Genomic DNA, 288,358 nt, shown 5'->3' with positions numbered 1-288,358 from the left:
TTTTTTTAAAACAAATGCTATTACTGCAAGTTAAATCTGCATTATTCACTGAATGTTTGCACCATTTTACTGTATCCTGACTCCCTGTGAGCCCAAATTCTGATTATATTGTTTTCATTTAATTTAATTATTATCCCATATCTAAGTGAAAAGTGGAACAGTAGAGCATTAAAATCTTTGTGCTAGGACCCAAAGCGCTTACGGTTTACTGCCATAAGCACAGTTTCCACAATACGCGCAGCAGATGTAAAGGGAACTTATATTATATTATTTGTTTAAAATTTGGTTAGCCCAGTAACTGGATCTCACCAAATGCATGGAAACATACTGGTAGATAATTTTGGAACCTTCATATTTATTTTTTAACTGAAAACCAGCTAAATTAAAACACTACCTAGAATTGAAAGTCGAGAATAAAATAACCCAGCAGTGTTAACCGTTAGCACATTTGATAACAGATGAAAGATACGTGAGAAGCATGGATATAGGATTTTTTGTTTACTGAGTAGTCATATCCCTTTAGTGTGAACAACGAAGGCGTTCAAAAACGTTTGGTAGGGCAGTGTTGCGCTAGTGAATTCATTTAACAGCAGAGGGTGTTGTCAGCGATTACTACGTGTTTTGCTGCTTAACTACATAAAGTACACACTTTAGAGGTTGTGTGTATGTTCGATGCGTGAAGTTTCTTAATGCCTCTCAGTCGTGTGTGATGCTGTTAGAAGCGCTATAGCACGTAATTTAAAAATATGTTTGATACCCGATCTTTCTTGCATTAGACGCCTCACCCTAAACAACAATGGTGGCGTGCACCACCCTCTGAACACCACGGGAGTTTGGTACGGTCACTGCAAAACGTCTAACACCCACAAAGAGACATTCAGGCGACACTTTGAGTGTTGACTCAAAAGGTGTGGTGTGGACTTGCCTTTGTCATCACTGTTTGTGACAACGATGATGTAGGTTCGCATGTTTGTTATGATCCTTGTCTCGCGAGTTCCTCCCTCCTTTCCTTTCATTGCTCCGAATGTTTAATATAACAGTCTCTGTATTTGTAACGCAGATCACGGATAAAAATTTAAAAACAAGCCCATCATCAGTGTAACCGCCCAACCACGCATTTAGCTTTGGGTCCGAAGAAATAATTTCAGGAGATGGTAGTCTGTCTCCCTTTATGCTTTGATAATTATTAGATTTTCAAATAGATTCCATTTTTCATTAGAGTAACTTCCGTACCAGTAGAAGTTTTATACACACATGCACGTTAGGCACAGTGTCTAATGGAAAAGACGGCCCTGTTTAGGACTCGGGACTATTGTCCTTTTATTTTTCAAATGTAATCCAAATGATATCTAGTAATTATACAAATTGCGTTTTGAGATTTTTAAATAATTACTAAGGTTATTTTAGAAATTCGAGAATTCCATTTCTTGGTGTTTGCTTTTCAGTTAACGTGTTCCTTCTCACTTGCACTGCCATCTGGTGGAACTATTGAATAATATCTACTTCCATTCAAAAGAACAACTTTTGTCTTTCGATTCCTTGTCCATCCACGCTGTACTCAAGAAATCACCAAAGATTTAAGTCACTTGCATTCTTTAAAACAATAAACCCTAAACTTGAATAATTTCAACAATGTTTGCTCTATTGAATAAATGTTTAAAAATAAGTGATTTATCTAGTTTGCCATCTCTATTGTGATTTCTATCATTATCACAGAATCATAAAGAGATCACAGCATCACAAAAGTTATGTCATGTAATTACAGTTACGTTTTCAGTCTTTCTACTTAATTAGCATATATTTTAAAGGTTGTCGTTCTTCTTACTTTTCCATAACATTTATCTTTTTTTTTTTTTTTTTTTTGCTGTAATATTTGTCATTCTCCTTTTCAGCAGAAATCTAATTCAAGAAAACCCATGATCATTTATGAAGAAATTATCACATTTTCTTTTAAGTAAAAAATGCATTAAGAGAAAACCACTTGAAACCACTTGACCTTTTCACTGTCAGACAGTAATCGAAAGTAGGATTAAAAAGGCATCTTGCTGGAATTCTCTACTCCATCACAGTACTTACTCTGCTAAAATAATAATAATAAAAAAAAATCTAATAAGCTTTATTATTGTTTTTATTACTATCGTCCGTGTTTCTTCACGCATCAACAGTATGCGCTACCACTCGGAACCACCTTTGGTTGTTATTGTTGTTTGGTTTTTTTAGGAACATTAGCGACTAGGGCCATATTGCTCCGGGATACGCGGTGGTCATTCCCTGACCTTTCCGCATCCTCCGTATTTGGTGGTGACGGGCTCGAACCCTGGTCTAATCAAGAAGCGTGTGTTACTCACTGCTGCTCCTGTCCACCACCTTTGGAAACAATTCAAGTTCCATTTATTTTTTAGTTATAGTATATATTTTTATCGAAATATCTGGGAACTGAGAGTATTGGTCTTTATCATTCAATGATTAAAGATGTTTTCCGTCAAGGATTCTCAAACCGTGGGAAGTAAGTAGTATACTGTATTTATTTCTTGCCCAACTCTAATCGAAATGAAATTGTTACTTTTATTTATAGATATTCTGGGTGCACACACAAATTCATTAATCATTTAGGGGGTAACGCAAAGTTTGAAAACCATTGCTTTACGTAGAGTGAATTGTTGTTGAGTTTACTAAAAAAATTGAAAACTGCAATGTGTGTTACTTTGCGTGTTTAAATATGTGTTTATTATTCCTTAATATACAGCTGTGCTCTTTAAACACGCCCTATCTACTGTTGCCTCGGTAGAAGTAACAGTTTTAGAATTCAGCTGAAAGTTAAACATTGGCATAGCCAAATAATCAAACGCGATGGTACATTAGTACAGGCGTATTCATTTGATGGGATTCAAGTTCGCGTGACTGCTAAATACAGTGATATCGAAACAATTATTATCTTTTATTCTCTTTATCTTATGAATTTCCCTGATTGTATGTGGTCTTCCGGAGTATAAACAGAAAATGGATTTATTTATATCGAGCTTATCTTTAGTTACAAACCATGCGTTCGATTATTGACGTATTATAAGATGTATTGGCCCAATTGTGTATCCGAAAAATATAATCAAAGCTAAATATTCTTGGTTTAAAAATACTTATGGTGAGCCTTGAGATCGTTGTTAGTTCTTCAGGAATTATATAAGCAGGAATTATTTTATTCCATGAAGGTTGCGAAAGAACCACAGTGCTCCATGATTCAAAGTGTTTGCTGAGTAATCCAAGCACATCCAAACAATGAATCAGCATCATTAGAAAGAACACTGGAAGAATTAGAAAAGACATTCACGCGTGATGCATACGCTTCTTATCTACACTTTCAGTGTCTTCTTGGATACCCTCGATATCATTTGTGAAAATTAGAAATAGGAGAAAATCTAACAGCGAGCCCGAAGGGGCCCCACTTTTTACACTGATCCACTCTGAACATTAATCATTTATGATACCCATCTGCTCCCCTAGCGAGGCTGTGATACAGTTTGGGATCTTACGGTAACCTCAAACTTCTTTCGGGTTACATTGCAGATTTCCACAGTGGACAGTATCAAAAGCTTCACTAAAGTCTAGATATATAATGTCAAAATTATTATTTGTATTCAACTGTTTAATGATTATATCATAAGAATTTACCAGATTGATGAGGAATAACCTACCCTTAACGACCCGATATTCATGGTACCATTCTTGTTCAGATGGTCCTAAATAGCTTCCTAAACCTTAGATTTCATAATCTTCTCTACCACACAGACCAAATTCACTACCTCTAGATACCTACTTCCTCTTTGCCACCCGTTTTGTGGATTAGTAAGACTTATTGTATTTCTCACTTCTTCAGGCCAAGGGGGTGGGGGATCTTCTGGAGTCTAATAACACCCTCATTAACAACCACCGGGCCGCTCTAAACAACTGCTTAAGAGAGCATGAACTCTCATCCCATGAACGATCAAGGGATGAGAGTTTGAAGTTTGTTGTTGCTAATAAATTCTCAGAAAGTGCACACCAATAAAGTTGCATATCTTCATTAATTGATTTGTGCAGTGTTCACAAGTAAAATATAACAAAGTACAACTCCCATCATTCAGTTGAATATCCATTAGATTGTTACATGTGTGTTAAGCGCCAAAGCAAGTAAGGTTCTTTGAGCAGTTAGTCTATTGTGTATGTAATTGCATCTATTATTTGATCGGTTTACTGGACAAAAAACTCGAGTTTCCGGGAGAAAAACCACACGATCCTCGCCTGAGACTCATTGTAAAAGAAAAAAAAAAGGGGGGGGGGACGTATTTCTCGCGTTATTGATAGGATTGGAATTCAAGTCTTTCATAGGGCGGTGTGAAAGAATGGTAATAATAAAAACTACAGTAGCGGACAAAAAAACGGCATCATTTGTGAATTTTGCAAATAATGTGTTTTGCGCTGCATTGAGGGTTGCAGAAATGTTCAAAATGCATTTGTTAGATGGGATATATATCTCTGTGAATGAAATCCAATAAAAGACTCCACCTGATATACCTAATTGTCATAAATATCTTTCTAAAGGGTAAAATGCGTAATTAATGGAAATATGAGAAACATGCAAACGGCAATCATGACAACCAAACATACATTTTATTGCATTTACGTGTACAAACTGAAATGACAAGTTAACGTAATAGTATTATGTACCGTAAATCAGCAAAATAAATCCTTAATATTTTGTTTTTCCTCCTCGAGCTGCAATTACAGCCTTGCAACGATCTGGCATAGAGTTAATCAACTTCTGTATATACGGTTGCCCAATTTCGTGGTACCACGCCCTTACAATGCTCTCCTGCAGCGGAATTTTACTTGGCTTCTTCTGAGCAATTTTAGACGGCATTATGTACTAGAAATTTTCAATAGGGTTCAAATGTGGTCTGTTGCCGGGCCAGTCAAACACTGTAATGCCAGCATTTCTTAGGTATGAAAAACGAGAGGAAACAGTGGTGTATGTTTTAAGCCTTGTGAGACAAAAAGACTCATCATTAAATCTAAATAGTATAAAACCTTACCAATTTTTCTGAGGTGCTGAGTCCTGTTGAAGAATGCAGTTTTGAACGTCTGTGTAGTGATCCCTAATAACGGGTTTCAGGCACTCCTCCAAGATAGCAGTGTAGATTTCTGCATTGCCAATTCCGTTAATAAACTTAATTCGCCCCACCCCGTTGCTTGTTATGCATCTCCAGACCATCTGACCGGCGGGGAACTTTACAGTTGGTGTTATGCAGTCAGGATGGTATGCCTCCGAATTTCGTCTTCTGACATATCGCTTCTCATCCGAGCTTTGCAGGTTGAATTTCTTTTTCTTTTTTCTTTTTTTTTTTAATTACACCACGGGATTTTTTTCCCTCTTCCTCTGGAATGGGCCCCCAGAGGAACCTGGCCCACCTTTTGACAACATCAGGTGAGTCAGAGTCTCTTTTGAGACGGTACGTGTTTTACTGGGACTGACCCACATTCCCGTGGTGTGGACGAGTACCCAGAATCATCTGTCCAGGTGACTGATGCTTATGGGTAGCCAAGAGGCCAGAACAGAACAACAGAACACACATAATACACACAAATCTACGTCACACACATATCTGGCCCATTTGTAGTGATACTGTTCTTCACAGAGATATGAGGCGGAGTTGAACAGACGTTCTAGGAGCTGCCCTTTACAAAAACACATGTCCACATGCAGGTTGAATTTCAATTCGTTAGAAAGGATGATGGTATCCCATTGCTCTTTTGTCCACGAAACATGCGTTTTAGCCAAAGCAAGTCGCTTCTTCCTCATTTGTTAGGTTCATAAAGGCTTCTTCTTGGGCCGATAGGCATGCATAGAACATTCCGAAAGCCGTCTTTGAATAGTGTATAGTGTGTTTAGTGTCTAACGGAACCAGGGGTTTCTCCCATCTCCGCGTAGCATACATTGTCGTGTGATACAGAACACTGTAGAGGCCAGAGATTTAAAAGTGTATGGATATTGTGGAGTGTCCTGCCACCTAGTTTCCTGATTTCAGGCTAAGACCTAAAAAAAAAACAAAAAGAAACACAAGATTGGGTTTGGCGAAAAGGAATATAAAGATTAAAACTTTGGGTGTTGTGCTCGTTAAATTTTGACATGTGTTTGACGCTAGTAGTGAAGATAGAGAGGGAGGGGGAGACTGAAGGCTGTGGGGGAAAAGACAGAAGTATGGGGCCAATAGAGAAGACAACCCCAGGAGTAAGTGGAGCATGCCCATGCCCCACAAGTGGGAAAATAGAGGTGGCAGGGAACCGTCTCCTTCCCCCGCCGAGAGATAGGGAGTTAAAGTGAATCGGGTAAGAGCACCCTATTCAGACCGCCAGGTGGCGTTGGCAGCGGAGCTGAAGGTCATAGCTCTTGTCCTGAGGTGTCACAGATCCTGGAACAGGTGCCATCCAGGAAAATCGGTGGAATGACTAAATCAGCTAGGTCCTGAATCAGGTAAGTTCTGTGGCGGTGGGAGAGTCCTACACTTTCCAAAGAGGTCCTGGGCGAATTTGGAAAATGCAGTAGGTGTCCTCTGATTCCAGAAGATATTGTTCCCGGCGTCTCAGGATGAATTGAATTTTTGATATCATGCACCGAAGGTCCTCATGTAATGGACACTGGTACATCAGATGCTCCCATGATTTAAGTTGGCCACAGGAACAGTATGGGTTGTCGGTGAGGCCCAGGGTGATAAGTTTTCCCTCTGATGACTCCGTGTCCAGTCAGCAGATAGGTTGTCAGGAGACCTGGAGAGAACCAGGTTGGTGACTTCGGGTAGGTTGTTCGGATGTCTGGAATGATTTTTTTGGTTACGGCCGCTTTATCTGTGGATGCCCATCGTTGTTGCCAGGTCTGTTGAAGAAAGGTAGCAATTCGTCGCTTCTCCACAGAGAGGGTTGTTAGTCGGATCGGTGGTGAAGTTTAGGAAGGTGACAGATTTGTCTTTTGCGAGGTGGTAGAGCATAGCGCACCGGACGACCTGCAGGTCCAGGGGAAGGGCTCCCATCAAGACCTGGAGATCGTGCGTACTGACAGTGTATCACGCACGAGAGACGGTGAACAACATTGAGCGGTGTATAGTTTCAAGTTTTCAACCATTAATTCAACCAGTGCAGAGGCACTGGTTGCATTATTGAAGCAGTAGGTTAGGGGAATACTCAACGACTTTCTTAATGATCTCTAGCTCCAGTAGGTCCAGGCTGGGTGATTTTCTATTCCTGATTTTCTGAGCTGCAAAGCTCAGTTTCAGTTCCGTGAAGGTCCTTCAGTTCAGTCTGTCTGGTATTTTTCATTGTCAACACATAGTTGGAGTTGTTCTTGCGTGTATGGTGGCGCGGCAGGCTTGAAGTCAGTATCCAGGATGTTGTTTATGGAGTCTTGCCATGATGTGGTCATTTGATTTTGTGGGGTTTTGGTGGATGAGGTTACCTCACCCCTGTGGAGTTTGTTACTGGTGATTCGGTAGATCACCCCTCAGGGTTCATTGTTGCCGACAGTGGAAACAAGGTGCTCCCAGGAGAGTTTCTTCCTTTGCCTGATCATCGCAGTATATCTGTTTCTTGCCTCCTTGTATCTTTGTTTCAGGGCCTCGACCTCAGTTTCTGGCCATGATCTGCAGGCACGTTGGAATGCACGTCTCTTAGTATTGACTTCCTGCTGGACGGCTTGTAACTCGAGACACCACCATGGGACGGCGCCATGTGTTGGTTTTCTCCTCTTGATGGCTGAATCTGTTGCACAGGTGATTGCTTCTGTCACTGCTCGTTGGTGAAAATCCGGGCAGCTGTCCTGTAGGTTTTGGGCTTGGAGCATCTGCGTGCGGGTGAGAAGTGCTTCCGAAGAGGTTCCAGTTAGCATTGTCTGTGGCATATCTATATTGTTGTTGCTTGGGAATGGCAAGTGTAAGAGACCTGAACATTTGGAAGGTAATGGCACGATGGTCTGAAGTTGACCACCCATCATGGATTGTTCAATTGGATATGTAACCTGCGAGTGACCTGTTTGTGAGGGAGATATCGATGATCGCTTCCCACAGCGTGCTTGAGAAAGTGGGGAGGTTATTCGGACGGTTCAGGATTGTATATGGGCTGTTGGCAAGATAGTCTTCCAGGCGTTGACCATTCGTGGATCCTTGGCGTTCCTGTGTTTCGCTGTACCAGCTGGGCGAGCGGCAGTTTACATCTGCGCTGATAAAAATTTTGCATTTGGGAGCTCCTGGGAGAGATTTTGTAGATAGTTGATGGCCGGGATGATATCCTCCCCAGGCCTGCAGTACAGTGAGACGACGTAGAGCTCGACGATAGGGCACAAGCTGCCCAAGGGAGGCAGAGATGTGTAATTTCAGTGACTGTAAGATCCGGGTTTCGGACGAGTATAGCTGTCCCGGGGGTGTCAGCCCAGCACCCCCAGGACAGCTATACTGTAGGGCTCCTGAATGAGTAAGATATCCATATTTTCTTCATTCGCCTTAAGACGGAGTTGACTTGGGACTGCTTTGGCTTGTTGTGCATTGTTTTGCAGAAATTGAGTATTGTTAAAATTATATTGCTTACGAATGATACCCATAGTTGATTAGGGTTTGATGGAGACCTTTTGCTTTCAGGTAGACGGGGCATTTGTTGTCTCGGATTGAATGAGAATGCTGTATGTTTTGAGCCTTACAGTTCGCACATATTGGGTCTTCTGTCTTGTTTGGGCTCGAGTTGTAATCGTGGATCTTTTTGCGCGCAGTGCCCAATTGTCGGTTCTTTCTGTACGCAAGTATGGGTGTGTGTGGCCAAAGCGACAACACTTAAAGCACTTTGAGACAGCCACATTCTCCTTAAAGCAATGACTCTCTCAATTTATATATACTCTGTTTTGTTGATGAATAGCCTGCCAGGCCCTGGGAGATAATTTGACTATCCAGTTTACAGAGTTATCTGAGCGGAATTTAGTCTGGTACTTTGGGTTGATTAGTGAAGCCGGATCCTCGTCTGGGAAGGCCTGCAGAAGATTTCTCCGATATAGTTCTTCCCTAATCATGGATGATTCTGTGTCTTTTCCAACATTAGAAATCAATATAGATGGGCCTTTTTCCCTGGATTGCTCTGCAGTCAGACCCAAAGTGGGGATCTTGGCATTGTTTAGGATTTGCGCTGTTACAACCTATTAGGGCTAAAAACCACCTCCTACTACTCAATACAATACACTCTACTCAGTGCTTCCTATCTTTCTTCCCTTGTGGGCAGTACAGTTAGTAGGATCGTCGTCTTCCTCACACCGGGTGGAAAAGACCTGAGTTCGAATTCCATCGATGATGGAAGGGATTTTTATGGGTATTTTTCATAACGTCGCTGAGTTAGTCGGTCTCAGGCGAGGGTACCATGATGTTTTCACCCGGAAGCTCGGGTTTCCTTCCAGCAAACAGAAAATCGACTACTGAACACATGCAATTTACAAACAATATATACGGAGCAACATGGCCTTAGTTGCCGATGCTCCTAAAACCCAACAACAACGACAACAACATCTTTCTGACAGAAGGATGTTAGGAGAATGCTTAGCAATATTGATATTAAAAAAAAAAAAACTTCAAGTTCTGATGGCATTTCTCAACCTGTTTTCCAAAAATGTGTTATTCTGTATCGGCCTTTCCCACTTTCTTAACGCACGGATGGTTTTTTTTTTTTTTTTTTGTTCCTTATGGTTCGAAATTTTCTCATATCTAGCCAGTCTTAAACAAACAAAATAAAAAAAAAAAAAAAATTAAAAAAACCTATTATATTACGGCCACCCGGAAATTTCTTACATACAGGGTGATTCACTACCAGTGCGACAAACTTGCAGGAGGTGTAGGGGCCACAAAGACGAATCGGAATCACATAGCATTGCAGTGTCCGAAATGCCTTCGTCATGCGGTAGAGGACGTTGAACGGGAGGTCGCGTGAACAGCGATCCCGCTGGAAGTCAGCATTTGCGAACCGGTTCCCGAGACAGTAGGATGGACGAGTATTGAAACGTTGAACTGGCCGACATGCACCTAGTACCCAGAATCATCTGTCCGGGCGACTGATGCTTCTGGGTAGCCAAGTGGCCAGAACATAACAACAGAACACACACACACATAATACACACAAACGTACGTCACACACATATCTGGCCCATTTGTAGTGATACTGTTCTTCACAGAGACACAAGGCGGAGTTGAACAAACGTTCTAGGTGCCGCCCTTACATATACACATGTCCACATGTCCACCTCGCGTATGGACTGCGGACTGTAACGGGCGCGCCGCTCTGCGCTTGTACCAGGAACGTTTCCCACACAGGCGTGTTCCTCATCGTACGATTTTCGCACGTGTGCACAGAAGGTTACGTGAGACTGGTTGTTTCACGAGAGGTACCATGAATCGAGAGCGAACGACGAGGACGCCAGACAATGAGGAGAATGTCCTACGTCTTGCAGAAGGCAATCCGAGTACGAGTACTCGAGCGATTGGCCAACGATTGGGTATTTCCAAATCCACTGTATCGAGAATACTGTCAACAAACCAAATGAGTTCATACCATCTGCAATGCGTCCAATCATTGGAGCCTGCGGATTATCCACTCCGGAGGACTTTTGCTATTTGGTTTCTTCAACAGAAACGGTACGCAAATGCCGACTTCCAGCGGGATCGCTGTTCACGCGACCTCCCGTTCAACGTCCTCTACCGCATGACGAAGGCATTTCGGATCCTACAATGCTATGTGATTCCGATTCGTCTTTGTGCCCCCTACACCTCCTGCAAGTTTGTCGCACTGGTAGTGAATCACCCTGTATACCCATGTGTATTGTGGCTGCAAATTGCATGTGTTGTCTAGTCGACTTTCCTCTTTTGCTGGAGGAAAAAACACCAGTTTCTGGGGGAAAAAAAGCCTTGCTCCTAAAACCAAACAACAACCCCATCTTTCTGACTGATACCGTTATGCCCGAGACCGACTAACTCAGCCACAGAGTGAAAAAAGCCCATTAAAGTTCCTCGCGTCGTTGTTGTTATTGTTATTTGGTTTTTAGGAGCATTAGCAACTAAGGCCTATTTGGTGGTGACGGGCTCGAACCCCAGTCTAATCAAGAAGCGTGTGCTACGCACTGCTGCTCCTTCCCACCTGGCTACGGTGGCGCCGTTCCTCTCGTCATCGACGAGATTCGAACCGGACCTTTTCCATCGGGTGTGGGGAAGGACGATGACGATACCACTGTGCTACTGCGCAGACAGCCAGTCCTAAACAGGGTGAGCGATCTCTTCCGTCCAATTATTTGCCCAATTGCACTTACCTCTATTCTTTCCAAAGTAACACGAACGGCCAACTCTTAAACTATCTCGAAATCATCTGACCAATGACATGGTTTCCGTCAGTTTCGATCCACTTAATACAGCTTTTGGCTGTATTAAGTCGGCATACTGGCTTATGTTGCTCACCTTGGGACAAGTTCTATGGAAAAATATGATGAAACTCGAGCAGTTGCTCTTGACATTTCTAAGACTTTTGATCGTGTTTAGTATACAGATCTATACAAACTACCATCTTATGGTTTACTGACTGTTTTTTTTGTAAATGAGCATCCAGTTTTATCTCTGATTGCTCACTGCTGGATATGGCAGATGGCTCTCTCTGTCTTCGAGTTCTACAGTAACATCGATATTCCTGAAGGTTTAGTTCTTCTCCCACAAAGACAAATTTCGTGGATGCAATGTTTCTGTGAATGCATTGTTTCTGCTAATTTTTTAAAAATATATTTAGTAAAAGCGAAATTTTTCGTGGATAGCAAAATAAGAAACAAAACTAACATGGAATTAGAAAAAAAATACTGTACTTTATTCATTTATGAAAAAGGCTGGATCCTACAACAGTTCATACCTCTTTCATCCATTTAAAAGAAAAATAATGGATTTTCTCAGAAAAAAAAAAATAATAAGGTATATTTTTTTCAGTTTAAGTTGGTTCTTACAAAATGTAGAGTTCTCCATTCATTGGTTATTATTATAATTAGCGTATTTTATGTATATCTATCTATAGCAACGCGCGCGCGCGCGCACACGCACACACACGCGCGCGCGCACGCACGCACACACACACACACACACACACACACACACACACACACACACACACACACACACACACACACACACACACAGTATAATTAGCATCATAGAAAAATTATGAACCCAGCAGTACACCTGTACTGTACTGTACTGTATGTCTGCATGTGCTTTCCCCTCCACCCTCTTATTAAAGCCTCACCCCGCCGGAAATAATCAGGGACAAGGTGCGGCGTTTTTTTCCACCCAGTTGACGCCCGCTGTAGTTATGTGACAGGTGAGAACAATGTGCCTGGAGCCCACGCCCGGGCGGACGAAACGGTCCCAATTTTCATAGTAGACTGGGTGGATTCTCTGCACGATGTCAACTCTCTCTCTCTCTCTCTCTCTCTCTCTTAGGAACATAATATCCAGGGTAACACTTCCCCTTCGTACTTGTGACCTTTGGCTTTGTGTTTTGCTTTTCCGTTTCCTGTTCACCTCATACTGGAGTTGCAGAAAGGCTGCTGTCGTCATCTGAACTGGAACGAGGAGTCAGCTCGAAAGGAATGAGAATTAGTCATTGTTTCTCATTCTGAAACATTTGTATGATCCTTTGTTGCTATCCCAAGTTAATGTAAAAGTTCTAGCTCTTAAATATTTTCATATTTTAGTTTGGTACATTTCTGAAAGGCTAATCAGCCCACATTTATAAATGTTGCGCAAATAGTCTGATATTCGATTCTTGTTGCACACTAGAGCAGTGGTTTTAAATCGGGGTGCCGCGGCACACTGGTGTGCCATAACAACATTCTTGGGGTGCCGTGTAATTTGGGTTTAAGTTACTTAAAGTTATTATTATTATTTTGAAATTTGTATATTTATTTCATTATAAAAAGGGTACAATATAAAGGGTACAGTACAATATCCATTGTACCGTATATTTTTAATTTTGTGGTGATCTATAATTGATCTTTATTTAGTACCTCTATATAAAGAATAAAGTTATTATATATAGGTATATATTAAAAGGTCGAAAACCACTGTGTTATGTATTTCTTTTGGCCCAGGGGTGCCGTGAAAAAATTACTGGGACAGTAAAGGCGCCGTGAACCGAGAAAGGTTGGGAACCTCTGCACTAGAGGAATACTCTACATTTTTTCTTTTAACTTAGGACTGTAAATAAGACAATTTCAGCCGGAGATGAAGGGATTTTTCCCTTCCACGCAAAATACCTAAAATACAGGTAGTTTACAAACACAAGGTACTGTATGGAATAACATATCTATTATAATTTCGTGACATTGTAGTGACGTACCCATGAATTTTGTTTGGAGAGGGAGGAGGCGCTCGTTCTTTCGACATTAGCTTTTACATGCATCAACACATGACAGTACAATTTTATAGTGTAAAAATCCTCTTGGGGGAAGTTTAATACCCATAGCCACTTCGGTAGGCCTATGTGGCATTGGTTCACTATCCCAAATAACCCAGCTCGATTTAATAGACATGCATTTGTAATTCCCCTTGTTTCAACTTGCAGTGCCTTTTTGATTCTGTCTCAATTATTTCTAACCACCCTTGGAACACACACACACACACACTAATTTTTCACTATATTTTTCTTTTATACTTTAAACTTACTTTGAGCCTTAACCACTTGGGAAACGACTAGGACTCAGTCCTATACGAGTCCTTATCACACCTAATTCCAGTTCTACCGAGTTATAAGCAATTTCGAATTATATTTACTCGTATACAGTATTCACCTTAATCAGGCGATCTTAGAATATTTCATTATTATTTTTTCTACAGAAAAATGGTTAGGTGAGGGTCCTAACATTCTTTTAGGGCATTACATTTTTATCGTTACAGTATAAAGCAATTTTGTTAAGATGGAATCGCTCTGAAATAGTTTTGCTGTCTCTCTCTCTGTTGTGCATTCATTCTCTTTCTTTCTGTTTCCTAATGGAAATTTTATATCTTTTCGCGGTTTATTTAAGTATTTTTTTTTAAAAAACTTAATCATTATTCCTTGTTTGTTTGTTTCAAGAACTATCCTGACGGAGTTCCTGAGCAATGCTAACCAAACGGGAATTGTAACCCTATGTTACTAGTTTCATTTCGTATATTTTCAATATTTGTTTCAGTCTTTTATGATTTAATTCCAATTATAAGAATTATTTTATTTTATTATTATTTTCTGAATTTTCCTGTAGTTAATTTTATTTCACGTAGATATCAAGTTATGAATCTAGCTTATAAATATACATCTACTGCTGTTTAACTTTATCATTTATAACACAAATAGGACAGTCCTACACGTTATCTGGTACTAACGGCAAGGCGCTATAGAGATTTCACAGCACGGCAACTTGCTTCGGAGCTTGCTAAATCTACGGGAGAGCTGATATCGGGAGAGCAAATCATCTGCAGAGTGCCTCAGTCCGAAACCATGGGATATATGAAGCATCCTTACAAACTGAATATTCTTCGATCATTGAGTGAGTGGATTTTTGTTTAGAGTTTTGATTTTATTTATTTCTTTATTGAACTTGTGACTAATGACATTGAATAAAGATGGATGTGTGGAAGAGATTCTGCTCTGCGGGAGGTCGTCTTCAGCAAGAAGTTGCAAATAGTTCAACGTACAGTACATCACCCAGAACAGCCCCAAATTTTCTGTTCTTGTACTTGCTAGTCAGCGAAATCAATGATATGAGGTCAGTGTCGAATAACGAGCATAGTAGAGAGTTTCTGATGAGGCAAATGAAATTAGTTTTTGGAAGGTTTGCGCTAATCTCGAACAAATCTCTGGGCCGTATATCTACGGAAATTGAGCGTCAAAATCCGGTATCCAATCTAACTTAGAAGAAATCAATGGCATCCTCACAAACTGCAAATTCTTCAGGCATTGAGTGAGAGTGATCCTGAAAGACGCATGGAGTTCTGTCAATAAGCATTAGGCCAAGAAAATTCTGGTTTAACAACAACCATGACTTTTAGTGATGAAGTTGATTTTTATGTGTCGAGTAAAAATATTCGCCATAACATGCAGAATTTACGTTACTGATCTAAAAGTAACCTTAACTGGATTAGCCCTTTTAAAGAGTAAGGTGAAAGCTGTTTTTCTATGCTCTCTGGAAGCACTGAATAATTTAGCCATTCGACTTACAATGATAGGCAATATCTGCCGTGTTCCACGAGTCGTTGGACTTGAATCCCATCGAGAATCGGTGGGATCATCTGGAACGACTTATCCGAAATATCCCTAAGCAACCAACGAATTTGACAGATCGAACGGTCATTTTGAAAAGTAGTGAAATAACATCACCAGAGAAATCGAATCCATTTTACAATTGCACCAATGGTGTGCCCGTGTGCTTTAGTTACGTGTAATAATTACATTTTTGATAGGAAGATTATAGTTGTCGAATTTGGAAGGTGGCATACTTTTGCCACTCATGGGATTACTTTAACAAGTAATTCTCTTTTGTTGCTTCACACTAAAATGGTAAATGCATTTTGCAGTAGTTCTATTTATTCATCTTTGGCGATTAACTTAGTATTATTAGTGAGTATGTAAAATGAAACTAAATTCTGTGGAAGGTTTACAGTAACGCATGCTGTGAAAGTTTGCTTAGCAAGAGTACAAATGAAGCTTTGGCTGAAAAATAATCTTAACCCGACTTGACAGTTGTTACCAGTAGGTATTTTAATTTCCTTATTAATCTTATTTTCCTTATAAACATTTCAATGTAGGAAATTTTGTTGATATAGATAAGAGAAAAAAAGATGAAAATCAAACATTATTAAAAAAAAACAAGTTGGCCTAAAACAACGTACGTAGCCGAGTGGTCAGGAGCGGGAGTGCAGCGGCACAAGCTCTTTGAGTAGACCGGGATTCAAGCCCCTGACTGCTAAATACGGTCGATCTGCCAACCCGCACTGGACCAGCGTGGCAGATTATGGTCCCTTTCCCTCAGCATGAATTGTTGAGGAGGCTTCCATCCTGCAGTGGGTTGATAATGGCTGCAATTTACTTTTTACTTTTTTAACGTACCACCGAGTAAGATTTAAATTACTCTTGCATACGGATTTTTTTAAAACAGAATACTGAATCTATAGTACTAACTCCTAAATTTCCCAGCTCGCGTTTTTCAAAATTATTTTTTTACTAAATTAAACGTATTAGTAAAAAAAAAAAAAAAAACTTGAATCAATCTCAGTGTGACCTTTTATAAAATGTAATACGCCGTGGACCATCAACCATCTTGGAAATTATCTTATTTAGTTCAGTGATCAACAACAGAAGGCGAACCCATTTTTAGGTGAGGCCTCCAGATTTGAATACGGTATTCCAAAGGAGTTCTCGGATTAGAGGAATAATAATATCCTTCTGCTTGCTGGCAAAGGTCCTATTGATAATTGATAATACGCCCTACGCCTTCGTGGCCGCTTGCTTACATTGCAAGGAAAACTTCATATCTGCAAACCCCCAAATATTCCATATTCGCAATCACATTTAATTCTGTCTCCTGGTCTGTATGCCCCCCCCCCCCCGCGAATGTCAGCTTCGAATGCCAGCTTACAGGCCACATGTGTAATTGATCCACGTTATTCTGAAGCAGCATAGCCTGGTCCCAATAGTTAACCATCCTACCTACTTTTAAATCATTAGAAAACTTGCGCGTTTTTTATGTGTACCCTCATCAATACCGTTGAGGAAAATCAGAAACGAAAGGGGTTCCAGTATTGAACACTGAAAGACCCTTCTCGCCACGTTTTTTCCACTCTGAACAATGTCCGTTGATTACCACCAGCTGACTCCTGTCACTCAGCCATCCTTTGCTTATGAATGTCTAGTGATAGTCATGTAGTAAGAGCTTTGTTATCTCACATGGTATAGCAAATAAACTTTACGTTCATACCTGAACGCGGTATTTAATATCTTTTTTTTATGAAACTCCAAATAGGTATTAGAACCTATACAATTAATGCCGTGCACGGGTTGAAGGTTGAGAAAATGAAAGAAGATAATAAATAAATAAATTTTCTGTTTATACTCCGGGACGACCAAACGGTCAGAGGAGTTTACAAGATACACAGAATACAAGAAACAGCACCGTATTCAGCAGTTACGGGCTTGAAACCCGATCACTCAAGGCACGTGTACTTATGCACCCGCGCGCCTGACCACTAGGCTACGGCGGCCTTTGTTTGTTGTTGTTGTTTGGTTTTTAGGAGCATTAGCAACTAAGGCCATATTGCTCAGGGAAATGCGGTGGTCATTCCTTGACCTTTCCGCATCCTCCGTATTTGGTGGTGACGGGCTCGAACCCCGGTCTAATCAAGAAGCGTGTGCTACGCACTGCTGCTCCTTCCCACCTGGCTACGGAGGCGCCGAGCGGCCTTTGTTGACATTAGATTTATTTAATGTCTTGTTTTATTTGATGTAATTTTAATGGTGTTTTCTCAATCATGTGTGCCTTCATAACTTTTGAAAATCGAAACCAGTCAGATTTCATCTGATAATGACAGTTATCGTTGCAATGTTGTTTTATCTCCGGAAATTATAGCTTAGGGAATAGGGAATATTAAGAAAATGGGAAGCCAGCTATAAAGAAATAACTTGAAGCCGCATCATGAAAATAAAATTCCGTTCTTGAATGTTTCACGCAAGAGTGAAACCAGATTGAAAACATAAAAAAAAAAAGTTTATTAATGTGAGACGTTTGCTAATTTGTTGCGGTAAAGAAATCCGAAATGCATAGAGAAAAGTCGAGGTGGTAAGTGTCCTCGAGGACGTTCAACACACCATTCATGCAGCTGAGAAGAAGAAGCTAGTAAGGGTAGGGGGCGGTGACGCACGTGCTGGTAAGAGCATGGCACGATCCTTGACAGTTGGTAGCGCCCTCAGCCGACACTCTGTTCTTCTGTAATCAGCGGCGGAAATGGTAACCCCACCCAGATGAACGCTCGAGCGCCCACGTGCCGGGGCGCCTCCGTAGCCAGGTGGGAAGGAGCAGCAGTGCGTAGCACACGCTTCTTGATTAGACCGGGGTTCGAGCCCGTCACCACCAAATACGGATGATGCGGAAAGGTCAGGGAATGACCACCGCATATCCCGGAGTAATATGGCCTAAGCTGCTAATGCTCCTAAAAACCAAACAACAACAACAACAACAGCCCACGTGCCATGGCGTATACACTAATGTGTGTGTGCGCGCGTAACAACGTTTTGCGTGTGCAGAACACGCGGCCACAAACTAGAAGCGTATCTGCTTTTTCCTTGCATTGCCCTCCCTGTCTGCTTCATACAAAATGTGCGTTTGTGACTCTCCACACACGCACACAGTCCCTAGATTTAATTTACCTGCCCCACCCTTAACGTTCAAGGTCCCACTATTGTATGTACACCACACGTTTGTTTATTCAGAGTGGATTAAAGATGATACATATCTTCTTGGTACTGTACGATGGCCTCTAGACCTTTGCACGTGACTAGAGGCTGACGCCTTCCTCGTAGACAACGTAACACAAGCACCTGAATAACTGCATGGCATGGAATTTTAGATTCAAGGTTTGGCTAGATCTACACATTCTGTTAATTTCAGAGTTTAGACCAACTTGAATCATATTCGTAATGAGAGAAGACACACTGAAGGTGCTGCAGTCGTATTTTTTTTTTTTTAATTAGGTTAAGGCTATTCAAAGTTATCATTAATAGTTTCTTTGACAAACGTAAGAAGGATGAATTACAATATGCTCTATTAGAAGTAAAGGCACTGTAAACTGTAAGAAATTCTGTTCAACTGTTGTTAAATTATGTTATTGAAGTCGGAGTTGACTCTAGAGAGTTTGTGGACTGAGTGCAAAATATCCTGTTACACCAGGTACAAAATAATTGCGCAGAGCAACTAATTAGTATTACAATACTTTGTTTTATAATAAATAAAAAATAATAATGATATTTAATATTATTACAGGAACAATAACTATTACGATAGAATTATGAACTTAAACATTATTTACATCTTGAAAACATTAAATAAAATAGAGTTCTTTTAGTGTATAAATAAATAAATCTATTAACAAGTGAATGAGAGGAATTACCTTAATAATTGTAGAACGCTGCGATGCTGACACTCTCTATTATCCAACTGAATTAAAAAAAAAAAAAAAAAAAAAAAAAAAATTAGCTGAATGTATTCCTACTCCCGAAGAAAAATCGGTGATCCAGCATACCTGGTATTAATGGTTTAAGAGCTCCAAACTCGACCCCAAAATACATCAAACCACCAACCAATACTTACTTACCAGTGAAAGATCAATAACAGCATCAGTAATAATAAAAAAAAAAATGAATTAAGATACTTAATTATATCATATTCGTATTCGTTTTTTTTTTTGTTTTTTTTTTTATTATTATTGATGCTAATATCTTCTTTCACTGGTTTGTATTGGTTGATGATTTGATGAATTTTGGGTCTGGTTTGGAACTCTTAAACCATTAATACCAGGTATATCCTGTCGTTGATTTTACTTCGGGTGTAGGAATACATTTAAAGTTATTTTTTTAATTCATTGGGATAATAGAGAATGCCATCGAAGTGTTCTACAAGTGATTATTGAGGCAATTCCTCACATTCACTTCTTCATTGATTTATAACTTAGAACATATTGAGCCTAGCTGCGCTTGTATTTATTAATAAATAAATCTGCAGCCATTGTCAATCAATTGTAGGATGGAGGCATCCTCAGCAAGTCATGTTGAGTGAACGGACCATAATCTGCTACGTTGGTCTAATGCGGTTGGCAGATAGACCGTGTTTAGCAATCAAGGGCTATATACAATATAGTACAAAGTATATATAATGTAATATACAGTATTATACATGTATATATAAAATATAAATGTAAGCAATTATGATTTCAATGTCGATAGAGGTAGTAGGTAGTGCCATCAACCATAGGTCGAGATCATGGAATAGCAGTCATAAATTAATATAATGCAGTTCGAATCTGGAAAAATATAGGTTAAAAAACATAATGCCAAAAATAATATATTATAAGTACTTCATGCTGCAATTTCGATTATTTTAACGTCGTTCTCAAGGGCCAGCCGTCAAAACTAAGGAAAAGGCAGCAAACAGTAAGGCCTCTGTTTCTAACATGAGATATACATAGCATATGATATGCTATGTATATGTATGAAGAAACAAGTTTTTGTATATGTACGGAAGCTGGGTTAATCGTAGCGTGAGAGTACGTAATGCTAACGTATATTTCATTGCTGACCCAACAGAGGCGGAGGAATGATAAGCGTTAAGAAACATAAGTAGTAAAAATTACTAAAAGTCGAAGGTAACCTTAAAGTCTGAAATAACGAGTTGGAACAGGCAGTCAGGAACCGTACTTACTGTGTGGCGAAAAAAAAATCATCGAAATTGCAGTATCAAGTACTTTTAATATATTATTTTTAACATTATGTGTTTTTTAAACTTTATTATTTCAGATTCGAATTGTATTATATTATTTTATGACTGCTATTCCATGATTTCGACCTTTGGTTGATGGTACTACCTACTACCTACTACCTCTGTCCACATTGAAATCAAAATTTATATTTTTCATATATTTATTTATAGTCGTTGGGTGCATTCTACTCTAAATAGTAGTAACCCAGGTCTATAATCATTCATATATTCCTCTCATTATCACTTCAGTGTTTATTACTATTATACTCGCGGAGTAGATATCGCGGAGTTTAAAAAGGTTATGATTGTGGCAGCTCGTGGGTTGGGTGCTTCCATATCGGAAATGGCACGTCTTCTCGGTTGCTCACGGCCCACTGTGGTCAAAGCGTACGAAGAATGGCACCGAACGGATCAAACCGCCTCTCGCCGACAGAACTTTAAAGGATTACGCAAGGCGGATGCTCGTGGTGAACGAAGGGCGCAGCACGTTGTACTGAATAACCGCAGGACACTGTGCAACAGTTGACATCGCAATACGTACAATATGGGGAATGCGAGTACAATATCCAAAATGGCGATGCGCCGCACATTCAGCCATATGGGCTTCCACAGTAAAGTATACTATGATTGTAACAATTTAGCAGCTTATTGCCAGCATAACTGTTAGCCCAAGAGACAGCACCCAAACTAAGTGCATACAAAACCAACCATAATTTATTTATAAACGGGTTTAATTTATACCTTTTTTTTTTTCCCCCTTTCTTTTTCTAAGTGTTTCTTATCCATTGTATGAGAGTACTTGAGCGAGAGAGAGTGGAATTCTATTTCTCTTCTATTTCTACCACTTTTTTCATCTAATTTTAGCATCTCTTTTGATCACATATATTGATCACACATCTTTTGATCACACAGTTATCATTTCATTTTCTGTAGGTTTCAAACACTGGAGTGCATTGTTTGTTTTGTGTGCAAATGGGAATCATTTTATGTTTTAATTAATATTCGTAAGAAAAGATAAGTAATTTAAATGTTTTGTATATTATTATGTAATGATCATAACCCTTTAGCGATGATGTAGCTAGAAGATAGGAAAATTGAGGGAGAAACCAGGAAGTCCAATTATGCCTCGAGTGGTCTATATATATATTTTTTTTTTTATGAAAACCCCAAACACGAAAGGTATCAAAACCTATAGTACTTAGTACCGTGCATGGGGGTTGAAGGAGAAGTATGGGGGAGGGGGGGGGTTGCCGGAAACTTTGCTCTAGAGACTAAACATGGGTTTCACCACTTCAAGCCTCCAAAAGCAAAGTGGTGGTATTTCACCGGTTGATGAAAGTCATCTACCACCATGGTAGATGCCATCTTTTGAAAAGGAAATTATGGAGGTGTTTTCTAGGATATGATCATTTAAATATGAAGGAAATGTTTTGTTTTCTTTGCTTAGAACGCGAATCTGCCAAGAATCAAGAATTAATAGTTCCCAGAGAGACTCATAAACTCTAGGAAACCGTAAATTAAGTTGTGGTGGTTGAGTACTGTAACAAAGCAGTTTTGAATTCCCAGGATGACTATGAAGAATCACTCGCAAAGTGGAAGGGATGAGAAAAAAAAATGTAAGAATTTAAATTTTATCTACAGTCTAGGCGGCTTTATTTCGAACTCCATGTTTCTAATAAGCCCCATTTTACTGCCGTAAGAAAACTCTAAAACACATCTTACATACTACATTTTTTTAAATTCTAAATGGTTTTCTTAAAGTTAAACTTAAAACTTATTGGATAACAACTATCCTCCCCACTGTGCTACCCCGCAAGAACAGAAAACTCTTCAAGTATGTAACAGCGTAAGATATAGAAACATATGGAATCTTTTTTCCAACTCTGCAAAAGTTTGATTTTATGTAAGCGCAAGCCACAGTCTTCTTTTGAAAATTAAATTTATACATAAAATTTTTATGACTCTCACCATGGAATAAAAAACAATCACTATAACTAATCAACAGTTGGAACAACCTCTGTACGGTTGGTATTGGGATATCACTGGACTGATCATATTTCTAATTCTACTGTACTAGAATTTGGACTTTGGACTTCCCGTCCAAACTATACTCAACAAATCTAGTAAAATTCCCCTCACAGAATATACACAAAAACAACTAAAATGGCTTGGACATTATTTAAAACATCTTCCGTCTCTATTTTCCAGAAACTTGGACTCTACATACCAGCGAATGAGAAACGATTAAGGGAAAAGCCAAGAACATAATTTTGGCAATATATATAAACACTATTCTATCGAGTAAAAAATCTCACACTTCAGTGTACATTTTTGTAATGTGTTTATTCCGAGAGTGGTTTTGATAGTATTTTTTTAAAATTACTTTTATTATTTGTTCATTTTAGCACTCAGTATTCGGTAGAGACATTTTTAACATTAAATTTGATAACTGGTACTAGTTAGATTCCACAGTATTATTGGCGAATGAATTAAAAAATAATGCTCTAGAATGAGTGGGCTGAACACAAAGGCATGTGTTATAGCCAGAAGGACTTATTGCCTGTTTTAATTCACGAGTCATCCATGGCACTGATGTTCTGGGCAGAAATGATTTCCATATCCTGTATTGACTCTTGGAATAGGAGCGTTGTTTATTATTAGATTAGACGTATGGGTATTGTTTGTTTGTTTGTTTTTTCCTCCAGAGACAAGTTATGAGGTTTATTGTTATTCAGATTAGTCATAAAATTTAAGGCGTAGTTGTCTCTCTTATTAAAGTCATGCTGACTCCTGGCATGAAGCTTTTATTAGTCTAATTCTTCAATATGAATAGCGTAATATATGAAGTGGATTATAAACCAGTAGGGCTGGAAAAAAACATAGATGCCACAGGATATTGCTGGAGACGCTGTTCAATCAATGTTATAAATATACCTGTTAAAGATAGTAATGAGCTGCATTTTTAAATAAATAACTGTCGTGAAATTGGCGTCACAACCAATAGGGACAAATTCTTTGGTCATAATTTTAAAAATTAATAGTTTTTGTATTATTCTTTTGGAAAGATAACAGGTAAAAATATTAATTAAAGGAAATATTAATTAAATAACTGTCTCGCAAGCAATTTATCAGGTACAAATAGGTTTACTTTTAAAGTCAAATTAACGACTTTGGGAGTTAAGGAAAGTTTTCAGTGTACTGCCAGATTATAAAACTCTTACCTCATCTGCTTCCCACCACGCGTTTAGGTGTGGCTAATCTTCCGGTTATTGACAACCGTGACTAATTCAGCGCTGTTGACTTCTCATACTAATGAAGTATTTAGTAAGTCTGAGTGGAGTTTCTTCCCTGAAGCTAAAAGGAAGAGATTCTATCTTCAAAGAAAGCACTTTTTTTTACACCTTTTTATTTCTTTCTACATGAGATGTCATGTATTGCACGTACTTGTAGATAAAGATTTACCAGTAAAAGCTAACAGTACCCATTTAGCTGTCTAATTTAACAGAATTTCTTTAGAAATTCATGAATAATCATCATTTAAACAGATCACTAAAAGCTGTTCTGTGATGGAGTGCGCTATCAAGATAATTCACCAAATTCCTGAAGTTATGCGTTTATGTTCATCAGTTTATACAGGGTTTTAGTTCAGAGGAAGAAATTCAAATTCAGATTAACCCAAGTTTACTAATAATTTATTTATAATTAATTAACCCAAATACATTACGCCAAGAACAGCAAAAAAGTTCAATTTCTGGATTTCAGAGGGTGATTGAGTTTCCTGTGTACTGTATGGGTATAATATGAATTGGACATGTACTGTGTCGCCTCCGGAGCCAGGTGGGAAGGAGCAGCAGTGCATAGCCCACGCTTCTTGATTAGACCGGGGTTCGAGCCCGTGACCACCAAATACGGAGAATGCGGAAAGGTCAGGGAATGACCACCGCATATTCCCGGAGCAATATGGCCTTAGTTGCTAATGCTCCTAAAACCAAATAACAACAACATGTACTGTGTATTAGGTAGGGCGGGTCCTGAACTCTACCCCGTTTGTAGACCGTTATGCTCCTCCTCAATGATACATTAAAATGGTCAAAAATGAGTATAGTGTTACCTTTGTGTAGAGTGTATGTCTGTTATTTAGTTGAGCTCTGTTGTTTAGTTGAGTTGAGTGTATGTTCTGTTGTTTAGTCTGTAGTTTTCCATCCACAGAAAGGCAGAAGCCAGTTGCTCATGTGTTTATTTAGCCAAAATTGCAGTTTTTGCAGTCATTAGGCTAAGTGGCCAGTCATTCAGTTTGGAAATTGAGCAAAAATGGCAGTCCTTCAAAATACCTTGGAGAATTGAGCTAAGTGGCTAATCATTCAACACTAACAGCACTACACCGATTGACCTTTATCAGTACGATATCTTCACACATTACACAGCGGAGTCACCATAGTTTGGCTGGGCCGCCAACATAGGATAAATGAAAATAAATAAAATGTGTTTGTTTATGTTTATAAAAAAATGTCATATTAGGATTTCCCAAGAACGGCCTCATCCCCAATCAGTATTATGTCCATAATGCCCGAGTTTCCGGAGGGAGGTTGCAATGCCTTGCTATTCTCGTCTGGGCTCCTCCGTAGCCAGGTGGGAAGGAGCAGTAGTGCGTAGCACACGCTTCCTTGATTAGACCGGGGTCCGAGCCCTTCACCACCAAATATGGAGGATGTGGAAAGGTCAGGGAATGACCACCGCATATTCCCGGAGCAATATGACCTTAGTTGCGAATGCTCCTAAAAAAAACCAAATAACAACAACTATCCTCGTCTGAGACCGACTAACTCAGCCACTGAGTGAAAAATCCCATAAAAGTTCTTCGCGTCATGGACGGTATTCGAACCTGAGGCTTTTTCACATGGTGTGGGAAGGACGGTTTTTATAAACATTACGCAAACCCCAAAGACGGTTTATGTGCATAAAAAAGTAGTGGATAGTGCATTTGTTAGGTGGTGCCAGTGGTTTCCCACAAAAGATGGACTGACAACCATCCGTATATTCTTTTAATCATCTATTTCCATTCACTTCTTTCCTCAACCAGTTCTCCGTAAACAACTCGCATAGGCAAAATTTCACCTGATGATCCTCCCACGCAAAATCCTGGAACGCTGCATGGATTTGGAAAAATCCAACACGTGCACTCCACTGTGCAATTCGTACACACATTTCGCCTATTCGCCTATTCTCAGCGCTGCGCCTTGTTCACCTTAGTACTCAAATACAGGGCATCTGTGTAGGCCAACTCAGTTTTCTCTCTGCTTCTGTATTTCAAGTAAATATATATTTTTAAATATTAGCTCATAAATTAATGAAAATTAAATAGCTGTGAAAATTCATGTATAAACAATATCCTAACAGGGTTGCATCTACCCTTTTCATGAAGTAGAGCGCTCCACCCGTAACACAACCCCAGCATTATTGGAGGAACTTTCTAATGGTACGAATAGCGTCATCTGTTTTCTTACCATATACATAAAGCAGTTGGGTAGACGCTGTACGTAGGGATGCTTTACGTGTGCATTTCAGTGCAAGAATGACCAAGGCAAAAGATTTAAGTGACTTTGAACATGGCATGCAGTTGGTGCCAGACGCGCCCGAATGACTATCTCTGAAACTACAACCTGCTGGAGTTTTCACGTAGACTGCGTGTCGGATGTGTAGATATCTGTCCAATAATTAAATAAAATTGGTCGATATAACCCAAGGCCGATCCTATGTTGGAAAAGCTCTTTGGTGCGAGAGGCCGACGGATATTGACAAGACTTGTGCAGGATGAAAAGACTACATTAGTATTTGAATAACGACCCAGTACAACAGTAGTAACTAAAGGGGAATTTCGAAACGCACAGTTTGCTGTACCTTTTCACGTATGGGGTACGCAGCCGACGGTCGAACCGGCTTCCAATCAAAAAACAAGAAGTTACGATAACAGTAGACTCAGTAACACTCACACTGCACAGAGGAGGATTGAGAACGCTTTGCCTGATCTCACAAATCCCAGTTCCTACTGTTTCGCGCTGATGGGAGAACTAGAACATGGTTAAAACAGCATGAGTCCATGGACCCATCCTGCTGTAAATAATGTAGGCTGATGGTCGTGGTGTAATGATGTGAGGAGTGTTTTTGTGGTGCCCATTAGGGCCCCGCGATACCAGTGGATAAATATTTGGATGCACAGGTTATCTAAAGTTTGTTTTCGATCAAGCGCATTCCTTCATGCCTGCAGTGTATCTGTCTGTGAATACGGTCTTTCAACAGGGTAATGACCCATGTCACAAAGCCAAAATTGTATGGAATTGGTTCCACGAGTATGAGAGTGAATCCAGCCACAGATCTCAGTGCAGTTGAGCACCTGTGGGAATCAGGCGGTACGAGTTCTTCAGAATAGATGTACGCCACCGTCTAAATTGCAATAACTGCGGGAATCAACATGGACCGGGATTCCTATGGTGCTTTCGACACCGGTTATGCATGCCACGGCTAATCCAGACTGTTCTGAGGACTGAGAGTTGGGGGTGATGGACCTACTCTCAGTTAGGTAGTTTTATCTAATAAAGTGGCCATTCAAGTACTGTATGTTCAATTGGCAAAAATTATTATTTTTAGTCACTTTATAAATATCTCAGTTGAGATTTTCATTTAACAATGACTAATTTTACAAGGCATTTTGCAATTTCTGTGTTTCTCACTTGAAAGTGGGAGTTTCAACTTGGTGCATTATTTCTTGATTTAAGTTTTTTTTATGAAATCCTCAGTTACGAGAGGTATTAAAACCAATAATAGTACTCGATTTAAATTATGCACATCATTTCGTTCAACTCAACCCACTTTTGCAAAAATGTCAGGTGTATAGTATTTTAGCTTCGTTATTGGATTGATATAGTAAAGGATTTGTCATGTTTATTTATCAAAGAACAGACACCAAATGTTTTGTTTGATTATTCGATCGGCAAAGAATGAATTGACTAAGTGGATATGTAAGAAGTTGGGTTAATATGCATGTGGGGAGCACATTAATATTACAGTATTGTCCTGAAACTTTGAAGATGCAGATTCATTAAACGCTTTAATGACAATTTTACTCTGCCTATGCAACCTTATGTGAAATTTTTCACACACTTGATCCTACCTGTCGATTAATCTGATTTAGTATTTTCAGAATATCAGAAATATTTAGTATACTGTGTAAAGCTATTGAAATTGAAAATAGGAAACACTTAAACCCGAATTATTTACAGCAGATTAATTCTGTCAGTAGGGTTATAGACAAAGCAGGTGCTATTCTATCCCTATAAACTTAATCGACCCTATTAAAAACAGACTAATATAATAAGAAAATTATATAAATATAATAATCCCTGGCTTCCTGCCGTGTCGGATGGACATAACGTACCTTTTACTTTGTTATTTATTGACTATGGTACATTCAATAAAGATTTATTTATTAATAAATAAGAAGAAAAGGGAAAGACTAAAGAACACTCACCTTCTGAGGAGCGAACGCACACTCCTCGCCCCAAGGAAACATACAATACCAAAGAACGAACACTGCTTAAATAATACAAAACACCACAAAACAGAAACAGGGAGCTCACAAGCACTGTTTCTTGATGCCAGTATCTCAAATTCCAGATACTGGCATCAACAAATACCAGGTCCCATCAAGAAATATTAAGTCGGCGATCAATAATCGAAATACCAGGTTGTATTTCAATCATTGATCGCCGAATATCACTGGGTTCCCTGATATACCCCGGACACACATAAAGAAAATAGAAAAATAACGAACCAACTAAACACAAAATACGCTAGTTCACTTTAGTTATTTAATTAATTCTGTTTATTACGATTTAATTCTAATTTTGAGTTGCATGTTTGTACGTTGTTTTGATTCGTCGATAGCAGGAGTCGACATTCGAATTTGCATTTTGTTGGTCACAAAAAGGTCGGTGGTCATATCGTGTTTTGCAATATATAATTTTTCATATGCTATTTCAAATACAGGGTGAATTCAAAACCACAAAACTTATCGGAATACAATGATTCAATTTTTGACTGTTGAAGGGGGGAAAACCCACAAGAAATTAATAACAGAACGTTAGTTGTATATAGCGAGGACTGGTATTCAATGATTGCTGAAGTAGAGTGTTCAAGAAAGATTCGAGAATTAAGCACATGCAGAGAAGCATTCTCCCTTTACAAGAGAAAAAATATCGATACCAGATTTCTGAAAATAAAACTAGCATAAGCATGCTCTTCGATCACCATGGTCGCTGGGAAAGTTCATTTTGACGATGGGAATAATGCGAGATTTTTTTTTTTTTTATCAGACTCAAACGACCGGGTCAACTGACAGAGGAAATCATCTTGCTTAACGATAACACTTTATCATAACCCTATTCAGGCTTTGCTTCAAAAAGTGCGCTAAGAGGGTGTTGGAGCGCTCAGAACATCCTGTATAGTCAAAATTTGTCACCATATAACTTTATGTTTTTGGTCCGTTCAAGAAGTTTTAATAGGATGTCGTTTAAATTCGGGCGCTAAAGGCAAAACAGTTGTCGAAGAATGGTTCCACCAACAGCTGACAGAATTTCTTGAAGAAGAAATGTATGGATTAGAGAAGCAATTGAATACATTTCTAAATGCTACAGGCGACATTTTTAAATTTTCCAAAATTAAATGTTTGAAAGCCTTAAATATGCTTTAATTGAGCAACCCTCGTAGTAATCTTTTCACGCGGTTTGGGAATATAGGATTGATTCTGCTTTGTTGTCTTGGTGATCTGCTGTACCCAGGTTCAATTTTAGGTTGCAGAATACATTTGTGGTTCCGATATGCTGAAGTAACTGGTTCTTTACTCTCTTTTAGTACATATGATAGGGCTGATCAACGAGACTGGAGTTCATGTCACGTTTTTATTAAAAGTGTACAGTCTGCTAAGGGAATAGATGTTTTTTTTTTTAATTTATGTATACGTTGTTCCTTATCCTTAGACCCGTAACCGTTGATTATATCTTTGCAACAGTAAATGATTGCTTTATTATTATTATTATTATTACATAAAAAATCTTTTTCTCCTTTTATGGGATTCCCCTCCCTTCCGTGATGGGTACTAGTACCAAGTACGTGGGGTAGTTGGTTGTGTCCGGTTACTATTATTATTATTATTATTATTATTATTATTATTATTATTCTAACTATTAGTTGAGGAACTCTTTTACTGTCCTACAGGCGTCTAGGATCGCGCCTTTCTAGGTCCCTATACTTCCTAATATTTTCCTCATGTTTTCTGGAGGTTGCTGGTGTTGGTAGCAACCTCCAGATCAGTAGGTTGGTAGCAACCTCCATGTCGATCAGTAGGTAGCCATTTCCTTCTTGTCAATGATGGTTATTTCTGGTTTGTTGTGTGGGATAGTCTTGTCCGTTATTATGGCACGGTCCCAGTATAGTTTGTAATACAGTACACTTTCTGTGATCAACTGGTATTTTTGGGCTAGCGATCTACTATTATTATTTTAAAAATAAATAAATAACCCCTTTCTTCTTTATGGAGTTTTTCCTGCCCCTTGACGTGTACTGGTACTATATGCGCGGGATGGTTAGCCGTGTCTGGTTTACTGTTATTATTAAGAACTCTCTTACTATCATACAGGTGTTCAGGATCGTGGGTTTCTGGAGTTCCATGTAATCTCAGAGATTATATGGAACTCCAGAAACTGTTCTCTGAGAAGCCCATTGCTGCTAGGTAATTATTATTATTATTATTATTATTATTCGTTTATTCAACCATCATGGGTTTCGTCTCCATAAACACCCACCTCATGGCAAGGAGGGCACGACACAAATTCTCATTCCATTCTCATATGCGTGCAGCTTTCAATTACTATAGGATAAAGATTATTGGGATAACATTTTTACTTATTTTACAGTTTATATATTTACATGCTTGAGGTTACAGGATATACAGTTTTACGTAATGTATTAGGCAACAATACACATAATTATCCATTTCTTTGATGACGTAGTCAGTGATTTTATCTTGCCAGTAATATGGGATTCGGGACATTTTGTCTGGAGGATGTTGACTTTCCTTAAATAAATATATGAAATAAAAAAATAAATGAAATAAATAAATATATATATATATTTATTTATTTATTTATTTCATTTATTGCTGTATGCATATACATGTGTGTGTATTTGGAGCAGTATTTATTTTGTTTTTGCTTGCATAAAAATTCCCTAATCCTATTAACAGAATATAACAAAACTCCTCATTCTGAGTCCCCTCAATAGTGTTGTGAATGGTTTCGCTGCTCTCTTACCCTGTGGAGAAAAGGCCTGGGTTTGATTGGCCATCACCTGAAAAGATTAAGAAATATTTGCTAGTTCCTATCGAAAAGGGGTACTTTTATCGTCTTTTTTCACAGCTGGACCGAGTTAGTCGATTTCGGGCGAGGGTCGTTGCATTGATTTTCATCCTGCATAACAGAAAACTATATACCGTAGAATAGGCACAATTTATCGACTCAGTAAATGAGGTAACTAAGTCGATAAATTGTGCCATGGCTTAGTTACCTCAGTGCAAACAACAACCACTATCGATAACACTGTTTGATGTTCTATAAGAAAGCAGAATTCATTTGTTGTAGGACAATTCTGCTGTGAAACAGTCCGTAGTCTAGTGTTCAGGCGCGCGGGTGCATAAGTACACGTGCCTCGAGTGACCGGGGTTCAAGCCCGTAACTGCTGAATACAGTGCTGTTTCTTGTATTCTGTCTATCTTGTTAACTCCTCTGACTGTTTGGTCGTCCCGGAGTATAAACAGAAAATTTATTTTTTATTTTAAAGGCAAACGGCAGGCGTTGACGTCCTACTCTAGTGTTCTCAGGCCACTGTCCGTATGCCGACGACCGCCAACGATTTTTCACGGGGCTCGAGCGATGTGAGCCTAAGTCAATAATTTGTACAATGGTAATTATTTTAGTTTTGTATTTATAAATCTCTTACTTTGACGTTTAAATATTCGATCATATTTATATTGAATGCACCCTTTGCAGTTGTGTAATAATAAGTGTTCTGTAATGAAAGGAAATAAAATAGGTTATCACAATATTTACTTTACATTTTATTAACGTTATGCCACGAAGAGATTCTGACGGCAATGATTTATTATTATTTTATTTATTATTATCTATTTTTCTAATTCGGACCGTGAAGAAAATTAATTGGTGATTATTGTTCTGTACTGTTATCCAGAATTCCAAGCATCAAATCAGGTGACGAGTGTTTTAAATGCAGCATAAGAGAGGGAGAATAACCAACACTTAATTATAGTTAGCAGCAAATAAATACAATTCTTAGCTGTCTGCTAAAATATTTCAATGCAATTCGAATTCGACTAATAAACAGAGAGAAATTAAAAGTATCGAAGAGAAAAGTTGGATATGTTTACTTCACAATAATAGCTTTTTTATTATTATTTCTTAATGGGAATGATTTATTTTTGCATCCTCATAAATTATCTGCCATACTTTATCCTTTCCTTATAAAATTTTTATAAATTCAGGGGAATTTTTTCATTAAGCCTGAGGATTAATTCCTGCACTGAAGTAAACTTGAAGATTTAAAGTAACACAGAATGCAATTCAAACAGTTATGTAGGTCATGAAGAACACAAATTTCACAAATATATGCGCAAGTTTCCCAACACTTTAAATGAAAATAATTGAACAATTATCTCTTCAAAACAATCTGCTGATCACATCCCTAATAACGATCGTGTCTTTATGTATTTATTTTTTTAAGAAATCGAATTGTGGCTTAGAACCACGGAAAACGAAAAACAGATTACGATTTAATAGAAGGCTTTAGTTTACTACGGATATTTAACGGCCACGTGGAGGTCTGGCAACTGCCGTTACGTCAGACAGGGGCAAACAGGTCGAGTGTTGTGGTTGGAAAACCATTATGGTGTGGACTCGATCATTATGAAACGCCAGATGTCTCCGATTAAGGAACAGTTTCCAAAGTTCCTTCGGAGCAGAGTTTTCTGTGGTGTGCAATCAAGAATGCTTAGTGATCAACTAGTCTGCCACTTTCTTGACCTTTTCACCTTTTCCCTCCAAGTTTCTTATTAGGCTTCTGTGGTAAGAATTTTGACTCATTGTGACCAAGTTGACAAATTGGATGATTTCTCCATACTGTCTACATTCGTCTTTCAAAGTAGCACAAAATATACTCGTTCTTAAGATGGTAAGGTGTGTTTGGGTTGCATTTATTGTTTGTTTAGATTCACAGTTTGTGCTGAGAAAAATCAATACCTACTGATGCAATAAGAAATGCGAAACAATTCAGCTAGTCAGCTGTGTCAGCTAAAAAGTATTCATTAATTCTTGTACATTTAAAAGTATTCTTCTAGAGAAATGGAGAAATATTTCCGTCGATAAACTATAAATTGCTGGAAAATGTCCCACGAAGATTGCTCGCTCTTCTCTTTTACCCCTATAACTGCTGGCTATAGGGGTAAAAGAGAACCTTTTACGTTTTTCTCTCAACATTTTGGCAATATGGTGTACGTGTAATGTGTGTTTAGGGTCAAATGGCACCAGGGGTTCCCCCATCTCCGCGTGGTATACATTATCATGTGATACAGAACACTGTAAAGGCCAGAGATTTAAAAATATATGGGTATTGTTTACGAGTAGTGTTGTGTACCGTTGTTCCTCTGGCCATTTAGCCGCCAGACCCCCACTGAGGCCCGACGTTGTCCGCACTTCGCCCCGTGGAGGCAGACCAGGTACACGAGTAGTTTAAAATAGTTACTCTGGCAGGTCCTGCCACATAATTTCTTAAGATTTCAGTGGCTAGGACCTATATATATATATATAAAAAAAAAAAAAGAAGAAGAAGCTCGCACACACGTGGAATGATCGCGGCAGGGACAGAGCTAGAATTCGAGGGGCCGAAAGTTTTGTGGGCGAAGCAATTTGGGTGTAGTTAAATTTGGACATGTAGGGCGTTCGCTGGCATGCAGATAGAGTGGGGGAGGCTGAAGGCTGGGGGAAAAAGTTAGAAATATGGGGACGATAGAGAAGGCAACCCCAGAGAGTCAGTGAGGCAGATCCATGCCCCACCAAGCGAAGTGAGTGGAACAGCTGGGGGAGGAGAGGGGGCCGCCTCCCCCCCGTCAAGGGAAGGGGATTTGAAAAGGAACCAGGCAAGAGAGTCTGGTTCATATCGCCAGTAGTGGTCCGGTATTTTGTCATGCTTACGATGCAGGTCTCAGCTTCGAATGTTGTCTAGTCCAGTTCTTGTTCTTGATGTAGGTGTCTTTTATTTTTTTTTATAGTCATTCGTGAGTGTGGTCACGTGCGATGTCTTCGGTTCTGCTCATTCGTTGTTGGCTAGGGCCGGTCGATCCGTCATTCAGTTGCATTAGGTTGGATTTTACATTGCTTGTTGCTGTTGCTGTTGTTTTGGTTGGATAGTCCAGTGTCTCGCAAAGAGATTTTGGGCAAATTTTGAGAAAGCTGTGTATTTTTCTTCTGACTCTTGGTCTCTGGGGATAAATTGTATTTCTGTAATGAGAATAGATCGGAGATCCTCGTAGAGGGGATAGTGGTGCATGAGATGATCCCATCTCTCCAGTTGTCCACATGAACAGCGTGGGTCGTCAGTGAGCCCCATTGTGGAAAGTTTCTCATTAATCGCACCGCGGCCGGTTAACAGGTATGTGGTCCTCAGGCCAGGGGATAACCAAGGTGGAGATTTCGGAAAGGTTTTGCCTACATCCGGTATAAATCTCTTGGATATTGCTCCTTTTCCAGAGGTCTCCCATCTCTGCTGCCAAATCTTTTGTAGGTAGGTGGTGAGTCGTCTTTCTTCCGTCCGCCGGCTATTAGTGATGTCTGTGGTATAATCTAGGAAAGAAGTTGTCTTCCCATTGGACAGGTTTGCCAACCCCCCCTCCTCGGACGACCTCCAGGTCCAGCGGGAGGGCACCCACAAAGACCTGCAGGGCATGCCTACTGACCAACCGTCACCTACTACCAACCGTCACCTACGCTGCTACCGTTTGGTACAGAAAAGCAACCACAGTCAACCAAAGGAAGCTGGACACAATACAGCGCTCCATGCTGCTCACTACCACACGCGCATGCCGTGTGGTAGTGAGCAGCATGGAGCGCTTGTGGTAGTGAGCAGCATGGAGAGCTGTATTGTGTCCAGCTTCCTTTGGTTGACTGTGGTTGCTTTTCTGTACCAAACGGTAGCAGCGTAGGTGGTATAAATACTGCTCTGTAGAATAGAGTGAAGGTTCTCCTTTTTAACCCCCAGTTCCTTGTTATTTTTGCAACTAAGGTGTATTTTTTTCATCTTCTTTTGTATGTAGAGCAGGCGAGGTTGAAAGGAGAGGTATTTATCCAGGTATACGCCGAGGTATTTCAGCTGTGCTACGAGTTTGATCGTTTTATTGTGAATCTTGATTTGTGGTGGTCTGTTCAAGTCGAGATGGCCCTTCAGGAGGATTGATTGGGTCTTGGTAGGGGAGATTGCTAGATGGTAGTGCATTGCTCAGTCCTGAAGGGTGGAGATTTCCCTATTGGCGGAGGCCTCCAATTGGGCCCTGTTATCTGCAGCCAGCATTAGTACCAAATCATCGGCGTAAGCCTGGGTTTTGACATTGCCCAGGTCCAAGTTGAGGAACTCATCAAGGACTATGCTCCAAAGAAGGGGACCGAGAACAGAACCCTGTGGGCAGCCTCGATGGACTTGTCGGTTTACTTGGCAGTAGGGCGCTCTTACTTCGATGCTCCTTTGGGAGAGGTAGTGTTTTATGCAACTATATAAGTTGCTTGGTAGTTTAGCCTCTCTGAGTCTGCCGAGGACGCTTGGCCACCAGAGGGTGTCAAATGCCCGGCAAAATCAATGATTATCATTAGGAAGTATTTTTGGTTGCAAGCGTTGGCAGCGTTGATTATGTTATCGAGAGCATCTGTTGTGAATTTGCCTTTTTTTTTTTTTTTTTTTTTTTGAAGTTATACTGTTTGTCAGAGGAGAGGCAAGCATTGTTGTAGTGGAAATCAATACGTTATCGTAGGGCGTGTTCCAAGGATTTGCTTATGACAGAGAGAAGGACGATGTGATGGTAGGATTTTGGACAGTCTTGATGTTTCGACAGGTTCTTCAAAATTAGTCAGACATTGGCTTTTCTTCAATCCAAAGGGAAGTACAGTGTATCCGTTTTGGAGGCAGTTGTTAAAAAGGTTTAGGAGCAGGTGACGTGCGTGTTCAATAGTCTTCTTGATAATCTCTGGTTTTAGGAGGTCCAGTCCCGTGGTTTTCCTGTTCCATAGTTTGTTGGCTACCAGGGCGAGTTTGGTCTCCGTGAAGGGCCCTCCGTTTGGTCCGTGTGGTAGTTTTCGTTTTCTGCGCATAGGGTGTCTTGTTCCAATGTGTTGGGGAGCGTCATTGGGTTGTAGACAGTGTCCAAGATATTTTCAATAGATTCTTGCCATGTTTTAGTCATGCAGTTTTGTGGGGGTTTTGTCGATGGAACAACTACCCCCCCCAGAGCTTGTTTGTGGTGATCCTGTAGACTACCCCCCAGGGGTTGTCATTTCCAGTGGTGGGTACAAGGTGTTCCCAGGAGAGTTTTTTTCCTCTGCCAGATCATTCCAGTGTATCTATTTCTTACCTCCCGGTAGCGCTGGCGCAGAACATCGACTTCTGCTAGAGACCAGGGTCTGTGGCCGAGTTGGAACACTCGTCTTTTGGTATTAATTTCATATCTGAGAGTTGGAGTTCCCGGCACCACCAGGAATAGGGGTAGTTTAGGTATCTTCTTTTTGATGGCAAAGTCTGCTGCCTTTGTGATGGCATCAGTGACAGCGCGTTGGTATAAGTCCATGCGGTTGGCAGATCTATTGTTTATGTCCATGTGGTTGGATATTTTGATTGGCTTCTTTAAAGCAGTTCCAGTCTGCTTTGTTAATGGAGTATCTTTGCTGTCGGAGTTTTGCTGTGGTAGTGTGAGCGATTGTACGGAGAAGATGGTAGCTGATGGCACGGTGATCGACGTTGACCAGTCTTCGTGTACTGTCCAGTTTGTTATGCGGCTTGTAGCGAGTGAGATATCTATTGTAGACTCCCACATAGTGCTGGAATGTATAGGGAGATTATTTGGCTGGTTCAGAATAGGGAGATGGCCATTGTTCAGATATTCCTCAAGAAGTTGTCCGTTCCTGGAGCTACGTCGTTCTGGTGTTTCACTGTACCTACTGGGAGAGCGACAGTTGACGTCTGCTCCGAGCAGGAAGTTTGCGTTTGGTAGCTCCTGTGTGAGGTTTTGCAGGTAGCTGCTGGCTGTGGAGATATCGTCCCCATGTCTGCAGTATATTGATGTGGCGTAAAATTCTCCGACTGGTCCAATTATGTGGGCACATGCAACCCAAGAGTGACAGAGGTGAGTAATCCTGGTAACCGTGAGGTTGGGGTTACGTACAATAATGGCAGCCCAAGGGGTATCATTCTGGCAGTGGACTGTTTTATATGTCAGGGAATAGCCTCTGACTTCCTTTGCATTAGTGTATGGCTCTTGAAGAAGGAGAATATCGATGTTCTCCTCGTCTGCTTTTTGGCTGAGTTGTCCTGCTACAGCAATTGCTCTCTATATATAAGATCTTTATTGTACAGTTCACCGGTACTCGCAGGTACCACGACCATACAATACCCTTCACGGCACCATGCCAGGGGTTAACAAACGGCAGAGATAATAAAGGAATTGTAAAGATTAATTATAAGCAAATTATATAATAAAAAAAATAAAAATAAAGTACTCATAGCAGATAACATTGACTTGAAAGGAAAACTAATACAAAATAACAAAAATAACAAATTGTGATAACAAAAGCTTTTCCTCAAGTCCAGTTTTCTGAGAGTCTCTTGCCCCGCCATAACGATCTGAGATCAGTTGGTAGTTCTGGAGACCACGTGCAGATCTAGGATGATCCGTCTATACTTTTTATCATCTATGATTTTAAATAAGTCGGCATCCAGGGATTGAACCAGGTGGAGCTTCTGATAAGGGAGGAACCGATCTTTGAAATATAGTCTCGAAGGAAGAGCAAGAAGCTTGGGTGTGGAGCGGAGACCTGGTTGGGGAATCCGCCAGCACACGGTGTCCCAAACGTTGGGTGCTGAGACTCTCCTGGCAATCATTTTTACGGTGAAGATGAGTCTTCTCTCTTGCATTAATGCTGAAAACCTGGTTAAATTCAGCGCGTTGGCCATCGGTGTTGTGCGCTGCTGTGGTGGGAGATGACACTTCCAGGTTGCCCACTTCAGGAGCCAGTATTCAGCGGCTTTTAATGGTTTAATTGTGGTGTCTGCAGCTGAGCCCCACAACTCTACTCCATACAGTACACTTCCAAAAATCATCATCCTGATATACATTTTTATCAGGTTTCTGTTGTGAATGTGTAGCAAATGCTGCTTGGCAACCCACCGTTTCTTGTTGAATTTAGCACAGAGTTCTTCTATATGGTGATGGAATCGTAATTTTCTGTCGAAGATTACACCCAGATCTCTTTGCTTTTCAACGCAGGGGATCGGGACTCCGTCAATCGCAGGCTGAATTATGGTTGGTATGGGTTTAAGAGAGAATACCATGATGGCAGATTTCTCAGGGTTCACTTGCAGGTCAAAATTCTTGAGGTACTGCTGTACTTCTGATAAGGTCTTGTTGATGGTTACTGTGGCGTTTTTGACTTCATCGGTCAAATTTATTTTTGTGAAGATCTTTAAATCATCTGCATATGATATCATATCTGTTCTATTGTGTATTAGTGGGTAGATGATAGCAGTGAAAAGAATTCCGGACAGGACTCCTCCTTGTGGAACGCCTGCATATATTTGTCTAGTATACCTTTGTTTTCCTATGTACATTTGGATGATTCTATTCTGAAGAAAGGATGTCAGAAACTTCAATACTGGGCCTGTGATGTGATAGTAATTTCGAAGGAGTTTGAGCAAGGCTGGGATGTGAACACTATCGAACGCAGCTTGTAAATCAAGATATGTGATTGCCATTTCTTCTTTCTCCTCAAATGATCCAAGGATTGCATTAGTAGTCATAATCAGGTTACTAACTGTTGATCTGTTTTGCAACGAATAATGAATTTGCTGGGGCCTGTGCGGGAGAATGTGCGTGGTAAGTGTTTTCAGTACTGTTTTTTCAAGTAATTTCAATAGACACGAGGAACGAGAGATGGGTCTAAAGTGCTTGGCTTCAGTTGGCTGGGAAACTTTTGGGAGTGGCCTAACAGAATATAAATTCCATATTGGAGGGAAAAATTCTCCTTTTAATATGCTATTGAAAATTATTAGGAGGGGATCATTTAGAAATGGGCTCAAACATTTAATGATAAATTGTGGTGCTTTGTCGATTCCCGCTGTACCAGTTGCAGGCAACTTATTAATCGCAGATAAAAGGTCTTGTCTTGTTAATTGAATGGTTTCAAGTGCATCTCTGGGCACATCATCATCAGACATGGGAATATAACTGGGCTCAAGTTGGTTTTGCTGAACTCGTGCAATAAAGTCCATCAAACTGTGGAGGGAGTTCACAGTATTTCTGTCGGTATGATGGACAGCCCTTATGAAGTGTGGTTTCGTCCTCTAGGCATTGTTTTGCAAAATTTTTAACTTGGTGGAGTTGTACTGTTTATGGATGGTACCCATAATTTATTCTGGTTTGTTGGGCACTTTTGGCTTTTAGGTAAACTGGGCATTTACTATCTCTTATTGAATGGGTGTGCTGTAGATTTTGTGCCTTACAATTGGCGCATGTTGGATCGTCCCCTTTGTTCTGGCATGTATTGTAGCCATGACCTTTTTGTCCACAGGTGGACTCGATTTGAATGCATGTGTGAGTCGTGTGGCCAAAGCGACAACATCTAAAGCATTTGGGGACGGCCACATGTTCTTTAAAACGGTGGTCGCCCCAGTTTAGAAAGACTCGTGGTTGCTGGTGTATTACCTGCCACGCTCTGGGGGAGAGTTCCAATACCCAGTTAGTTGTCCCTCCCGTGCGCGACTTGGTCTGGTACTTTGGTGTGACAAGGAAGTGGGTCCTCGTCTGGGAAGCTTTGTTGAAGGTTCTTGTGGTAGAATTCGTTTCTTATTATTTCTGGTTCTGTGTACATGTAGTGCAGACTCTGATATCACTGGCTGGGCAGGAATATTGTTAGTTAGCGTTCTTTTTTTTTTTTTTTTTTGATTTGGTAGTTGTTGGCGCATCGGCTTCTGTGGCCATATTGCACCTCCCAAGGTTTTTGCAGTACTTTGATCCAAGCCCGAGGCGAGAATCGAACCCGCGACCTTAGGGTTGCCGGGCAGGTACTTTACCCACTCGGCTAGCCCGGTGGGCTTTTTTTAGCGTGCATTTGCTGTTTGTTTTAGAATTTTCGCCGAGAGAACGGCGAACAAAAAAAGGCAATCAGTTCTCAGTAAATTTGTGTTGTTAATTGCGTGTATTCTTTGGTTTCTTTGCCCCCTGTTGAAATTTCCAGGGAAAATTCAGGAGTTTCAGACTTTTAGGATTCCAGGTAGTTTCTAGAAGAATGTCCGTGAAAGACCTCAGGACTAACTGAAAAACAGCTGTACCCCCGAGGATTAATTAGATGTGTAAATTGTGCAAATTTAAAATCTTATCTGGAGCGTGACAATTAGTATGTGTACATTGTGTACCATAAACCTTCCCTCAATTATTGATATACATTGAAGTGTTTGTTTTTCTTGTAAAAAAGGTACCCTTTTATTTATACTCGTAGATGGTCTAATGCCTTATCACAATATGCATGAAGACTGGAAGTTAATAGTAGTCTAGTATTACCTCAAAGCAAATTTGATCTGGGGAAGCCTGTTGCAATTAAGTGGTCTCGCCAAAAATGCAAAGTTGCAGACACTGCATCAGTGCAGCCGGAAACAGGGTCATCACAAAAAATAACCCAAAAATAATAAAACAAAGATAAATATCCTCAGTGGAATTTATTATATAAGAAATAGAGTTGACATGCAAAGCACAATATGTGCAAGTAAGTCTGTCATGACAGTATACGGTTTGCCGCCGTTCGCTCGATTAGAGACGCCTGAATTCGAATGTAGAAAATAGAGGGATTCTTGAAGGTCTTTTTTTATCAGGATATAATTAAATAAATAAATTTTCTGTTTATACTCCGGGACAACCAAACGGTCAGAGGAGATTACAATATACACAGAATACAAGAAACAGCACCGTATTCAGCAGTCACGGGCTTGAACCCCCGTCACTCAAGGCGTGTGTACTTATGCACCCGCGCGCCTGACCACTAGGCTACGGCGGCCTGATCGTAGTCGGAGGAAGGCGGGTCACTGTTCCATGAGTTATTCAGCGTTTTGAAACCGCACTACATGCAAATGAGCCTTTGAGCACATAATATTTATATATTGTACAGTCGTAATATATGACAACAAAAAATAAAAACAAAAAAATCTCATCACACCATATGAACCGGCTCACCATAACCAAAGTAATTGATGCGTCAAATAGATCAGATTTCAGAAAATAGATCCGATCATACACACTCTATCACTTTTTCTCATGTGTGTCCAGTTCAATTTATGCAGACAATAATCCATGTTTGATTCCCCTTGCTAGTCGAATTTGAGAAATATATCCCCCTGAAATAAGAGGAAGTTTTATGAGTTTTTGTGTTTTTCAATGCGGAAATTTAGTCAGTCTCATTCGACGGTTACAGGATTTTTTCTTTCCCCAAACTACGTTTTTCATCCCTAAAAAAATAAATAATAAATAAATAAAAAACAGACATTTCAGCTTACTGGTTTACCGAGATTTTAGTGCTTAACAGCTTTGTTTGCTTTTGATTACTGCAATGCAATTAAGGTTTTATTTCAAAATTTACAAAATTTATTTTCAGTGTATAGAGAAACAAAAGCGATTACATATTCTATGGCAGGGATCGGTAACCTTTTTTGAGTGAAGAGCCATTATTGATCTAATTGAAAAAAAAAAAAAAAGAGAGAATCCGAAGAGCCGCACCTCAGCTCAAGCTAGGGGGGAGAGTTTTTTAAGAAATGGAATAGTGGGAATATCGAAAAAAAAAAAAAAAAAAGAAAAAAAAAACGTAACACACATCCAATTAGGTACGAATTAATGTGACTTTTTTTGCTGAACTTGAGCGAGTTTCTCAACTTTATTTTCCATCTTTAAAGATGCTGAGAGACTCGCATTAGAAGTCCAAACGCAAATATTTTCAAATGTATATACTTGTCCGCTACTCCACGCATCGAACACAATTTGGTCTTGCTTTTTCAACTCATTTATCTCCGTCCATTTGTGTAGAATTCAAGGCAGCTGTTGTAGGGTTTTAGGAACTTCAAAATCTTAAGCCGTATATAATGTCTGTAAATAGTGTGTATCCTGTGTTCGATTTGCTGGACGAAAAAGCCGTGCTACTCACCTCGCCTGAGACGGACTAACTCAGCGACGTTGTGAAAAATACCCATTAAAATTCCTCGCTACATTGACGGGATTCGAACTCAGGTCTTTTACACCTGGCGTGGGGAGGACAGTAATTATACCAACTGCGCTACCCACGATGGCAGCACTGTCATTCGGTGACCTTTATGTATTACAGATTAGACATATTCAGTATTTTGTCAGGAAATACGTGTCTTATCCATTACCAAGATGACATGATTGATAATTGCGTCGAAATATTGTGACACGGCTGTATGAATGCACATGATTCATAACTGTAAAACGTGCAGTCGGCAAGGTTTACGGATAAGCCCAAATTAATCGCATCTCGTGGATATTACATATTAATACATGCTATATTACTGTAATCAAACGTTAATGTAAAGTCAGTATAATCTTTAATTTCTACAGTTTACAAGGAAACTTTAGTTGTTCAGACCTGTCTTCACTAGCGAGGTAATAGATCGTTGTAAAAAGTCCACAGAGCTTGAACTTCTGTTCATTAGCGTTAGTCATAAAACATTTTAAGATAATAAAGCATTTTAAGATAGGAAAAAACATAATGTTTCTAACAGTCGTAAATAATGTTTTAAATTCATGTACACATAATTCACTAGAAATGAGGTTGAATAGCCACTAACACGACTTTAGCGTAATTTAAGGAAACGTGGATGGTTCTGTAGCAGTCGAGTTATTTTTGTATCTTAGCAACAAACGTTAATCAATGTCAACGAGGAAAAAAGCGATTTATTTAAGCTTTTGTTCAAAAGGGCTGCATTGTTTTGACTGTATTCGTGTTGCTGTATCACTTCATCTCATTCTTTGCTTGTCTCATCCGACAGAAGTCATCAGTATATGTTTTTAGGCATCCATTCAGATCACGTGATCCACCGAGAGCCAGATACACGCGCAAATTGCTGTCACGAATGGGGAGGAGAAGACGACCTTTGGTTTCACTGTGGTTTTTATCTTTTTAAAAATGCCAAGCCGCAGGTGCGCATATCAGACCTGTCTCTACTCGTGAGCCAGAGGTCTTGCGCCTGCTAGATTCTTCAATGCGGCCGTTTTATGGCATCGCTCCGAGTCTGAGAACGAGCGACTTATAAAGGTTGGAGGAGAACCCATACCGCACGTGTGGGACGATGTCCAACCTTAGCCCTTGGCTCTGCTGGAGGTACACTGGCGGTTAGTGGCCTCTGTAAGCGAGCGCAGCGTTACTGCAACTTGCGTTATGGCAATTGGTGTTTTCCTGATCTCGATAGGGAAGTAGGAGGGAGCAAAGGAAAATGAACACCTCCATTCTTTCATTTTAATGGGTCCTCTTATTAATCTTAATTTGATAAAGACCGTCTTTATATATAAAATGAAATTCGAATGTGAAAGCATGGATCTCTGATTAGTTCCTTTTATTTATTTCCAGTTATATTATACATATAATATAAATATACATCTTAGTATAAGATGTTTCAAATAAACTTTATGCTCTGAAACGATCACAGAGGAAAGTCAGAGGAGTTTACAAGGCAGAAGGAATAAAAAAATATTCTATTTCGTAGACCGGAACACTCGCCGTCTGTAACTCTTTCTACCCTCATCTGACTGCACAACTAAGTTCATCTCACTATCGCTTGTGCTACGCAGCGTATATTAAGCAGTTGTGAGAGGTGCCTTGTATACGGAGCACTTAAATGAATAACGTAATTTTCAAAAGAAAAAAATATTTAATATAAAGTACAGATAGGAAACAAATAGCTTTAAAATGCATACTCCGATCCACGAGATTTTCATTTTTATATTCTGTATTTTCATTTTTATGTTTTTCGATACCATTAATTTAATCGATTTTGAAATGAGTATATCGGATTTTAGAAAAGGCATTTATACCTTGATTTAATTAATTTTGAAAAGGGCATGATCGTGACTTCCAGAAGAGTCAATGTCACGGGTACTAATACTGCATGGATGGTGTGTTTTGCAGAAGTATACGAAGACTGGCAATAGTTTATTAGTCAATTTATAGTCTTCGTAGACTAGCAATTGACCACTAAACATGCAGCATTCTCAAGCATAGTGATGGGAAAATGGAAGGTCATTCCCGTGATAAGGCGTATGGTTCAGGCAAACACAAATGTTAAAGTGAAGGAATTCCTACTAATGACCATTTCTAGTAGCGCAATCCATCGAACTGTCCACCGTTGAATTATAGGAGCCAGTAGATACTCCGTCCGACACCACAGGAAACAGCGATTCGCATGAGCTTTGTAAGTGGACCAGCAAAGAGTGACAAAATGTTTGCTGGTCCCATAAATCACCATTTTTTGCGCATGCAGGAAACAGAATGGTGTTTGTTCCTTTTTGCTGGTTTTGCTACTAGAGAGGCAGCTTATCAGTGACACCTGCCGCCTATATTTAGGAACGGCCTGCTACCTATGTAGACCACCTATATTTAGGAATGACCTGCACCCGACCAGCAGGTCGTGTAGGCCATTCCTCATTATTTTTGCGCTGTCCGCTGCCATATAGGTAGCCCTAAGTGTAATACGTCCCCCGAGTTTAAAACTAGTGTCTCAAATTATAGTTTCTCATTGACTTTTGAAATTATCCGCATTTGTAATATTCAGTTCTTGTGATGTGCTATGCATCTTTAATATTCTTTTAGAGGCATGGTGCGCAGGTGTATCAAGAACTAGAAATTGGTGAAACAATGAGCACTTAAACCTGCTTGGAGTGTAATCTACCTTTAATTTCTTAAAGAATTATAAATTCATGGTGCTTCCTATCACTCAAGAAGAGTTACAGGAAGTACCACGAAACGTCTGAACATAATCTGTAATTATTTAAGAAATTAATTCCAGATTACAATCCACGCAGATTTGAGTGCTAATTATTTCACCATTATGCAACTTTCTCAGTATAAACACTGATAATAAAAATTTAATTATATTTTGGTAAGGAACTAGTCTTTTGGCCTGCTGCCCACGAGAATTCATGCAGCTCGCAACTTTCAGCATTTCATTTGTTTCATTTTTCATTAATTTGCCAAAAAAGATTGGGCGTCCCCCTTTAGCCCTGCTTTCTTCAAATGGGTTTCGCAAAGGAGTTCCACGAGTTGTTCCGAATTTATTATAAGTATTAAAAAAATAATAAATAAATAAATAATAATAATAAAATTTCGTAGAATAAAATGGTGTGCTGAATGATTTCGATGAAAATACATACATGTACAGTACGATGTTTCATTTGACTTAATTTATAGGTTTTTTTTAAATAATACTCTGACACCACACAAATTAGGAGTTTACAACTAATAATTTTGACAAGGATAGTCATCATCACCGTATATAGCAGTCATGTGAGCTCGAACCACTTACAAGCGTGTACAACTACACTTGGTGCTGATCACTCGGTCATAGCACAAATCGCAGAGAAATATCTGCGATTTCTCTGCAGATATTTCAGCACATACACTATCCTATCTCAGATATATATTTCGTAGAATAAAATGGTGTACTGAATGATTTCGATGAAAATACATACATGTACAGTACGATGTCCATACAATCAGGAAAGTTTCGTATTGAGAGAGAGAGAGAGAGAGAGAGAGAGAGAGAGAGAGAGAGAGAGAGAGAGAGAGAGAGAGAGGTGTGTCAGTTTCCTAGCAGTCTTTGCTTGCATGTGCCATGCCTTTCAGCACATATACTATCCTATCAAAAGTCATGGGACATCCTGGCACAGTTGTTACATGACTATCTGCCAAAAGTCAGACAGGTGACCTGTGACTTGTGGTAGGTGAGAAAATATCAAAAGCAAGTTTATTGTTATACTTTATGAAGGTACAAAGCCTTTAAACCTAGTACACAAAATTGCTAAATATTTTTATGCAAATTATAACATTTCTGAGTTTGCGTTCTCTATCGAAGAGGAGCCACTATATCTCCTACTGACTGCTCTCTAGACCTTGCAGCTAACAAACCGTCTCTCTCTCTCTCTCTCTCTCTCTTTCTCTCTCTCTCTCTCTCTCTCTCTCTCTCTCTCTCTCTCTCTCTCTCTCTCTCTCTCTCTCTCTCATGTTGGATGTTCTGTAAAGATAAAACATCATCAAAAAATTAAACAAAATACAGTATCTTTAAATGCAGAAAACCTCTATGACGTCCTCTAGCAACGTTATGTTATGTATCTTGGCATTGAGTTAGGAAAAAAGTGCATCACATACTCTCCGGACATGCTCTCCATGCTTGGAGAGTATGTGATGCACTGTCCTGTGTAACAAAGGATAGGTTTATGTAACTGTTGGAGAAATGGCAAAAAGAAAAACTTAATTACTGTTTCAGCGTAATATCCATGTATGAGATTAAACAAAAATAGCGGTGAACAGATATCATGAGATATGGCGCTGCATGTCATGACTCGTGGTATTCAATATGTGAGCCCTTGTTGAACATGCTTTTATCAGTGCCTCGTTACACAGATTCTTCTGACATTCTCTCCAAACAAAATCACTAAAGACAGTCCATCTGCAGTGACGGATTGAAATTGCTATGCTACATTCCATCTAGCTCTGTACGTCTACCCCCCCCCCCCCAAAAGCCACTGTTGTTTGTTTTGTTCTGAAGGTCATCAGGTGTCCGTATGTAACATCAATAACGCGTATTCAGTGGGCCGTTTGCGTTTTTTTTTTTATGTTTTGTGAAAAACTTGCTTCCAAGTTTTTTATAAAACAAAATGACTAACTCTGTAATAGTGCGGAAAAGTCCTTAAAAATTCCGTCGCTACAGGATTCGAACCTTAGCTGTTTCTCTATACAGTGGAAGTACTTCGATAAGTACATCGTAACCACTATGGTAAAGAAACGAGGGTAAAGAATTTTAACCCACGAGGGTAAAGAAATTGCTGTACTCAATGAAATGGTGGGGGAGTCTATGCAGGTCACAACGTAAATTTAATTCTGCCCCTGTCAATATCCTACTAATGATGATTCTTGATATTTTATATCACAACGACGAATTAACATAATCTTTTATTTATTTTTTATCATCTCTAATTCTTCTCGAGAAGAGACAATCTGTCTGCTTTACCCTACCAACCAATTTTCTGCTCCTTAAGCACTGATGTTTATGTGGGTGGTCCACAACCTGGGTTACGCCGTGAGTGTGTTCTCCTGCCTAATGCCAACATCGACCAAATCTCTTATGATCTCTTTCAATATGAATGGTTGTAGCTTGCTGTATTACGTTGCATTGTTTACAATATCAGTGCTGAATGCAAATTTTAAAGATATCTGATGTGACACTTAATGCAACTAGTGATAGAGTAAACATTTATTTATTTAGCCGATTATTGATATAATACAGGAAGGATCCTATATTATATTAAATTTTTGATGACATGTATTATTTGACATTTTATTCAATTTCACTGCATGAAGTGTCATCAAAGGAATCAATTCAAAGACAAAAAAAATAAAAATAGAACAATTCCCAGAAAAGTAATGCACTCCTATACATTCTACTCCGTAAACCTTAATTTAATTTCTGTAAACTGTTAATGTTCAGTTAGTGTTAGTTCTGTAAGCTGTATAGATATCGCTTTTGAAATCATTAACACACAGAATCATTTTTGAGATGGGATTTCATACCTAACCTGCCATGTTCATATTTTGTCTGACGTGAAATCTATGCAGATTCTAGCATAAATTTATTTTGTATAAATAATTAGATTTCATAAATATCGATACAAATCAGTCGATTTGCATCATATTCCTCACATAATTTCAAAATAGCCTTGAGTCATTACTTATACGAAACTTTCCTGATTGTATGGACATTGTCAATATACAGCGTTGCAGTTTGTTCTTTTATCTGTCTGGTGATGCTGAGAAATGATTCAAGCGGTGCTAAGTTAGCTAGTCTAAGGTAGATCCGAAACGTTATTTTCTCAGAGTTTTCTGCCCATTTCCGCTCAAAAATCCAGTTAGTCATCTGCCGAACTTTATAACAGATGGAACTCTATAACTTCTTATCTTCATTCTGTAAATAACAATTTATAATAAAAAATAATAATAATAAAAATTCCGGCCACATAAGTAATACCCTAGCAAATGGAATAACACTGTATTTCATGGGTTTCAGCACTGAAGTGGGGGCGAAGCAAAGAGATAACCCTTCAGTCTTGCACTGCACGCTTGACAGTGGTTGTGATTAATTCTTTAGGTATAAAATGCGTTGCATATAATTGAATAAAATATAACAATTTGTATTGTATTAGTTCTCCGCATATTTTCCAGTTCTTGAAGTGGAACTTGATGGTTCTTTTGCATCTACAGCTAAAGATAAAGCCGACTTACTCAAATCCTACTTTTCTTCTAACTCTGGTATCGACAATCATGGTAAATCACCTTCTAGCATACCCGATACACTCCATTCATTGCCTCCTGCGGTCTTCCGATAGGATATGAGAAGAATTCTGAACAATCTTGATGATAGGAAAACTTTACGCCCTGATGGTATTTCTCCATCTCATAACCTTTGTTCCCGGTCTGAGGAAAGTAAGTGGCAGGACCTGCCAGAGTACTGATTCCTTACTGGTAACACCTGGCTAGCCTCCACGTGGCGCGGTATGGGAAACGTCGGGTCCCATCAGGGGCCCGATGGCCAATAAGCCAGATGAACAATGGGCACAACAGACTACACTATACACGATCCACACACTGTAAGAAGACTTCATGAAGATTCTTCACAACTGAATCACATCACCTCTGAGGACTGTGCAGTTTCCCTCTCCAAGACCATTAAAGAGGCCTGTGCTATGGCAATCCCCAAGAGAAGGCCCTTCAAAAACGCAGTCCCTTGGTGGAATGCTGAACTACAAGATATGAGGAAGAGAGTCCACCAAGCTCGTAAAACTTTTCAGAGAGCCCGTGCTCATCTCCCACCCTTAGAGGTCGAAGCCGCAAAAGACAGTTACCGATTCTTAAGGAACAGTTACACTACCATGATTAGACGCTGCAAAAAAGCCTCATGGCAGAATTTGGTCTCGATCACTGGAAATGATAACCCCTGGGGAGTTGTCTATCGTATCGTTGTGAACAAACTCCCTAGAGGTGAAGTCCTCAGTACAACTGTAAAGCCTGATGGTTCTTCCACCTTCACGTGGGAGGACTCTGTCCATAACATGCTAAATGCCCTCTTTCCAACAGATGATGCACAGCTAACTGAGGAGCAACTACAGATTGTTACTGCTAACGATTCTTATACAACAGAAAATACAGAAGAACCATTTACAAATGATGATCTAAAAGCTGCACTGGACAAAACTAAAGAAAAAAAAACTCCTGGCAATGACCTCCTCGAGGTGGATGTTATCACGAAATTTGCAACCTACTTCCCAAACACCATGCTCGCCACTTTCAACAGATGCCTAATGGAAGGCCACTTTCCTGCTATCTGGAAGGAGGCATGCCTTAAACTCATCTTGAAGAACCCAGACAAACCACCTGAAGAGCCAAAATCTTACAGGCCAATTGCTCTCTTGCCAGTCCTAGGCAAACTTCTAGAAAGGCTTCTCCTCAGCAGGTTGTCAAAATGCTACTCTAAAGAAAACCTCATTTCTCCACTTCAGTACGGTCTCAAAGCTGGTTGCAGCACTGAAGATGCTCTTCTGAAATTAATATCTACGGTTTCAAGCACTCAAGGCAAGTATGTGCTAGCCATCACAGTTGACTTTGCTGGAGCGTTTGATCGGCTGTGGTGGCCAAGTATTCTCAGAAGACTCCGACAAGCCAAAGCACCGCTCAACCTTTATAGCTGTGTCAAGGAGTACCTGAGACACCGCACTGTCCATGTTAGTACCAGGTACAAGTCTGTCACTAGCCAGGTCTCCCGAGGCTGTCCCCAGGGCTCGGTCCTGGGGCCTTTCTTTTGGTCCATCGTCCTGGACGAGTTCCTTGGGATGGACTTGGGGATGACTCAACCCCTTGCGTTTGCTGACGATTTGGTTTTGGTGGTGCATGGTGACACAAGAGCTGATTTAGAGGAGAGAGCAAATTGTGCACTAACTAAGCTCCAGGATTGGACAGCCATTCACCGACTAAAGATCTCGGGAGAGAAAACCAAATCTATATTGCTCAAGGGAACGCTCCAACTACGAAGACCACCGGTTATCAAAATTGACAACACCTCCATAAAATTATACCCTGAAATCAAGTATTTAGGAATCGTCTTAGATATGAAGCTAAATTTCCATCCTCACTTGAAATATATGTCACAGAAAATAAAAAAATACTCGGCCATGATCATCCGTATAAGCCGTGCAGACTGGGGCCTAAAGCGCCGGGCTCTGGCCCTCATCTATAATGCCATATTTGTGCCAATAGCTTGCTATGGAGCCTCAGTATGGTGTACTAGGGCCTCCCTCGACCGAAATCGCCGTAAACTAGACTCCATACAGCGTTCTATGCTCCTTGCCGTAACAAGGGCGTGCCGTACAGTAAGCACCCCAGCTCTGCAGGTGCTAGCTGGATGTATACCCCTACACCTAGAGGTAATAAGAAGAGGATTATATCAACGATTGAAGAAGAGTATTCCCACCGAAACAGCAGGCATCACTCTTAACCTTGATAACAACCCCAAACAGGAAAGGAAGAGAATCTCTGAAATTATGTACAGGACCTGGCAAGAGACATGGGACACCACCAACAAAGGATTGATAACCAAAAAGTTCATCCCCCTCTGTGAACCTCATCAGTCCAAAGCCTCCTCCCTGGTACTCACCAGGCCTCCATACTACATTTCTATTTACAGGCCACGGACCCTTTAAAGCGAAGCTAACATCCCTAGGCATAGAAGAAGATCCACTGTGTCACTGCGGGGCTGAAGAAACGTGGGATCACGTGATGTATGATTGCCATGTATATGACGAGTTCCGGCTAAGGTTTGCCACTAAAATGCAAGAAAATCCCCGGAATTGTGAACACCTGATTATGATGGACGAGCAGCGCTACGCCGCCTTTACAGAGTTTGCGCAGTCTGTCTTCACTGCTAGACGGGTTAGGCACCCAAACAGCACCCATTGAAGATCAAAGTAAGAAACTTCCTGGATATGACAGTCCTCTCAGGAGAAGGGAAAAAAAAAAAAAAAAAAACTCCTTCCTTCCTTCGTCCCAGGAGTGACAGAACCTACACCAGCACAGCTCAGCTGCTGCCTTTAGGCCTCCCTAGCCACGCTCCCTTGCGTGGTCCTTTGCTTCCACTCCCTGGCGGGTGGGGGAGTTCATCCCTGGTGTCCTTCCCCCTCGCCACCCCTCTTTTTCACTCTGGTGGGGCATGGGCCTGCTCCACTGACTTGGGGTCATCTTCCCTATGGACCCCGTAACTCTGTCTTTTCCCCCCAGTCTTCAGTCTCCCTCCCCTTCTCTAACTTTCAACTAGTGTTTGAATCAACTCCAAATTGTTTGAGCCCTACATCCAAAAACTTAACAACATCAAATCGCCCGACTAGTACTCCCTTTGTTTTTTGGCTGACCCCTATCTATAGCGTGTTTTTTTTTTTTTTTTTTTTAGGTCCTTGCCACTGAAATCTCAGGAAATTAGGTGGCAGGACCTGCCAGAGTAAATAACTAAGTAGTGTACCTGGTCTGCCTCCACGGGGCGGAGTGGGGCAACGTTGGGTCCCATTAGGGGCCCAGCGGCTAAATGACCAGAGGAACAACGGTACACGACACTACACATGTACAAAATCCATACACTTTTAAACCTCTGGCATTGACAGTGTTCTGTTTCACACCCACAATGTATAGCACGCGGAGATGGGGGAAACCCCTGGTGCCGTTTGACACTAAACACACTCTACACTCTACACTCTACACTCTACGATCCACACACTTTAAATCTCTGACTTGACAGGGTACTGTCACTCGATACAGAGAACACCGCGGAGATGGGAGAAATCCCAGGAGCCGCTAGACCCTCAACATACCAAATACCAAAAAACCTTTGTTCCCGAGCTTACCCCTATTCTGTACCGCCTTTTAATGGTGGTTTTCCTACTGCTTGGAAGTTTTCTCGTATGTAGCCGATTCCTAAAGAGGATGATAAATTCCTCTCTTCAAATTATCGTTCGATTACATTTACCTCTGCTCCCCCGGATAACACAGTAAATATAATCATCGTGAACCCCACACCGGGTGGAAAACGTTAGAGTTTGAATCCCGTCAATGGCGCGAGGAATTTTTAGCTGAGTTATTCGGTCTCTGGGCTGCATGGTCTTCTTCTCCCGGAAAAGTCGGATTCTTCATCAGCAAACAGGCAACTCAACCACTACATGCAATTTACAGACGCAGTATATTGACGGCTCATAACCTTTATCTTTAGCTGTCATATTTTGGGCCACCCAAGAACTGTCTAATCTGCAGTATGTATTATGTCCATAAATTGCGTGTTCTCTGATCGATCTGCGTGTTTTGCTGTACGAAAAACCCAAGTTTCCAGTTGGCGGGGGAGGCTTGCTTGTCCACGCCTGAAACTGACTACCTCATCCACGCAATGAAAAATCCTATAAAATATTTGCGTGGCATTGACGGGATCTGAACCCAGGAATTTTCCATCCAGTATGGAGAGGATGGTTATAATAACACTGCGCTACCGGCGAATACGCTCATAACCCTAATTTCTTTGGCACAATTTGGTGCTTATAAACTATCGGTAAAGCCACAGAACCACGTAATTGTGTCTACTCTTTCCAAAGTAATATAGAACTCCATCAATCACTAATCTTAAACTATTTCTAAACCTTCCATGTGATCACTGATCGTCAATTTGGATTCTTTCAGTGTCAATCTAGGGATGAATTTACCCTGATAAATATATTGACTTATCTTTGAACAAATTCAATGCTGGAGATATTTAGTGAAATTTAGGCAGTTGCTCTTGACATATCTACAGCTCTTGATCGTATCTGGCATTCAAGTCTTCTAACCAGGCTCTCCTCTTATACATTGCCAACTATATTTTGCAATTGGATATCCGGTTTGCTCTTTGATCGCTCACTGCCAGTGATGGTAGATGGCTTTCTATCTGCTAACTTCACTTGGCGTTCCCCATGGTTCAGTTCTTTCACCCATTCTTTTCCTTTTTTATATGCCAATGACCTTTTTCCTCTGATTGGAAATCCTATTCATAGGTTTGCAGTTGATAACACACGACATTCTACCTTCCAGTTTGAGAAAACGTATCCTGCACAAATAGCTTCAACTTCTCGAATAGCCGCCGGAATCTTTCCCATCTCATCATAATGAAATTGGTACGTTACTGTTTTTTCACGTAATATGCAAAATTTTATTTTAATAAGAAGTATACTTGCTAATTTCTTTATATGAAAATTGTAGATGACAAAGTTTGGATTATTTAAATTAGATGAATTTACTTTGTTAATTTTAATAGTTACTAAACATAAATTTATTCTAATACAATTTCGTTTTTCCTAAATTGGTGCTTATAACTACCAGTAAAGTTGCAGGCCTTTAAGTTCCATTATTTGTTTTTTTGAGGAGCTGGAAGCGTGTTCTTTCTGCTGTAATTCATCAAACAGTTAAAGTTATTGTTATTTAATTTTATATTATCACAATACTTTTTTCACAGTTATTTTGCATAGTCCCTTGTTTAAATTTTCTTGTTCTTGATACAGAATACACGAAACTGACGTGTCTTGTGTTTTTCAGTTGATAAGGATTATGTACGTAACTGATGACATCGTATGCAGAAGCCTGCGAGGATCTTCTGTTTCATTCTTTCCTGTTAACGGACAGCATGTTTATCTCTTACTATGAGAAGTGGTTCTGTAGTTACCGCTGGGGACACGAATAGCACGACTTTAATGAAATAACAATAGTTGAAGTTAAATGTCCGTAGATTTGCGTTATATTTTCTCCTTAACTAGTTCCTCTTCGTGGGAAGCGATCTATAATCCTAATAACTACTCACCGAGATGGTCAAGAGACAGTTACACCTAGGCAAGCCTTATCACGCATACAATGATTGTCTTTACGGTAAATGACCTTTTGCCTTACCAACTCTGCATCATTGTTACGTCACAAATCATTTGCGTTCCCAGCATTGTGATGTTCCCGTTCTTGTCTCCCACACTGTCCTTCCGCTTATTGCTGTCACAGGTACTGAAAGGTGTTGTCGTGACTCCTTTGTGCTTACACCACTTGAACTTCTGCCGTATAGTAGACTTAGTTATCGCACGCCTCCTTTGTGACGTTTTTTGCACGTGTTAATTTTAAGCTTTTAACTGCGTGCTCCTTAGAATATATTTTTTTCTCTTATAGGGCTAATGAATAAATCAAAGTGAAAATTATATAAAAAAAAAAAAAAAAAATGTAAACGAAAGTAGTACTGTATATCCAAATCGGCCATACAGGATATGAACTTAATGCTGCCTTCAGGCTGTTCCGTATGTCTGATCAGCCTCTTAATATCTACTGCGTCAACCACAGCGCTGGCCAGTGGTAGTGTTTGTTGTGAAAAAGACTCGCTCGCTTCCTCTTTTTGGAAGATGTAATAAGATTCGAAAAAAAATGTTATAAAAACACTCATAACAACTTTAAATTTTTACTATTTCACCCTGTTGCATAAACTGAAACAATGAAAAGTTACGTATGTCTCATAAGATATATTAACTCCCTAAGTGTACCTGTGCCCTCGACATTTCGTCTTATAATGATGACTGCTAGGAAATGTATACAGAATTTACTGTATATAAAAATATGACTTCTATTGTTGTACTGACACTGCATAGAGACCTTTACAAGTGCTGTGAGGATGATAATCCCATCGGAAATGACAGGTCACCGCAAAGATATCGGGCAGGTTTATCTCTAATAAGGCCATTTCAGACGACACTGTTACAATTTCTTATTTGGTCTAAGGTTAGCGGAACTGGTATACAATTTCTCTTCGAAACAAAGCATGCCTCAATAGATCTTAGAAAGGGCACTTGTCGATTATAAGAAGTAGATAGAGAAGCGGAGCTACTCCAAGTTAGTATTTCTGTTTTGAGATTCGACTTAGTGGGTCACAAGAAATAAATGCAACCATCTGAACCTTTTCACAGGGTGCAATGCTCACCAAGATAAAAATGCATTAGAAGGGATGTGTTTGTGATGATACACGCTCTAGTTAAGTAGTTCGTAACCCAAGAGGTCACGACTGCCATAACAGGTGACCTTGTCTCTTTCTATCTCTGTGAGAACAGTCCATGCCGAAAGTCGAGTTAAACATAACGCCTTCGTCCCATACTCGAGGGTTTCGTTTGCCGAAAAAGTTAACATCAGATTGGATATCTTTCTATTGATGTAGTTTTTGAAATCCTGAAAATGTTTACGTTCATAAAAATTGTAATTTACGTTCATAAAAATTATGAACGTAAAAATTTACGTTCATAAAAATTGTAGATTGTATTTAAATTTTTGCGAATTAAGAACAAAATAAGATAATAGAGTTCTAGAGAACATTCATCGTTAATTTACATTATTAGAAAACAATCACTGATCGATCCCTTTGGCTAAGATTATTGTATTCATTTATACAAGTAATTTACGTTGTTGTGGCTTAAATTTATCTAAAAGAGCTTTTACATTTCAATTATTACAAGCATGCTTTTCTATCGAATGTAATATAATAAACAAAAAACTAATTCTAATATTACGGACGTTCTTTATGAGATTCTTTCTTTCTTTAAGTTGTATCCCCTCCATGACGGGAACGAATAAGTTTGACGTTGGCTCACTGCTCATTACATCGTCTAATTTTTGTTCAAAAACTAATGGACCAACAGTGCCGGATTTAAGTATAAGCCGCATAAACCATAGTTCAGGGCATCGTTGTTTCTTTTAGTGACGATAAAAAATTTATAGTTAAAAATTTTGGGACTTCTTTACATGCTTTGGCCTAGGATCACATCATGTCTAAATCGCCCGCCCTGGGTGCAAAAACCAAAAACATGTACAGTACCATAACAACAGCGGGGACCATAGATTATCTTCCCGGGTCATACCTACTCTAGAAGAGCGACAGACAAGAAAAGTTAACTTCATACAGGGTGTGCCGCCACCACATCAAGGAGTTGGTCAAGGAGTCCAAGCATTTCCTTGGTAGGATAACTTCCCATCAATTTCCATGCCTCCACATTTGTTGGATTTAAACACCAAAGCGATTTTGGTTATGGAATAATCAAATTAGACTACATGCATCCATGTCGTCTAATTGGGTGCATTTCATAGCTAGGCCGGGTAGTTTCCCTGGTGCCCGAAAATATCAGGGCTTCTAGGACATACGACATTTTTCTTCGAGGCTCCCTGAATTTGGCTATTTTTCTTAATTTCCGTGAATTTTATAGTTATTTTGGACTGAAATTTTGTGAAATCACAAATTTTGTTTTAATTTATCCTTCTCTTTTTAAAGAAGATATCAGTGTATCGCCGCGTAAAAGTAAAATTATTACCTTAAATATCTATGTTATTAAACGTCTATATTAAACACATTATGATCGATTTTGTCATTTGGATCACAGAACTTCGGGGGAAATTAGTTATAAAAATCAAAAAATAAACTTCGCACTTTAAATTATGTACACGTTTTCAGATTTCTTTTTTTTTTTTTATCCAGCAAATAGTTATTGCCAAGGATAATCTGTCAGAGAGGTGAAATATATTCTCATACATTTTATGTGGGGATCAGTCGCTGCTTTCTATGATAATAAAGAAAAATGTCTGAGCCCTCGTTGATAAAGATGCGATCCACAGTTTTTTTATTTAATTTTTCTCTATTAGGAACTTGTCTTTAGGAAACGCTACACAATATTTTAGCGAGGAAAAAAGTTTTCATCAGCATGAAATAGCTTTTTTTTTTAAAAAGGACATCGAGTTTTCGCATCTGATCAACGCAAGTGTTTAGATGTTTCTTGGAGTGAGGTGGATAACACAGTGTTCGACAATATACCCACATTCTCGATGACAGTAACATCATAAACGTCGAATACTAGTGTTGTACGCAAAATGTGAAGGAATTAAATACGTACCATTGACAACTTAATTCTCTTTCAGTTTTCTCAAAAACAACGAGTTTCCAGCCTATTACTTCCAGAAGAATATAGCTTACTTCCAAGAGAATGAAAGCGAACGAGAGAATGGAAATATAAAATACTTGCCCACTAACAGATTCTCAGGCACGATAAAGGACCTAACCCGCCGTGATTGGACTCCACAATCTGACAATACAGTGTTGGACAATATACCCACGCCCGAAGACATCTTAAAAGTCTAATACTGGTGCTGCACGAAAAATGAGAAGGAATTAAATAAGTACCATTGACAACTTAATTCTCTTCCAGTTTCTCAAAAAGAACGATTTTCCAGCCTATTGCTATCAGGAGAATATAACTTACTTCCAAGAGAATGAAGATGAACAAGAGAACGGAAATATAAAACACTTGCGGTAGAACAGACTGGTATTTCTTAGGCACGATAAAGAACCTAAACCCGCGGTGATTGTACTCCACAGCCTGACAAAACACTAGGATGTGGGTTTTTATGTGTTGTCTACAGAAAAGGTTAAGGTTATTTAGAATTTTCATTCAGTTCTCGCTGCTTTGGCGCGAATTGTAAATCACCTCTTATCCCATTCTATAGGTAATATATTATGTCTGTGAATTGCGTATATTTTATGATCCGTGTGCCTGTTTTTCAGATTAAAAGTTTCCGTGGGGAAGAAACCATACCACCCTCATCTTAGGCCGACTAACTCGTCACCACAGTATTAAAAAAAAAAAAAAAAAAAATGTCTGGAAAGTGTCAGCTTCGTCTGCTGACAAAGTCGAACCCATGCTTTTTTCCACACATTGTGAGAGACAGCAAACGACATTATTGACTGCGTTACCTTGTAGGCTTACAAAACATCCATAACTTTATCTGTGTAGATGGTGGTGACTCTCTACCTCTAGCAGCCATTAAGACTTCCTCCCATAAATATTAAATGTAGATATTATATAAGGAGTTGGCTGGCCAGGGAAGGAAGGAAGAGGTCTACCGTATGCTCATTGAACCATGTCTCTGTATATTCCGCATGATGAGTTATTCCACTGTAACCGTAGTACTACTGGCTCAAACTATACTTTCCACCATTCTCTCATGTGGAGAAATCTTTCATCTTCGAGCACAATTTGTAATACGGTACCAGTATTACTAGACTGTGATGGTTATGGAAGAGCAGCTTCCCTCGTCCTCCATGTCGGTAACACTAGCATCCACAGTTATGCCCTTTTCAAAATACTACTAGTGAATATTGCCTGCCTGTCCTTTATAGCACAGGATTGCGTTATTTACAACAGCAGAGGTGTTTATATTTCGTTAACAGATAGATATATATTGACTATAAGTGCGTAATTGATCGCTAAAACATTTATGCATATTTTTGCATTTATACACTTTTTCTGAAACATGTCTGACTGTGATTCTGCAAAAGTATCCAATAGATATTAAGTTTCAATCATTTTTTATTAAAGATTGGAACGTTTTTATTTATTATTATTATTTTTACTTCATCGTCAATTATATGTGTTGAAGATATATATATTTTAAGCACAAGTATTTAAATAAAGGGTGCAGATGAGTGGCAAATTTATTTCTCCAGCCAAAATATACACTGAATATAAACACTATTTGGTGAGGGGGGGGGGGTATAAAATGGTCATAAAAATGAAAACAATTTCATCCTGCCTGACTTTTTTTTTTTTTTCTTTTTCTGTGCGTGAACTGCGCTTTTGTTGCTGCTTCATGATTTAACAGCATGAAAGCGCCCACTGAGAATGCAAGTAGCCCAGGAATGAATTTGTAATAAACAGATGACATTTACGTTGTCATAATTTAGCACTGCTTGCTGTTAGAGGAGAAAAGAGATCCCCTTGTTGTTCCCCGCTATAACTTACTTTTCCTCTGCCTGCTGTCCTCAGTAGTGAGTTGGAACGGAGCCAAAATGTGTAGTTCACTCAGAAACCTCGTGTGCTCATCGCGACCCGTAGAAGGTTCACCGGGGTTAAAATTATGTGTCGTACTCCGCTCTGAAAGTTTGCTGGCGAATAACGCCAGCAAAGGATCGGAGCAGCAGCAGCAGCAGAGCGCTCGCTTCGGTCGTGCGAGCTGGAAGGCAGACGGCTTTAAGGCGTATGCAAATAGCTTAAATGGTTCCTTCCACGAATACACTCGTAAGCCTTCGGGCGGGAGAACAATAGCACCCCTCCTGGTACTATGGCCACTCCCTTACCGTCCGTCCCGCCCACGTGTGTACGTTCTCTTAGTGGTTCGAACAGGATAGAAATCTAGTACACTCCTGCGCGACGCTTCAACACGCATTTGCAGTCTTGACTAGGCGGACGCTACACGTAAGTACTAGTTGGCTAACGGGGCCCCCCTCCGCCGTTGGGAGCGTGATCCATATTGTGCGTTTGATGATCTGTCTCTCTCTCTCTGTGTGTGTAGGGTCTACCAGTGTAATGCTGCATCCACCGTGTAGCAGTTAGGCCTAACGTGTAATATGGAATGGATATCGCAGTGCTGTGTGTATGTGTGTGGTGTATCAAGATAGGTGATATTTCACTCGTATTGGCCTGACTGAAGGAGCAGTTTTTAGCACGGCTTTGCGCATGGTTCTGGTAAGTAGAAGGTGGATATCTGTTGATTATTTGCATAATCTGCTATACAGTACTAGATATGCACATGTGTATTATTTCCAGTTGTACAGACGTGTATGTGGTGTTATGGAAAACATAAATATTGTTTTTTGACCGACTCTAATTACCGTATGGTTCTTCCGGTCATGTTTATAGTGTTACCACATAGATACTTTATCGTTTTGTTGTTACGTTTCGAGATGATAAGCTATTATGTTGTTTTTTGATACCTACGTAAAGTCGTAGTGAGTAAATGCCGCTAGAAGACTGTGAATGATGAGATGGAAAATGATGAAATGGGATTCATCGCGTAGGTCGTTGCATTTTGCAATTCGTGGAAGGGCGGCAGTCCCTCCACAATATCAATACAGTTGAATTTAAGAACGCATCAAAATTTCATTGAAAGCTGGTTTAAAAGCGACAGATTTCAGTGTTATCAATAGAACTTGTGACTCAGGATGAACGACTTTTTAATGTTGTCTTAATGTGTTATTAATAGGATTTTTCATAATTTTTGAATAATATGTAATTACTTAAATAGAAGCATGTTTATTTAAACTCTCTAAACTTGAAATAATTTTATTATCTCCTGAATTTCTTAAAGATCGCGGATTCGTCAGTTTTCCAGAAACCAATCTGCATAAACTGCATTTATTTTAAAAAAAACCTACTCATAATAAAATTGTGTTTTTACTACAAGAAACAACACGTTGGAGGCTGGCAGAAATGCCTGTCCGATAGCAATAAATTTCAAACTCTAATATGAAGGAACTATATTTAGTTTCTTCATATTAGATTCTAAATTGGATGAAACCGACAGTTATTGTAATCGTCTTCCATTGAATGCTTGTGGCAGATTGTAAAAGTAACCAGGAGCTACTGTACTTGTCAACAGAATAAAATTTTGTATAAAAAAAAAGTAAATTGCAGCCATTATCAACCCACTGCAGGATGGAAGCCTCCTCAACAATTCATCCTGAGGGAAAATGGACCATAATCTACCACGCTGGTCCAGTGCGGGTTGGCAGATCGACCGTATCAGCAGTCAGGGGCTTGAACCCCGGTCTACTCAAAGAGCGTGTGCCACTGCACTCCCGCTCCTCGGTATGAATATTCTGAAATATTTTTCACTATTAAATTTTACTATAAGAATTATAAAGCAGATTTCCAATCTAATAGGATTACATCTTATTCTTGTCGGATTTGGCTTCTATTCTTGATATCGTATTCTGAGCCCGTCCTCATACATGTATATATTTTTAAATGCCCCTTATTCTTTCATATATCTCTGAACCGTTAAAAGAAGATGACCAAGATCTATTCCAGTTAGTCAAGATCTATTCATCATCTACAGATGTAAATACGTGCTTTCGTTTATTTACTTTTTATCTTCTTGATGACGCCAGTGTTAAACATATTCCTGAAGTATGTATATTTATCACTAAGAGCTATGTATGTGATCAATCCGAAGTATAAACAGACTTTTTGTGCCTATTTGGATCCCGAGTTATCTTATAATCTTTCAAAGAAAACTAAGAATATGGAAGGTCATTCCATTTAGACCCTGAATCATTAGGCATTCACGAATACAGATCGTCATAATGAATGTGTTTCTTTTCAGCAGTGATGATGATATTACCCAATTCTACTCTGGTTCCCAGGTGTTGGGAGAAGGTTTCCACCTAGGTTCGACAAATATATTTCTGATAACCTCAGATGGTTGTGTAGCACCAAAATACATAGTAGAACAAGGATAAAATAAACAAACTGAAGGCTAAAATTTATCATATAAGATTATTAGGCTGTAAAACAAGCATTCTCGCTTATCTGGATTAAGTAAAAGTTCTGGAATATGGATGAGGATTGGTATTTTTGGTATTTTATTAGATACTTCCTAAAGCCTTTTTTTACAATATGTAACTGATGTTCCCATTCGCGACTGTGAAAACCACATTAGTTGTCCCAAGTTTTTCTTTGTACGAGTGTAGACTCTTTAAATATTTACCTTGTCGTGCTTCTCAAACGAAACGACGAAAAGGCTTGGCCAGTGTGATATCTCCACCCCGTATCAGATCAGCTGTTGCCGTTCACCCGCTCTTCCTAGTCAACGGATACGACCCTTTTGTTGGGCTCGCTCTGTAGCGATGTCCCGGCTACAAAACTGGTTCCCAGCCGCCCCTCGAGGAGTCGGTAAAGCACACACGACGTGGGCCCATCTGTCAGGACAGCCGTCGAACACCTGCCCTTCTGCCAACAGACTGTCGGCTGCTCCTTCTTCTTACCCCCTTTATATCCTTCAACCCCCAGCACTTCCCTTTGCTTGTCAGCTGTTGGAAGCGACAGGAACAAACCGTTGTAGAATGAATATGCTGGATTTTTTTTTTTTTTTTCAATGGTATATTTAATATTTATCATTACAGGTCTTTCAGTTGTAATGTTAAATATTAAATATACCTTTGAAAACTAAATATACCTTCCTCCTGAACTTAGTTCTGCCATATAATGGTTTATTTGTCCTAATCCTGGCATACGACCTTTTATTTTTCTTATTCTTGTCATACAACTAGTTGATTTATCTTCTATGTTCATAACACACCCTATGGGCAGATCTCTGTTTTCGCCCTTTTCTGAACTTGTTTCCGCGGTTTCTAAGTTTCCCACTCCTAGTTTTATGACAAATTTAATGCATTTAGAAAACGTTATAATAGGCCTACTTTTGGTTCTGGCATCAATATATGACTTTTCTCATTAAAGGATAGACGCTTATTGAATTTAACTTAGTGCAGGTGGTATTGTGTAGAATGGTACTGTATAGAATTAAAACCAAAGTTAACTTCGTATCACAACTGGGAACTTTATCAACGAGGTTGATAAGGTATCCCAGTTGTGATACACTTTTTTGTTTCCAAGAAACGTTACTACAAACAGAATGACTAAAATTAAGCCAGTAGGCAAGGAATCAATTAATCAGATTGTTAAATCACCGATTTAATTAGCTGTACATGACAGAAGAATATGATGAATAGGTCGAGGAACTTTTCTTGAAAACTCAGAAGATAACAGGTTTAATATTTTTCGTAACTTTGAATCTTGATGGATTTCCTACTTTATTTCTAAAGTGGAACAGTTGGTGGGGACGAGGAGGACAGTTTCCTAATAAGTAGTAAGACAGGTGCTCCTATTTTCAAACCTCCCAGTTCAGTCACTAAAATATAAAGATGGATGAAGGTACTTCTCGTTGCTGTCAGAAGAATGGAGATTTGCAAATTATTTTGAAAATCAAAGCTTTATGTGAAGAATAATACAGCTTTAATACATTATCTTTCAAAGCTTTATGGTTGTATATGGAAAGAACAAGAAATACTGACGTTCTTATTTTTATAACGATAGCTGTATCTTTATGAATATTGTTATTAATTGTTATACTACTTTATAAGGAATTATTGAAAGGAATATGTTTGATAATGATGATGAAGAATGCACAATATGGCTTTCTGCTTAATCATTGCAAATCATCATGCTATCAAATCCTTTCGAAAGTTATATTTTAGACGAATGAAAATTTAATTTTAACTTCATGCTATTTTTAATTGCTCTAGAAAATATGTGGCTGTTTCAGATTTTATAAACAGACAAGTAGTCGAGTTATAGAATTCATTAATGCAGACTCACAAACGTCTGTTGTACACTAAGTGGACAGAAATCATGTGATACCTACCTAGTAACGGGTAGACCCACCTTTCCCCAGATAAGGGCAGTTCCACAGCGAGGCATTGAGTCCACTAGTTCACGAAAGTGTTCCACAGATATTTCCATCCATGCTTGCTGCACCGCTGTCCATAATTCCGTCGCATTCCTGGGTGGAGGATCCAAAGCTCGAACCGACCTTTCCACAGCATCTCAAAGATGCTTCACAGGGTTCATGTCCGTTGAACGGGGAGGCCATTCCATGGTGGTAAAATCTGCCGAATGCTCTTCGAAACATTTTCTAGTCACCACGGCTCTGTGGGCAGGCGCACTGTCCTGCTGAAAGAGTCCATAGCCCTGTGGATGCACGATGAACATGAAGGAATGCAGATGGTCTGCAAGGATGGACACGTAACCTGGACCGTTCAGAGATGCGCCAAGACATACCAGAGGCCCCAACGTGTGCCAGTTGAACAAGCTCCAGACCATTACTGACCGTCCACTTTCCTGAACAGTTCCTTGTTGACATGACGGTTGCATAGCTTCGTACGGTTTCTGCCAAATACGCACCTTCCCGTCCGCTCGAAATAACTGGAAACGGGACTCATTGGACCAGGCGACTCGTCTCCAATTATCCAAGGTCCAGTACCGATGTTCTTTAGCCCAGTCGAGGCGTCCAGTCCTGTGTCATGGTGTTAGTAATGGGACTCTTGGGGGTCGGCGGCTCCCATAAGTTATTGCAGCTAATGATGGCCTGATAGTTATGGTGTCATCTCCCTCGTTTCTTTCATTTTCCTCGTTGAAGTCGGCGTTTCTGGCACCTCCCTCGTTGAAGTCGACGGTGATTTGTGTCACTGTCGCTCTCCAGTTGGCTGAAACAATGCGAGGTAGACGTCGACAGGCACGTTCGTCCACCACCTTTCTCCGCCCACAGCGCTGTCCACGATGAGATGTTATTCCGGATATGGCGTATACCCGATACACTCTTGATACTGTCGAACGGGAACAGTGCAATTGCTGTACCACCTCCGCGATAGAGTGACCCATGCGTAGGGCACCTACTATCATCCTTCTTTCAAAATCGGTTAACTCACGACGTTTATCCATACTGACATCGAATTACCGTCTTCGTGAATATAGTGTACCTGTATACCTGCGAAGCAGTGGGTTAGTCCACTAGCGAGAAGGGTGGCAGCTTCGCGTTGCCCAGGAACCAGGTATCCCATAAATTCTGTCCTTTCAGTGTATTTGGCCTCTGTCTCTCTCTCTCAGTTTAATCATTTTTCAGAACCCCTAAAATACGTTAATGTTAGGTCTGATATAAATTTTATTTGTCAATAAAATTTATATCTAGCAAGCAAATTCTATGTACGCAATGTATACAGCAACAGAAGAAAGATTGAATTCGAGAAATGAGTGTACAACAGATATCAAAAACGCCCCTCAATTGTTGTACGGCTGAAGAGAGTTGACAGCCCGAGTGAGGTCTGTCTTTTCAAATTTACAATGCTATAACTATATGAAAATATCCGTATACAAGTTGATCACAGAACCCGGCATACTACCAGGCAAGAATGAATTAATGTTTTGCATATGAACTATTTTGACTCTGGCGAAATTATCTTCTGCGAAGTACCTCATGTTTCTCCCGCGAAATCCCTATTTTATTTATTATTATTATTATTATTTTTTGTCCTGAAACAGAAAACCAACAACAGAACACGCACAGCGTGCAGATAACAATTTCAAGTGCCAGCAGTGGGCCCAATCTGGCTTGAGGACTCCTCTTCCCCTGCAGATTTATCAGTTGTGTGCACTCTAACGAAAGAAGGCATTGCTAACAGTCTAATTAAGCAAAAACTCATCAAGCATTGTACTGAAAGGTGTCACTAATTATTATCTTTCAGAGCCCAATCCTAATTAGAGCAATTATATTAATTTGAGCGAAACTATTTCATTTTTAAGGATATCAGAACGGTTGTTGTATTGTTATTGTAATTGGTTTTTAGGAGCATTGGCAACTAATGTCCTATTGCTCCGTGTATGCTGTCTGTAAATTTCGTGTGTTCTGAGGTCGATTTTCTGTTTGCTGGGTGAAAAACCCGAGTTTTCCGAGAGAAAAAAAATCATGCTACCTTCGTCTGAGGCTGATTAATCCAGCCACGTTGTGAGAAAGGACCATAAAAATTCCTCCCGTCTTTGACGGGACTCGGACTAGGATCTTTCCCACCCGGTGTAGGGAAGACAGCGATCTTTCCAACTGTGCTACCCACGAGGGCAATCAGAATGGCTAAATAGTTCCAGGAAGCGAAATTCCTGCATCTGCAGAAAGAAAAGAAAAAATCAAATTAATTATACTTTCCCATCGCCAAAAAGCGACCGACCATCTGATTCCTCTTTTAACTTTACTAAACGCTCTGCATTGGCCATATAGATAGGAAAATTTATTCCGTATGATAATAAATAAATAAATTTTCTGTTTATACTCCGGGACGACCAAACGGTCAGAGGAGTTAACAAGATAGACAGAATACAAGAAACAGCACCGTATTCAGCAGTCACGGGCTTGAACCCCAGTCACTCAAGGAACGTGTACTTATGCACCCGCGCGCCTGACCACTAGGCTATGGCGGCCTCATCTAAACTACGCTGTGAGAAGGTGAACTTTATGAAATCTAGCCTTCTCTTACTGCCTAAGATTTTATATTTGTGGCCTCCTGGTTCTTATCTTTCCAACAAGTGAGACTAGTCCTTCATTTATTTTACTAATCTCCTTAGGGGCTTCTCCTTACATGCGGTAGTTTCGTTGGCATGGTACATCGCCGTATGTCACTCGATTGGAAATTCTTGAGTTCGATTCCCGTCGATGATTGAAGGAATTTCTAAAGTCCTCTTAAGCCGATCTCAAGTGGAGGGACAATGGTGCTCCAACGTAAATATGCGTTCACTGGCATATCGGCACGTGAACGCATATTTTACAGACAAAAACATACGGATATAAGCGTGCGCTTAGGGCTAAAGAATAATTTAACTTTAACAATATTTTTTATCCATGCAAAGGTCTTGTAAATCATTGACAGAACCTTCATATCCGCCGATTTACGCTGCACAGTAAAATTCATATCTGATTGTATCATAATAATCCGTAACGTTTTTCGTCCTTAAACACTTTTAACTCCTCTCTCTGCCTACTTTATAAGAAACTCTTAGATTTCTGCTCGCCAGGCAAAGAATTACATTTAGAACCATTGAACTTTAGTTGAGATTTTTAAGACCATGTCTGCAACCGATCCAATTCATTGTGAACCGATCCAAGTTTCTCCAAATTAATATTTGGTATCTTTACTTAAATATTTTAGTAGAGGTAAATCAAAATAAAAGATTTTGTATTGTGAGAATTATTTGTTTGGTCAGTGTGTTCTTGGCTGGCGCAATTTGGCCATCGCCATTGCGCCATTAAAATATCCGTTCCGAACAGTAAAGGTTATTGGGGTAAGAGGAGAACGATATAGAAAATTAGTATCGCGGAATGTAAACCTGCATAAATTATTTCTGAGCTCTTACTGCATTTACACAATTTATACAGGTTGAATATTGTGTGTTGCAGACACTTGTCATTTAATTCACTTGATTTTTATATTTAATGAAACTTAATTCCATAAGTAGTGTACGAAAAACCTTTCTTTCTTTTGTCTTTTTCTTTATACGTCAGAAAATAAGAATAGCAGAAATCTTACAGGAGGAAGAGGAGGAGGAACTTTCACAGTTTACCAAACCTAAGTTAATATTAATTTTTTTTCTTGTTGTATTTTTTGTTTTTTGGGACTATCACCAATTTAATAGCTGTTATCAAGACAGGAAGTCCAGAGTTTGACATCAGACTACTTGTATTATACACATCCGGGTTAACTTTCGCTCCCTATAACGGTCACCGACACAAAACTGATTGATTGCTCTGTAAACGCCCGGCACGCGTTTGCGAGTAACTTTATACCTTGGCAACTACTCACCGCTTACCCATAGCACTATTACGTCAGTTAGGAAGGTGTTTAAATAGTTAGACTCTCTCAGAGTTGTGTGTGTGAGAGAGAGAGAGGAAGAGAAAATCATTCATTGTTAGTAGAATGATTACCTTTCTCTCTCTTTTCATTGTTAGTAGGAATACATACAATATATAACAAGTACTGTACAATATTTAGCAATTTGACCCTTCACTGCCATAAGGCCAGGGATTTTACAGGATGTGGCACAGATGATTAAATAAAATAAATAATTTTCTGTTTATACTCCGGGACGACCACACTGCCAGAGTAGTTCACCACATAGAGAGAATACAAGAAACAGCACCGTATTTAGAAGTCACGGGCTTGAATCCGGTCACTCAAAGCATGTGTACATCGCGATTAAAAAGAACCAAATTAGATGCAATAGGGACTTTGCTGGCTGAACAGTTTGAAACGTAGTGTCACAGAGTTTTACTTTGATGAAGGTCCAGATGACGAAATCGTCTGGACATAGGCGATTAGGGACTCAGTTGAAGGGAGACTTCATTGAGAATGAGTTTTCTATACATTCTTGTTCTCCATAAACATGTTGAAATCGGCATCCGGCTCTTGGACAAGTGGAAACGTGCAGGTGCCGTATTTATATTTTACAAGTGTGTGTTATTCGCCCTTATTCGTCCTTCAGTTTCGTGTATCCGCGCTGACGTTAGACACTACGAACATCTGTTATAAGATCATTTTCCGTCGTTTCATTATACCTGCTTATTTCACACATCGTATCCACAGAAATTGATGTCCAGCTCCTCAGTGATGCATTTTCAAGGTATGTCTGCTGACCACTTTCTTCCCCCACCTCTTCGCCTCCTTTAATTTTAGTTGATTTGAGTGAGAAATAGATGTATCCGCTATTAGAGAGGTGTATACTCTCTTCTGTGTAACTTGGTATAACATGCCATCTGCTACTACAAAAAACAATACTATTTTTGCAGTTTTCATGCTGTTTGTATACCCAGAAGCGAAACTAATATACCACCAAGTCTGCCACAGCGGAGGGAGAGGCCCGAAAATCGGTTTTCTATGGTTGTCGAAGAGTACGGGGGTGTTAGACAGTGTCGCGGGAGGATCCGGAATTTGTAGCTTCACCTCTGTGTATACTTTAATCGTCAAATAACCAAGCAGTTTAAACTTAGTGCTTCCGGTACTCATTTATGTGACATTGACTGTTATGAGGATTGTTTCATAACTTTCTAACTTAGCATAGGAGACGTTGACTTTACACTGTCTTTCGATGTAGTCTCCTTGTACCTGATTCACTTTTTGCGCCGATAGTCCAGACTCATGATCTCAGCTTTATAGTCGCTTTCTTGAAAGTCCTGAAAAAAAGGGTGCGAGTCCGCTACCTCTATCACCTCATCAGCCGACCCAAATTTTCTTCCCAACAAGTTGGTTTTTAGTTTAGAAAGTAGGTGTAAATTTGATGAGGCTAAATCTGACGACTGTGGTGGGTGGAGCAACAATTCATAGTCAGCCTAATGAATTGCAGCCACGGCAACAGCCAAGGTGTGAACAGGTACATTGTCCTCATGAAACGAAACACCTTTAGTTAGGCCGACCTGGCTAGCCAGGTGGGTAAAGTACCTGCCTGGCAATCCAAAGGTCGCGGGTTCGAATCCCGCCTCGGGCTTGGATCAAAGTACGTACTGCAAAAAAAAAAAAAAAAACCTTTAGTTAGCTTTACTGGCTTTTTTGACTTCATTCCATCTCGTTCATTATTGCTCAGTTAGCATAGTATTGACTGTCCTTTGTCCCTCTGGAAGGTAATCTACCATTATTATTACATTTGAATCTCAGAAGACAGATACCATGATCTTGCCTGCCGATGATTGGTGATAGTGAATCCTTCCATTGTTTTGATTACAATATTAACTCTGGTTGTCGGTGATGAAGCCATGTTTCATCCATAGTTACATACCTGGCCTGAAAGTTTTCAGGATCTTCTTGATAAGGAACAAAAAGTTGCTCTGACGTTTTGAATCGAAAATGTTTTTGATCAGGTGTCAAAAGACTGGGCACATGTCTTGTCTAAACATTTGTCATACAGAATTCATTGAACAGAATGTTTTACAACCATCCAATTTAAATGCCTATAGCCTCTGCGGTTTCTCTAACAGTTACTTGCCGATCATACATCACCATGTCATGAAATTTATTAATGTTTTCTGGAATGGTTGTTGATGGGCGTCCACTGCACTGTTCATGCTGCTTCTGCGATGTTTAAATTCAGCCACCCATTTTTTTTTTTTTTTTTTGACGACGGACGCTTTACCATTACTCAAAGGTATCACACCGAAAACTCATTAAGTGTTAATGCATCCTAAGGACCGCTCACAATATTATGTAATAATTATTTAATAAAATTTTTATTTGATCTAAAATCATACAAAATGTAAAAACAATGTAAAACCACATTCATTGTAAAATATCATAGATAATTATCTTGCTTTTTGTACTATTCTAGTTGGTCGGCTGTGTAAAAGTTGTGAAAGCAAATCTTTGTTGTAAGAAACAAAGTAATAATAAAAAGCAAATAAGTATTGTTACTTTAATTGCTACTTACCTAACTTAATGGTTATAATAGGTTACTCATAAAGTTATTAATGTTAACTTAACTTGTTAATATGCCTTATTACAAGGCTTAACAAATGACATGACAGATTATGTCCATTGCGGAGCTTACGGGGTCGGTCCCCATCAATGTACCCGTTATCTGTTATAATTATGTAGTAACCAATCTAATAATTAACTAAAAAGAAATGCCCGAATGAATTTTTAGTAAGTATTAAAATGAAGATAGTAACTTACTTGTATATAAACACAAAACTTAAAAAATACATAAAAAATATTTAATTAAAATAATACCTTATAAAACTGGCACTGATATTTCGCATTAAATACCTTAATATAGTAGCATAAAATTTATATAAAGAAGATTCCAACAGATAAAAGACAAGAAAATGTATATGCAAAAATAATGCGCACCTCAAAACTTTTCGAATATGTCAAGGGAAGATCGTTTAGTTGATTTTCTAAGGTGAAGGGTAGCGGGAAGAATGGAAGCAGGCCAAACCCAAGAAGGGACCGAAAGATGCTCAATTATTGATTGCTTTGCAGTAAGCAGGTTGTGGAAACAATTATTCCGGATGCAGAAAATGTGTCACGGAGGACTTCCAAGGCCATATTAGGGTCCCCTTGGCAGACAGAACAACGGATATATTGCCATAGGTGTAAGTCGACCTGAACCATGCTGCATATCAACTTCAATTAAAACTTAACGCTTCCACAGTAAGGATATTTCGAAATAGGTATGTTTCCAGAGAGAGAGAGAGAAATTCTAGAAAACGATCTTGATGCAGCGTAATCGCATTTAACGTCTTACTTTAACGCCAAAGAATGTCCATTTGAACTGAAATCAGCAACATTTAGTTTGAAGAGATGACTAATGAAGTCACATACTGTTTATTGATAAATCAACATTCAAATTCAACTCCTGGAAATGGATTCTCGACAAACCTTCAGCTGGAGATTGGATGGAAGTCTCAGTGATCTATCCTACTCATATTCATGGGCAATTGGGTGGTGTTATGGAGTTCATAAAGGTGATATAGTCGATGGCGTTTATTGCCTTCTACTATAATAATAACTTCCTATCTTCATAAGCGAAAATTTATTAGATCTTGGCTATGTTGGTCATTTTGTAAATTTTATTGGTCTTACTTTATTATTTTATTGGTCTTACTTTATTATTTTATTGGTTTTAATGACGATAATGCTGCATTATTACCGGAGTCAGCTGATGACCCGTAAAATCTCCCAAAAAATAAAGTTTTCCTAGCCTAGTGGATTGATATCTAGAGAACAAAAGCTTAGTACGAACCGTATGGATTGAACTCCATGGTTCGCCGCTTTTAATTCTGCAGCACCTACTAGCATGCTCTGAGAAGACACATTGCAGACCTTACAAGTCTTTCGTTATCTCAATGAATTTAAAAGACCACCAGCAATCTTCAAAAATTGACGCCTTTGTTCTCAACAGTGGAAGATATTATGAGACATTACCGCGAGATGAGATCTGATTCAATATTAGCATCATCCCAATTGGCTTCATATGTTTCCAATTTTGTTACTCATGCTGGTTGTGAGTAAATTTTGAAGGAGGTTTGCCCCACATTTTTGAAGCAAAATTTAATTTTAAAAGGTTAAAAATTGGTGCACGTGTTTTCGCATACCGTCTTTACAGACACTATTTCTCTATATAATTCCCTTCTTTTCTTTATAGTTTTATGCCATATGGACACACCGGCTAGTATTTCTTGGGCTACACGCGTGAAACAGAGTTGGACCTTTTGCAGATTGAGTTTGTGCAACATCGGTAAAAGTTAAAAAATAACAATAAATAAATAAATAAATTATACATATGCGCACATTGTCTTTTAAATCCGTTTTCGCATCCGTGGTATGGATCCGGCCGTTGAAAGTTTCCCCCTAACCTTTGAATGAACCAAAGAAATACTCCCGAAGGAGCGAGATCCAACTGTATTATGAACGGGAAAATATAGTCCAGCGCCTTTTTGCAAGTAGTTTTCTTGTTTGCAAACTGGTATGTCTGTTACTTGCATTGGCATGCGAGTGACGGACGTTTCCGATGTCTTCTTCGAGCCTGATTCGCTGTAAACGACTCTTCAGTTTGACCACGGAGAGAGTGGCGGTCACATTTCCTGCTAAGAACCTATTTTGAAGTTCTTGGGTGAAATCACTCGATGGATTGCTGTTTTGATTTCTGTATCACAGTGGTGTATTACCCCCGTTTCGTTAGTAGTGCCGCTCTGTAAAAATCTTTCCCATGTGTCCTATATCGCATCGGCATTTAGAAACAGAAATTTTCTGGTCTAGTGTCACTTATTGTGGAACAACCGTGAAGACATCTTTGAATAATCCAAATGGTTAATTATTGTATTCACGCTTCCTGCCGAGTTAATACCGAGCTATACTGACAACTCCCTGTATGTAACACGCCGATCCAGAAAAATGATGTCAGCCACACGTTATTGCACAATTGGCTGGTCGCTGCGTAGTTAATCGTGAAGGTCAGTTTTTCCATGTTCTGATACACTGCAATGCTTGACCCAGCATCCAATATGCCTCTGTGGACAGTGTCATCCCCACAAACACTTATCATACTTTTTATGAATATTCATCACTCTTTCCTTCTAAATAAATAAATAAATAAATAAATAAACCTTTATGTATTTATTGTGATGTAGTTAAACGCATACATCACAATTTCCCATCACGGCGAGAAACACCAGGTTTTAATAAGTACAAACAAATCAACATAAATTAATACAGAATGGAAAATGATGTGTAATAAGAAGAAGACAAAATATAGGAAATGGTGAAAATAAGGAGTTTTCTACCATTAAAAACTCTCTCACAGATCCGTGTTTATGACGAACCTCGCTGTGTCATTCCATTCTGAAAAGAGATTACTCTAGTGCAATGTTTCCCAAAATTTGTTGCTCGCGAATCCCTTTTGACTTCGAAAAATAACCACGGAATGGACGCCGTAGCCGAGTGGTCAAGGGTACAAGTGCATAAGTACACGTGCCTTGAGTTACAGGGGTTCAAGCCCGTGACTGCTAAATATGGTGCTGTATTTAGCATTCATGCTAAAATGATGTGAAAAATCTTGTGAACTTCTCTGACCGTTTGGTCGTCCCGGAGTATAAACAGAAAATTTATTTATTTTATCCTCACATCCTAGCTCACTAAAATATGGCATATCCGGACTATAGATATCGAAAATTAAAAATTTATATCTCACAATTGATTTATTATATATTTACAATCTACCTTTTTCAGTTTGACACAAAAAATAACTGAATAATAAACTGTCACTATTTGAGTATACATTGAGTGGACAGAAATCATGGGATACCTACCTACCTAGTAACGGGTAGGCCCACCTTTCGCCCGGATAAAGGCAGTCGCACGGCGAGACATTGAGTCCACTAGTTCACGAAAGCTTTCCACAGGTATTTCCATCCATCCATGCTTGCAGCACCGCTGTACATAATTCCGTCGCATTCCTGAGTGTAGGATCCAAAACTCGAATGTACCTTTCCACAACATCCCAAAGATGCTCTACAGGGTTCGTGTCCAGTGAACGGGGAGGCCATTCCATGGTGGTAAAATCTGCGAATGCTCTTCGAACCATGTTCTAGTCACCACGACTTTGTGGAAGGCTCATTGTCCTGCTGAAAGAGTCCATAGCCCTGTGGTTGCACGATGACCATGAAGGGATTCAGATGGTCTGCAAGAGATGAACACCTAACCTGGACCGTTCACAGATGCGTCTAGACGTACCAGAGGTCCCAATGTGTGCCAGTTGAACACGCCCCAGATCATTACCGACCGTCCGTCTGCCTGAACAGTTCCTTGTTGACATGATGGGTGCATAGCTTCGTGCGATTTCCGCCAAATACGCATCCTCTCGTCCGCTCGAAATAACTGGAAACAGGATTCATCGGACCAGGCGACCCGTCTCCAATCATCCAAGGTCCAGTGCCAGTGTTCTTTCCCCACTGGCGTTCAGTCCTGTGTTATGGTGTTAGTAATGGGACTCTTGTGGGTTGGATGCTCTCATAACCTAATGATCACCTGATGGTCTTGACGGTGGAGACGTTTCTGGTACGTCTCTCGTTTAAGTCGGCAGTGATTTGTGCCACTATCGCTCTCCGGTTGGCTGAAACAATGCGAGACAGACATCAACGGCTACTTTTATCCACCACCTTTCTCCACCCACAGCACTGTCCACGGTGAGATGTTATTCCGGAAGTGGCATATTCCCGATACATTCTTGATACTGTCGAACGGGGATAGTGCAATTTCTGTACCACCTCCGCGATAGAGTGACCAATGCATCGGGCACCCACTATCATCCCTCTTTCAAAGTCGATTAGCTCACGACGTTTATCCATACTTACATCGAATTACCGTCTACCTGAAAGCAGTGTACCTATATACCTGGCAAGCGGTGGGTTCGTCCACTAGCGAGTAGGGTGACAGCATCGCGTTGTCCAGGAACCAGGTATCCCATAAATTCTGCCCTCCCAGTGTACTATACCATCAATCGTACCTCGTAGGCTACTAGTGTGATGAACGGTGTTTTTTCATCTCACAAAGTCCTTTAAATTAAATTTGGGAGTGATTGTAGACAACTGAATTCTCATATCGGGTGAGACATCCAGTCTGTAACGATATTTAGACTTTGTTTAAAAAAATACATAAAATTCAAAGTAGTTATTTCAGAAATTATCCACGGATCCCTTCGGATCTGCAGAGCACAGCTCTGCTGATCTAGTTCTGTCTGTTGAAACACCCTTGTGGGTGACACTGTTGGTATAAACACTGTCTTTCCCACATCGGATGGAAAAGACCTGAGTTCGAATCCCCTCAACAATGATGCGAGGAATTGTATGGGCCTTTTTCACAACGTGGCTGAATTAGTCGGTCTCAGATGAGGGTAGCCCGGTTTGCTATCGCGAAAATTTGATTTTTCGACATTCATGGCGTATTGATTTTCCAAAAACATAGCCCTCCTGGATCTGTGAACGTAAGTAAACAACAGTTCTTAGAATTGACTTCAAGACCATTTATGGCAACCCCAGAGAAAAAATTTATAGCAACCTGAAGGTTGTTTGTATCGATTTGACTATTGATAGGTGAATTAAGTTTCACATCATCAGCAAACATTAATATTTTGATACCATCTCTCTCTCTCTCTCTCTCTACAAAGTGCGGCAGATAATTGACAAAAATCATGAATAAAAGAGTACCAAGAGCTGATCCTTGTGGAACTCCTTTAGACAGGAAGAACTCTCTTGAGATTTCGTGTCCAATTACCCTATGTTTCTGATATGAGATATAGCTGATCAATAAGAATAGTAGTGAGCGTAGTATTCCATACGGACTTAGTTTTTTTTTTTTTTTTTTTTTTTTACCGAGATGATAGTGTCGGACACTGTCAAATGCTTTTGCAATATCACTGTAGATAACATCAACCTGCCCGCCTGTATCGTCCGTATCTCAGAAACCTGCTGCCAGATACATACCTAGATTAGTGGTAGTTGAGCGATCCCTGATAAAGCCTTGTAGACTGTTGCAGATGAAATGCTGAAAATAGTCGATTATTCCGCTTTTCGCCAGAGAGTTCAGAAGGCAGAGCTGATTATGAGTGTTGTGCTGCTTTTAGAAATAGGAATGTTTTGAAGTGCGTGGAGTAGGTACCCGTCTTAGTAGAAAGATTGAATATATTTGCTCCACCCCGAATCGTGTTGTCAGGCGTGAAAAGTAGCGAAAAATATACTTCCTTTTTCGATTTCAAAATTATCTATTATATATTGCATTAGTATCTAAGGCCGTATAGCGCTTCTGATTATGAAATTTGTACTGAGTGCTGCGGAATTAGAAATTGAATCGAAACTAACAGTGAAATCTTTCAGTACAAAACTGAAGTAAGAAGACCATTAAACGTTTTATAAAAATTATGAGAACAATAAGCTTTTAGTATTGCATTGATCGCTGTAACTTCCAAATTATTGTATAATTTAAGTAAGTTATTGTCATAAATGCAAAATCGCTGTATTTTCATGTGTTACTGTTTATTAAAATTCTTTTTACAAAATGTATATTTATATCCCAGTCCCTTCGATGTAATAAAGATAAATATGGATATATCGATGGACATAAATCTGGAGATATTCGATTACCCTGGACACTTCAAGGAACAACTGAAACTGCTAACCACATCCGCTACCTGAACCTTAAAACTGACTCTTCTTACCAGTTCTAAGACTCTTACTCTGGAATGTGTGTGTGTGTGTGTGTGTGTGTGTGTGTGTGTGTGTGTGTGTGTGTGTGTGTGTGTGTGTGTGTGTGTGTGTGTGTGTGTGTGTGTGTGTGTGTGTGTGTGTGTGAAGAAATACCACACTGTTCAGCCTTTCTCCTTCCTGTTCACTTCAGTCTGACTGATCCGTTCTCTTATTTATTTAGTTTTATTTTTATCTGTAGATTTTAATTTACCATTCTTTTTATGTACATTTACTTTTCTCCTTACATTGGAAATTTATAGTCCAAGCTTTGAAGCTTTGTAATGATGCTTTGTAGCTGCACCCTCAGGCATGTTTGATTGCTGTTTTCTAGCTCTTAATAATAATAATAATAATAAATATGGATATAAAAATTCGATTTGATTTGAAATTTTATGGCGCATGAGCAACATAGGCCATGGTGTCAAGTCCAAGGATATAAATAATTTGTGAGGTATATGAAAATATAAAGTGATAGAGTATATAATTAAACAAAATTAGAGTTTGAAAATGGGGCTGAACATTTGGAGGAGAAATACGGAAGGATGCAGCCACCAATTGTGAATGGCGAATGCAGTTTTGGCCAATTAAACCATCTATGTAAATTATACAAGTTGATATGGAAGGTAACATTTTTTGGGTATACAGTTTCGTTCGGTCTTTTTCAAGTACAGTCCTCCACCGTGTTGTAGAACGGGAGGGATTTAATTCTTGCCAGTCCTCGTGGGTAGCACAGTTGGTAGAATTGCCGTTCTCCCCACACCGGGTGGAAAAGACCTGAGTTCCAGTCCCGTCGATGACGTAAGAATTTTTATGGGTCTTTTTCACAACATGGCTGAGTTAGTGGTCTCAGGCCAGAGTAGCATGGTTTTTTTCTCCCGGAAACTTGGGGTTTTCGTCCAGCAATACAGAAAATCGACCACAGAACAGGAAATTTACAGACAGTATACGAGAAGCAATATCGCATTAGTGGCTGAAGCTCCTAAAACCCTACTGCTGCTAATTCTTGCCACCACTGCCAAAAGTTGCAGGAAGCGAAAGAATCTTCTGCATCTGCATTTTTAATCCGAAGAAGAAGAGTACAGCCGAACCCGGAAACTGTTGATGTCCTAATTCGCACAACAGCTTACCAAAAAAATTCGTAAAATTATTTATATTATGTATATGTTTAATTTCTATTTTTTTTTAAATTCGTTTTTATTATGTTATACAGCGTACAATATAATATTAATATTATTCTTGAATTATTTTTACTGATGTATTAGGAAATTTAATACAGATATTCTTAATACCATCTTTTTGCGGGTTGCGTTATCATTCGTTTGGAGAGATCAAATTTTGAATCCCTTCGGAGACTTAGAAGTCATAATGGCCTTTTCAATACGGTATCTGCTAAGTATCAAACGAATATGGTTGGCTTACTTGATTGTGGAATGAAGTACCAAGGTTTCCTGAAGAAAACTCATACATAAAGCCCGCAAACGGTTAAGGTTGGAATCCTGTGCCTGTGGGATTCGAATATTATAGCCTTTGGTACACTGCGCGAAAGAACTGCGAACGAGGTCAGTATGATAGCTAAGATCCCCCCCCCCATTCCGTGTTAATTTTTATATAAGAGGAACTGGGTTTCTAATACTTAGTAGTTTTGAAACTGCTAAGTATTGGAGACAAACGAGCCTTCGAATCGCACGAATTTTATACACATAGGTATTCTTATGATATGGTAGGTAACCACAGATATACAGCATCCAAGAAAGGACCGCCTTGATCATAGTGGATATATTGTTTGTTACGCGGTACCAGTGGTTCCCCACAAAACCGCTTTAGTGGCATTGTGAAGATGCAAGACTGCAAAGCCAGATGAGTGTGAGTTCCGAGAGTAATGTGTTGGTCTGTTGTTTATGTTGTTCATCTGGCCATTTAGTTACTTGGAGCCGCGATAACCAAGGAAGTCACCTCCTAGCATCCATTTTTTTTCCATTTTTCCATTTATTTGTACACACAATTCTTTACATTTTATATACAAGAACTTACAGAGAAGATATATATACAATTTTATATACATTAGCATTATCATTCTCATTATACCTATATATATACTATATTATATATGAACACGTGTGTGTGTGTGTGTTTTACCTGTATCAAGGGTGGCTCCTAGGCCTTAGCCCATCTCCACCTTGCACGTCTGTGGTGGTGCAGAAACTCAGCAAGCTTTTTATCGCTTGTGTATGTCCACCCTGCCATCAGGGAGCAGCCAACACCCAGGCAGCCGCTGCCTGCCCCCAGGCACAAGCAGCCAAGCCTGGGTCTACTATTACCTTAAGTGCCATGGGCACAAATCCCACACCCACCGGAGATAGTGCAATACCGGTGGGTGCCAGCAATCCCGTCCCCAGGTTGCCCAAACCTGGAAACCAGCAAAAAAAAAAAAAAAAAAAAAAAGTAAATATTTACATATGTACAAAAGATAATAGGATTTTGACTCTAAATCCTAGTAATACAATTCAATTTTACATATCTGACAAGTCATCCTATTTATATTTAATCATCGGCGTAGGCCACCTTTAGAGAATCCTCGTGTGATTTCGTGAGCCACTGATCTAGTACGGCATTCCAGAGGAGAGGCCCCCAACACCGACCCCTGGGGGCATCCTCTCGAAACCTGGGCCTTGTAAGACAGATGCTTTGCCTTGACCATAATGTATCTCTCATTAAAGTATGATCTCAGTACCCTGTACACATAATTATCACATTTAGCCAGCCTTAAAGACCTGAGGGCACTCTCCCACCAGAGGGAGTCGAAAGCGCCCTCAAAGTCCACAAAAATTGCCACAACATATTTAGAAGATGAATTCTGGATAAAGTTCATCAACGTAAGAATAGCATCGTCGGTGGACCTCCCTTTTTTAAAGCCAAACTGGCAGTTTGAGCATAGTTGGTTTTCCTCAAATTTCTTTAGTATTCTGGGAGCCAGAAGACGTTCATATAACTTTCCCAGATTAGCAAGTAAGGAAATTGGTCTGTAAGCACGGGGATCGGATATATTTTTCCCTGTCTTGTGAAGAATCTTGAGCAATGCCAATTTCCACTGATTTGGAAAATATCCTTCCAGGAGGCATTTGTTCAAGAGATTTAGCAGTACTTGTGGGTAAAAGTTGAAAAACTTGACGATAAAAAGATTCTCCACAAGGTCAATTCCGGGGCATTTTTTGCTGTTTAATCCAGCTATGGCAGAACCCAACTCCAACAGATTAAAACACTCAATATCAGTTGAACCCGTGTACATACTGTTTTCAAGACGTATCTTGCCTTGCTCCAATGTATCCAACTCAGGAATATCTTTAGGGAACAGACTTGACACTATAGCATGTACCGTGGAGCTCCAGTCCTCAGATTCTGCTCCGTTTATTCTTACTGTATTGTACACTTCTCCACAGATTAATTTGTTTCTGGAGATTTTGTAAACTAATCCCCACGGTTCTGAATTTCCAATCTGTTTGACAAATCCTTGCCAACAATCTATTTTAGCATTAGCTATTTCTTTGTGGTATCTCCTTCGAAGATCTCTATAAGAATCCTTGTATGCTTGAACATCCTGTTGAGACAGATGTCTGTGATTTTGATATTCCTTCCTTGCATCCGTCCACGGCACGAGGAGCCGAACCAGGACAGCAAAGGAACATTTACGAGACTGTCTCTGCTCTGATCAGGATAAGATCAGAGGCCGCCTAATGAGAGAAATAAAACATAGGATGAAGAACAGATAAGGTAAGGATTATGATAGATGATGATTTACCCCCTGGTGAGTGCGGAGATTGTACCTAAAGTGGGTGGGTGCCCTGAAGAAGGGTGGGATAGGTGCCAAGAAAAATAAAAGGACGACAGACAGAGGAAGCCATAGTGGTCGCAGGGCGATCCCCGAACAGCCACACTGCAAGGGCTCCAGCAACGTCAAGAAATCCGAGCGGAGCAAAGGAACCCAAGGAAGGCAGTATACCATCAGCACGAAGGAGGCAAGGTTAGCAGGTTAAAGTGGCCAGGAAAACTGGTCAAAAGCACAAAAGTTATCAAGAAAAGCACCGACAAAAAAAAATATATATATTTATATACTGTATATATAATAAAATAAAATACAGCAGGCAAGAAAGCAACAAAGAAGGCTTGATTGCTGCAGATCCCACCAGGGGGGGGAAGAGGTCAGCAGAGGAGCACCGGCCGGGCAAAGCAACAGAGGTACCAGGCACTGAAGATCCACCCGAGGGCCTGAGCCAGCAAAGAGATGGTAGCGAGAGCACGAGCGTCTGTGGTAAGAGGTATGGGACGGAATACTGCACCCAGGGTAGTACAAGCTGGCGTTATGTGGCCAAAGTAGCTGCATTCACGTCCTGACTAGCCGCTAAAAGCCTCAGATTGGGTTGATGTAAGAAGTGGGGTTCCCCAAGGATCAGTATTAGGACCACTGTTGTTTTTAATTTTCATAAACGACATTGATGAAGGGATAGAGGGCGTGATGTCTAAATTTGCAGATGATGTTAAAATTGGTAGAGTAGTTAATGATCACTGTCAAGCTGAGCTTCTTCAGAGAGACCTAGATAGACTTCAAGAATGGTCAGAAAAATGGCAGCTGTGCTTTAATCCAACAAAGTGTAAGGTATTACACCTGGGAAACAGTAATCCCAAAATAACTTATTCACTTGGTGGAGTTCAACTAAACCCAGTACTGGAGGAAAGGGACTTGGGTGTTACGATACGGTCAGACATGAAATTCTCTGAGCATTGTAAACAGGTTGCAAGGAAGGCCCATGGTGTCCTATCGATGATCTATCGAACTTTTGCAAGTAGAGATAGGGACGTGATAATCCCATTATATAAGGCCTATGTTAGACCACACTTGGAATACTGTGTTCAAGTATGGAGACCGCACCTAAAGAAAGACATCGAGCTTCTTGAAAGGGTGCAAAGAAGGGTAACTCGCCTGGTGAGATCGGCAAAAGGGCGTCCTTATGAAGAAAGACTTCGAATATGTGGGTTGCAGAGTTTGGAAACTAGACACCTTAGAGGAGATTTGATTGAGGTGTTTAAGGCTCTGAGAGGCATCAGTAAAATGAATGAGGACAAAATTTTCAAGATTATAAATGATGCTAGAACTAGGGGACATAAATTCAAGTTACGTGGGGAAATGTTTAGATTGGACTGCAGGAAGTTTTATTTTAGCCAGCGAGTTATAAATTACTGGAATAAGTTGCCTTCATGGGTGGTAGAGGCCGACAGTTTGGGGAAATTCAAAGGTCATCTGGATAGTACTTTCGGGTAAGGGAAGCGCATAGGATGATAGGATTAATTTCCTTTTTATTTAATTTTTAATTTCATTTTATTATTTTTATTTATTTATTAATTATTATTATTTATTTATTTAATTTTTGTTTTTATCATTGTTTTGTTCGGATTTTTTTTTTTTTTTTTTTTTTTTGGCTGGTGCAGCATAAGCCATAGGCTTTCTTGCACCATACGGCCGTTACTAATACTAATACTAATACTAATACTAATACTAAAACTGAAATTCCTATATGGCATAGGTAGCCCAGGGGTGGGGAATCATGATTTTACGACAATGCTCGCTGAAAACACGTCTCAGGTGAAGTGTGAACTACGACAAGTATTTTAATATACGACGTTCGATATTGCTATTCTAGACCTAGAATAACAATGCTTAGCCCCGTTTTTCTTTCTTTGTATGACATGCAGATGCTACATAAAGAAACGCCTACACTGGGACACGGTCCCCCCAGAACTGAAACAGCGTAGCACCAGAAAAATCAGTATGTTCTAGTGAATTCCGGTTTCAGTTGTATCATAAACAATTGGTGGGACCGGGGTGTAGAGGAAATAGCACGTAGCCATAGACCTATCAGGATTAGTGGAGAGACGGTAGGTCACTGAAGAGTGTTATGGTTAGTAGCATGTTTTATATGTGGATAATAAGGACCCCAGTACTTATAGATTTTTCAATGTTTAAATATGGTAGAGCAGAAACACCTCGTCGTGGCAATGGCACCCCCTCCACCGGATGACCATCTTGCCCAGTAGTCGAATTTGGACCCACTCAACATTCGTGGGACAAGACCGAAAGAGCCACAGGGCCACAAATGTACTCTCGATCACTATCCAGGAATTGAGGAACGTGGTCAAATCTAACATGTTTTCTTGTGTAGTGTGCCTCCCTTTCGCTTTTCACCATGTACTTAACACCGCTCATTGTGTATCTCTGAACTGGTTCATCAAGGTCCAAAGAGTTTACCATAATGATTATTAGTCTGTAAATTATTCAGCTAGGGACTAATAATAATGGTAGTAATAAAACTTATCGATAGGTATAATGACTTAATATAGTAAGTTATTTATTCTTTTCGCACAGTATATCGGTAGATGATCATTATCCAGGAATATTAATTGTATAACTTTAATAAAAGCAAATGTCTTTATGTATTATCTAGTGTAGAAAGAACAATCACGCTATCATTTCCATCGAAAGAATATAATTCCCGCGACACGCCTTCCTGTTTATTAGTTAATTTTCTGATAGAATCTGATTACCCGCTTTCTTTGAGATGAAAATCCTTTTCTTTTCTTTCTTTTTTAAATTTAATTATTCCGGGCTTTCAGACAGAACAACTTCCTCTGCTTTGTTTCTTAGTCTCTGCTTTACTTTCTCCTCACGACTTCACCTTCGGTAAGATTTATCACACTAATTCCTTATTTACCTCATAAGAGGAAGGTGTGAAGGTAGCAGCGACTGACCAAGTACTCCATCATTTAGTGATATTTACTTCTCATTACAGTACTTCGTATGTATATACTTGTAATACTTTTATCGATATGTAATTTATTAAAGTGATGAAATTTCTTATGGAAGTTTATTCACTGTTATTTAAGAAAGTATATTTTCGTATATTTGTCTGAACTACAGCAGTTAAGTTTTACATAATTAACGTAACGTTTTTCATAACTTTTCATGGGATGAATTTTTTATTCCAATCTTATACGAAGTCATGTTATTTGATATCTTGAGCATAATTGAGATGAGACCCTAACAGATAGGTACAGCAGTACAAATTACGTGCCTGGGAACTCAAACGATCAGGGAGTGCGGTAAGGGGCGTTCTAATAAACCCATCGTAGCATAATTGAACTGAATTTAAATTTTTATAGAAGTCAAAAATGTTGCTTGAAAATTTCAGAAAAAAAATTTCAGTTCTACATTTCCTTTATCTTTACTAATAAAAATTGATAAATAAAGGCTTAAAAGCCATTAGAAACAGCATGTACTGTTATTCCCTCTTCAGTGGTTAGCTGTACCACTTAACGGAGAAAACCAAACTCATCGTGCACATTTGTCACACATGGCATGATTTGTGTTTTCTCTTCACGTGCAAGTTTGTCGTCTACTTTGTAGCTTCGCGTCACGTTCCCTTTGTGTCACCTATTAAGCCGATAAAAAAATCCACTTGGAGCAACTCCCACTATGTGAAGTTAAGTTCTTTTCCTTAAGGCATTTTTTGCACGTGATAATCTGGTTGCAGTTTGTCTCACTCTAACAAAACACGGACAGCATACATACGACATGTGTAATAAGGCGGTATCTCTTTTTTGTGGTACTAAGTATTTCCCTCCCACCTCCTGACGACTCTTCGTTTACTTCTATCCCTTCTGTAACCTCTGAAATACATAAGCGTAATTTAAAGGTTGTTTTAGGATAGCTTAAAAGTGCAATCTAGAATCACTTTGAAGGAAGAAATTTGTTTTTCCAGTTCAGTGCCCACAACGATCGCGTGAAAGAAATAAATAAAAAGAAGAAGAAAAGTTAATTGACTAGAACTTTAGATCTGCAGCAGTTTACCAGTTCGAATGGGGATATCATTTATGAGGATAAAACGGGAACAAAAATAGTTTTTCAAATTCCAGTGGCCCCAGATAAACAGCGGAAGCTGAATATAAAGTGAGTGGACCTGCTTCCGTTTCCGGATAACATGCGAGATAGCGTATAAAGATGAGTTAATCAGTCCATGCATCATTTTAAACGTCTTTTTAGAGAAAATCCGGTTGAAAGGACTTTTAAGTGTGTGAATTTTGGAGAAAATGCGTTTATAGAAAAAAAGAATAGGAAACTTTTCGGGAATTTTTTTTAGACGAACTAAACCCAGCGCTTAGGTGTTGCTGGGCTATTGTTCCTGCTTATTGTACAACTACTTAGGTGTTCGGGTACGTGAAAACTTCGAAGTCCTTCCCCGTTCAGCGGCCGTGATATTCATGAGACGGCAGCTGTAGCCGCGACAGATGGTCTTCTCTCCTTTTCACTGTGATGTGGTGGCACCAGGTGGGAGAGGGATTTGTAGAGGAGTCGCACACCGGGAAATCTGAGAGAGAGGAGATGATCAGGTGTATGGTTGACTGGAGCGAGCATCTGGGGTGGAGTTAGGATAGTCGTAAATTGGCGTGGTGGGAGTTCTTCGTCTCTTGTCGCACTCAGCTTTGCAACCAATGTTTTTTTTTTTTTTAATCCGAAACTTGCTTTTCTTTCTTTATTTTTGGTTTATGTTTTACCTAAATTAGTAAGATCATTTGGATATCTGAAATAGCAGCGATCGCAACCAAAAACTTAATTCTTTTATACGCTAGGCAAGCAACTTCAGGGATTCGTTGTTTCCTGGGAAAGGAAAGTCAAAAAAAAAAAAAAGTGGAATGTACCAGATGCAGTAAAATCCTCAATCCTTAACCGTGGAGATTATGCTGATACGAAGTTTTTGCCAAAACGCATCCAAAATTACTGATTGAGCAGTTATACGGTTATCAAATAAATTTTCTATTTTATACTCCAGCACTACCAAATAAGGCCAGAGGAGTGCACAAGGTAGAGATACAAGAACATTACATACTTAGTAGTCACGCAGCTTGAACCACGGTCACTCACAGTGCATTTACTTCTGTACCCTCGCGCTTGATTACTTATCATACTGGCTTCTTAATGCATATTACTCAACAGTTAAACCTTGCCACAATTTAGTAATTTAGCAAATTTCTATGTAAAGCTGGTCACCAAGATCTGATCCATGATTAGCAACAAGTGGCTGTCCAAAGAAGGAACATGTAGAAATAACTCCACATGCTCCTTCTTTGGACAGCCAGGAGCAAACAGGGTTTATATAAAATTATATCGCCAACACCGAGATAGCAACTCTAATACCAGATGACTATAATATTACCAAAAGGGAGGGGGGGTTGTATACTAGTTACACATGAAACTAATATACAGTATAACAGAGTATCAGTATAGGTAGAGGACGTATATTTTCCTGAAAAAGGCGTCATAACAAATAGCAAATTAACCTTTTGGAAATACCATCTATTTGAAAGTAGTGCAATACCAGTACAACTCGTTGCAAAGTCAAGTTTGTTTTGCTGTGAGAATTAAGACTACCTATCTGTTTTTGGGGCTAGCAGGATTTAAACTGATGAGCCAAAAACAGATGAAAAGACAGGATTAAAGGACACGTTGCAGAACCAAAGTCCTGCAAGCATTTTATAAAGAAAGAAATGTCAGTCGTTTTCGTATGGATTCTTACAGGCAAATGCGATCGTCGATAATATTGCCGGATTGCTTTCTTAATATTTCCGGGATTTAATATGTTAATTTTTTTTTTAAATGTGCCGGATTTTACGAAGTTTACTGTATTATTAATATTCCTTTACTTCAACTTTCATCTAGATTGAGGGCACTAGTGCAAGGAAGGTTTCGTAATCATATATTTAGCGTATTAGATAAAATGCCAGTAAATTCCCATTATACTGGATAAAACTTTATTAAAATAATATATATATATATATAGTTATTATAGTAAAAGTATAATATGTACTAGATAGATGCTGAATATGTATATAAACCAAACAGTATACAGCGGGCCGTAAGGCTAAGATAACTTTGTAGGTCTACAAGGCCATACCCAATTTAGCAGCAAACAGGCAAGATAACATTTAAATTATAACCAAATTAGCCATATTTTTAAGTTTAAGAATTGGACTTAGTGAAACAGGCAGATAGCAATCAGAAACAGATAGCTCTGTTAATTATTGGTGGGATATATTGAAATGGTTAACCCTTGAAAAAGTCCCTTTCAATGTATCTATATATCAATAATTAACTACATAATCATTATTGTATTATATATTTATATATTATTACTAATTACAAGTTTATTTCCAGGGTATGGCCTTGTAGACCTACATAGGCTATCTTAGTCTTTATAAGTTATCTTAGCCTTATGGCCCGCTGTATACTGTTTTGTTTATATACATATTCAGCATCTATATAGTACATATTATACTTTTACTATAATAACTAGATTACAGACTGGTGTAATGTTCAATCTGCTATTGATGGCATTAATCTGATCTGGCAAAAAACTTTTACATTTATCCCTATTTTCTATATATATCCAGAATGCATCCAGTTGAATTGTATGGTACAACCTGCCGATCAAGGTCAAGAAATTATAGTCTGTCACTTCTGCTTCATAACCCTGGAGGCTTGTTAATACCAAATACAGTTTCAGATTGCATTAAAGGTGGGGACAAGCGATAAATCTGTGCGGCGATGAGGGATGAGCACAATAAGGAGGAGTAAGGATAGAGGATCAGAAAAATGTGGTTAGATTCAGTCGGTTCATGATGCCTAGGCTTTCTGGAAACTTGTAAATGATCAACATCAGATTTGTGCACCAGGTTCAACATCTGATTCTGAATCTCTCTCTCTCTCTCTCTCTCTCTCTCTCTCTCTCTCTCTGATATAAAGCCTATGACTATTAAAGCATGATGATCGCTCTCTGGCCATAGGCTGATTCATAAGTAGCACTGTTAATATGCCTGGAAGAAACTGATACGTCGGCAATAAGTTTGATAATTACTGTTTTTACTGTTACCTTAATATCGGCAACTACTTTCAACCACAAGCTCAGTTTCTGCCATCAGCTTGAGCACTGGCATTTGTGAACCGAATACCACAAAGAGCAATATCATCAACAAGGTTACATTGCTCACGACCACTATTCCAGTAGTTGTGGTCAATGTAACTCATTTCCGTTCTCATCTACCTAACCACTTAGGCTGACTGATTGTTATACTTATTAATTTGACTAAATTGTATTTTGATTTTGTTATATTATTTTACTCTGATTATGAAAAAAAAACCAAACAAACTCCGGCTATTTCCTTCTTACAAGCATGCGAGAATAAACTACGTTTCACCTTTTTTACTCTCCAGAATGGGCTCATCCATGTAAATTAATGCCTCTGGCATCCTCTATTAATCAATGATATTATTCTAGTGAAGAAACTTTCCTGTTATGATTGGTCGATTAACACGCCTAAAAAAAAAAAACAAAAAAACCTCCTTTGCATTAATTCTCAAGATTTAGACTGAAGCTCAAGCAGGGTTCTCCTTTTCTCTTTATTTTTTCATTTTTGATTTGTCAGTTAAATTTCTAATTTTTGTCTTGTTGTTTTTACCTTGAGTTACTTCTTAATTGTTTTATGCCACATACCCCATTTTAATTTGCCAATTCACTGTTATCGTTTATAACCCTCCATCATGAGGGTTAAACGAGTTTTAAGGCATGCGCGAAGAGTTAAGTGATCATTAAGACCTGCACGGTACTGTTGTAGAATCATGAAGCTGCGGTATCGAGTAGAGCATGCGATGCGCTTATACTGATCCACGAAGACAATTCCAGATTTAAGTAGTCTGGGGCTCTTGCGCACATAAATATTAAATTAAAACACTACTCCTTACAGTACTCGCATTGGTGTGGGGTAATCGCAACCGTGGGCCCTAGAGCAACTGCGCTAGTGCGCCCCAGGAAATCCAGTCTTGCATGCCGATAAAGGAAAATAAAAAGAGTGATTGTGTTGTTATTAAACTCAGAAAAACATAACCTAATTATGGAATGCTCAGAGAAACATATTTAGTTTAACGATAATTTATTTAATAATAATCTATTTCGAAATAAATTATAGACAAGTGCTATAACCGGAATGTTGTATTTAAGAGTTTCAAGGATGGCTCCATAACACCAAAGCAACCTTCGCAGCACACACTATTCTTTCATAGGAAAATATAGTAGCATGGCGTATTTATTTCATTCAAAGTTATCTAAGTACATATCTCTAATAATTCATAAAAACCGATAAATGAAATTTCAATATCTGTCTCTTGTAATTCCCAATGACGGAAATTATAAATGTCACTCGATTTTTAAATTCTAACCATTCTCCAGGAATAACTAAACCGTTCTTTCGGTTTATATTAGCCGATTGGCTAATGAGGCTTTCGCGACATTCTGCTCACAACTAATCGTTCAACTCTCGTGAACAGAGGGTATAGTTATCTTTTATTTCTTTAACTTAATGAAGTTGCACCATTAAAGGCTTCAACCTGCACAGCCATGAAATAAAAGGTGTACATTATAAGTATACAAATAGAATTTTTATTTACATATACAATTATTAGTTACATATGAAAAAAAAAATCCTGTTCGTGTATTGCAAGGTTTGCGAAAGAGGTAAAACAGTCACTTGGTTAACCAGTTGGTACTGTTCTTCTTCCGAGGGAGCTTTACGATGGACATCTCACCTGGTGATGGAGCAGAATATGTGATTCCGCCAGAACTAACTTCAAGTATGATTTCTCTTCACATAGCTTGTCAGCGTCAAAATATAGTGAGTTTATTTATTTATTTATTATTTTTTTTACATTCTATAAAAAATATGCATACCATAGTAAAATTCGAGTAACAATGTAGACATCTTTCCCAACATGTTTTGGAACTCTAAATGAAAAAACATCGTTAGAAAAAAAACCTACAAGTTTTGGAATGAGGAGATTAAAATTTTGCTCCACTTCTCCCTTAAGGCTACAGTTAGTTCTCATCTTGAACTAGAACATCTTGTTCTGGCTCTCAGTGGTTATAAACAACCTAAAGATGATTCACATCTTTCCCGAAAATGGAAAGTTCACTACGTTATTCTCCTTAAACTACTTGTGTATGGTCGTGTTTTGGTACAGAGCATTACCGTGTTGATATAAATACGCTATGCCCCCCCCCCCTGCCATAGAATTGCCACAATTCAGTAAAGACTGAATTCTTCAAAATATGATAATATACAGCTGCATTGATGGTTCCATCGTTGATAACCGCTGGTCAAAACTAAATCACGTAAAAGAGGACCATACAGTCACGCTACCACCATCACCAAACTTCTTTGTTCATGCAATATAATCTGTGTGAAACCGTTCTTTCTTTGGGCGTACACCATTAACCATACCCAGTGCGTCTACTGAAGCCTGGAATATATAGGAATCACTTTTCTGCGACTTCTGTAATGTCTGACTTCTGTTCTGTGAGTTAGGATAGACGGTAAGTTACATTGCTGGGAGTCAGGTTCGGCTTACAAGCAACTGCGTATCCGTGGTAACCCATTCTATAAAGTGATTTTGATGGGGGGGTTTTGGTCATACGCTTATTCCATTTCTGTCAATTGTCTTAAATCAGCTTATTTAGGATGCTTATTCGATTTCGTTTCAATTGTCGACATTCTTAGGAGTGGTCATTAATGGATTACTACCTGTCTTGGGATGAATGGTTGTGTAACCTTCTGTTGGCTTATGATACTTTTAATAGGGAAATTTGGGTGTCCTGCTTTTTCTGCCACCCGCCGAATGGACGTGCCCACTATGTAAAGTGTTTTAGGGTCTAACGGCACCAGGAGTTTCCCCCCATCTCCTCTTAGTCTACATTGTCGTGTGTTACAGTACGCTGTTAAGGCCAGAGATTTAAAAGGGTATGGATATTGTTGGATGTAGTGTCGTGTATCGTTGTTCATCTGGCTATTTAGCCGCTGGACCCCTACTGAGGTCCAGCGTCACCCACACTAAACCCCTGAGGACGTGGAGGCAGGCCAGGTACACCAGTATTTTTAAATAAGTACTCTGGCAGGTCCTGCCACCTAATTTCCTGAGATTTCAGTGGCTAGGACCTAAAAAGAAAAAAAAAAAAAAAAAAGAAGGAAAGCTAGAGGGAGAGGGAAGACAGAAGTATAGGGTCGATAGAGTAGATGACCCCAAAATCAGTGAGGTAGGCCCGTGCCCCACCAAAAGGAAAGAGGGGGCAGCGGGGGAGGAGAAGACAAGGGGCCCACTATGTGACAACCTGCTGTATCCCTCTTCGGCATAGCGACTGGGCTGGCCCCAGAGCCAGCCCAGTTGGGGGGCCTGAGCCAGCCAACGGGGGGATCCCTGGTGGGACCCCTGTTGCTCACACTTTCCCCGTGGAGGCAGGTCTGGGTCCCCAGTAGCTTTATATTCAACACTCTGGCAGGCCCTACCACCTAGTTTCCGGAGATTTCGGTGGCTAGAGCCCTAAAAAAAAAAAAAAAAAAAAAGAGATGCGTGGGGCTTATCACTTTAGTAATGCTATTCCAATCAGGCCATGTTGGGACCCTGGTAGTAGCCGCCTATGGACATGCTCTATGCTGACCACCAAATTCTGGATGAAACCAATAAGGATACCTTTCCCTACTGGAACTGGGGACAAGTTGTCTAGACATGCACTGCTGTGGCTACTCCTGGTGCCGTGGGAAAGTATCCAGCGCACACCTGTTGCGTTTAAGTTTTCTGTGGATGATAATGTAAAAAAAAAACAGTGTGAAAGAGTAAAGGCAAATATTAATTAATTAATAATGTTAATATATGTATGTTAATCTATCTATGTATCATCTCAAATTTTGTGAATGCACCGTCCCTGTGTGTGTGTGTGTCTGTGCCGGGGATATGTGGTGGTCATTCCCTGACCTTTCCGCATCCTCCGTATTTGATGTGTGTGTGTGTGTGTGTGTGTGTGTGTGTGTGTGTGTGTGTGTGTGTGTGTGTGTGTGTGTGTGTGTGTAAAGTATTTGATGTCTAACGGCACATTAGACATCAAATACTTGGGTTTCCCCCATTTCTGCGTTGTATGCATTGTAGGTGTAACACAGAGGTCTGTGAAAGCCAGAGATTTATAAAACGTTTTTGGGCAGTGTCCTGTTGTGTAGTGTCATGTGTCATGGCAGGTTGTATCTCTAACCATTTAGCCGTTGGGCCTCTGGTGGGACCCCCCCCCCCGTTGCCCACACTTTCCTCGTGGAGGCAGTTCAGGGTCCCCAGTAGCTTTATATTCAACACTCTGGCAGGCCCTACCACCTTGTTTCCGGAGATTTCGGTGGCTAGAGCCTTAAAGAAAAAAAAAAAGAGTTATGCTTGGGGCTTATCACTTTAGTAATGCTATTCCAAAATTATTAAAGGTTGATTGAATTTTGGATTCGAGTTAAATTTAGTCCGAGGGCTGACGTACATGGTTACAAAAGTTAGAGTCGGGGGAGAGATTTAAGGCTCAGGGTGATGACAGTGTGTGCGTGTGTATGTGTGCGCGTGTGAAAGTATCTTGTGTTCTGTTAAAAAAAGAAAATTTAAAATGTAAATTTATATCCAGCAAGCGGCGTGTGTCGTGAACGTGTACGCCAGTTCTGTGTCTGTATGAATGGGTGAAAAAATGGGACGTCGAGTCTGTTTATGTGATATGTTTTTTTTTTCCTTGTTTATTACATTGTACTGTATTAGCCTTTACTGTAAACCCCTGGCTTGTAGCCGTGAAGGGTATTGTGTACGGCGTGTGCCTTTTGTATGCAATAAAGAGTTCTTCTATGTTTGTCCCTTAACTGTTTATATAATTGGGCAAGTGTGTGTGTGTAGGTCTGTTATTAATTTATGGGTGTGAGAGGGCGTGTGTATAGTAATTGGTGTAATATTTGGTATTCATCTTTGTGCGTATGGAAGAGTGAGAAACTATTAGTTCGCTCATGCTTGATTGTTGCTCCTGAATGCGCGTTATATAAAATAAAAAAAAATGTATGTGGTCATATGAAAAGATTAAGTGATTGAGAATTTGTGTGCGTGCGGCTGTTCTGATTCCCCCTACATACGTGACACAGCTTTGTCCCTCCCCGCTTGGTCCTGTCTCCCATGTTGCTCATTCCGATCATTGACCACTTTAGCTGACGCCATACTGATTATTCTTCTTAGGCGTCGGATGCTGACACTGGCTGCATATGATCTACACCAATGTGGGACTACAGAGGACCTTGCAAATGGCCACATGTCAGCAGTGAGTTCCTCCCACATAGGGAGCTCTGTCCCTATGGCTATACTCCCAAACTCCAAGGGTAACTCCTTCCTCCTCCCCACCCTAAATATTTCGCCTGTTGGACCCTACCACCGCATACACTATCTGCTGTTCTTATCAGTCCCCCCCTCCTTCCTGTGGAGTGTGGAAGACCCCTAGGCTAAGCGGCCTGATTAGCAATATACTAACATAACCTCACACTATCTTGCCTTTACAAAGTTTGTATTACATAACGAAAGTTACGACGTGGAGTTGGAAGAAACTCCTGGGGCCGCAGGAAATGTAACATTAAACACTATACACCTCTTTCGACGGATTGAGGTTTCTTTCTCGTCCCATTCTGTTCCATCTACCTCTTATTAAATATGCATGCCTTTAATATCCTACTTTTAACTGGTACTGCCATCTACCTGTTATGTATTCTCTGGAATTAACCATTGCTTCTCTTAACCATTGAATAGGATAGTATATATTTGTACATAGAACATGAAGTAAAGAAAAGTAAAATCAACAAGTTCGTTGATTTTACATTATCAACTATTAACCAAGTAGGTGTAACGGAAGGCCTCATGTCTAAAGGAAGCTCCCGAACAGTTTATAATTTATAAACTGTTAAACTATTTACAGTATTTATAATTGTATATATCGGTAAGACAAGAAGTCGATATAGATTTCGGGGATAAAAATGGAAAATTACTGAATTTATTCAGAAAATAATTGTAATAATCAAATATATCTTTAGAAAATTCCTGAGGAATCACTACCATTTTGCAAGTGCATATAATATGTTAGGAATAAAAATAGCATAAAATGATATTCTTTCACATGTATTGTATCCTAATGTTAAAAGTATAATTAATAAAATTAAGTTTATTTAATTTGAATTATGTACTGGTTAATGATATATGCCAACATAATAGGGAGAAATGGTGCCATTATCGTATACTTAATGCAGAATATTAGCCTGGCAAGTATAATTTGTAATGCAGTAGAGACAGCATGATGGAAAGGGAGGAGGAGGATTATGTTCTTGGTTAGAAAGCACATAGATTCAAGAAGAGTATGTCCAATTGATAGGGAACATCAGAATAACATTGAATCAGGCTGGTGTTGATATAAAGAGTGGAACAAAAAAAAGTTGGATTGCGATACAGACTAATGAATGCGTTTAGTATGATGATCGGCTTTACGTGCAACTGGAATGGGCATGCAAATCAGCGTGACTTGTTATGGGAGACTCCAATTATCCGAATATGGACCAGGATATGCGTGTAGAACGCTTGTCCAGTAGCTGTTGTTGCTTGACAATCTAGTGGCATGGACTTGTTATGGATGTCGCTAGGGAATCAATATTCTTGACTTGGTCATTACTTCATTTGCTATATAAAAAAAATCATCTTAGCGGGTAGTAACTACAACATTTTGGTATGGGAGTTTCCAAAAAAATTCAGGATATTCAAAAAATTCCTGTGATGTAGAAGTAAAATTTTGGGATGTATCCTAAAGCTATGTATGAAATATCATATGCCACTTTAATGTTTAGAAAAACTGTGTCCTTAAGCCTCATTGATGATCGTATACTTGATTCTAAAGAAAGTTATACCACCTCTGTTTTATTACCATCTCTCTTACTCTGCGTCTGCCATTTTTCGGGTAATGATGGCCAGCTATTTCTGTGTTCCCACATAGTTCTTATGTAACTAATAAATATACAAAATATTAGTATAACTAAACTAAAGGATTTGATAATACTAATATGGCACTGGTGATATATCCATGTCTTGATTTTCAGCCACAGGAGACCATTCTAGAGAAGAAGAAGAAGAAGAATGAGACAACTGTGTTAATAATAAATATAGTGTTATGTATGATGTTATACATAACATTTTACACAAATCTACAATATTATCATTTGGAATTAAGTGTCTTCATTTTCAACAGTGCAATTCCACTTTACTACCTTACTCTCTCTTAAAGTAGCAACATATTTTTCATTCTGAATAATTTGAAAGTTGATATTGGAAATCAAAATAAACTTATTCGTAGAATTCCCTAGAAATAACGTTATTTGCTAACATGCTGTTTTAAATATATTTTCATGTATAAATTTGTCATTTGTGTGCTCCAGGCTTTAATCATGTTGTATAATTAGTCATAATGTTAATGCTGTTTTTTTGTTTTTTTCTTTCTCATCTTTATTTATTAGGTTGTTATTACTTTCATGTAAATCCCTAGCTTGTAGCCATTAAGGGTGTTGTGTACAGCAATGTGCCTTCTGTGTACAATAAAGAGTTCTTAAATTTTGGTCCAAATTGGACAGTTTACCACATTTTCCAATTCACTTTTTTCATTCTTGTGTCAATTAAATAGAAGGTATTTTTCTGATCGTCTTCTGTAGACCAGAAAAAGTCTCAAATAACCTACCTACCAGACAGAATTAGTGCTTCCTTCGCACTAATTCCGAGAGGTAAGTTGTTGAGACTTTTTTTCTCTAGGATTTCTAGGAGCCAAGACATAGGTACTGCCTGCGTATAGACAGATTATTATTATTATTTTTTTTAAATATGCGTACTTTGTAACGTTAAAGGGTAGTTTTTGAAGATAAGTAAGTCATATTTTTGTTCATTGATCGCAATGTTTTATTATTGAGAAAAATAAAGCAAAAATCATATTTATAATTTAGATGTCTACCGGTAAAGTTATGAATCAAACGGAAGTCCGTAGCAGAGCTTGGAACGCTTTTCTTGTTCGTCATATGCATCCGTATTGTCATAACAATTTTTATCGGACACAAAAGTGTTGTTATTGAAATTGATATATTGGGTGATTGTACGTACTTAATGGTCACTCGTTATATGTTTATTATTATTACTAGCCACATAGTGCAAGGAAGCCTGAGGCTTATGCTGCACCAGCGAAAAAAAAAAAAAATTCATTTCGGAGAGAGAGAGAGAGAGAGAGAGAGAGAGAGAGAGAGAGAGAGAGAGAGAGAGAGAGAGAAGTAGACGGGAATCACTAAGAAAGAGAAGAATGATTATATCCAGCTCAGGACCCTGGGTGTGCCAAGCCCATACTCACCAGATGTGAGCCCCTGGGGGGGGTAATGAATCAATAATGAAATTTATTATAGACCTACATTTCAGTAAGAAACGGTGGACCAAATACATTTTGAACATTCCTGATTTTAAATTTCTCGCGAAAGAAAACGGAGTGCACTAGGAGATGTAAATAGCGTCATTTTATAATAAAAAAGTCGGGAGACTTCTACATGATCCTTTGGTGTAAACAAGACTGTCCAAACCATACTCGATTTCAGACCAGGTTCGCTCCAACATATCGGTGGCAATTGCTTGCATGACATCTTTGTGGAATAAACCATGTCTTTCACATAGCCCTAGAAGAAGAAAGCTAAAGAAATTATATTAGGTGAACAACTGTGGCCATAGTATCGGTCTACCAACCCGCTCAATGCAACGGTCGGAAACGTGTCGTTCAGAGCAGTGCGCACCTGCAAGCTTTAATGAGGCGGTGCTACATCTTATTGAAAGTTTAATATGGGCTGTCGGTGTGCAATTTGTGGAAATGCGTATTGTTCCAATATGTCTAGGTATGTGATTCCTGTAACGGCATCCTTCCAAGAAGAAAACCGTTCCGATAATCATGTCATTCATAAGACCGCACCACTCATTCACTTTTGGACTGTCTCGAATGTGCTCTTGGATAAAGTGCGCGTTTTCAAAACTCCATATTTGAACACTGTGCCGATTAACTTTTCCCGAAACGTCAAATGTCGCCTCATCGGAAAACATAACATGACTCAAAAAGTCGTGGTTTTGGTTGAAGCGATCAAGAATATCAATAGCAAAGTTTTGTTGCCGTGGTTTTCCACTTGGCTTAATTTTTTGAACCATTTGCAATCGATAGGCATAAAAACGCAGCCGCTGTGAGCATAAAAACGCACTGGGCTGTTCAATTCCCTTGATACACGCCCGATTGCTTTCCACAGTCTACGAACAAAGGCAGCACGTGCCTTTTCAACTCGCTGTCTGAGACGTTTTGACGACCTCCTGCATGTTGCTTCTGCATGCTACCGGTGTTTAAAAATGTTCTATACCATGTCCCTATAGACTTTGGGTTAGGCGCATCTTTGTTAAAGACACGTCTAAATTGCCTTTAAATCGTGACAGCAGATTTGCAGTCTGGCTCCCACAACGTTGCCATATGTACAACACGTAAATTTTAACCAACTTTTAAAATCAGGGTCGTTCAAAAGGGACACCCTCTACTGACTGATGCAGCCCTGCGTATATCGCTCTTGTAAAAAAAAAAAAAAGTCTCTTCATTTTACAGTTTTACTGAAAAAGTGAAAAACTGCGGGCATTCAACAACTGTAAAACGACACAAATACTTAAATTCATATCGTTTTGTATCGATTCGTAAAATTCGGATCCAGTTACGTATCCTCTTCCAAATATTTCGAAATATTTGGGCGAGCATACTATATATCATTCCATTGAACAGTTTCGTCATGCAGTTTAGTGTCGCAACTGGATTGCTTTTCTTAAGAAAATAAATTCAGAAATTCCTTCTAAGACCTCACCAACATTACATACCCTGGCAATAATATTAGTAGCCTTTAAGTCTGAAAAGGTACCAGCTGCAAATGACATATTAAAAAGCGGCAGTAATTGTATAACCGGTTCTTTGACAGACTTGAAGTAGAGAGGAAGGGGGGGGGGCAATGCCATGAAAGCCTCGCGTTCGTTTTGTTTGCTATTAGAATTTCGATAATGTCATTATCTCATATTCGCTGAATTGCATTTTGTAAAATAGTCTTTTTTCGCGTCTAAGGATTCTGGTACATATTATGAAAGCCATCTGCTTAAACCATTGTCCCACGTGAAAGAGGTATAAGCATAACTCCACTTGTTCGCAAGAAGTCTCAAATATATTGAGAGGGCGCCGTAGCCTAGTGGTCAGGCGCGCGTGTGCATAAGTACACGTGCATTGAGTGACCGGGGTTCAAGCCCGTGACTACTGAATACGGTGCTGTTTCTTGTAATCTGTCTATCTTGTGAACTCCTCTGACCATTTGGTCGTCCCGGAGTACAAACAGAAAATTTATTTATTTATTTTTATCGACGAATTTGTTGCAGTTGTGGTATTTGTCATCTTACCAATTAGGTTTATCTGCACGGTTGAACCAGCAGTTGTGAAATATCCTTCGAGCTTTCAGAGAACAGTGTTTTCTGCGGAGCAGACTGATTTCTTACGTCACGTAGAAGATCATAAAATATATCGATACAAATGAAAAGATACCAAAAACCATTCAATCCTGTGGAAAATTAACAGATCTCAAGATGTCTTAGTTAACTTTCTGTTACAAACAAAAACTTATACTGGTATTAATTCCTTAACTCCTCCCCTGACTCCTATTATTTCACTGATACAGTGGGTAATTAGAAACTTCGCATTTAATGCGTCAACAAACCAACTATACGAGAGCATAGCTTCCTGTAGTAAATGCTGATTCCTTGATAGTGGCAATACCATGCTTATATGTGATTTTATCACCATGTTTTTTATTATAGTGATGATATTTCCGGAAGAAACTAACGGGGTTTAAAAGGATTTTTATACTTGAACCCTTACCCTAATTTTTGTTACACTGTTTAGGGTTTACGAATAAAATAAATTTTGATACTTATATAGTTCCTCTGTTTATAATTTCAAAATTGGCTAACGGTTGATATATATGGTTACTGTTATTAATCCGTATTCTCTCTTAAGAAGGTTTCGTATTAATTTTGAAAATGCAGTTTAGCACTGCGTCCCGAGAACAATCCAGCATATTTTCTAGACGTGACACACCAGGTTTTGAGTTTGTTTCTTAAATAACAACCAGATCGTGGTCATAAAGTTCTTTCCCCCATCTCTTTCAAATATAAAATAACTATTGAACACGTGCAGTTTTCAGCAGACAGCTACACTTAACCACCCAAGCCTATAATGGATAGGTTAAGTACTAATGATTTATTCGTAATTGATGTCAGGTACGACAGTTTTCCTTAAACCTCGGTCTGATCATTGTCGGGGATTGACGAAGATTAAATACAACTGACAAACACATTTCAGCACTGTAATCACTCCAGTGAGCATTGAATTCAGGGGACTTCCTCGAATGTTACCCCTCCCTCGCCGCATATCATACAGGAAAAAAAATCCGTATAAAAGAAATATGACACTCCTTGAATTCTCCCGGAAGTTCTTCCCCCCGTCAGTTTCTAAATTCCCCTCGGTGAAACAGGTGTGGATTAAAATCATTAAAGTTGAATAGTAATACCAGAATTTTTCAGGAAACATCCTTGTACTATCACCTTGCTAATCGAATGTAGATAGCTTTTCGTCTCAAAAATTTTATTTTTCAAAGTTTAAATAGAACCTGTCTTGTCCTTTATTTCTGGTGATCTTTTCAAGTCAATTATATTAACATATTGTTCACCACAGAATTTAGTGAAATGTAGCATTGCATATTCTACTTTATATAGGTTTCTAAGCCTCACCTCATGCTTTTCCAGCGTAATTAATCGTAGCCATTACTAATGGAACGAAATAGGCACACACTATTTCTCTTTTCAATAGATGTAAGAGGGGTGATCAAAAAAGATTGAGTCGAATTAAATTAAAAATATAAAAATTTATTTTATATTTATAGTTTTTCCTTTTTAATATATATCCTGATAGTTAAATGCACCTCTTATCTTTGCACCTATTTTCTAAATATTTTAGATAAGCCGTTTTTTGAGTAACGTTTATTAGCTCAGCTTCAGTGTTAAATGATGATCTTTTAATTCACCCTTGAGCTTAGGAATAAAAAAGGCAAAAGAGGTAAGATCTGAACTATTTTCTGAGAACCAGCATCAAACTTGAACGAGAAGAAACTCAGCGTGTTCTCGTTCTTGTTTGAGTCTGGTTTTGGAAATTATTGCGGAGTTGCAGAACACGTTAGTGATAAATATATTATGGGTTTATACGTAGTGTTCAGTAATAACACTAGTCAATATGATTTTCACATCCACTGACACATCAATTTTTATACCTAGATTTCGAAAATAATTCTTAAATTTTCACATCACGGCACCATTTCTACATACAAGGTTTTTGCGTTTGCCCATAATACGTATATCTCATTAGAATTTAGGGAAGTCAATATGACACCGATATGTTATATTTCCTGCAAATAATAATGTTTACATAGATGGCCGTAATGTTGGGTGAGGGTTAACATGTTCAGCCTTGTCTCTCTGCCTCCCACATCTCTCTTTCAGTAACGGTAAGACAGTTGTAGTGCGAGTACATGTACAGTTATCTTCGCATCTGTTGCTTATTGTTTGTTTCTTGCTTTGCTTAGCATTGTATTGTTAAAATGTTCAAGAAGACACAAACGAAGCGTCTGAATCAACCTGATAATTTCTGCTACAGCATCGAAGCAAAAATTGTTTTAGCATGTTCTCACCATCAGAAAATAACCGTTTTGTTGTACACACGAAACGTTTGAACGGAGATCATTCTTGAGGAAATTGTTGGGAGATGACGTGTCTTCTATAGGTACACTGTCGTACCAAACCCTATTGAATTAACGATTGTACAGATCTAGGTTATAGATTTTGGGTCCCATTTGAATTGGCAGAAATTGGTCAGCATGTCTTCGAGCCCATCTCTTCTCTGCAGCCTGTTGCACACAGGCTGCAGAGAGAGAGATAGTGTGGGCAAAAAGATTTCAATAGGAATCTTCCATTGGCATCCTTCCCAAAAATGGGAGGTAATAATGTTTCCTGCCATCAGATTTTTAGTATTTCTGTAAGTCGTTGAGCAAAAATCTTGTTGAAGATGGCCATGAAGCCCAGCCGGTTGACTATTTTCGTAGTATGGAGTGATGGAGGTTGCTTTAGTTTGTGCAAAATCTATCAAGCAAGCTAGTACTCATTAGGTTTTGATAGTCTTCGGCGTAGCCGATATCCAGGTTTCTGCGTCTGTTGTGTATGGCACAGTTATATGGTCATTGGCCCCACCTGAACAAATTTAGATCTTGGCAGCAGAGTACTAGCTATTCAAATGGCCAGACAAAATGACACACAATGTCGAGATCGATGTTGCACATTATCCTTAACTTTAAGCCCTGGAAACATAGATTACAACGAATAAAGCAAAGTGCCCATGTAAAACTTAGCAACGGTCAAATTGACGCACCAAACCTTATCGGAGTTTCAGATGTCAGATGAAAGTTTAATGAAGACAAACGGTATAGAAAGGACATATTTAAAGAAACAAAGTTATGCAATGAACTTTCCGAGACTCAAATGTCTTGATTGATCATCTGGAAGTTGTGACCTCAGGTAAGGGGGTTATGAAGTTTCAACTTGGTGCTGAGGTGGACCAGATGCACTTTAAGCCTTATCTGGGAGGTGTTAAAAAAAAAAAAAAAAACGTAGTCAGTGAGTCTGAAGTATTTTCAGAGGTGTAAAGGATAACTAAATGACTATTAACTTGGCTAAGGGAAGAACTCTGTAAATAAACTAAAAATATTAACTTAATAATGATGAAGAAAATAATTTGTTTTAATTCTGATATTTAATGGTTTGTGTTAAGTTTTAACGTTGTTACTTTAAAGTTTAAGTTAAAATTAAGCATAAATTAATTCATTTTAAAGTAAAATAATTACAGGAAAACGTAAAAATCACAGAAGTAAATAGGAGCAACGCGGATATTAATTTATTTGAAAATTATCCTAAAGTATAAAATTGTATAAACAAGACCTTGTCAGTATTTATGATCCATCCTTCTAGCTTTTACGGCTGTACCGAGGTGATTTGTAATAATCAGACAAATAAATAAGTGTTGGCCGAATAGAGACTGTAGGCTCTGAGGAAGGCAAAAGATGCTGTTCCGCATACCAACGTGACCTGTACATCTTAATGTACATAGTCCCAATTTTTTTTTTTTTTTTTTTTTGGCAGTGCATCAAAAGCCTGTTGCTTCCTTGCACTATATGGCTATTACCATTACTAACTTGTTGGTGAAATTCAAGCTTAGGGTAGAAAATAACCCAACACCTGTATTAGAGCTAACTGCTGCAGTTAAGGCCCCATGAAGCATAAGATTCAATGAATGTTTTCATTTTACGAGTATACAATGAGTACAGATTTGTCTGTGTTTACATTTAATAAAAATCTTTAAACATATACTGCGAAGTCTTAAAGATTTATTAAAATCATTTTATTTAGGTTCAAAACTATTTTATTTAGAAGTTAAGAAAAATATTTGAGTAACCAGGTGTGTTTCGTTGAATGCAAGGGACTGCTATTGAATGTAGTAATTTAGTTTAGTTACTCCACTGCCACACAATTTTTGTTATAAAGATTTACTTTTGGATTATTTTTAATCCACAGATTTGTTAGTGGTAGGAAGGGTGACATGGTATGTATAATTAGGTTGAAATTATTAATTACAAGCAATGACACACGCAGAGCATTGTTAATATCCTGGAAGAAATAACCAGTACACAACCCGTCCATCCAAACACATTAGAATGCTTAGTTGCGTCTGCTTTCAAGATTCTTGTAATTCTGCACGCGGGGTCACAACTCCATATATACACCGCCCAGGGCGAGGTGCAACCGCCGACCGCGTGCCACGGTCCTCCCATCGTCCTCGATAATGTTTCCTCCTCTTTCTCCACTCGTTCGGACAAACCCTATTAGGGCAGGTGACATAGTGGCTGTTTTCCTTCCTCCCCCTCCCCCGGGGGTTTTAAAGCTGGTTTTGGGAAGTAGAAGCAGCCTTCTGTGGTGGGTCAGGGCTACCCACTTTAACCCTTGACCCCTTCTCATCTCATATCCATACGAATGTTCGTGACCTCTGATGTAGGGACAGGTGTCCTGAATAACGTTTTGGCTATCCGACGTAGAGGGCCAGTCCTCATCTTCCGGAGTGTTGCTCCAACGGTGTCCTTGTTGGCACAGATGCTGATCGGTAAGTGTACTTGTGAATTCGTGCAAACCACATGTTTCCTCAAATAACCGCAGTTTAGCGCCACCTGACGTCAGTATAACACACCGGACACATATTTAATGGCTTCGGGTAGGATAGGACATACGAAGTGTGAATCTTGCTACCAGCATGCTTACTATAAATGGTTAATTAATTGTAGTGCTATTGTGTGTAATCTCATGTTACCCTATGTATTAATAAGCCCATATGTAGTTAATTGATTGAAAATAATTAAGTTTTAATCCTGCTAGCTAATCAAAATGAGTATCAGATCGATAACCCTCCTAGTGCAATTGTTGTATAGGTTAAAACTGAATAAATTAAATAAATAACTACTCCACTGTGAACCGCTGTCTTCCCCCTTTCCTCCTAAAATGGCCGTTCAGTTCTCAGTCTCAGTTCTTCCAAAATTATGAGAGCAGAAAAGTATAAATTCTAACACCGGCCAATCTGAAATCGGTTAAGAAACTTTTTTCCCCTTCAGGTGCAAATAAATAACTGAAAACAAAATCTGTTTCATTACTGCAGCTGTTCGTTCCAAACATTCCCTCTCTGAAAAAGATACAAATTATTCAGTTTCACTGTATTTGCTTAGGTTGCATAATTATAACTTAATATTTTTTTCACTGATCTTGAATTTATATTACTATACTATGTATATTCGCATGTGCTAAGCATTTAACATACCAATTTCTTTAGTAAAGATTAGATATTTGTTTAATCGGTAAATCACGTTCTTTACATAGTAATTTATAGAGGTTTTTTTTTTTTTTTTTTTTTTCAATTCGTGAGGTGTAGTACACGCGTTTGAGTTGAACTTTGTTAGAGCTCATATGATTGGTAATATTTAATGTTCTTGTATTTCTGTCTTGTGAACTCCTCTGATTATATGGCTATCTATTGATGAGGGAGTGGAAGAGAATCTAACAAAGTTTGCTGATGATTTAAAGGTAGGAAGGGTGTTTATCGATGAGAACCAGACCATCTTGCTTCAAAATGACTTATGCAACAAATGGCTTGAAAAATGGCAAGTGAAGTTCAATGCTTCTGAATGCACTTTGGGATGGGGGAGGGGGTTTGAGTTAAAAGTGATCATAAAATTTTCCACGCACTGTACACAGCCGGTTAGGAAGGCACACGGCGTCTTATCTATGATATATAGAACCATCGCAACTAGAGAAAAGGATGTCATTATGTCTTTGTATAGGACGATGATGAGACTGCATTTAGAATATTAAGTTCAATTCTGAGGACCACATTTGAAGAAAGACAGATTCTAGAAATGGTTTATAGAAGGGCGACCGGGTTGGTAAAAGGTACTAAACGATGTTCATATGAAGAACGGAAAAACTAGGCATCTGATAGAGGTATATAAGGAGTCAGTAAACTGAACGAGGTATATTTTCACTGGCAGAAGAAAGAAGCTGGGGACACAAATGCAAAATTTTTAGGATGAATTACCTGAAAAAGCGGTCGAGGTTGATAGTTTGGTAAAGTTCAAAGCGGAATTGGATACGCACTTTTTTGGCGACGGGTAAAGTATGAATGATAGATTATTTATTTATTTTATTTTTTATTTTTATTTATTTATTTTATTTATTTTTTTTTGCAGATGTAGAAAACTCTCATTCCCTTGCATCATTTAGCCATTATAATACTATAAGCAGAAAATTTATTTTATACTGTATCTCTATTTATTTTGTGAGCAAACACAATCCAAAGTGGATTCAGAAATGTCTCAGAAAAAGCAAATTATTTAGTATGTGTTGAGAACTGTTTCGTATATTATAATGGCTTTTGTACTTAGCAGCTCAGGTGATGTTCATTCAGTATATTATTCTCTTATGACAGTCTAGTGTTTTCACCACTTATCACTCGTTTGTAGAGGTCTGGTTCTGTTCCCTCTATGAATGGAGGGTTTTCTGAAGTCTGTAGTTCGCCGATCTCAGGCAGAGGGAGTAGCGTTTCCCCCGTGAATTAGCCCGGGTTTTTCAGTTTGCACAACACGCATATTGGTCCGTGAACACATATTGTACAGTTGTAATACACATTGGTACAACATGTTCCAAGTCGCTGATGCGTCTGAGATCATACAACAGCAGAAACAGATTATGTAAAATAAAATTTATTTAGTGTCAAGCAGTCATTCATTTTCGCTGGTTTCACTCTGAAAGCCGGTAATAATCTAAGATACTTGTAATTAATATTAGTTCATAATTTTTATACTAAGTGAATGAATTTTGACATAAGTTAGGTGGATGGATATCACAGAAAAAGTCCTATTATATTTATAGGGTAGGTACCAAATATATGGAATATTTTCATAATATGGAAAAATCCGGAGACGTGGCAACACCTAAGAAACCGACAAAGAGATGCACGTATTAAGTAACCTTTTATGACGACTAGTAGCGAAAGCCACCTTCAGATGTGCGTTCTTTGATGATAACGGTCCATTGTGATTTTCCACTGAAAGAAAAAAAAATTGTAAACTAGGATTTATACTAATTTCTACTAAGGTTTTGTATAATCTATGAATTTGAAAGGAAATAAACCGTGGTAGTACCTAATATGGAATACTGTGGTGTTTCCCATTATGCAAAAGAGCTTACGCAGCTTTTATGCAGTGGTTTGGATAAGCATAAGAAAAGAAAAAGAAAAGAACAGGAATTAATGACAGCCCATATTCGGACGAATAAATAAATAAGCATATGTGATGAATCCTTTGATCTTGATAAGGTAACTTTTCGCAAGATCCGAAAAGACAAGTGATTCAGTGGCTGGAATAAAAGCTGTGATGACATACAAATGTTCAGGTGCAGAAATTGATACAATTGTGCTGTGAATATTGTACGTAAGTTGATTATTGGTATTAACTGCGAGTTTTTTAATTCTACATGAATCGGTTCTTTTAGAAAGAGAGAAAATATTATGCACATTAATAAGTACCATATTTTTAATGGGTATCTTTCAAGTATGCGCATCTTTCAAGTAAATATTTTAGTTCCAAATATGAAAAATAATTCAGATTTAAATCGTATTGATTAGGATTTATACCTATTGCAGAATGCGCGGCTACTCTTAGAATTTATAGGTTCTCGCAAAAAAGCCCGTTATTTTATACAAAATAAAAACGGAAAAAAGTTACAAATATGGAACTAGAAGAAACTTCTTGTTACTTCTAGATCTCTGTCCCTCAGTAAAAATTAAAAAAAAAATAAATAAAAATAAATAGCTTTCACCCCAATAAGATTTCTTCCTACATCTGCATATACAGACAAACTCATATTTCGCCAGTAATTGTAACAAAATCAGTTTCCGTTTAATCATAAAAAAGTCTTGAGTCAATGTTGCGTCATTCTGATTAGCATCATAAATAGTTCTTATTTGCCCATTTGAATCATACCGCAGCGATTTTAAACATCTTTTGAACGTCTTTTTATAATTCTCTATTCTGTATACTGAATACGTACATTAAAATTAGCGAACAGTTTACTTTCTTCTGAGTATGGTACTCAGGATATGCAGGTTGAACATACGGTTAATGACACCCATTGCTTAATCAACACAGTGCTTTGTTTAAAACAATTACCATTAACCAGTAGATGGCAGCACTGCTTTATGTTATCTGATTATACTTAATGACACGATCTCTTTCACTTTATTTAGCGCTGTCTTCCTTAATTCTTGAGTTTTCCCTATCATATACGGTTAAATATTTCTGAATAATATTTTGTTGGGACAGTAAAGATTGCATATTTTCTTGAGTAAATACGGTGTCTTGTTGTCTAAGATATATTGGACTCTCGAAACTAGAAAAAAAGATATAATTATACCTTTGTATATATGGCGAGACCGCATTTAGAATATTGTGTTCAAGTCTGGAGATCGCACTTGATGAAAGATATGGCTTCTAGAAAGGGTTCAAAGATGGGCAACCATAGTGGTGAAGACTGCTAATCTATATCATGTGGAGAAGAGTTTAGAGGGTGTGGGCTGCAAATCTTGGCAACTAGACGTCTTAGGAAGGATCTAATAGAGATATAGAATTGCCTGAAGGAATGGGTAAAATGAACGAGGGACGTATATTTTCACTGGTAGAAAAGAGAACAACCAAGAGACACATTCAAAATTTTGGAGACGGAGAATAATAGATGACTGAATCTCATGATACGTACATATTTACTTTCGGAAAACGTAGTAGAGATCATTGTAATGGATTGCCTGTCACAGTGGTCGAAGTGGAGAGTTTTTGGTGAAGTTCAAAGCGGAATAGGACAGCCATTTTTTGGCCAGAGGAAAGATATAAACGACAGGGTTTTTTTTTTTTTTTTTTTTTTGCAGATGCAAAAAAAGCCTGCTCCCCTGCATCATTTAACCATTATAATAATAATAATAATAATAATAATAATAATAATAATACAAACACTAATTTAACAAATGCATCAGTAAAAATTGTTTCTGTAGCCACTCGTCATAGGTACTTTCTACAGTTATATGACTGAATACATTTCTTACTTAACTAGTGAGTTGTTAATCATACAGTAACATTATGTTATGTAAATTGCACTGAAGTTATTGGATTACCTGTTTATCCCTCAGCGCAAAGGCCTAGTTCAACCTTCGGATCAGCAACAACTTCCATTCGACCTGGCAACCCTAGCGCCTACGTCATATTTCACTCGGCCGCTGATGCATCATACTATGAACTCTAAAGAGGTAAGCAACGTTGATATTTTACTTTTAATCCATGTATTTATTAGAGGCACTAAGATTGCGTTATGATCTCTGAAAGTGATCTCAGAACGAATTAACACTGTTAACTTTTTAGTAATAAAAAGAAAATAAATACACCACTGAAAAGTATGTTATTTATTGTTATTAAATCATGGCCGTTGTAACAAAGCAGTGGAATATGATATCCTACCGACTACTTAAATATGTGTTTTTGGATCTCATTCTTCATTTATTCTGAGTCACTGTCTATTTCTGAATGGCGAATACTGGAAAATCCTGAAGAGGGAAAAAAACTAAAATACGAAAGCTAAGGACGACTAACATTTAGAATTAAAAATGCCATTATGTAATCTCCAATTTATCATAGAAATGCGATCCATCTGGGGTACTGAAACACTTAAATATACGAACATATTCTGTAGGTTAAAAAATAAAATAAATAAAAAAGTATGAATAATTCCCTATGAGAAATGGCGGAAGAGAGAACTTGGCTGAGAACTTGTCCTTCGGCGATGATTACCCACTTCATTTATCTTAATTAGAAGAGCGGCACGTTAGTTGCTTGTCGTGAGTTGCACTTCAAAAGAAATCCGAGAATAAAAAAGAAGGTTAATACTCGCTAGATGACAGCACTACCTTCAAGATTATGAAAAACTCTAACAAGAGAAATGTTGAGGCCTTTGTGATTTAAATTTTCAGTCATTATAGGAACGTATTGTGTTAGGGCTTTTTAGGAAACTTGCAAAGCCATTTTTGTCTGTGGTAGTTGTTTATTGTGGTTTGTTGACATGAATGTTTTGTGTATTTAATAAATACACGTCACTTTCTGGCGTTACATTAAATATAGTTTTTTTTTTTTTCATTTGTCTGTCTTAGATTTTTAGAATCTTTTCTTCGAAGCTTTTGCCATCCTGTTTACCGGCTGGGACTTTTAGGAACTTCAACAATGGAAATTCGAAATTTGATTTGTTTATTTAATCTTATAATTTTTATTACAAGGCTAAATTTTGTCTTTTAATAAAATGTAATCCATACAATACTAGTAAGTCTCAATGACTAAAGCGATATACGTAAAATAAATAATAATAATGATAATAAATATTCATTTATTGCAAGTACAGCAAGCCCATCACAGCACTAGGCTAGAGGCATAAATTCAGTGTAAAGGAGACAAATGTAAAAACAGATACATAGCATATTCTATACATACATCGAATATGGATTATAATGTTCAAAAATATCTATTGCAGAACATCACATTTGGCTCTCGGATGTAGTTACTGGGTTGTAGGCAGGCAGGCAGCTGTTTGTATTTCTCATAATTTGATTGCAAATGAGACTCCTGTAGGCTTCAGAGTTGAGCAACCTCTTACAATCAATGTTATGGTAGTTTATGAGGTGAAGGGGTTCATTGGGGAACATCCTGTCCATTTGTTTTAGTCTGGAGAGTTTGAATTGGAATTGTTGTTGGTTTCTTGCATTTTCTCTGTTGGTGGGAGCTATTACGTTGGCTAAGTTTGGTGATTTCCAAAGTGCACAACGTGCACTTTGGAAATCGGCCGGTGAAGATACTTGTACAGACATAATACAGGATGGCGCTATACGGTCTGTCGCTGATGCGTCTAAAATCTGACAATGCCCTAAAGTTGTTTTTAGACTAAGGAGATTGAATTAAAATTTCCATCACATTAAGATTTTTAAAATTTTAAAGAAAATTTTATTTATGTGATCAATTTTATACATGAATCCCTGAATTGCCATTAGGGCTACCAGAATATGGGGAATATCAGTAATGAATCTACCAATTATGGTCAACCCCCGCGAGATTATCGAAAGGCGGGGAGGCAGAGAAGGCCAAATCAATCGTACGGTCCCCGTGTTGACTCTTCGTGCCTCCCATAGTGTTAGTACCTGGTGATGTGGTTGTTTCGCCCCTGGAGGTCTTACACACATTATTCAACATATTCTGGCTTCGACTGTATCGAATATAAATGGAAATTTATCTATTATTAAGAACGGAAGGCGAACAAATTATTAAATAAGTACAACTTTTTGTGTATATTTTCTTGGCATGCTATCAAGGAATCGGCAGAGGTTTTGAGACTAAAATGCTTAATAAATTTATTTGTATCTTGAGTAAAAGCATTATTATGATCCAGTATTCACTAAATAAATAATTAATGAATAAAATATAAATAAAACAGTAAAGATAAATGTCTGCGACGAAAAGAGCAGAAAAGTAAAACGTAAGGAAGTTGTCAAAGTTTTGGCGGCAGTTATCTGAAAGAAATGTATATATGAAAATATATAAGAAATGTATAGATACTTTTCAAAGTTGAGATCTAAGGTGCGGCAGAGTTCTATTTTGTTTGCGGGAAGCATATCCCGAATGGAAGGTTGTGTGCCACAGGAAACATATTTCATACGCTGTTATTGTTCAACAACAACATCGCTTGACGCCACCAAGTTGTTCGACTTGGAGACGTCAGGTGATCTACTAGGCATGTGAGGAACTGAGCAGGAGTAAATATGTGTTTTTTGACGCTACGAACATTTCAGGGTGCGACACCTAAGTCGAAGTAACGAGTACATTTAATGTCGATCAAAAGTCTGTTGATATCTTATTTAGCCATCCGATATTACAGTCCTAGGAACTGGGAGAGGTGCATTGAAGGAACAGAAGACCAAATGACGGACCCAAACATGATGACAGATGATACGCTTTGTGCGTAGCAAACGGTCAGTTGAGAATTAGATACCCCGAGAAGTTGAAGTCTACACAATCTTAATACAACTACATCCTAACACACAAGCTCATTAAATCATTTTGATGAAAAAGATTTAATAAAAATATTAAATAAAATAAAGGAATAAAATGATTTGATAACATCTTAATTAAATGATAATACAAGCGAGGGCATCAAATCCTTTTTAAGATAGGATATTGATTAATCGTGTTGAAGCTAAATAAGGCCATTAACCATGTTTAAGAGACATGACAAACTTTCCTTTCTAAGTGCGATTTTGAATGTTAGGTATAAATGGCGTACCACATGGGCTGAATATTAATTAATTGAACCTGGCTTCCTTGTTATTATCATGATTTCATGTACAGCTCAGTTAGAAAAAGGAGAATATCCAAAATTAAAATATTTACAAGGTATTAGAAACGCAGCTATGATGAAAACTGATGCCAGTCATCTTTCCACAAGCGACATGCAGACTTTTGTTAGGGATGTTTTAGAGGAGTCTCTTCTTTGGAATTCTCTGCTGTGACTGGTAATAAAGACGAGTAATGAATAAAACTATCACTAATTACATATGTCTGGTGTCACCTGCAATTATATTAGGATGGTGTCATCATTTGGAAGGGTTAAGTATCACTAGAAAGTATTTCCATCTTGGCTTTATTATACGAGAGAAAACTGTTTCAAATTGAGAAATTACTTTTTGGAAGATTGGCTTGGAGTTAAAATGTCATAAGGATAATAGTTGTTAATTCATTTCATTTATTTTGAATTCATTGAACCCATTTCTTTCTTTTGAAGAGCGTAACTATGCGAGAGAAATCTCAATTTTCGAAATAGGATCCAAATAAACCTTTTCCACTCGTAGCATGTGTAAAATGTTCAATAGCTGTAGAAAAGAAATTTCAAATGGTCAGCGACCACGCGTGGACTCGCACTAGCACCCATTTGTTCACTGTCAGTGCGATTCCACCTTCTACTGTTGCTATAGTCATATCCATCATCATTTCGTTCAAACAATCCCTTCACACTCCGCATCCCTCCCAGATATGCCATCAAAGAGGTAATTTCGCTCAGCTATTATATTTTAAACCCGAAAGACGAGAAACCAGTCAGGTGGCGGGAGGTCGCGGGGAGGAAGGAGGGAGAGAAAGAGTAGAATGAGGGGGGGAGATTGCATGCTTTAGACTGTTCTCGTGGCATGTCAGGAATACCTCCTGTCCTGTGCCTGCCTTCCTTCATTCCATTCAAAACATCTGGATGACATCGTCACGATCTCATTGTCCGCGGAACGACACCTCACTGTTTCGAGAATATCGTGAGCCGACGGCGGTGATGGTCGACCTACGGGCGTCGGACGATTTGTACGACTCTAGCATTTGATTATCATGCACGCGAGCTTGATATGCTTGCAGAACAACGGTTGGAGTTAAAAATAAAAGAAAAAAAGAAATCGAAAAAAGGGCAAAATGAAATGCCCCGGAGTTGCCGATAGAGGGCAGCTTTGCAGCACGGGGGTGGGGGGGGGTTATTGTTGTCATGGACATCGCTGTTTGGAATTAGGCTTAAGTACAGTGGCAGGCGGAGACTGGCAGCGACAGCACTATAAATGCGTCACGACATAGACAAAGCCTTAGTTCGGGTGGAGATCGAGGATTTGGAGAAGTGATCCGGGAGCAGAGAGCTGGTAATTATGGAACTAGAGAGAGAAAGAGAGGCCTCTTAGAGCACGCGGAAATTACCTCCGTTGTGATGGTGTACTGTGGATGTTGCAATGCCCGTTTGATTACTCTGCAGTATCAGTGACACTGGCGAATTAATTATTTCAATGGTGTCTACGCATACCTCTCACACCCTAGTCACGAAGTACAAAGAGAACGCCATGGGTACCAGAGAATGAAGATCACATCCACCGAGAATATAGTGTTAATTACTTTGGCATTAGCGATATATCCCTCAGGAAAAACTGCACATTTAAGAACTTGCATTCTCCATTTGGTATCAAAGGATTTCTTTATCATTTTTAAAATATTCACTTAAACTGCATAATTAATATATAGTCCCAAGAGTTCAAAAATTATATTCTTTTGTGTTTTGGTTGGTTGCCCAACTTAAACTTGAGTTGTTCTGTAAATGATTTTGTTTTATCCTTGATTTGTTTGTTGGAGAAACGTTGACATCATTGTATCATTAACATGGAATTTATAATTTCTCTTCCCCTCATTACTTAACCTTGTTCATTCTCTTCTCTATCGTTTTGTGATGTGTATAAGAAGTTGAGGTGGAGGAGGTAATCCGGTTCGGAATTGATATATTGCTAAGTTAACCCTCAATAAAACTTAGGAAGAGTTTGTTTTTCAGTTAATTTACGTAATAATCGAAACAGGAAGCTGTGTTGAATCGTCTGTTTGTTGTACAGAGCTATGCCTCTATGTGTCCATCCTTGACACTCTTTTACTAATCTTAACGACTTGGAAAAGAGAAAAAAAAAGTAAAACATGCCGACTGGAAATTCCCAAGGACGGCAGGGTCACCTTTCTAAAGTGCTCGGGCCGAGTGAACGCAGAAGGAGTAGATAAAATGATTAACATCTTAAGAAATCTGTTTAACTACTTGCACCTATTTTTCAATCATTTCTGCTTGAGAATGCATTGCAAGTCTAGAATGAAAGTAAACAAACGGTTATGATTCACCATTCTGGGACCTTTATAGTTTTGCCAGAGATAACATTTTATCCAAAATGAATAATAAACAGTGCAGTATTTATATACTGACGGAAATGAGCATGCTGAGAGCTTAGAATTTCATATCCTAATTAATTCACAAAGAGCGTAATAGAAATTTATTAATAGGGTTCACGATTACTTATTAATATGAGGCGAGCCAAAGAACGAACTAAGAAGAAGCACAACGAAATTTTTCAATTATGAAGCTAGCATGATCCAGGGAAGTTGAACGAGTTTACAGGTTCAAGCAAATGTAGCTCATAAGACTTTTGAAGAAGCTGCACAGTGCTTTTAAATGAAGTACAGTATAGTGTCTCGATTGAAGAAGTGGGCTACAGAAGGGTGAGTTGGTTGTTTTTGGAGATCCTTGGTGCATCGACTCCTTTGGTGATAGTGTGCTGGTTCGTATGTTTTGTCGTGTATTATTATATACTTGATAGGGCAATCGGCATATTGTGCACTCAGAATAATCACCAGCAAAAAAACCTACCTTCGCCCTTCACCCGAGATTGATAATTATCAGTAACGCAGCAGGACGAACCATCATTCTAGCAGTATTATCCATTTGGGGTAGAGAGAGAGAGAGAGATTATTCATTTCACATCGAAAAAACGAAGCTTTCTCTTTTGTGCTTACTCTATTTTTAAAAAAAGGCAGTCAGATTAATTAATGACCCTCTCTTAACAACGCACTCCACTCCCTATCACAAATATTCAGTTGCTGCTGCCTTCATTCACTGCATATATTTCCATGGGCACGTTTCTTCTGAATTAAATAAATAAATAAATTTTCTGTTTATACTCCGGGACGACCAAACGGTCAGAGGAGTTCACAAATAGACAGAATACAAGAAACAGCACCGTATTCAGCAGTCACGGGCTTGAACCCCGGTCACTCAAGGCGCGTGTACTTACGCACCCGCGCGCCTGACCACTAGGCTACGGCGGCCTTAACATTAGCACTCATAATTATGTCTCTTTCTTCCAAACCATTCCGAATACATCATCAGCTACTCAACGTTCATTCATAGTTCGACCGCAAACTTACCGAACTGATTTTTTTCCTCTTCATTTGTTTACTTTTGTTCTTTGGAATAACCTTCGCGGTTATTCCAACGCGTATAATCTACGGAAATTCAACCAACGCCAAAGAAATCTTCCGGCTTCGCAGCACCCAAACACACAGTAGCAGAGTACTGTAGGTTCAAATAACCTTTCTTATTTTGGGATTATCATTAAAAAGAAATAAATTGGAATTTGGCTATGTTGGCGAGCTACAATGCGAAGTTAATGAAGAAATCTTCGGAACAGAGAAAGTTGCGCGCTTGATAAACATTGTAGAAGAAAACAGTCGACACGAGTTGAAGTTATTGCAGAGATCAGGAATGTCTCTTCAGAACAGTCATTGAAAGAGTATTTCCTCTCGGATGCTGCCTGAATTTTTTCAGTGCAAAGGGTACCACTCAACGACAAACACTTCAACTTTGAATTTCAGTCCTTGACACAACTCTACCAAATACGTTTCTCACATTCTTAAAGTGTAAATAGGAAATTGCTCAGTAAGGTCAGAAATAAAAGTCCCACACTGAAATTTATACATTTCTCCCCCCGCCGCCTATGATGAGGAAGTAACTATGTAACTAGAGTTTGTCATTGCACTATTCTTTTATCAAAAATCGAATGTGAAGCGTGTCCTCTAATTACACTTTCAGGAGAAAATAATTTTGTCTTTTTAATTGTGAATGTCCTCTTCATTTACTTCACTTGACCCCATTGAATTTTTCATGATATAGAGATAATTTGCAGGCATTAGAGAATCGAAGAGACTCTCGCTTATAATTGCGCGTATGCATAATTATGACGCAAATATCGAAAGCTGACATCAAGAATAATGTCCTCTAACAAACTTTGAATTCGAGAAGAAGAAATACCGAACACTGCATTGGTTAGACCAACGATATTTCGGCTCGCATTTAAATGTTTATTACTAGCCTGATGTCGTACAAATCATTCGAATTTAAATGTAGCACTTCGTGAAAACTGCGTATTGGCCGTCCTTAGTCCTTATAGGAAAATCTAGCGCTGTTATTTATTTTATTATTTTTATTAGCCAATTTCGCCTCCTGGAGGACCCTAGTGTCAGAACCGAAGCATTCACTTATCTGCTTATTTATTACAAATAAATCATTGAAAATATTATCACATTCTGCTAAGAAAAGCCCAGTTCGCACTTTTTTTTTGCACCTTCGCTCATTGCCTGTTACTGAATAATTACACTATTTCTATTAAAGGATAATCAGTTAAGCATTATGAAACGTGAGATATACATCGTGAGATATACATATACATCATTTTATTTACAGCTATTTCTTGCCAACTGCCAAGGTTTTCAACAAAAAGTTCATACCTTTTATTTGCAATCTGTTTTTGCTCTTGCTTGTACTACTAATCACAACAGACTGTAGTCGCCTCTGGGTTAGAAGTGTATTATATATCTTTAGTACTGAGATGTACTAGTCTTTGAAATATTGTACTGTACTTCACAGGCTGATGAGAAGGAAAGTGTTTTTCAAGCCTGTTTCTATATTGTCCTCTGTGAGAGTCACCGAATAAGTTCTTATGATGTTGAAGATATTGAGCTGGTTTCTGGGGATTATGACTAGCATAGCTAATGTTGAAAATTAGCGTGCGTCTTCCACGCCGCAGCGTCTTATAAGTTGACAAATACGGTATATAAGTCCATGATTAGCTCTAAAAGGCACCACTAGATGCTGCATATTATAAAAAGCCATCATTGCGCAATTCTTATAAATCAAATAAAGAAAAAGAAATTTTCTAATGGGAATAACATTAAAGGATTTTTGCTTACTATACGTATATACGACAGCAAACTATGCAAACTATTGCGCCCAGTAGTGCACTTCATACAAGTCCGCTCTTCCTGAAATGCCCAACGCAACGCCTCGAAATGGAAGTCCAAATTGTTGAACTGGAGGTCCGGATTGTTGTCGAAAGGTTGCAGAAGCATAGCAGATAGTGAAGTTGCGAGACAGAGCAAGCAATTCATTATGCACATAACAGTTACAGTACTCGGCTTATTGCAGGACAGTTGAATATAATCAATACAGGGGGTAATGAGGAGATTTTTGAAGTTTGTTTTATTTTGTTTTGTACAGACCATAAGGATTCGTTTCCCCAATACGAAATTTCAACAGATTCGCGCTTAATGGTCACACACTATTTCGGCATTTGCCTTTTATCGAATGTAAAGAAATTATGCCCTTTATGTTTTTTTTTTTTTTTTTTTATTACACTGCACATATGTTGAAAAGAATTAAATATAAAAATAAAAAAAAATCAATGGCTTGCACGATGCTTCTTTGTTGTAGATAATAAACATATACACTCTCGCCTAAACGTTTGGAATCACGTTTTATTTTTCTCCTTTTACAAAGTTTTTAATAAAACAGCACCAACTTGTTTACCAATTTTTATTAAAATATTTTCTATTATGTATAAAAATCAAACAACATAAATAATATTTAAGAAATTTCTATAATATTCGAGAATATTCCATAAAGGCGTAGAAGATTCCTGAATGTGGTAAAAGGTTGTAGAAGATTCTAGAAAGTGGGAGCATTGTTTCAGTATTATAGAAGATTTCAGGTGATTAGAGTGTTTTACAATAATATAACTTAAGGAGTAAGAGCTGTAACTTATGAAATCGAACACCATCATTCAGAAAGAGTGGTGCAAGTTTTGTGTTTTCGCGATAAACATGGCAAGAAATAAGGAACTGAGTGTTGAAAAAAGAAGTGCTATTATAACTCTGTATAAATAAAGTTATTCAGTGAGAAGTATTAGCAAAAGACTAAGATGTTTCATTTAAAGGAGTACAAACTATCATTCGACGATTCAAGAAGAGACTGGCATTTTAAAGGAGAAACCACGATCAGGACGACCGCGCGTAACAAGGGAAGCCCAAGATAAGACCATAACACTGATTTCTAAATGCAATCGACGACTTACTGCACCTAAAATCCGAGCTGAGTTCAATAGGAACAGAGAAACTTCCGTGTCTATATCTACTTTAAAACTTCGTCTTAAACAATCAGGAATTCATGGTATTTTAGTGGTCCAAAACTCTTATTAAAATCGGAAAATCGAAAGAAACGGTTGGCTTGGGCCAAAAGCCATCAACATTGGACAATTAAAAAATTGGAGAAATGTCCTATGAACAGTGGTGGTTCTGTTATGAGCTGGGATTACTTATGTTTTTCTGGAGTGGTAGATATCGTCAGAGTTGAAGGAATTTTAAGAAAAGAAGACTATAAAAACATTCTTGGACATAATGCAATATCCTCTGGACTTCGTCTTTTTGAATGAAATTTTATGTTCCAAGAAGACAATGACCCGAAGCACAGCTCTAAGCTGTGCAGGGACTTTTTAGGAATTAAAAAACAGGAAGGGTATTTAAAATCATGATGTGATCACTATAATTTTAGCCCGCCTTAAACCGAATAGAGCTTTTGTGGATCATCTAGACCGTCAGGTCCGTGAAATCTGATCAACTTCACAAAATTTATGGGAAACCTTGCGGATCGCTTGAAATAATCTTATTCAAACATTATTATTATGAAATTAATCGCAAAAATGCCCCATCTGTGTAAAGCAAAGATAAAATCTCTTGGATGATATTTTGATGAAAAATCAGTATAATTGTTAATATTAATCATTTCAATATTTTTTGCTGTAAATTTTTCCATGCTTAAAAATAATCTTAAAATACTTTGTAGTGTGTTACTTTTTATATTAAACTGTACGTTGTCCTTGCTCATTTCAAAAAAAAAAAAAAAATTAACGAAAACTGTTGTCATGCACTGTGATTCGAAACTTTTAGGCGGTAGTGTACATAGCATAAATTTGTCGTTTAAACTTTTTCGTAGTATAAATTGATACAATAATATATTATTAAATTATATATTAATACAACAAACAAAACAATTCAAACTAATTCTTATTAAAGTACGTGATCTCAACATGCACTTAAAAGTATATTTTGATTAGGGTAAACTAAACTAGGTGGACGTTTTATTTACGTTGTTCTAAAATGATAGACTAATTCCCATCTGTAAATAGGGGTACAGTTAGTGATGGGCATAATCGTTTATGAAATAAGAAAAAAATATGGTTAAAAATACAAATTCCAAATGTAATCCTAAAGCATAGGTTTTACATTACCATAATCTCTCTCTCTCTCTCTCTCTCTCTCTCTCTCTCTCTCTCTCTCTCTCTCTCTCTCTCTCTCTCGTGCCGTAGACTGATCGTGTTTAAATTTAAAACAATGGCACTAAAGCAAGTTTCATAAGTAGTGGTACAAAGATGATACGAAATTATAATTGCTATACTCATATATTATAAATTAAAAGTTACATCAATATCTAAACTTGTGGACCTTCACTGAAATTGCAACAGCACGTGCAGATTGGATATTTTTGTTCAGAACAGGTACTTTGAGATGAAGGAAAGTTAATAGTGAATGTTTTTCTGAATTTTCGATGTTTTTACTACTTCTTTCTTTCTCAAACCTATATTTTGTAATTGTTAGGCCGAATGCCCACCGATACAAATGGAGCCCGTTGATCTTTCTGTGAATAAAAGCAAGATTTCTGCCACATCAACTCCTGCATCTTCACCGTTATCCGATCGTCCTATTTCAGCCTTTCCATCTCCGTCCAGTAGTCCAACTTGCATTGATTTACGACTTAATCGAGGAGGTAAGTGTTTATTCTTCATAAAGTTTGAAGTTACAGTTTATGGCGAGTGTAAAATATCAGAATTGGGTTATGGAACTGATGAGGTTACCGAACTAATGTTACTTAAACTGTGGCATTGACCAGAAGGCGTTTGAACTTCTCCTATATAGAAAACCGATCAATTTTTTTTTTATGAATTTCAACCATAGTGTTAAAATTTATTATTATAAGTTAAAATAAATAAAATTTGCACTTCATACAAAGAATGATAGTTTAAATTAGGAGAATACATCGTATTTGATTATGTTTTCAACAAAATTAGATTAATAGAGGAAGCGCTTGGTCAGCAGTAACGGATTCATTAAAAATTAATTCTGTATAGTAATAATGAGAGTTTTGCTAAGAGTAAATTAACTGCGCATGTGCAACTAGCAAGTACATCTAATACATTTTCCTGCACTCAACAAATCTCATATTTCGCGATTCCAAAGCTTTTAAAGACTATAATCGATTGCAAGACTGAACTTTAGATAAAGTCAGTATACCATGTAAGTGCGTTTATGGTTAGTTTGTCTGTCGGATGGAAACCAGGATTTTCTGGAGGGAAGGGGAAGTGCGACCATGCATTTCTTTCTCGAGATCACTAAGCTTAGCTACAATGTGGAAAAAATAAACTGCCTATAAAAGTTCCTTGTTGACGGGCAGCATTTTTCATCTTCAGCTGGTTTCAGGAATTGAACCTAGGCGTTTTCTACACGGTGTGAGAGAGAGAGAGAGAGAGAGAGAGAGCGGCGATGCTACCTGCTAGGACGCACTGAGGGGAGAGAGAAAGGCTTGCATGACTGCTTTTATTTCTGCTGGCTGGAGTGTATTACTGAGAAAGCGAACTGCTTTGTAGGTAGCATATGGTAGCGCTCCATATTGCGAGAGGTAAACCCTCACTGGCAAAAGTTTTAAAACTTTCTACTCTGCAACATATATGAAATATAGATTTATCGCATATGTAAGATCCAAACGGAATCAGCATTGCTTATAGTTATCATATAAAACTTTAGGTCTGGCCTGGTTATTTAGGCAACTGAATTAAAATAATTAATTCATTAAACTGTTGAGATTAACAAATTTTGTAGCTAAACCACCCTATTTCATTAAAATGCCATTTTCACGATACGGCTCGAGGTACCCTGGGCGAGGCGGTATTTCTGCCCCGCCCCTTCCAATTAGAAAAAAAGTTTAAGAAAACTTAAAAACCTATCATGATAACAAACTTATTTTTCTATTCAACAAATAAAAAAATAAAAAAACTAACAAAGACTGGAATGTTTATTATGATTTAATTGTGATATTAAGTTATCAACATTATCAAAAGTTGATAATACACAGGAGTCAAATTTTGATATTGTTAATAATGGAATGTACAAGTATATTGGGAAACTGCACGAAAAGCTAAAAAAAAATTTTAAGATTTTTAGATTTTTTTTTTTATTCAGAATCAAAAATCTTGATATATATATCTCTTTGATATTACACCAGCAAAATTATTTAACATATCAATTAAACTCAAGTTTTCAGCTGCATCATTTAATCGATACAAGGAGCGATCAAAAAAAAAAAAAAAAATGAGACAAACAAAATTAAAAATATAAAACGTTATTTTATTGAGCTTCTGATGGTTATTCCTTTATTGACCCCGAATACCCCAATACGGTTGTCCCATCTCTCCTTGCGTTTTCTAAATACACTGCACTAAAGAAAAAGCGTTTGAGAGACTGTTTAGATGCCGTCAGTTATCAACTCATTGTCTGGTGTAAAAGAACGACGTTTCAGTTCACAATGAGCTCAGGAAACAAAAGTTATAGTGAACAAAATCTCGACTAAGAGAGAGAGAGAGAGAGAGAGAGAGTGGGAAACTTTTTTATGCTTAACTCATATAGCGTTTCCTAAACAGTTGAGGCTGCTTAAGGCTGCATTTTCAGAGCAGGTCTTTTTTTTGGCCCACTTTCTGAATAAATTTCTTTAGGACTTCACTGTGGAATTGTCCAGACACGAGTACAATGAAAATAATAGCTTTCATATGGAAAAGGCGATAACCATGCGCTTATCGCCTTTTCCAGCGATAACCAGTGGGTTCGTGACTTCTTTGGAGGTGGAAATGCACTATGCTTCCACTGCAAACTTTGTTGTTTTGATTCAGGATCATACTGGCGGATGCAGAACCCATCTGTTCTGATTATTCTGCTTAAAATGCCATTGTTCTGACGTTGATAGATATTTTGGGGGTTAACACAGATGTCCACTGTCATCTATCGAAGGGCCTTACTGCTTCCTTCCTGGGATTCACCTTCAACCCCGCCAACGATATCAAAGCGAAGAAAAGGAGCTGTACCTCCAACAGACCTCGCAGAACCGATGACTCGAAACTACGAAATGCCAAATAACAAAACAGTTTATTCCAAACATCTGCCAAGTTTTCTTCAGATCGCCGTCCTAGTTCGCTCCTGGTCTCCACACTACATTCTTGATAACTAGTCACGGCTCCTTCAAGTATAAATTAGCATCAATGGGAATCATTCAGGATTCGCTCACTGTGGCCGGGATGAAGACTGGAACCACATCGTTTATGATTGCCCCAGCTACGAGGATCTCCGATGCATCCTTTTTACAGAAATTAAAGATATCTGTCGAGGATACGAGTATGTCTACATCAATAATGCACATCGCTACAAAGCCTTCTCCTGTTTTGCGCAGTCTATTTGAACGGAGAAAAACCCTGCTCGTTTCCCCACCAAACAAAAACAACGGTGATGAATACGCTTACTGAAAAGTTCCTTGATCTGCCTCACCTGAATGTGCACCTAACGAACTATCCTTATCCTTGGACCTGACACTCACTGTATCGACTCTCTCTCTGGACTTAACACCTACTGGACTGATCACACACCGGGATATGGCACCTACTAGATGGACTATCTATGGAACTATTTTCTTACTTCAGGAATTGACGACTACAAACCTCTGCTGACCCTGTTTTCCAGAGTGGGATGTTGTTAACTGAGTCCTTGGACTGGGTAGGATCCTTGGTTTAAAGCCACACCAACGCCAATCACATCCAGCACCCCCGCTGTGTGCCTTTTCTTCCCCTTCCACTTTCGCCTGGTGGAGCTTATGTTTCACCTTTAACTAGAGGGATGCCTTCATCTACAACCCCTTCACTTTTACTTTCATCCCCCTTCCTTGTGTTACACTCTGTACTCCCCACACTCTACCTCTTTTTTTTATTATTATTATTATTATATTTTTTTAACTTGATCTCCGTCTAGGAAGCTCAGGCGACCCTGGTGGAGACCAGCCAGAGAATAATGGGCAGCCTGGCTTACTTTTCCAGCAGTGTGTATGGGCAAGATAGGGTTCCACTAAGGGCCCTGCGGCTAAAAGCCAGAAAATAACAACAGAACCCAACACAACACTTTTCTGGCTTTTGCAGTGTCACTGTATTTCTTTACATGAATACTTATCGCGAGGATGTGGGAAACCACTGGTGGCGCCTGACCCTCTAAACACGATGTATGTCAAGTCTATTCCGCTTTATTCTTAACGTACTCAAACTCCCCTCTCCCACCTCCCATTCCTATTTTTCGCCTGGTATATTCTACCACCACAAATCTTTTACTTTTCTTGTCAGCCTTCCCCCCCCCCCCCGTGTGGATGATGGGCTTCTTCCACAGGGGTGCCCTCTATTCATTTAACTTCCTACTTCTTGGTGGACAGCCTTCCTATCATCCACCCTAACCTTCTTGCTCTGCTCCCTCCCTCCCTCCTTCTCCACTGTTACTCCCTTTCATATCTTCCCATTCTAGAGGTTTGGTTTTTTTTCCTTGCTCTTACACTGCGACCCTTCCTGGCAAGTTCAGACGCAGTCCAGGGTTCGCCTCAGTCTTTCTTCTACTGGTGGACGGAAACGCTGGGTTCCACTAGGGGAGCCCTAGCGGCTAAATGCCGGAGGAACAACAGACCAACATAACTCCACACTAAATGGGAGCAATCCCAGGAGCCGCTAGACCCTCAACATACAAAAATACTACACTACGCAAATACCTTCAAAGGATCTGTTGTTGTTGTTTAGTTGTTGGCGCATCGGCTTCTGTGGCCATAATGCACCTCCCAAAGTTTTTGCATTATACCATGATCCAAGCCCGAGGCGGGATTCGACCCGCGACCCTTTGGGTTGCCAGGCAGGCACTTTACCAACCTGGCTAGCCCGGTCAGCTCAAAAGATCTAATAAATAAATAAATGCACTTTATTTGATCAAAGAAACAACAAAAATTACATTCTAACATCTTGTGAACGTTGTTTACTAAATGTATTTGTAAATGCGCTGCCAAGCAAGCCGATAAAAAAAAAATACAAAATTTCATAAATAATAGCAATTACCGCTTGTTTTCCGTACAGATTATCTTATCATATACAAGAAGAAAAGTATTAGTATTTAATGAATTAATTAATTTTAACGAGGGGAAAGGAAAGAATTTATTAACTGTTGAAAGGCATACAAGATCACTAAGTCAACATTACAAACTAATTGACGCTTTAACTCCATGTGTAGTTTGAATTTAAAGTGAGTACAGTACCTAGGACACCGAGGTGTCCACTAGCTTTGCACGACACAGCAGATGCCTTTTTGAAGACTTCATAAGGAACTCTTAAAGTTGCTCGAAACGTTACTATTGTTAGAGAAAGATTATCGGTGTTTTTACACTATTTCAATTACAACCTGATGGCGTCAGGAAAAAGATATACATTATTCACAGTTAACGTTTTTTGATAATAATTTTTCGTCGTAAGTTATTTCGGGTTTTTCAGCCTGCGCAACCTGCAAATCAGTCCGTGAACATACACTTGTACAGGCATAATGGCACGATATGGTCTAAGCCGCTGATGCACCTTAAACCCAACAACAAAATATATCTGCAAAAAGGCAGATATATGATCTTTATGTTATGATTCTGTTATTGTCATGCTGCATGCCTGTATAACGTAGACTCCTGTAGTGTAGTGTATGTATATTAATTGAATATCAATAGTTTTCTGCTTTGAGTAAGTGTTCTGTGCTGTTCTCGCATCCTCCCCCCCCCCCCTTTTTTATTCTGCAATCTTTACACTCTTAAATTGCTTGTTACCGCAAATAAATCGCACCCTTCAAATTCAACCGTTGTACCTTTCATTAGCACATGACGGTTGGCACGAGCACTCTTCTTGGACTTCGTGGAAAAGTGGCATAACATTTAGTACAATGCTATCGTACAGCGCGTGGTGGTTGTTTTCCGCAGGCATCGTTCTGGAATCGGAAAAGCTTTAAACGGATGGGTTAGCAGAACGCTACTTTAGTCCTAACATAAAAAGTTGCCCGACGTCTTTTACAAGAACTCAAGTAGGCTTAATATGTTCGGCGCGTTCCTTAATCTCGAGTGACACCCCGATTGTTCCGCTTGATCAGTAGTAAATTCACTTTAACTAACGCCTGGACCCAACCGTCAGGTCTCCGGAGAAAGAATAAAGGAAGATATCCTTGAGAACATTCAATTTGGTTCATTTTTAGTCAATTAAAATTTTGCGTTGGTTTGGGAAAAAAGTCCGCCTTTCTTCTCTTAAACAGAGAATGAAAATAGGGGAAATAAATTAACCTATTTTGCTTTATCTTTAGTCCTCCTTTCAAGAAACGCTGCTATAACTCCTACGACACAGGAAAGTCGACGAAACTTGTCTCTTCGTAAGTGTCTCACGTTAGAGTGGCACAGCGAGGAGTCTCAATCCACCACTTTACGACGCCCAGATTCGCCCTTGCATCCTGCTTTAAATGTACGACCCCGAAGAAAAATGGCCCCCAGGTATTGAGCCTGGGCGGGGATAGACAGTGGTATCATGGCCTTTATCTACTGAGAAAGAGAGAGAATTCCTAAATGTCGCAGTCTGTTCACGGCCACTTGTCGTATATCGTCAGAACCATACACTTTTTTTTATTATTTTTTTTAAATTCTGGTCTCCATTCCATGCACACAACTGCGAGAAGGTGGAGCTACAAAATCGGCTTTACAGCAAGTCAATCGGGGAGGGGTAAATGGCGGCGTGACATCCACACATACATCCACGCAGAAGGACAACGGCGTGATTTATGATAGGGAGAGCTTCTATATAACGTCCCCTTCATTTGTGGAGGAGGCGAGAGGATGGAACGTGTGATAACATTATAACCACTTAGTGGGCCCATTTGTGGCTTGCTTGCTCAACCTTACAAGGGAGACAGTACAAACTTGAAGACAGCCGAAGACCACCAGCTGTGATAGGACACCCAGGTATTTCCGCTATGGGAAACAGCGGTACATTCTCTTATCAGGAAAAATACCACGATGATTTTCTCTCTTAACAGCTCTCTAACCTCGACTTGGGCAGCATGGTTGATGTAAAAGTGGAATGATTCTCTAAATTTTTATAGTTTAACCTCGAGTTCAACTGCCTTCGCAATTTACGATGGAAAAATATCTTTTAAAGTGATCTGATATAACGCTTATTATCAGTTTTATGTAGTTTGGTTTTCCTAGTTACTGTTTTATTAGTCTACACATACACGCACACTGCACTAACCAACAGTAAACTACATTCCCTTCACACAGATATGATCAGAAAAACCGCGAAACAATTTTTTTTTAATATCGGGAAAGTCACTGTTGGTTGGTAAGTTGCTTTACATTACAGCCAGATGGAGCTTTGGACGTGAGTCATCCGACGCGCGTTCTAAAAGCTGAGGGAGATTTTACTGCCTCCGAGCCCCTTCTGGTTCGCACCTATACTGGTCAGTGGTGTATTCAGGTATCATTGCAAGGAGGGGGGGGGGGTGCATGGCAACCAGGTCCAGGTAACATCGTAAGGGGGAGGCATGGCGACCAGGGTTTTGAGTTTTTTTTTTTAGAACGCTTCCTGCGTTCTGTTTCTTTAATTTCAAATTTTTGGTTAAGGGGGAATATGCCCTCTCTGCCCACCCCTGAATATGCCCCTGGTACTGGCTGATATTCAAATAAAATATTTTGTTTTATTGTTCTCAATAATAAAACATCTAATTCACCGTCAAAGTTTGCCCGTGCTCGTTTACAAGCACACCAGGTTTCAAATAATAAAATATTAAAAATCTATTTGGCTCTCTGTCTGTACGTAGTCCGCTCTATACAGAATCGCTTATATCGAGAGAGAGAGAGAGAGAGAGAGCGAGACATACTCCTGAAAATGGCTAATTCAGCTTGCAGTAAGTTCGTGTCGGCGACTGGATTCGAATTCTGACCTTTCCAAACTGATGACGAGTGGCGTAGTCATAATTCTGCTTGTTGATTAAATCTTTAAGAATAAAAATTGAGGTGACAAATGTCTGTTCATTTTCTTGGTGGTCGTAGTTTCGAATAAGAACTGTCGCCTTGTGATTAACAGGTGGCAGTTCTCATGTTTCTGTAGCATACATTTAATATCTTTTTTTTTTATTTATTTCTTCCTCCTTTGGAACATGAGTAGTAGGCGTGATTATAAATAACGATGGAGTAAAATAGTGGAAGAAGATAACTTAGATCAAGATGAAATAATCAGTAACAAAAAAAATAAAATAAAATAATGTAGACGTTGACATAAAATAGGAGAAATATTCTACTCAATGAAAAGACCGTACCTCCTAGCTTATCTTAACCTACTTACATTTTGAGAAGTATATTGCAGTGCCCCAAATATAATAGTTTCCAGAATGAGACATCGTGGCGATTTTGTAATGAGCTAGTTTATCTTGTATAAAGCTAGAGATATCAATCGCAAAAAAAAAAAAAAAAAAAATTATATATATCAAAAAGATAAAATAGTCGTTATACTTCGGAATGCTGGCTAAGCATTGTCACTGTCCACTAAAGGCTTAACACAATAAATCCACGTTTTACAAGTATTCTAAATGAGCTTGAAGGAACTGATGCTTACAGATTTCAAGGTCTGATTGATAGAGTGACATTTGTCACCTGTTTAAGGGCAACGTGAGACTGTTTGATTTCGACATTATCGTCTATTAAGGGAAGAATACAAACTATCCCATCTTCGTGGTTTTGAAAGCCGTTATAAATCTTCTGGCTCGCTATTTATTGTGAGCGTAACGACTGGAATGTGTGTCCAATTTATGCAGCATCTCAGAATGACGCTACCATCAATAAGTTCGAGTACATTAATTGTAGAATGTGGGGAATGACTATTTTAATGGTAGAATGCGGGGAATGACTATTTTTAATAGTAGAATGTGAGGGAATGACCATTTCAGCAATTAGAGTGGAGGTAAAGACGATGCTTGCAAATTTGTTTTCTTTTTAGTTTTTACGAAATAAACTTCGATTTAAACAACAGGATTCATGATTACACAACTAATTATTTTTATTTCATTGTCCACACGATGTCATTCCAGTTTACCACATTAGCACTTGTCGCAGAAAAAAATAATTATCGACTTATATACAGGGTGTCCTAAAAGAAATTGCCACACTAAAAAGTAGCATCACAACATGACGGTTTCATCAGAGTGAAGCAAATTTCAGTTTTGTTTCACTTCAATAAATCTCCGCATTTATATAAATAAATCTCCACAGATAGCATCAGTGTCTAGCAAGAGGATACGTAATTCGTGGAGCCTTCGTAATAAGGTATAGTAATTTCTGAACGACTTGGATCTAAGATGCACAAAAAACTTGGAAAGGTATTCGTCAATAATGAAAAACCTAAAGCATTGACTTCCAACGTGTATTCCCGCCCACCTAAGGTCGGAGGACTATAGGTTCCAGTATACTAAACTGAATTATTTTCAGTGCAGTAAACTATGTAGTTTGCAAATTATTCATGCTTTTTTTCAATTTCTTTTTCTGTTATTTTCGTTACTTGACGAAATTCGGAGATTTGGTAGTCAAAATGAGCAAAGCGACATAATGATTTCTTAATAAAAACAGTTTCGTAGAGAACAAATAATAATGAATGTTGGTGGTTGGGAACCACTGATCTGAAGCGTTTTTAACCCAGTTACTTTTAAAGTATCATGATTGTTACGATTGTTTTCAGACATCCAATATAAGACTCTTCTCAGGAATGATAAGATTACTTGTATTAATGTGGACTTAAATTTTAATATTTAGTTCTAATTGTCTTTAATTTGGAGATTTTTATACTTTGCAGATTTCTCTAAAATATCTGTTTCATGATCCTCTCTTTATGTATGGGAATTTATAAATTAAAGAATTTAATTTATTCTAAGATATGTTCTTCTTCTGGATTATCTCACGAATTAAATTCAGTCTTCCTTCTCAGGTGGCAGTATACTCAAAATCATTTAAATCATGGGCAACGTCAATATATTTTATTAATAAAATGAGAAACAACTGTTGTTTCTCATTTTCATAAATGACATCAACGAAGGAATAGAAGGAGTGATGTCAAAATTTGTAGATGACGTAAATATTGGCAGAGTCATTAATGATCAGCGCCAAGAGAATTACTTGAACAGACTTCAAAGATGGTCAGAGACGTGGCAGCTGTGTTTTAATGCTGCTAAATGCACTTGGGCAATAGCAACCCATAAATAAATTATGCACTTGGTGGGGTTGAATCGAAAACAGCGGAGGAGGAAAGTGATCTGGGAGTTACAGTACGGAGAGATATGAAGTTTTCTAAACAGTGTAAATAGGCAGCCAGGAAAGCCCATGGTATCCTATCGATGATTTATCGAACGTTATCCTGTAAAGATAGGGAGGTCATAATCCCGCTGTATAAGGCAATTGTAAGACCACATATGCAATACTGTGTTCAAGTATGGAGAACTCATCTGAAAAAAGACACCGAGCTTCTTGAAAGGGTCTGAAAACGGGGCAACTCGAATGGTGAGATTGGCAGGGCGGCCGTATGAGGAAAGACTCCGATTATGTGGGCTACAGAGCTTGGCAACCAGGCACCTCATAGGTGACCTGGTTGAGGTTTAAAAAGCTCTGATTGAGATTAGTAAAATGAATGAAGGTGGAATTCTCACTGTTATAAATAATTCCAGAACTAGGAGTCATAAATTCAAATTACATGGCTTGAGGTTTGGATTAGATTGTAAGAAGTTTTCTTTTGGTCAACGAGTCGTTGATTGCTGGAACAAGTTGCCTTCGCAGGTAATTGACGCTGACTGACAGTTTGAAAAAATTCAAAGATCAACTGGATAGTTACCTGTGTGGGGAGGGAAGCATATAATTTCCATTTTCTTATCTACTTTTTCTTTTTTTTTTTTTTTTTTTTTTGCCAGTGCAGCAAAAGCCTGTGGCTTCCTTGCACTATACGGCGAATACCGCTACTACTATTACTATTATCAAGATAGAGGAGGTCCTTTCATTCCTAGTGGTGTTCCTGTTTAACTATCCGTACACTTAATGGCGTAATTTCTTGTAAGAGAGAGAGAGAAAGAAATTAAATTCCTCTTGTAAAGAGCAAAGTAAAAACATTCATCTCTCTTCCCTCCTCTCCTTTTATATCTTTATTGAGTCCTCCTCTCGGGTGAAGATATGTCTTCTGTTTTTGACACTCTCTAATGCATTAAAAGTTTAGTTCAGCTATTTAATCTTTTTACGTATCGATCACGAATCTCATGAATGTATCTGGTGGCAGGCTATCGTTATCACGATTATTGAAAGCGACTAAATGATACAGGATGTCAGTCTTTTCTCCACGCTAATGTTGCGGTGTTTCCCTGCTGTAGGGGTGTTGCTAGAGAATTACACATCGTGATATGGTCAAGTGTGAGTTAAGATAATACAGTCTGATAAAATCACGACAGACGCCAAAGTGATTTATTTCCAGTAATGGATGTCGTCATGTTTAACAGTCAATGCTCACGCGATGATCATGCGGACTCTTTGCATCTGTTTGCCGAGAAACATTAAATATAGGTCCGTGGAATCTTCTACATGTTTAACAGCCACTTTGGGCACTTAATGAAACATAATTATACAAGGTCCACCGCAGGAATACTTTAGCAGATAAAATGCTTTTCTACCAATTAACTTTCACTTAACTAAATCATTGTGGCACTTCGACTTTGGCCTATCAGCTCTCCGACAAAACAAATTAGCGTTTCATTCGTTTATATTTTATTTCACGATTTGTACTCTTCCTGTGATATCTGTATTTTAATCTGCATGGATGCCAACGAACCTTGCTTGATGTAAAGTCTGTGGCCCACGAAATGTACCTGGACTCCACGATTACTGGAAGAAAGAATTTTCTTTAGTTATTTCATAGCAGATTAAATCAGGTACTTGAATAAATGAATTAACTGGGTTTAAACCTTTTAACCTAAATTCATAATTCTTCCAGTTGACATAATTGGAAGTACAGATTTTATTATATTTACATGCGTGTATAGACACTGCCCGGTTAGAATATAAACAAATAACACAAAAATAAACGTGATTGGGAAAGTAAACGGTAATGTAACAAGTTAATTAATGTACACAGTGCATTACATTTCAGGCGCGTTAGCAAATAGTGATAATACATGATTTGGATTTAAAAAAATTTATCGAAAAAGCAATTACTGATCAAAGAATCTCGAACCGACAGCATGCCGATTCTGCGGATCTGCCATATAGCTCATTCGTTCTTCCAACCAGCCCAAGGCAACAAACGTTATATCCGGTGCTTCAGCTACAATATATGATATATGGATAGTGTATGTGATATGTATGAAAAAAATAAAGGAATAATAATTGCCTGATACATATTGTTCCAATTTTAATGAAATTTGAGAATTCGACAAATCAATCAGCCTGTCAGATTGAAATATAAAATTTCACGAAAATTCATCACTGGGAGGTGAGTTATTTCATGCGGATGGACGGACAGAGAAATAATAATTGTCATATTCTATTGGTCCGATTTTAGAATACTCAACCAATTTTTTTTGAAAGGCCTAAATATAAAATTTCATGAAACTCCATCCACTGGGAGTCGAGTCGAGTTGTTACATGCGGACGGACAGACATGCTGAGAACAATGGACGCATTATGCATATAAGCTAATGCGCTTAAAAACTAAATGTTATTGGTAGTGAATACAGTACTGGAATTAGTGTAGAAAATATATAAGCAACGTACTTATTTGATTGCGCAGCGAAACATTAATATTTCCGAATGAATGTCGATAGATATAAACTGTAGACATACATCACAGATATACAAGCAAAAATAAAAAGTGATAAAGAGCGATTTTAGCAATAAGTTGGTTATATTTTTTGAAGTAATTGGACTACCAGCTCTGATGGGCGCACTCTTCAAAATCTCAATAGAAATTTATAAGGTTTCGTCTTAATATTTCTATAAAAGTTTTGCATCTACTCCAGCAGTTGGGTTTTGCAGATTACTTAAGCTATTAAAAAAAAAAAAATGGTTTTCACTCATGACTGACATTAGAATTATAAATCTTTATTGCAATAATAATACAATGGATACATTGCAATGTAGCCCTTCACGGCCACAAGGCCAGGGGTTAACAGTAATATTACAATTGACAATTTAGCCAGCATTACTCATGCTGGCTAAATTGAACGCAAAAATAATGCTTTATTAAACGCCGTGATGTTTCAAATGCATTACACTTCTTTTATTCCTCTCATAATGATTGACACATATACCGTTTTATTTTAATACTCAGGGTTATAATGTTACATGACTTTCCAGTAAAATAGTCGATGAGAATAAACAAGTAGATTCATGCAAATCTTGTTATCGAAATCTGAATCTGCCTGATATCTGCCTTTCGAATTTCATAAAAATTCGGATGTTTTCATAAAATTCGATTCCAGTAGCTATCTGCCATTACGAATATACTTGAGTATAATAAGTTCGATATTATTTTTCCTGATAGCTACTGTTAAACTTTAGTTACCATACTTCTTTCATTCGCGCTTAGTTTGTTTTACTGTTTTTCGTGCCTGTAGACTTTTAAAAATTGTTTAAACTGGAATAATTTAAATTTTCATCAGGGCTGGAGTATTTGCTTCATCTTTCATACTAACAATCCTTTTCTTTTTCGCTATTTGTGGAGCAAATGACTTGAGAATTTCTTAAGTTTTCCTGCTTCCTTTCAGGAAAGTTATCTCTTTCCTTCAATTTAAAAATGCCATATAAACAAAGCAAAACAAACTGCGAAACGGGTATTATTATTTTCTGTTTCTTGTGTAACACTGGAAGAAAAGGATGTGTGAAACATTGTCCTTGACTGCTGTCCTACAAATACCTCCCGCAGCGGATCTAGCTCTCTAACGCATGTACGTTGGCGCGGTTCGCGTGCCGTCAGAAAGAGAGAGAGAGAGAGAGAGAGAGAGAGAGAGAGAGAGAGAGAGAGAGAGACCCGATTACGGCTTTTTCACAGTTGAACACACACACCTACACACATGACCCCTGTACGTTCGTAGAACGTAGGCTGATAACTGAAAGATCACAAGGATGTAGACATTATGTGGTCAGCCGCTACACAACGTGTCGCTTTAGAGAAACTGCCTACTGAATTTCGAAAGAGAAACACAGTTGATGTTCTGGTAGCGACAAGATATCAACTTGCTATAAACATATAAATATTATGTTCATTAATACTATAGTAGAAATATAAATGCGACTTCAAATTTAAAAAGAGCCGGTCGAGGAAGGTAAGTGATTTGGACTAATGTCAGAAAATTTTCGCTTCTTCAGTTACTGATGTGAGTTTTTAAGTTGTACTCATGATGAATGATTTATGTTGCTGCATTACATTTATCTTAATTGCTTAGTTGGTATTGTAGTAACTACGTATTGAAGTTATCACAAAACAAAGATCTTAAAGTGATTATTAAACTATAGGATGTCATCAATCAGGGAAAAGGTGTTAGGGAGTAATGGGTGACTAAGTATTATTACTAGTGGCAAATGATGCAAGCAAGCAAGCTTATAGAGCATCAGCCAAAAAAAACTGTTCACCTCACCCGTCCATCCTCTCCAAGAAGTTGTCCTGTTCTTCCTTGAATTTATTCAAGCTACCCACTTCCACAACAACAGATGGGAGTTTATTCCAAGAATCAACCAACCGCTGGCTGAAGGAAACTTCCGCATATCTAACCTGCAACCATCCTTCTTCAGTTTGAATTTATTCCCCCTCATGTGCGTAGTCTCAGAGAACGAGGAAGAATTCCATAACTTTGAGCTTATTCAATCCATTAAATACCTCATTCAGATCTCCTCGCAGATGCCTAGCCTCCAAACGCTGCAATTTGCTTAATTGAAGCCTTTCTTAGTAAGGCCACCCTTTCATTCCCTTCACCAGTTTCATTGCCTTTCTCTGCACCCGTTCCAGCAGATTTACATCCTAAAATGAGGCCTCCAGAACTGCATATACTACTCAAGGTGCAGCCTAGCCATGGCCTTGTACAAAGGGATAAGATAACCACCTGCTTATCCCTTCTAGAAAAGTTTCCTGTATAACACTGACAAAATCTCATGAGTTGTCCTGGCAGCCTACCTGCACTGCTCTGAGAACTGTATATCGGACTGCACAATTACCCCCAGATCTTTTTCATTTTCCATTACCCTGAATGTAGTACCACCCAGTTGGGACGTTAATCTGTACTGCTACCCATATGCAATACCATGCATTTCTCAATTTTACTTTTCTAGATCGTGTTGTAGCTTACCTTGATTGCTGTCATTAACCACTCTACGAATGTTTGTATCATATGCAAACTCAGACATCACGCCTGCTATACCTTCATCAATATCATTAATAAATATTGAAAAACAACAATGGGCCCAGCATCCCTGGGGAACTCCGCTAATAACATTAGTCCACGAAGAGCAGTGCCCATTGATAACCACTCTCTGTCTTCTCCCATTCAACCACCCCTTTATCTACAGGAGTAACTTGCCCTTAATGCTATATTCCTCCAATTTGTACAGCAGTCTGTTATGTACGACAGTATCAAAAGCCTTCCTGAAATCCAAGTATATGATGTCAAAATTATTTTTTTGCATCCAGTTCCTCTTTTTACTGCATCACGGTATCCAATTGGTCATACAAGACCGCACCTTGACAAATCCATGCTGTGACTTCCTAACTCGTTTCACAAATATCCGTGATCTCAATTCTAATCTCAACGATGTCCATTTCCACTTGCAGTCTGCCAAACCACATGTACTTTTTCTGACAGAATCTCAGTTATCAGTTGATTCAACTACTGCTCATCTAGATGCCCAAATTATTCGCTGCATGATTCCTTTCGCCTCAAAGGTGATACTTGTGCATATGTCCGTTCTGATATTTCCTGTCACAGACTTGGCAATTTGGAGTCTCCTCTCTTTGATCTTCTCTGGCTTAAAATCTCTCTACCTCAATCTCTCAAATTCATCTGTCTCCACCGTTCTCGCAACTCCACTAATCACTTGGAGCTCTTTGACTTCCTCTCTTTGCAACTTGACTTTCTCCAGTCCAACTTTCCTAACAGTGAGGTAATTTTCCTTGGTGATTTTAATGTTCACAACTCCAGCTGGCTTCCGTTTTCTAGTCACACCGACCCAGCTGGTCGAGATGCTGAGTCTTTTGCAATTACTAATGATCTTGCACAGATTGTTCATTTACCTACAAGAATACCGGACAATCATAATCATACAGCCAACACGCTTGATCTTTTTCTCATAAACAACCTTTCTAAGTACACGGTTGAAGTGAGAGGTCCTTTAGGCACTTGTGATCACAACTGGGTGATTGTCTCTTCTCTAATGGAGCCTTAATTTCATGGCTATTCCCAACCTCGTGTTATTTGGCATTACAAGAATACAAAATGGGATGACCTTCGAGATTTCTTTTCTTCTTTTCCTTGGTCGGATTACAGTTTTAAAACTTCTGATGTCAACGTTTGCTCAGATCGTGTCAGGGAAATTATTCTTGCAGGAATGGAATCCTTTATTTCACACTCCACTTTAAAACCTCGTCCTTTATCTAAACCTTGGTTTTCCAATAAATGTGCTAAGACTGTTCAAGAGAAGAAAGTTTCATATCGTAATTGGCTTGTTTCTAATTCTTCAGTTTCATTTTCTGCCCACACCATATCTCGCAACAATTGTAAAGCAGTTATTAATCAGTCCAAACTAGAGTTTGAACAGGCTAAGAGTAGAAAACTTGCTTCTTGCCCTAATGGTAGCCGACCATTCTGGTCTCTTGCCAAAGCTATTGGCCGCAACTTTTACTCATCTCTGCTCCCACCTCTGTCCAAACAAGATGGTTCTGTTGTCACTTCAGCCAAGGATAAAGCTGACCTGCTAGCAACCCATTTTTCTTTCAACTCATGTATTAATGATCTTGGTAAAACACCTACTACCATTCTCAACATACTCCATTCAATATCTCCTGTGGTCTTCCGTCAAAAGGATTTTGATGAATCTTGATGCTCAGAAAGCTCCAGGTCCCTATGATATTTCTCCACTTGTTCCCAAAACCTGTACTCCTGAACTTTGCCGCCTTTTTTCACTTTCTTATTCCAAAGGTGTTTTTCCTTCAGCTTGGAAATTTGCTCATATCCAGTCAGTTCCTAAAAAGGGTGACAAATCCCTCCCATCCAATTATCGTCCCATTGCAATTACTTCTACTCTTTCTAAAGTAATGGAGAAATCAATTAACCGCCAACTCTTAAACTACCTAGAAACCTTCCGTCTGATCAACGATCCCCAGTATGGATTCCGTCAGTGTCGATCCACTGGTGATATTCTGGCTTATGTTACCCATTTATGGACTAATTCAATGGAAGGGTTCGGTGAAACACAAGTAGGTGCTCTTGACAACTCAAAGGCTTTCGATCATGTTTGGCATAAAGGTCTTCTAAACAATCTTCCATCTTATGGTTTACCAACTGTTTTTTTGTAATTTTTTATCCAGTTTTCTCTCTGATCGCTCACTGAGGGTGATGGTAGATGGCTCTATGTCTTCTAACTTCTCCACTAATGCCGGTCTCCCCCAAGGATCAGTTCTTTCCCCCCACTCTTTTCCTGTTGTATTTTAATGAGCTTCTTCCATTGACTGGAAATCCTATCCATAGTTTTGCCGATGATAGCACATTGCATTCCACTTTCCATTTTGAGAAACCTTGCCCTGCTCAATCAGCTTCAACTCGAAAATCTGCTACCAATTCCTTAAATACCGATCTTCAGGTAATTCTCCAGTGGGGAAAAGCTAATTTAGTTAATTTCAACCCTTCTAAAACTCAATCTTGTCTTATATCTCGCAAAAAGGATTTTTCTGCTCCTGTGATATAGGCAAAATGATATATCTCTTTTGGGGATTACCCTGACTTCTAATCTCTCTCTGCACAAGCACATTACAAATATTGCTTCTTCTGCATCTAAAAAACTTGTTTTTCCCTTTCGCTTTCGGCGTTACTTTTCTTCCAAACAACTTCTCACTCTGTATAAATCGCAAATCCGCTCTACCATGGAATATTGTTCCCACATCTGGGGTGGTGCCCCCAAAACCTCTCTCAGGCTTCTTGATTCCATTCAGAAGAGGGCAGTTAGGTTAATTAATGATTCATCTCTAACAGAGTCTCTCCACTCGCTGTCTCATAGACGTACTGTTTCTGCTGCATGCCTCTTCTACAGATACTACCATGGGCACTGTTCTTCTGAATTGGCTTCTATAGTTTCCGTTCTGTGTTTCAAAACAGTCCGAATACGTGCAGCCACCAGCCAACATCCATTTACTGTCCAACTTCAAACTCACAGAACCAACTTTACATCTTCCTCGTTTATTCATTCAACTGCCGTTTTCTGGAACAACCTTCCTTCATACGTATTTCCAGAAAACGGCAGTTGAATGAATAAACGAGGAAGATGAAAAGTTGGTTCTGTGAGTAATTCTAACTTCTCATGTTTCATTTTGATCCCCATCCTTTCCTTTCCACAGAAGCAGATTTTGAATGAATTCGATTTTTCCAAGAGATACTGTTGATGAGGTTACCACCAGTAGCTGTTTAAACGACATCAAACAGTTCTTATCAATTCGAAACATTAGCTTCAAACAGCGTCAATAACTTACAACCTTGTCGAAGAATAATTTCGTAATGATACTTAACAAGATAAACAATTATGGCTAATATTCCTAATTACAGGTAATCTCCATTTGATTACTAATTCATCAGGCTCACTGACCTAGATATTAAATTAGACTTTACTACAAACAGGAAACCTGTCATAATTGAATAGGCACGTATGCAGTATTCATATATAGGATAATTGACCTACAAAAAGTAAATGCAGTAGAATCTCATAAATCCGCCATCTTCGGGACAGGGCATATGCCGGATGTTTTAAAGTTATGTACACAGTTTAGGTATTCAGGGGTAATTCCTATTACAATCAGCATGCTCAGGTAAGCCGATAGCATAATTTAATGCAGTCACATGATCAGAGACAAAGTTTTCATTTTTATCGATGTGAATTCATCGAGAGCTGTCAATTGCATAATAAAATGAGCATGCTTTTTGCTAACTAAATCCAAAAATATTGTCGGATACCCTCATCCATTTAATTTATAATCTCCACAAAGCGATAGCCACCAGCATTAATCAAATCAAATCGCCTTGAAAACTAAATGCCTACTACTGTACTAATAAGCACTATACTGTTTTGTGAACTACTATTGCATATCCGGGAAAATGAATAATTTTATATGTTGCAAATACAGATCAACAAGTACTAGACATACAGTCTGTGAAATACGTAAAACAGGAAGAAACTGCATTTTGGAAATTATTAATGGAACTTGACGCATAAATTGGTACCTGTGGTGCTCTTTTTATGGTGCTCCGGCCACCTATTTAAATTTTGAATATTTCTGAGGGGTAGCCAGATAACCCTCCGAAAAATATTCAAGTGCCGGATTTATGGGGTTGTACTGTAAATAAAACTGCTGCTATTGCTCTATGCAAATTTTTACTGGAGAATTAAAGTTGCTAGTGAAAAATCCAACCCTATTTGTTTCATTGAGAATGGATTTCAGGTAGGCTGGTTTAAGGCACAGTCTTAAATTTATAAGACCCAGTCCGGATACAAACCTACCTTTGTTCCTCTTTTCTCAAAAGCTTGTTTGTAGTTAAATTTTCTTCCAAAGGGACATTTTTCTGAGAAGCCGTGAATAATTTTGTGTTGCAAATACATAGCAACAAGTACTAGATATAAACTATGAAATACGTAAAACAGAAAACGATCAAACCATCCAAGCCATGGGAAACTGCCCCAATTTTCCTTCCATTGTTGAGTCCTGTGACAAAATTTACTTTTTGACTTAACGCAAAATTTGCCTTTGACTTCACCACTTCCATCTCGTTGATGGAGACTTCTTCAATAATACAATGCAATCTTTATTATGTACTAGAAAAGTTACAAGCTATTAAATAATAATAGTATACACTGAGTAATCACTCTATTAGTACCTACCTAATAGCGAGTGGGTCCCCTTTAGCACTCAGAACAGCCTGGATTCGTCGCGGCAGGGCCTCAGCAAGGTGTCGAAAGCGTGCTGCAGCTGATCCATGTTGGCTCGATTGCTTCCCACAGTTGTTGAAAATTGTATGGTTGTGGATTTTTACTCAGAAGAGCTCAGCTCATCCCACAGGTGCTCAAATTGAGATCTGGTGACTGGAGAGGACACCGCAGTGTAAAATCGACCCGGTATAGCCAAGATTTTGCATAAAGAAAATAATAATATAACATATGAAATGGGTAAATGTGGCTTTAAATGGTCTTGGAAGAATCCATTCTCAGATAGATACAACACTGCAGCCATGAAGGAATGCCCTTAGTTGGAATCAATTTTCAGTAACCTCTGATATCCTAACTTGCTCTGCTGGTGTCACGATGCCCAAATGGGTATCACTAAGCGCTCCTCACATCATTACATCACTACGACTAGCTTGCATTGTTCATACCTGGCAGAATGAGTCCATAGACTCCTGCTGTTTTCTCCATGTTCTGCTCCTTCCATCATAGTGACGCAGCAGGAACCGGGATTCGTCAGGCCATTTTTGCAATCCTCTGCTGTCCGATGTTAGTGTTCCCGATCCGACGGTATCTCTTCCTACTTATTTTTTTCCAACGGGGTGAAAACTGGTTCAGTCATCTTCTGCGATACATCATCAGTGACAAGGTACGATGAGTTGTGCTTTCTGAAAGGCCCCATTTTATTTACCATTACTGTTGTACTGGGTTGTTATTTTACTAACTGTAGCCTTTCGGTAACCTGCACAAGTCTTTTGAGCCTCCGTTGCTTTTCGCATCGACAAGCTGTTTCCCACCACAGAATCCCAGTTGGCTGGATTTTATTGGATTATTGGACCAATTTCAATATACCTAAAATAGTCGCACGTGCAAATCCCGGATTTGCAGTTTCCTCGAAACTTATGCTGACACCGACTACCATTTAACGTTAAAAGTCGTTTAAATCATCTTGTGTCATTAAAATCGCCTTGCCCATTCTCGCAGTGAATTGAACACATGCATCATATCCTACATATCTGCCCGCTGGCTCTATATTGCACGTTGCGAGCACGTGATGCTCTTACTGAAGAGCCCTCAATTTCATGAAAAGGGTTTGTGTACCTAATACAGTGGCCAGTCAGTGTACGTACACTAAGATGCATAATATGAATAGACTAATAATTTTATTAATGACATAAGAATTTTTGAAGATATGTAACCTATTTTAAGTGACTACTAAAGAATATAAATATGATTTATGTGCAAAAAAATTAATCGTTAAAAATTTGCATATTGATTATTGCAAGTCCTTGTTGCCTATACGGTTATCTGTAAGGGCAAATCAAACAGCTTAGTAAAATTGTTAAAGTTTGTGGTGGCTTTTTTTAATTAAAAAAATAAAAAATAATTTAAAATAATATTTGAAAATTTTACTGGTTTAGCTGCCATATTTGTGAAAAGTTAGCAAGTAAACAGACAGACGTCATTTTTTTTTGAAATACTGAAAAAGGATTTTCTATTATGATTTACTAAATAGTTCACTACGAGACCTGAAACTCTGTGTTAACATATGTTGTTTTAAAGTTGGTTAAAATACTTTTAATAACTAAAAAAATTTATAATCTAAAGTTAGAAATATACGTGATATTTAAATTTAAATTTATAAATAAATAAATCTTTAGTATATTTTATTATGCAATAAACAATATCTTAATCGACGGGGGTTTTAAAGCAAATAGGGGGAAAAATCTTAAAGCTAGCCTCACATCTAGATTTTGAGTGATTGGTCATCGAGGATAACTGAAAAGAATAATTAAAATAAACAAAAAATAAAGTGTCTGTTTATACTTTTTGACGACTGTATGGACAGAGAAGTTTGCAAGACAGAAAACACAAGGACTTTAATGTATTAAGCGGTTATGGGGACTGAACTACAGTCAGCTCAAACGCGTGTATTACTGTACTCCCCTGTTTACATTATGGAACAATTAACATTGAGAAGTAGGCTGCGAGAATTTTTTCCAGTTTAGGTGGGCTGTGCGATAAAAAAAAAAAAAAAAAACATTGAAAAACGCTGGCCTAGACTATAGTTTTACTGTGATAATAGATTTTAAAAATAATAATAAATTTTCTGTTTATTTATCATGCAGTTTTACCCATCATTCAGGCCTGACATAGCCAAGTGGTCATTTCGGGAGTGTAGTAGTACACGCGTTTCAGTTGACTGTTCTTCGAGCCACGTGCTTGCCAATTGTAAATTCCTCTGATTTATGTGGTCGTGTGGGCGTATACTGTAAATAGAATTTTTTTTTATTTTATTCAACGCTCTTGGAAAAAAATTCGGATAACACTTCGTGCTAATGCTCTTCTTCTTTCTTAGTACAGTATATCCTTGAACTGGTCGCCATGGCTGCTGTTACAGTCATAAGTACATGCTGTCATTTCTCATTCAGAATTTGTTAGGTAAAGTTTGTCAATTTATCACTGCGCATGCTGTAAACAACCGCTGGAGATGGTCCGCGCTCAATATATATGTGCACAGCTATAGACGTTATTTCCTTTAGTCCGGAAGAAGGTGGTCCTAATGAACTGCCTGCTGAATGTACAGTGGATGGGGATAAGCTTATTTTCCCTACTTAAATCCCTTGATGTATCAATCTACCTTATACAGCATTGACTTATGTAGTAAAAATGAATAAAATACCAAACCCAAAATGAGCATCCTCAGTAATTTACTAAAGAAATCGAAATTGACAATGAGAGCTGCTCATTCAGACCAGTACTCATTCTCATTTTTTCCTCTTTTTTTTCTGTCCCAAGAACACAGAAAAGAAGAGACACTCAGGCCCTTCAGAAATATTTCTCACATCTCAGGACAAACGTACCCGGATACCTCTAAATAGGCTCCACGCTACTGTTTCACAGATATATTGTCATCTTGACAAGTCAGACTATGATGCATCTTCATGCCGGTCTGTTTATCACACCTGCATTTCACTTCTTTGGCAGTCCGAAATAAAATCGCCAGTGCGTGTACAATGTCCCACAGCGGAAGCCCATTAAACCGTTAATAAATTCTTCCTTTTTTCTCATGCTCTGTATTATTTGCATATGCTAATATTTATAATTACTAAACATTTATCCAATTTAAAGTATAAAAATACACATGCAAATAAAATATTTGATATAACGAAATATTTCAACCTGTGGGCGCTACAATAATCCACTTGGAACAGCTCCGATTATTCGTGGGAAGGTATGAAATAATGAAATTCTGATTTGTCCACACCCTGTATAACATATTCCAATGATTTGTGAAGTTCCAAAAATGATGCATGTTTTCACGAAGCTCTAAATGCAATTGGTTTATGATTGAAAATGCCTCCAGTACCGCCAGCTCTAGTTTTTCTCCTCATATACTTAGATGCAGCTGCTAATGTTGTATCAAGTTGTTTTCAAACAGGTTTATCTACATTGGATTACGACACCACATTGTTCAGAAAATTTATCAGATTTTGGATATACTTAAATGTATGTTATAAAGTGGCCTTTAATGACCTAATATGTGCTGATTTCGTCTTTCCCGGCGTTTTTTCCGAACTTTTCGAAAGGAGAATTTTCTCGGAAATACTGTGAAAAGTGGAAGGCGAATACGCCGGTTGTTTTCCGAAGACTGGAAAGATCAGAACCACGCCCATCGTCTGTACACCAGTTGGTCTGCTCTCTGTGCATTACGGAAAAGGAAGGTCAAGGACATAGGTGGCTGAATGCCTCTCTCTCGGCCGGCGGAAGTGTAAATACCAACCAAAAACAAGTCTTAGGAAGCACTGCTTTCTCATCTTTTTGAAAAAATTGCAATTTTTTTTTCATCTGCTTTCATTGAAGAGCTTTATATCATTTAATCAGTTTCTCTGTCTGTATTTCCGCATATATGCACATGGAACCTTTACTTTTGTATATACCAAGGCGTTCTTATTTTAGATATCTTTGCATTTGTGAGGTATAACTAGAATTATTAGCTTGACAAAATTTGTTATGGAAAAGCAGCCTTAAGGAGCGATTTGACATACAATAAATTTATTTATTAATTGCGAGCGACCTCTAGAATTTAACATGTCATATTGGTTTCAGCTTGTGTGGAAGATTGCCTCCTGTTCTCTAGGCGTAAACATAAAATATCGGCAGCTTTGTTCGTAAAATTTTACCTTTGTTATAATTTCATTTGATTTTGTTTTCAGATTAATGCACGCTCCTCTATTTACTGATAAATTTGTACTTTATTTTATTTTTCGAAAATGTATAGACTACATCAAATTAAAACCTAATTTGAACGTTCTAAGATTAATTAAATTAGTTCAAATTAAGTTTTTGTTAAGAGTATTAGTAAGGCCAAATGATGCAAGGAAGTGGACTCTTTCTACATCGGTCGAAAAATAATAAATAAATAAAAATAATTATAATAATATTCATACTATAACTACTGAAGAAACCAGAGTGATTTTGCAATACCGTGTAAAATTTATTATCAATGTTTTCTACTCAGAGAAGTGTTATTCTATACTACTGTTTAAGTTTATAATTATACTTAATACCGTTCATCTGGCTTCCCAACATTTACTTGCCTTCTGAGCTGCATGGTGCGCAGGTATATCAGGAACGGGAAATTTGGTGAAATAATTGAGCAAGCACTTAAACCTGCGCATGGGGTGTAATCTGCCTTTAATTTCATGTAAGGCTGATGATATCATAGGAACACCATTACAGGAGTTCACTGAAGAAGTGGTACGGGAAATACCACGAAACGTCTGAGAATAAGCTGTGATTGTTTAAGAAATTAAAGGCAGATTACCTCCACGCAAGTTTAGGTGCTCAATTATTTCACCAAATTTCCGGTACTTGCACTCTGTTTCGTGAACCGGATTTTTAGTAAGTTACTGCAGCTATTCCAAACGTATTGCAATCGTATAGGTGTGGGCACATTTTTTCGAAGATGCACACGGGTGGAGAGAAAATGAAAAAAAAAAAAAAATTCTTTTTAATTGAAACACATTGTAACTACAGTTAAAAAAATAATAACATTAATAAAGGGAAAACAATGACGAACTTTATGAAAGGCATATTCCAGACCCTTTCAAAATTACAAACTAAACTTTTTGTTCACGAAATCTTAAAAATTATGATTATTTTTTTCTATAAAATGGGCAAGGGAGAAAAAAGATCTAGAAGGAAAGAGATTTCATTTGTTGTATCTAGTGCCTTTTATCAACGAGATTCCTAAGATCTCGTTAACCAAAGTGACTTGCTTCTAATCCATGCCGTGACTTGTATTGACCTCCAAATCCCGTATATAGTTTGCCTTTAGCGCTTAGGGGAGCAACAGCGTTTAGGCAGCCTTACAAAAGCGAACGTCCACAGTAAAGCCATTGTTCATCCGAGACTACAATTGATGTGGCAGTAATTTCTTTCACATACCTGCTTATCCACAATTTCATATACAGCCTTCGTTCAGTGGCGTAATGATGGGCCCTAACAACGGCACTCTATATAGGAACTAATTAATTAGCCGGACTCTTGCTTGCCCTGAGTTTGGACCAGCCATGCCGGTGATGAATTTTGTGATTAGAATCTATTACTGGGTAATATTTTTTGCAGTTCACTTTCTGCTATCAACTCTACAGCGAAGCTCATTGTGCTTCGTAGTAAGGCTGAGATTAGTGGAATATTCAAAAACTGGGTAATTCATGACATTATTTGCATTTACAAGCATGAAAGTATGAACTGCGGGGTCATAGTTTCACATAGATATACATTGATGGTTATTATATATTAGCAACGAAAATTTTCTCCCACTGATAAATTACTGGTAATAATGCTTTACCATTCTAATCGCTTTGCGGTTTTATAGTTTTTATCTGACTCTTTTGCATACATAGATGGGAAAATGTTTTACTTTATAATGATTAAATGAATAAATATTTTTATTGGTAAATTTTAGTTTAGAATTATCAGTAGCTAGTTTCTTATCTGAAAGTTAAAAATAAAACCAGGATATCAGGAACACAATGTTAACTGCAGCATTAAAAAAAAGCAAATTGCACATTGGAATAATAGAGCAGGCAATTCGATGAATTTTCAGGAAATAGCATTAAAAAAAACTATTTTCAAATTGCTGCTACGTTCTGTGTATAGAACGTAGCAGCAAATTGTAAATCCACTCTCTTTCATCTCTTTTTACAATGAAATTAAAAAAAAAAAAAAAATGGAATATTTACAATGAGAATTGTTAAATATGCCATCTACTTCTAAAGAAAAATACTGTATCATCCTTTTTGTTAGAATAAATACACCATAATACAGTATGACGAACATAGCTGGTAGTGGTAGTTTCACTCGCACGGTAGTGAAAGCTTGGAGGCTACTGCTGAAAAATACCATTACAATACTTTGTCCCGCCTCTTTCATAATGAACTCCTGACACAAGGGAACAATCTCCCTGGAGCACCGTTATTTCTTGTCAAGAAAGCTTCTCTTAGTTGTGATGCGAAAAGAGGAATGAACACGTAAATCACGTGTCACCAACAAGACGCCAGAAATAAGTCTAGCTTCCATGAATTTAATGTCTCAATCGGAGCTGTGTAGACCTACCCTTCTTAGGTCTTTCTTTGGTCGCATTTCGATGGGCGTTCCCCGTGCTCATAATTTTTCCAACAAACAAAGACAGAACAAGCTATTTGGCCTCGTGAAGTAGGAGATAAACGTATTTTGAGTATGGTAATGGTATACCATTCTCATCTGCCTTCGAGGCTAATAGAGCTACCGTGTAGATTGCTCTTGTTTTCTGAGAGGACCATAAAAATCTACTGCAGTATAATTAGCTTCAGCCGCTTAGCTCACTAATCTACGTACTTACAGATATTTTGGTAATTTATTGACTAATCACTAGTGTAGTTATCCCTTGCACTTTTCTTTCTATTGTACATTGCAATAGAAAGAAAAGCGTTGCATGCATACAGAGGACTAGAATTATTTTAATAATAATTTTTTCCTGTTATTTTATTTCTGTTTTATTTATTGTAATAAATAATGACAAAAGGTGGGTACACACATGTTATCCCCCCCCCCCTCCTACTTTGAGCCTTGCTTATATATACATATAACCTTCTGCATCAATTGGGCATAGAATGACCGGCCCGGACAAAATATTGAGAAAATAAAAAGTAAATTAAAATGGCACGGGAATAGGGATGCATCATCTTCTTGTAAATGTGTATTTTTTTTTTTTTTTTTTTTTTTTCTCTGTCACTTTTGATAGTGAACAGAAAAGGCAATCCTATAATTTCATAGAAGTATTACAAACTGAGGAAAAAGATTTTAAATTTGCAAGTAGTTGTTAAAAAGATAAATTCAATAAGCATCTGAAAATGATTTTTTTCCCCTTAGATAACAATGGCTGTGATGATCACACGCCAGGTGCTGTAGAAATTGTCAACAGAACGGGTTCTACCACACTCCTGTCTCTTCAGAGGATAAAAGAAGCATCTTTGTAAGTATGCTTTATGAACAATAAACTTTTTATTTATCCATTTGTGAAATTTTCTTATCACAGATGGGGAGTGTTTTTTAGCAACGTTGATATGTTGGTCGTGAGGTGTTGCTGAGAAAGTGCAATCGTTGGTTGTTTTTCTTACTGCCATTAGATTCGAACAGCGTTAGAACTTTTTTAAAATTTTTGTTTACTGTTTTTGAGTTAACTCTCTCATATTGAAAGAAGTTTTCATTATCAGACAAAAGAGAAGTTTCTGTATTCTGAGAAAGACATAACTTGTCAGAATATTCTTTGAAGAGAACGAATTTATTTTATTTATAATAAGCAATGCTGATATAATTTAATAAAGGCATTAGGAAGAAAACAGACTTCTGATAAGCAAAGGTAAAACACCACGTTTTAATTTATCAGCAAAAATAAAATACTCTGATTTTGTGTAAGTTGTACAGAATGTAGCAAACGCTTCAAACTTTAAAACTCTTAAAAGCACTTTCTCAGCGCTAGGTGAAATGGATAGGAACATTTGATGAGGTCCAGGATTTATACGTAGTTAGATATGACTACATCGGGGTTACTTCATTGGCGACTCTACGGACACAATATCGGAATTAATTGAACATCGGGTTAAATAGAAAAAGATATAGCACTGTGGCTATCATGTTTGCGTAGTCGAAGTTGCTGACCGACAGAACTATCAGAGTGGTGATGCCATCTTTGGCAAGCCTCAAACGTAAAATAAAAAATGAATATTGGATAACTTCAGTTATGATTCGCTCCAAACCAAATGTATTGAAACGGCGTTGGTGTTTGTTGACTTTAATTTCTGTTTAAATTTTGTCTAACAGGATGAATGCTGCTCATTTTATTTCACATATGACTACTGAATAGTAAGCATACCACAAGTGTTACGTATACCACAAGCTTAAAAGAACTGGTCTTAGTACACAGTATATAGCACTTTTGCTACTCATTACTCCTTTGGAAAAGGTCTAAGGCTTAGTGATTAAAAAGTCACTGATGAATAATGGTGTTCCCACCCATGTATTTGCTTATAAAATGGCTGTAACCATCACTGACTTTTTCCAGCAGGGGATGATTTATACATAATAATTAGAGAGTGCTGGGATCAAAAGATACACCTGAGCTCAATTGAGTCTCCCTCACCTTGGTATGATTTCTTTTTATAACGAATTTATGATGGTAATTCATTTAATTTTCTATTCCATTCATAAAAATTAAGTGAACTGAAGATAATTTGTTTTTTGAGTTGATCGGATAAGATAATAGCTATAGATAATAGCCGAAGTGGCATGAGCACATTGCTCTGCTAAATTAGACTTATAGTTGGAAGTTTATCGCCGACGGAGCTCAGTCAACTCAACAAATTATGAACTTCCTGTTAAAAATTTGGACGAAGTCCAATTATTGTGCAGCACCAAGCCTTTGCTTATATATTTGCGTTTGTGGGACTCTTATTAACCCTGCAAATCTTCCTCAGCCTTTGCTTATATATTTGCGTTTGTGGGACTCTTATTAACCCTGCAAATCTAACTCAAATGAAAGGCTCAAAGTTACAATACAATAAATACCAGTACTTATTATGCTAAAGATTATCGTGTGTGAACCCTCGTAGGCTGGGATTGGAAAGTATTTATTGTCACTGGCTGCTCCCTAAGAAACGAAAAAGAGAGAGAGATGGCTGAGTCCATATGGGATTAGGCAATACTGAATTGTAGATAGTTCTCATAACCAATGCGATACCAGTGCCTCTCTTTTGGAAGCCGAGGTGAGCAGAATCGTATTTGGGCCCCGAGACTTCTGCTTTTTCTTTGTATCAAGGTGGGGAATAGTCATGAGCCATTTGTCATAGGCCTCAAGCTAAAAGTAAGCTTCAATTAGTTTTTAAAATAGATTTTTACTCAAAAATAAATGCATTTTCACAGAAAAAGGTCGGAAAAGCATTTTTAAAATAATAAAAAAAAATTAAATCATATTATGTTTCTCTTTTCTGACTCCTATTTTGTTTTCATCTAACTTCATTTTTTATTATGACTCTGGGCCTCTGCTATTGCGGGCATAATGGCGAGATTCAATATATCTTACATTTTGAGGATATAGCTTTACAGTTGGTTCGCAGATCAGCCATTAAATAGTAAATCAGTCCGAACCCTCAGTGATGCTTTAAGAGACTACAGATCACTTAGCAGATAATTTCTCTGCCGCTAATCCGGTATAAAACTGAGTTGTCTCTACCAACTTTTTCCTCAATGAATTGTCATACTAATGTAACAAGCTTATCTCCAGAAGGATAATAAAAAAAGGTTTTATAAATATCCGAGCTCTGCATACACAGTGAAGTATTTCCATCTTCTCGACCTCAAATGAAACATTTATTATTATTGTTTCCTCTTAGTCGAACGTTTACTTTTCATTTTGCTTCCTCACTTCATCTTGGTTCTCTAATAATTTTCGCTGCGATGTCTTCCGTTTTATGAGTGATATTTACATATGTTCAACTTTAAATTCTTTGAGGTTACCTTAAAGAGTATGTTACACCTGAGACACTTTTTAAATAAATTTATCAGATAGCTACAGAAATTTTGGCAGTTTTCCATACAGGGATACCAATACTCAGATTTTTAGACAAGACCAGAAATTTCTTTGCTTGAAATAATATGTGCCTCTACTATTTCTTGGCACACATATTTTAAAGCTGCATCAAAATGCTATGTTTTTTCTTTCGCTTTCATAATTTTATTTTGGGTAATTAATCAGTGAAAATCTCAAATTTGCCTTACGACTAACGTAATTTGCCTTACGCCTAAAAATTTCCTAATTTTTAGGACTTATTGACTCAATTATTACTTATCTTAATATCTTAATTGACTCAATTATTATTATTTTTATTATTTTATATTACATGTTTTGTGCAGAACAAAGCAATCAGCTGAATATTTACCCCCCCCCCCCCCACACACACACACCATTTATCGTTAATTGCTGTCACATCAACTTTTGCTGCATTCATATATATTTCCGTTATCACTCTTCTTCTGAGCTTGCATCTCCAATTCCTTACAATTTGTGCAGCAACCAGCATCCATTTGCGAAAATCAACTTCAGACTCACCAAATAAAATTTTCTTCTTCGTAATTCAGCCCCTCTGGCTGTGTTCTTCGGAATTATCATCCTTAGTATTATTTCTACAGCCTACCAAAACCAATTTTAACAAGTATTTATTTAGGTTTTTCAACCCCAAACTCAGTCCATGGCACGGAGTACCATAGGTTTAACAACCTTTCGTATTTAGGATCACGATAAAAATATTTATTGCCGCAGAAACTTTTATTATAACTGCTACGAACAATGCGATCTTGAAATACCTGGAAAAGGTTTGTATATTTATGACACTCATCCTTCAGCTACCTCCCCGCTTACTCTTTCGATTTATAATGCACGCTTTGAATTAATTTTGACAGTTTCGTATACCGTTCTAGTGCAATATTTAGTTTAGATCTGTGTAATACGATAAAACAAAAATTCTTAAGCCATAAGGCTTAGTCCCTGTTTTAAACTTATTTAAAATATCGTCACTACTCTGCAACTTGATCACGAGTACACTAGATGTAGTTAAACTCTGCAACTTGCATTAAACTGCTGAATATTTTAAAGCTGTCACTAGGATGTATTGTACTGATGTATTTTCTATCAAAAGAATTATAATCTATTAGCATATGTTGTCCACCAGGGAAAAGCATTCGAATTCGTTACAAAACACACGGTAAATGGCACCCTGAAGTGTCACATGCGGAGTCCATGTAGTTTGTTTCACGCAGGCATCGTAACTTAAATCAGCTGACAGACGGTGTGACACAAATAATTGGATGTGGCCGGTTTCCCGAGGCGATATTGGCCGTACGATTAGCATGGTGGACCAAGAAGTTTTCCATCTGGTGACCCAAGATATTTCGTTAGACATATCTGATGGTGTTGTGTGTAGGGTGTGAAATGGTGAGAATAGGACAGAACTGATAATGGAACACCTGTTTTGCCGAGGCGCTCTCCTTTCTTACTCCCTTCGTATCGCCGATACTTTGGGAGCTGCCTGTATTTTAATTAATCTCTCACATTGTCAGTAACTAGGACACCTCTTTTGAAAGTGATTTACTGCGGAAAGGAAGCAAATATGGGACGCACATATCGAGGCCTAAAGTGTTTCGAGATAAGAACATCAGCTCATCCCTAGTTTGTCATCAAAGTTAATGCGCCGCAGGCTTAACTGGTTGAGGTAAAAGAAGCACGGATAATATATACTGTCGTGAAGGTTTGCATACTGAGATCCATTATTCATTTCGGTGATTTTTCTTAATTTTCCGTTCCTTACTGTATATAAGACAGTTCTTTAGTATGGCCGTGGTTACAAAACACGCTGTACTTGACTGTTGTTTAATGGTCTTTTAAGTAACCGTTTTTGCTCCTGTGTATTTTAAAAAAGATTTTTAATCTAGAGTCTGTTTCTGTTTCTTCGTGTTGCTGACAACTTAGATAATCATTGGTCGACAGTAAGAAGGATTATGTGTTATGATGATTCTGTACAAGGTATGCAGAATATTATTTTTATTTGTGTTTTTACGAGAGACCGTTTCTATAACAAAGAAAAGCAGCGATTTATATCGAAAATATAAACCGCTGCTTTTCTTAGAAAGTCAATGTTTATGTGGAAATATAACTACTAATTTGTTATAGTCGGTAAAATTCTTTTACCGATTAAAACCCCTTCAGAATAACCTTTTTTATAGATATATTTAGTCTGTTATCGTTCTGTATTAGCATTAGCCTATTCCGATTCGTGGATAATTTCTAAACAAACAAGTTGTGTTCGAACCTCATCCAGGAACACACACAAAATAATGTGTGCACTTTAGTAGTGGATTTTTTAATCTGCCTGTCTGAAGCGCTGGTGGATGAGCAGTACGACTTGCTTTCATATGTACAGGATAGGGATCCACTAAACACACACAACACAGAAAGTGCTTTCAAATAAATGTATTTGTCCCATTGACCTGTTTTCTTTTTATAAAAAAAATAACCTATTTTATTTAGTCGTACTCGTATGTTGTGATGCAGCACGTCAAGCAGGATAAACTTGGGAGTAAACACAATGGATTTCTGCGAAATGCAAAACCAGTTGAGATAGTATGCTTCATCTTCCGCCCCTCTGATAAAATAAAACAACACATACCATTTGGGGAGGGATATAAAATTAGAATATTCTTCCTTGCCCACCACACCTAAGTAAATAGAATTTGGAGTAAGAACTAGATGACAGTAACAGCGAAGATGAGCCATTTCATGAAAATTTAAATGATTACTGTGGTTAAAAATGTTATTGGTTATAACATTATATATATATATATATATATATATATATATATATATATATATATATATATATATATATATATATAGAGAGAGAGAGAGAGAGAGAGTTCCCCCTGGCGGATACACTGACTAGCCACTTTTTAGGTGCTCGACTATCGGAAATAATCGGGTGTGTATTCAAGAGACTTCGGAGCCGGAGCTGTTTACTCAAGATGAGTTGAATAACCTCACTACAGATCTAGCCCTCTCCAAAGGTAAAGCAAAATTTCTCGCCTCGAGACTAAAGCAGAAACACCTTGTTAAAAAGAATGCCAAAGTATCTCATTATAGAAAAAGAAACCAACTTTTGGCAACTTTATTTACAGTAAACGGTCTGCTCTACTAATGACAATATATCAATGGGGTTTTTAGGGAATTGTTATATGTACGCCCTATAACCCTTTCTTGGTTCTTTCCTGGACGAAGCGCGAACTTCTCCATGACCTGTCATACTTCTAACAGTCATGGAGCAAGAAATGCCAAACTGGCAGCATTGGGGATCACTGAGGATCCTGCCTGCACCTACAGGGAACTGGAGGATTGACACCACCTTATGTTCTATTGCCTGCATTATGATCTTCGCAGCCTCCTCATTACAAGGCTTAGATATCTCCCACGTAACCAGGAACACCACATACTGGACACCGAAGTAGAGTACAGGATATTCAGCAACTATTTGCAGAACCTCCGAAAAGAAGAATGCTTCTTGCTACGCATGACAGCCCCAACAATAGACAAGTAAACCGTGAACAAAACGACCACCAAGTAGGACAAAACTCTGATTCGGCTGATTAAAACCGGTTGATAGGACAACAGGACCCAAACTGACAATTCCTGAGTTACAGGCACTGAACTGATACCCAGAACGGACAACAGACTTACATGCGCCGAATTGACACTTGAAATGAACAACACTCTAATTACAGCAACCAAGGACAGGATAACCACCCGGAACTGACAAATACAACAGAGCTGGAAAGTCGCCTGAAATAGACATCACACCCAAAATGGACTGAGGCTAGCAGACACAGATTATAGGTACTGAATTGATACCAATAATGGACATTCACTCTTACCATAGAAACCTCATGACGGGATTACCATCTGAAATTGACAGACAAAACCGAGCTGTCTGTCACCCGATTTGGACATGAAACTCTACACTTCGACCAATCGGTTTGAGTGAAGAAATGCTAATAACAGAAGATAGACTGAGACACTTGGGCTGATGAACTAAATCGGGTTGCGAAACCAACAATTTAACCATGATAACCATCAATGTTCTCCTCCTCATGACAGACAACTGCTCATCAAACTGTTTCCATGAGTTTAACCTCCTGACTAGTGATCCAAATCTCACTGGACATGACATCTCGGATGTGACCATTACAGAACTTGACGACAACTGCTAATCAAGGAAAACAATCACACGGATTTGACAATGCCACCAGAGTGCCATAAAATGCCAACTGAAGCATATGGCATTCTGGCGATCCACCCATGCAACCTTTCATGGATACTTTCATTCCACCATACCTTTTTCACCTGATGGAGTCCTCTCCATTGTCACTGGGGATGTCTTCTCTTTTCTTCCCATCTTTTTCTTCTCTTTCCCACCCCTTCTCCAGTCTTTGGTCCTTTGGTCCTTGAGGTTGTCACAGACATTCTCTCAGATATGCCAGACAAGCTGTTCTTGCTACCTGGGAGTCTAAAACGCTGATGGAACTGATATTCGGGTGACACTCAAGTCAAGTGGACCCAATTTCGGCGAGGTCCGGACGGTCTATGACAGCCAAATCCTTTGCTTGCACCTTCACGATGGTGGGACTGTTAGTAATCCTGGGTATAACCTTCATGCACAAGTACATGGTGGGTGACCACCCAGGTGTGAACCAACGTAAGCAGGGGTCGAGGTGTGGCGGCCACACCACATGGAGGAACGCCGCCCCTCTATGTTACCAGGCAGTACTAGGTGGTAGATGACTCTCATCAACCGGTGAAATACCACCACTTTGCTTATTGGAGGCTTGAAGTGGTGGAACCCATGTTTAGTCTCTAGAGCTAAGTTCCGGCCAACCCTTCCCTATCTCTTCCATCATGCAGTATGATTGATGATTTTTGAGGTTATGATGAATGTCGTGGCGAGATCCAATATTCCTTACATTTCGAGGGTACAGCTCTAACACGGTGTTCGCAGGCCGGCCGCTAGATAGTACACCGGACCAAACCTATTGGTAACTCTCTAGGAGGCTTCCGGATCAGCTAGTGTATAATCTTGCTACCTCTACTCTGCCAGATAGTGACTGGAGGGAGTCCGAGTAGTGTGTATGCGGGGAGCATTGTCGAGGCCACGTTATGTCAAGGATCTGGGTATATTCTTACCACATGTACGCCATATCCAAAAATTTCATTACTACATACAGCATGTCCCACCCACTTTTTCTTACTATAGAATACACCACGAATTGTCAAAATAATAGAGCAAGCTTATCTGCGAAAAGAACTAAACCTCCCAAGGACTTCCTAATTCATTTCACAAATATACGTGGTCTCAATTCCAATCTCAACGATGTCCATTTCCACTTGCAGTCTTCCAAACCCCATGTACTTTTTCTGACTGAATCTCAGTTATCAGTTGATTCAACTACTGCTCATCTCAGATGTCCAAATTATTTGCTGTATGATTCCTTTCGCCTCAAAGGTGGTACTTGTGCATATGTCCGTTCTGATATTCCCTGTCAGAGACTTGGCAATTTGGAATCTCCTCTCTTTGATCTTCTCTGGCTTAAAATCTCTATACCTCATTGTGTAAAATTCATCTGTTGTCTCTACCGTTCTCCCAACTCCACTAATCACTTGGAGCTCTTTGACTTCCTCTCTTTGCAACTTGACTTTCTGCAGTCCAACTTTCCTAACAGTGAGGTAATTTTCCTTGGTGATTTTAACGTTCACAACTCCAGCTGGCTTCCGTTTTCTAGTCACACCGACCCAGCAGGTCGAGATGCTGAGGCTTTTGCAATTACTAATGACCTAGCACAGATTGTTCATTTACCTACAAGAATACCGGACAATCCTAATCATACAGCCAATACGCTTGATCTTTTTCTCACAAACAACCCTTCTAAGTACAAGGTTGAAGTGAGAGGTCCTTTAGGCACTTCAGATCACAACTTGGTGATTGTCTCTTCTCCAATGGAACCTTTATCTCATGGCTATTCCCAACCTCGTATTGTTTGGCATTACAAGAATGCAAAATGGGATGACCTGCGAGACTTCTTTTCTTCTTTTCCTTGGTCGGATTACTGTTTCAAAACTTCTGATGTCAACGTTTGCTCAGATCGTGTCAGTGAAATTATTCTTGCAGGAATGGAATCCTTTATCCCACACTCCACTTTAAAATCTCGTCCTTTATCTAAACCTTGGTTTTCCAATAAATGTGCTAAGGCTGTCCAAGAGAAGAATGTTGCATATCGTAATTGGCTTGTTTCTAATTCTTCAGTTTCATTTTCTGCCTACACCAAAGCTCGCAACAATTGTAAAGCAGTTATTAATCAGTCCAAACTAGAGTTTGAACAGGCTAAGAGTAGAAAACTTGCTTCTTGCCCTAATGGTAGCCGAGCATTCTGGTCTCTTGCCAAAGCTATTGGCCGCAACTTTTGCACATCTCTGCTCCCACCTCTGTCCAAACCAGATGGTTCTGTTGTCACTTCAGCCAAGGATAAAGCTGACCTGCTAGCATCCCATTTTTCTTGGAGCTCATGTATTAATGATCTTGGTAAAACACCTCCCACCATTCCTAACACGCTCCATTCAATTCCTCCTGTGGTCTTCCGTCAAAAGGATATCAGAAGGATTTTGATGAATCTTGATGCTAAGAAAGCTCCAGGTCCTGATGGTATTTCTCCACTTGTTCTCAAAACCTGTGCTCCTGAACTTACTCCTATTCTTTGCCGCCTTTTTTCACTTTCTTATTCCAAAGGTGTTTTCCCTTCTGCTTGGAAATTTGCTCATATCCAGCCAGTTCCTAAAAAGGATGACAAATCCCTCCCATCCAATTATCGTCCCATTGCAATTACTTCTACTCTTTCTAAAGTAATGGAGAAATCAATTAACCGCCAACTCTTAAACTACCTAGAAACCTTCCGTCTGATCAACGATCGCCAGTATGGATTCCGTCAGTGTCGATCCACTGGTGATATTCTGGCTTATGTTACCCATTTATGGACTGATTCAATGGAAAGGTTCGGTGAAACACAAGTAGTTGCTCTTGACATCTCAAAGGCTTTTGATCGTGTTTGGCATAAAGGTCTTCTAAACAAGCTTCCATCTTATGGTTTGCCAACTGTTTTTAGTAATTGGGTATCCAGTTTTCTCTCTGATCGCTCACTGAGGGTGATGGTAGATGGCTCTCTGTCTTCTAACTTCTCCACTAATGCCGGTGTCCCCCAAGGTTCAGTTCTTTCCCCCACTCTTTTCCTCTTGAATATCAATGACCTTCTTCCATTGACTGGAAATCCTATCCATAGTTTTGCCGATGATAGCACATTGCATTCAACTTTCCATTTTGAGAAACCTTGTCCAGCTCAATCAGCTTCAAGTTCTCGAAAATCTGCTGCCAATTCCTTAAATGCCGATCTTCAGGTAATTCTCCAGTGGGGCAAAGACAACTTAGTTGATTTCAACCCTTCTAAAACTCAATCTTGTCTTATATCTCGCAAAAAGGATTCTTCTGCTCCTATGCTTATCTTTAGTGACACTCCGATTTCTAGGCAAAATGATATATCTCTTTTGGGGATTACCCTGACTTCTAATCTCTCTTGGCACAAGCACATTACAAATATTGCTTCCTCTGCATCTAAAAAACTTGGTTTTCTCTTTCGCTCTCGGCGTTACTTTTCTTCCAAACAGCTGCTCACTCTGTATAAATCGCAAATCCGCCCTGCTATGGAATATTGTTCCCACATCTGGGGTGGTGCCCCCAAAACCTCTCTCAGGCTTCTTGATTCCATTCAGAAGAGGGCAGTTAGGTTAATTAATGATTCATCTCTAACAGAGTCTCTCCACTCGCTTTCTCATAGACGCACTGTTTCTGCTGCATGCCTCTTGTACAGATACTTCCATGGGCACTGTTCTTCTGAATTGGCTTCTATAATTCCCGCTCTCTCTTTCAAAACAGTCCGAACACGTGCCGCCACCAGCCAACATCCATTTACTGTCCAACTTCAAACCCACAGAACCAACTTTTCATCTTCCTCACTTATTCATTCAACTGCCGTTTTCTGGAACAACCTTCCTTCATACGTATTTCCTGAAAATTACAATCTACAGAAGTTCAAGTCCAATATCAACAAATATCTTCATTCGTCTTCTCAACCTCCAACCCAAGCACGGTACTAAGTACTATAGGTTCTAATACCTCTCGTGTTTGGGGTTCTCATAAAAAAAAAAAAAAAAAAAAAAGTCTTCTACCCACTCTCTGACTTATCACACGTTTTTTTTCCCCCTTATATATATACATAGGTCCTTGCCGCTGAAGTCTTCGGAAATTAGGCGGAAGGACTTGCCAGAGTACCATTTCGATCCCTCTGACCTCCCTCCACGTGACTAAGGATGGGCAACGAGGGCTCCCACTAGGGCCCAACGGCTAAATGGTCATAGGAACAACATAACATGACACACAAACAGAGTACACAACGCGGAGATGGGACGAACTCTTGGGGCCGTTAGACAACGAACACTTTATAGTTTATCTGTTAAGTGGCCAGAAATAACAAAGCAAAACAAAACACACAAATCGCAGACATAACCCATACTGATTTCTGGCCATTTTACAGAGTTTTGCATTCATCACAGTGTACCATGGCGGAGTGAAAATAATGTTTAGGTGCTGACCTACGTAAGACACAACGCCGACCGGGCTAGCCAGGTGGGTAAAGTGCTTGCCTGGCAACCCAACGGTCGCGGGTTCGAATCCCGCCTCGGGCTTGGATCAATGTACTGCAAAAAACTTGGGAGGTGCACTATGGCCACAGAAGCCGATGCGCCAACAACTACCAAAAAAAAAAAAAAAAAAGTAAGACACAACACAGGTCCACTCTGTTCATCTAAAGGAGACATACTATAGCATGAAGCCACTACTCGAAGCAGTTCAATACAGCACTCATCAATGGAATATCCACGGTGACCTCACTATCATTGGTATTTTAATGGGCATGCAAGGAAGGTTCCCAAAATTTTGGTGTTTTCTGTGCCCACAGGACAGCTATTATTCTACTGCAGAAGCTGCTCCATCATACATGACTAGCCTTAAAGAAGGATATATGAGCCAGAAACGAGTAGTGCAGTATGTTCCATTAATAGAACCAATGCAGATTTTCCTTCAAAATATCTTCATTAAACGTGGCCTAATGAAAAGTTTTGTGAAAGCGGTAGGTTGGATGAATTCGAGAGGGTTTCATTACTTAAGTGAGAAATTTCCAAAGATCAGTGCTGCAAAACAGGGAATTATTGTGGAGCCTTAAATCGGAGAGCTTCTGGAGGATGAAAGCTTCAAGAAAATTTTCAATGTATTAGAAATAAAAGCATAGCAAACTTTCAAATGTCTACTAAAAATCCATCCATAAAACGCTATCTTTGTATGCGGGCAACCGAAAGTCTCCCGCATGCAAAGACGAAGTTCATAAACTGTTTGATTCATATAAAAAAATGTCATATGTCGCTGAAACTTCATTTCGTGCATTCGCATTTAGACCTCTTTTTCGAAAACCTTAGCAAGTTAGTGACGAACGTGTGTGTGTGTGTGTGTGTGTGTGTGTGTGTGTGTGTGTGTGTGTGTGTGTGTGTGTGTGTTTTTGGGGGGGGGGTGGTCTGTCAAGACACTAAGTCAATGGAAAATCGCTTTCAAAGTTTCTGAAACGAACGCATGCTGACAGACTACTGCTGAACGTTGCACCCCGACATTTCAAAGTGTACCAAAGTAAATCATCCTCGCATTTTTGAATTGTACATTTATTTACTACAATAATGTACCGTGTTATTTTAATTCTGTGTAAAAATGTAATTTTAACCAGTTTCATATGTTTTGTAATGAACACGTCTTAATTAACTTTAAAATAAATGCTCTTTATTGTACAAGCCCTTACAGTCAGAAAAAGCCAGGGTGTGCAATGTATGTAAATAATAAGCGAAACGTTATAATATTAATCAAAACCTACAAATAAAGTAAAAGTCATATAATACAAAAATGAAAAATGAGAATTATACAATGCAAAAAAAATTTCAAAGAGTAAGTTGAACCATATGGCTAATAATAATAATAATAATGTTCTTGATTTCGTGGATTAGAGTCAAGGAAAACTGAAGAATCGTTTCACGAAACTTTTTTTTATCAGTGGCAAATCCTTTGGGATCACAGTCTAGTTCCAGAATGATGGAGAGAAGTTGTTTTTTGTATGAACCTGGCCGTTATGCAGAGCCTGTTGCTGTGACGGATAAATACAAGTGGCGGCAACAGCCATGAACACTGTTCCCAGATATTTGTACATATCTTTTCGGAGATCATGCCCACAGATGCTTTTATTGTGAAGGCTGGCAGTCTTCTATGCTGAATAGTTGTTGGCAGTGTATTAAAGATGAAGCTGTTGAGCCATAAACGTGGTGCGTTGTTGGAAAGGAAGGCAAATTTGGGTTGATGCCTACTTAAACAGCCAGAATTCTGAGGAGTAAAAAAAAAATTAACATTCGTGGGACCTGCGGAGGCCCAGATTTCGCTGCCGGAGAGGATTGCTGGAAAGACAGTGCCACTAATGAAGTTCGATACTATGCAGATATCTTTAACATGAAGAAGTTGTGTTTTTTTAGAGCCAGAGAACCATGACTGCAAGGGTATCTTGGTGATTACTGATGGAGAGCTTGTTGCCTGTGTGAGTTATTGATGTTAACAGTAGTCACATTACGAAAACATATTTGAAATCAGCGTCAAAAACTGAGTTAGAAAAGTGTGTTTACATCTTTCATAAAAAAAAAAAAAAAAAAAAAAAAAAAATTCTGCCAGCGTAATCAAATAACATCCAATCAACGGCGATCCTGTGGTCGGAAAGAGCTCGTTGATGCGAGAGGACAACGGAGGCTGGCGAGACTTGTGCAGCGTAACAGAAGAGCTGCATCACTCATATAACTCACTACAAGTGTAACCTTTCAGAAACACAACTGCTCATACATTATAATTGCTGACAGGCCACGGAGCGTTCAACGCGAAATTAGCATCTTGCAGAATCCTAGAGGACCCACGTTGCTCTTGTGGGGAGCCAGAAACCTGGACACACATAATGTATGAATGTACCAACTATGAAAACCTACGCTGCAGACTTATGACAGCAGCCACATACTTCCCAAGACATCTCGAGTCGCACCTACTAGATTCATGCGAAGAGTACAAGGCACTAGCCAAATTCGCGCAGGAGTTGTTCACCCGGCGCAAAACACGAATTGCTGTTCACAGGGAACCACAATAATAAGGAGAAACTTGTGCAAGAGCTGCTTACCCCTCCAGCTCAAAACACAACTTCTGAATATACGAAACTTCAATAAGGAGGGACCTCGCGGACTCTTAGCACAACAACCTATCTGATAGAGACGCCGAAATATGAATGACGAGTGTGAGGATACCCGCTCATGCATCGCCTGCACAAAAATGGATATACAGTACAACTACTAGACAGGTCGGGACTGTCCCAGGAATGACGAACTTTCACGGCTTGGACACTTCAACTACTGGGACTACACGCAGCTTTGCTGCCGACGCCACAAGGCGATCCTACACCTGTGCTCACTTGCACATGGCTTTTACTCCAATTCCTGGGCGGGGGAGAGAGGGGACGGCTCTGCTGTTTTTCTCTCCCCCTCGCCCACCCCTCTTTTCCTCCTGGTGGGGCATGAGCATGCCCCACTGACCTTCTCTGGGACCGTCTTCCCTATTGACCCCATATTTCTGACTTTTCCCCCCAGCCTTCAGTCTCCTCCCCACTCTGACTAAATATCATAGCGTATGCCCCACACTACCAAAATTTTAATTGTTCAAATCAAGTCACGCATGCCCTTTTGGCCTATAATAATCCTTAGCGTCTTACCCTGAAAATCGCCGCGTGTTGCATTACAATTTTTTTTTTTTTTTTTTTTTTTTTTTACATAGGCCCTAGCCACTGAAATCTCAGTAAACTAGGTGGCAGGGCCTGCCAGAGTAAAGCTCCATACTACTGTGTACCTGGTCTGCCTCCACGGGGCCAAGTGTGGGCAACGTTGGGCCTCAGTAGGGGTCCAGCGGCTAAATGGCCAGATGAACAACGATACATAACATTACACTTATACAAAATCCATACACTTTTAAATCTCTGGCCTTCCCAGTGAACTGGTACACCTACAATGAAAGCAACGCGGAGATGGGGGAAACCCCTGGTGCCATTAGACATCAATACACTTTACACTTTACTTTACATTGTAATGGGTGGGGTCTCGCATCTGACGACCAAACCGGTGTCAGCAAAAAATAAGAACGTACGGTTACAGGGAACTCAGGAACATCAACATGGGACGGTACAGGATTGCAAAAACATTATCTGATCTGACGAATCTCGGATCTGGCAGTTTCATGCTGAAAGGAGGATTAGAATATGGCGAAAACAATATGGATCCATTATGCCTGGTGGCAGCAATGTAGGCTAGTCGTGGTGGTGTAATAATGTGAAGAGTATTTTCGTGGTGCATATTACGTATGCAACATACATCTCGTATGGAACATACTAGATGTATGTTCCATATGTATGGTCCAAATATATGTTCCATATGTATGGTCCAAATATATCTTCCATATGTATAATCCAAATATATCTTCCATATGTATGATCCAAATATATCTTCCATATGTATGTCTCCTAACATACGTTAGGAACATACATCTCGTATGTTCCTTAATACCTGTAAAGTAAGATTTGGTTCCACAACTTTATCTGGAAATTGTTTCCGACCATTCACTTCCTTTCGTGGCAGTAGTTTGCAGAGGCGAATGAGTTCTTCAAAAGGATAATACGCAATGTCACAAGACCAGAATTGTACAGTAATGGTTTCAGGAGCATGAGAGTGAATTCAGCCTACTGCAGTGGCCTGCCGTCTTACCACATCTGAATCCTTTTGAGCACGTGTGAGATGAAGTGAAACTAGCTATTCAGATTAAAAATCCACAATCATCAAATTTGTAACAACTGTGGAAAGTAGTAAAATCCACCTGGATCAGCACCTCTGTGGCACGCTTTTGATACCTTGAGTCACAGACGCATTCGCTATTAAGGTAGGTGTACCTAATGAAGTGACCGCTTAGTTTATGAAAGTTTGAAAAGTCTGCGAATCGAAAAGCTGTATTGCATCCTAACATACCGTCCTTTATTGCTCCAATACCACACAATAAACTGCCGGTTTCCATCACCTGCTGGAGGAGAGTTTTCAGAATTTCATGAATTTAGCCTGCTGTAGTGGCCTCTGTATGAATCTGGTGAACAAGATAATTACACCTCATTAGCCTATTCAAGTAAAGCGCCACATTTCTGTAATCAATAAGAATCGAATGACTAAGTGAGGACTTGAGTCTAAATCCAATGCAAAAGCCCCTGATATATCGTTTAAAAGAGTGTCATCTGCTAGATTCCACATGCAAGACCCGCATAAAAAAGACATGTTAATTATACATATATTGTTGAATTCCTGTGCTGTTTTGATTTGCTGGTCTATATGAATAAATTAGTATTAATGATAATGTAGAAGAAGAGCATCTTTTCATTAGATGGTAGCTAAAGTTTGAAGGTTGTTTGTTTGCTTCACGGTGGGAATATAAACCCGTCGATTCTTATGCACACTCTGTTCATATTAAAGAAGACTACGGTAATTCGAAGCATGTTAGAGAAGATCAAGTATGGACCAATTTTTTTTTTAAGTATCTTGAAAATTTATCCATCTTGAAGTCATCAGTCATCAAGATGCTTGAAAATACTGGGATGTAGTGACCTATATCTCTTAGATACAAGGTATGGAATGGGTTAATATGTGTCAATATGAATAAAGTAAGTAATTTAAATCAGCATTCATTGACTTAATTTTAATTAAGCAACTTCCGTGGGCAGACGAATAAAATTTACCTGTCGAGCCTGAATGCTACATAAGAAAAGCAGGAATTCCGATAGGTTGTACACCAATTTATGACTCACCATTTGATAGCGAAAATACATGATTTTTCCAAAGAGAGAATGAAATTTTTGTATACTGAAATTTCTCTTCATTATTATCACTGAATGCGAGTGTTATCCTACAACGACTTGTGACGATAACTTCATATGCAAATTGTAGAGAATTGTTAATAGAAAATAGTGTACAGCAAGAAAGCATTTTCGGGAAGTTTTATTACAGCACCCCTTAGCCACCAGATATGTTAAATCGAAAAAAAGGAGCAGTACAGGTTATGGTGACAACAGTTTAATGAATGGAATTCAAAAGGGATTTCAGATTTTTTAATGTTATAGTTTAATGTTCTGAATCAGAATCGATTCAGAATATATAGAATCGGAATCAATCAAAAAAATGATTTAAAAAAAGTAAATAGAGTTAAACCAAGTGTTGCGGGAGCTTTTGCTGTTTGCCTCAATCTAAATGAAATAATTTACCATGCAGTTTGTTTTCCCATGAGCTGTCGACATTAACTTAAAATTAAGCATATGGAAACGCACTCCTTAAGGGAAGCGAAAAAAAAAAAAAAAACGAATGTGGAGTCTCCTTTGGTCTCACGCGCAGTTCTTATCTGAAAAGTAGGCGTAAAAAGGCAAGCGGTTAGCTCGAATACAAAGGCACTTGTGAGTTAGACTTGCTCGCTATCCATAATCACCAACGTGATCTCCCCGCCAGCAAACAGGTCGCTGAGTTCGTGCTCAGCAAATTCTATTACACCTCATCAGATTTACCATCAAAATTCTGGTGAAAATGGCTTCCTGCTACTGTTATACGCACCTTTTAATCATTTCAAGTCTCATGCTGATACCGTTCAAGGCCTCGAAATCACTTTGGGTCAAATGATTCAAGTTTTCATCCATTGCTACCTACCACGCAGTATGGGAACGCCCCTCCATTTCAGTATTTTATCATTGAATGACATTTCCGGAAACAAGGAACCAAAGAGGAACAACAGCAGATAATAGTTTTCTTTTCTTCCTTTTTTCCCCCTTCATTTCGTCGCTTTTGTACTGGAGTTTTAAAGGCTCCTTGGAAGTATACAGTTATCATGGAATTGATCAAAGGGCGGGTCACCTTCTCTTTATTGTAGAGAAATGAACTCTAAAGTAACGAATGGGCTCGATTACCAAAGTACTATATTTTGCTGCTTAGTAGCTTGTAAAATATCTTATAAGGTTGATCATACTACTTCCTTAATGGCTTAGACATTCCCCACAAAATGCTCTTGTTAGTTGTATAACAAATACGGTGTCAAAGGACATGGACACATACTGTCAATCAAATCTTTCAAACAGATCGGCAAATCCATTCGGTGTATTAGATAAGTACGAATGTGAAAAGGTTATTTAATGTACTCTGCTTTGTTTGTTTCTTTTCTAATCTGAATTTGCAAACTAAAAAAAGCAATTACCCATGTCTTGAAAGATTTATGGAATGGAACTCTCTCCAAATTCCAACTAAGTTTCAGTTAAAGTTTACAATTGTAAACTTTAACCGAACTGGACTTTTTTTTGTAAACTTTTGACTGTCAGAAATGAGTCCACATGAAATTCATAAGATTTAGCTCCGTTATTTAAATCATAAAACGATGATTATGTTTTTGTAAAAGTTGAATTGTCGGCTGGATTCTGCAACCTTGAAGAACAAGTCGCCATTCGTAATCACCAATTTAATCAGATAAATATGCTGGCTTCTCGATAATATGCAACAATAAACATCAGGATTATCAAGATTGCACCATCTCGCTCAGAAGACTATATATACGTCCTCTTCATTAAAATTTGTTAGGAATCATTCGCATTTGAAAATATTACAGTATTTAATACAGGATGGTAAAGCCACTCCTGAGAAGCACAGTTGGTAGAATCACCGTTCTAGAAAAGACCTGAGTTCGAGTCCCGTCGATGGCGCGAGGAATTTTTATGGTCTTTTTCACAACGGGGCTGAGTCAGTCGAGCGTAGCATGATTTTTTCTCCCGGAAACTCGGATATGGCCTTAGTCGCTGATATTCGTAAAACCCTACTAAAACAACAGCACGTTAAAGCCTACAAATGAAATCTCTGTGCAAATAAACTACTCTGAAATTAAAAAAAGTATTTTTATCACTTCATTCATAGTTAATATGTGAGGATTATTCCGTGAACATGAATATCCAGGTAGTCTTGATTGCAAATAGCTTCAGCATCCTCGAAAATTAAGTTATAATAAGAGTGATGTTTCTGTTGACTTTGTTTTTTTTATTCTCTCCATACTAGCAATAAATCCAGTACTGTCTTTTCCTTTGTATATTTTATTATAACTGAAGTCAGTTTAGAGTCTTAAAAGATATGAAAAGTATGGGAAATACCATTGTTAAGTGAAAACCATTTGTCCCTAAAAGAAACTGAAATTTGTGTAAACAAAATCAAAAGTTCCGTTTCACAGCGAGCTCACACGTACATACGTACATTACACCTGCTTTTCGGATACAGTTTATTGAATTTACAATTCTTACCAGTTATCAAATTTCGATTAGCTGTCTTTTTCTTCTTGCAACAGAGCAATGCTCTCTTCCTTTCTGTGTTACCAAAACGGAAGAGAAATGCATCCAATAAATACAAAAAAAACAAATACAATCGTAATCTTGTACCAGATCTTCATATATTTGAGTCATTTGAAGAAGTACTTGAACGGGTGAGAGTCAAAATTTTAAGCATAATCCTGTACTTTTTATCAAACTTTCTTCTGGGATGGAATGAAAAAGATTATCAAGGTAGGATGTATCAAGATGAAAAATTATGTATTTCGATGGTTCCGGAATTAATTATTTGAAGCCATGCTGAAACGCGTTTTATTTATGGACTCATCCTCGATAAAAAAAAAATAATAATAAAAATAACATACCAATAATTAAAATTACTAGAGGGATCTCTCCTTAACAGTATGAAAATACATAATATTTAGCTGAATACTCCTCCTTTATAACAGAAAAAGTTGACAAATTCTAATGGAATTTGACAGACCCAAACAGTAATGCTTATCATTTTGCGCTGTTTAAAAATAGCCTCGAATATTGGTTTCCGACTGCTTAGAACGTTATAATTCTTTTTAAACCGTTGGAAGTCGAAATGAATTTCATAAATTTAGTTATTTCTAGGTGTTTTATGTAATTTTTGTTTTAGTATCAACCCTTAATATACAGCGAATATTTATTCTTTCAGGTTTTATATTGAAATCGTGCTATTATATATCACTCCAATAAGTTTTATGTTTTGTTTGTTTGTGTGTGGAATTCCTTCATCTATCGACTATTCCGGTCAGCGGCGTATCCAGGTATCATCGTAGGGGGGGGGGGCATGTCGATCAAGGTTTTGAGTTTTTTTTCAGAACGTTCTTTTTCTGCTGCGTTCTTTTTCTTTAATTTCAAAATTTTGGTTAAGTCGAATTCATATACAGTATATGGTCGCTTGTGTGATCTTTATCGCCTGCAAATTTGCCTGCACACAAACGTATTAACGAGCCAGTTGCATATAAAACCTCTGAAACAGTCACGGGATGGGGGGAGGATTCCCTCCTTCAAGGTTATCGAACTGCAGTCCCGACTACATTAAGAAGTTTCTCCAGCGGTATTCGAACCCAAAACTCCAAACGATTGACAAGTGGCGAACTGAAGTGACTATTCTGTGACGGAGGATTGTGTGCTATATGAGCTATGGGAGTATTCAATTATAAGAATTGTTTTCTCTCCCCCCCTCCCGATTTTGTGTCAGACGATCTCGTTTTAGAAACAGAAGAGCGACTATAATATTTTGCAGCTGCTCTCAGTGAAAGTGTTGTCCATTGTACAGCCTAATTACGCGAGTTTCGCTAAAGCTCGTGACTTGGAGCAAAGTCCATTTATACAACTTCCATGGCAGTATCATTTATCACCTCCATAGAAACAATTGTTGTTGTTGTTTTCTACCCGCCCAAATACGTTAACTTACGAGCCCTCCCATTACACTCGGAACTGGGCCATTTAGTAAGTGTTCACTACTTAAATGGAGGCGTTACTGAACACGCGGAATATCGAGCTCGTTCTTCCTAGCTAGCATCGCCACACAAATGTATTGCGGGGAGAGTGTTACTGACAGCTGTAATTCTTTTTCCAATAATTCATAGGGTAGAATTGTAAATGATCCGTGCTTACATTGCACTTTTTCCTGTGTGGGCGTTAACAGGTTGTGGCTTAAACCTTGGATTTTAGGTCACACAGTACTAGGGAAAAGTCACTCTTATTGAAGCCGATTCCATGTTTTAAAGAAATAAATTTTCGTTTATTCTCTAGACGGCCGGACTAGAAGAGGTTACAAATTCGTCATGACTATCTACATAATGAATTATTAATGGCAGCAGGATTTTCAGCGCTGCAGTCACAATGGATCGTGCATTTCTGTGGCAGCATACACGAGCTCGAACCCGCAACCTCCTTACTTATGGCCGCATACTGGACCACTTCCGGCTCAAATATGACTTTTTTTATTTTTCGCTGTATAGACAAAAATTACTCTTGCGTTGATTTTGCCACACAAATCTTAACGATATTTCGATATTTTCTTAACTCATAAATTTTATTTACCATAGACACACTAGTACAAACAACGCAGGAGGGTGGGATAGGAAATAAAAAAAAAAAACCCTTCCCCCTTAAAAATAAATACTGTACTGAATATACAATTACAGATGATGTTCCATCTTCCATCGTTGGAGTAGACTCGATGGATATTCACTAATAGAACGAATCTACACTTATATTTTTTGCACACACACGCTACTTGTACAGTAAAGTCTGAAATTTGCACTTTGCAAGCTGAAATTCTTTAAAATTCGACTCATTTTAATAAAGCATTAATACAATAAACATTTTACAATTCGGAAATTTAAGAAAATAACTGGCACTAGTATTAACAATAACATTTAAGAATCCATGCAAAAAGAATGACACCTCTGTAATTATAAGATGCCGTAGGACTACTTTGTTTTTGCTGCCAGCAGGATTTAAATTGCATAGATAATGCAATGGTATTGATTCTCACAATATAACAAACTTGCCTTTGCAACGAGTTGCCCTGATATTTCACTACTTTCAAAGAGATAACCTCTCTAAAAGGTTCCATCTATTTAAAAGATGAGACTCGTATGGCATGCTGTTTCGGGGGGGAACTGGTGTCCAATGACAAAACATTTGTAAAGAAGTTGTGCAATGTGAGTTGCGATATAGTATACGAAATCAGTTTTCAAAGTTGTAGTAAAGCTAAAGCTCTCTGTCAAAAGTAGTGCAATACTAGTAATTCCTTACAAAAGCAAGTTTTTCTACGGTGAGAATCAAAACCATTGCATTATCCGTGTAGTTTAAATCTGACTGCCCGCAAAAACAGATGAAAGGACAAGATAGTCATTATAGCTGTTTTTGGTGTAAATTAGTTCCGATTTTTTTGCTTAATATTTATTGAAATGTGCCCTTCTAAAAAGGCTGAACTACTAGGTATATCTCTAAAATCGGAAAAATTTTAAAATCTTGCACCTCTCAATCTCTGAGGGTGCCGGAGTTTACTGTATATACCACAAATTACTTAAGCTTGAAACCTGAAACATATGAAAGCATTTATCACTGAAATAGTTTCGGGTTTGAGTGCTCTAGGCACAACTTGAAGTTTTTGTTTCCTTTTAGGTAACATTAACCAAAATACGAGTAAGCATTTTGATTTAAAGTTTAGGAGCAGTCGAACTGGAAGATTATTACGCCTCACCACTGAGATTTTTTTTTTTTTAATCGCAATATCATTTTATTCATGTAATTTGGTATTCCGGAAACTGTGCTTCGTTGTTATTATATCATTTTATTATTTCTGACTTGATAAGCTAGTTATAATGTATTTCTTCGGTGGCAGTACAGCCTGGTTTACAACTTTATCTGCGAGACGTGCGTTACATTTCTTGTGTCTAATTAAAAATCCGTGAAATATAAACGCTTCAGGCTCGATTTCTTAGTTATATCTTGTGTCACATAAATTACTTCATTCTCAACGACAATAGGCAACGTGAGTTAACGATCCCTTTAGGGTAACCTGCGAGGTATAACCTGGGGCCTGATGCAGCCCGCAAAAATATTTCTTTCTAATCCAACGACCTTGGTCTGTCAGCACTTAATTTTTCTCTTATGAAAATAAGAAACTGAAAGTAAAATGTGCTTCCTCATAACAGTCTGAGTGTTGTGAGGTATTCGATAGTACCACGGTAACGATTTTTGCTGAATGTTTTATAGTTAAACCAGTTATGAATTTCAACCTCAGAAGGTTTAGTTTAGAGTCTGACCGTTAGAAATACCAGTGGTGCTATGCAGTCGCTTCTCCTGTACCTAGCTGGTTGATTGTATACTGTATTTTGTTTGAGGGATTTGCTGCCTCTGAACTCCCTACTCAGTTATCGCTCCATCTAAGCAGCGATAACCATCTGCGACCTCCAGTATGTTCTCTTGCCTTACGATGATCCGCTAAGTAGTAAAAGGTTGCCGACCCCTACATTTAAGGTGGGTCTTTGCACACCTCATATGAGGAAAATATTGCCTCTTTTACCACCTCTTGTCTGTTTTTACAACTGAATGCATGGTTACGGTTGAATCTTGAATCTTTATAACACGCAGCTTACATAGATTACATTTTTTTTTTTTTTTTTTTTTTTCCCCGGTCTTCCAAAGTTTAATCTGCTCGGAGGAAGGTGGCCAGCAGTTTCGGAGTTTCTACTCAGCAGTGACCAGTGCAAGTATCAAATAACTCGAAACAAATGTCTTTCAGAAGCTGACTAATTGAAATTTTACGGATTTCTCTTCTCATGCTAATGACAGTTTCTTTCTAAATACTTCTTTCTATAATTATCCTCCCGGATAGCGTCACTTCTGTCTCTCGCGCCATGTGGTAAAGGCCTGCATTTGATTTCTGTTGTTGGCAGAGGTTAACAAATACTCGTTAGGAGGAACTTCTATGACCATTTTTCATTCCTTGGCTAAGTTAGCCAATTTCGGAATAGGGTTGCAAAACTCGCTTGCTTAAGTTTTAGCAAGTAATCCTCCCCTCCACCCCATTTTTCTTTCTACCAAAGCATCGCATGATTTTATTCTTAACAAATCTTTGTTAAAAAAAAAAAATTACTTTGTTCTTTACAATTGTTTTGCCTTATTTTTTTACTTTACGTTGCTTCTCTGCATTTTCTTTTGACATTACAATGAGGTTAGTATCAGATATCTGGTTACAGGAAATTTCCTCTCTTGTGGTCAATTACATTTTCCCTAACCCCATTCCAGAGAAGATGAGCCGCCTGTAATTACATCATTTTGGCGAAGCGCGGTCTCACATACGCTATTCGTACTGTCAAAGAGAGGTCTGAGCGGTATGGGTTCAAATCCAGTCAGCAGTTGAAGGCGTTAAAAGCCTCTTCAACAAAATTCCTCCACTACATTATCGGGGAAGTATGCAGTGACAGCAGCCAGCTGTTGCAGGTTAAATAGAAAGCAAAAACTATGTTACAGGTGCTTATTAAAAATCATTCCTCCCCTCCCTCCTTCCCGGCGCCTCCGTAGCCAGGTGGGCAGGAGCAGCAGTGCGTAGCACACGCTTCTTGATTAGACCGGGGTTCGAGCCCGTGACCACCACCAAATAAGGAGGATGCGGAAAGGTCAGCGAATGACCACCGTATATCCCGGGAGCCATATGGCCTTAGTTGCTAATGCTCCTAAAAACCAAATAATAACAACAACCCTCCTTCCCCCACAGATAACAACGTTAAATAAAATTAATAATTAGAGAAGAAAAAATGAATTCTCCTCGAATTAATATTTTTCCTTCGGTGTGTTATATATTTCTTGTAATATAAGTTTGGCAGACTAACACACAGAAACTACGCCATATCCAGTTCATAAAATTTTGACACCATATTTTCATATTCGCAAGTTTGAAAAGATTAGAAAACTCTATATTCTGATCCTGTTTATATATTTCTAGTGTGTAGCTGATAAAATGCTGTACGGGACACAGTTTCTGAACTAGTGATTGCACCAAACAACTTCGAATAGCAACGCTACACGTTGGAATGAATATCTACCGCGGGGCAGGAGGGAAGTGCTTTTAAGCTCTCTACATCCCGTTTTTCCAGTGACTGCCTTGGAAAGAAGTGATTTTTACGCCTCATTGACTATTCCAGCCTGGCAACCCTCCTTTTGTTCCATAATTGAATTATAGAACCACCTCGATCATTATTTCCACCATGTAATAACAAAGCGGAGATCTTTGCGACATCGGCCCGCTTTGCACACATGACTGAGGTATGTAAATTGTGGGTGTCTTCCTTCGCCACCCATTGGCCATTTAGTAGGGACATGAATAAAAGGAATGTTTCTATAAAGCGAACAAATCACGTAAGATTGAGGACTCAAAAAAAAGGTTCACAGGGACGTTGAACTGCTTTTACTGTCTTAGGTACTGATTTCTTGAAAAGGGGAGTGAGAGAGATGTGCGCATTACTGTGTTGTTTCCTTCTCCTCATCCCCGATTATGTTCTATTGTAGTAGCAGTTCATTACCTATGAAATCGCTGAGCGGGTGCAGTGTTCAGACGTTGTCCTGCGGCTTATCAAATTAGTTCTTTGCTCATCCAAGGTCACCACCGACCTATCAGATATCTGGTTACAGAAAATTTCCTCTCTTGTGGTCAGTTACATTTCCCCTAACCCCATTCCATAGAAGATGAGCCGCCTGTAATTACATCATTTTGGCGAAGCGCGGTCTCACATACACTATTCGTTTTTTTCTTTTCTTTCCCCCTTTGGTTTCAGCTCTCTTCAACCGCGTTCTTTCTACTTTTAACGCTTCTATGCTGCTAACGTGCTCTTCGACAATTGTTGAGCACGTAAGAACGAAACACAGCAATTCCTAAATGACGGCATAGCTCAGTTCCTTTCTGGTGATGTAATTTGAAGAAGCGGAATGAATGGGACAAGAGAAGGTTACGAATGATGTGGATAGTCCCATTAAAGAGGAAGTTATATGTGTTTGAAGCCGCATTAAATCCTGGATATGGTAAAATATAAATGACTTTCAAGCCCCTTCAGGTAGATTGCAGTATGAACGATGCTTTAAGATTCCAGTCCGACAAGATCTGCAGGATGTTACCTAACTCAACAATACATGCACAAAACAAACGACTTGCTTGAATTTATTCCTGATGTGAAAAATCTCTCGCTAGGAGGAGCTATGAGACTATAAAAAGAAAAGATTTCGTCGGAGAAAATTGAGCTCTGTTATAGAAATGAGCACGCTGACGACAAATATACTGTAATTAGAGTGGTCAGGTTCAGCCACAGTATTTCATAGTTTATTTTTTTTACAGAAATAATCGTTGTACATTTACTGTTGATAAAATGACCAGCGGAACAAGCGATAATTCTCGTTCTGGAAAGATGCTAACTCAGGGAAAAACACTCGCAACATATGATGAAGTAATGTAATAGCTGGCACTTGGATATCATTTTCATCCTGATGGCTTCAGCATTTTGCAGCACATACCTGACAAGAATTTTTTAAGAATAACTTATGAGAAAATTCATGATATAGTACGCCATTTTGGAAGATTTTTCCAATAGAAGTTTGAAAGCTTACAAATGCAAAAATTCACACTGAACCCATCGAACAAAACGCTATAACTGATCTAGATGCTTCTATGCTAGAATGTATGATTTTTAAGAGTCTTGTCGCCAGATGCTTCGCTGTACTCTTTATTAATCTAAAAACCTCTGGTTGCTACAACTCCATATGGCACACTGATAGGAATTTCTTATTACCTTAGGACATATACTGTAATATTCGACCACATTTTCAATTTTCTGCTCTCTTAAAAACTATTAATGACTGTGCAAAATATTTACAGCGTAATTAACAGATATTTTGACACATGATTGAACCTAATTTTAACACATGATTAAAAGTAATTCTTGCATATATTTGCCCTAAAAGATTAATGATGGAATTTATATTGATGTTGTTAACCCTTCTGTGTAAAATCCTCCTTCATTTGATTGCTCTGGAAATAGTAAAAATACCAATGGGCAGCATTAAAGAAGAACAAGAAAATATAAAAACTTGTGGATGTAAAGGTGGAAACGATATACTATTACCAAGACATTAATGAATAAAAACATTTTATGCAAATATTGTAGAGTAAATAATGGTAGCACAAATAAATCAAGGTGCCGAGGTAATGGAATCATTTAGCATCGCCGCGCAGAAACGAGACCGGCGAAGTTTAAAATGAAGAGGGTGCATAGTGGTGGCATAGTATTTAGGATCATGCGCCACCGATGGTTTCCCACATCTGCGCAACATGAAGAGGTTGTGCAATACCATAGCGCAGTTAGTATACGAAGGATTTCGGCGCCCTCGTGGGTAGCACAGTTGGTAGAATCGCCGTCCTTCCCACACCTGGTAGAAAAGAGCTGGTTCGAGTCCCATTGATAACGAGAAGAATTTTTATGGCTCTGTCTCTCCTTCCCTGGAGTTTGTAGTATAGTATCTCTTTCGGATAACGTCCGTTCTCCATTCTTTCTATATGCTGTATCCATCTGTTTCTGTATGAGTCGATATAATTCAGTACTGAGGTTGTCTGCACTTCTGACATGATGTCTTGATTTCTTTTCCTGTCAAGTCTGGTATAGCCTGCAGTTCTGCGCATGAAACGCATTTCTGCACCAGTCAACCTCCTGTCCCCTTTGCTCATTATCCATGCCTCAGAGCCATAGGTTAGGATAGGTCTGGCGCGGGTGTTATGTATCCGTATCCTTGTTTTCTTATGCACCAGATTAGATTTGAAAATATGGTTTATAGTTTAAGTAATTCCTATGTAATTATTTATTTTTTGCTCAATATCTTTTTCTTTTTCATATTACAGGTGGTATCCTAGGTATTTGAAAGTGTTAACTTGTTCGATAATATTATTATCAATGCAGATCTTGCTTATTGGATCTCTTCCTTTAAATGCTATCACTTTTGTCTTTTAAGATGAGATTTCCATATTAAATGATTTTGCTATTTTATTTAACGAGAAGATGGCTTTCTGCAATGAGTTCTCATTATCTTCTATTAGGGCCTGGTCATCAGCAAAAAGCAGTGTGTCCATTCTTGCTTTGCGGCTAATTTCGATACCTGTCTTGGAGATTTTCCTCCATTCTCTTATAATATGATTTATATATATATATATATATATATATATATATATATGTCGAATAGAAGCAGACACACTCCACATCCCTTTATTGTCTCCAATTCAGTTGTTTGTGTTTCAATCTTAATTTTTATTCTATTATTTTTATAGATATTGAGGATGGCCTCAATCAACTGGTTTGGTATATTGTCTTCTTTTAAGATTTCAAATAATTTTGTTCGGTTCACCTTGTCAAAGGCTTTTTTTTGTAATTTATTAATAAGAGATGAGTTTCCAAATTAAACTCTCTTCTTTTTTTCTATCAGGAGCTTGAGTGTGAAGTAAGCGTCAGCGCATGATCTTCCCCTCCTGAACCCGTTTTGTTCTTCTCCAAAGATGTTTTCATAGTATTTACTAAGTTTCAGTTTTAAGAGGCTTGAGTATATTTTATATCCCCAGTTTAGTAAGACTGATTCCTCGGTAGTTATTGCAGTCGTTTATATTGCCTTTGAAAATTGGCACTACCAGAGTATTTTGCCAGCTATCTGGTGGCGGGCGGCCCGAAACAATCATATTCATCAGTTCAAGTAGCTTAATTTCAAAATTTTTTTCCTGAGTATTTGATCAGCTCTATGTTAATTCCATCGTTGCTTGGACATTTTTGATTTTTACTGTTTTTAAGCGCTGTTTCCAGTTCTTTGTTAGTGAAGGCTTCTATTACATCATTGTTAGATGTTGTTTTATCTAGGGGAGGATCCAACTGTAGTCCATAGGTTTTTATAATAGTTGAACCCTTATATTTCTTAAATAATATTTAAGAAATTTCTAGAATATAATGTCCACATGTAATGTCTCCGTAAATACGATGATAACATTTTAATTTAGAATCGATGTGGAATGGTCATTCTTCTAGTAACGCGAGAAAGGTTTTGTATGAAAATTTCCCACATTAGCTCGATTGCTATGATCACACTGAATAGCTACTGCAGGCCTCGATTCTTGGGACTTTTCTTTTCTTTCGTAGGGAATACTTAAGGGATGCTGTGTATGTAGTAAACCTAAGAACCTTTCGAAACTGTCGGAATTGATAATTTGGACAGTTCAAGGCATAAAGAGAAGACGTGCGGTCTATCTAATCCAGAGGTTCCCAAACTTTCTCGATTCACGGCGCCCTTAGTGTCCCAGTAATTTTTTAACGACGCCCCTAGACCAAAAGAAATACCTAACACAGTGGTTTTCGACCTTTTAATAATCCGATTCTCTCTCTCTCTCTCTCTCTCTCTCTCTCTCTCTCTCTCTGTGTTTCAATAATGTTTGAAATAGTTGAAAACTGAATCTTTCATAATAAAATAAAAAGGTAAAGCGAACATCAGAGGCAGCGAAAAGCATATTCCTCTACTTGATGCTTGAAATTTAAAAATAAATTAGAATGATGATTAAAAATAAATAAAAATAATAATGCCAGCAGCTTTATGTGAAATGGCACCCTCTGACGGGCACCACGTCCAAATTTATGTGAAATGGCACCAACAGAGATGTAAACCAACTACAGTAAAATAAAACAAAAATAAACCAAAAATAGACTGACCATTACGCCCCATCTTAACAGAGGACCACCAACCAATAATGGTCAAGGAATCGCTGCATTTCGATCGCTAGACAAATCGCCGCAAAGGCGAGTCGATCGAAAGATCAGCCCGCCACCCGATCCCCAGATCGAACCGCCAATGCAGAGGACTTGAATAGCTGTGGTTCTGATGCAGCGAAAATTAAAAATAGGACAGATACAAGCACTCCAATGCAATGCCACACCATTTGGACGTGGTGCCCATCAGAGGGGGCGTTGTTAAATTTCTATTTAATTGGCATTCAAATTTTAATTGATTATTATTTTATTATCTTTGCATTTAGATTTGCTAAATTATCTTGGAGAGTTTCTGCTGCAATATTTTTACTTTTGATATATTTATATATATAATATTAAAAATATATGTTATATGATAGTTATTATAATAATATAATTATAAACAGAATTACAATTCATGATACAAATTATATATACTTATATAATAATAAATTATATATACCTATATAATAATAATTTTATTCTTTATATAGAGGTACTAAATAATTATAGATCACCACAAAATTAAAAAGATGCGATACCATGGATAGACCGTACACCTTTTTTTATAATGAAACAAATATATAAATTTCAAAAAAAAAAAAAAAACTTTAAGTAACAAACCCAAATTACATGGTACCCCTAGAATGTTGTTGCGGCAGCTTAGTGTGCCACGGCACCCTGGTTGAAAACTACTGAATTCTAATCAATGAGCCTTTAGGTCTGTTTTCAAAACTCGCAATTATGTATAAAACCTGCATTGAACACACATAACAGTATAGTACGTGATTTAAACAACTGGTTATCCGTATTTAAATTATTCCTGTGTATTTGGAATGTAATAATAATAATAATAATAATAACAGTTTTAGTAAGTTATTTAAGGCTTTATTTAATTTCAATCACGTTTACTTATTTATTTTTGGACTACGCCATACGTAACAAATGTATCTTCTTACATAATGCTTCATAAAAATTAAAAGAATCATCCTTTTTATTTTTTTATGCTTTTAGAACTATGGCTCAGGTTCATCATTTACACAAACGGTCTCAGGTTACAGCGTCCTCTCTGATGAATGGAGTTCTGCCTAACGGCGTTCTGCAAAACAGTCGTTTACCGACTTCGCCAGTGCCTTCAGTAGTGGTTACACAGCAACTGCTAAATACCTCCCTGCTTCCCGCCTCAGCTACCTTGAACGGCACAATCGGCTTGAGTGATGGATTATCCTCGACAGAAATGTACTCGGAGAATCTTAGGAGAAGGAAAGTTCACAAATGCGATTTTGATGGATGTGAAAAAGTATATACAAAAAGTTCTCACCTGAAAGCCCACAAAAGAACACACACAGGTAAGTCATAAACTTTCACTTTACGATATTGTACTGATTATATTATATTAAAAGAAAGACGTGGTGGTAGGCAACTCCAATTTTGACTTCAGAGGCCGGAAGATCACAGAGCCTGTTATTAAGGATACCACACAGAACCATATCGATAGGAATAATATCCTTAGTGGATCGCAGCATGGAGGCGTGTAGTCTCCATGTAGTCATGGACTATATTGGTCCTGCCTGACCAATATAGTTAATTGTAATGACAAAATCATAAAACATTTAGGTTTTCGGAAGTTCAGTAATATTTTGTAAAGGAGTAGAGATGATGCATACATATCCGTGTTTTGTAGCATTTGTGGCTGTTTTTTATTCTTCTTTTCCCTGTAGAGGCAAACTGACCGAAGTGCACGCATAATACAAGAATCTGAAGAGCGATGACACAAATAGATGGCGGATTCTCCAACTAACTGTTCAACATTTTTATTTTATATATATAATTTTTAATCACAAACCGTTTTCTAAGTTTTGTTATTATCAAAAGAATAAACTATATAGTTTCTAATTTTATTTAGAATTAGAACAAAACATGATCAGGTAAGGTCAATCAGAGAATCCTAATGCAATTATTTCGTGGTTGATTTATTTCATTAATGTCAATTAATTTGCAGTTGATTTAGAGGTGTCTCACAAAATGTGAAGTTTTCCCACCTTAAGCTATTTGAAAAAAAAAAAAATTATTTTGAACTAACTTGATCTTGTATCATTCTTTTTTAATGCCTTGTACTAACACTTTATTGAAGTTTCATGTTTTAATTTGTCATGAATACGTTCGTCTTATGTTATTTTATTCTGTATCTAACTGGTATTTTGTAATAGTTGGATACAGATAACTTCCCTAAAAGAATGCCACGTGTCTACTTGTTACAAAATACATGTTTTATCCGTAAAAAGTCAGTGTGATTATAACTTGTTTATGAAAAAATTCTGAATCACAGACTCATTAATCATCATCTAAGCCAAGGAGTTGATGAAATCTCCCTTTAGCAACCTTCGAGCTACCACCTCAGGACTCATTACATAACTACATTATTTTTCTATGGGGACCACACACCTCCGTATCTCTCCACACCACTGATTTTCTCTCTCTCTCTCTCTCTCTCTCTCTCTCTCTCTCTCTCTCTCTCCCCCCCCCCCCCGCGATACATAACGATAACATCAGCCTCATTTGTGCGTTGAAGATTGAAGATTGACACTGTCCCCAGAAAAGCTAAGGCTGTCGTCACTAACCTGGATCTGTCACTGACTTTATCATGTTCAAAATTATTTACAGTATAGTTTTGAAATTACTGCAATTGTTATCGTTTGGTAATCGCCAATCATATTTCCCATTTTTTATAACGACCTTAATAATAAGCTCGTTTTATTGAAGTTTTCTACTTGACCTTCTAGAGTTTTAATTCGCCCAGTTTTTCCTCAACACTGTACTTTGTAATTATGCTACTTCTAACTTCAGTAACCCTTAGCAGGGCCAGATTTCCCATTATGTACTGTAGGCGCAGCGCCTAGGGCCTACGAAATTTTTAGAGCCTACGAACGAAGGAAAAAAAAAAAAAAAAAAAAAACCAGTTTTCGAACATTTTCGAAAATCATTTCATTTTCTACGCGTGATATTTCTTTGCAATCGACTCTAAAGTTTCAATTCAATACGCATACGCTATCTAGCGACTGTTCTTGAAACTAGAAGAATAGAAGTAAGTGATAGTCGCTCCGTCAATTGAGGTGGTTTATCTTTTACTATAGCTGAAACTTGAGTCATTAATTGACGTGATTCGCAGTCAAAGTGTTAAAATAGAAGAAACATTTGCCCCCCCTTTTTTAGCACATTTCGGAATAAAAGTGCCTAGGGCCAACATCCTTAGCTAATACTTACATTTCGAAATATACTTCTACGTTTTATAGGACAAATTATTATGATTTATTCTCCTGGTTTTGATTGTTTTCCCTAAAAATCAGGCGGCTTTGCCACGATTTTTTGTCTACGAAGTTGTCAGTTCCTTCATTGGCTCCCCACGCTCCTGACCAATTTTATTTTGCCGTTGCTGTCATTCAAATCAGATCTCCTCGTACATTTTCCCTGCCAGTATGTCATATTATTTACCTATAACTAGGATCCATTGGGTTATTTCTCTCCATTTATTAATCTTTCCGACATCAGTATTTTCTTTTTTTGTCTTTTTTTTTTTTTTTTTGTCATGGCAGCAAGTATTATTGCATATTCAGAACAACTTTTTGAATAATGTTTACTTTTTCACAGTTGCATATAGTCTTGCACAAAACAGTAGTGTTTATTAGCATGGATCTGCATGCTTACATGGAGAAATAAAATATTGTCAATCTTGGGGATGTTGTAAAGGTACTTTGTCAGCTTGTTAACCCAATACCATTATTCAAAGTAAAGGACCGCAGTGGTTTGCAAACTTTTTCTTTCTATTATAGATCAGTATCTTATTTCACCGAAGATGTGTGTAAATTGCCTCCCGAATGATTCCTGTGCAGCAGTTATTTTCGCCATGGTTGAAGTAAAACTGGCTGCTTTCCCTTTGGTCATTTTGCCGAAATTAAAGATGCCATACTTTATGAATCTTTAGAACTTATGATCTAGCTGTTTAGGCCATCTTTTTGCTTTTACTTTAATGACTTTGTTGGCTTTTTGCCTTCATTGATTGGCGTGTGCAGAGTGCCTGCTTTGAAATAAATATCAACAATATTCATATCATTTTAAAAAGATTAACATTTTCACTTAGCAATAACAGGAAAGACACATAAAAGTCTTATTACGGGTGAACTCTTATTATTTCTCATAAAAGTCTTATTACTCTTTTTATATGAATGAAAACCTTAAAAAATGAAATCATTTGACGTACGCCAAGGGAAAGTTAATTTTCGTTTAGTCTTAATATTAAAGAGGCGGAAAAAGTCGAAAATGAATTGCATTAAATAATATCTAACGGTGTCTAGTGTCGTGAGAAAGAGGGGGAAAAAATCCGTGCGGGTTAGCAAGACCCTAATCGATCATATGTCTCTTGTTCGCTTTTGGCTACATTCGAGGTACCTTCTTTCTATCACTATGAGCAATCCACGTCCATAAATCTTTAGCACCTCCTGCCTTATCTTACCGCACACGCCTCGAGAGCACACTTTCCTGTTTCCTCTTGTTCCACCTACTAAGGGATGGGAAAGGAAAATTGATCGTTTGCCTGCTAAACTTTTCACCCGCGATTTCAGCAACAACCACCTTTGGGAATTTTATCAAATTTCTGTTGCACATTTTCGACGTTTAGTAGGGTACTGGTTACGTGTCTTTATAAGTGGCGGATAAAATACAGAATATACGAAGAGTGGAGCCGCCAAAGCTTGTAATCTAAGGCAGTTGCTTGTTTAAACATAGGTGTGCCTATGCACAACCTCTCGCCCCGCAAAGTTGAAATAGACATCCGAATATAATTTTCTAGTAGTTGAAGGGACGGGGGCTTAACTGATCTAAATGTGTCTCAAAGACAGATTATCAGCAGTACGGGGGGGGGGATGGAAGAATAGAAAGCATATGCTTAGATTAAAAGAAGACTGCCGTCACTGTCCTCCTATTACAATCTTAGAAATAAGTCTTTTAACGCGTGTTAGTTTATCTCATTCAGCAAATTCATCTTATCGAGAAACAGTTTTGCAGGATTGCTGGTAAAAAAGCCCATCCCAAAAAAAAACGTTCTTTATTTTGAAAAATGTCTCGTCACCCTTGCTAGCTGTTTCTACGGTACCGCAATCTCATCAGACAGGGTGGACACCGGAGTGAATAAGCCTTTGTTTTTAAGGCAGCAGTCCACGTGGATGAGAGAGGTCTGATTTCGGATAACATTAACTCACGGTATTCTCCTGGGATGCGCTTGTATGTGAATTCCATTCCCTTCCCACTATGCAAGTAAAGTAATCCTTTGAAACCATTCAGCATTTGGTTGCTTTCACATGAACTTGAGTTTCTATTGTGGATTTCAACCTATTCGTACATACAGTAAGTGGGATGTTAAGAAACTTGGATTCTTTAGGTTTTTTCCGTGTGAGAGGAAAGATTTCGCATCCCCATGAAGTTTTTGCTTTTAAGAACAATATTTGTCTGTCAAGATGGTTAAAGTAGTATACTAATGCATTTTAATTTATAATATTAATCATAACTGTAGAACGACTATAAGGGGTCACTTTCCTATCTTTAATTTAGCATGCAGCTGCTTTGAAATCCGTGGCCTTGTATCCTGTTACCTCCACCAAACAACGTTTGTTTTAAAGGTGCGGCGCAATTGCAGATATTGAGAGTGTAACGGAGAAGCGATTGCTTTCGATTTTGCACCAAGGAAACTAAGGCTATGAGTAAACTCTTATGTATATTCTTTGATTAGTTTGCTTATTTTGTGTGATGAGTTTCCTGGATTTTTCTGATGAAAGAAAGGATGCAAGCAAATTGTTCTTTTAGTGGCATGGTGCGCAGTAGATCGAACTAAAGGCGAAGTTAATAACGTTAGTGTGAGAGTACATAATTATTCATATTAATACAATAATTTATTAACCAATGTCTTAGTGTGTATGAAGCTGATGGCGTAATAATAACAGTAATTCGTGTAAGTAGATATTCTCCGTAATTATTTAATTAAGCTTTGATTTACTTTTAAAGGTTGGACCAATGAATTTTGAGCAATTAGCTATTAAAACTGTCTTGTAATTAAATATGGATCTGTTAAGTAGGAAAGGTTATATGTAAGTAAGATTATTAAGATAACGCAAAGTTAAAGACAAAACTATACTGTCTAATTTAGTTACCAACATTTACATGTTCTGCTGTCTTTTCAGCCACTGAAGAAGTGGCACAGGAAGTACGACGAAATATCTCAGAATAATCTACAGTCCTTTAAGAAATTAAAGACATATTTCGCTCTACGGAGGTCGAAGTGAATTTCTCATTATTCCCAAAAAACAAAAAAAAAAAAAAAAAAAGAGCAAAAAGGTCTATACACATTTAATACGGAATGAGTGACTTTTTTGCTAATGTGTACAGACTTGATATTTATTTTACATAAATATATACTGTTAATATTTATATATATATATAAACTGGTTTTTTTTCTTTTTGTTTTTCTCTTTTTCCCCCCAACAGGGTTAAAATTGTGAATAGCGAGTAAGCGCATGTAATTTTGAAAATGAACTTTTTTCTATTATATTTGCAGCACCTAAAAGGAATTATCGAAAATACATGCAAATTAGAAGGTAGGTGAGTTGCGCCGAGATATACCAATCATTAAAATATGGGATCAATCGGATAGAAGCTTTGGCGAACGTGTAGATCGTTCGCCAAACTGCTGTGTGAAGTTTGGCGAATTTCACACAGCAGTTTGTGTGAAGCAGGGCGACTGTAGAGAATGCCGAGACGTCAAGTTCGACACCGATATCAACAATTCGGCGACTTCGATAGAAGGCGGATTATCGGCCTCCAAGAGGCTGGATGGTCGCTTTATCGTGTGACGGAACGTGTGGGCCATGACAATACCACAGTGCATAGATGTTGGAAACAGTAACTTCGGGTACGTCGTCGCTCGTCGAATGGGTAGTGGAGCACGACGGAGGACTACTGAACGTGAGAATTGTTTTATCTGACGACAGGTTTACACCGCACCTACAGCCACGCTGACTACCCATCCATCGAGCTGTGACATCAGCTGGCTGTCACCCCATCACCCGTCGAACCATTGCTCGCCAACTGCCAGAAAGAAGCCGCTATGCAGTGGTTCGACGTGGTGAAGCAATGATCCTAGAGCCAATGTTGAACGCCGTACTGCATGTTCTACTGGTGTTATGCTGTGACGAGCGAACAGTTTGATAATTGATCGTCGTTGGTGTTCATCAATGGCAATCTGACTGGTCGCCGTGATTCTGGAATCCGTCGCTCACTCCTTTGCTGAGGTGCCTGACATCATTTTCCAGCAGGACAATTCCCCGAACAGATACCGCAGAGTTTTCTTCTGAGTGCCATCGTGGTGTGGGCGTACTGTTTTGGCCAGCCAGGTTTCTGGATTTGTTCCCCATTGGGTACGTGTGTGCCATGATGGGACGTCATCTACAGAGCCACCCGCAGCCAGCACAGACCACGGATGTTCTGCAGGACCAGATGCAAGAGGCTTCGTAGGAAATACCGCAGGAAACTATTCAACACCTGTACGCCTCAATGTATCCGTAACTGTGGCGGATTTGCATCATATTGATCTGGCCATTGCACGCATCATTTGTATCATTAAATATGTTCACACACAGTTCTTCCTTGAATTTATTCAAACTATCCATTTCCACAACAGACAAAACCTCCCGCTGGCTGAATGGCAAACTTCCACACAATTTGAATTCCCTTGTCAATTTGAATTTATGCCCCTCACGTGCGTAGCTGATCAGGAGCAAGAGTTCCATCAGCACTGAGTTTGCGCAATCCATTTAAAGCCTTAAATACCTCGATCAGATCATCTCTCAAATACCTAGTCCTCAGACGCTACAGTTTGCAGAACTGAATGAACCTTTATTAGTAAAACAATCTTTTTTTTTTTTTTTTTTTCTCTTTACCAATCTCGTTTACCTTCTCTGCACCCGTTCCAGCATATCTATATCCTTCTTAAAATGAGGCCTCCAGACCTGTACGTAGTACTCAAGATGCAGCCTAACCATTGCTTTGCCCAATGGGGTAATCACCTCCTTATTCCTGTCAGCAAAGTTCCTGTATATCATTAACAAAACTCCATGAGCTCTCCTGGAATCATTTCCACACTATTCACAAAATCCGTTAGTTTTTCTCTACAGCCTGTGAATATGTATTGATTATTCAATAATACCTGCTACGCAGAGTTACTGTAATTAGTATCTAACGCGACATCTGGTGGTTAGCTAATGAAACTCAACGAGGCTCTTAGACATATTTAGTTCTCACTGTTTTGGCACGCTCTCGTGTAATGACGATGTAACAATTAATTCGTCAACGACAGACATTTCTATAGGGAGTGGTATCACTGGAGGCTCTCAAAGCAACCTGGCTACAGATTTGTCTTATTCACGCTTTCGTCACGTTTTTCCCGAATCGTGACATTTCATTGAAGTACACCATCACGCATTTTGGCAGCGGTTTTCGTTATTACGGTTTCCTAACGCGGACATCGGTATTAAATAAAATAAAAGAATTAGTTGCCCATTGATCTGCTAAAAAATAGTAGTTGGAAATAGGAACAGTAGTTAACAGCCTAAATTCAGATTGCTGTTTTCATTCACGTCAAGTTGGATGTAATAGATCGGTTCGTATTTAAATCCATCTATTTCAGTTGTTGGGTAGAGTTAAAAAATAGCAGTTAGCAGGCAATACATGTGGCAAATAGATACTGAATAACGGCTGCAGACTAAAAGATTTAAAAAAAAAATTTTTTAGAAAATTCCGATGTTTTCAACAACACGATTCAAAGACGTGCTTCTAAATTAGCAGGAGGTGTGACTTTTGCAGGAGTGTCACCTGTCGACCGTTGCACAACCAGAAAAATAGAAACCCTCACAACGAGTCATGGATACCTCGTCCACTTAGTATTACCCTTAGTAGAGTAATAGTGATGGCATGCCCTAATTTAACTTGTCAGTAATGGACCCCTGCTAGTATTTCCCTCAAATGTCAAAAAGCCAGTTTGCTCCAGCCACATGCCCAAAAACAGCTGTCATGGCTTGTATTTTTAAACAATATTAATCCCATACTAATATTCTGTAAGTTTTTAAATAGATCACTAATCAGCGAAATAAATATAAAAACGGTAGATTTTGAAAAAACTGTGATCAGTAATTTCACTTTGAAAGGGACATAATTAACCTAATTGCACGTTATAATCTGCTTCTAGGCACCAGTCTTAAAAAATAAAATAATAAAATAACCGACTACTTCACCAGCTTAAATACATACACATGCTACTCAAGCTTTATTCTCCAGATCAAATAAGACTCCATATAGGCCGGTTGAAGTAATTTATTCTCTAATATCCATATGGATGCGACCCATGTAACATTTTTAACACATAAAATATAAAGTCCTTGTTCTTTCTTAGAGCCATGCAGTCTCTCCCCCCTCCCTTTTCTCTGCAGTTTAGTATGAAAAGGTTACAACCTCAGCTTACTAAATCATTCGATGTCTGGGTTTAAGGTCACGGCTTTCAACGATAGAAATGGACCTAGGGATTCAAGGTTATTACCCTACTGCGGCCTGAAACCGTGGGTCACCAAAACAGCAGGCCTGGCTTGTATTTCCACTGACGTTTTATGCGAGTTTCTAGTTTAGAAACAAAGGACTTCGAATGCTGTAAAATAAAACAGGTGTAATGAATGACTGCAGTAAGTCCCCATATATATATATATATATATGTGTGTGTGTGGGTGGAAAACATTTTTTTTTTTTTTTTGTTTGTATTTTGTAGTCTTACTCTTCTAGCCGGTAATTTTCTATTTCTAGTTGCTTAGCAACTTTTGTACCGATGGGAATTCTTGCAGCCTCCATGGCACACTTGTTCCAAAATGAATCATATATTATTAGCATATTTACGATAAGTAATTGGAATGAATTTCATTATTAAACGATCTGCAGTAGAAGACAGAAAATAGCAAATAAGTGTTTATATGGACTTAAATTTCACAAGAAAATAAAATTGCCTGCATTAATGGTTAATGTCTATACAGGAGAACCAACATCCGCTAGTCGTACTGCCACTACCATTGAAATGGAGGGAAATTCTTGGGGAAAAAACCCATACAAACCGAGCATGACCATTTCGATAATGAACTATGAACAGAAGCGTATTAAAAAAAAAAGAAAAAGAGACAGCCCAACGGAATCAAAATTAATTCTACAATCCCACCTACCATTTGTAAAGCAGACCTTTGTTCCGTGTAATTTATGGTTCTTTTCCCTTGCCCTTTGATCTGTACGTGTTTAGATGGAAACATGTACTTATGGGACTTAATAGCTTATATTAGGTTTTGTCTTTCTCATCGTGCTAGCAAGCATCAGGATGACCCCTTTTATCTTTCACCACTAAGCAGAGACGAGTATTAACATCCAGCTACGGTCTGTTTGTCCCTCTAACAAGTCACGTTCGATCTAAAAGTGTCCCACTCACAACGAGCTGTGACGTGTTGGCTGATAACCAATTATACCTGACACGGAAACTCAGTACCGGACTATTCTGAGCGTGCGGGAAAAGCGTCCGTTCTTGGGTGCGAGTGTCATACGGGCGGGGCTGGAGGGTGTGGGAAAAATTCAACCAAGTGATGTATGCTGACCCTAAGTTCACTAGATCGAGCACGTATAACGCTCACGCATATAAAGCTTTACTTTCTGTATGAGTGTGGATATAAAAATAATTTAGGATTAATCTTAATATAGGCAAATTGATGCAAGGAAGCGAAGCTCATGATAACATCACGAGTAAAAAAATAATAATCCTTCATAATTATAATCCAGATATCTTTCATTAATAGCCCTTGGATAGTACAATAGTAGTTTACAATTCCTGTTCTTCCACGCCACATGCAAAAGGCCCGGGTTCAATTCCCGTCAAGATAAGAGGAACTCGTGTTTTTTTGTTTTCTTCTACCCAAGAAGTTGGGTTTTTCATCCTTCGCAAAACAACCACAATCAGCAAAACAACCACGAAATAACGCAATTTAAAGACATTATATACTGAACCCTTGTGGCCTTGTCGGCCTAAAATATCCACCTCATTTATTCCAAAGCACCTCCACCTTATTAACTGTTTTTTCATTTATTTTAAGTTTGTCTAATCTTCCTTTAAAATCTAATTGTTCCTTTGATAAAAGAAAATGTTTATACATATAATTTAAAGCATATCTATAACGTTTGGTTTACTCAATCCATATTTGATTTAATATCTTGATCAGGATATTAACTGGCTGGTTTGTAATTATAATATGTAACCTATAGAACTGGAATCATGCATATTAGAATACTTCTGGACAATTATAATTCTCCATGACAGTATAGTGAAATCACCACTTATCAATCATTTAGAGCAGGCAGCGTTCAAATCCTGTTGGAAACGAGATATTTTTAAATATCTCAGGGCTGTAATTTGCCGATCTCAAGCGGAGAGAGTAAGTTTCCACCATAAGGTACTATTGGTTTTTCGGTCCCCACTACATTCAAATTATTTTGTGAGCACGCAAATTGTATAGACGTAATACATAATAAACTATTAAACTGGCTCACTGTTACCTAAATTGTCGCATCACCGAAGTAATGGATGCGCCAAAACGTTATTTCCTAAAACAACCAATCATGCAACCTAACTAGTCATTTTACTTTCCAGTAGTGTTGCATCTTTCCGAATCCGGGAATGTCGTGCTCAAACTGCAAAGAGCCTCCAGACTTTTCCATGCTGTGGACTACTCATCTTATTGTTATGCGTGCCGCTACTTCAGTGAAGTAGTCAGAACTCTTGACATAAAGGAAGAGTTTTTTTTTTTTTTTTGTTTTCTTCAAAAAATGAGGTTTGGCTGCTCAGTCTTTGTCCTATGTAACATGTTCAGAAGAAAATCACATTTTACTGCTGATGTTTTATGACTTTCGCTCTGATTGTAATACAAGTGTAACTGAATTTCATAAATTTTCTCTCTTGGAAGTTTGACTCTGATGCGTGATTTTGTAATGGCATTTCCATACTTCCAATGAGATAAGATGAAACACGTGAAATCCAAATTATAGCATCTGAAATGAAAGAGTGATTTGATATCGCAAAATTGTCAACATCGTCAATCTTCGCATTTTTAGATATACAGTATACTATTTGTTCGCAGTCATAAGCTGCGAACAAATAGTACCTTGTGTACTATTAGATAAAAAAAATTTATCTAGCGGAAACTCAGGTTTTTTCGTATATTAAACAGACAGATTGGCCGAAGAATACGCGCAGGTACAGTACACTGACGCCTCATGGCTTTAACACACAGCAGAATTCTTTTTTTTTTTTTTTTTTTAGTGCCCCAAAGGTACTCATCTCTAAACTACATTCACTAGGGTTTTGATGATCGTATCTCAGGAATCGCCGGACCTCTTTTTACTGCTTTTGAGGGGCACAATAGCAATTATCGTAGGGCTAGCAAACTGAACTAATTATTTCATAGGTACTGTATATTATTTCAGTACTTTTATGTTATAAATTTAATGGCAAGCCTGTATGTGTATCATTTGAGAAAGAATTACTGTTCCAGTTAACCTGTATGTGCAGTTATTAAATAATGCATAAATAATATTTCGCTAAAGTTTATATAAACCACCGTTTCACTAACTGTAGTGTCTAGTAGAAATTAGATCTTCATCTAGATTTTATATACGGTATATATAAGTTTACTTTTGGAGAATGGTTTTTATTCCGCAATTCATCTGGCTAATATTGTGTACAGCAGGAATATGTTTATACTGAATAGAAGGGTTAATTACTGGCTTTTTATGAATGTATAGTTTTCAAAATATTTTGCTGGAAAGTAAAAGGGAGTTATGAGCCATACTTTGGAGAGTGCTCATAATGAATAAATTCAAATAAAATAATTTTTGTGCGAATAATTTCTTTGGTGAAATCTTTGTCATCGAGGTGATATTTTCCACTACAAGATAAACTTCTTGTCCTTTATAAACTGAAAATAATGTATACTGGAAGGAATTCGTTTTGGAAATCAGAGTCCCAATTTCGCTGTACTTATTGCTTCCCAACTAGTTTCGGATGATTCTCACTCGAATATTTCCTCACACTATGTACCAATAATCACTGCGTGCTTAAACAAAAAACAAAATTCTAAAAAAAAATCTAATTAAATCGGTGTGCACGTGACACTGAGTATCATGATTTCATTTTCGATATCCGAACTACCACGAGGGTGCAACATTGGAAAGCATACATTTCCTTCTTATGTTAACTATTTATTATATCGAGGCTCTAAATAAACTGGAGAAACACGACTAGCAGAAAATAACAACCCTGTGTGGCGGCAGTAGTGTCTGGAATAAGCTACCAGGAGAGATAATGTCCTTTGTTTGTGGGCAATTGACCAGTAGCTAGTTTTGTAGAACCGTCACACGGTTCCATTATCAGTGGGGCCGTAGGGCGGACCCCGCCCTACGGCCCCGCACAGTCGTAATGGTCATGGGAACATCGGAATTAACGACATGGAATAGGCCGGCATTAATGGCCGTGTTGATAAAGCCAGAAAGCCCTCTAGAGGTATGGGAATAGAGTTGAGTTATCCGCGGGCAACGAGACAGGTTGTAATTTGTCATTGTTGAAGTGATCGCTTGTTGCTGACGTAATAATCAGTTTAAAGGCAACTTTTTGTAACGCACTTGTGATTACGGATAATGTTAAACTAGGAAGAGATTTGATGCTTCAACGAATGATGCTTGCTGACTAGATTTATCAGTGTAATGGCCTTGAAGCCAGAAGAATATCTTAACACCTCTACTCGGCAAGGAACTTCCGCACCTGTTCGTAGTTAACCCTTGGTTTCTTGATGGTTTCTTCTTATTATGACTCTCTCAAGATTAGAAATAAAAAGTAAGAGTTTTCTGGCACCATTTTCCGTTATTTATTTATTCTTTATCTTTTTTTTTCACAGGGGAGAAACCATATACCTGTACGTGGGAAGGATGCACGTGGAAGTTCGCGCGCTCCGATGAATTGACCCGACACTACCGTAAACACACGGGTCAGAAGCCATTTAAATGCCAGCTGTGCCAACGGTCATTTTCTAGATCTGACCATCTCTCCTTGCACATGAAACGACACTAGAAGCATATCAGGTAAGGTTATTTTCGAGATAGTGCATTGCTGAATTAATTTTTAATGACATCATGCCCCCCCCTCCAGGAGCTCTTATATAATCGATTTTTTTCGTGAGTACATATACGTAGGTTAATCAAAATTTTACGAATACTTTCTCTAGCGTACATTCATTACAGTTTTCATGATCTAATTCTCTATTCCAATGAGAATGAAGAATTATTCTCCAGTCTCACTTTCTTTTTTGATTCTTTCATTCTTTATTAATATGATCATTATATTCCTTTCACGTACGAATTTTCGTGGCGTTTATGCAATTTTATTTATACTGGACAAAGATAGATTCTTTAAAATCCACCTTAAATTTTGGCAAAGCAGCGGGTACATTAATCACCGCCCTAAAATGCTAAGTTTTCATCCACTTGGGTTCCTCCAGAAACTGATTGTTTCAGTACTTGTTGGCAACTTATCAGTCTTTCAGCTCTAAACCCATTTTAATAAATTTCAGAAATGTTGACAGCCACGTGCTAAGTGCAAAATTAATATTAATTATATGGGATGCAAAACTATTTGAAAAAGAACACCTAGATGATATGCGCCTTTGTGCAAATATGACATCGTAAATGAGGATATTATAAGCAGGAAGAGAAGAGTCGTACCAGTAGTGCAATGAGTAAAAGAGTTTAATGTGTGTGTGTTTTTATTTCTTCGTGTACCGTGATCAAATCGAGAGGTTGGCTTCCCCCCTCCCTAATTATTCCTGGATTCTTTTGACAGAAAAATTTAACGAAGTGGCAAATATAAAATAAAATATGTATATATATGGCATCGGGGCGACCTTTACTGTTTAAATAAACTAACCACTTGACGTTAAACTGGAACCTTATTTTTAACCTTTATAATAATAATTTAATAATAATAATAATTTATTTATCCCTATTTTGTGTTACAATTGTTGGGAGATAACAGCAAGAAGGGAGGGAGAACACATAAGCCAGAGGCTTTTTAGGGAGTGTTCCCTTTGAAAAAGATAACAATAAAACCAGATACACCATGAATCGGACATATTTCTACATTCCATTACAGACTTCATAAACCAACCACACATGTCTCGTAGTTAACAACAGTACTTCTAATTACATTGTGAGTACTTTTACAATAACAAGTATGAAAGAAAAAATTATGAAATAATTGCGTAGAGTGTTACAAACTTTTTGACAGCTATTCCTTCAACTTGGTTACATAATTTCCAAACTGGTATGCATTGTGAAAAGTTCACGAGTTGAGTGGAAGGTGATTTAGATCAGACATCTTATTCTTTATATATTATTCGTATCCTTAAAATGGTAATAAATTATCTTTGAAAATTTGAATTTATTAATGAATTGTTTAAGAATGTGTGCTGGTAAATGTAAGGAGTTAGTACAGTACTATCGTTATAAGTTTAGTATTCTTTTGGGGGGAAAATTCATATGCAAGGCAGTAGTGGTTTTTTTTTTTTTTTTCTTCTTCTTCTTTTTTTTACCCGGCGATACTCCTGGTTGGATCAATTAATGTGATCTCGGTGGATTTTAAGTACCTTCCTAGTAATACTTGAAACAAAGGGACATCTGTTTGAGGTGAGCGAAATGTACAAAATTCTAAAACTTGACTCGCCAACTTCCTGAAATATTTCTAGTATATAAATATATATCTTGTATTAGGTCATATTTATATACCCACCCTTGTCTCAAATGGCCAAATACTAGGACCCACTGTAATAGACCCTCATTACCCCCCCACCCACACACATACACACACCACCCCCCCCCACACACACACATCCAAAGCGAAAGCAGGTTATTGTTTGATGCGCTATATCAGCACGCAAAATGCTTACAGACACTCGGCCTTATTAGAATAACTTGTGCGTTTGTTGGGGATGGGAGGGAGAGAAACAGCGCTAATATGCACATAATAAAATCCGGCTATTTTTCTGCATATGTTTTTAATAATGATCATAACGTGGTTTAATGATATCACCTATTTTAATTACGTCGTATTTCCGTTATGGCATTCTTTTCAAGTCATCATTCTACTATCCAGCATATCACTTTGAACACTGGATAGTACAACGGATAGAAAAAGCAGCATCTGTCGCACACCAAATTACCACTTCATGAAACGCGAAAAGGAGTAACTATATTGGCAAATTAATTAGTGAGGTAATAATTACAAAATAATTACTTCTAGATTCCGAGGTCCCTTCCCTCAAATTGGTCAATATGTAACATGTGTACAATGCATAGCAATTGGATCTTTCACGGCCATGAGGACAGAGGGTTAAAAAGTTTTTTGTTTATACTCCGGACGGCTGCATAGAAGTTTTCGTGTAACTAGGATTACAAAATAGCATCGTATTTTATGGTATTATTTAGACGAAACAAGCAGTAACTCTATACTCTGAAACTGATCACTCGACCAGGGTCTCTGCGTACTGCGATACATTCGAAAGTATGCATGCTGCGGCACATAAAAATAGATTCCACCACAAACTCCCACCACAAATTCTGAATGTTCAATACTGGCTCTAGTTTTCATATATATAAATACAGTATGTGCCTAATATAAATGTTCGGTATTCAGCATTTACATTATATAAGTAGTTTCTGTATGTGACTATGTGTATATCTAATGTGTATGTGACTATGTGTATATCTAATGTATATGTGACTATGTGTATATCTAATGTGACTTTTTTCTTTATTGCTAATTTATAGAAATCAAACTAATTTAACAAGAGAAATGCATTTGTTATTTACAGATACTATATTTCCATCGAACTGGACCAGATGCGTGTCCTGATTGTGCTGCATTCATCGTCTCGTTATTTCAGACCCAGAGATGGAACCTCGGTGCTGCCACCTCTCAGAGATGCAGTGATACTAACCCTCGAGGAGGCGTTATACGTGTATTCACATTCGTATACCGTGCGTGAGGTTTTATGAAAGATGTTCTTTCTGGAAAGTCGCGCAGTCTTCTCCTTGCTTGTGGTGAGACGTTGGATGTTTGAGGACTGGTATCCTATATTCGTCATTTTGCAAAATAGAAAGGGAAAACGTGGCGTCCCACTTTGAATAGGAGAGAACTACTGTTACCATGGCAAACTTATCTCAATTGAATCTTCACTCGCATCATGTTTACCATGATTACTCGAAAGGAATATGCCACTTTCCTGCACTCGCTGTGTTTTGTGATCACTTAGAACAATAAGCTTTAGTTTGGCCAGTGTGATGAACAGAACACAAAACATGCTGTAGGTGCTGTGCTGTGTGATGAAAGTTTTGAGTGCGATTTTTTACCGGATGTGTTCTATTTATATGTACTTACCTCAGCTAGTACTTAGTATCATTTGTACTTAGCTAGTACAAGAACTGAATCGAAAAGAAAGGTATTCCCTATCATATTTATAACAGCCCAGAGTTAATTTTATTCAAAAATTTATGTTGTATTCTGGGTTATCGCAATGACCAGGTTTCATAGCTTTTAAGCTACGTATGAAGTGTGAATATTGCCGGGAATCGAGACTTTGATTTCCTCCTCACGAAGTTACCTCTTCCTTTTTACACTAAAATAGTTTCTACAGCAGTGGCCTGTGTGTAAGCGCGCGCATGCTTCATGCACTTCTCCCCTCAATCTACCATGCTACTCTTTCTTTACTCTTCGGGATGGCTGAAAGCAGTAGGGTAGAAGGGATATACGAAGCATACTAGGCATTGTTTTTAGTATAACAAATGTCCCTCCTGTTTAGCCATTTTATGGGTAAGTTAATCTGGTCATCATAGTCACATCTGTCACCAAGTAAAGGATATTTTTAAAACTCTATTTTTGTTCAGATTACGAAAGAAATTGAAAAAAGGGACTGGTAAGAAGCTCAGTCGAACTCTCTGAATAATAATAAAAAATGTAAATACTACGATACTTTATAAAATATATTATCTCCGAGATTTTTATATTTATTAAAATGTACATAGCTTATGTTTCGAACTTCTCGCTACGAAAAAAAAAAAAAAGGGAGTAAAAAGGTTTGCGTGTGCGCGGCTATATCTTCATACTGAAGTGAACTTTGGTATTATAATATATGGTATCTCTAAACTCAGATCATTTCTTTATTCAGCTTCGATTATTCGTGTTTCTTGAAGCACACAAAGTTCCTTGCATCGTAGTGTGGTTATTCTATTAAATATGGCATGTTCACTGTTTCTTTGAAAATTTTAATGAATTTCTTTCATCAGGTAACATTACCCCATAGTTATCGGTGCATTAGGAAAGAAAGAGAATTTTCTCCGTTGAAACAGTTCCTTTTAGAGGAGCAAGAATTTACTCGCACTTTCACAATACTCTAATATTAATTTTGAAACTTGTGTAACTAACTCTCTTATTTTCTGCAGCGGAGTTAGTTTTTTGCGAAGCTGCAGAAAAATAATTAGCACAGGACAGTATTTCGTTCTTTACATACACACACATATATAGTAAGGTCACAAGAAATCACTTTTCTTGTACTTAAAAGTCACTCTGATTATTGAAACATGATATGAAAATCAAAACTTTATAATCTTATTTAAATAGAATCTTAATATGATACAAATCTACATTTTCTTCGCTTTAAATTAATTAGCCATTTCTTTACTTATTAATTTCGGTTCCATTTGGTGGATCAATTCATGCAATGAGACGTCTCTTATCCAAACTAATTGGGGTTGATCAGTTCGCATAAGCTTTATTTGAAATACAAAGTATTTTTAAAGACTTTTAAAAACATAAACATAACTTTTAAGAACCAGAACATAAAGGTAGCCATAACAGAAGAAACAGCAAACAGAGTTCACTGTGTGGTTTCAAGGTTTCTTATAACTTATTCCCCACTGCATTCACAGAAGTACTAGAGGAACCTATTGAAATCATGTGAGAGTCCTGACAAAGTGTTCAAAACAATTCTTTTCAATCAACTAATGAAATAGCAAATCATTCATTTATTCGAAAGTGAAGGATATATTTTTATACCGCCTGATTACCCTATTTAATGGTTACCCTAATTCAATACAAATGTTAATAAAATCAGATTTCTAGAATACATATATAAGCTTGGAAACACTAACGAAAGTCTCACAGTAACGAACGATCAGACCAAGAACATTTGTAGAGCTAGCCGGACACCACATCCGTCCATTACGTGCCTGCACTAATGATGCTTATCAATCCGTTGATCAAACATGCACGTGCCAAAATCGCCCACGGAAAACGTTAAGGTTGACAAGTAGAAAATCAAGACGCGCAACGCAGGCTAGTTAGACATTAGAGAACGCCATTATATTTATCAACTGCCAGAGGCATATTCGTATTTTGATTTAATTCTGCCATGTTCCCATCATGTTATCACTTTACGTAGTTTCCATTGTATATATATATTTTTTTTTCTTTTTCGGTCGCTTGCTCCTATTTGGTGGACCCATATCAGCCACTGTTACTGCATAAATCATTGTGCCCTACAATTCCAGCTGCATTTTGAAACACACATACAGTTCAAATAAAGAGCGTTCTTAGATATGACCTCTTATATGAAGCATACAAACAAGAGGAGACATTTGTATCCTTTTTCCGAGGCATGGATAAGTCGATTAAATACTGTCCACTATTTCACGTCCATAAACAGCCTTCTTGTTATTATGTGCCTTAAATCAGATGAATAATGGTCCATACATTCTTTCCCCAGTTTTTAATTTGTTAATATTAATGTGCTGGTGTATACCAGGGGATTACATTTCAAGATGCAACCCCTTTAGTATGTTGGGGGGGTGGCTACATTTCTAGAGAGCTAGTGTGCACTTTGCAAAAGAAAAATTCAACCAATCAATAATCTATTATATTGTCAGCTTAAAAATTATTATCGATTAACCTTTGTTAATAATGTCCCTAAGGTAATTTTCAAATATTAAACCGGAGTACTTAGCATCTAATTAGGCTAATGGTTAAGGCGTGGATCTAATATGAAATTATTATATTATCTACAAACTATTATGTATTCTCTTTCGTCCAGTGCCTTAGAAATACAGTATTGTATTTTTCATATATTCGCATTCGAAATAATCGTATTTTTTAAGTTGCCAGTTCGAACAAAGGCGTATTTTATAAAAAAAAAAAATAAATAAATACTTGTATTTTCTCAAGAGTGTGCCACACTTGATTTTAAAGAAATATGAAATTTTTGATTGGAGTTTTGGATTGCCAGATAATTATGACAAACTAAAAGACAACTTTGGACAGAAATATATTTTGCTAGTATGCGAATTATCGTAAGTATTTGAATCATCAATAAATAAAGGAGGTGACTGGAGTGAGGACCCGGCTGTGCATCTATTTATTTTGTGTTATGTTTTGAAGATGTCCGTTTAATTGAGAACAATTACAAAACCTCTTATTAGCGTCTCTGTATGTAAATTGTTGTAAAAAGATGTACAATGGTAAGAAATATGTATAAATGGTAATTGATGTTAAAATCCGTGATGTTTGCAAGACATCACTACTGTTTCCTTAATGGGCATTATTTTACCCTTGAACGAGTTCCTCAACTAAGTGCAAACATTATGGACATTGTATATTTAAGAGAGACGTGTTAATGGACTCTAATGATTATGCACCTTTGGTGATCCTGTAAATTGTTGTGTTGTACTACTGCCTGTTGTTCCACTGCTACATACTTCGACGCACTGCGTGACAGCGGCGTCTCTTCACTACATAAAATCTTTATCATAGTTTGCTGGCTTCATAAAGCCATTGTTGATGATGGGCATCACCTTTACATTCCATTTTTCTAAACAGTTTTGTTGACAACGTGTGAATCGTACACTCAGCAAAGATATTACAGAGAATAAGTTATACATTTATGCTATATATTTTTTGTACTGGACGATTATGTAAATTACATTAAAAGCATTTTTTAAAAGTCTCAGTTGTCTGTATAGTGTCTGTCACTTTATACAACAACCTGATAGATAAGGCATTACGTTCTTTAAGCTTCCTTATAGGCAGAATTAATTGTACAGGGTGATTATAAAGTCCTTTCCCACTTTTAAATATTAATAATTTACTTAGCTTTGGTATTAAAATGTTGAACTAATTTTTTATTGTTAAAAAAATTCCACGTATACTAATTATGCTACCTGATATCCATAGTTTTCGAGTTAATTTTACAAGTAGTAAAGGACTTTATAACCACCCTATATATGATGCAGATGAACCACTGATAATTTATGCAATGTTCATTGATCTAAACAAAATAGTTGACTAACGTAATACTCATGCATTTTGCTTTTAACCAGGAGTGTGCCGGAGGCGACTCGCACGAGCCTCTTGTTGAATATTTGTGGATTAAATTGTTAAAAAATTTGTTGGATAAACGATAACAGACTGTTTTAACCTTGACCTTAAATTTTTTTTTCTCGCGATCTCCGTGGTTAACGGATTGGCAGCACACCCCTGATTTTAACTGTTTGAAACATTACATCGAACATCTTCAACCAAACTAAGAAGTAAGCTGTTTACAGCTTGGTCCTATTAAAAATGAGTAGTATTTGTATATATTCCACTTGTTTGCTTAAGGTAAGGAAGACATATATTTTTAATGCAAAGTGTATTTAATTGGGAGCAGCTCTACATACTATCTTTTATAAACATATTTATCTTAATCTTTCAGGTAACGAAGGTGCTGACAGTTTTCATAATTTGTCCATTTTCTACCCATGATGTGAGGCATTGTTGATTGGAATAATAACATATTACTTGTTTTCACTTTACAAATTGGATTTCGTTTTCTGGTTGAATGTTGTGCTTTTTACCAACGGTAAGTGGTGTGCTGAACCATACCACGTACTTCAAACACTAAGCAGACCTTCCTTCCTTACCTTGTCGGTTATTACACTATCGGAACTGAAGCTAGTTACATTATTTTGCATCCAATTTATTAGGATGTTAATGACTGGTGATCATTTCCTGGAGAACTCTTGTCACGAAGTGACGTACAAGATTGGAAAGATCGTACATTTGGTGTCGTGTAAGTGGATCAAGAGATGTCATGTTGGATAAAATCAGCCGTCTACCATAGCGGAAAATTACCAAAGTATGGACGTGACACGGGAACAAGAAAAACAGGTACAGGGAACAGTTGCGTCAGGCCTGCATGTGGAAGGTGTTCAGACACCTGTATGCCACCAATCAGACTGAGATACTTGTTTTTTACCGGGTAGGATGGCTGTTTGACTCCCCGTCACCAGATGACGAGAATACAGAAAAGGTATGTGCGTTGGGGTGGGGAAGAGGGGGAAGTCGAAAGAGCCCACATCCTCTACGGGATAACTCTCCGTGACTTGACCGCTGCTAAATACTTTTGACAGACTCCCGCAACTACTTCTCAGTTTCCTCGTTCTGAGCTGCAAGATATTGCTCCGCACATCACCTACCAGTATGCTACAGGAAGTGTGTGACACTTCTCATTAACCATAGTATATAACGCGTTGAATCTGTGTAACGCTTGTGGGATGGTGTTATGCCAGGATTACAACTAGCTGGACAAGGAATTAATATTAAACCTGAGATCGAAAAGCTTCAAAGAGCGAATAGGTTATAGCCATGTACAGTTTTGTTATTCCTAGTTTTAACAGTTCAGTTCATTATGCCTTTATTGGGTGTTTGTAGAGCAAGAAATATAAGATATACATGCTTGCGGACAACAGTTGAGCCACTACTTTGCAGTTCAGTGAACAGCGATGCAATTTTGATCTTAAACATATTCCGTTCCCATTTGAAGTGTACGTTAAGCCAGCATAAATTGTTTACTACTTTAAACGAAGGGCGAAAAGATTTTTGATGATAACTATGTAAGGTTTATGTGTATATTTACAAAATTTTAAACTTCGTTATCATTCCTTTGTTCGTAACTGTAGCAAACTAATGGAAAGTCTTGAACTTATTTTATATCCGAAAAGATATAAAAAGTAAAACGACCATTTTCAATCAATAGCAAGACAAATGTTGGACATAATCATTAATAGGATGTGCAGCTGATGTGTTCCAGATAACACTAGTTCCAACTCTCTGCCAAGAGAGTTCCATGTAGAAGATTGATTTCTGCTGAGGAAACTAAAATTGTTACAATTTCACTTCAGTCAAAAGCCTGCTGAACTTCGGAGCTAAACACACTTTTCCAAATTAAGTAGTCCCTTCTTAGACAACGGAAATTCACTGAGTAAGTTTAAGAAAGAATCGTTTTCTCCTACGCTAGAGCCATCCTTAACCTGAAAAAGTCTGCAGCTAAACAGCATCTGGAAGGAACTGTTGAAATAGAGATACTCCTTTGCCACTTGAGGTTGTCTGAGCAACACAAAGCCTTGACCTTAATCTTTGAATTGACTACATCGCTGGATTTGATTTTCTGGTTTTATTGGATTTTACAACCTGTCACGGCCTAACTGTTAGACACAATATCCGCATCCATATCGAATCACTAGACAACAGCTAATCAATGCTCTGAATGATCTTCCCATAACTACCACCTCTGAAGATGATGACATACCTCAATCTCTTGTAAGTGGATTAGTACCTTTATAATAGATCCTCTTATAAGTATCTTCCATAACGCACTTTCATTGCGTTACTTTCCTCCATCATTAGGATTTAACTAAATCAGCACCTGCTACTCTGATAAATCGATTTAGACCTATTTCCTGCGCATTTCGTCTATCATAGCTGGTGGAGGAAGCACTACTTCCCACGATCATAAATCATTCTCTCATAGCAATTAAAGCAATATGCCTGGAAGATCAACTGTTTTTAACCGACAGTGATAGCTATTTTCATACCTTTGATGCCATTCACATCCTCTCTTTAGTACACCTGGTGAATGAATACTTCGGGATTTGTGATAGCCTTCTCTGGTTTCATATCGCCCACTTAAAGGAAAGAAAATTATCTTAAACATCAGTCAGCCTGCTTCATGTAGCATCACCACAAGCATTCACCACGGTGGCGTCTTCTCTGGCATTTGTTTACTGTTATCTTGATAGCTTACGTTGTAAATAGAAATGATATCTATTCTGATGCTTTGAAGATGCTTACTAGAAGAGGAAGTGTCAACGACATTGCTAATGCAGTCAACCAAATTTTGCTCACTGAACTCCAAGAATGTCTTATTTGCTTCCGACTTCAGATGAATCTTGCCATATCCGCCCAGATTGTTTCTCCTAGAAACGAGTCCTCAGTGATCTACAGATATCAGTTTGAAGTGCTCTAATACAGTACAATCATATGCTGCTCCGGGCATTGAATTTGATTCCAATTTCCTTTCCTACGATCACATCCACAAGGCGCTAACAATTTTTTTAAGACTGAGGTGGGCAGTAAAGAAACAATTTCTTCACGTCTGAGACCCAGAGCTTTGAAAAACATTTTCTCGCAGCAATGCATGCTGCTGTCCTCTACAACACAGGAACTTGGATATTTTCCGCCCATGATCAAAACAGTATTTGCAGCAGAATGTTGTTTTTTTGAAGTGGGCTACATACATACAACTATATAGATCCCTTCGAGGCAAAGAACAATAGCCCACTCTAATCACCGCGAAGATGCTTTCTTCACTGATAAAATGGTCTTAAGAATCAACTTGGAGCCAAATATCCTGAAGAATTCCGCAACTAGGAAAAAGTGTGCTATCTGTGCTAATAGCACAAATAATACGTTTCCACCAGCCGATCGATTACTTCCAAACTGGTGCTCAGAGCAATTTACTGTAACCTTTTCGCAATATATTCTGCGTATAAGTTGTAGCAGTTTCTCTCCACAACAGAAAGGAATATTCTCGATAGCCAACCATCGTAAGTCTTTCTAGCCTTTACGTTTAATGCTTCTCTGGGAGGTCCGCATATCAAGAATCGTTGATCTTTGTCTTGAGATTAGAAAGATCATGAATGATGAGGATTCCTTTTATCCTCGCGGATTTTGACAACAGAAGCGCCTCAACCTGCTTAGAAGATTGCTGATTCTGCCTTCGCTGATCACCGTGCACATCTAATTACCTTGCTAAATTACCTGAATTGTAATTCAACTCTATGATTGTGTAGTGTAATCCAGAAGGTGATGTTGACGATCATTATGCTCTTTAAAGATTTCTGTATCTCTATTAACGTGATCGTATAACTTTATTATATTTGTTTATTTATATGAATCTTTACTTATACGTTCTAAGTAAAGTATTATCCCAATAATTATTACTTACTCTTTGTATACATTGTGTTTATTGTATAACCATGAATTATATGTGAGCAATGTCTTGTCTTATGTTAACCCCTCCCTTTACGACACCCCTTATTTTTTAAGTATTTATTTATTTATTTATTTTATATTGCTAGCACTTTTGTCCAGCATGGAACGATGCAAGTAAAGTAGATGTGAAGAAGATGAATTGGACACCGCTATAATTAAATTCTTTCATTTAGGTAACAAAGCCTGTATTCCATTTCGTGACGCATACGACCGTTGCTATCGCCGTTTAACAAATTACTTCTGCTTTTTAATTTTTCATCTGGTTTTGACACGTGTGTTCGATTTCTGCTTTCCTTCTAATAGATTTCGGCCTTCCTTCTTTCCGTCTTTGCTCGACGTGTTTTTCTCGTGGACTACTTCGATAAATGTTATTACTCTTAACTTAATAAGAATTGCTTACGTCCTTGGGTTTGTTCTGCAAATCGTTATGTTTGCTATATTTGATTAATGTTAACTCGTTTCACTCCCCCCTCCTCCTCCTCCGCCCCATTAATGTTCTCTAATTAGGTTGTTTCAGGGACTGACACGAGTTGGCTAGAACGAGTTCCTTCATATCCATGTACTTCTGGAATCCATCATTTATCGCGTGTTCTTTTTCCATTTCTTATCTTGTCGCCGTTACGCAAATGTAGTGACGCGAGGGGGGGGGGGAAATCCCGAGGCGTTATTTAAGCCTACCCATAGCTCTTCTTGTACTCTCGCTAACTAGTTCATTGGGGCAGATTTTCTAAACGAACGTAGCTTCAGGGGACTATTCTGGCCATGTGGTAACAACATTTATTTATTAATTGTTTCCTTAGAATTCGTTCTTGGGCATTAGGCGATCGGTAGATCTTATCACCATCGTGTCATGAACCCTTACTTTGCATACGTTTTAACTCTTGTTTTGTGTGTGTGTGGATATATGAGTTCCATTTCCTATAAAAATTTCATTAATTGTTATATCTCTACATTACCAATACGAATACCCGCCTTGAACCATTTGCTCAATAAATATTTGACCATATTACAAACGATGCGATGTAAACTATTCCATTACATTTAATTGTGTTTTCTTTTCTCGAAAATGAAATCACGTACGACTGAATCTTATCATTATTTGAACAAGTCTTCATTAAGTTTTTACATTTTTATCCATTTTTCTCTCTGATATTAAGCGATCTAACTGACATACTATAAATTATTTAACAAACTTAAACATTGCAAATGGGCAAAAAATTCGAAATGATAATATCCAGAGAAGAATATCATGCAAAAAAAAAAAAAATAATAAAATAAAATAAAATAATAATAAAATAAGAGTGGAACTCGTAACCACATAATATAAAAGTATATTTTAATTAGGTCATTAAATAAATACAGTACAGTATGTATTGTGATTTTTGAATCATAGAAGGAAAAGTGTTTTAGATGGTGGGATTTTTGACAGTTCTTGCTTATGCTCTGGCACGACTTCTAGTCTACTACTTCAGAAGAGTTTACAATTACAGTATTTCGACAATGAATACAATCATCATCCATATTTAGAAGTCCGTGAGCTTGAACTATAGTTCACTCAAACGTTCGTATTTGACCACTCGGATACGTTCGTAATTTAGGAATGTAAACCATACCAAAAATGATGTGACAAAAGATTTAATTACAATACTAGTAGGAATGAGAACATATTTGGCCAAATATTTACGAAATGTGGATTTAGTGAATACAGCAGATGCTAAATATGGACCTACCACTAAGTCCGAAGTAGCATTATACACATATGGCATAGATCACACCATGGGATTTTAGAAAGAAATTGTGAACAGGGATAGGGGATAGGAAATCAGGAATTAAAGATGAATGGTTGAGTTTGGACCGTGCGCCCACAACACCTAAATATTACAGTGCTTATATTGTGACTGATGTTTACGCGTTAACTTTCCTGGATGTGGACACTGCACAAACTACTGGTACTGTACAACGTAATAAAAGAATGAAAATAAGTATTTAATTTTAATTAATTTTCAGAGGTAATACTGTTTCTTCTTCTTTTGCAAGTCTTAAAGCAGTAAAGTTTTGTGCATTAATTCCGCTCGTGCCTTAGTAACGTTGATCGGTGACTTGGTCGCTGATTGTCTTGTTTTGTATTTTATACAAGTTGTGTAAGCTGTTTTAGGATATCTATTCTTGCAATATTGCAGATGATGAATATCCTCCAAAACGTAAAAACTAACAGATGGATTGTTTTTCATTATAAGTACAGTAGGTATTTACTAATAGTTGCATTGTCATTATTATTACTAGGACGCTTCGCCCCCTGCTCGCTAATCCCCGTTCACAATTTTCTACGTCAAATCTTTTCTACATAAAAGATATACCTGTCGAAACGCATTGATGTTTTTCCTTCCCATTTTTACTCCCATTCTTCAGCTATCTCCCTTACTCGTGTTTTTTTTTTTTTTTTTTTTCTTCTTTTGTTCTCCTTCAGGAAGCTCAAGCGACCTCTGATGGAGAGCAGCCAGAGTACTGTGGACAGCCTGGCTCACCTCCCAGTGGTGGTGGCGGACAACATGGAGTCCCACTAAGGCCCTGCAACCAAGAAGCCAACAGAACCCAACACAAAACTACACATGCAACACCAACACTTTTTCTGACTTTTATAGAGGTTTTGTATTCATCGCAAGAGTACTGATGGCGCAGATGTGGGAAACCACAGGTGGCGCATTATCCAAACACTGTGCCACTATGATTAATATCTAATGAAGAAATGACCTATGCAATTATTTGCCTGTGCATTTGTAGTGACGTAATTTTTCCGCCCACTTGTACCACGTGACCGCATCCCTCTTCTTCCATTGGATACCCCACCATGTGGCATTCTCAAGGTGGAATAAATATCACTGTAATTATTTACCTGCTTTTACATTGGTCACTTAGGAAAAGGCCTTTTGCTTTGGGTTCCATAATGCATGAGGAATATTGTTGCATCCGAAAGAGCAGGACTAAAATATTTAAAAACTATACAAATATTTGAAATATTTATAAAATACTAAACTATTTACAGATATACAAACTATATCGGATCCCTTCATCAGCTGACATTACAATGAAACATCGAATGATGCCGTGCGTGGTCATGTATTACAGAGTCAGCACGTGCACGAGGTTAGTGAACGTTATGCAGGCAGTTATCTTTCAATGGAAGACAACAATGTAATCATTTACCTGCGAATTTTAGTGACATAATTTCCCCGCCCTCTTCTCCCATTGGCTCGAATAGATATCACTACGAGGAAAACTTTTTTATGTATAGAGAGATATTATTTCTACCTGATGGGAGGTTCTACCCCGTGAGGGGTACTGGTACCAGTTGCACAGGATGGTTGTTATATCTGGTGTTACTGTTGGTCAAGGAACTCTCTGACTATCCTACAGGTGTTCCGTATTGTGACTTTCTGGAGTTCCTTGTAGGTATTCTCTGGGTGGGCTATTGCTGCTAGACTCTTGTATAGGGTATATGGCACCATGCTGGTGGTTGACACTGTGATCGAGATGATCGCTACTTGTTCCATATGCCCCATCCTTTGTCCCCCTGTCTTAGGTCTGTGTACTTACTGATCTTTCCATCATAGGTTTTCTTGTGTTGGATAGGCATATTTTGGCCTAAGTTGCCCTTGTGCCGATAAACTTCTGTACTAACCAGCCAACTTGTGCTGGGCACTGCTATGTCGTAGATAGGTAGCTTTTTTATTCTTGTAAACGAGGGTTATGTTCGGTCTGTTGTCAGGGGGTATTTTTGTTATTGTGGCGCGGTCCAAGGGTTGGGGTCTTTAGTACAGCCGGGGTTCGTACTTGTTATATACACATTCTTGGAATAAATAATATTTCCTTACTAGCTTCTGATGTGTTATCGTGACTACCTGGTCGTGTCTACAAGTGCACGCCATCTCGTTGATCATCCTGCTTCCTGCAATTATGTGTTGGATCATTTGTGAGACCAGGGGCATCGTCGACATTTCTAATCTGTCACTCCGAGCTCCTTGGCGATGTATTTTCTATAGTTCCTGGTGTTCATTACCTGGTCTTGAATAGAGAGCATAAATCCTTCAGTGTCGGGGAAGATCTCTCTGCTCCTGACCCATGCATTGGAAGCCATTTTAGCTATGTGGTCTTGGTGGAGGTCATTTGTAGAATACACTTTTTTGTCTTATTTGCCCACCTTTTCAGCTTTGTTGTTCCGCATGGGCGGGAGGGCCCTCCTCACTTAGGTTGAGTGTGGTATGCTGCTTGTCTATCTTTCTTATGGCCTGGAGCACTGGGACTGCATAGCTGTTTACAGCTTTAACTGCATTCCTTCTGTTCACCTTTGCTTTGGGCGGTCTGCTGAGTCTCTGATGGTATTTTTTGGTCAAGCAGAACTTGATCTCCTTGTGTTCTAACTGCTGAGCCCGTATCATCCCCAAATATTTATAGGTCAATGCCCCTGTTATGGCTTCGATCTCTTTACCAGTCTGCAGCTGGCAGTTTCGGCCGAATAATTTCCCTGATGCAATCCGTGGGATTTGCATTTGTCTAGATCAGTGGTGGATAACATTTGATTTGAAAACATCTATGGCGGCACTAGAGTAAAATCGATTGGTAACGAATTTTTTTACGGAAATGATGCAATTTGCATCACTTCCTATTAGGTGCTATTAGATTTTAAATGACGCAAATTACGTCACTTCCTAAATGGCGCTAACGATGCTAACTCAGTCACTTGATTCGGTAGAGTAAGTAGTTAATTCAGTAGAGTAAGTTCATGCTAAGATATGTCAAAGACGTCACTTCTTAAATGACGCCAACTTAGTCACTAACCTTCATTCGGTAGAGTAAGCGGTGGGTAGTAAGTAATATGCAAAAATGAAAGCAGCATATTATGCAAGAAAGCTGGTAGTAATATTATGCAAGAATAAAACTCAGACTAATAAAATCTGCTTCTCAAGATTTTGATCAACATCAACCTTCCAAATAGCATAAGTTTCGATCAAACCGTTCAAAAATTTAAACGGTTTTACTCTAGTGTCACCATAGATGTTTTCACATAAAATAATGCATTTCCTCATACCTCAATCAGCGGAAGATCATGTTCACCTCCAAGTACCAGCAAGTCTCCAGGCTGGTCACCCGGGGTTGTCCTGGGGGCTCTGTCCTTGGACCATTCTTCTGGTTCACCAACGATACCGCCAGGTGGCGCCTATTAGTATACCGTGTGTGTTTAGCGCTCTTAATAAACAGTGACTTAAGTGAATTATATTAAATGCTCAACCATTCAAGTGATCCAGTAACCATCGATGAACGCCCGTCTACTCGTGTATGAAGTTTCAGCTGCGTTGCTCCAGCAAAAGTTAAGTATTTTGTATATTTCTCCTTTTGGCTTGGGACAATGCACTTCTTCAAGATGGACGCTAGCTTGTAGTTATTCTTGTACTGTATAGCATAATTTGCAGTTAGTGGACACTAGCTTCGCTGACCAATAACATTTTCCCTTCGCTCTCTCTCCGTTTCGTGTCACCTCCCTGCCTGCGGCAATACTCTACAGCAGGAGGTCCCGTTCACAATTGGAGAAAGCTTTGTTTTGCTGCAGTGACAAACAGGCTTAAGTTTTGTGTGACTACCAAACACGTAGTCTTCACGTACAGTTGTTTTGTTTATTATGGAAGGGGCGAATAGTTTTAAAAATGCAAATATCTGCAGAATTTGCAAAAAAGAAACCAACGAAGAAAACAAAGGTGCATACATTAAATGCTCCAAATGCAAATTCCAAATTTGCCAGAGCTGCTCGGGTCTCTCTTATATAAGCCTGAAAAAATTATCAAGCGCAGCTCGCGCGAAATTTATTGCATGCTGCTGCCGAGAAAAAAAGCCGGCGAATGGGCAAGGGAGCCCTTCCCACTCAGCCGTGGATTCCCCTCCCAAACTGCTGCTTGACTCCCACTTGACGCCACCTTGCCCACTGCAGAATAGTAGAAGGCGGCATGTCAGTAACAGCCAGGTGTATTCCACCGAGCTCGATAAACGAAGCCATTCTGAAGCTGTTACTAACCTAGGAGAACTTACTAATAATCCCTTGACAAGACAGAGAAACAGCAGCCCTTGTGCTACTCAACCGGACCAGTCCTTCACGGGTGAACTGGACTTTATCATGTCCACACCAGTGGCTGCTTCCATCCTGGAGTCCCTTGCTAATGCTTCACCTGCATCAACTCCAGTTTTTCAGCTCCCACCCGCAACACCAGCTCACTCGACTACTGCAGCTATCCCCTCTAGCTTAAAAACTGCCACTCCAGTCCTCCGTGTCCCGTCTGCTGCAAATGAATCCTTGGACGGATATGTGCAGGCCTCCCCTGCTACTACAGCTCGTCCTCTCCCAGCTCCCACTACTGACAAAAATACTGTGTTGGATCAGGTCTCGATACTTCGAACCAAGCTGGAAAATATAATGAAAGACAACAACAATAGGATCACTACGGCCGTCAGAGGAGACATAGTAATCCTTTGGAACAAACTGGAAACCATCGCAATGAACGAACACCTCCAACAAGAAAAGGCGAAAGCTAAGCTTGAAGCTTTCATGGAAGGGAGAGAAAAGCAAATGCCACAGCGCTCTCTCTCTTACTCTGCTGCGCTGATGACACCCGCCGTTCCCTCTCCCTCGGCAGATGTAGCGCAAACAAAAAAGAAACCACCTGTCCAGCGGCCAAATTTGATCATCCTAAGACCGAAGGAGAGTGAACCAGCAACCACCAGTGAGGAAATTAAAACTAAAGTAATGGAATCAATGAAAGACGACTTCAAGACAACACGAATCAAGTCAATAAGAAAGATTAGAAGTACGGGAATAGCGATAGAAACTGAGACGAGAGAAGAAATACAAGGTATATTAGGGAATCCTAAAATCGCGACTTTAGGCTTAACTGCAGAGCTGCCAAAGAGAAGGGGACCAACTGCCATTATTTTTGACGTTGGAAAAAATATTACCCCACAACAACTAACAGAGGAAATCTTTACAAGGAACCTTCGGGATCGGCTCCCCGACCAAAACCCGCAAAGGTCAGTAATTCCAAAATATGCGACCAAGCCTAAAGACAGAAACGCCAATAACTGGATTGTGGAGTTCTCCCCGGAGGCCTGGCAAGTGATAAAAACCCAAACGAGAATATACATCGAGTGGAGCTGTCACCGCTTCAGGGAACATGTGATCGTTCCCAAATGCTTTAAATGCTGCAGGTTCGGCCACACTTCCCACACCTGTGTTCAAACAACAACAACATGCGGCCACTGCTCCGACAAAGGGCACAACTTTAATAGCTGCCCAAACAAGTCCAAAGAACCCGTCTGTGCGAACTGCAAGGCAGCGAAAATGAATAGCAATCATTCCATAAGAGATCCTAAGTGCCCGTCGTATACAAAAGCCAAGAGTATGTACCAGAGCAGGACCGATTATGGGAACTAGGCCAAAACAATTCAATACCACGGAAATCAAAATCTTTCAGCACAACGCACAGCGGGCCAGAGCAGTGGCTGACCAGCTCAGAGTGAAGGCCGACGAGGAAAATGCCGATATAATTATTGTCCAAGAGCCATATTCCAACGCAAAAAAGGTAAAGGGGTACCCTTTGACTTACAAGACCATTCAATGTGATGAAGACACTCCCTGGGCGGCAGTGCTCATCAGGAATCCTAATATAACAGCCACCAAAGTGACGCAGTTATGTACGACCTGGGCAGCTTGCGCCCATGTAATCACTCCCATAGGTTCCTTCTATGTGGTCTCCTTATATTGTAGACCGGGGGTAGAAATCACTTTTGCCATAAACTACCTTCAACACCTCTTGGATGTCCTTCCAAACCAGAAAATCATCGTCGGAGCAGATGTCAATTGCCGCTCGCCTGCCTGGCATAGTGCAACCGAAGATAGAAGAGGAACAAATAATGGCCAGCTCTTGGAAAACTTCCTTGCGGGGTCACCCCTAGCCATACTCAACCAGCCGCACCAACTCCCCACCTTTTGCAATACACTGTGGGAAGCAACGATTGATATCTCACTTGCGTCCACCAACACGGCCGCCCACGTCTCTGACTGGAGGGTAGAAAACTCCTGGACAACCTCCGATCACCGTGTCATCACGCTGAAAATCTCTAGGACACTAACCAGAACTCTGATCCCAAGACAACTGGACAACCGATATGCAATAAACAAGGCAGACTGGAATCTGTTTGCTGAGAAGCTCCTCACAGCAGTAAATGCTGGAGAGCAGGACCTGGTGCTGGAAGAGGATCCGGACCTCCTTCAACGAAAGATTACGGAACTCATCACCAAAGTCAGCAAGATAGCAATTAAGAAGAAAATTCCATCCCCAGGGGCAGTGCCTTGGTGGAATCGGGATCTGCAGTCACTGCGGAAGGAGGTCATCATGCGCAGGAAAGAATTTCAAAGAGCCCGGCGCTCTTGGCCAGAAGCTGAAGTAGAAGTCATGAGACAGCGTTACAAGGCTGCCAGAAACTTGTATACGGACTCGATCAGAAGAAGCAAACGAAACTCCTGGGAGCAACTCGTCTCCAACATGGGAAACACAGATCCCTGGGGGGTGGTATATAAAGTTACCACCAACAAACTCCCCAGGGGGGAAATCCTTACTACTACCAGAACACCGCAGGGACTGCTTACAACATCGTGGGAGCAGTCGATTGAAAACATCCTCAAATCGATCTTCAAGGAGCAGGTTTACCCGCAGTCCCAAGCACAACGCAGGCTTTGTAAAGAAAACGATGACTACGCCACTGACAACCAGGAACAGCCGTTCACTCAGGAAGAGCTTCAGACCGCTGCTGCGCAGATAAAAACTAGAAAATGCCCGGGCAAGGATATGCTTGAACCGGAAATCATTAAGCGTGTTGTGGATTTAACACCAGGACTCCTACTTCGACTCTATAACTGTTGTCTGAAACAGGGGTACTTCCCCAACGACTGGAAAATTGCCAATACAAAATTAATCCTAAAAAATCCTAACAGAAACCCAACTCTTCCGACCTCCTATCGGCCCATTGCTTTGCTGTCGGTCTTGAGCAAGCTCTATGAAAGACTTTTATACAAGCGGATTCAACAGTATTACTCCATAGCAAACCTAGAGGCAGCAAACCAATATGGCTTCAGGCCGGGACTGTCAACAATCGAAGCCATCAGGAACCTTATAAATACTGCCAATTCATGCCAAAGTAAATATTTCCTGGTGATCGCTGTGGATTTTGCTAGGGCGTTTGACTCTCTCTGGTGGCCAAGCGTCCTTGGCAGACTCCGCAAAGCGCATACGCCCATAAACCTTTACAATACTATCAAAGCTTATCTGTCCCAAAGAAGAATTGAAGTCATAGCGCCCTTCCAAAGGATAACAAGAAATATCCATAGAGGATGCCCTCAGGGGTCCGTTCTTGGCCCCCTGCTTTGGAATATAGTCTTCGACGACTTCCTTGACACCAACTTGGGGGAAGTAAAGTGTCAAGCCTTTGCAGATGACCTTGCACTGATGGTGGGTGCAGACTCCAGGGCCCAACTGGAGATACAGGCAAACCATGCACTAGAGATCCTACAACAATGGGCAGAAGAAAACTTCCTACAAATTGAACCGACAAAAACAACGTCGATCCTTCTCAAAGGATCATTAAATATCAGAAGACCTCCGCAAATTAAAATAAAAGGAAAAACGATAAAGTTTACCACCCAAATGAAATATCTAGGTGTCATCCTTGACAACAATCTCTCCTTCCAACCTCATCTCAAGCAACTAAGAATAAAAATTAGAAACTACTCTGCACTGGTAGCCCGTGTTACAAGGCGTGACTGGGGCCTGAAAAAGCGAACACTCTCTCTCTACTATAAGGCTACATTTATACCAGCAATCTCATATGCTGCTCCAATCTGGTTCCACAAGACAGCCATGGCCGTAAATAAAAGAATTCTTGATTCAATCCAGAGATCAATCCTTCTAACAATAACCCGCGCATGCAGGACTGTCAGTACGCATGCGCTCCAGGTGCTGGCGGGGGTTCTCCCGCTGGACCTGGAGATTGTCAGGTGTGGCCTGTCATACTACCTATCTAAAGGGATGCCCGTCACATTCATGGGGTACACCATCGAACTTACAAATGACAGAAAGATAGAAAAAACCCGATTATTAGGGCATCTAAAGCAAGAATGGCAAACCCGCTGGACAAACAGCACCAAAGGAGAAGTGACAAGGAAATTTCTTCCGGAAATACATAAAGTGTACCCTAAATCACCGCCTTGGCTCCACCCAGGACTGCACTCCACTTACCTCCTGACGGGTCACGGACCTTTCAATGAAAAACTTGCAGCCTTTCGGCTTGTGGAGGACCCACATTGTCCATGTGGGGAACGCGAGAGCTGGCAACATTTGATGCACCAATGTCCACTGTACGACGACCTACGTGGAAACTTAATCACCAGACTAACTTACTTACCTCAGGACCAGGAACACCATCTCCTGGACAGCTTCGATGAATATAGTGCACTCGCCAAATTTGCACAAGACTTATTTGCAAGAAGGAGAACACAAATTGCAATCAATAATGCACACCATTAGCCCAGGGCTCCCTGCAGATGAGCATCCAAACTGAACCAGACTATGGCCGTTATGGTGGGACCTCACTCTCCCTCTCTCCTAGAATTGAACATCCATTGCAAATGATAGACGATTCGACACCATATATGCGGACTCCTACTAGACAATGATCTCTCTCTGGACGGGATCTCTCTCTTTCTCCCATGTGCGACGCAATGACTGGACCACATGACCACAGCAGCTCTGCTGCAGCATGCTGCCTGGCGTTCTGAAATGGGCACCTTTGCCCAGTTCACTTTTAAAACCCCATCCCTAGGCAGGGAACGGGAAGAGATAGGCCTCTGTCTCATCCCCTCCCCTGTCCCCCCTTTCCTCCCTGGTGGGGCTTGCTCCACTGACACTCCTGGGATCGCCTTCTCTTTCGTTCCCATACTTCTACCTGTTCCCCCCAGTCTTCAGTCTTCCCCCACTCTACCTTTACCGACCGTGAATGTCCCACTGCATGCTGCTAAATTTCAATGTGAAAATTAACCTAACCTTCATTTAAAACCTATCTCGGCCTTACCTAAACCTCTAGCGTCAACCCCATTTTTTTTTTTTTTTTTTTTACATAGGTCCTAGCCACTGAAATCTCAGGAAATTAGGTGGCAGGGCCTGCCAGAGTAAATAATTGTAAAACTGGTGTACCTGGTCTGCCTCCACGGGGCCAAGTGTGGGCAACGTTGGGCCTCAGTAGGGGTCCAGCGGCTAAATGACCAGATGAACAACGGTACACGACAGTACACATGTACAATATCCACACACTTTTAAATCTCTGGCCTCAACAGTGTTCTGTTTCACATGACAATGTATACTACGCGGAGATGGGGGAAAACCCCTGGTGCCGTTTGACACGAATACACTTTACACTTTACACTTTACTTCTTCTGGTTCATTGTCTTGGACAAGTTCCTGGAGATGGACCTTGAGTGTGCTGTGTCTTTGGCCTTTGCAGGCGACCTAGTCTTGGTTATCTATGCTTTTTCTCGAGCCCAGTTGGAAGTCAATGCCAATCTGGCCCTCAGTAAACTCCATAACTGGGCCTCCACACACCGGCTCACTATTTCTGGTGAGAAAACTAAGTCTATTTCGCTCAAGAGATCGCTTCAACTAACCAGACCACCAACCATAAAAATTAATGGTGCACCCATAAAATTGTTCCTTCATCATCCTCGATATGAAGTTGACATTTTACCCGCATCTCGTTCATGTCGCAACCAAAATTAGGAAATCCACGGCACTGATTGCCAGAATTAGTAGGGCAGACTGGGGCCTTAAACGACGGGCACTTGCACTAATTTATGAAACTATCTTCTTGCCAGTTGTTTGCTACGGTGCGGCAGTGTGGTGTACTAGAGCCAACATCCAGAAAAATAAAGCTAAGTTGAATTCAATTCAGAGAGTTATGCTCCTCACAGTTACTAAAGCCTGTCGCACTATTAGTACGCTGGCCCTTCAAGTCCTCGCAGGATATCTACCCCTGTATCTTGAGGTGATCAAGAGAGGCCTATTTCAAAGACTAAAGAGGTATTCCCTCCGAGATCCTTGACATCACCTTGATCTGGCCGACGATCCCAATATTGCAAACAAACTCGTCGAAATATGGCAAGACGCATGGGATAACACAAGCAAAGGAGCTATTACCAACCTTTTCATACCTTCTGTTGCCCAAACATATCCAAAGTCTCCTCCCTGGTTTTCACCGGGCCTCCAAGTAACATTCTTACTTACTGGACACGGACCCTTTAGGAAAAAATTAACAGATCTAGGCATCGAACAAAACCCGCTTTGCACATGCGGACAACCTGAAAGCTGGGAGTATGTAATGTACTACTGTCCTTATTATGAGGATTACAGGACAAGACTGATCACAAAAACACACGGAAACCTACACCATCTGGAACATCTGTTTCTGCAAGATGAGCTCTGCTATTATTCCCTTACCGAGTTTGCTCAATCAACCTTCCAACTCAGATGTACTAATCAGACACTGATTACTGTGAAACTGTGTTCACTGTGAAAGTGTCTTTTCATCGGTTTCTATTGTAGCCTACTTGTCCAGCTCGTTGTGATGATCAGTCTCTAGGATGTGATGCTTGTGCTCATCTGTGGACAGTGTCTCTTCGTCGGTTTCTGCTTTAGCCTACTTTCCAGGTTGTTGTGCTGTAGCTGAGGGGATGACCATTGCACAGTACAGTTGATTTTTAATGTGAAATTTGCATTGTAAATAATTGTATATATGTCTATATGTATAGCGGATTTGCTAGATTTTTTTTGGCTAGGGACCGCTTTACTTAATAAATGAAAAAAAAAAAAAAAAAAAAAAAAAGAATGTATCGGGAAGGATGTCAAACCTGGCAGATCTGAAGGACAGCATTAAACGTCATGTGCTGGCTATTCCAGTTGATATGTTACGTTCTGCTGTAGAAAATGCTGTTCTTCGAATGGAAACTGTTGTTGACCAAAGTGAAGGATGCATTGAACAATTGTAGCGCTGTTCAAGTGATTTGTATTGTCACAGACCTGTATAGTGACAAATTTTGTAACTTTTTTTTTTTTTTTTCAAATAAATGGCGAGCGCATTCTTTATTGTACCTGTTTTCCAAATTTCTCTTCAGTACGAGCCTTAGAACTCGCTCCAGAGCCCTCTACTTAGGGATACTTTAATTTTAACAACCCTGTTGTATATCGAAGGATATATGCAACAGAATAATCGTATGCTTATCCCTACTTGAAAAATTCTTCAATATCATGGACAAAACTCCATGGGCTGTCTTGGCAGCCTGTCTGCATTGCTCAGGGAACTTCATATTTGACTACACAATTATCCCCAGATCTTTTATGTTTTCTACTAACCAAGTGTCGTACCACACAGTTGGTACGTTAATCTGGGATTACTGCTACCCACGTGCAATACCTTGCATTTATCAGTGTTAAACTTCAACTGCCATTTCTCTGCCCATCGGCCTAATTTGTTTAGATCTTGTTGCAGCAGCTTACCTTGATTCCAGTCATTAAACGCCCTGCCAACCTTTGTATTATCTGCAAACTATCTGAACTAATAAATAGTAATGATCAGAACATTAATGTTCACAACAGAGGTAACATTATAGCTTTCGTTAAAAATTGATCCAACATATTCAAACATTATACACCAGTTTTTCTTTGGTTCCTGACGTTCGAATTGTGATTAATTCCAAATCTGCTCAAATTTTTAACAGGAAATGATCATGCTAACTTTCTGCAGAAATTTTTTTGGAAATTTAACAACCTTTGAGCTTAATTAAAAAAAAAAAAGAAAAGAAAAAGAAAGAAAGAAAAGAAATTATTAACCTAAACTGTGTTCTGGAAGAGGTCGTTCACTGTTTATAGTTACAATGTGATCTGTCTAGAGAAAGAAAAAAAACAATGCTTTCGACCAGTGATAGCCAATTTATGTGTTGACTATCACTGGGCAACTTTTATTTAAGGGCGTTCGCATATAAGTACTGTATCTATTGTGTTCACCATGTTCGTCTGTCCGTCCGTCCACATGTAACAACCCGACTCCCAGTCTACAAATTTTCATGAAACTTTGCATTTGGGCATTTTAAAAATTTTTGTCTAGCCATCCCAAATTTTATTAAAGTCGGACAAATAGAAATCTAGTAATTATTGCTTTTTCCGTAAAAATTGTATGGTAAAAATAAATTTACTGATTAAATGTAGTTTTAATGGAGTATAGTTAGCCTTACACAGTCCATGCACTTTTTGCGTGGACTGTGTAAGGTGGTTATAAAATAAGCTTCCCTATTCAGGAGACCCTAGTATCAAAACGGTTAAAAAAATAAATAAATAACAAATTATGATATTAGGGTCCCGTAAATGATTACATCTACCCATATTTATTTTGTCAGTAAATTGCGTGTGCTCTCTGGTCGATTTGCCTGTTTGCTGCACGAAAAAACCCCAGTTTTTGGGAGAAAAGTTAAAACGGTTAATTTAAAATTTTTATTATTATATTAGGGTTACCCGTAAATGATTACATTAACCCGTATTCGTGTCTGTAAATTGCGTGTGTTCTCTGGTCGATTTGGCTGTTTTGCTGGACGAAAAAAACCCCAGTTTCTGGAGGGAAAACCTTGCTATCTACGCCTGAGACCGACTAACTCAGCCATGGAGTGAAAAAAGCCCACTAAAGTTCCTCGCGTCATCGACGGGATTCGAACCCGGGCCTTTCCCACCCGGTGTGGGGAGGACGGTGATGTTACCACTGTGCTACCCACGCAGACAAATTAAAACGGTTAGAGTTAGCGCCGGGAAAATCGGTAGGTATGTCATTTAGGGTATGGGGAAGCGATCTGTAGAAGAAAAAAAAATTAGTTCAATTTCAGCCACCAGGGAAAAAAACGATGCTGCACATATGTAAAAGTTGTCATTTACTTCAAGACACACTGCTTACGCAAATGACATCCTGTTACATAAAAGCAGAAAGACCAACGCCATAACCATTATGGCTCTTACAAAAAAGGAACGTTCTCTTTTAGTAGAACTCTTCTACCCGAATAATAGTAACGCTAATGCAGCACTACGTGAATATTGGAAACTTACAAAGGATTCCGAAAAGGACCTTTGACGTCAGTGGGGCTTCGAAAACTAATAAAGAAAGTTGAAGCCACCGACCGGGGAGTTAGATGTAATTCCAGGCAGAGGACGACCACGTATAGGAACGGAGGTAGTGGATGAAGTAGCAGTTGCAATGGTCAGAATGCGAAACACTATCGGTCAGTAGTGCCAGAGGTGTGTCAAGAGACTTGAACCTTCCTTGGTCTACTGTACGTAAAGTGCTTCGAACAATTTTACGCTGGTTCCCGTACAAGATTCACGTAGTGCAAGAACTAAAGTCTTGTGATCAGAAACAACGAATATACTTTGTTCTACGGTTTCTGGCTCGTATGGAACTGGAAGATACATGGGCTCGAATGATCTTGTGGTCTGGTAAGGCGGTAGATGACTCTCATCAACCGGTGCAATACCATCACTTTGCTTATTGGAGGCTTGAAGTGGTGAAACCCATGTTTCGTCTCTAGAGCAAAGTTTCCGGCATTCCCCTGCCATACTTCTCCTTCAACCCATGCACGGTACTAAGTACTATAGGTTTTGATACCTTTCGTGTTTGGGGTTTTCATTAAAAAAAAAAAAAAAAAAAAAAAAATTCACTCTTCATGGAGCTGTAAATGCAGAAAACTGCAGAATATGGTGAACTTCTCGTCCATCTGCTGTGCATGAAAGACCACTCCAAAGTCCATACGTTGCAGTATGGTGTTGATTCACAGCAGTGTTTATAATCGGACCATTTTTCTTTGAAGAGTCTACACCTTATGGCCCCGTAAGGTGTACGGTAACTAGTGCACGGTACTGCGATCTTCTAAGGGATCACATTATTCCCGCCCTGCAAGAAAGGCAATGCTTGGAGACCGTAGTCTTCATGCAAGATGGTGCCCTACCCCTCCCCACGTTGGTCGACAAGTGAAGGAACTGCTGCGTTCAACATTCGGAAATGATCGCATCATTTCCAGAACTTGCGCAGTTCTGGCCAGCCCAATCAGCAGCTCAATCCCTGTGATTTCTGGCTATGGGGATACCTGAAAGACAGAGTTTACCGTGGCGGCATACAGACGCTTGTCGATTTGAAAGCAAGCATTAAAGAGCATGTAACCAACATCCCCAATGAGATGCTATGCGAAACTGTCACACACAGTCAACCGTTTTCAGAATGTCTTCTTGCAATTTCAGATTGCAATAAAGATATTATATTTATCAAGTGAAGGAAAGCACATAGAACAATATCTGTAGATTTCTAAATTCTAATATTAAAATCTAATCCTAAGTTAAGAATTCCATCTCATGTTTACAGTGCCAATTGCTTCCCTGGTGGTGGAAATTTGAACTAATTTTTTTTCTTCTACAAATCGCTTCCCCATACCCTAAATGACATCACCGATTTTCACAGAGCTATCTCTAACCGTTTTTACATAGCGCTGAATAGGGAAACTTATTTTATAAAACACTGAGTGATCACTGAATTATAACCACCTACCTAATATTTTGTCTGCGTGGGTAGCACAGTGGTATCGTCACCGTCCTCCCCACACCGGGTGGAAAAGGCCCGGGTTCGAATCCCGTCGATGACACGAGGAACTTTAGTGGGCTTTTTTCACTCCGTGGCTGAGTTAATCGGTCTCAGGCGTAGATAGCAAGGTTTTTCTCCCCAGTAACTGGGGGTTTTTCGTCCAGCAAAAACAGGCAAATCGACCATAGAACATACGCAATTTACAGACACAAATACGGGTTAATGTATTTAATTACGGGCAACCCTAAAATAATAATTTTTACCTAATACTTTGTAGGTCCTCCTTTTGCCCTCAGTACAGCAGCTATCTGACGTGGCATTGATTCAACAAGATGTCGGAAGCGTTCGGGATGTACGGCCAACCAAACTGTGTAATGCGGCCAGCAATGCAGGTATTGAGGTGATTGGTGTATCCAGGCGCCTGATTTGCCTTTCCATAGTGTCCCACAAGTGCTCTATGAGATTGATATCGGTGGAGTTCGGAGGCCAATCGATATGCTGGAAGTCAGAACTGTGTTCCTCAAACCATTCCTGCACAACAAGTGCCCGATGGCTCGGCGCATTGACATCTTGGAAGACACCATCGCCATTCGGGAAAAAGTGTAACATTAGCGGGATGTACATAGTCAGCAAGCAGTTGACGATAGCGGAGACCACTGACACGTTTTTCCACATGCACCAGGGGTAAAAGTTCCTGCTAGTGAAACATGCCCCACACAGTACAACTGCCTCCACCGGCCTGCACTTTTGATACCATGCATGATGGATGAAGAGCCTCATGTTGTCGACGCCAAATCCGTACACGACCATCCACGGTGTGGAGTAAATAACGTGACTCATCCGACCAGCACACCTTCTTGCAGTCTTCTAAGGTCCAACTTGCATGCTCTTTGCACCAGGAGAGGCTTTTACACCGATGAACCTTGGTTAGGAGAGGATGTCGTAGGGGTCGTCTGCTGGTATAGCATATTGTTCCTGGTTGGCTCATGTTGTATTGGGTAGTCAACTTTTCTACAGCGCTGCGCCTGTTCGCCTGTACGAGTCGTCGGACACGGCGCTCTCCTCTAACATCAACCTTTCGCTGACCTTTGCAGTTTTGCTGTCAGGTCGTTATTTGACCATTTTGACGTCAGTCCTGGTACACTTTAACTACGGCGGCTCTCCAACACCCCACCAGTTCAGCCGTTTGGGAAATCGAGGCACTAGCTCGTCGAGCACCCACGATCTGTCTTTTATCAAAGTCCGATAAATCCATCTGCGTGGGTAGCACAGTGACATCGTCACCGTTCTCCCCACTCCCGGGTGGAAAAGGCCCGGGTTCGAATCCCATCGATGGCGCGAGGAACTTTAGTGGCCTTTTTTCACTCCGTGGCTGTGTTAGTCTGTCTCAGGCGTAGATAGCAAGGCTTTTCCCCCCAGAAACTTGGGTTTTTTTTCTCCAGCAAAACAGGCAAATCGGCCAGAGAACACACACAATTTAAAGACACAAATACGGGCTAATGTATTAAATTACGGTAAACCTAATATAATATATTGTTTTTTCAGCCTTGGTCGACTAATTGCGCACTCTCATACCTCACGTGGTCAACTGGTCGTATTCAGTTTTCATAGGGGTGGTCATAATTCAGTGATCACTCAGTGTATATTCTATGGTCAGTTTGCTCATTTTTCTGGATGAAAAACGAAAGTTTCGGTGAGAAAAAAAAAATAAAAAACATTCATCGCCTGAGACTAAGGGCAGAAACACAATCACGTCACGTGAATCTCGTCATGTCCCTGCCACAGAGTATTACTCTGTGGTACCTGTTTAAACGTCACTGTAACATACGGTGGCCACATTAAAAATTTAATCTAGAGCTACTCATGCTTATGTTTGGGGTATTCATTCCTCGTTTAGGGGTACACGCATTATATCTTAAAAGAAAACCAAACAATTTTAATAACAACCATTTTATTTCTATATTTTGTTGATTTTTACAAGTTTGTGGAATGCAAAATTAGTCAAATTTTAATAAAGCTAACCGAAGCATAGCCTGTGCTTTAATTCGTTTAATTCGGAAAATTTTATTGCAAGAGTTGTAAATACCAATGGAAACTTTTTATAAATATTAACATCACATGTTTTACATAATTGTTTATTATACATATTCAATACACCTGATTTATTTTATCAAAAAGAAAATATTTACCTAGCAATACTTCTCATTTGAGCGAATTTTCTTTAACAGGTTTTCATTTTTTTAGTGCATTTGTGTAAAATTCTTTGCAAGACATATTGTGATTGGTTTTCGGCAACAGTTCTCCTTCAACATTCTTATTAAATACTCGCTCACTCATTACATTTGAGTGAGGAAAAGCAAAAACAAAATTAATATTTTTTTCTGTATTACGTACTTCGTACGCATTTAAAATTTTTATCGAAACATCTGTGGTATTTTTGAGGTCTTTTGTCTCAATATTTTTGGGGAATGATTTCAACAGAACATATTCTTCATACAGCAAATCGATATTGATATTGGGAATTTTAAATAAAAAAAAAAGTTTGTTGCCTGAGCTTAAGCCATTACAACGAAATAAAAAAGAAATCAAGTAGAATGTAAAAGGTTACAAAGTAAGCATAATATGAATATTCTGTAACCCCCTTTGTTAATAGGATAGAATGTTGTTTTTTGAGTCTTTAAGGGTGCATTTCAATAACAACTTTATCGTGAGTTAATTCTTTCTTCCTAAAGAATCATCTCAACAGGTTGTTTTATGAGTTCTGCTTTTTTCAAATTCCCCATTTCAAATGTTAAAAAAGGTGTATCTTGGAAATTTTATTATACTTCCAAAAGGGGTACGTCTGGCAACCTGTAACGTTGTATATGTGCCATTCTCTTTGAGGAAAGCTGAAGCGAAATGAATTGCCACACTTCATCCTCCTGTTTAGATTTTGAAGAAGATTTAGAAAATGCATGCGCTTTTCTTATAGCCGAGAAAACAAAAGAGTACGCAATGGATACACGACATCAACTGTTAGAGAACAGAAGAAGGCGAATTCCATCATTTACTACAGAAGATGAAAATCGTTTCAAGATGTACTTACGGATGAATAAAGAAGAATTTAATTTCCTATATAATCCAATTAAGGATGACATTCAAGGACAAAATACGCAATTTCGAAATTCAGTCAGCGCTAAGGAAAAATTAAGTTGTATATTTAAGGAAAGTTGAAATACTGCAAGTTTAATTTTGAATAAGGATTTATTCTGTTAAAATACGAAACACATTTTTAATGAAATTTAATCGCAACGAAAAACTTCTCAACCCTAAAAATTGAACTTGTAAGAAATCGTTATGTATGAGTTGTTCAAATTGATATGATCGACTTGTTTGTTCTCTCAATGTGTTAACTGGAATTCTGTTGATCTATTTTTGGCCATGTTTGAGCTTCCCTGTGACTGGACATTTGCGGTGAGTGTGCCGAGTAGCTGGTCGAAGTGGAGGGTGCTTCGAAATAGGTACAGGTGCAACGTCCTTGATGTTGTTATTTGATTTCGGATATTCTTACTTGTGCGCTCAAAACAGATTACTGTATTTACTTCTAATTTAATTTTCTATTAGCATTTCCTCCATTTTCCTCTTGTCACGCGGTCACCTAACGAAATTTCTGTTTGAACAGAAAAATCTGACTCCCTGACGATGTCATTCGCCTTTGAAGCCTGACGTGTTACCTTATGAATTCAGCCAATAACAACGGTGCTCTCCGAGCAATACGCTAATTGTTAAATATAGCTCCCCCACATTTGACGTTAGATATGTATACGAGTGAAGTCTCATGAAGTGACAATAGTGTGTTTCCGCCGTATCTGATTTGGCCATGATGCGAAAAGAACTTGACAGAATACCTACCGCCTAATTTGAACCTAAGGCTGTTTTACTGCTTGTAAAACTATCGTGTAGCGCAGTGGGTATAATCACCGTTCTACCCACACTTGGAGGAAAAGACTTGAATTCGAATCCTGTTAATGATGCGAGGAAATTTTATGGGTTTTTCATAACATGGCTGAGTTAGTCAATCTCAGGCAAGGGTTACACAGTCTTTCCCCCCCGAAACTCTGGTTTTTCGTTCAGCAAGCAGGCAAGTCGACCAGAGAATATGTGCAATTTAGAGACGCTATACTGATACCTTATAGTAATATTTACCTGTTTTTTTCACAACGTGGCGGAGTTGGTTAGTCGCAGTGAGGGTTGTGTGGTTTCTTTTTTTCCAGAAATTTGGGTTATTTGTCCAGGAAACAGCCGAGCAAAGGATGCAGTCGACCAGATACAATATACTAGTGTGGTTGATATGATTTCCTGATTTAAACATGGAATCGAAATCTGGTATAACTAAATTCAAGAGGCCTGAAAAATGCTGATTAAATCTATTAAAATATACAATATAACAGTGTGGTAAACGGTGGGCCCCACCTGGGGCCCAACGCCTAAAAGGTCAGATGAACAACGGTACACAAGACTGCACTCTACAATATCCGTATACGTTTAAATCTCTGGCCTCTACAGTGTTCTGTATTACACCACAATGTATGCTACGCGGAAATAGGGGAAACCCCTGGTGCTGTTAGACCCCCTAATACACTATACACTATACCAGAGGTGGCCAACGATTCGATCGCGGACTTAATTTCGGTCGATCACGACGAATTTTAAATATACAGTCATCCTCGATTTGGGCACCTTGTGCAATGAAATTTTTGAGATGGTAGATCGCGGCACATTTTGAAGGAAAAAAGTAGATCGCATCACAAATTAAATTGGCCACTCCTGCACTATACAATATACTAATGCTTCATAGCCTTAGTTGCTTTGGATATTGTATCGTCTATATTTGCTTTTTATAAATTCTGGGTATTGTCGCCTTGGACACATGTGATTTCTGTAGGGCTTCTATTGTAGCCACAGTTTCTCTTGCACCAACAGTGAGCCTTTTTTGGAAAACGATTATATCACAGGTTTTGCCAGTCGCGACGACGAATTTTGGCTCTTGACAATATTGATATTTAAGGCATCAAGGTTGATATGATTACCTAATTTGAATACGCAATCGAAATCTGGTATAATTAAATTCAAGAGGCCTGAAATATGCTCATTAAATTTGTTATTACTCGCAGTAATCGTTATATATATATATATATATATATTGTTTTTTTTTTTTTTTTTTTAAGTTTTAAAAACATAAAATTGCAATCCGGTTATATGCTCACTACAAACTGTGCCTGCTCGTTGAGAAGCAGCGCGTTTCCCAATATCAAATTCATGCTGTGATTTGATTGAACGACTTCTTTAAAATTTACTCTTAAAATCACAGTGACAAAAATGTCATTAAAACTGTGTGCTGAAACCCAATCAAGAATTTTTAATTCCGCATATTGCTTTAAAATTTAAAGATTTTAATTTTTATTCGTAAAGTATAGATGGACTCTAGACCATTGGCAAAAATTCGGCTTCTGGCAAGGCGGAAAAATAAGCTCTCAATCGCGAAACTCCAGCACATAATTCAAAAGCACCGGATTCAGTTAGTAAAATCGAAGACGTGAAAATTTATTTCTGTAAATACGTTTAACATTGCCAGATGGTTTGTTGCTCTCTACCCGGGTTGGGTAGATGGCCCCTCTCCCTTGAACTTTCAAGGATGTACTTATGTTGGCTATTTATGATCTCTCTGGCTGCTTAGTTTTGTTTTGGTGGTTTTACTACCCTGGTTAATTAATCCCCTACCTATTTTGATGCAAGAATTGTATACTGCTTTGCATACTGTCTTTGATGTTGTCTTGGTGTTATTATTAGCATCACGATATCATATGACAATGAATTAATTTGTATTGTATAGTACTTGTTCCGGCCCCACCCTACTTATTGGTTTTCTTCAGTTAGGTTCTGAACATGACATGTAATTAATTGATTTTGGCATGTATATAGATGATATAATATTACTGTTAAGTATTATTTTAGTTTGGGATTATATAGTATGATGCTATTGTATAATACAGTGCTATTTTTACTTAAATCTTGGTTGTTCTAGTTGACCTGGATTTGAAATCATGTATTTCTTCATGTACTGGCTTGTAATTAATGCTGTACATTAATGAGGTTATTGTTTTGTGTTAGGTGATTTTCTTTGTGTGATGAGATTGACAAATATATCATGTTTCCACTCCACATATCCTCTTTTTTCTTTACTAAGTTTACTTCTCTCTTCCTTTTATGATGAATCCATCTGTGATTCCTCACTGTACTACTCTTCACCAACCCTTCCAGTTCCCATATTTCTCCCTATTGATTCCCAATTCTTTTTCTTCTATTCCCATTCACTTAGGTTTCCTAAGTGAATTTGGGCAAGATGATTAGTAGATCCTGGCCGCCTCCTCGTGGCAGGAATGGAAGGTGAGACTGGGTGTTTCCGTTTCTCATCTACTAAGAGCCAGGTGTCGGTCGCTACACAACAACAGAACAAACACACTACGACACTCTACACATTCACACTACGACACTCTACATACAAATGGCGGGCTTTGGCGTTTTAGCTCCACCACAAGATGAGTAACAGCGGCTAATGGTGAAAACTCTGGGGTCTGCTTCTCAACGCTTGAATACTTGTGATTACGTTTATTTATTCAAAGCACTTCACCCATTAACATGAAAAAGACCCATAAAAATTCCTCATGTAATCGACTGGATTCGAACTCAGGTTTTTTCCACCCGGTGTGGGGAGTATGGCGATTTTACCAACTGTGTGCTATCCACGAGGCCATATACGGCGCAATATAGTCTAAGTTACTGATGCGCCTACAAAAACAACTCGCACATCGTTTCATACCGTATGGCGAAAACCTGGGTTCGAGTTATATTGGAAGAACTATTATATGCTCTTTTGAAACTGTGGCCGAGTTAGTCGGGCTTGCATAATGTTGCACATTTTTGAATCCCCAAGTTTTGTGTTTACATGAAGCAAAACAGGCAAACTGACCCATGCAATTAGTGCCATTTACAAAATATAATTTTATATAAAAAAAATATAAAATATTAAATACCGAAAAATGCGTCTGTAAAGCACAAAATGGACTTGCTTCATGTCCAAGTAGTATTCAATCCTTTTTTGTCTCTTGTCAAAATTATTGGCTGCAATTTTCTGTCCATTCATACTTCTGCCTCTGTTACATCCTGATGGTTCTATGTGGTTCTATATGATGGTTCCTCAGCTAAAGATAAAATATTATACCCATCCTACTTTTCTTCTAACTGTTGTATTGATGACCTTGGCAAATCACTTACAGCATCCAACATACTCCAGTCATTGTCGTCCGTGGTCTCCTGATAGAAGGATATTAGAAGAGTCCTGAAGAATCTTGGGTAAAACTTTAGAACATGGTTCCCTTCTAAAATGGCGGCGATAAGAAGAGGAAGAAGGCAGTGATTGACATGCCTAACCCACTATGGTTAGTGTCAGTTAGAGTGTTTATTCTCCCCCCCTTCTGCCGCTGTTTTAAAATCGGGAATTCATTTTCCTATTTAAAAACAGCGGGAATGGGGGGGATAACCACCCTAAGACTCAGGCAGTGTGAGGGGAACCTATTCTATAGATCAGCCGAATCTTGATACCAAGTAAGCTCCAGATTTTGATGAAATTTATCGACTTGTTCTTAAAATCTGTACTCCTGAGCTTGCATATGTTTTGTGTACACTTTCTTATTCAACTGGTGTTTTTCCTTCTGTTTGAAAATTGCTCATATCCAGCCAGCTCCTAAAAAGGTGAAAAATATCTTCCTTCCAGTTATCGCCACTTTACACTTACATCTACTCTTTCCGAAGTAATGGAGAAATACATCAACTGCCAATCGTACACTATCTCAAAACCTTCCAACCGATCAGTGAATGTCAAAATGATTCTGTTAGTGTCGATCCACTAATGGTATATTGGATTATGTTACTTATCATTTTACAAATTTGATAGATATTTTTTTCCGAAACTCAATCAGTTGCTCTTATTATTTCAAATACTTTTGTTTGACGTAAACGTTTTCTAAACAAGCTCCCATCTTATGGAGTTACATCTCTTTTTTTGTTTTCAATTGGGAACTTATTTTCTTTCTGACTGCTCGCTGCTGGTAGATAGAACTGTCTTCTAACTTCTCACCTAATGCTGGTGAAGGTTCAGTTCTTTCTTCCACTCTTTTCCTTTTGCATATTAATTATCCCTTCTTCCATTGACTGGAAATATGATTACAGTACACTACATTCCACCTTCCAATTTGAGATACCTTGCCCTGTAGATGCAGCTTCAACTTCTCAAATATCCACGACCAATTTCTTAAATACCGATCCCCAGATACTGCTCCAAAGGGACTAGAAAAACTTGGTAAGTTCTGGGTTTTCTTTTTCGCTCTCGCGTTACTTATCTTCTAAACTGCCAGTGATACTGTACAAACCTCAAACCCGTCCAATCTTTAAATATTCCCAAAACTGGGGCGATGTCCACAAAACTTCTCTGAAGCTTCTATACTGTATTCAAAGGAGGGCACTCAGGTTAATTAATAACCCTTCTCTTATGAAATTTCTCCGTGCCTCATGTACGTTGATTTTCAGCTAAAGCCTATAACGGACACTTCCATGGACACTGTTCTTTTGAACTGGCAGCTGTAATTTCACCTCTCTCCAGTGAGCACCCGTGCTTCACCAAACACACTGATTCACTCTCCAACTCCAAACTCACAGAGCTAACTTTTTTTACTTCCTTATTTCTCCCTTCTACTTCTGTTCTTTGGATCAACCTTTAACAAGTATTTCCCGAAAATAATAATCTACAGAAATCCAGTTCTAATGTTAGAAGTATATCATGTCTTCTCTGTCATTAACCCATGCTCAGTACTAAGTACCATAAGTTCTAATACTTTTCTAGTTTGAGAGTTTAATTTAAAAAAAAAAAAAAAAAAAAAAACGGGTTCCTCGACTCTTGGACCGGTTCCTGGTAAATAGACATATTGTACAATAAGAATAAAATTATTTTCCTGTCCAATATATACCGTACTGTGTACAGTATATTTTGGAGGGGAAAAAGAGAAACCTTTCACACTTCGCTTTACCGAAGTCCCAGCTTATGAGTACCTTTGACAATACAAAAATATTCTAAAAACATTCACTGAGCAACAAACGTGTTTCGAGAATCGTCAACTATGGCTAATGCTTCATGCAAGAATCGTGAAAATCGAACTGAGTGATCCATTGCTTATTATGAACCAGTTGCTAATCTTGTTCACGAATATCAATTAGACAATTCCCTCCTGACGTAACAAATTTCTCGATATCGTGGAAGAGTGGTAAAAACCTAAGGTTTTGTGGTAAAATCTTAAAAATCAACAAAATCAGCTGTAACGCGCTGAGTTGGTGAATTTCGAATCCCAGAACTGTTTGCCGGTTCTCCGGTTGTTTGCTGGATACGCCAGATTTTTCTAAACATTGCCAAACGTGGGTGGTGCTGGATAACGGACTGCTAGATTTGGGAGGTTCGACTATATATGCATATCGATAAAAATAGTGTGTTTTGGTTTAGGAAACGTAATACTATCAGAAAAAATGCCAAAAAAAAAAAAAAAAAAAAAGATTCTTTTGCAAATTGGCTTTTTTTCACACTGTGGCCGAGTCAGTCGGTTGTGGACGAGTATTTTTCTTCCAACAAAACACACAATCTGACCATAGGATAAAGCAATTTGCAGACAAGAAATATTATCGCGTCATCACTGGTTGCTTCATGGCAAATTCAAAAACAATCCAACCGACTCCAGTTCTACTGTTCAGCGACTTCTAACTTCTTTCATTGTTTCCTAGTTAGGTAGTGTACAGTGATTTTTATTTTTTTGACAAGTATCGACGATGAGGTCACTATGGCGCCATCTAGTGTCGGTAGACAACAGTTGGTACAAATATTTTACTATCACGTGATAGTTGGATGCTCCCTCAATATTAAATATTATCAAGGCGTCCAGAATAACCAGTAGACATTCGTTTAATACGTATTTGCCGTTTCGTCACATTCCTTCAAACCTCGTTATTATAAAAGGAATATTCCCATGATGTTTCCGTGAGTCGGCCTCTACATGTACGTAGAGGACAAGAAGTATAGAAGAGAAATTGAAGAAAGCGCATACAAATACATTCGGAATTAAAAGTCATAAAATGACCTAGAATGATTTTATTTATTATTAATATATATTTTTAAATATTTCCAGCCTTAAGGTGCGTCTGAAATATCTAATGAATAAATAAACTAACACTTACACTACCAGTATAAATGTTAGTTCGATCAAGGGATACATTATGTGATTGCACAATACTGTAAATACAAATAAGTAGACATGAGATGCGTAAATTTGTGAAATTTAAATGTTCGATAAAACAGGCACAAATTTCAAATAAGATTTTTAAGTAGATCTGCAACTTTGTAAATTTTATACAAATTCTGAATTTAAATGCTCCATCAGGGATGTCCAGAGCTAATACGGACTCCGGTGCAAATTGCATGACGTGTCCCACCCTTGTGTTTGTATATACTGTCTGTTTGTGTGTACAGTTGTATAACGTCTTACGTTATACAACTGTACAAAAAAAAAAATAAATAAATAAAAATAAAGACCTGTCATATAAGGGTTATCCGAGAACAACTCATTCACCCATCCGTATCATGTCCATAAATTTCATGTATTGTCTGGTTGATTTGCCTGTTTTGTTTGATGAAAGTCCGAGTTTCCAGGGGGAAAAAATCTTGCTCTCCTCGCCTGAGGCCGACTAACTCAGCCACGGAGTTAAAAAAAAAGCCCACGAAAGCTGTTCGCGTCATCAATGGGATTCGAACCCGGGCCTTCCCACCCGGTGTGGGGCAATGGTAATAATGCCCACCCAAAAAAAAAAAAAAAAACTCAACTTATTATATTAGGGCCACCCATTATTTCCAATATACGTATACCCATATATGCAGTTTGTCTGTATATTGTGTGTGTTCTCTGGTCGATTTGCCTGTTTTGCTGGACGAAAAAATCCCAGTTTTGGGGGAGGGGGGACCTACGCCTGAGAGATGATAACGACTGTGCTACCTGCGAGGACTATATAACTGTGCTTCTGTTTATTTCTTTATTGTATCAGGCATTTCCGGCTAAATCTTAGCAACCGCGCTGTATATTTCTAAATCTTAGCAACCGCGCTGTACAACCACACACTGGCTAAAAAAAAATACGAACCTTTATTGAATATCAAATCGGGTTGCCTTTGTTTCGAATAACAGCAGGTATGCGGCGCGTCATGGATTCTATAAGGTGTTTTAGTGCGTTTTGGTGCAATTGTAACAATTCTTCCAACAAAATGTCGCATAACTGCTACAGAGTTGAAGGAAGAAGACTTTGTTGCTGAATAGCTCTCTCCAGCATATCCCCACACATTCTCAATAGGACTGAGATCAGTTCTAGTGATGATGCTGTTGCAGTATCATCCATAAAGTGGATTTCACCTTCGGGATAAAATTGTAACATTACGGGTGCAGTAGTTCTCATACAAATTTCAGATACTCCCTGTATAACATTCGACCTTCCACCAGTATCAACAGACCCAGTCTGTGCCAACAAAACATTTCCCATACCATCATACCACATCCAGATACTGAGTTGTCTTAAAAAGGCAAGCATAATCCATCGCTTCTTGAGGTTCTCGCCACACGCTCTGCCTACCACCAGTGCAAAACAAAGTGTATCTTCATTCGTAGTCAACATGACTTCCATTGTTCCACTGTCCAATCACGACATTCTTAGCATCACTGCAAGCGGAATTTTCTGTTTTTCTCTTAAAAAAGTGGCTTACAAATAGGCAGGCACTGTCAATACCCAATTCCCTCAATTCCCTGCGCACCGTTGAAATAGGGCAGTTCTGAGCTTGGTTGAATTCAGATGTTATTTGCTGCACATTGGATATACGACTGCTTCACCCTTGAAGTATTGTTTTTCTGCCACATTTATGTCTTTGAGATGTGCGAGAACTGATTGCTTTCCAGTCATTATAAACCTTTAAAGTGGAGGTTTTTGAGAAATCAGTTATGTCTTTCGTTTCTTGAATCGTGATTTCTGCTAAACGTGCATCCACGATAAGACCTTTTTCAAAGTAGTAGTAGTTGTAGTGCCATGTGATGCAAGAAAGCAAGCGTATGAGCTTATGCAGCATCAGCCAAAAAAAAAAAAAAAAAAAAAAAAAATTACAAAACAATTCCCTCTAAATGTTTGTCCAGTTCCTTCTTAAATTTATTTAACCTATCAATTTCCACAACGACAGATGGAAGTTTGTTCGAGCAATTAACCACCCGCTGGCTAAAGGCAAATTTCCGCACATCTATTCTACATCTGTCTTTCCTCAATTTGAATTTATGCCCCCTTAGGTTCGTAATCTGAACAAGTAGAAGAATCCCATCAAAATTCAGCATGCTCAACCCATTCAAGGCCTTATACACCTCAATCAGATCACTTCGCAGGTGCCTAGTGTCCAGCCTGCTGCAATTTGCAGAACTTAAGCCTCTCTTGGTAAGAGGATCCCTTCATTACCATCACCAATCTTGTTGCCCTTCTCTGTACACGCTCAAGCAAATCTACATCCTTCCTAAAATGAGGCCTCCAGACCTGTACGCAGTACTCAAGGCTTGGTCTGACCATTGCCTTATACTGAGGGACAATCACCTCTATTTCCCTGCTAGCAAAATTCACGTATATCATTGACAAAACCCCATGACCTGCCCTGGCAGCCTGTCTGCATTGCTCAGAAAATTTCATTTCAGATTGCACAATTACTCCCAGGTCTTTTTTCATTTGTACACCCTTAAGTTTAGTACCATACAGTTGGTACGTTTCTCTGGGGTTACTTCTACATATATGCAGTACTTTGCATTTATCAGTGTTAAACTTCAGTTGCCACTTCTCAGCCCATCTGCCGAAATTTTCTAGATACTGTTGCAGTAGCACACTGCCATTGCTGTCATTAACAACCCTGTCAACCTTTGTATCATCTGCAAACTTCGACACTAAGCCTGATATACTTTCATCAATATCATTGATAAATATACAAAACAACAGTGGATCCAACACCGAACCCTGTGGGACTCCACTGTTAATATGAGTCCACGAAGAGCAGCACCCATTGATTACCACCTCTGTCTTCCCCCACTCAACCATCCTTTTATCCATTGTGCCAACTTACCCTTAATACCATTCTGCTCCAATTTCTACAGTAGTCTTCCATGTGCAACAGTGTCAAAAGCTTTCCTGAAATCCAAGTATATGATATCAAAATTATTTTTTGCATCCAGTTCCTTTGTAACTACATCATAATATCCAATCAAATTTGTCAGACAAGACTTTCCCTTAAACACACGCTGTGTCTGAATTATTGCTACAGTCTTTTCTAGAAGATCCTGCAATGCATCTTTAACCAGTGACTCCAGTATTTTACCCGGAGCAGAAGTTAAACTAATTGGTCTGTCATTACTCGTGTCACCCTTCGATCCCCCTTTGTGAACTGGGGATACATTTACACATCTCCAATCCGTGGGGACCTCCCCTGAGTCCAAAGATGCGCTCATAATTATGGCTAAGGATTTGCTTAGTTTCTTTGCCGCCTCCTTTAATATAACTGGATAGATCCCATCCACCCCAGGTGCCTTTCTTATGTTTAACTTCAACAATTTCTCCTCCACTTTGCTCTCACTTATTACAAAATCATTGAGCACCCAGCTACAAATTGATAACATTCTGGCATTTTCAAACCTTAATAACTCCTCATGTGTGAATGTAGATGCAAAATACTCATTCAGTTTGTTTGCTATCTGAGCAGGATCATCAACAGTCGAACCTTCGATATCAAGTGGACCAATCAGATTCATCCCCTTCCTTTTAAAGTTTATATAAGTAAAGAAATCCTTGCTGTTTTTCTTAGCATCTTTTGCCAAGGATTTCTCGTAATCTGCCTTCGCCTGCCTAACCTCCTTTGTGACCTGATTACAGACTAGCTTATATCTGCCGTAGGCTTCTGTGTCGCCTGATAATTTATATGTATCCCATGCATTTTTCTTCTCTGCCACGAGTCTCATTAGTTCATTTGACAACCATTTAGCCCTAAACCTTGAAAAAGTCTGACTGATCACACGTTATCTCCATTCTGGCTTCAGATTACTGCAGTTAAACAACCCGTGCAGTAGTAGTAGTAGTAGTAGTAGTAGTAGTGGTGGCACATGATGCAAGAAAGCAAGTGTAGGAGCTTATGCAGCATCAGCCAAAAAAAAAAAAAAAAAAATCACACCATTCCCTCCAAATGCCTGTCCAGTTCCTCCTTAAATTTATTTAACCTATCAACTTCCACAACGACAGATGGAAGTTTGTTCCAGCAATTAACCACCCGCTGGCTAAAGGCAAATTTCCGCACATCTATTCTACATCTGTCCTTTCTTAATTTGAACTTATGTCCCCGTAGGTTCGTAATCTGAACAAGTGGAAGGATCCCATCAGAATTCAGCGTGCTCAACCCATTCAAGGCCTTATAGACCTCAATCAGATCACCGCGCAGGTGCCTAGTCTCCAGCCACTGCAATTTGCAGAACTTAAGCCTCTCTTGGTAAGAGAATCCCTTCATTCCCCTCACCAATCGTGTTGCTCTTCTCTGTACACGCTGAAGCAAATCTACATCCTTCCTAAAATGAGGCCTCCAGACCTGTACGCAGTACTCAAGGCGTGGCCTGACCATTGCCTTATACAGAGGGACAATCACCTCCTTTTCCCTGCTAGCAAAATTCCTATATATCATTGACAAAACACCATGACCTGCCTTAGCAGCCTGTCTGCATTGCTCAGAAAACTTCATATCTGACTGCACAATTACTCCCAGGTCTTTTTCATTTTCTACCACCTTAAGTGTAGTACCACACAGTTGGTACGTTTCTCTGGGGTTACTTCGACCCATATGCAGTACTTTGCATTTGTCAAGGTTGAACTTCAGTTGCCACTTCTTAGCCCATCTGCCCAAATTATCTAGATCCTGTTGCAGTAGCACACTGCCATTACTGTCATTAACAACCCTGCCAACCTTTGTGTCATCTGCAAACTTCGACATTAAGCCTGATATACCTTCATCAATATCATTAATAAATACACAAAACAACAGTGGACCCAACACCGAACCCTGTGGGACTCCACTAATAACATTAGTCCACGAAGAGCAGCACCCATTGATTACCACCCTCTGTCTTCTCCCACTTAACCATCCTTTTATCCATTGTAGCAACTTACCCTTAATACCATTCTGCTCCAATTTGTACAGTAGTCTTCCATGCGCAACAGTGTCAAAAGCTTTCCTGAAATCCAAGTATATGATATCATAATTATTTTTTGCATCCAGTTCCTTTGTGACCACATCATAATAACCAATCAAATTTGTCAGACAAGACTTTCCCTTAACAAACCCATGCTGTGTTTGAATTATTGCTGCAGTCTTGTCTAGATGATCCTGCAATGCATCTTTAACCAGTGACTCCATTATTTTACCCGGAACAGAAGTTAAACTAACTGGTCTGTAATTACTCGTGTCACCCTTCGATCCACCTTTGTGAATTGGGGACACATTTGCACATCTCCAGTCCGTGGGAACCTCCCCTGAGTCCAAGGATGCTCTCATAATTATGGCTAAGGGTTTGCTTAGTTGCTTTGCCGCCTCCTTTAAAATAACTGGATAGATCCCATCCACCCCAGGTGCCTTTCTTATGTTTAACTTCAACAATTTCTCCTCCACTTTGCTCTCAGTTATTACAAAATCATTAAGCACACTGCTACAATTTGATAACCTTCTTCCATTTTCAAACTGTAATAATTCCTCACGTGTGAATGTAGATGCAAAATACTCATTCAGTTTGTTTGCTATCTGAGCAGGATCATCAACAGTCGAACCATCGATGTCAAGTAGACCAATCATATTCATCCCCTTCCTTTTAGAGTTTATATAAGTAAAGAAATCCTTGCTGTTTTTCTTAGCATCTTTTGCCAAAGATTTCTCGTAATCCGCCTTCGCCTGCCGAACCTCCTTTGTGACCTGATTACAGACTAGCTTATATCTGCCACAGGCCTCTGCGTCACCTGATAATTTATATGCATCCCATGCATTTTTCTTCTCTGTCACGAGTCTCATTAGTTCATTTGATAACCATTTAGGCCTAAACCTTGAACGATATTTCTTAATCGGTATATAAAGTCTAGTAGCTTCCACGATTAATTCCTTGAATGCTTCCCACTTAGAATTTACTGTTTGTAACATCGTCAGTTGATCCCACTGTACAGAATTTAAAAACTGTCTGAGACCACTGTACTCCCCTTTACGGAAGCAAAAATCCTTTCCTTTACCCCTGACGGTAGTTACCTCTTTGAGTAAATCCCACTTCAGCACACTGTGATCACTGCCACCTAGTGGTTCCTTTATCTGCAAATTCTTAATACACGAATGATCACCAGATCAAGTGTGTTACTTTCTCTGGTTGCCTCTCGAACATGCTGCTGCAGAAAACAATCATCCAATAAATCCACAAAAGTCTGACTATTGTGTGAGTGACCAACCCACAAGTTCCAGTCAATATCTGGGAAGTTAAAATCCCCCATTATAAGACATTCTGATTTACTGGCCCACTCTATTTCTCTGTACAATTGTTTATTGTACTCATTCAAGTCATTAGGCCTATAACACACTCCTACTCTTATTTTTCCTTTCGCAGTGCTTATCTCACACCAAACTGACTGAACAGAGCACTGTTCATCTATATTAACTGGGTGCACTTCCTTTGATTTTATGTTTTTCTTAATTAACAGCATAACACCCCTCCCTTTCTGTCCTGTCTATCCTTTCTGTACACATTGTACTCCCCAAATTCCAGTTCTGCATTCCTTATATCTTTGTGACACCACGTCTCTGCTATCCCAACAATATCCGCCTTTGATGTCTTGACCAACACTTCAAATTCATCAAATTTATTTACTATACTTCTAGCATTGGTATACATGCAAGCATACATGCTCCTATGCCTATTCCTTGTTACCCTAACACATCCCATATACCCAACTATTCCATGATGACTGCCATCTGTCCCTGAAACCCCCAACACCCCTCGCTCCAGGTCGCTTCTTATTCTAATAGAAGTTGTGCAAGAATCACCTTCACCTCTGCCTGCGGTTACTGTTAAACTATTAGTCTTTGTATCCCCCCAAACTAGCAGTTTTCCGACCCACCTAACACTGCCTCGATAGCATCAGCAAATATTCTTGCACCCTTTCTATTTAAGTGTATCCCATCCCTGTAGAAGCAATCTCTCCTGTTAACAAGTACAGTCCAGGCTGAAAAAAATTCTACCCCTTGAGCCTTGCACAATCTTTCCAGGGCCGAATTGATCGACAAGGCTCTCATCATGTACTCCCTCCTATCGTGTCTGGGCAGAATTGCAGACACTTTCAAATTCAACCCTATTTCACGGCTTTTTTTCAACAGTGACCTGTACTTGTTGAGTAATTCCGCCGGTCTCCTACTCTTAATATCATTAGTGCCAACGTGTACAACTATATCACCTTTTGTGCCCTTGAAAGATGATATCCGCTCTACAACGTCATCAACCTTTGCCCCTGGCAGACATACCCTGGTCCTGTTCCACCTATCCTTTTTACAAAGGATGTTCCCCGTTTCCCTGACAATAGAGTCACCAACAACTACTAGTTCCTGTGGGACCAGCGCATTCTGCCTTAGGGGTTGCCGCTGTGTTGCGTGATGACCAACTGCAAGCTCTGGCGTTGATGTGGGCAGCTGAGAGCCTGATGGGCCCCTCAATTTAGATCTTTCGAGGGCATCCTCCCTGAGTCTTTATACTCAACGAGGTAACACGTCATCACACCATGTCCCAATTTTCTTTGCATCTATTTGCATTTCTTCCGTCTCTGACTGTCTTAATACAAAGGTTCGTAATTTTTTGACCAGTGTGTGTACAAAAACATAAATACATATTTACAAGTGTCAAGTAACAGATCTCCAAAGAACAGGAATAGATTGAGCAGTTCTTTCTCGAAGGCCATGCTGAGCAGATCTTTCTTGAGGCATTCGTACAGAGAGACACAATTCGTTGTACAAGATGCGTCTCCTCGTTTCACACAGGAGCCTGATACAAGGAGATGCATCAGATTACACTGTCACGTGTCGACATTTGTAAAAGCTGCCGATGTTGAATGTACAGTCCCCCCCAAAACCCGTAATTTTTGGATGTGCCATCACAATTATACACATTTAACAGAAACGGGGCTGGTTTCACTGTTCACCATTAACACACCAAGAGGAAGAGTTTGCCCTCGTGGGTAAACAGACGGTATAAGCTCCGTCCTCCCTACATCTGGTGGAAAAGATCTGAATTCGGATCCCATCAATGGCACGATGAATTTTTATGGGTCTTTTTCACAACTTGGCTAGTGAGTCGTTCTCAGGCGAGAGTAGCATGGGTTTTTTCTCTCGTAAACTCGACTTTTTCGTCTGGCAAACAACAAATCGACTAGAGAACACAGGCAATTTACAGTCATATTATATACGGCACAATATGGCCTAAGTTGTTGACGCGCCTAAAACTCTACAAGAACAGCAGGAATGTTTTTTATGTTTTGTTTTTCTAAAATGATTCAACTTCTGTAGATGGTTCAAAGAAGGGAAAGCAGGTTAGTGATCTGTGCAAGTCGAGGAATATGTTGAGAATGGCTTAGAAAGGTGTAGACTTCAAGTGTGACAACTGTGGGGAAATTTCACTGGCATGAAATTTCAGGAATCTGGACCTCATGAAATTCACCTATGGACAGCGGGTTGTCGAATACCGGAATAAATTCCCAACGTCACAGAGGTAATGAGTTCGGTTAATTTCATATCAGAATTGGATAGTTACCTTGTGAGAATGGGAAGTCTGCGCGGGTAGCACAGTGGTATCATCACCGCCTTTCCCACACCGGTTAGAAAAGGCCCGGGTTGGAATCCCGTCGATGACGCGAACTTTAGTGGGCTTTTTTTTCACTCCGTGGCTGAGTTAGTCGGTCTCAGGCGTAGATAGCAAGGTTTTCTCCCCCAGAAACTGGGGTTTTTTTCATCCAGCAAACGGACAAATCGACCAGAGAACACACGCAATTTACATACAAAATAAATATCTGGGTAGATGTCATCATTTACAGGAGACCCTAATATCATAATTTGTTTTTTTTTTTTTTAAGAATAGGAAAAGTATGAATGCACAATTTATTAATATTTTCTTGGTTACTGCAGAAAAATTTGCTTCCTTCCATCATGTTGGCCTATATATAGAGGATGATTCAAGAGGAATAGTAAATATTTCGGGAGGTTATAGTATCGATTATTCTGAGTAAAAAAGTTCATATAAATATGTGTCCAATTCTCAATGGATACGGAGATACAGCTGTTTGAAACTGGCGCGCACAAAGCCATTATGAGAGGTATTAAAGAACGATAAATGACTTATTGTTTGTGTGTGTTTTGTCTTACACAAGGCGGCCTCTAAACGTTAATTTATATTGTTTGTATTTATTGAATTTTTGAATGATGCAAAACACAAATAATGGACAATTTTTTTATAGTTCACAATAAATGTTCGAAAATCCGACCGCCAAACTCAATGCACTTTGCAACTCTTGTGGTAATATGACGTGCTGTTAGTATTAGTATTTAGTATTATCAAAGGCACATGATGCAAGAAAGCAAGCTTATATAGCATCAGCCAATTAAAAAAAAAAAAAAACCCTTATTTTACCCATTTACGCACTCCAATGTTTGTCAAGTTCTGTCTTGAATCTATTTAAGATATCAACTTCTACAACGACAGATAGAAGTTTGTTCCAGCAACCAACCACCTGTTGGCTAAAGGCAAACTTCCACACATCTATCCTACAACCGTCTTTCCTCAATTTGAATTAATGCCCTCTCAAGCGATTATTATGAGCAAGAGGAAGAATCCATCAGCATTGAGCATGCTCAAACCATTCAAGGATTTATACACCTGAATCGGATCACCTCGCAGATGCCTAGTCTCCAGACACTGTAATTTGCAAAACTTAAGCCTTTCTTCATAAGAGCAACCCTTTGTCCCATTCACTAATCTTGTTGCCATTCTCTGTACTCGTTCCAACAGCTCTACATCCTTCTTAAAATGAGGCCTCCAGACCTGCATACAGTACTCAAGGTGTGGACTGAACATTACCTTATACAAGGGGATAATCACCTCCTTATCCCTGCTAGAAAAATTCCTGTATATCATTGACAAGACACGATGAGCTATTCTTGCAGACCATCTGCACAGCTCAGAAAACTTCATATCTGCCTGCCCAATTATCCCCAGGTCCTTTTCATTCTCTACCACTGTCAGTGTGGTACGACAGAGTTGATACGTTACTCTGGGATTACTGCTTCCCATATGTAGTACTTTACATTTGTCAATGTTAAACTTCATTTGCCACCTCTCAGCCAATCTGCTCAACTTTTCTAGATCCTGTTGCAGCAGCGTACTGTCATTAATGTCATTAACAACCCTGCTAATCTTCGTATCGTCTGCAAATTTGGACATTAAGCCTTATATACGGCGCCTCCATAGCCAGGTAGGCAGGTGCAGCAGTGCGTAGCACACGCTTCTTGATCAGATCGGTGTTCGAGCCCGTGACCACAAAATACGGAGGATGCGGAAAGGTCAGGAAATGACCACCGCATATCCCCAGAGCAATATGGCCTTAGTTGCCAATGCTCCTAAAAACCAAAATAACAACAAGCCTGATATACCATCATCAATATCATTTATAAATACAGAAAACAACAATGGACCCAACACTGAACTCTGAGGGACTCCACTAATAACATTAGTCCACGAAGAGCAGTGTCCATTGATTACCACTCTCTGTCTTCTCCCACTCAACCATCCCTTTATCCATAGCAGCAATTTGCCTGCAATGCCACACTGCTCCAATTTGTGCAGCAGACTTCCATGTGCAACAGTATCAAAGGCTCTTCTAAGATCCAAATATATGATATCAAAGTTATTCTTTGCATCCAGTTCCTTTGTGACTACATCATAGTATCCAATCAAATTGGTCAGACAAGACTTACCCTTAACAAACCCATGCTGTGTCCGAACTATAACTGAAGTCTTGTCTAGATGATCCTGCAATGCTTCTTTAACCAGTGCATCCATTAATTTCCCTGGAACAGAAGCTAAATTAACAGGTCTGTAATTACCTGTCTCCCTTTGATCCTCCTTTGTCGATTGGGATCACATTTGCACATCTCCAGTCCATGGGTACCTCCCCTGAGTCCAGGGAAGCTCTCATAATTATGGCTAAGGGTTTGCTTACTTCCTTTGCCGACTCCTTTAATATAGATTCCATCCACCCCAGGTGCCTTTCTTATGTTTATCTTCAACAATTTCTCCTCAACTTTACTCTCAGTTATTACAAGATTATCTAGCTTACTGCCAGAGTTGAATACACCTCTGGCATTCCCCTCCCTGAATAACTCCTCATGTGTGAATGTCGATGTAAAATATTCTACGATGTAAACATTCTATTTAGTTTGTTAGCTACTTGAGCAGGATCATCAACAGTTGAATCATCGATATCAAGTGGACCAATCTGATTCATCCCCTTCCTTCTAGAGTTTACATAAGTAAAGAACTCTTTGCTGTTTTTCTTTGCATCCTTTGCCAAAGATTTCTCGTAATCTGCCTTCGCTTGCCTAACCTCCTTTATAACTTCGTTACAGACCAGCTTATATTTATCACAGGCTTCTGTGTCACATGTTAATTTATATATATCCCATGCATTTTCCTTCTCTGTCACATATCTAATTAGTTAATCTGAGATCCATTTAGACCTAAATCTTGAACAATATTTCTTTGTTGGTATGAAAAGTCTAGTAGCTTCCAAGATTAATTCTTCTTCTGAGGTCGTCGGCGTTCCTTTATGAGGGCAGCAGTATCCAAAATAGCAGTATCCTTTATGAGGGCATCGTTCAGCGAAAGTTCGATTTAGATATTGTATCACCGGGCAGGTATAATGTTAGGTATACCGTCATGCTGAAAGTACAGATCAATTCTTGTAGCCAAGAGAACATCCAATAGTAGTGGAAGTTCGTTTTGCAGAAATTCTAGGTAAATGATCCTTGTAAGACGATTTTGTAACTGAACAGGCTCAATCAACTGATTGTCGATGATACACCACCACAGAGAAGCGATGTTGAAAATTTGTTTCTACAGTGGCATATGGATTTTCGTCTGACCACCTATGAGAGTTATGGGTGTTGTTGATACCATCACGGGTGAAAGTAGCTTCATCGCTGAACAGTATTAATGGAATTAATCGACGATTAGCATTTACCCACCGATATATTTTCATTTACAGAATAGATTTTACAACAAGTAACACAGTATCGTCCTCCATTGCAATATAGTAGGTTCACCAGTTCTTATTCGCTTCGAGAGGGAGGGCTAGGTGAAAATTTTGGTCGAGGCGGAATAAATTTTTAAAGGCCTGTTTAATCGGAGAATCAGCCGATTTCAGGAGGATACAGTAGGATTTCCTCCATGGGTCGAGGTAGATCATAATCAATCAACACGCACTCTAGTATTCTACTATTTTATTTTTACCTCAACTCCTAAAATAATTTGTTGGACATTAACTCACCACATTCCTCGCTAATAAAATCTGGTTACGAAAGCTAGGGAGTATAAAAGGAAGCAACAAATAAGCAAACTGCTTTTGAGAACTAGACATCTAACGTCCTCTGCAATCAAGGCTTTAATTATCCGATCGCAGATGGCGGAGTGGAGTACCCCCGTGAGCTGTGCAATCGCGGATTTTTCAGCCCGCACAGTATCCTTTTAGTCAGGCAGACAAAATACCGTTACGTGGGTATGAGCAACTCCGGTGCCGTTATTTTATTTATTTATTATTATTTTTTTTATTATGTACATATAACTGTCGTGGAAATTTATAAAATTTTAATCCGGCACACAGATAAACAAAGTTCCCCCCCCCCCCCCAACGTGTAACATGTTTTATGCGATTTAAGATCGTTTTATTTAATAATAAGGATTTATATTTGTATTTAAAAATATATTTGCGATTTTGCTTTACTTAGCTTTTGAGCACCAGTGTAGATACTGGAGTAATTTTGTTCTTTAATATCGTTAATTATTCTGCACTATTGATTGTTATAATGATTAGGAACAATCAATTTGGTAAAATAACTAAAAAAATAGATAATACCGTATATTTATGAACTAACGATTAAAGTGTATAATGTATTAAAGTAATATTTAAATTATTAATTGGTGTAATAAATTCCTTATTAATGGGTATTCTACACAATTTTTGATCAAACGATAAAATAATATTTTTGCGCTTAAATGTACGGAATTTAAAATTTTAGGGGTGGTAATTACAAAAACAGAAATACATATATCAAAACTCTATTGACAAGTAATTGAATAATGTAATTAAAAATTAAACCATCTAATTATTAATAGACATAATTTTAAAATAAATAAAGAGTATCTAATTAATAAATAATTAAAGTGATAATTTAATACACTTTATTAATAATTTTAGATAAATACAGTATTTGTAAATGGAAACTTTGATCATTAGAGGGCGTTTTCCAAAACAGTGGCAGACGAAGAGAAGTTCTAGAAAAATGAACGCAGTAGTTTATATTCAAGTTTGTGTGGTAAAAGTGAAGGAATCTTTCTTAAAAACTGTAAAACAGTTAATTTGTTTATTGTGAGTTATGTGTCTTCCTTTAGTGCTACTTTGGATATTGAAATTATCAAAAAGTATTCGGCGTATATAAAAATTAATACGGTAAAATGAACGAAATGAAAGAATTACTAAGTTGTTGTCGCTAGGGCAAGAATACTATTTCTAGGTTAGCAGTGGACATCGTAACTGCTAAACCGTAATGGAGGTATGTAAAACTTAAACTAAAATGTATTTACTATTAGGATTTTAATTCATATAAATATTTTACTTTCAAAATTATAATTATTGTTACTAATTCAGAACTCTCATTGTGCGTCTAGATAAAAATAACGAATAAATACTGAAATAAATAATTATAGAAATTCTGAAAAGCATTCATGAATATTATAGAAATTACTTTCCCAGCAAGAAGCCACATAATGTCACGTTGGGAAAAAGCAAAAAATGAGTTATTTTGATGATGATGATGGTGTGTGTGTGCGTGTGTATAGATAACCCATACATATATATGCGTGTGTGTTAATGCAGTAATTATTTTGCTTTTCTTACTGTGTTTATAAATGCATAAATACATGAAAGTTAGTCTGAAAAAAATCTGAAGGAGATTTTCATTTGGCCTTTTTGGTGTCTGTTACAACCCTGTAACTGTGCAAGTTAGTAGGTACTAATTTAATTAACACACACACACACACACACACACACACGTATTATTACTATTTGTTTTTTATTAATAAGAGGCGGTTCATGAAATACGTGTTATACTGTATTTCAATTTTTATTAAAAGAGAGGAAGGAGTAAATAAGTAAAGAATTATAAAACGTTGACTTATGTTCAACGAATTTAAAAATTGTTATTTTTATATAATAATTGTTGATTATAATTCGTTACTGATTAGTTAATTAGTGAAAAGCTAATTAGTTATTTGCTTATCATTTTATTGTTTTCCCCCATAAATATGTATGGATGTGAATGATATGTTTCAAAAACTCAGTTACGATAATATTATATAATGAAGAAATTTGGTGGAAAAGCAAATATGTCATTAACCCTGTTCAGTGTGTTGATTTTGTGTCCTGGATTGAATCAGCCTTCATATTGATAACTAAAATGGCCTTGATATTTTTCAACCCGCTGCTTAATAGAAAGTGTAACTAATTATATCTGAGCTTAGCTACATATAAAACTTAAAATTATATTAGAATTTTTGTGTCCAATCATTGATTTCGCTATCATGTAATTAATGATTTTCGATAAAGTAGAGAAACAAATTGAATAAATTCACCACTTTTCATAATCAATATTATATTTGGATCATTTTGAAAGAATTATTCAGCCATCCAAAATTCCATTAAAATCGGAAAAATAGAAATCCGAAAACTAGTTCCCCCCCATACATATCATTATATGAATAAATACAAGTACTGTATAATGTTAATTATAGTCAGGAGAAAATCGACAGGCGATTCAAGGTCATTCGCTAGCTTCCCTCCTCTCTTCACTTCTCTTACTCTTGTCCCACATAATTCATGGTGCTGATTGCTGAAAGTAAGTATTATTGTTCTTAAATTAAGTCTGTTGATGAGAAGGGGGTGGCTGGAGAAGGGCGTTGTAGCTTGAGTATGAAACGGAGAAGCTAGTGAATGGCTTTGAACCGCCTATTGATTTTTTCTTGACTACTGCCTAGTGCTGGAAGTTTTGTATGTAGCGGTGAATTGATTGAAGGAGTTGATAAGGTAGTTGCACAGAAAAATTCTCATTTCAAGCACTATCCATATTAAAATAGGCTGGTTTTTTTTTTTTTTTTTTGACGAGATCGTTTTTTGCTAATAATAATAATAATAATAAAATTCTCTAATAACGTAGTCAATACAAGTGATTCCAGTGACAGATATCCAGAGTAATATTGCATAGTAAACATAAAACAATATAGCAAATATAGGTTCAAATACCGTACATGTGCTTATTAAATGAACATCGAAAAGCTAATGTAAATTATGAAAATATAAATATATATCAACTTAAAAAATGTATTAGAAATTATCAAGATTAACATTGTAATAATATGTAACTTAAACATTATGAAATTTTCTAACAGCCATGTTTATTTTCAAGCTGCCCATTGTCACAGCCGTTCCGAGTGGAGTCAAAAGTCTGTTAAGGACTTTAATTGGACATAGGCAATTTGGTCCTTTTGTATGTTCGTATGTTTTGGATGATCGTTGCTCTGTTGTTTCAGTTGCAGAGGTCTGGGTCCATTTGAAGCGTGATTAAGTTGCCAAGAATTACGTTGTGTGAAGTGTCTGTTGAAAGTGGTGTGTCTATACAGGCTTGAACACAATGCCCGAGGTGTGTAGTTAGGATTCATCAGCCTACACTGCTGCAGATATTTAATTGAGCATGTCTCGCTGTACATGGGTTAAGAACGCTTTTACTTTCGTGGTGGGAGCTCTGTTCCATATGAAAGTGTAATTGGGATTTGCACATAATGCTGATTTATATCTATGGCAGGCTGGCCCTTATATTTGTCCATTTGAGAACTCAGAACTCGAGATTCCACCCCGATTTTCTGTGGGGCAGGGATCATATCTCCACTGCTCTTACTATTTTATTGATCATTTGTAGCTCTTGTCCAGTAAAGCATGCATAGTGACTGGGTGCAATTCGGCATGTTAATTCTTAGTACAAAATATAATGTAGTTTGCGTTGTCCAGATTGAGTGAAAAACTTAAATACTTGGCATATTCGCAGAACTTCTTCACTAGTCAGTTCCGGAGCATTACTGTGTTTGTAGTTTTGCATTACTTGGCAAGGCTGAGGCAGTCATCAGCATATGCAATAAGTCATAATATGGAATCCGGGAGAGGCACATATGATGTGGCGAAGAGCAAGGTAGCCTTTTTGATAAATTTCCACCGCGATCTCCCTACCGATGATTTTATTACTGACGTGAAAGTGTAATGCTGTTATTCAGAAGAAGATTAGCCCGCGAAGCTAAAGTCATTTTCAGGTAGCATTAGAATAGGTGCAGCCGTTCAGGTGTCGAATATTGGCTTTGGATCAATAAATATTCCCTGCAGTATTACTTAGTTGACATTCCATGAGTGTAAGATTTTTAACACGAAGTAATGCAAGTAGCTAACTGTTGATCAGTGCTGCATAGCATGTGAGTGTGTTGCGGCGTATGTGCGAATATCTGTTGGGAAATTACTTGGAATGTGCATTTTCCAGGCATTTTAAGAAACGGGACACAGGAAATTGGCCTGAAATCTGAAGGAAATTTTAATTTGAGCTTTTTGGCGACGAGTACAACTCTGTAGCTGAGTCAATTAGTAGTTACTAATTTGTTATATATATATATATATTTGCCATATCCGATTTATTTATTTTTATTTTTATCTCCTCACCTTTCCTGGTTTTAACTCACTATTATTATCGTAACTCATCTTATATACTGTATATATGATGAGATAAAACCAGGGAAGGTGAGGAGCTAAAAATAAAAAATAAAAATAAATAGGATATGGCAAATACAACAAAGCAGTAGCAAAGGATGTAAATGTACACATATATAATATTTTTAATAAATATGAATATATTTATTAAAAATATTAATGATGGAAATGTGAGTTACACAGATTGCCAAAAGCTGAAAGAAAAGAATAAGTAATTAAAAAGAAACAGTAGAGTGGATCAGATAAGGGTGGATAAATTTGGCTAGAAATCAAAAAGGGGAAAACGGCAAATATGCAAATAAATCTGATATCAGCAAAATAAAAGTTGATACATGATCAGGTATTTCATCAGGGGACTACACCTGATCATGCATCAAAGTACTGCGTTACTATACTCGTCCATAACTTAGGAAGAGAAAATTTTTAAAAAATAAGTAGGATCGAAATAGGAAAGGAGTAAAACCCTCACGAAGTAGGGACAAGGTAGTCCCAACGCAGCGACTATAAAGAAAATCAAGCTAAATAAAAATTAAAAGAATTAGTAACAGCTGAGAAAGTCGCATAAAGCGAAGATTTAAAGACGAAAAATAATACCTGAAAAATAGAGAAGAAAGGCCTGGAAATGACAACTTGAAACGTATATGGTCGCGATGAAAGAAAAAAACAAAGAGACCTGTATAGTCTAAAAAATAATAATAAAAAAAAAAATATATATATATATATATATATATCTTTTTAGACTATAGATGTGTAAATTTACGCTGCTTATTGTGATCATGGATAATGCTAACATTTGTTTTGTGTAATGTTATCGTTTTGTTTTTTTTTAATTTATTTATTTATTGGGGTTTACGCATGTGCTGTGGATATTATACGTAACATTCCGATTTGTTCTGGAACTCTGCATGTTGCCTTTCTAGTTACCATTAAATCATTCCATTGAGATGTAATGATATAATGGTAATTTTTACTTATCGGAGACAACTGTGATTGGTCCTTAAAAGTATCAGTTACTTTTATCAGTGACGAAATAACTGTTAAGCATTTGAGTGACAAAAGAGTGACGCTTATGGAATCTAAGGGTTATCGCATGTTAGTCATTCATAGTACCCAAATCTGTCATCGTTACACTTTTTTTTTGTAAACGCTAACTGAATCTAGTGTCCACAAAAAATCGAAGCCAAAAAAAGCTTTTGTTTCAAAAAAATTGTTCTCTAAACGATTAATCAGTGTAGGTTATAAGCGATAATTTTAGTAGCTGGCTGCGCTTAGTCGTACTTAAATACCGAAATGCACGTTTTTGTACTAGTAAACGGTGATTTAGAAGCGAATACTGTACTTTTCACAGATATTGTTTCACAGATATGTAAACTGTGAGAGCGATTTCTAGTATCAGCGACCAAGTAACAGATTCGTGATTTTTAACTCATCTCTGTAATTACCGCTGTTTCTTCGTACAGTTGTCGGTGTGATTTCTGTGTGAAAGATAGTACTCTATCTATACTCCTACCAATTTGACTGTTTTACGGTAGAGCATTGACTTTTTTCTAATTCTTGATTTTAATATTTTCTTTATTTGTTTTTAGTGATTTGTATGAATTTCCAAACCACAGTTTAATTTTTATCTCTGACTTTCTGGAAGAAATAGAGGACAGTTAAATAAAAATATTTTATATTGCTTGATTTCAATATTTTCTTTCTATCCAATTCCATCCTTTTATACACATTTCCGCTCTTCACTAAAAAGCGCTGAACAGCTGCATCTTGTTTCATCGTTGTTATTAATCGATTATTGTTATCAATTAAGCCGTCTCGGAGTGATCAGAATAAGCGGCGCCTACTGTACACAGCACAGTACATAATGAATTATTACCATGTACATTTTACGTGGTACTAGTTAGAGACCAGCCCGTAAAATACGCACGTGTTGTATTTCGCTTTTCATGAAAATCCAGGAAGTAAGTAATGTTGAGTGATTATTATGTATTTATGTACTATGAATTAAAAGCATTTACTTTTTACCTAATTATCGATTAATTACTTAGTGAAAAGCTAATTAGTTATTTTCTGTTCACTTTATTAATCACTAAAAATGGAAAAATTCAGTTAATTAAAAAAAAAAATTGAATGCTCCGGCTTCGGTGAAGGCTAATGTACTCGGTCAATAACTCAATTGACCTGTCTGTTAAAGGAGAATGGACAAAATACTGCCTTCATGTTACCAAAAAAAAATAAATAAATAAATAATAAATGTTTAGGAGTCTAACCGTAAAAATAGGTGTATAGGGTTTCAGGGCCATTAGCAACTAAGGCCATATTGCTCCATGTGTAACTGCCTATAAATTGCTTGTGTTCTGAGGTCGATTTTCTGTTTTCTGGACGAAAAATCAGAGTTTTCGGGAGAAAAAACCATACTACGCTCACCTGAGACCGGCTAACTCATCCATGTTGTGAAAAAGGTCCATAAAAATTCGCCCCGTCATCGACGATATTTGAACTCAGGTCTTTTCCCACCCGGTTTGAAGAGGATGACGATTCTAACCAACTGTACTATCCACGAGGGCCACCTCTGTTTATCTGAAATATTAATATCCACATTTACAAACATTATGAGAATTTCTTTTCTGTGTAGAATGTCGTAACCACTGTTTCTTGCCAAGCATATCACGTTTGTAGCTTCCTCAGCATCCAAAACTGTTTTATTTTTGTTTACAACAGCTGAGTTAAGTAGTTTCAGTCACTCAAGTGCAAACAGTTATTGCTTAGTTCTCTGAGGTTTTTCACCAACAAACTGTGGGGGGGGAAGTTCTTTAATAAATATACATATGTCTTTACTCTTCTTTAAATTTTATTCTGAATATGTATAATAATAATTCTTTATTAAATATTCCTTATTTGTTCTGTTCCCTTATAACTATATAGACCTCTATTCCTTACATCCCCACGTACACATCTGACTTTGCTTCACAGGAGAATTCCAGATTCAAGGGAACTTCTCAATTATTTATAATTCCCTTCGGAAAGGCTGAGTGTTCAGGAATAACAAACTCACAAATTAATAAACAACAAAGTTTATTTACATATATATATACAACATAATATACAATTGAATAAAAAAACATGTAATATGCATATATTATTCTTATTCCTGTTTCCCTTCACTAGCTAATCTAAGTTGACCATTATATGAAAACACTTGATTCATTCTTCTTGCCCTAACTAACTCCTTGGATACAATTGTGTTTCTTATATTAACAATCAATATGCTACTTTCATCATTATACTCTGTGTTCTCACCATTCTGTTACAATACACTGAAGACCAATCTTAACCTTCCTAAAGTCTCTATTTGTTATTAGTCTTTCAGATGAACCAACAATTCTTCATCAATACAAACACTATATTCAATTATCTATCCTTAAAACATAATCAAAACTTCTCATATAAACCTTACTACCCTTATAACATATTATAATCATTTGAACACCAATTTAATCTATTACTCATCCTTCGTTTCTCTTGCATTTTACAATAACCTTTTTTAATAATTAAACTCTGTTAGTATATATATAATTTATTTCAGAGATAATTTATCTATCATTTTACTTCTAGTGCTACCTTTTTTTTTTTTTTTTTTAATTAATCACTATACTGTTTCACTAACAGTCCTTGTTAACTTACAGTACTTACTATTATCTTTTTTTTTTTTCTTTCCTTTCCGGGGAGGTTTGAACCTTCCATTTTTGGCTCTCTGAGGATCTCCTTCATCTGCTACACCTGAATTTGCTACAGATAATTTTTAGGAACTCTTGGCTGCATGGGACTGGCGTTCTTTCTCCACCTTATTCGGGCTACCATCCATTCGCTGCTTCCTTCCTTCTCATCGAGCTACTAATTCCGCATTTTTGCTCCTTCTCTCGAGCTACTATTTCTGCGGATTTCACTCCTTCTCTCTCCACCTTATATAAACCTATCACAAGGAAAAACTCATAGGGTGCTACCCTCGTTTTTCCGCTCCACCTATTAAGAACTCTTTCAAGAAGAAAACTTCCCAGGGCGCTACCCTTCTCTTTTCCCACCACGACCAAACACTCCACTGTTAACTGACACATATTTCCTACCACAACAGAACCCTCAACTGTCCATGTTACTAACTCATTTTTACTTATATCGACGAAAATCTCGACTGCTGTGTCTGCTGACTATTTCATTTTCCCTAGCACAAACAAAAATCTCAACTTTGTCTCCCTCCTAACTCATTTTCATAAACACCCACATGAATCTCAACTTTGGGTTCTGTCTCTTCTCACATTTTCTAACAAAAAAAAACTTCAACTGTGTCTCCCCTAACTTATTTCCATAAACACCCACAACATGAATCTCAACTTTGGGTTCTGACTCTCCTCTCCCTGTTCACTCGCTTTTTTTCATCTCAACTACGTACCGCCCCTTTGTGTCAGGGTTGCCCTTGTTCTGAGTCTTAACCAATCTTTCTCATTTTATCAACTTCCACTCTCTTCTTATTTGCCCGTTTTATTTTCTCAAGCTGATTCATTATTGCTCGATCTAACTTCTTATTTTAAGAAGTTTGTAAAATTTCTCAGGCTGTTTGTACCTTTGAAGTCAGTCGCTTATAGTTATACTTTAGCAGACTAATTTCCCACGATCTATAAAACTTGCCATCACTGCCAGCCAGACGCCAGACTTAAATCTAATTCTCAGCATTTGTTCCGTTTTTACTACCCTGTCTCTTCTCCAGGTGTCACCGATTAAAGAAATGTCCCGACAGCACATGGTCCACCGCGCCATTGTTTTCCAGAGTTAACACCTACTACTAATAGCAGTTGCTACTCGTTTCTATTGTTTGGTTTGTCTGTGTGAGCTGGGAGTCGAAGTGTACCTAGGTTGCTAATAGCCTTTCAGCCTACCACTCCCCTTGTATAGACGTTGTCTAATTTAATCCCTTGCGAGTGATCTTAGTAATATTCTTAACTTGTAAGGTTTCGCTCCCCCATATTGCTATATTATAAGTTTTACTTTAAATTAATCTCACTTTTCTATAAAATAATATATTTGTAAGATTTTACATCTTACAAAAAATCTGGGCCTTAATTAAGCTCCTTGAAAAGCGGAGCTCTTTTCTATTGGAGAGAATGCACCCAAGTTAATTAATGACATTCTCTTATACGGAGTTTCTCCACACTGTCTTCATATAGACGTTCAGTTTTTGCTACATGCCTTTATAGATACTTCGATGGGCAATGTTCTTCTGAATCGACATCTCTTATTTCATCACTGTCTTCCAAACCAGTCCGAACACGTGCCCCAACCAGTCTACATCCATTCACAGTCCAACTGAAGCCGACCGAGCTAGCCGGGTGGGTAAAGTACCTGCCTAGCAACCCAAAGGTCGCGGGTTCGAATCCCGCCTCGGGCTTGGATCAAAGTACTGCAAAAACCTTGGGAGGTGCATTATGGCCACAGGAGCCGATGCGCCAACAACTACAAAAAAAAAAAAAAGGTCCAACTGAAAACTCATAGACTTAACTTTTTCCTCTTCCTCCTTTGTTTTTTCTACTTCTGTTTTCTATAACAACTTCCTTCACGATATTTCCTCAAAAGTACGATCTACAGAAATTCGAGTCTATTGTCGACAAGTATTTTCTCTCTTCTCAGCCTTCAACCTATGCACGGTACTAAGTACTATAGATTCTAATACCTTTCGTGTTGGGAGTTTCATAAAAAATTCCATTTGGAACATGCACGACTTATAGCAGTGTTTCTCAACCTTTTCGTTCCTGAGGTCCACTTTTAAAGACTAAAATTTTGCGGCACACGACATGCTACAATCACTACTATGCTCATACATTCACAAATGGGAAGTTATTTCTGTTGGGTATATTTAATAATACACTTATTCTTTGTGTAGTATAGGCGAACAGATTTAGTACAGTACTAGGAATCAAAAAATAACGTGACGTCATATTGACCACCGGAAGGCGCGGCGTAATAAATGAATTTTTTGTTTGAATTAATTTTTATTATAAAATTTGAATTTATTAATTTTTTTTTTAATTTGCATTTTCCGCGGAACACTTGAACGATGCTCGCGGCACACAGGTTGGGAAACACTGTCTTATAGCTTGAGTTTTTCTTGGCTCTAACCCAAAACATCTCCAACTCTTAAATTTTTTTTTTTTTTTCACTCCTTGTTTTAATTTTTTTCTAAAACAACTTCAGAAATTTCAGAGTAAAATCTGAAATTCCTTGAATAGGGAATTATTTTCTAATTTATTTTTAACAAAAGTAATTTTTCCTGTGGCTGTTCACAATACCGTGTTCTTGGGCACACTACTTTCTTTATCTTCTCTACCTAGGACTTTTTATTTCCTGTCCAGTTAGCAAGAATTGAAATTAATCAGCAAATGCTGGGTGCTTCTGCTTCTGTTGGGATCCTTATAGGTGTTAAATAAAATTACGATCCTGTCCATTTTGTCCATCCAACACCATGTAGAAAAGGCTTGGGTTCGAATCCATTCAAAACGGGAGGAACTTTTATGGGTTTTTTTCCTGCAATGGCATGAAAAAAAAAAAAAAAAAAAAAACATTTTCGAGGGAGGGTTGTACAAAACTGTAGTGTTAGAGTTACCAGAGAACAACTTCCCCATGAGTAGCGAGGTTGTCTAGGGACATAATACACCCATGTGTATTATGTCCATAAATTGCGTGAGTTCTCTAGTCGGCTTGCTTGTTTTTCTGGACGATAAACTCTAGTTTCCGGGGGCGGGATCTTGCTGTTTTTGCATGGGACAGTAACTCAGCGACGTTGTGAAAAAAAAAAAAAAAAACTCATAAAAGTTCGCGTCAATAATGAGATTGGAACTCGGGCCTTTTCTACCCAGTGTGCGGAAATGGTGATCGTAACTACTGTGCTACCCTTGAGGACTTGGTGTGGGCTGTACAGTTTTCCCTCTTGAAAAGTAGCTTTTCAATTCTGCAAAACAAACTATACTATACGTGCAGTTTACTAATAATCGGACACCCTACAGCCTTAGTTGTTTTGGAACACCAAAAAAAAAAAAAAAAAAACAGCTTCTTGTTTCCTGAATTTTTTGCACATAGACAACTTTGGGCGTAATGGGCAGGTTCACATATTTCGTCAATTCATGATTTATCGCGAGTATAGAAATGTGTGTTCACAAGCTGATTTGTATGTTGTGGGCTGTAGGCTAAAAAAACTCGAAATAACTCGTGTAAAACTGCTACTTTTTCTGATTGAGATCGGGCAACTGTAGCTGCATTGAAATGGTTTTTAAGAATTGTTTCCGTTTTCGATGGGATGCGAAAACGGCCTCTCCAAGCGTGTAACAAGTGATGGTTCTATTATATAGGGTGTTTCATAAAAGACGCAACCCTAAAATGAAGAAGGTAGAATTTACGGGCAGGCAAATATTATGTCAAATTTGAAGTGTAGGTGGCAGCATTGCACCTAAGGTTACCCGAAGTAAGCAATTGAATGACTGTGACGTGTCTCGGTTAGGCATCCAGTCCGTTGTGTTGTGTCGGCCATGTCGTTTTCCAAGAATGAGCGTGTGTTTATTGTGGAGTCTTATTTCGCGTATAAATCTTATAAACATGTGCAAGACGAGTTTCAGATGGAATTTCCTCGGTCGTTTGTCCCCTACAAGTCAACAATATCGCGTATAATTGCGAAATTTCGTAAGACTGGGAGTGTGGAGGACAAAAAGAGCCCAGGCCGGCCATCACTGTTAACTGCGAACTTTCTGGATGATCTGAATGAACGTTTAACTCACACACCAAGAAAATCGCTTAGGAAGTTGTCTTCTCAAACCGGACTGTCTCCAACTACTGTTTGTAGGGCTACAAAGAAGTTAAAATTGCATGCTTACCGTATTGGTGTCGTTCAAGAACTGAAAGGACCTGACCATGAAAAACGTGTACGGTATTGTCGTTGGTTTCGTTCTTTTGTTGATGAAAATGGAATTGAGGTGTTGGATCCTGTTTATTTTAGTGACGAAGCTTGGTTCCACTTGGTTGGTTATGTGAATAATCAGAACAGCCGAATATGGAGCAGTGAAAACCCACATGCGTATCACGCACGATCGTTACATAACCTGAAAATTGGGGTTTGATGTGCCATCTCGCGCCGTCGTGTTATAGGGCCTATATTTTTTTGACAAAACTGTGGATGGAGAAGTTTATCATGACATAATCCAACAGTTTATTGCATTGTTGGAGGTGAATGAACGAGAATGTTGGTTTCAACAAGATGGCGCGACCTGCCATACAGCAAATGAAACGATGGCGATGTTACAGGAATTTTTCGGAGATCGCTTGATCTCAAAAAACTTGTGGCCCCCAAGATCTCCAGATCTTACTCCTTCTCCTTCAGATTTTTTTCTTTGAGGATAATTAAAAGGTGAAGTGTTTCAAAACAATCCTCATACGCTTGACGAATTGAAGGCTAACATTGAAAAAGAGATTGTAAACATAACTGAGCAAACATTACGTAAGGTGGCTGCAAATGTCATGAAAATGGTACGAACCTGCATCCAGGCGAGTGGAAACCATTTCCAACACTTGTTGTAAATGTTGTGTAATTTCTTTCCGTTGTAAAGTAAAAGTATGTATAATTTATTTCCCCTTTTGTGTGATTTGTTAAAATTCCTATAATGCGGTTGTGTCCTTTATGAAACACCCTGTACTATCACTGGACGCGCTTCTGTAACATATTGGTTTTCAGCTAAAAATATGTGGATCATCATATTTAGTTTTTTCATCATAAAGGCTTCTGCGTCTCTTAAATGCAGGTTAGTGTATCTGAGCTGAAGTAGTATATTTAGAAAATACCGAAAACTAACTGTTCTTCTCTTTTAATTTAAATCTATCTCGCAAGGACCAGTTCAACCATTCAATGCCTCCTGTGGTCTTCCGTCAAAAGGATATCAGAAGGATTTTGACGAATCTTGACGCTAAGAAAACTCCAAGTCCTGGTGGTATTTCTCCACTTGTTCTCAAAACCAGTGCTCCTGAACTTACTCCTGTTCTTTGCCTCCTTTTTTCACTTTCTTATTCCAAAGGTGTTTTTCCTTCTGTTTGGAAATTTGCTCATATCCAGCCATTTCTTAAAAAGGGTGACAAATCCCTCCCATCCAGTTATCGGCCCATTGCAATTACTTCTACTCTTTCTAAAGTAATGGAGAAATCAATTAACCCCAACTCTTAAACTACCTAGAAACCTTCCGTCTGATCAACGATCGCCAGTATGGACTCCGTCAGTGTTGATCCCTGGTGATATTCTGGCTTATGTTACCCATTTATGGACAAATTCAATGGAATCGGTGAAACACAAGCAGTTGCTCTTAACATTTCAAAGGCTTTTGATCGTGTTTGGCATAAAAGTCTTCTAAACAAGCTTCCATCTCATGGTTTGGCAACTGTTTTTTGTAATTGGTTATCCAGTTTTCTCTCTGATCGCTCACTGAGGGTGATGGTAGATGGCTCTCTGTCTTCTAACTTCTCCATGAATGCTGATGTCCCCCAAAGGTTCAGTTCCATCCCCACTCTTTTCCTCTTGTATATTAATCACCTTCTTCCATTGACTGGACATCCTATCCATAGTTCTGCCGATAATAGCACATTGCATTCCACTTTCCATTTTGAGAAACTTTCCTTGCCCTGCTCAATCAGCTTCATCTTCTGGAATATCTGCTACCAATTCCTTAAATGCCGATCTCCAGGTAATTCTCCAGTGGGGCAAAGACAACTTAGTTGATTTCAATCCTTCTAAAACTCAGTCTTGTCTTATATCTCGCAAAAAGGATGCTTCTGCTCCTATGCTTATCTTTGGTGACACTCCGATTTCTAGGCAAGTTGATATATCTCTTTTGGGGATTACCCTGACTTTTAATCTCTCTTGGCACAAGCACGTTACAAATATTGCTTCCTCTGCACCTAAAAAACTTGGTTTTCTCTTTCGCTCTCGGCGTTACTTTTCTTCCTAACAGCTGTTCACTCTGTACAAATCACAAATTACTCTGTACAAAACCTACCATGGAATGTTGTTCACATATCTGGGGCGGTGCCCCCAAAACCTCTCTCAGGCTTCTAGATTCCATTCAGAAGAGGACAATTAGGTTAATTAATGACTCCTCTCTAATAGAGTCTGTCCACCCGCTGTCTCATAGACGTACTGTTTCTTCTGCATGCCTTTTCTACAGATATTTCCATGGGCACTGTTCTTCTGAATTGACTTCTATAATTCCCGCTCTCTCTTTCAAAACAGTCCGAACACGTGCCGCCACCAGCCAACATCCATTTACTGTCCAACTTCAAACTCACAGAACCAACTTTTCATCTTCCTCGTTTATTCATTCAACTGCTGTTTTGTGGAACAACCTTCCTTCGTACGTATTTCCTGAAAATTATAGTCTACAGAAGTTCAAGTCTAATGTCAGCAAATATCTTCTTTCGTCTTCTCAACCTCCAACCCAAGCACGGTACCAAGTACTATAGGTTCTAATACCTCTCGTGTTTGGGGGTTTCATAAAAACAAACAAAAAAAAAAAAAACTATCTCACAGATGTTGGGGGGGGGAAGCATCAAGCAGTGGTACTTCTATGTTGATTTTCATATGGGTTTAGTGGGATATAGTTATTTGTTCCTGCGCACTCCCTTCTTCATAAATTCCACTCTCTACCGATGATCTGGGAGTTGGTTTTATTCCTCAACTTTTCTTAACGTACTGTATTTCGAATAATTTTACCAAGTTGTATTATTTCTTGGCGCCATCTAGCGCCCGAATATGTTACTAATTTAATTTAATAGTATTAAATAAAGTTGGAAGAAAATCATTAATTTCCTGCTTTCAGTTGGACATTAATAAACATTAATGTCATATTGTTATAGAGAAAAAAGATCGTGATCAACCGTCTGGATATCTTCTATTTATGTTTCTAAAGCTCATTTAAAATTAGTTTTGGCCAGTGGCGAAGCCACGATTTTTTGTCAGATAAAACCCCAGGGGCTCACATCTGGTGAGTATGGGCCTGGCACACCAAGGGTCCTCAGCTGGATATCATTGTTCTTCTCTTTCTTGGTGATTCCCTTCTACTTCTGACTCTCTCTCTCTCTCTCTCAGGGTAATTCAGAAATTTTTTATTGGCTGGTGCAGCATAAGCCTCAGGCTCCCTTGCACTATATGGCTAATAATAATAATAATAATAATAATGTTCATTCACAAAAAAAAAAAAAAAAAACAGAGGCGCCAATTGCCTAATGCTAAAAAGCGCCACAATACCAGATTTTTGGCCTCAGGGAGTACAATGTACCTGCTGACCCTGCCCTGGTTACGCCACTGGTTTTCGCTATTACAAAGATTTTTAATCCATAAAAAAATTGTAATGATATTGTATGCTTCAAATTTTATGAACATATGGATATGCGTTGCAGCGTTTGTAATTTATTTTCCATTGAAAATACATTGGTGTTCCTATATTTGTGAAGAAGTATTAGCTTATTTAAAATTTACTACGATTATGGGTGGATTACTGGATATAAATCAGGTATACAACTCACAGAACCATCTTAATCGCTCTAGTAGAAAGGACATAATGAAATGAATTTGCGTATTGAATTGGAGAATAATTTCAAAACATGCATTCCAGATTGCTGCGGAAAGGAGACTATGCATGATCATCTTGCGCCGTGTATCTTTTGAGGTATGATCAGTGAAGTTGTGATCGAGTTTACTGTTTAATGCGATAAATCCTATTCCCCTGATCGTTTAAGTGCGATTCGAATTGATTGAATTATATGTCGATAGATGGCAGCAGCGTCGTTAGAAATTGATGTCTTAAATAAGCTTCAAATCTAGTAAAAGATAGTACAACATGTATAAAATACGTTAGCACGACTTGTTTTTCGGTAAACTTCGCCGCCGATTTGGCCACTGTACTCACAATATGGGACTTTTATGATGTCACGTCCCTAGAAAAATGATTGATTCCGCACCTCCCGTTAAGCGTTTATAATCGAATCTAACCTTACCTAATAAGTGAAACCTAATAAGTTTATCCGAACCTGTTATTGGGTTCGGGAAAATATGGTTTCATGTTTCCGCACTGATTCGGTATGGAGAGTGGAAACTGTCTCACGGCATCTGGACCAGTGATTTTGATAACCGGCGTTAACTTCGAAATTGTAATCCTTTCTTTTATATATATATATATATTCGTTTGTGCCAATGGGTTATTGTTTCTTTCTCTGATTAGATAGCAAAAGTATTGAGATCACCATAACGGAATGGTGGTATTTTATATTATATGACAGGGCGGACCATAAGTCAGTTTATTGTGAAATAATTTATACAATGTAAATCTTGAAGTCAATTTCTTGCCCGTATTACTTCACTGATATTAATATTGTTTATATGATCTTATTTATGATATTAATAAATTGTTCCTACTGTTGTTTTTTGGTAATTTACTTCTCGGTAAACTGACATATAGCCCACACTGTTCAAAAAAGGTAGTTTGCCTCTTCCTCTGAGTTCGGTATGGCCGCTTTAATTCAGAGGAAGGACTCTATTAGAATCCAAAATGCCTCTTCCCCAGCGCCATACTTCTATTGCTGGTTGTTATAGTAGGTAGCTGTTAAGTTTTAATCGAAAAAATTCTTCAGAATGATGAAAACATTTTTACAGGAAGTATTTTTAACTCGAGAATAATTCAGAAACTAATTTGCAGGTACGAAACTAAAAAATGAAATTAAAAGGTGCTAGAAATATTGAATTTCCCCATATTGAATTGAATTTATAATACCCGAAATAACGGGTATTATAAATATAAATGATAAGTTTATTTATATATTAACCCCAGAAGCTCACATCTGGTGAGTATGGGCTTGGCACACCCAGGGTCCTGAGCTGGATATCATCATTCTTCTCTTTCTTGGTAATTCTTTTCTACTTCTCTCTCTCTCTCTCTCTCTCTCAGGGTAACTCGGGATTTTTTTTTGGCTGGTGCAGCATAAACCTCAGGCTTCCTTGCACCATATGGCTAATAATAATAATAATAATAATAATAATAATGAAATGCCAAGCAACTCGCTGTGGTTATAGAATTATGAAAAGCATGTTTGCGCGGATACGTATATTATAAGAAAATTTACTTTAATTTAGCCTTCTGTTATTTCATTTTAGTTGGCTGGATTTAAAGGCGAATTCCTAGCAGGTGCTCTCTTTTGCATATTAATGCGTCTCAGGGGGTGTTTTGAATGGCTCAGTGAGAAGTAAAAGGATCATTGAACAGGATAATTTTTTAAACCAAGTGGCTGTTTTTTAAGTTTTATTCTAGTAAGCAATTTCCTTGCATCATCCGTGATTTGCCTTTACTAGTACTAATATTGTTGTATTCTCTTTCATTAAAATGATTACGGCTTTAATCCGTAAAAAATGAAGTATAATACAAATTTACAATATACAACTAATATACTTACGCACTACTGAATATTGTACTTAGTATTAAGTGTTTCACTTCTTAATCACTGTACTCCGTTCATTAGAACGAACTATGTATAGAAAAACAACGGATCTGCCCATTCCATTGAGCTTTGAATGGAGTAGCAGTATCAAAGTTTCGTTCCTAAAGCCTTTTGGGGCTCTTTCTTATGGGCTTCTAACCCTTCGCCCCACTACCGTGGTCAAGAAAACATATATTTACAAAGCTTTTCTTTGAGAGGCGTGCAGAGGGGTAGGGCTTTGGATGCAAAGTGCTGGGCCTTAACACAGAAGGAAGTCCTAAACTTTTTTTTTATTTTTAATTTTTACAACACAGATATAACAAAGAGTTCTAACTCCCAAAAGCAATCATGCTGCGCCGGGGACCTAAAGATGCCATTGAATGGTTTACTTGGTTTTGTGATGAACTTTATTCTTGTTCCTGTTTTTTTTTTTGTAACGATGAGAAATAAATATATTTCAGTAGTACCAGAGAGACGGATAAAAACAATAACGTTTAAGCAAAAAACCCTTTAACACTGGTATTAATAAATTTTGACTAAAAATTCTTTAATATTGGTATTAATAAATTTTTACCAAAAGTTCTCGGACTTGTGAAGTCCCTCAGTTGGGAATGAGCGTTATTATAAAATAAATAATACCATGAAAAATGTTTCAGAAGTGATTTCAGAGTTATTGCATTATTGTGATTATCTTTAAAAAATTGGGCATGTAGACTGTGGATTGGATCAAGCGATAAGAAAAGTTTAGTAATTGGCTTGGCAGTTTCCGAAAGAATGTAAATAATTTTAGGAACTGTCAGAAAACTTTTAATTTTAACTCTCCGCAGCATACAGTTTGGGAACCATTCCCCAAGCATGAACCTGTTTGGTTTTTTTTTTTTTTTTTTTGACTATCCCGATTTCTTTGCTGTTCCACCCTGGGAAGGGAAATGATCTACAGCCGATCAACAATCAAGTAAATTCGGTTGATGGCATTCTTATTCTGAATTAAATCTAATTCACAGTCTTTTCGCTTGACAGTAAGAAAATTACGTCTTTAGGTAAATATGAAAAGTGAGGTTCCGTGTGTGTGTGTGTGTGTGTGTGTGTGTGTGTGTGTGTGTGTGTGTGTGTGAGAGAGAGAGAGAGAGAGAGAGAGAGAGAGAGAGAGAGAGAGAGAGAGACTCAATCATACATAAATAAGAGTTTAGATATTTATTGACAATTAATTTCAATACTTTGTAAAATTCTACCTGAATAAACAAAATCAGCAGACATTCGTCATAAAATCCTATGAAAACTATACACACTATGGAACAGTCGTCTGCTTCTTGTACAAAAAATGAACCTCGATGTACACGGTACAAAGATGTAATAATTACATGATTTGAACACATACTTTACAACAGAAAAACACATACAGTGATGGTGAAGTGCATTTGATGACCTATACAAGTGTGATAACTGGAAGAAAGTTCCGATAATTGTTATTTGAAAAGTTATGTGAGGTCACGTCACTGAATTGACCTTTCTTAGATCAGAACATTTTCTATTGGAACTTAATTTTGATTAACTCCTTAAATGCGGAGTACGATATATTATTAAAGAAGGACAAGCAGATTACTTTCATTTTTGGGCTGAAAGTGTGGTCATTATCCTTTTTAATTTCTTCCAGCTATCTGTATATGAAACTTAATAATATTATTTCGACAGTAAAATAGAACAAAAACGAAACATAAATATACACAATATTTACAGGAACATGCTTCGGAGAGTCAGCGATCATTCTAATGAATGTCGATTTAGTTAACTTACACAATGTTAGTAATGGCACAGAATATATATGGCAACAGAAAAATTGGCGTCCAGCTCTTTGTGCAAACGGTGATGGTGGATTTTCTTAGATGGTCTCTCGAGAATCTACTAGAATGAGCTACTTTCTTTCGTGAAATACGAAGATAAAAATAGGTTACTTAAACAGTTTATTTATCGAATAATAAAAAATAAATCTTATCTCTCCCCGACACACCGTTACAAAAGTAGGCGTGATCATTGCAATAGTGTTACTTTACGTATAAAAATACAATATAATAAAATTTTAATACAAAATATTGCATTGTGATTGGGGTTTTCCTGCAGAAAAACTGCTTCTGTGGCTAACCCTGCTTTATATGGTATTTAAATTAAGCTATGTACACGTAAGAGATTTGAAATTAAAACTAGGAAGCCTCCCTCAATTAGAGCCAAACCCAGATAGGAATTATCAAAGCTTTACAGGTTTCTCTTCTAGGTTTGAGTGTTATTCGAAAATGTAAACATGGTCGCAAATAGCTTTCTAACAAACAAAAAATGCAACTACCAATTAGTCGTCCGGGGGTTCTTATGGAAGATACATTGTTCTGCCGTGCAGAGAGCAATTAAAAAAAAAAAAAATCAGGAAAAGCTCGCATTTACACAGGATTCTCTAAAGAAAAATACGGGATAAAAATAGGTAAAGTCACTATTCTTCGTTCCCATCAACAACAGTAAACAGATGGTTTCATTATGTACACAACTAGTACACCGGAAGGGAAATAAATATCCAGAGGTAGCCAGAGTACTAAAAGTAAGAGTAACAGTGCTGCTTCAGCGTTGCTTAAAATGAAAGTAGTGTCAAGGTCATTATCAAGGTCTTATTTATCGAGGGCGCCAAAAAAAGTTGGATAGCTTTTTACATGGAAAATATAATTTTAAAATAATTTTACTTTTGACAATATTTAAAATACTTCGCAGAAAGCAGGATATTTAATATGTCCAATCATATAAGAAAAAAAAAATAATAATAATTCAGTATTAAAAAGGAAATCATATAAAAAAAAAAAAAAAAAAATCTGGTTAAATTGGCAATTAAGATTGTTTCGTATTTTGACAACGGGGATCTGAGAAAATTGCTATAAATAATTGTAAATAAATTATTTTTGTAAGTACATTCACTTATTATCCAAGTTATCACAGCAAGGAATGAAACTCGTTTCGCAACTAAAGAAGCTCAAAAATGTGATAAAATTGAACTTACAAACTGTTCTTGCAAATTGAATTGCATAAGGTCACGAAAGTTTGTGGCGTGCGGCATGAATTCTGGGGAATTCTGAGAAGTTCACTGACTCTGACAGGTGTGCTTTATACATTAAAGTATATAACTGGTCGTTTAATGGTCTCTGTATATTAAAACTTATCAATGCTTGCATTGCAAACATTATCTTGATTGATATCCATCTTTTTCTGGAAAGAAAATGAAGTAATTTGTTTTAATATAACTTTAAAGATTGGCTATGTTTCAGCCATTAGAGGGCGAGATACGTGGAGAATCCTGCTATTGGAGTATTTGCGGGCATCGCTCTCCATGCGGTGAATCTGTAGTTTAGGTCCCCACTCAGTTGACGGTTTCATCATTGTAGCAATTCGCTGAAGAAAAAATGAGAAATAATGAATAGTTGTCTTTTGTGACATGAAACTGGTTGATTTAATTAATGAATAATAATAATAATAATAATAAAAAACTGAGTGTGTTAATGAAAAAATGTTTTTGGCAAAACATGCATTTCTAAATTCGATCTTCATTCCCGTCATTAAACCTGTTTGAGTATCTGAAAACTCCATAGCATTTACAGACGTACACACATTACATATTGGGATAATGGAAATCGGACGTTAGAAATGTTCACAAATGTCATTATTAACCACACACACACACACACACACACACACACACACACACACACACACACACACACACACACACACACTATATCGACAAAAAAATATTAAAATAAAGAATATTTGAGGTTTTCACATGCTAGGTAACTCCGTTTGGTCATAAACATGGGAACGTGCAACTTTTGACAAATATGTGCATGCTAATGGTTATTCATTTCATGAGAAATTTAGTTTTTAACATGAGATAATATTGGTTAACATTGTCATGGTCAGTTTTTTTAAGTAGATATTAATGATTAACCAATTTGTAAAAAGTTTAAAAGGTCCAGTGTCCTATCACACATAGTAGAGGGTACATTGCAGTCATAATTGAAGAGCCTCTAATATCGAACAGACCGATAATCACACTTTTATAGTATTCTGGACGGAGCTCCATAAGTGATCTACATCGCTACTTGCCAAGGTTATTATCACAAGAATATTCAAAAGATGTGCTCCATCGGTGGGCAGAATATGAATTAATCAAACACTGTAATCACTCAGTTCGCAGTCCCTTTGTCCTTATTTGCGGGTGGGAGGAAATACCCTGGTGGTTACCACCCTCCATAACAAAGGGCACGCTCTCTCAGTTTTACATTCTTGTTTGTTATAATAATTTCTCGTTCTCACAGGCCAGTTTCTCTAATATAAATGGGAAGATTTAACTGCAACCCTTCATCGCCGTTTTTGTCATCCGGATCCTCAGGATCGAAGACGTCGGGGTCGTAGTTGGGCATCGTCAGTGGAACTTGAGAATCGGTATGTTTAGGGACATGTGTCTCCATACGGTGAATCTGCAGTTTGGGTCCCCATTCTGTTGTTGGTTTCATCAATGTTGCAATACGCTGTGGAAAAAAGAAAGCACATCAAAATAACGTTCCACTTATCTTTTCATATAAAGATACCAAAACCAGCCTGTAGATAGCGTTAGTGTGGTTATTCTGCTCCATGCAGTTTAAGTTCCCAATTAAATTCTAAACCCTTTACCAGTAAAAAAACGTAATTAGTCATGCATTTCATTTAGTTGTCTCTCCAGACATTAAAATGTGATGTTTGTGCCTTTTTATTGCTCACGATATGTCTGTAGAGATTTTTGTTTTCCTCCCGAAGTAGAGTAATCACATAATTTAACAAGAAAGTAATGCAAAAATTATATAGCCGTTTTAAGCCAATGGTGTTTTAAACTCTGTCCAGTAGAGGGCATTATTACCACCAAATCTAAAGGAGGGTAGTCTCTTGCGAGTTTAATACTATTTCATATGGAACAAACATGTTTTTCAGACACTCTACTTCTGAGGAATGATAAACCACCCCCAGATTTCTTCAATCATGCAAATTCATAGCTCTAATTTTGTTTCTATCCTCTTAACTATTGTTCAACTTATTGAATTAAGCTATAGAGGTAACATTGACCATCATATAAGGTGTCTTTCGATATCTTACCTTTATGATAGGACCATCTGCTTGGCACACCTTGATTACTGCGACAAACGGAATTGCGGTGACAGAAAACAATGATATAATCCAGCCTACAGCAGTCGCCCAACTTGGATAGACGTAACTACCATATTCTGTTGGCTTCATGTCGACCCAGGTGAACACCAAGATAAACTAAAGAAAAAAATGCGGAAATACAAATTTAGGTTAGAGTGGTATACCTATTCATTCATGGAAGCAGAGTTATTATCCTTCATCGCAGTTTAAAAACTTGATTACTATAATGGCCCTTTTTAGAGGTCAAGAGTGAAATACGAACAATATTCTTGTTGACACTGACCAGACAGGAAATGTGACTTAAAAATATTAAAGCAGCAAAATAAGGTCCACTTATAGAGAAAAAAGAATAATAGGAAAGAAATAAAACGCCAAAAACCAGTGAAATGGTATGTCTCTTTGCAGGTTTAGGGTTTCCCAAAAATGAAAAACTTGTAAGGTTTATTTATTTCTACAGTTTTTCGGTGGCAACAAGATTTGTTCTTAACATATTAAAGAACTTTTGTCGAAAAACTACATCACTAACTTCTAATTTATCATTATTTATCTTTTGTTTTATTTGTTGTTGTCATTTTGTAAATATCATTTTGACGTTTATACTTCAAGTTTAGCGAAAACGAAATCCTTTTATAATGTAATATGATTGTTTAAAGGCATTACTTCAGTTGAGAAGAATAATATATCTGCATTAGATAATACTGTATAGGTTGAATCCAGACTAGCAAGCATAACCCAACAAAAGAAGCATAATAAATCATATTGCATTCTGTTGTTTATTCCGGTTTAAATAATTTCCATCCTGTGCAGTAAAGCATTATTACTTTCAGTTTAACTCCATTTTATGTTTCTTGAGTTACGTAGGATTACTGTATGCAAATAGAGAAATTTAATATATCAACTTACTATGATCAGAAGTGGAGCAACAAATCTCCAGATGATCCTCCAATACTGGTAATGAAAAGGATACTTTCCCAGCATAACCTTCATATCATCTAAGAATTGTTCGATGCCTAAAATATTAAACCACAATCTTTTATTATTATTAATAATATTATTATAAATTTGTTTGGAAAGCTATTTTATTTGATGAATTATAACTTGTTGTCAAGAAATTTAATTTTCTTAATAAGTTTATTTATTGTAAACAAACCTTTTGACGAATAAATCGTATTTTATTGTATTATTGTTATTACAGAATATTTTAGGTCTAAAGCCTCAGGTTACATGGGGAGTTAACTAACGCACAAGTTAGTGCAATTGCATCATTTCTGTACATAGCCAACTACTTAAGTAGTTATAAATTGGCATCAAGTATATCTCATATTGTGAATACCTTCACAACGAGTTGCCATGATATTGCACTACCTCGAATAAGTAACTTATTCTATTCTACCGCGAATAAGTATTCGAGGTGGTGCAATATCATGGCAACTCGTGAAGGTATTCACAATATGAGATATACTCAATGAAGCCAATTTATAACTGCTTAAGTAATTAGCTACGTATAGAAATGATGAAATTGCACTAATTTGTACGCTAATTATTGTTATTATCATTGTAAAATAAAGCACTGTATTATTATTAATTATTTATTGCATGGCATCTGACAGGGATGCATTTAGAAAAGTAGAATCAAAGAACATATTAAAAATACAAAACGACTTAGGAAGTAAAATATTTACCGTACACCCAAGCGATGACAATAACCTCGATCAGGCCAATGAAAAGAGCAGAAAAGCTGGCACAGTAATTATCCATTAGCTGCAAGACGTACATTCCGCCCTGAAAGAAAAGAAAGGGATAAGAGTGACTTGAAAAGTATAGGTCCTCCTAACCTAAACAAGATAGGAAAATGTTAATAACACATATTAAACCAACCGCTAAGGTGTATTGCAGTTTTAAAAGTTATGTCTGTTACTGATGGCACAAAACTTGATACTTCCCATCAACAGTGCTTTTTCAGGCACAAAATCATTTACTTTAATTTGAATGCTGTATAAATATTTTTCTTCTGGAAAGAATATTTACAAGGAAGCGAACAAATTGATGATCGCAATACTGGTGTAATTATTTTTAAATAGGTTGATGCTGTCTTACCTGAGTACAAATAATTAGTCCCATCAAATACATAGCAGCACAGCAACCACACAAAACAAGGGGTTTTCGACGTCTTAATACTTCAGGCCAGGTATCCACAATGGTTGTTACCACGGTTTCTATGATTGTAAACTGTAATGAAATGCAAAATATTTCAGGTTCACTTTGATAACGCCAATACTCTACTATTACTTTATTATTACAGTTACTACAATCTGCTAACAAAGCAGTGGTTTTAAAACCATCCATAGAATTCCAGGGCTTTAAGGAGGGCTTATTTTGTCACCACAAATTGCATGCAGTGTTCCCAAAACTTCTAAACTTTAAAAACCACTACTATAAAATATTTTTATAACAGCACAGTACTACTGATTACTTTCTTCTTTATAACGTTCATTATTTGAAAGGAATTTTATAGGATAGGGTGAGGTTCTGGGCAGAATAAACTAAGTCACGTACATTAGGTCGGGTTTCAAAAAATGAAGATATTTTAATAGTATGGATTATTTTTTGTCCCTTAAAGAAAACGCCAAGAAAATAACAAGCACGTTAATTTTTAGATATAATATCTCGAGAAGTTAAACTTAACCTGAAAAATAACTGCGCACTTCAGTTTTAATTTAATGAAATTTGTCTTCATAAAAACACATTGAAATATTCTCCCAAAGCAGTGGCCTTGTGAAGCGAGAAACTAAATTTTGCAAAGAATGTGGAATTTAGTATTATATCAATTTTCAGTTAAATGTTATCAAATTTACATTATGAAAAAGGCTGTTTAAGCATGGGTAATACATCTCCATCATTTCTACTACCCAGGCAGTATGCATGCATCGTTTTATTATATCTCATATTGTGAATATCTTCACAACGAGTTGCCTAGGTATTGCACTACTTCAAATAAGTACGCTACTCTGTTAGTCTTCTGTACCAGAGTAGCGTACTTATTTGAAGTAGTGCAATACCTAGGCAACTCGTTGTGAAGATATTCACAACGAGTTGCGTACTTATCTAATAAAACGATGCATGCATATGATGATAGTAGAAATGATGGAGATGCAGTACCCATGCTTAAACAGCCTTTGTCATTCTCTTTGACATTTCGTCAAGAAATATATTTAAATTTACATTATTATTATTATTATTATTATTATTATTATTATATAAATAAATATATGTATATTTACAATTTTTTTACGGGTGCCCAGTGAATCGATTCTCATGTGTAAGCAGTAAGTCTAAGTTACTTTTGCGCTAAGTAGAAACAACCTATTTACCTATTTCAAAGTCAAGTAAAGTTTGTAATTCATTACTGCTGTTGCTTCTTACCTGAGTACCGAGGCCTAACGTCATCAACATGAAGAAGAAAAGAAATGCCCACAATGGAGAAATGGGTAATCGAGCTACGGCTTCAGGGTATGCAACGAATGCCAGGCCGGCACCTAGAAAATGAATATAAAAATGTTTCTTAAGGACTGTTCAATTTATGCAGAAAAATAATCGTTTAAAAGTAAACATAGTAACAGTTGTATTCAAGGAATTTGGACCAGGCTTTATTTGGCAGTACATTTTTTTTTTCGATACAACATAACTCTCGATATACGATATTAAAAGCAAACTCACTTCAAAATAAGAGTAGTTGAAAATTACGCTATTTAAATATCGTTATTGGTTATAGTGGAATGAAATGTAAAATAATATTTAATCATATAATTTATAGATTTCAACAAATATATAAAGAAAACAGTAATATAATGGCGTTTATTTATTTGTAAATAATTAAATTGCTGATAAATTGGAAATGGGCTTAAAATAAAAATACTTGTACACTATATATTCAAAGTAATTCAAAAATAACTTCACAACTTCGTGCATTTTTAACTTACCATGACATGAAGCACTAAATGAATGAATGCCATGGTCTTTAACTTTTCATTGCAAACCAGTAGTTACGAGATTCGCTGATAGTTTCCACACATGTATGTATATAACAAAATAGGCACCTAATTTCTGGATTAAAAAACTTTTCACATCGGTAAATAAGACAAGGTGGTCCGATTCCATGGCTATGTCGATTCCCAGACCTCATAACGTTGGATTTTTGACTTTGGGACTTCGTGAATAGCGAAATTTATCAGCCACAATTGTCCGCAAATTTACCCGAATTGAACAGGATCAGGATTACTATTGATTGTATAACACTTGACTAGTTATAACAGGTATGGCCAGACAGACTTTCGTTGGAAGATATGCCGCATTACCAGTGAAAGTTTAGATGTTATAGTCGCCAGTAAAAACTTCAAGATCACAGCTTTCATTCAGTGCCAGGGATTCTTTATACTCCGAAAATAGGCCGAAGTTATAGGCTTACAAAAAATGTGGTCAATTTTGAATCGACGTATTTTAATCAAATAGTATAATCTAAATAATGCATACTATAAATAAATTTATATAGCATAAATAATATAAAATAATCTATAATATAATAAAAAAATGCTTACGTTCAGGTTCAAGTAATGGTTAGGTTTACATTAATTGAAACTGAATTCTCACCTTGGGCAGCCACTTCTGAGACTGGAACTCCTAGTTCATGAGCCATGAAGCCTACGATACTGAAGATAACAAAACCAGCAAAGAAGCTCGTTCCGCAGTTACCGAATGCTATGAAGAGAGCATCCCTGTGAAATAGATATGATTTGCAAGATAAATACGTGTACAGGGGCATTACTATACGGAAGCAGTTTTAATAAATAAATGTCACTTTAGTAATGCGTAAATTAAAGCCAGTAGCTGAAATTTTAGCTGTTTCAAATAATATAATAGTGAGGATAATCCTTGTGCACTTGCACAGACAATGGACTTGTGTTTAATTGTTACGAATTATCAGAAAATATTTTTAAAATTGTGAATACAAAGGTTTCTCAGTAATTCTTAACCTACGTTGCAAAATAATCTGTAAAAGTTACCTACGCTAAATCATTTTACTTACCTGAAGCAGTTGTTATGGAATCTGTTGTAGCTGGCCAAAGTAATCAGTCCTCCCCAACATGGAGACAACGAAAAGAAAATTTGCATAGCGGCATCTCCCCAAACCTATACAATAGCAATACCAGATATAAGCACCTGTAGTAATGTATACCGAGATTTTTTTTTATTATGATTAGGCAGTCCAGATGGATACCTGAACTGTTGTATATATGTAGATGGGCCCTGGCTTTATTGCACTTTGTAAAAAACTGGTATGCAGTGTTTTAGACTTGGAAATTATGCTGTGATTTCAAAACGTAACGTGCGCAACTTCTGAAGTTCAAGTATAATGCACTGAAATGTTCATTAATGTTTATGAAGAGATGACTGCCTACCATTATTTAAAAATTCAGTTCACAGAATGATAACGCACTTTTCTTTGGATAAACATCATATAAACAATATTAAGCCGATTGTCAGACTCCTCAACTGGCAGATTAGGGCACCGTTCATGCGGGTGATGTTATCAGTTTATTATACACCAGTTAATATTTTTAACTATTAAATAATTGCTGAATGAAAAATTAAGCAGAATTTAACCTATAGCTAATGAGTAAGCTAGATTTCCTTTCGCCTAGCAATAATAAGTGGCAAAACCAAATGCAAGGTGTTTTATAATCTTTTCAGAACAACCACATAACTGTTCTTGATTTTCTCGTAGTGTACAGTAAGTAAAGTCACGCTTGCAGTTTCTGATGTTATACCAGTGATTTTCAACCTTTTTTTAATAACGGCACCCCTAAGTAATTTATTTTATTTTGTGGCACACCTACCCAATTTTCTTCCCGTTAGATCCGATTCTCTCTCTATTACAATAATATAGTTATTACAATAATATAGCTATAAACAAAATTACAATTCATAATACAAATTATGCATATACTGTATATATCGTATATAATAATTTTATTCTTTATATAGAGGTACTAAATAAATATCAATATTAAAGATCACCACAGAATTAAAAAGATACTGTACACTTTTTTTTTTATAATGAAATAAATATATAAATTTTAAAAAAAATAGGTTTAAGTAACTTAAACCCAAATTGCATGGCACCCTTGGAATGTTGTTGCGGCACTCCGGTTGAAAACCACACTGTGTTATACTGTAATTTGTTTATGGGATGGGAAAGTAAATTTTTTCAGAAATATGTTTGCACAAAATTCGTTCAGTGGACGAAAAATTTTGCTCTTTTGGGAGGTCTCAGCTGACACATTCAGTGTCGAACAAAGAATAACTGCTTTTACAAGCATATTCTCTCCTGGTTATTTTAAAAGTGCGTTAAGGTATATTTTATGTACGAAGTGTTTGAGCAAGTTCGTGTATAAATAGCGCAAGTAAACATAATACATGTATATTTTCAGAATACAACAAGTGATACAAATCTTGTACAATCATTTTTGATTTATGGTGTGTAAAAGGCATTAAAAGTAACTTCGATTCGTTTGAATGTAGACGTGGGACGCAAAATTGTTGCGTGGTATGTAACATTTCTGTAGATTATTATTTTTTAGCTACTTTCTTTTGATTTCACCCTACTGCTACTGTGTGTTTTTTATCCGCCTGCCCACTTAAAAGGTTAACATTACAAAACCCAAAAGCTACAGATGCTTACTAATATTTTTTAAAATTGGTTTACTGCTTCACTTTCAGTGAAAACTTTAGTCGTCTCGACTAGCATCTGTATGTTATCGAGTGCATCCGTTTAATACTCTTGCGCAAAAAAAGTGCTGTTGTGTGCTGATTACGTCACGCTAGAGGCACTAAGGCGTAGTGGCCCTCGTCTGAACTAAAGATTTGCTTACTTGATTTTTTTTTCAAAAAACAGATATGAAATGAATTTTTTAATGTTCATCAGAGTGCCTTTAAAGCTAATCTAATTTTTGATTTATCTTTGATCAGTGGTGGTATATAATTAAATTAATTTTTTTAATGTATTTATGTAAGTAAGTGTATTTCTCAGTTTACCTTTGCAATAACAATGCAATTGTGTACATTTTGTTAGTCATTAAATAGATTTTCATTCTTTTAGTGTTGTTTTTTTTTCACAAATGCCTCCGTAGCCAGGTGGACAGGAGCAGCAGTGCGTAGCACACGCTTCGAGCCCTTGACCACCAAATACGGCGGATGCGGAAGGTCAGGGAATGACTACCGCATATCCCCAGCCCGGATAAAGGGTGAGGGTTGGCGTCAGGAAGGGCATCCGGCCGTAAAAATTTCATGCAAAAACAGTAAAAACGCTGACCTCATATATATAATGGGAAAAAGAAGAGGACAAAAAAAAAGTGTTTTTGTTGCAAACTTGTTTAATTTTTTCAGTCGCTAAATAATGAAAAAATTATTTTTTCATAAATTTGAATATCTTGGGCTCCGTGACTTAAGCTTTACGGCTCCGTGGGGGACAATGTCCCCAGTTTCAGAGGCGCTGGTTCAGAGGACAGTTCTCATCGTTTTATTCAGTTCAAATATGACTCAAGAATGGCTGCAAAACATAAACTTATAGAGCTACTCATCGGTGATAAATTGATTTCATTTAAAAAACTGATAACCGGTGTTAATATATCAGTTTGATGATCGAATATGGGGTAGAATATTAAAAAATAAGCCGCGTAAAATTCGATTATCCGAACCGTTCGGTTCCAAATTAATTCGGATAATCAACAACTCCACTGTACACAAAAATCCACAGAGTGTTTTAAATTAACTAGATCCATTTGGGGAATAACCTTAGAGGACAGAGTTAGGTCATAAATACATCAACATTGGCCTTCAACTCCATTTGTGTTTGCGCCACTGCCACCCAAAGTTTGTGGTCCATGATTATCGGAATGTGCTAACGCTGCTGTCTTTTTTTTTTTTACCCTTCACCCTTCACTGTGTGCATAAGCAAAAGTGGAAATAGTCTTTATGAGGATCAGATCTCGTACAGTAAACATGGAAGATCACGAGGTACTACAGATGTTTCTGTTTTAGTTGTATAGTAGTTTTGATTTTTCTTCAAGGCCATGAGACATCAGTGCACCATGTCTGCAGATTGCGTGTATTTTATTGGTTTGACTATTTTCTGGATTTAAAAATACGACTTTCTGGAAGAAATATATCACGCAACCATCGTTCAAAAGGGCCTATAAAAGTATCTCCCGTCTAGACAGGACTCCACGCCCTTTTCCACGGGGTATAAAAGTACGGTGATCGTAACCACTGTGCTATCGCGACTGCAAAGCACGAGGTGTACATATTCAGTGATCGTTCTCGTACTCATCTGATCCTTGGAGAATGTAATAGTAGTACGGCAGTATATACAGTGGCAGTACATACAGGTATACAAATTGACTTCCACCAAACCAGTGGAAATTTCTTATCACTGTAATCATGAAGCTTTTCCTTCTGAATGAAGCGAGTTCACAGATAGATCCTGAGCCGCGTAGTTATGGCGTGACTGTTATTGGTTTTATGGTGTATAAGCATCTTACACTATGTGACGCCAGTCTTATGTCTGTACAAGTAAGTGATCTTCGTAGGCTGATTTACATGTTGTGCGGACTGAGGGTAGAGACTGATGCATTGTCCACGCATTGTCCGCTGTTGATGTTGATGGACCTTACGCAAGAACTTCCCTATTCTACTTATGTAGCACTACCGTTGACAATCCTTCACAAGGTCGTCTGTCAATGTCTACCTTGTCTCTCCATCACAGTTCCATTCGTTCACAACAGATACTGTTGTGAGTCTGCATAATCTTCATATCTTAGGGAGCAACACCCACGCACAACACTTACTGCAGTTCATCAGTACCAGTTTTCTACTGCATTATTGTGTGAGAAGAGCTCCTGGATAATAGATTGATTTCTACATACTGCCTTCCCATCTTATTGGTGGTGTCCACCAGCTCTTTCTCCGCACAATATTATGCAAGCGTCCTGAAGAAATCCCACCATATTTATGTGTGGCTTGTCCATGGTAAGAACCACAACACATCAGTCACCACGCTCGGAGTTTCAGCAGCTCCCACACACACTGGTTTCGATATGGGAGCACATGGTACATTTAAAAGACTTGAATCTTGTGGATTTTTGTTTGTAAGACTGATGGAAGGACACATCGAGGCGGACTCATGACAGTTTCTTCAAGAAGCAACAGTGCATCAGGCAAAATAGAGCGAGTCCCAAAATCTCTTTTGCAATGCATGTAAGCGTTGTGATAGTGGTCACTTTGAGCTCCTACTATAATACTTGGACAATAGACTCGATTATACGAGTTGCAGATTAACCTGGTTTTCTATGGTCCACAGAAGTCTGAATCAGTCTGATGCGGAGAAAAAAAGGACATAAACGGAATCCGTTACAGATGTTTCAATGTTCCTTTACTGTATGCTTAATTTTAATATTCTTCAATTTTTTAATATGTGTTCATCATGTTAAAATGGAAAAGGATTGTTCTTTCTATTGAACAAAAACTTCAGGTCATCAACACACGTGAAAAAGATGGTAAAGTGTCAACTTGGATTCGACTTTGACTCGACTGCGTGGAACAACACGGAGACGCCACTCTCTCACTGACAAGATAGTGCGTAGCATTCTAAAGAAGGCTAACCAAGGGAAAAAGTCAGATTTCGTTGTTTTTCTTTTTTTAAAAAATATGCTCGTATTAAATTTTGTCAAATCTTCTCATACCGTAGCATGCTATTGTAAAGAAATTTATATTTTTGCATATTTACGAGTTTTCTTTAATTTTGCGGATTATGCGGGCAAATTTATTTCCCGTGTTCACTCCGGATAATCTAGAGTCTATTGTATTGAGGTCAAAAATGTGAATAAAACTTCACGTAGCCAACCTGTACCTTATGCACTTTCTATCACATGTAAGCACACACAAGACATGGATCACACACTTTTAATCACAAAATGATGCATCTGGTGAGCTATGTTGATTAAATATTTTCGACTAAATATTTTACTCCTCTGATGTGTAATGTGGCTATTCCTAATTATGACAGATGTAAAACTAAAATCTATGATAGACGTTATTACTAAAAAAATTATAATAATAAATTGCATTTTTAGATAGTGGTATTAAATTTGAAAAATATTGAGAACTTCTGGGGCAATATAAATTATGTATTATTGTGCAGTGCGAAAGTAACCTTCAGTATCTCACTTTTAGTGGTTTTGTTAATATAATCATTTATAATACATATATTAACGAAATATGAATGAGAATTTCTTAAGAGTCCGTAATGTTTTTTTTTAAATCGTTTAGGATAAAGGACCCAATGTTAAACTATTACAATAAGAATAACCCCCGCTAAAATGTCACAGTGCATTTTCAAGCCAATGATGCCGCATTTGAAAATCAAAATGAAAATTCCGTAATTTATTTACTTACCCTTGCTTCCTTAAGACGTTCCCATTGAGGAGTCAGATAAAACATGACACCGTCATAAGAACCATCTAAAGTAGCTCCACGAATCAGCAAGATGGTCAACACTAAGTAAGGAAAGATAGCAGTGAAGTACACCACCTATGAAAGAATTTGATTAGGTTGGAGTTATTAAAGGAAAGACAAGTTAGTTTTTAGAATTAGTTTTTATTTTTTTTTTTTCCAAATATTATTCCTGTGAAGCGTTAGCCTATATTACATTGTCCATCTCGATTTAATGATTATCTTTATAAATTCACTAGAATTTTTGTTGCCATAATACCATTTGTTTAAATAGTGAAACTTCTTTTTGGTTTTAGATGAGAAGAATTACATTCGAGCAATTTAATTTAATTTCCCTCTCAAGAATATTATATGAAGGTTTAAACAGTAACTGTAAAGTATATTGAAGCGTAAATTTAAAATTACCAGTACTAACTTACCTTTCCGATACTTTTAACTCCTTTCAACAGACAGAAGAATACAATAGTCCAACAGGCCAATAATGAAAGGGCAAGTTGCCAACGAATACCACCCAAGTCATGTAGTCCGTCTGTGAGATCAAGAACGAAATTGCTGTAAAATACAGTTTTAATTAGTAAAGCTAAAGATGCCGCAAGTTATTAACTATTCAATATTGATTGCATAGTTTGATTGAAATTCTGAGGATTGCCTTTTCAAGTGGATCTAATTAAAAAGTAGTAGCAGGGTATAGAAAATAAGTTAAATAAAGGACAGTCTAGCGACTAATAACTTTTCATATGGTGTAACAGAATAAATAGGCAATTTAGAATAATGACATATAATTCTCTAGAATAATATTTTGGAGGACATACTCATATCACCAGTTTAGAATTCCCATTTGAGGTACGAGAATAGTGTACACTTACTGAAAGTATTCATCGCTAGCCATCTTGGAATTATCCGTAGAATTCATTAGAGAATCCCAGAGGTCTTGTGGGACGCTACCTTGCTGAACACAGGTTCCATTGGAGGTGATGAGTCCACCATGGGCTGTGCAGTTCCTAGTGTCAAATTTCCTGCATGCTGAAAAATATTTTAAGTATATTTCTAATTTAGTACAAATTCAGTATTGTGTAAATATTTTTACAGCTCTGTTTGCTTATAGATAAAATCTGTGTATAAATATTGAAATTAAATAGTTAAATTCAAAAATGAACTATTTTAATATAAAATAAGTAATTGTTAACCTGTTATCATAATACAGTAATTAAATTAATCTGTAAAATTAAAAGTTCAAGAAATTCGCATATTTAGGAATACGTTCCAAAATATTATTTGTAAAAATATAGGTCTCTTTCATTTACAGAATTGTTATAAAAAGTTAAGTAAAATGCAGGGAAAAACGTCACGTACTACGAGAGATATGAAACATGACGCCTCATTCTGTTGCATCCGATACGTAGCAATGATACAAAAAATTTAATTATCTTACGTTACTTTACGTTCGCGACCATCATCATTAAGATAAATTATTTATTACAGATACACTAAGTACTGTATATTGTAAACTTACCATTGGTATTCCACCAGTTGTCACACGAACTCCAGGGTAGGTGACTGGTGAAGGAAGACACAAGATAGAAAAAGGCCCAAGCTAAAATCATATTGTAGTATACTCCCACCAGAGTCGACATAAGGAACATAGCATAGCCCAGACCTGCAAAGTATGGAATAAATGTTTCTATTATACTAGCTTTCTTGAAGATATAAACAACATTTTCCTAAAATACTAGCTAACATAATTATAGTGACATTATCTGGTGACCCTTACTACCTTTGTTCAGAATTATTGCCTTTAAAAATGTTTGTTTCTTAAGCTGCTAGATAGGATCAGTATTACTTTGTAAACTTTTAAGAAGTACAAATGAAAACAGACAAGTCGGTAATATTCGAAAAATTATGTATGAAACATGGTAAAAAGATGAATTACCTTGAAAAAGAGGCGAAATCTTCCATATAGTAATAGGACCTTCACTTGCATATTGACCAAAGGACAGTTCCAAAAGAAATAACGGCAGCCCCACGAAAATTAGCATTATGCAATAGGGGATGAGAAAGGCACCTGAAAAAGTAGAATACTTAAGTTCCTGTTATTGTCTAACTACAGGACAAATGCTTTGGCTATAAAATTATTGTAGAATTTAAAATGAAGAGAGCTCCTGAAACTTACCTCCTCCATTTCTATAGCACAAGTATGGAAACCTCCAGATATTTCCAAGACCAACAGCGTAGCTAAGACAAGACAGAAGGAACTCAACACCGCTGGACCAGTTACCTCGTTCTTTGTTTTCGTCCACTACTGCTGGTTTCGAGACTGACATCTCTGGAATTACTAGAGGAGGAGGAGGCATGGCCACTGATCTGTTCTCCTGAAAAGTAGATTTATAATTAAGTGTAAATAAACAAATACGTAGTAAGATTACTTCATAATCATGACGTTATTGATCACTTGTCAACATTAAGACAAAAATTGCATAAATTTCAATGGAACTTCAATAAATACTGAAAATGGAACTTCCATTTTTAGCATTTATTCACCCTTGTAGCCCATGATCTTTTAAGCCATCCCGGATCACTAGTGCCTAGTTGTATACCCTTCAGCTGACTTAAAAATAGTAGCATTAGCAAACTAGTTTTAAAATTTATCGGAAATCACATCAAGAGAAAGACGAATCACCTGCCTGACCAGGAAATTATCGATCTCTTTATCAAGACAAAAATGAACTATTCGTCTGATGCGATTGGGTATGTGACATCTATTGCGTCTTACTGTCTATCAGTTTATTGATTCCTATTACGTTACACGTGAACAGTGCAATCTAATTCGCTAAGAAGAGCCGGTATTTAATGATACAGTAAAAAATTTATTTTCTCATCTTGAAGTTTGTTCCTTTCTTCCCAGTACAGTACAGTTTTCAAAGAAACACTCTGGTTTTACTGGTTTTTCATTGCCTTATTGACCTTCAGTATCTGGGCAGTTTAGGTTGGCAGGTGGCAGGAAATTGATGTCCAAGAACACGCCAAGTACAAGAGCACTTTGCAATGGAAGTAGGGCACATGTTGCTTACTGAAATCCTTCGTTTTTCCCCTCATACACGGATTTGTCAGTGACCCAGAGATCCTTACGATTCGTTATACAGCATTGGAAGCAGTCTTAAAAACTAACCAACCAAACTGCTTTATCTCGGAATTAAAACTAGTTTGCAGATGTCGGATAAAAAAAAGGTAAAAAAAAAAAAGTTTCTCAAAAATTTTTAAAATACAAATTTTAGTGACGCTCTTGACACCTCTCGGTCAGTTCAGTGCAATATGATTGAATCAGTGATCGATAGATTGGTTCTGTGCGCCCCCGACAAGTTATTTATGAAAGAAGATAGTCTGTTCAGCGGAGTAGCGCTATGGATTACTATGTACACTTATTTATAAATATGACCGTGTCGGAAAGCTTTTCACGCGGTGCTAATGGCTCAGCCACAGAGGCCATTAACATTACTACCATTGATTCATTTTTGTCTCATCATTAATCACATAACCAGCATTTCCCTAAACACGTTGGAGACACCGACCGCAGTAAACAGGCTTTCTTCTCTCCCCCATTTTGCCCTGTAACCATCGTCTATGATTGATCATCTGACTTCGAAAGAAAACCTAGATAAATACCTTCATTACTGATTCTACCTGGAACGGAGACCAGTACTCTCGAGAAACTAGAAAAGATACGTCATCGTAAAAGACCCTTCTAGTTGGCACTGCTTGATAGTAGGCACGTGATTATATCAAGGTCCACCGGTGGCAGATTTTGGCTCCTTGCCCAGCTGTAGACGACTTGGCAATCGAGCACTGAAAAGATATCTACTCTGCCATCTTTGGATACTTGGAACATGACTGGTCTTAATTCGGAAACTACCATCTTCAAGGTGACGTGTTATAACGGAACGCTAAGTAGTGAAATTGGAGTGTTCAGAATATTTAGAGCATTGATTGGGGATAGAGCTACACTTCTAAAATCAGCTGTGTTGCATTTTTTTAAAGACTTGCTAGTGATTTGTTTGTTATTGTGCTATAGCAACAATTGAAACAGAACGCCACTACCACGACTGCCCATTGCTCACTGGTATTGGTATCTTAGCAACGGAATTTAATATAAAGTGCCAAAATATAAGCAAATAGAAGGGATGCATTTATCTGTATTAAAACAATTTTTCGTTACATTTGTTTCATTCAACAGACGCCAAACAAACAAGTAGTTGCTATTACTACCCTCAAACTTAAAAAAGAAAAGAAAAGAAAAGAAAAAAGTAAATAAAAAAGCGACACGAAAACAACCCCTAGCAACACCAGATACACTTACAGGGAGAACTTTCCTGTTAGTTAACAGCCGTTGTCTTAAGAGATCCATGAGGGAGGGAAATGGAAAAGGGGAATTGCAACCATAATGTTAGCACAAACAACCCCTCAGCACTGTCTTTATTTGGCTGCACACATCTCGTTTTAAACACTTACATGGTTTCTTTGTTTCTATGGTGGTGGAACTCAGTTTGTCGAATCTCAGAAAACATGTAACAATCCTAAGAAAATAATTGCACGAACTGTTTCATTTGTTGGAAGAAAAAAAGGGAAAAAATCTCTCCTTTTCTATGTTTTGTGATATGATAAATAAAATATTTGCAAGATCTTCAAACATTGTTGTGATGTCTGGGATATTCTTCTGAATTAGTTTTCATGATCCTAATTACATACTAATAAGCATGTCATTTACATCAATTTCTAGTAAACTTAAATTGGATGATTCCAAATACATATGTTTACAGCTGAGAGATGGATCCGGATATTATATTTTTGGTGAGCAGCAATAAGTTGTTACGAAAACCTCTCATTATGTTTTCAAGTAAAACTTCATTCCTTCTAGAACTTTGGTAATAAGACGAATAACAACTCTGCAAGGTCGCCTGAAGTTCAGAGAAGATGCGAGGTCATTTTAAAAGCGGCGCTGTTCAAAGATGGGAGGTCGAACGAAACCCTAAACCCCCTAACCGACTCCTTCAGGAAACTATTTCTGCAATCCCCTGCAGCTAGAGGTCATACAATGGACTGGTTGTATCCATTGCTGACTGGCTTTTCTACTGTTCCCCCATTTCAAGTAGAAGTCTCCAGTATTTGTTTCCGCTTAAAGAAATATGGCTCCTTTCTTTAAATATATAGAAGCTTTGCCTATTGAAGATAAGAATAATTATGCTGCTAAATTCAACTAATAATGCAGTAATATTTTCCGTATCACGATTAGCAAAAATTAACATTCATACGCTTCTATTATATTATGTTCATAATTTTCCGAGACCTCTCAACTTTGCGTGACATTTGGTGTATCCAACGTTTAGAGTTCTTCGAATCACTACATATTTTCTTCCAAGTCCATTAAATTTGATTTTTTTCAACACTTAGGTGCTCATCAGATTCTGTGAATTGTTACTTAATTTTCGGAAATTCAACTCCTATTAGTTTTGTCTTAATATTTTTGAAATGCCTTAATATAATTTTAACAAAAATACTTTTTATATTCTATTCAAAGGCCATCCATTGTTCAATTAAAAATCGATAAATTTATTCAACAGGAATCTTTGGAATAAAAAATTCACAAAGCTTGATAATTTGTATTAACGTCGAATAAATTTCAAAAAAGAAAAAAACTGTATATATATATATATATATATATATATATATATATATTAGCCAGCAGGCTGGTTTAAGTTCACAAAGTCAATGAAACCTATGATTCCGTTTAAGCCTAAATTTCATGTATTTTGAATGGTTAGATTGTATATTGCACAAAGTGAGAAATCGTAGTTTTTCAGTAGGAAAATTCTACTTTTGCGAAAGTTCAACGAATTCCGTACAGGGTGACAAAAATTCTATAAAAGTTCCACTACTCATTAGCAGGATTCGACTATAGATTTTTCCATTCTGCGGAGACACCGATGAGTATGGTCATAAATCAGCCGGTAATGTTTGCAAACTTTATAGCTCCACTGTATATAAAACAAATGTTTGGGATTTGCGATCGATTCCTTGATTATAAGGTAGAAAAAGGATTGTTAATTGAATGACCAAATCTAGTAAAAAATGCCTTCACCAGTCAAAAGGAATTAATTATCCAAAAAGCGATTCCTTTTGCAGTTTTTGTAAACACAGATACTTAAGCATATTCACTTTATATAACTACCTAATATCAGAAATCTAACTAACAAATCTAAAGTTTTCTAATGCCACAAATGCTAAGAATTACACTTAACCTGTTGCTATTCGATTTACTCTGTCTCACTGGAAACTCCTCATGCGAACGCAAACATTCATTCTTAAATCTCTCATTCAAAGACCATTCGTGCTCCATACAGTAAACTGCACCGATGAGTGGCGCTTAATTCGTAGCCTGCAGCATAGTAGAAGATGGGGGAGGGACATGCGACTTAATTCATTTGAGTTACTTTCACAGATACTGTTTCCCCTACAGATTCTGTCCAGTGACAACAAGGTATTAAAAAAAAAAGAAGGAAAAAAAAGGAGAATGGAAACCGCGCGGGAACTCAGACGCCACACTGGTCGTACTGGTGAGGGAGAAGAAAAACGCGGGAAAATGAACAAATCGGTTGCTTTTAATGAATGCAATAGGATAAAGTTTTCTCGTGGATACTTTGTGGAGTGACCTATATAATTCAGTTCGTTTCCTAATCACTTTTGGACTGTAGAGCTAATGATAGACATAATTAACGATAAAAACGCGATCAAGGGTTCTCACACCCTACTTTCACGGGTTCCCCCACACTTTCAGATACCTGTCATATAAATACCCGCCCTTCCGTGCGTATATTTAGGCCACGAGAATAGCGTCCTCTAGGAGATAACTGCTTGTAGCCATTGTTATGGAGCACGAGCATATGTTTACAAACATAGCTCAACATGAATGCGGTGCGAATAAAGGACGCTCGTGCGAACGGTTTCTATAACAACCGAAGCGCTTTAGTTGCTACATTTGATGTAAGAATTATTCTATATGCATTTGGAAACTTTGATGAAGGCATTAAACAGAATGTCTATGAAGCGTAAATATTTACAGTTAGAAAAACATATTAAAACTGTTTAAAAATTAAAAAAATAATAAATAAAAACCGGTGAGGTGAATTAAAGAAGTTTATCATGGCATCGAAGTAATATCGATTGCCGAAATATTAATTCGAATTCTATATGCGTGTTCGGTGAGCTTCCAGAGATATCTAAATAGATGGAGATGGCATCCAAATATAAATATAATATAAAATCAACATACCTTATGAAATTTCACAACTTTCCAGCTCTTTTTAGTGTCCATGATTACGATATCACTTGGAAGAATTTAGCACTGTGCTTCTCTGAAAGGCAATCCACTCTACTGACTGAAGAATGTTTCTAATACCATGCTAATACCGGTGCGGCTATTTATATCGGAGCAGGAGATGATATTGCCAAGAAGAGCATTCAGCCAATCAAAAGCATTTATCGGTTTAGGCCCGCCTCTTGTGGTAACTGGAAACCTTCCGTAGCAGTAGTGTGCAGCAGCTGCTTCCCGCCACTCCCTTGGCGAGCAGCGCCTCCAGTGGAACGCGCGCACACACACACACAAAATAGAGGAGATAAAAACAACTAATAATAATAATAAAAAAAAAAGTATAGTCAAGTCCTTCGTTTATTACGCCAATGCGAACTATGCTCGGAGCGCATTTTTAGCCTACTTTCCAAGCTTGATCGGCAAGTCCTACTTCACTGCTAACACTAACCAAAGAATTGTTACTTTGACGGAAACCAAAGATAAAGGAGACTCTCAAATGAGGTCGAACTCCGCCCTTGTGTTTGGCTAAAGTTTACAAACATTCCTACCCCTACCTCCTCATGAGGGATACTGAAAGATTTTCAGAAAACTGAGAGAGATCTATTCAGTTCTAAAGACGATTTTTTTTATTTTTATTCAAATGATAAGAGATCAGTAATTCCACACATTTGAAAGAACTTTAAAAATTACTTCAGCAAGTATACCACACTACAGCCATGATGATACATACCTACTCGCGAGTGTTGGGCCAGACATGAAGTTTATGGAATTATATTTTTAATTAACCATTAAGCATTCTCTGATCCTTGGCAGATGGAGTTACATAGAAGGAGGAGAGAGGGCCGCGAACCAAGTTTTGTTTTGTTTTTGTCTCTTCCCAGTAGCGAGATAAAGAAAAGAGAATGTGTTCTATTTAGACAGTGTCGTTTTCCTTCAAGTTTACTCTCTTCTAATAACAACAGTGTCGCAAACAGTTGGCACACTTGTTACAATTATTTGAAGGTGCATCAAACAGGTCTATTGTAATACGCACCGAACCAAATTCTAAAAGGCTTGTTTGCTCTTACGTAGTTGGAATATTTATTTGTTCAGTCATTTCTCGGAGCCGTTTGTCTCCATTATTCAAAACATCTCTTGCTTTCCTATTGCATCGCAAGTAGCCCAAAAAAATAAAATTGCACTAATCAGTTAACAAAATGAATATTTTATATAGGAAGAGACCTCATATATGCTACCAACAGTTTAGTTTGTGAAAAAACATAATTTCTAACGAACTTCAAATATGGGACTGAGAACCTTAATTTTTCGGTCGACCCGTCCCATAATCCTGTGTGTTTGTGTACTCTGTTTAATTCGCTACACGGGTTTAGTGTTGCAAAACTGATATTTCTGAGTAAAACAGGAAAGCTGATTGAAGCCACCGCCACCGCAGTGCTGTTTGCGTTGCAGGTGACGGGATGAATGAATGAATGACGTGTACTGTTCATTTACGACCATTGTGACGTCACCCGTGTTTCACGCAATTCTGAGTAGTAGCCTGGGAACCATTGCTACAGATAAGATAGCGCACCTGAAAGATGGTGCGTTATGTAATTGCCTGTGTTTTCTAGTTTTCTAAAGAAGCCAGTAATCACGCACTAACAAGCTCTTGGGTGATAAGCAAGGGTCATTTTTGTTGGGCAACTCGGCGTCTCGTGGTGGTTGACCATAAAGCTGTAAACAACTGGTGTTTATATTGCCTGCCGTGCACACTATGGCGTAACAGCTGATAGTGTAGGGTGTTTCGAAAATTCATATGATCATGGGAAGTGGAAGCGCTCGTTTTATCCAAGCATACCAACATCGAGCCATGATGATGAAGAGGTTGAAGAAATGTACACTGAAATTGAGAGTCTTCTAGATGAGCAGAAAACCCACTACACTATTATTATGGGGGACTTCAATGCTAAGGTTGGAAAAAGGCAAAACAGTGCAGAAAGAGGAACTATAGGAAATTTTGGAATTGGTGAAAGAAATAAAAGAGGTGAAAGACTTGTGGAATTTGCAGAATCTCAAGGAATGTCAGTAATGAACACTTTTTTCAAGAAAAGGGTGAACAGAAAGTGGACATGGAAGAGTCCAAATGGATTAACAACTAATGAAATTGACTTCATCCTCACTAACAGAAGATATATTGTGAATGATGTTACCGTCCTGAATAAGGTAAATGTTGGAAGTGATCACAGAATGGTAAGATGTACACTTGATATAGATCTAGGAAAGGAAAGGAAAAAACTGACTCGAGTAAATAATACAAAGGTCTTTGAAATAACAGAGGAGGAGAAAAAGCAGTATGTACTGGAACTTAAGAACAAGTTTGAGCTTTTGCAGACTGCTCAGGACCAAGATATCGACGAGGAATATTACAACTTTCTGAAAGTGATAAAGCCCAAGAAACCTATAGGGAAACAGAAATCCAAAGAAGAAAAAATTAGTCAAGAAACACTTGTCATGATGAACCAAAGACGACAAATGAAGAGCAAGAAAAACACTGACAGGGAGAAAATTGAGTATACTGAATTATGCAAAGCCATTAGAAAGAGACTCAGAGAGGACATAAGAAGATTTAACACAAGAAAAGTAGAACAAGCATTAAGGGAAAACAAAGGATTTAAATCAGCAGCCATGAGCAGTAATACAGGAAGACAAAAGATACTGAAAATGAAGAATAGCGATGGTGTACTTATAAACAGCAGAGAAGGCATAATTCAAATAGCAGAAGACTACTATAGAGAATTATACAAGGAGCGAGGGAATGATACCAGCAGTGGGGAAGATGGATTGCAAAGTAGCAACACATACGACATACCCGATATTCTTCCCGATGAGGTAGAACATGCATTGAAGAAAATGAAGAATCGGAAAGCCCCGGGGGAAGATGAAGTTACTGTAGAGTTGTTAAAATTGGGAGGAAGAGACATAACACAAAAACTGGCAAGGCTCTTCACAAAGTGCATTAGAAAAGGTGTGATGCCTAAGCAGTGGAATAATGCAATCATAGTTTTGTTGCATAAGAAAGGAGATAAATCAGAAATTGGAAATTATAGACCAATTAGCTTGTTATCCCATATCTACAAGTTGTTCACAAGGGTCATTACTAACAGATTAGAAAGAATACTTGATGAGAATCAACCGAAAGAGCAAGCTGGCTTTAGGACAGGATTCTCAACTATGGATCACCTTCACGTAATATCACAGCTAATGGAGAAAGCAAATGAATATAAAACACCATTATGCCTGGCATTTGTGGATTATGAAAAGGCATTTGACTCCATACAGCATAAGGCAATGTTTCGGGCACTGGAAAGACAAGGCATAGATACTCCATATATTATGATTTTGAAGAAAATATATGAGAGTGCTACATCCTTTATTAGACTAGACAAAGACAGCAGGAAATTTAAAATCGAGAAAGGAGTTCGACAAGGAGACACAATATCTCCGAAGCTGTTTACTGCTGCCCTTGAGGAAGCTTTCAGAAGATTAGACTGGTCGCAGAAAGGAGTCAACGTGAACGGAGAGTACCTAAACCATTTACGATTTGCAGATGACATTGTGGTCATAAGCCACGATCCCAAAGAATTAGAGGAAAATCTTAATCAGTTATGCACAGTTAGTAAGGATTTTGGACTAAAGATGAATATGGCTAAAACAAAAGTAATGATGAACAAGTATGCCACGGAAAGGGAAATAATGATTGAAGGAGCAGTAATTGAAAAGGTGGAGTCATATACTTATCTGGGACAAGTTATTAGCTGTAATAATGATAAATGGCTGGAAGTCAAGAGAAGAATAAATTTTGGATGGATAGCATTCAGGAAATATAGTCACATACTGAAGAGCAATATCCCAGTTTGTCTGAAACGTAAAATAATGAATCAATGTATACTCCCCACCATGACTTATGGAAGTGAAACTTGGGCACTCACCAAAAGAATGGAAGAGAAGCTAAGAACTACACAGCGAAGAATGGAACGAATTATATTGGGAATCAGACTGTTAGATAAGAAGAGAAACACATGGATTAGGCAGCAAACTCAAGTAAAGGACATTCTTATCAAAACTAAAGAACTAAAATGGTCTTGGGCAGGACACATAGCTCGAAGACATGATGACAGATGGACTAAGAAAATAACAGAATGGTACCCAAGAGGAGCTAGAAGAAAACCTGGAAGACAAAGGCGGAGATGGATAGATGAAATTCATGAGTTTTTGAGTAGTAAATGGATGGCCAGTGCTCAAAACAGAAGGAACTGGAAAGTTGCTGGAGAGGCCTTCATCCTGCAGTGGATTGAAAATGGCTGATGATGATAACAGCTTTCTCTGAACATTTTAATTTTAGAAGAATTGCTTTTTAAAAGAGAAAACCTAAGATATTAAAAGTAAAGCGTTGGAGTTAATAAAGATCAGCAGCTAAGTATACCAGTCTTAAAATGATTGGTTAAATATTGTGAATGATTGTAGCTTTCACATATAGCATAATATGATTTTTAAAAATTCCTTCTCCGTTATTACTCAGCGATTTTTTGTACAACCCCCCCCCCTTGATATCATTAAATAACATAATCGATATTGCTGTGCATGTATTTCTAGCATATTTTTCTTTTGCGAGCATACCAGCAATATATAAATATGATATTTAAAAATCACACACGCACACATATAACATTGAAAAAACAACGATTCACATCGTAGAATTATCCTGTGGTAGTGAATAAATACTGCTAAAGTTAAACTGTACTTTGTTTCACCTGTTTTGTTTTGTTTTGTTTTTTTAACATCGTTAATTATTTAGTTCCAGTTGAACATTTTAGGACTTTGAATGTACCTCCTTTCATTCAAGGATATTTCCCGGTTCTATCGGACGAAAATGAAAATGTTGCGTAGTGTCCTTAATTAACAAAGAGAGAGAGCAGCATTTTTTAATATATATAGTATATACTACTAATTTCGAACACGTAGTATATGCATAACAAACATAATATATAGTATATACAGTACTATTAATTTCGATGGTATGTTAATGGAATTACAGATCATCTGTACTGCCATTAACATACCGTCACATATAATATAAGGTAGAAAATTTATTTGAATTTTATAGAATTTAAAATTAAGAGGATATTACAGAAGGAAGTATTACATTACTGACACATAGAACTTGAGTGTACGTTTTGAATTTATCGATGGGACAAAATGTTGAGATCAAACGCAAAATATTTGAATCAAATTTTGTTTTTTTAAATATATAAATATATTATTTGCAAAATAAAATTCGCTTTTTAATGCCATTGCGATATTATTATTAATTTAGTTTTATTTAAAGTTACCGCTGTTAATATGGCACTATTAATCAAATGGAAATTAAATCGTAATTTTTTTTGTACTTAATTTGCTTCAGTGGATAATGTAGCATGTCCTCCCTAGACAATATGTTTCCACTTAACTCAATCGAAATATTGAATAGATTATCCATAGATGTCGAGAAACTGTGCAAGGACAAAACCTACAGATCTTCCACTCTTGCAGATATGTATGCTCGCGTCATGCTCTAGGTGAGTCTCTTGGAGATGCCGCTCTATCCACGCTTTGTTGTGTATTTATATATTTTTATATATTGTATTTTTATGTTTATGTATCTTTACCAGAGGCTGTTTAAGGCCGTGTATTGTATCTCGACTCTGCACACAATGCATTCGTCAGTCATTATTTAATTTCTGTATGTAATTCGTGTCCCTAGCTGCATAGCTGTAAAGGGACATTTCTTCGGAAATAAATTGATACAAATTTGTATTAATAATACTCATCACGTAATTTAATACCTAGTAAATCAGTACTCCGGTATAATTTTACTGTCTGTGTATTAAAAGAGTAAAAAAATTGCTTATGAAGCTGCCTTATCATTTGAGCTTTAAAAAATAATTATAAATAAATAAAACTCTTGTGCTAGTGAGATGAAGAGTATTTTTAATTGTGTATAATTTGTATTACGTATAAATAATAATGTAATTTATCATATTACATTATTTATCATAGATTTGCCTACATAATTTGCATTACGTATAAATATCATACGTAATGCAAATTATGTGGGCAAATCTATGATAAAGATTATTTATATTATTCTTTTATCATAATGAACACAGTTTATACTTGATATGGTTGATTAAATTGCATGTATAAACTGAAATATAAGATGTCGAATGGAAATTCTTAAGCTAACTTAAAGAGAATGCATATAAATTTATATAATAAATTTTGGTAATCCAATTGTTGGGTTGTTTTAGATACTACAAAGGCAGTTAACGCTATAACGATATGATAGTGTACCATGACTAAGTTGAGGGTATTTGGTACGTCATTTTGTGTATTCCTCCCTTCTCACTCACCATGAAACCTCGTTCAAGGAAGGAGTGCAACTTCCTCTCATCAACTTGATTCGTCCAGGAGACGAATCAAGTTGATGAGACGCAAGTTGAATTGGGCAGACTCAAGTGTTTATTGGCCATGGAATTCCTCAGAGCAAAATTTCTTTCGCTCAATTCCGAGATAAGTAAATTGGAAGTT

General features: G+C 38.1%; 3 protein-coding genes across 4 annotated transcripts; 2 read left to right on the top strand and 1 right to left on the bottom strand.

The window, feature by feature from the left end:
- Positions 1 to 59,591: 59,591 nt before the first annotated feature.
- On the top strand, positions 59,592 to 193,470 carry LOC150082045 (uncharacterized). Its single transcript, XM_090379934.1, has 7 exons — positions 59,592 to 59,861; positions 107,418 to 107,534; positions 118,633 to 118,801; positions 145,799 to 145,901; positions 176,437 to 176,771; positions 189,489 to 189,672; positions 192,456 to 193,470. The coding sequence occupies exons 1-6, from the start codon at positions 59,853 to 59,855 to the stop codon at positions 189,659 to 189,661; spliced, it is 906 nt and encodes a 301-aa protein (XP_090236060.1). The 5' UTR covers positions 59,592 to 59,852; the 3' UTR covers positions 189,662 to 189,672; positions 192,456 to 193,470.
- A 59,174-nt stretch (positions 193,471 to 252,644) lies between these two features.
- LOC150082044 (uncharacterized) lies at positions 252,645 to 253,229 on the top strand. The gene has a single exon (XM_090380410.1). It carries the CDS (start codon positions 252,645 to 252,647, stop codon positions 253,227 to 253,229), a length of 585 nt encoding a protein of 194 aa, XP_090236536.1.
- Positions 253,230 to 261,591: 8,362 nt separating this feature from the next.
- Positions 261,592 to 281,825, bottom strand: LOC150082043 (sodium- and chloride-dependent glycine transporter 1-like). 2 transcript variants are annotated; one of them, XM_090379933.1, is made up of 15 exons: positions 281,714 to 281,825; positions 276,563 to 276,761; positions 276,323 to 276,454; positions 275,906 to 276,049; positions 275,259 to 275,415; positions 274,812 to 274,944; positions 274,336 to 274,470; positions 268,910 to 269,013; positions 268,474 to 268,598; positions 267,250 to 267,362; positions 265,924 to 266,055; positions 265,509 to 265,608; positions 264,730 to 264,836; positions 263,776 to 263,943; positions 261,592 to 262,041 (listed from the first exon to the last, which is right to left on the bottom strand). In XM_090379933.1, exons 1-15 carry the CDS (start codon positions 281,753 to 281,755, stop codon positions 261,907 to 261,909), a joined length of 1,926 nt encoding a protein of 641 aa, XP_090236059.1. In that variant the 5' UTR covers positions 281,756 to 281,825; the 3' UTR covers positions 261,592 to 261,906. The 2 variants fall into 2 exon arrangements, with proteins under 2 accessions (XP_090236059.1, XP_090236058.1); XM_090379932.1 differs by lacking the exon at positions 261,592 to 262,041 and adding an exon at positions 262,394 to 263,177.
- Between the last annotated feature and the right edge of the window lie 6,533 nt (positions 281,826 to 288,358).

The sequence above is a fragment of the Mastigoproctus giganteus genome, chromosome 8, assembly GCF_048544385.1.
Source record: "Mastigoproctus giganteus isolate SK-2022 chromosome 8, ASM4854438v1, whole genome shotgun sequence".
Taxonomy (NCBI): Eukaryota; Metazoa; Arthropoda; class Arachnida; order Uropygi; family Thelyphonidae; genus Mastigoproctus; species Mastigoproctus giganteus.
Note: the sequence above shows the minus strand (reverse complement) of the source record. Positions and strands in the feature narration are given on the sequence as shown.

Coding starts and splice junctions, on each gene's coding strand:
- LOC150082044 (XM_090380410.1), top strand. CDS start 252,645: ATGTCGTTTTCCAAGAATGAGCGTGTGTTTATTGTGGAGTCTTATTTC.
- LOC150082045 (XM_090379934.1), top strand. Junction 145,902..176,436: donor AGGATAAAAGAAGCATCTTT/GTAAGTATGCTT, acceptor TTATGCTTTTAG/AACTATGGCTCAGGTTCATC. Junction 176,772..189,488: donor CCACAAAAGAACACACACAG/GTAAGTCATAAA, acceptor TTTTTTTCACAG/GGGAGAAACCATATACCTGT.
- LOC150082043 (XM_090379932.1), bottom strand. CDS start 281,755: ATGGACACTAAAAAGAGCTGGAAAGTTGTGAAATTTCATAAG. Junction 274,945..275,258: donor GCTAGCGATGAATACTTTCA/GTAAGTGTACAC, acceptor TGTATTTTACAG/CAATTTCGTTCTTGATCTCA. Junction 269,014..274,335: donor AACGTCTTAAGGAAGCAAGG/GTAAGTAAATAA, acceptor GCTATTGTATAG/GTTTGGGGAGATGCCGCTAT.